This window comes from Giraffa tippelskirchi, chromosome 7 (genome assembly GCF_054371585.1).
Source record: "Giraffa tippelskirchi isolate mGirTip1 chromosome 7, T2T-mGirTip1v1.2.pri, whole genome shotgun sequence".
NCBI classification, from domain to species: domain Eukaryota; kingdom Metazoa; phylum Chordata; class Mammalia; order Artiodactyla; family Giraffidae; genus Giraffa; species Giraffa tippelskirchi.
This window is the reverse complement of record NC_137281.1, coordinates 1156097-1401931: the sequence shown is the minus strand read 5'-3', so window position 1 is coordinate 1401931 and position 245835 is coordinate 1156097. Positions and strand designations below refer to the sequence as shown.

The following is a 245835-nucleotide window of genomic DNA, read 5'->3' as shown; positions in this document are numbered from 1 at the left end:
ATCTGCAATCAGTTAGTCAACTGATTATCCAATCTTTTAAGCAAAGGATTTTATTTTGATTCTTTCTTATCCAATCAGTTGTAAGGCCTTGAGAGGAAAAGTAAGGTTTCCCTGAGGAAAAAATTCAGCTTCAAGCCTGCAGCATTAGTTCTGACTGCAGTTTCCCATCTGTTCTCTACCCAGTGGATTTTGGACTTGCCAGGCCCCACAACTGCATAACCCAATTCCTTGAAATAAATCTCTTATGTTGTTCAGTTGCTAAGTCGTGTCTGACTCTCTGCGATCCCATGGACTCCAGCATGCCACGCCTCCCTGTCCTTCACTATCTCCCAAAGTTTGTTCAAACTCATGTCTATTGAGTCAGTGATGTTATCTAACAATTTCATTCTCTGCCACCCACTTCTTCTCCTGCCCTCAATCTTTCCCAGCATCACAATCTTTTCCAATGAGTCAGCTCTTTGTATCAGGTGGCCAAAGTATTACAGCTGCAGCTTCAGCATCAGTCCTTCCAATGAATATTCAAGGTTGATTTCCTTTTGGATTGACTGGTTTGATCTCGTTGCTGTTCAAGGGACTCTCAAGAGTTTTCTCCAGCACCACGATTCAAGAGCATCAACTATTTCACGCTCAGCTCTCTTTGTGGTCCAACTCTCACATCCGTTCACGACTCCTGGGAAAACCATAGCTTTGACTATATGGACCTTTCTCAGCAAACTGCTGTCTCTCTTTTTTAATGCACCGTCTGGGTTTGTCATAGCGTTCCTCCCAAGGAGCAAGTGTGTTTGAATTCACGGCGGCAGTCACTGTCCACAGTGATTTTGGAGCCCAAGAAAATAAAACCTGTCATTGCTTCCACTTCTCTCTTCTTAAAAAAAAATTGAATCCCTTAGGGGCATTTTCTGCACTCTCTGATTCCATTTCTCAATCTGTATGCACCCTCAAATCATGAAAAATGCACTTTATTCTTTCAGCTCCACATTGATGGGGGGAAATCAGCAGTGGTGACTTCTCAGATTGCTTAGTCTAGCTCTTGGTGGACACTAGAAGCTCTAACACGAGCTTGTTAGTTTCCTGCCATCAACTGCTTGGGTCCAGTGTTCACGCTCTGATCCTTTTCTTCTTCTGTCTTCACTCATTCCCTTGACAGCCTCATCTAACCATGACTCGAAATGATAGTGTAAGGTAACAACTTTGAATTTATATCTGCAGGCGTGAACTCTCAATGTTCAATCATAGGTTGAAATGCCTAAGAGACACATACTTAGTGGTCTCATAAACGTTTCAAATTGATCATGTTAAAACCTGGAGTCTTCATCTCCCCTGGTGGCTCAGTGGTAAAGACTCCACCTGCCAATGCAGGAGACATGGGTTCAATCCCTGATCTGGGAAGAGCCCATATGCTGCGGAGCAACTAAGCTCATGAGCCACAACTATTGAGCCTGCGCTCTAGAGCCCAGGAGCTGCAACGACTGAAGCCCATGTGCCCTAGAGCCTGTGCTCCACAGTAAGAGACGCCACTGCAACAAGAAGCTCGCATCCTACATGTAGAGAGAGTAGCCCCCACTCGCCACAGCTAGAGAAAAACCCCGCACGGCAACAAAGACCCAGGGCAGCCAAAAAAAAAACCTGGAGTCTTCATTTTCCCTCCAGGTCTCTTCAACATGTGGCTTCCTCATTTCAAGGGATGGAAAATCCATTCTTCGGGCGATCTAGGTCAACTATACATGAAGGAGACTCAGGGGAGACTCAGGGCATGTGTGCAGTGCATTGAGATGGGACTTCTGGTTTCCTTGTCAAGGTAATTTTTAAGCTACTTTAAAAAAATCTGTTCCCCTAGAATGCTACCAAGCCAAACTCGGGTTCACTCACTCCATGCACAGCAAAGCCAACCTGACACAGGCTTGTGGTGAAAGTACAGCGTTTATCGCAGGGTGCCAACCAAGGAGAATGGGGAGCTCACACTCAAAAGACCTGAACACCTTGATGACTTCAGGTGAGGGTTTTTACTTTTAAAAAACACATTTATTTATAATTAATTAATTAGTATTTGGCTGCACTGGGTCTTTCTTATGGCATACAGGCTCTTCATTGCTATGCTCAGGCTTTCTCTAGCTGCAGAGACTGCGGGTGACTCTTGAGTTGTTGTGGCTTCTCTTGTTGCTGACCACAGGCTCTAGAGCATGAGGGCTTCAATAGTTGTGGTGCATGGGCTTGGTTGCCCTGCAGCATGTGGGATCTTAGTTCTCAGACCAGGGGATCAACCCCATGTCCACCGCACTGGCAGGCAGATTCCTAGCCCCTGGACCACCAGGGAAATCCCCAGGCAAGAGTTTTTAAGGACAGGGTTGGGAAGAGGGTCCCAGGATGCATGATCAGCTCATGAAGAATTTTCTGACTGTTTGGGGCTGAGGTAACAGGGTGGTGTTCCAGGAATCTCACCATCGATCTTCTGATTCCAAGCAGTCTGTGGTCTATGTGTTTGAGGTCAGCAGTTTCCACCTGATGGGAATTTGGTTTCTATTAAAAAAAAAAAACCTTAAAATGTGCTTCAGACATTGTTAACTGTCTTCCTCGAGGACAGCTAAGCGCTTATGACCCCATCCTACAGATTGACGTATTGCTTAAGTTATTTTCTCCTTCTCTGTTTGACTGCCTCTTCTTTGTTCGAATTGTTGCCTCTTAAAATGGTTAACTGTTGGAGCCCACCGTTTGGAAATCAGGGAGGCCAAGTCAACTAAAGCCGTTGCCACAAACAAGAAGCAGGCACACAGAGAGGTGCGGTGGTGGAGGAGGCTCCACGCGGTCCTGCTAGGTTTCGGGAAGAGGCTCTTGGGAATTCACTGGTGGTCCAGTGGTTATGATTTTGGACACACACAGTAGTAAGTGGCAGTGAATAGTAGCTGGAAGCAAGGTCTTAGTTTTTCAGACCAGGAGTCCTAACCACTGGACCACAGGGGCCAGCAGTTAGGGGTTGAGTCCCTAGTCTTTGCCTGCCTAGTCAAGAATGAATTCAGGCAAGGAGGCAGAAAGTAAAGTGTAAAGTAAAAAGTTTATTGAAAAATACATGCAGAAAGGTGCATGGGCAAACTTAGAGTCACGACTTTGGGAAGTTTAAATCCTTTACAAGGGGGCAGCTTTCTGGGTCTTTGTCTTCCCTCTGACCAATCATCTCTCTTTGCACCCCCCCTCCTGGCTAAATTGTCTCAGGACCCCTGGGTACGTACACACACACACACACCTCCGCCAAGATAGATCTTGAAGTGAAGGCTTCTGGAAGGAGACTTATTATGGCCTGGTGTTATACCCTGACTTTTGACCCCAAGGAGCCTTTCTGCTCATGTGCAGTGTCTCCTTTGTCCCAAAAAAGGAGGACACTTTACCCAAACAGGGTTTTGCCCCTTTGTGTTTGCCATGACTATTATCTTAAGGCATTTACAAGAGCTTCCCAGGTGGTAAAGAATCTGCCTGCAATGCTGGAGACACGAGAGACAAGGGTTCAGTCCTGCAACCGACTCCAGTATTCTTGTTTGGGAAAATCCCATGGACACACAAGCCTGCTGGGCTACAGTCCATGGGGTCGCAGAGTTGGACAGAACTGAACACAGTGTACAAGAAACAAAGACTGGCTATTTACCCTGTTTCTGTTACTTCCATTTTGAAGGGCAAACAGGGGGCTGATTTTTTCCCCAATGCCTTGACTGGAGTCCACCTACATTTTGTCTCTGGAAATGCAAACAGGAGGCTAGTTGTAAACGTCTCACCTGGAGCGCATCTAACTCCTACCTCAATTAGGACCCTGAGTTTCCACTGCAGGGATGCAGGTTCCATCCCTGGTCGGGAAACTAAGAGCCCACAAGCCTCGCTGGGTAACAACAACAACAAAAAAGAGCGAGGATCCAGGAAGGAGCAGCGGGTTAAGGAAAACCACTCGGCCAGCTGCAAGCCCAGATCACAGCCTCACACCCTTTGCACTTGGCCCCATCCGGGGCGAATGTCCCAGCACTCCTAGCCTCAGTTTCCCTGGGTCACTGCACGGACTCTCTCGCCCCCGGCCCCTCGTCCACCCGACTTGAATCCAGTATGAAGAAGCACGTCTAGGCCGGCCTCAGCTTCTTGTGTGGAGGAATACCCCACGGCTCCTCGCCTTCGCGGATCTAGCGGAGACTACCTTACCCAGAGGCTGTGCGCCTGAGGAGGGCGCTGGCCAATGACGTATGGCCGTTTCCTGCGGCGTGGGCGGGACTTCCGGTTTCTCTCTGCGGACGCCATTTGCCTACAGGGTTTGCCCCCGGCAGGATTCGACGGCCGGAGACCTGGGCCCGCGCGGCTTCCCAGGGCTTTCGTGGGGCCCGAGCAGAGGGATGCGGATCCCCTTCGTGCCTTTGAACGGGTCGTGAGTCCCTAGACGGTGGCGTGCCCCTGCGGGCCTCAGCAGCGCCCCTCAGCCGCGTTCACGAGGGCGGCTCCCTGCTCTGGGGCGGCTTGTTCGCGGAGGGCGGCGGTCAGCCGAGGTCGCCCAGCCCAGGCGGGCGGAGGCGAGGGGCAGCGGGCCGCCCCGGGCTCGCCTCTCCCAGGCGGCCTGGACCGCAGCTCCCATCATGGCGGCGCCGACCCACCGGACCCAGGTGAGTGGACGCCAGTGGCGGTACCGCTCCTCTTCGAAGGCAGAGGTGGTTCCGGCAGGCACCCCGGATGTGCCCCCGCGGCCGTCTGCTCTGGCATGTGGAGCCGCTTTGCCACTTAGGTATTCCCTGTCTTGAAAGCCGCTGGGCTCTGACTGGTGCCCAGAAGTTGTAGAGAAACGACTGCTGCTTCCTCCAGGTTGTTGTTACTCAGTCGCTCAGTCATGTCCGACTCTTGCGACCCCATGGACTGTAGCCCGCCAGGCTCCCCTATCCATGGGATTCTTTTTTTTTTTTTAACTGATGAGCCCCTATCATATTTGGTAACCCCCAACCCACCGTGTGCTGCGAGGATACCTCGTGCCCCCCTTGCTCTGGTGTTACCCCCCGGTGGCCTTCGGCGTTGGAGGGCGAGGTGAGTGCGCCGACAGAGTCGAGGTACAGAAGGCCCGCGAGGTGGTTCCTCCCGGATGCTGAGACGTGTCTTGAGTGGGCGAGATCCTGTGGGCCTTTGCCGAATGTTGCACCCACTTTCAGCCAGGTCAGCCATGGTGGCCAATCTCATGGCCAAAGCAAGCGTTAGCCTTGGCCACTTGTGCTCCCTGGTCTGAAGTAGTCCTGGCACGGGGGGAGTTTTGTCAGGGCCCAGGAAGAAAGAGGCTAAATGGTTCATTGTGGAACCTGGGGAGTCAGGAGGGTTTGGGGAGTTGGTCCAGATGCTGCCATTACCCAGGTAGATCCACCCCTTCAGGCGTTTCTTCCGGAAGGTCTGTGACGAAGGCTCTGCTCCTCTGTCCGTGTTCACAGAAGTATTTTCAGGCGTGATAAAATGGATTTAACAGCAAGCATTTGCTGTAAATGCCTCACAGCCTCATCACTAGGTGTTCACTTTGGTGAAAGAATGTCAGGTTACACTGGTAGACCCTGAATTACAGTAACCTGTGTTAAAATCTTGCCTCTGGTTTGTAGGACACACGATTGGGTGGATTGGGGGAGCTCCCTTAGCCTCAGATCTCAGGCCATTGACTGGCGTAGAGGTAAATAATGAGAGATTTGCTCAGCTTGTGAGAGAATCTAGGGAAATGCCAAAGCCCATGGAATGCTGAATAATTTCTGTCTAAAACTCACGACTGTTATTGGTGAAGTGGGAACTGTTATTGTATTGATCCAGAAACGGAGGCTCAGAGAGATGAAGTGATTGATGATGTCTCCAAGGTAACACAGCTGGCAAGTGTCGGGTTTCAAGAGTTTGGATGCAAACCACAGGAGACTGACAAAAGAACTGGGGACTTTTAGTCTGCTTTAACCAGGATGTGAAGCCTTCAGCATGGGTCAGGCAGTTAGCAGGACCAGGGAGGCGCAGGTACTGCTGTTGTTACCATTACTGATACTGTTATTACCATTATGTACTCATTCCTCTGATGTCCTAGAGCCCTGTCTACATTTCACAGCCCGCACATCACTTTCATTGTCTTGTGTGACTTTCCAGTGGCCCTGCATAGGGGACTTCTTGTACAGACTTCATAATGCACTACTGTGTTATGTCCCAAACATTGTTTGCCTCCTCTCGAGCCCAGCCTAGAGCTTGCCCTCGGGAGGCGCTCCGTGGTTGGGGTCTTGATCTTCGTGCGCCTCTGCCAGCCTTGTAGGAATGAGCTCTGCTACCTCTGCTCGACAGGTGTCTGTGACCTTCGATGACGTGGCCGTGACTTTCACCCAGGAGGAGTGGGCGCATCTGGACCTGGCTCAGAAGACCCTGTACCGGGAGGTGATGCTGGAGACGTGCAGGCTCCTGATCTCTCTGGGTAAGGCCCCTCACTCAGCCATGCAGGGCACCTGCCGCTTCCTTGCAGGCACACTCTAGCTCCATGCCGAGCTGATCCAGAAGCCTACCCTCCCCATAGCTTCACTCATGTTTGAGATTCACCTCTTCCTGCCTGCTATCTATGTCACTTTGGGCAAGAAAAGTTCCCCTTTGGCTCTTAGAAAGTAGTGGAAGGAAATGGGATGTTCTGCAGAACCCAGAGGCAGAATTTCCAGTCGGGCCACATGGGACTGAAACAGGAGAGCCAGAATTATACCCTGGTTTCTGGGTCTCCCATCCTGGCTCCTTTCTCTGGCTTTGCTCACGCCTCTGTCTTTTCAGAGTGGCTTTTGCCCACCCCAGTCCCTGCTGTTCGGTCTTCCCGGTGGGTGTTCTTGGTGGGCATTTCGGCTTTTCTTGTGGCCCTCTTCTCTGCACCTTCCTGGTAGAAAGCTGGAGTGGAAAGTAGGGAGGCACCTTTGGGAAGCGGGTGCCACTCTCTCCAGAGATTTAGAAGGTTGATTATAGGAAACAAGTACCTCATGAGGGAAGCCATAAGCTCCATTCATTTTTAAAATGTCACAGATAGTATCATCCTCTACCAGGTCTCCCCTTTGGCAGGTTGAGGAATATGCCAGGATCATGTATGACAGAATCCCTAATAGAAAGCCAAAAGCTCCCAGATCTGACTTCTGTCCTAGGAGAGGCAGGTCATAGGTGTCCACTAGAGTGAGAGTTTCAGTGTCCCTGGGTGACGTCATCTTCATTGATGGGGCATGGGACAAGGTAACCTTTGCGAGTGGGTATGCACGGGATCTGATGTAGACTTCAGTATTTGCTGGTTTGTTTGAAACAGTGGCTTACTAGCAGGGTTCGGCTCTCTGAGTTATAAACCGTTGAAAGCACCCAGACCGGTATCAGAACCGCAGTTCTCAGAGTGGCATAGGGCTCTTCTTAAAGGTTTGTTTTGTTTTGTTTTGGAATTCAGGCCAGATGGATCCCATATCAGATGAGCAGCGGCCTGGGCTCCAGGACAGTCCCTGCTTAGTGTGTCCCCGGAGCATGTGCTCCCTCTGTCTCGCCTCCAGCCTCGTGGGATGATGGCAAGCTCCGTGCATAACCACAGGGAGGACAGTGTGAATGGCCTCCTGTAGAACCAGTCTTTGTGTGCATAGAGGGGAGCCACGTTCCCCTTCAGTGTAGCAAAGGGCAGTGGGAGGTTTTTGAAGTTGGTGTGTGATGTAAGTAGGCCAAGGAGGCTTGAATTAAGGCCAAGGGGCAAGATAGAGGTTTATTTGGGGATTTATTTGTCAGACTAGACTTTGAAAAGGAGTTGTTGAAGGAAATTGTTATTCTCTAGTTAAACCAGCTGTTTGGGGCCTATTGGGGCCATGAAGCTCAATTGATGGCCTCTCACCGGAGCCCAGCGTTGTGTAATTTGTGAAGTGGAATGTGTATCTTGGCCACTGTCAGTAACGTCTGTCCTTCCAGAGGGACTGAGGAGCGTCCTGGCAAGGCTTGCGTGGTCACCTTTATAAATGTAGGGAGTGTGACTCTGACTTATTTTTGTGATACCTGTGAGACAGGAGGTTCTTTACCCTGAAGGAGGCAGTTTTGAAGCAATGGCCCAACAATTGATAATGAACATGAAACCGTTTGTTGGTCGATCAGGGCCTCTGGTACTAAGATGACCCCCTGAATAGGCCACATAGTGTTTCTTAGGTCCCATTGTTTACTTGGACATTCTGGCTACAGGGTAGAAAGCAGCAGCATGCTACTGAGCTGCATCACGTGTGATGGACCACAGAGTTGCGGGCTCCCACCGCGGTTCACTCACTGAATCCCAAGGAGCTCCCCGGGTGGCTGAGGACCATCGGGAGGGGTGACCCCTCCAGCACCACGGCCTCTGCCAAGGAGCTGAGGACAGGAGAAGCCACCTCCTCCTCCAGGTAGAATGTGTCGGAGGGCCTGGGGTCCGTGCCATCCGGCCCTGAGGCCTCGAGAGCTGTGCTGAGCTCGGGCTGTGCTGTTCTCATGACCCATGATGGGCAGCTGGGTGTGGAGGTCTGAGGCTGCAGGTCTGAGGGAGCCTTTGTTGTCAGGAGAGCCTCGTGTGTGGCTCGTGGTGGTCTGGACAGTGTGTCGCACCAGGCCGAGGGCACAGTCTGGGCATCTCATGGCCCTGGTCTGTGCTTCAGAAGCTCCGGGAGGTGTGCGAAGAGGTCGTCAAAGCTCTCTAGTGAAGGAGTCTCTGAGGGCACTAGTGGGACTGGCTTTCCAGCAGAATTGTGAGCGGATTTTAGAGCCTTTGTTGGAGGGAGCCCCATTTAAGGTGGGCTGATTTATAAGTATCAGCATCAGGGAGATGAAGTAAAATTTATAAATGAGGCCTACACGGCCACCAAAGTCACAGTAAATGGTAATGTTATCTGAAACTAGTCCCCAGAGGTTTGACAGATGTTGGGCTCACTGTCTGTCCTGTGTCAAATAGCCACCTTAGAAAAGCTGTGGTCGATGTAACATTGCCTGTGCTCCTGAGAAGGTACAACTGAGGTCTCAGCTGCCGAGGGTGTGGATGCTGGCAGCCTGGGACAGGAGTCCTGTTTCCCTTCAGAGTGAAGGCAGACCAAGGCTATGAGGCTGTCAAAACGGACACCAAACACAACACCTTAGCCAAGTCTGTCGGGCAAGTAATTACTGGCTTCTAATAATGTTGGGTTTTGGGTGTGTGGATCTTGTTAGTCAGCTCAGACTGCCTTTACTATGTGGTTAAGCAGCTTTATTTTCACAGTTTCTGGAGGCTGGACGTCCCAGTTCGGTTCCTGATAAGGATCTCTTGCTGACCGCCTGCTTGGGAGTCCTTACCTGACCTTTTGCTCCGGCTTGGAGGGACTTGCTCTTCCTCTTCAAAGGGTACCAGTGCTACCAGATCAGGGCCCTACCCCAGGACCTCGTTTCATCTTTGTTACCTCCTTAAAGGCCCTAAGTCCAAATCTGATCACATTGGGGATTAGGGGGTAACACATTCAGCTTAGGGGGAACACAGTTCAGTCCATGACAGGAACCCTAAAGCTGGGTGGGACCACAGAATGAAGGTTGCAGTAACTCGCAGTGAGGGGCCCTGGGTCTTTTCAGGTTTAAGAACAGGCACGGTTGGGCTGTCAAATGGAGCAGCAGTGTGGATCATCGCCCCTTGAGGAATTAGGTCTTACATATGGGGTTTGCTCCCTGAAATTTCCTTTTCAACTTACATTGGGCTGAATAATTATTTTCACTCGGATGTGTGGGGTCCCATTTTATCAAGTCAATTAATTTGTAAGTGCCAGAAATTCATTTTAATTCTGTATTGTGTCAGAGCATCAATGCCCAATGTGGGGAAGTTTTAGAACAGTGGATACTTGGCCTATGGGCAGTTCAGGCAAAGCTATAGAGTTAAAGTGAGACATGCCTGTTTTTCCTCTTTAGTATTTAGTTACTTTTTAAGATGGCAGAGTGCAGTGTTTCAGTTTAGGGGGATTCCCGGGTATAACTATGATTTGAGCCACAGTATTAAGTTCATGAAGTTTTGTCTGTTGATGCATTTTAGCAAATTCTGAAGATAATTCAAAAACTTGTGTTGTAGGGTCAGACAAACCAATCGGTGCCTTCTTATGTTTCAGTAATATAAACTTTCTAAATACATTTTGTTACGTTACTTATATATAATAATTTACTATGTAAATTTTAGTATAAAAATTTTGGATTTCCAGTTGGGTCCAACTATAGACTGTGTTCTGATTTGGTTCCGTATTGTGTATTATTTCGTTAAGTGTTTTACTCGCTCCTTGTTATCTAGGGCTTTCGGTTGGGTTTTTGCTGTTGCTTGTTTGAATCAGTACTGGTCTGGAACCGTGTTGTGTCTGCTAGACCTGGCATCTGCTTGGTATATAGGGTTAAAGTCTGTGCCGCCACTCCCTCTTCTGTTTTCCCTTTTGGGCTTTTATTCTTTTAAAGCCCTGTTTTTTAGTTTTAGTCTATCTCCTTTCGGGGAAGGGCCTGGGCCTCTAAGCTCAGCTTCTGCCTGGCATGGCCCTGGTGCATGGCATAATAATTAGTCTCTTCCTCTTCCTCCCCACTCCTTTTTTTACCCTCCAAACAAAAAAAAACCTTTTTTGGGTCACCTTTCTATCCCCTACCATTTTCCTTTGATTGGGGTGTTTTCCTGCTAGGCTCCTAGCAGTCCCAAGTGGTGAGTCTGTGAGTGGCGGTCTCCCTTTCTAGGGAGGGGCTGGGGCTTGTGCCTCCAGACAGCAGCGGTGTGACCTTTGGGCGTCTGTTCTGCAGGAGCGCCCAGACCCATGGCAGGGTTTGGACAGTCTGGAGTAAGCTGGGTTGAGTGTCTCTCCCACCTGCCCCCAGACTTCTATGATGTTGGCTCAGTTTATCACATCTGCATCTTTGAGGGGACCTTGGCCTTGTGCAGTACCAGTTACCTGGTTGCCCCTGGGTCACCAACCTAGAAACTTGGTCTGTTGACCACAGAGAGACCACTAACAAGATCAGTCTCTTCTCAGATCAGGTGGCAGCTAGGGACTCACAGCTCTTGCAGACTTGGCCTGTCACAGCTTCAGACTTCAGAAGAAATGCTCTTCAGAACTTTGCTTGGGATCTAAAAAAAGACTTACATCAATGAGGTCATCATACCTTATTTTGACTGAAAGAGTCGGTGTTTCAAATATGTGAGTTCTTTAAATTATCCCATCAATTTATTACCATTTTAAATAATGTAATGCGTTTAAATTGCGTGGCACAATCCCTGTGATATGGTTATACCCTGTACAAATTAATTTTCACTTATAGTTAAGATTAAAAGTTGATAGTGACGTGGTGGGTTGGTTAAGCACCTGCACTCAGCCAGGGTGCAGCAGAGTCTTCTCAGGAGCAATGTTTGAGGGGGGACCCGGGGAGGAGGGTCAGCACGTGCAAAGGCCCTGAGGTTGTCGGGAGGGTGACTCCTGGTGGCTGAGCCCTGTGCTGGGGTCGGAGCAGACGGGAGAGCACAGTTGCTTAGCGGTGAGTGATGAACCTTGGGTCTGCCCGAGGAAACCATCTGCGAGTCCTGGCGCCTCTGCCGTCTGCTTCCTGTGGCGCCACGTGTCTTTCCCCTGCATCCGCGTGTGGCTGCCTATGGCAGACCGGCTCGGTCTTCACTCGAGAAGAAGTTTTTATCGCCTCGCCGATGAGGAGCACGGGGCAAGGACTGGCTCCTGGGTTGGTGGCTTGCAACCCAGCTGTCTGCTTCTTTGCCTCGTCCTGGTCTAGGGTCTCGGGCTGCTGCAGGGCATGGCACTGGCTAGTCCCCTCACTCAGCCATCCTGGACCGGGACGCTCTCCTCCAGAGGGCCTGGTGTGGGTCACCTGCCAGTTGGTGGAGATCAGAGTATTTGGCCCTTCTTAATGCCAGAGTTTGGGGTGGTTTTAATGTATTGCTGCCCAGGCCCTGTCTGCAGAGACTAGCTTTCAGTTGGGTATGAACCAGACATCCCAGGAGGTTTTGATGCTCACACAATTGAGACCCACTTGGATTAATTAGGAAACAGCCTCTGGAAGGAGGGGGTCCTGTTCTCTGGGTCTCTTGGAGCTCTGTGTGATGGAGGTCAAAGGGAACAGGTGCTGTCAACACAACTCTTACTGTTGCCTGAAGTCTGGATCCCACCACTGGTGCTTCTGACCTGGGTTTCCGGGTCACGGGTCCGGATTTCTGTGGGTGGGAGCAGCTTCATTCTGAGGTCCGCATCCTGAAGTCCCACACTAGACTGGCAGGTCTTCCCAGTTTTCACAGAAACCCCCGTGTCTTCCTTGTTTCTCCATGCCCAGGATGTCCTGTCCCCAGACCTGAGCTGATATACCAGCTGGAGCACGGGCAGGAGCTGTGGACGGTGAAGAGAGACCTCTCCCGAAGCACCTGTCCAGGTAGGAGCCAAGCTGTGGGCAGAGACCCTGCCGGAGGCCGCTGGCCCTGGTTCCCTGGGAAGCGTCTTGTTCGGGCCTCTGGTGCTCTGGAAGCTGTGGAGCCCTTTGCCCCAGATCCCTCTGTCCTCCCCGAGGACAGTGGTGTACGAGCTCAGATGTGTCCTGGGCTTCAGGCCTGGGCACCGACCACCAGCTCTGTGACCCCAGTGAAGTTCGAGATCTCCTTGTGTCTGCACATAAGTTCGGCTGGGTTACAGCCTGGCTGCGGTGTCAGAGGGACTCCAGCATCTCGGTGCTCAAGCATGCAGAGGCGCTGCTGCTGACCCACACGCGGTCCCTGTGGGTCACGGGGAGCTCTGCAGCACACGGCTGTTCGGGGCCTCAGGTTTGTTCTGTCGTTAGTATGTGACTTCAGGTTGTCTGGACCCCCTGCAGCTGGCAGAGAAGCGGGGAGGGGGTAATGCCACTCTGACTCCCGTAAATAGCAGCCTTCTGATCTCTGCACTGAAAGGCCCTGGGCGCTTGGCCACACTGGGGCGATGGGCGGGCAGCTGTGACTGAGCCTTGTGTCCCAGGAGAGGAGCAGGAGGCTGGTGAGGGGGGTCTGCTCCTGAAGGTGCCAGTCACGATAGTCGCTCTGTCCTGGGGTTGCTGGGGGTGTGCAGTTTTAGAGCATAAAACTGCTCACACAGGGTCTGTGCCGTAGTCTGTGTCTTGTGGGAAGTCAGCTGCTGGTACCGCCATGTCCCGTTAGTCGTGAGGAACAGTGTGGCTCACGTCTTCCCCTCCCAGCTCCTCTCCAGCCCTCCTCTGCTTCCCGTTTCCTGCCCTGTTCTTGCAGACACTTAGGAGACCTCCCTCCCTTGTCCCCTGTCGCCCGTCCCCTCTTGTTGGGTAAAGCCTCCCAGTGACGTTTGTCCTGTGTGCCCATGTCTGGGCTGCTGAGGGCGCTGGAGCCGTCGTGCGTGGTGCTGGGGCTGCTGCAGAGGCGTGGGCTTCCCACTCCTAGTCACTCAGTGGCCCAGCCGGCCTGTGAGCGTCTGTGTGTGGCCATCGGCGGCCCCTCAGAGGGGCCTCCAGCCTCTTCCCGCTGCTCTGCACACACCTCCACCTGAGGGTCTCAGAGGCCAGTAAGCACCCATCCCGGTGCTCACTTGTCTCCCCCCACGCCTGAGCACATGGTCCTGCCGTCCGTGCAGGTTGGAGACTGGATGCCGCTCCAGACCCTCGCCCCCACCTCCAGCAGCCCTGCATCTGGCCATCCCGACAGTGACTGCCTCCCCAGCACAGCTGTCTCAGCATGTGACCCTGGGGTGTCAGCAAGTCCCTGCAGTAAACTCTTGCTGGGTCCTCAGCCCTTCCACACTCAGGTTCCCAGGCTGTAGTTTTCCTTTCACCTGGCGGAAGAGGCCTTGGCACACTTCATGGCCAGTTCTTGAACCAGAGTCTAGATTACACCTTTTAGGGAAAGTGTTTCTTATTTACTGCTCGTTGGGACACAGCTGAAAGTTGGACTTCCCTTGTGGCTCAGAAGGTAAAGCATCTGCCTGCAATGCGGGAGACCCAGGTTTGATCCCTGGGTTCCATCCCTGGGTCGGGAGGATCCCCTGGAGAAGGAAATGGCACCCCACTCCAGTACTCTTGCCTGGAAAATCTCATGGACGGAGGAGGCCTGGAGGGCTATCTATAATTCCCTAGGTTCCACTGACTATGTCCTGTTCTGTCCTTGATGCTCTAAGGCATGTTGATTTTTGCTTAACAAACTAACAAAATTGTGTCTTAGGTGAGCTTGCCTTGCATTTCCTTAATTGTTCACAAGCTTCAGTTTCTCATCATGTAATTATCAGCCCATTGGTACAGTTGTCCCCTACATCTGCAGGTTCTGACTCTGCAGATTCATCAAGCACGGATTCAAGGCACGGGGGGAAAAGAAAATCCCAGAAAGTTCAAAAAAGCTAAACTTGAGTTTGCCTCATGCTGGCAACTATTGACGTAGCATGTGCATTGTATTAGACATTACAGGCACTCTAGGGACGATGTAAAGTGCACAGGAATCCTCGTGTGTGCAGGTCACGTGCAAAAACGGCCAGTGTATGTAAAGGACTTGAACATCTTCGGATTTGGGTGTTGAGCAGGAAGTGTCTGATACCAGTTATTCCCCTGTGGATACTGAAGAACAGCTGTATTTTCTTCTTTGAAATGTCACTTCATTGAAAATGCCAGGTGTTCTGTTAACTTGTTTGCCTTTTGTTTTTAGGGATTTTTTGTACATTACTGATACTTTCATCAGTTATAGATCCTGTTCCATCCCCAGTATCAAAAAGATGTTCTCATTATAAGATGTTCTAAGCTTGGCACCTGACATTTAACTCTTTCTGGTGGGAGGTAGAAGTTGAGGATGGTGTGAGACAGGAATGGAGTGCTCTCATTCCCGGCGTGTCACCCATTTTTCGAGCTCCATTCACTTTATATTCCGTCCTTGCCCTGTGAGCTGCTCTCCCTTCTCTTCCTTCCCCCAGACCTCCGAGTGTGTGTGTTTCCTGGGCTCTCTCTTCTTCCATTGCCCGTTTGTCTTCTCTCTGTACCGGGACCACAGTGTCTAAAAGTCTAGAATCCTGCTACCTGCTAAGGTAGATATCTTTTTCTTAATTCTCATTATTCTTGCATCTTTGATTTTTCTTGCAAATCTCATGGTAAAACTACTGAGTTCCACAATAACCCAATTGGTATTTTATTGGAAATTGTATTGAATATGCAAAATCATTGGGATAGAATTGTCAGCTTCATATGATTCATTTTTTTCCCAGTTTTATTGAGAAACAATTCATATACATCACTGTATAAGTTTTAAGGCATAGAGCATGCTGGTTTGATTTATGTATATTATGAAGTGATTCAGTTGGTTAAGCTAACATCCATCTTCCTGTATCAGATCAGTTCAGTCGCTCAGTCAAGTCCAACTTTGCAACCCCATGGACTGCAGCACGCCAGGCCTCCCTGTCCATTACCAGCTCCCGGAGCTTGCTCAGACTTATGTCCATCAAGTCGATGATGCCATCCAACCATCTCATCCTCTGTTGTCCCCTTCTCCTCCTGCCTTCAATTTTTTCCAACATCAGGGTCTTTTCCAGTGAGTCAGTTGTTCACATCAGGTGGCCAAAGTATTGGAACTTCAGCTTCAGCATCAGTCCTTTCAGTATATATTCAGGACTGATTTCCTTTAGGACTGACTAGTTTGATCTCCTTGAAGTCCAAGGGACTCTCAAGAGTCTTCTCCAACACCACAGTTCAAAAGCATCCAATCTTCGGTGATCAGCTTTCTTTATGGTCCAATTCTAACATCCATACATGACTACGGGAAAAACCATAGCTTTGACTAGACAGGCCTTTCTCAGTAAAGTAATGTCTCTGCTTCTTAGTACGCTGTCTAGGTTGGTCATAGCTTTTCTTCCAAGGAGCAAGCATCTTTTAATTTCATAGCTGCACTCACCATCTGCAGTGATTTTGGAACTCAAGAAAATAAAGCCTGTCACTGTTTCCATTGTTTCCCCATCTATCTGCCGTGCAGTGATGGGACCTGATACCATGATCTTTGTTTTTTTAATGTTGAGTTTTATGTCAGCTTTTTCAGTCTCCTCTTTCTCTTTCATCAAGAGACTCTTCAGTTCCTCTTTGCTTTCTGCCATAAAGGTGGTGTCATCTGCGTATCTGAGGTTATTGATAATTTCTTTTGGCTATCTTGATTCCAGCTTGTGCTTCATCCAGCCCAGTGTTTCACATGATCTACTCTGCAAATAAGTTACATAAGCATGGTGACAATACATTAAAAAGTAAAGAAGAAAAGATAAAAGGGAAAAAATTTTTTCCTTGTGATGAGAACTCTTAGGAATATTCTCTTAATGATGCTTCTTTATATCATACAGCAGTGTCAGCTATAGTCATTGAGATGTACGTTACATCCTTAGGTTACTTAATATTAAAACTGGGAAGTTTGCACCTTTTGACCGTCTCGCTCCAATTTTACCATCCCCCACATTAAATTCTTCATTGCTTTCAGTCAGTTCAGTTCAGTCACTCAGTTGTGTCCGACTCTTTGCGACCCCATGAAATGCCGCACGCCAGGCCTCCCTGTCCATCACCAACTCCTGGAGTTTACCCAAACTCATGCCATCGAGTCGGTGATGCCATCCAGCCATCTCATCCTCTGTCGTCCCCTTCTCCTCCTGCCCTCAATCCTTCCCAGCATTAGGGTCTTTTCCAGTGAGTCAACTCTTCGCATGAGGTGGCCAAAGTATGGAGTTTCAGCTTCAACATCAGTCCTTCCAATGAATATTCAGGACTGATTTCCATTAGGATTGACTGGTTTGATCTCCTTGCAGTCCAAGGGACTCTCAAGAGTCTTCTCCAACACCACAGTTCAAAAGCATCAATTCTTTGGTGCTCAGCTTTCTTTATAGTCCAACTCGCACAGCCATACATGACCACTGGAAAAACCATAGCCTTGACTGGATGGACCTTTGTTGACAAAGTAATGTCTCTGCTTTTTAATATGCTGTCTAGGTTGGTCATAACTTTCCTTCCAAGGAGTAAGTGTCTTTTAATTTCATGGCTGCAATCACCATCTGCAGTGATTTTGGAGCCCCAAAAAATAAAGCCAGCCACTGTTTCCACTGTTTCCCCATCTATTTCCCATAAAGTGATGGGACCAGATGCCATGATCTTAGTTTTCTGATCGTTGAGTTTTAAGCCAACTTTTTCACTCTCCTCTTTCACTTTCATCAAGAGGCTCTTTAGTTCTTCCTCACTTTCTGCCACAAGGGTGGTGTCATCTGCATATCTGAGGTTATTGATATTTCTCCCAGCAATCTTGATTCCAGCTTGTGTTTCTTCCAGCCCAGCATTTCTCATGATGTACTCTGCATATAAGTTAAATAAGCAGGGTGACAATATAAAGCCTTGACGTACTCCTTTTCCTATTTGGAAGCAGTCTGTTGTTCCATGTCCAGTTCTAACTGTTGCTTCCTGACCTGCATACAGGTTTCTCAAGAGACAGGTTCATTGGTTTAGCTCCTCTTTAATGTCTTCAAGTAAAGTATTGACTTTTTCTTTATCTAGATCATGTGTACTTTGCTAGCCTTTTCACCAAACTGTTCAGACATAACAGACCCAGTGCGTCTGTTCCATCCTGCTTACCATCCTGCCTTATGAGCTATGTCCTGGGAGTTTTCACAGTAACCCAAGTCACCTCCCCTGGATTCTTATCAGCACCATCTTCGTGGCCTGTGGGGCTTTTGTACATTGTCTCCTTAGACTGTAGGGTCCTTCCCACTGTCTCTCTATGGCAATGCCTGTTGTGCCTGGAGTTGGTGTAGGACTCCTGAGTTGTACGACTCCCCTGGCCTCTTCCTTTACGCAGTTAGCCAAACCCCAGGTTAGGAACATAGAACTCCAGGGCTGTCGAGTCTGCCTTGGTCTTCTGAAGCAACTCAAAGTCGAGAGACTTCCCAGTCTGCCCTCAGGTTCATTGATTTGCTAGACTCAACAGAAACTCCCATCGAACCTGTTATGCTCACAGAGTTTGTTTGGTACAGGATACAGGTCAGAAGAAGGGCTGGAGGTATTCCAAACACAAAGCTTCCGTGTCGTCAGTGACTCTTTACCTCCAGGAATCGATGTTTGGCAGTATGTGCATGGAGTGTTGGCAACCCATGAACCTCACCAGAGCCCCGGTATGTAGATTTTTATTGACCTTCATTACAGAACCATGACTGACTGAGTTGTTAAACATGGGACTCAGTGTCAAGCTTTCTTTCCCTCTCCAGAGTGCCAGCTGATAACTTGTAGTTCAGAACTCCTACATTCTAATTATATGTGTGGTCTTTCTGCTGTGATCAGACGTGATGTTATCTCTTTAGCATAATCTATCTAGGTTCCCATAACGAGGTATCAGTTGCCATAGAATATGATATACATCCCTGACCAGGGATTTAACCGAGGCCTAGCCGTGGATGCACCAAGTCGTAAGCACTGGACCTCCAGGGAATCCCCCTTTGCCCAGTGTTCTTACAGCAATTGGGACGGCCTCGCCTCCAGAGACTGACAGCACACAGAGCTGTTGTTATTCTGTCCAGCCGCGTCTATAAAGTGGTGGTGTGTCCACCGCAGACCCTTTATCCCCTCAGCTAAACTCTCTGTGAGGGAGTCAGCAGTGTAATGACCAAGGAAGAAGGAAATAACAGTCCTGAGAGTCTGGTAGCCTAACAGACCGAGAGGCACTCCCTTCATCTTTATTATTTCTCACTGAAATACTGGTTTTGTTTCTTCTGTGTTGGAATTACTAACGGGCCCTGTTTATTGTATTTCTTTCAGTTGACAAAGGAAAACCCAAGACAACAGAACCTACTACTTGTGAACCAACCGTGTTTGAGGGAGTCTCTCTCCAGGAACTGACACAGGGAGGCCCAGGGGACTCCCAGCTGGGACAAACCAAGGATCGGGATGGGCCGCTAGAGGTGCAGGAAGACCACTTTGGACCAGGGATAGACCCCCAGAGGGAGAGGCTTCATGAAAAAATAAGTCCTGAAGATGGCAGCTTAGGGACAGCTGACGGTGTGTATTCAGGGGCCGGAGAGGAGCCAGTCCCTCCCGGGGGTGCTGTCCATGACCGCGACTCCTGTGGGTCAGGTAAAGATCCCACGATTCAGGAAGAGGAAAGTCTCTTCAAATGCAGCGAATGTGGGAAAGTTTTCAACAAGAAACACCTTCTTGCTGGACATGAAAAGATTCACTCTGGAGTGAAGCCCTATGAATGCACAGAGTGTGGGAAAACCTTCATTAAGAGCACACACCTCCTGCAGCATCACATGATCCACACCGGGGAGAGGCCCTACGAGTGCATGGAGTGCGGCAAGGCCTTCAACCGCAAGTCCTACCTGACGCAGCACCAGCGCATTCACAGTGGGGAGAAGCCCTACAAGTGCAGCGAGTGTGGAAAGGCCTTCACCCACCGCTCCAATTTTGTCTTACATAAGAGGAGACACACTGGGGAAAAGTCCTTCGTGTGCAAAGAGTGTGGGCAGGTCTTCCGACACAGGCCAGGATTCCTCCGACACCACATCGTCCACAGTGGCGAGAATCCCTATGAGTGCTTCGAGTGTGGCAAGGTCTTCAAACACAGGTCCTACCTCATGTGGCACCAGCAGACCCACACTGGGGAGAAGCCCTACGAGTGCAGCGAGTGTGGCAAAGCCTTCTGTGAGAGCGCAGCCCTCATTCACCACTACGTCATCCACACGGGGGAGAAACCCTTCGAGTGCCTCGAGTGTGGCAAGGCCTTCAACCACAGGTCATACCTCAAGAGGCACCAGCGGATCCACACCGGGGAGAAGCCTTTTGTGTGCGCCGAGTGTGGAAGGGCCTTCACCCACTGCTCCACTTTCATCTTGCATAAAAGGGCCCACACCGGCGAGAAACCTTTTGAGTGCAAAGAATGTGGGAAAGCCTTTAGCACTAGGAAAGACCTCATTCGGCACTTCAGCATCCACACGGGGGAGAAGCCGTATGAGTGCACGGAGTGTGGGAAGGCCTTCAACCGCAGGTCTGGCCTCACCAGACACCAGCGGATTCACAGCGGAGAGAAGCCCTATGAATGCATGGAGTGCGGGAAGTCCTTCTGCTGGAGCACAAACCTCATTCGACACGCCATCATCCACACTGGAGAGAAGCCCTATAAGTGCAGTGAGTGTGGAAAGGCCTTCAGTCGCAGCTCCTCCCTCACTCAGCATCAAAGGATCCATACTGGGAGAAACTCGGTCAGTGTGACAAATGTGGGAAGGCCCTTCACAAGTGGGCAAACCTCTGTCACCCTCCGAGAACTCCTATTGGGGAAAGACTTTTTGAATGTAAACACAGAGGAAAATCTTTTGCAAGAGAAAGTATCTGCTGTGACATCTGATCGTACATACCAAAGAGAAACCCCTCAAGTATCTTCACTTTGAGAAAACCTATCAGATCATCTGTAGTTGTGTAAAGACCTATTTTAGAAATTGACCCAGCGTGGAGCCTTACTCTGCATCTGAGAATTCATCCGTAAGGGAGAGGCCTAAGGAAAACTTTAGCTGTGTTTTTCTCCTTAGTTTACACTGTAGTGTTATCTCAGGAATTTTTATAAAAACAAGATGGAAACTTAGATAAGCAAATGAAATGCAAACAGTTCCTTTGAGACTTCTCTGTCAAGCTTATGGCACTTTGTCATAGGTTCCTTGGTTTACTTGGGGTGAGTGGAATGTTATTTCGCAGGCAAAGGGCCTTGACCCTTTGTGGGTCTTGTATATACACTCATTGTTATCCAGTGTCGGGAGAGTTAGACAGTTGAGGGCAGGTATTTACGTAGATAAAAATACACTCGTGATATACAGGCACATTTTATTGCACCAGTTAAGACTTTCAGGCTTTAGTTTTCTTTTAAAAAACAAACTTCTTTTGGTGGTTTTAAACAGCAAACATTCAAACTTTTTAGTTGATTCAATCTGTTGTTTACTTAATTTTAGCTATACGATAAATCTTAAAATTGGATAAATGAATCATCTCTATTATTATTTAAATTGACTTAGCTTTCCTAGTTCCTTGGACTTCCCATATAAATCTTAGCATGCAAAAAAATCTTGCTTTAGCATTTATAGAGATTGATTCAAACTTATAGAGCAGTTTGTTCAGAAGTGACACTATGAACACAGTACGTGATATGACACCTCATTAAGCATTCTTGGTATATCATTACCATTTTGTAATTTTCAGCAATACAGGCCCTGTAAACTCTTCTAAAAGTGATTTGTAAATGCATTTGATTTTTTTTCCCCCCTTGTGTTGCGTCTTGTAGGATATTAGTTCCCCAACCAGGGATCGAATCCAGGCCAGCTCAGAGTCCTAACCACTGGGGTGGTGGACTGCCAGGGAATTCTCTGTTGACACTGATTTTTAAACTTTCATTTCCTTTAGTAGTATATAGAAAGATAGTTGTTCTGGGGGTGGTATTTTGGTATCTCGTAGCCTTGGCTGAACTCAGTTATTATTTCTAGTCATTTCTTTAGATAGAATCCTTGGTATTTTGTGCATAGAAATGTCAACTGCAAATACTTTTCTTTCTTCCTGTCTGTATTCTTTTTATTTCCTTTTCTCAATGCACTTGCTAGGACTTCCAGTATGACATTGAGTGGGAGTAGTAAGAGAGAGGACATCCTTGACTGGTCTCTGATACTGGGGAAAACGTTCAGTTTTCTCATCAAGTACAGTGTTACAAGTTTTTTTGTTTTTTCCATAGACTTGTGCTGCCAAGTCTAGAAAGTCTCCCTCAGCTCTTGATCGGGTGAGGTCTTTGTTATGCTGAGTGTTGGGTTCTGTTGGACGCTTCTCCTCCCATCAGTTGATGTGATCATCTGACTTTTCTCTGATACCCAGTTGATATGATGTATTACATTGAGTTTTGCATATTGAACCAGCCTTGCATCCTTGGAATAAACCCCACTTGGTTATGGAGTATACATTTTAAAATATATATTGAAGCATTCAATTTGATTGTATTTTTTTGAGGAAGTCTCCCTCTAATCTCTTGATTGATGGTGTATAGTCGCCATTCTTTGTTTTTAGCTGTCATTGTCTGGTTTTGGTGTCAAGGTGATAGTGGCCTCGCAAGTTCTGTTTTTTAGGAAGACAGTGTGTAATTGTTAATTGTTGTTTTAATGTTTTATAATAGTCCAGTGAACCATTTGGGCCTGCAGATTTTCTGGATACTAGTTAAATATGGAACTATTCAGGGTATCTTTTCATAATTGGGTAAATTGGATAGCTGGTCCTCTTCAAAGAAATGTTTCATTTCATCTAAATTTTAGACTTGTTGGAAGTATTCCCTCATTATTTTTTTAACAGCAACACAGTGTGTACTTAAATCCCATTTTATTCCTGATTTTGGAAATAGTCAACTCGCGAATCGGAGAAGGCAATGGCACCCCACTCCAGTACTCTTGCCTGGAAAATCCCATGGACGGAGGAGCCTAGTAGGCTGCAGTCTATGGGGTCGCTAGGGGTCGGACACGACTGAGCGGCTTCACTTTCACTTTTCACTTTCATGCATTGGAGAAGGAAATGGCAGCCCACTCCAGTATTCTTGCCTGGAGAATCCCAGGGACCGGGGAGCCCGGTGGGCTGCCATCTATGGGGTCGCACGGAGTCGGACACGACTGAAGCGACTTAGCAGCAGCAGCAGCAGCAGCAGCAGCAGCAACTCTTGAATCATTGTCAGTCTTCTTAGACATTTACCAATCTTACTAAGGAGAAGGCAATGGCAACCCACTCCAGTACTCTTGCCTGGAAAATCCCATGGACAGAGGAGCCTGGTAGGCTGCAGTCCATGGGGTCGCGAAGAGTCGGACGCGACTGAGCGGCTTCACTTTTACTTTTCACTTTCATGCATTGGAGAAGGAAATGGCAACCCACTCCAGTGTTCTTGCCTGGAGAATCCCAGGGACTGCGGAGCCTGGTGGGCTGCCGTCTATGGGGTCGCACGGAGTCAGACACGACTGAAGCGACTTAGCAGCAGCAGCAGCAGCAATCTTACTAATCATTTTGAAGAACCAGCACTTTATTGATTTTTTTCTGTTCCTTTCTGTCTTTACTTTCACTGATTTCTGTTCCACTCTTTATGATAGCCTATCTTCTACTTTGCTCTGATTGTATTTTGCACTTTTTATTTTTTGAGGGATGCTGAGATTATTGATTCGACACTTTTTGTTTTCTTATGAAGCATTAAGTATTATAAAGTTCTACCACAGCACTGTTCAAGCTTTATCCCACAAGGTTTTATTACAGTTTATTCAGTTCTGAATATCCCTTGATTGCTTTAGGGACTTCCTCTGTCACCTGTGGATTATTTAGAAGTTTATTGTTTTATTTTCTACTGTTTGAACCATTTTCTGGTATTTTGTTGTTGATTTCTTGTTTGTTTCACGTTTGGTTTGTCTGTTTAAATTTGTTGAAGTTTGTTTATTGCCCTTGCGTGTGGTCTATCTTGTTGAATGTTGTGTAAGACTTCTTGAAAAGAATGTGTGTTCTGCTGTCATTGGGTGGAGTTTCTATAAATGTCTGCACAATTTTCTTTGTTGGGGATATTTTTCAGATTTTCTATATCCTTGCTGACTTTCTGTGTAGTATTTCTAGGCAGTTGCAGAGAGAGGAATGATGAAGTCTTGAAGTATAATTAAGAAATTGTAATGTTTGCAGTTTATATTTTTTAAGTTTTTTGTAACAGCAATAGTTGGGGTCATATTTTTTGTAATCCATTTTGCCACTCTCTTTTAACTCGTAAATTTAGATCATCTAAATTTAAAATAATTAATGATACATTAGAGCTTAAGTGTACCATTTTAGTTGTTTTTTTGTTGTATTCCCTTTATAGTGTTACTCTTGTTTTCTAGTTCTTGTTATTTAGCTTTCCCGTCCTTCCTGTGTGTTACATTAACATTTTTTAGAATTCCACTTGATGTATCTATAATGCTTTTGAGTATGTATCTCAATTTTTTTACTCTGTGTAGTGTATTACATATATATAACTTAATCCCAGACTGTTATCAGTATTTCAGCACTTTGATTTATAGAGACCTTGATTTCATTAGGGTTCTTTTACATTCCCTGTTTTTAATATAGTTGTTCTAAATAGTTTCTCATTGTATACTGAGCACCATATTGGATATTGTAATTTTTGCCTCAAGTGTCTTAAGATTTTTTTCTTTTAAACAAAGTTTGTGAGAAGTGAAGTCTGTGTATCTTTAGTTTTACCATTTCATTGTTTTTTCCATTCTTGAAGTCCCAGGTCTTCTGTTAACATTTCCTTCTGTTTGGCAAGTTTCCTATAGCCATTCCTTCTAAAGTATGTCTGCTGTTAACGAATGTTTTTTTCTTCTCCATCTAAAGATGTCTTTTCCCTTTCATTCTTGAAAGATATTTTCATGGGACATGAGTTGTGGGGTCCACAGTTCTTTTAGGACAAAAGAAAACATGTCTGTTTTTCTACTTTGCATCTCCTTCTGTGCACCGTGGTTTCATATGAGAAACCTGCCTATCACCCTGTTGCTCCCCTATCTGTAAGGCATCCTTTCTGTCACATGCTTTCAAAGTGTTTTTCATTGTGGTATTCATAAGTTTGATTATGATGTATCCTGGCATAGAACTTTTAGGGTCTGTCCTATTTGGTGTTTGCTCAGCTTTTTGAATCATGTTGTGTATGCTCTTTGCCAAATTTGGACATTTTAAATTATTCTTCAAATATTTTTTCAACCTTGCATTTTTTCCTCTTTTAAGGACTCCAGTAACGTGAGTGATAATTCTCCACGTTTTGTTCCATCGGACCCTCAGTTCCCATCTTTTTGTTTCCCCAGTTTGTATCTCTCTGTTGCTCATATTGATTAATTTCGATTGATTGCTCTTTGAGCTCACTGATGCCGTTTTCTCATATAATCTCCTTTTGAGCTCACCCAGTGAGTTTTCATTTTGTTTTTTAATTTTTCAGTTGTTTGATTTCCATTTGGTTCTTTGATACATCTTCTCTATTTTTGCCTAGTTTATAATGCCAAAGAAGGACTCTTGAGAAAACAAGACAAAACTGTGTCGTCCAGAGTCATGATTCTCTGGTGGTTTTCTTGGTATTGGGATAGAAATCCTAAATTAACTAGAGGAATGAAAGGCCTTATATCCACAAGTATCTCTGAGGACAGATGTTACAGCTAAGGGTGAACTGCGGGTTGTTGAGAGTTGTGTTCTCCAGGGAAGGCGTGTGTGTAGAATTTCCTGGTTCTCTAAGGCTTGTTACAGCCACTCCCCCTCCAGGACTACTCTTCCTCCCCGTGACTGAATGCATTCCCCTGGCCACTGGCTCGTTCAGGCCTCTGTCTGCTGTGCCTCCTTCTGTACTTCACGGTCTTAGCTGCTCCCCCTTGATGCCCTCTTGCCTCGTAACCTTACAGTGAGCGCCATGTTGGATGGTGATGTCATTACCGTGAGCGCCATGTTGGATGGTGATGTCATTACCGTGAGCACCATGTTGGATGATGATGTCATTACAGTGAGCGCCATGTTGGATGATGATGTCATTACAGTGAGCGCCGTGTTGGATGATGTCATTTCCGCCTCAGCTGTCACGTTTCGTCAGTCTCTAGTCTCACCCGGGGCACGTTCTGCCCCACGTGCCCATTGAACCCCGCCCTCCTCCTTTCTCTCAGACACACCCGGTGGGACTGTCCTGTCCGCTGTCTGTCCTCACCTCCTCATGGTATGCTCGGTGGCAGCTAAAGGGTGGCCTCCACCGAGGCCACCCTTTAGCTGCCACAGCCCTCACAGACTTCCGTTTGTACCCCTCTGTGCCCCCCCCTTTCTCTCAAAAGCCCTTGGCTGGCTTCTGAGCATTTCTGCTCTTCTCCTTCAGAGGGTCTGTGTTTTCCATCTAATAAATAGTTCCACTTCCCAGGATCCACCTGTGGCCTTTGTTTTCTCACTTGTGATGTGCCCAGCCATGAGTGAGTGAATTCCCTCTCAAGGCATGTCACCCACAGTGACCTACAGAGTTGCCCAGTCTGTGTCTCCAAGTTGAATGCTTCTCACTGGGCCTCCTTCCCCAGCCACTGTTTATACATGCTGTGTGCCTGTGTCCATGGCCTGGAGGTGAACCTGTCACTAGAACAGCAAGCAAACATTGTTTTATCTGCATCAACTCTTTTAACCTTTGCCATGACTATATGGTGGGTAGTGTTATCCCCATTTTACAGATGGGAAAGTAAAGGCATAGACAAATTGAGGAATTTGTCAAGGGTTTCATGATTAGAAAGTGTAGGAATTGGGATTGGAGTTAGCTGACTGCACAGTCCATGCCCTTGACACTTAAGCTGTGTAAGCTGTGTTGTCTTTCATAGGATGGGTGAATGCACCACTTCAGAGTAGACCAAACCTTGGTCATTGTCTGCAAATTACTCTTCTCATTTGACATTAATGTTGATCATCCCTTTAGGATGAGTGAGATACACCAAACTCCCTCCTTCATGGCTGCATAATCCGTTTTAACCGTAGAAGTTACAGTTGATTTGTTGTGGCAGGAGGGGAAAAGGGCTGAGGTTTTCAGTGCCTGGGTTCTCTGTGAATCCCACAGCCATCTGCCTTGTTGCCCAGGCCAGATGGATACCTTGCAGCCATTTTTTCATCATCCCCACATCCAACCACTGTCCCATTCTGTTCTGTTTTCTTTTTTTTTTTTTACCCTAGTAGACACCCAGTAGATGTGTGTTTCAGTGAATGGCTACACACAGCAGGGAATGTTTAGCATAATGCTTGGCTGCCTCACAGTGTTTGCACAAAGCTATATGTGTAGTTGCCACCATATAGAACATATGTTGACCTTGAAGAAAAGCTCCACAAGCATTTATGGCCAGATGGAAATCAGGATGAATGATTGTATCATGTGATCAAGACCACACTTAGTTTCAGCAGTTTGCTAGGAAGACTCCCAGAACTCAGCGTTTTGTTACACTCAACAGCTATGCTTATTCCACCAAAATGATCAAAGCAAACTCAGCCAAGAGAAAAAGCACAGGGACCAGGGGCAATCTGCGATTGTCCTGGCTCGGGGGAGTCACATGGGATGTGCTCGATTTAAGCTGTCAGGGAGGGACAGCTATCGAGTGAAATGTCTCCTGAGGAAGCCAGCCAGAGACTCAGGGTTTCTTGGGGACGCGAACTTATATCATTCTAGACCTCCAGAAGGACAGCACATCTTTGGCATAAACCACACCAGTACACAGAAAACCTGAGCACATTGTGGGAATAGTGGGAATTCCTCCAAATCTAAAGTCCCAAACCACAGCCCAGGGCAAACCTGCTAGCTCAAGAGAAGAGCGTTCTCGGGCCCACCTTGTTATGTCTTCATAGCCACTTAAATGGAACTAGGATGCTGATTAATAAATTCAGACTTCTGTAATGTTAAGCACAGTTTCCTAAAAGAGTCATAATTTTGAGGCGAAATCGTTACAACCAAAAAAAAAAAAATATCACTAAGCCAAAGTAGAACTTAACAAACTAGCCAGGATTTAATTTAGTGATGACAACATACAGAGGAAGTCTGGTAACAAGGACCTAGTCTCTTCCTGATACTGGTACACGTGTGTGTGCGCACACCACTTGAGGCCATATATATGTGCGTAAATGTGTGCATACCCAGTATATATGTAACCTGTCTTTATAGATGAATGGCTTCAAGTGTTCTGACTGGCAAATATACCAGCCGTTTACCTTTATAAAGATGTAAATGCCAGGTCAGTGCTGTGTTTCTGAGGCACATAAGTCAACAGTTTCTCATCTCTTTGTTCCTGCTGTTGATACTGTTTGCCTCTGTCTTCAACAAAGAGAAATAAGGAACGTTTGCATCATCCCGCGCGCCTCACTTGAAATTAAAGACGACCTTGTTTCGGGCTCGGTCACCTTCACCTGCGGGGGAGTTCCGCCTGCAGCAAGTGGGGGCAGGTGGCTCCTGCAGGGACGGCGCTCCGCACACGGCCCCGGAGGCCTGCAGGGACCTGGTCTCCGGGAGCACCTCCGCTCCCCGGGCACTCAGGCTCTGACCCACAGACACCCTTTCCCATCTCAGTCCTGGGTTGCCAGGCAGCCTCTGGGAGGCTCGGGGGTGTCATGCTTGAGGTGTGAGGGCTAAAGATTTGTCATCTCTGCTCACAGATGTGTTTCGCACCTCACTTTTTAAACGGTCTGAAGTATAAACGGGCAGCCTACTGGGCTTCCCTCAGAGCCGTGTCAGGGCCACGGGCCCTCCTTTCATACATACTTGTGACCTCTGTCTTAATGCTGGAAGACTTTAAAACCTTCCTGGCCACTCCGCCTCCCCCTTATTTTGGATACTTAGGTTGAAGCATGTGTTTTTATTCTGAAGTTCTAACATTTGGGACCCCACTGATCCTGTGGAGACTGCTCCTTCTAGAGCTAGCTAATCTCTCCAGATAATTTTCCCTGCAGGATGTGCCTTCCATACACAAACCAGCCGCTCCAGAGCCAGAACCCTCCACTACTGCCTTTATCAGGTTCCCATGCTTCAAGACCCTTCCCCAGATAACCAGGCAGCACCCTCGACTCTGCTGGCATGACCCAAACGAGCAAATCCTGAAGCTGGCTGGCCTGCCTGCTTCACCAGGCCCACGCCTCCCAGTGAAGACCGCTATCTGTACAGTTTCTCTACCCTTCCCCTCCGTCTCTGCCTCTGTCCTCGGGGTTGCCCTCTGTGGCCCCGTGGAGCACAGCGGGCCCTCGTCTTAACTGGAGCCATAAGTAACTCTTCAAAGCCCTCGTATCAGGATAGCAAATCCTACACTTTAAAACAATGCCTGAAAGTATTAATGAGATGATAAGTATTAAGAATTTAACAAGGCAGATCAGCCACTTAGAGAAGTGAGGTTGCCGGGGTACCCAGCCACATGCGATCATTGAGTTGGACGATGTGGAGAGCCACAGCCAAGAAGAGCACCAAGGCGGGGCTGTCCAGGAGAGCAAGCAGAAAGCAGGTGTCAAGGGGCCAAGATGCTCCCTAGTAAGATCACACTCAGTCTCCCCTGGTGCTTGTATTCTAGGATAGGGGTTTTGGATTCCCTCACAGCCCCACACATCAGACAGTGACGAAGTGTGACTAACGGGGGGCCACAAACTCATTAATGACAACTTAGTCTCCGTGTATCATTTCTCCAAATTCCTGGGATGTGAAGGAAGAAACGCCTCTCGTGTGCTGAGTGCCAAGTCCTGCTACGTCGTTTGCTCTCTTGGCCACCTTCCAGTTTACAGGCACCTTCATCACTCCCTTCCCTCCCTTATGGCCTCTGTAGTTCCATCATCTTTCAGCATCTCTCACTATTGGTCTTTCTAGTGTCATTTCACAAGCTTGCTGTCGGATAAATCTGTGTACGTTTGCAGTGCTTTCATTGCACTTAGGCAGTCATCACCGTTTTCCTCACCGCTGAGTGTGCCCGATGTTTGTCTTGCCTGTGACCTCACCTGCCTAAAGCCTGTTTTTCATCTGCTCTGTCCCTCACCCTTTCTGACTTGTCCTCATCCATTGCCCTGAGCGTCAGGCACCACCATCTTCGCCATGTCGCAGTTATTCACATCTTCATTCCTTTCTCTCACGTTAACTGCGGAGTGCCCTTGAGACTCTTCCTTTTCTTGTGACGATGGCACGTCACTGTTAACCTTGTCCGTCCTTTTTCCTCCATTTCCCAAACCTCCCTGCCTTGTGAACCTCCTTCCTAGAGTCCTGCTGTCTTCCTCACCCTGGCCAAGATCAGCAGTGACTCCCATGTTTATATAATGTAAGTCCTAGTCTTGAGACTGAAAATCATCTCAGTGACCACTTCATTCTTGAAATATACTCTATTTCCTTAGTTTCTGTACCGTCACTCTCCTGGTTTTCTCCTTCACTCATTTCTTTTTTTTTCTTTTTTCTTCCTTGCTGGCTCATGCACTTCTGGCCACCCATACAGTTGTGAAATTCCCAAACCCTTTTCACAGTCCCTTTTCTTCCTTCCTTTGTGGTCTCTCCCTGGGCTTCATCTGCATCCTTTGCTTCGCTTATCTTCGTTTTTGTTGTTCAGTCACAGTCATGTCCGACTCATTGCGACCCCATGGACTGCAGCACACCAGGCTTCCCTGTCCTTCACCATCCCCAGAGCCTGCTTAAACTCATGTCCATTGAGTCGGTGATGCCATCCAACCATCTCATCCTCTGTCATCCCCTTCTCCCACCTTCAGTCTTTCCCAGCATCAGGGTCTTTTCCAAGGAGTCAACTCTTCCCATGAGGTGGCCAAAGTATAGGAGCTTCAGCTTCAGCATCAGTCCTTCCAATGAACACCCGGGACTGATTTCCTTTAGGATGGACTGGTTGGATCTCCTTGCATTCCAAGGGACTCTCAAGAGTCTTCTCCAACAACACAGTTCGAAAGCATCAATTCTTTGGTGCTCAGCCTTCTTTATGGTCCAACTCTCATATCCATACATGACCACTGGAAAAACCATATCTCTGACTATACAGACCTTTGGTACTTTGAACAAATTGGAATTTATTTTCCCAGTCCTGACTTCTTGGGGCTCTAGGCCTGAATTCCTGATTGTCTTACTGTCCCCACTTGAATGTTTCGAAGATGTCAGTCTCCACTTGACTTTTTAGAGGTTCCTAAAATGGCTCCCACTTCTCCCTGATTCTGACCCGCTTTTAGTTTGACCTCTGCACTACATGGCCCTGTTCGGTGACCGAGGATAGAAACCCCTGACCCAACCTTGTCGCCTCTGTTTCCTTACTCTCCACGTGCAGGTTGCCAGTTTCACCTCTTAAATGCCTCTCAGGTTTGTCTTCTGTAATCCACCACTTCCTTCCTAGACCATAACACCATCATCTATCACTTCTGCTTCAGCTTAATAACTAGGTCTTTTTTCACCCATATTTCCTCTCCAGTCCATTCTCCACACTGAAACCAGAGGTGCAGCTCAGGTTAGACTGCCACCTGCCCAGCACACATGCCCTTAAGTCGTTTCATGACTTCCTTAACTCTGGGGATAAACACCAAAGCCTTCAGGTCGCCCGTCCGCGGGGCCTTCCCAGGGTGGGGCGTGCCTCAGTTGCTGCCTTTCCTCTCGCACGATCGATCGATCGATCGCACTGCTCTGCTCTGCACTTCTCTTGCCTTTTGTTTCCCCACCAGCTGCCAGGCTCTTCCCTACAGTTTGTCTGGAGAGGGAATGCTTCCCCGTCACATCTCACATCAAATAGCACTTCCGCAGGGAAGCCCTTACCAGGATTCCCGTCTAGGTCATTACTTTCCTTTTTCAAGGAAACTTGCATGTCTGCCCAAGACCACCTTCAGGCTTGGTGGCACCACAGAAAGACAGAGACCGCGATCCCCAAAGGGAAAAGGCACCTAGAATAAAGTGCAAGAGGAACCGAGCACCGCGCCCAGGTGACTCCCCCTGGGCAGTTCCGCAGAGCTGTGTGACAGCGTGTTCATCAGCACCAACAAGGGAAGGTCACCCCAGCTTCCTGGTCCACAGATTCCTTTATCGAGGCTGGCAGTGCCCACCGGACTGACCATGGAGACACAGGATCCACAGAAGGCAAGACGTAGTGTAGTCACAGGCAAACAAAACCCACCCCTCACCATGAGTCACACTGTTAGCATAAACTCGGTTCTTAATGATACAGTGGGACCCATAGACATAAGCAGAGAAGTCACTCTTAACAGGCAACCGTCTAAGGACACAGAGGTTCTTGCAGCTTGATCTTCTTGCAGCTGGTCAAGGGCAAGTCTTTTTTTTTTTTTTTCGCCATGCCACATGGCATATTGGTTCCCTGACCAGGGATGGAACCCAGGCCCCAACCGTGAAAGCACCAAGTCCTAACTACTGGACTATCAGGGGGTTCCCCCACAGGTACATTTTACAACATGTTCAGGGGCATAAGACAACCTCCTTACAATGGCTGACAAGGTTCTACAGAGTTTGCCTCCGTTTTCCCTCAAATTTTGTCTCGTACCACTCTAATCCCTGCAAATTAAGGCTAAGCCTCACTAGCTCAAACACTCAAACACCCCAATACCCTCCCAACCCAGGAATGTCTTTCTCAAAGACCTAGAGGTCCATTTCTATGAAATGAAGTCATCAAAGGAGATAGCATCTTTCCGTCCCAGTGGCTCAGATGGTAAAGAATCTGCCTGCAGTGCAGGAGACCTGGGTTCAATCCCTGGGTCTGGAAGATCCCCTGGAGAAGGGAATGGCAACTCACCCCAGTATTCTTGTTTACAGGGTTCCATGGACAGAGGAGCGTGGCGGGCTAAGAACCATGGGGGTCGCAAAGATTCGGACACGACAGCGAGTATCACTCACACATCCCACTTTCTGGCGGGGCTGGGGTGACGGCAGGAGCCCAATTTGCTCCAAGTAGTAAAACTACCTCTCGTCACAGGAAAAGTTAGTTTTCTCTTATAGAAAGCCAGTGTAACGGCAAGTAATCACCCCCAGTACTGGGTTAGTGTAGCATGACCTATGTGTAACAAATGGTGCTGTCCATACTTTAGGACTAATTATATATCTGAAAAGGTATAATGGGTTGTGTCTGGCTCTATGAAGGGGTGAGTTTTCTTCTTTGCAGTCTCTTAACAACCAACTGTCATGTGTATCACATGGTTTAATGCTTATACAACATTCAGTTCAGTCACTCAGTCATGTCCGGCTCTTTGCTACCCCACGAACCACAGCACACCAGGCCTCCCTGTCCATCACCAACTCCCAGAGTCCACCCAAACCCATGTCCATCGAGTCGATGATGCCATCCAACCATCTCATCCTCTGTTGTCTCCTTCTCCTCCTGCCCTCAATCTTTCCCAGCATCAGGGTCTTTTCAAATGAGTCAGCCCTTTGCATCAAGTGGCCAAAGTATTGGAATTTCAGCTTCAACATCAGCCCTTCCAATGAACACCCAGGACTGATTTCCTTTAGGATGGACTGGTTGGATCTCCTTGCAGTCCAAGGGACTCTCAAGAGTCTTCTCCAACACCACAGTTCAAAAGCATCAATTCTTTGGCACTCAGCTTTCTTAATAGTCCAACTCTCACATCCATACATGACCACTGGAAAAACCATAGCCTTGACTAGATGGACCTTGGATGGCAAAGTAATGTCTCTGCTTTTTAATATGCTGTCTAGGTTAGTCATAACTTTCCTTCCAAGGAGTAAGCGTCTTTTAATTTTATGGCTGCAGTCACCATCTGCAGTGATTTTGGAGCCCCCCAAAATAAAGTCTGACACTGTTTCCACTGTTTCCCTATCTATCTGCCATGAAGTGATGGGATCAGATGCCATGATCTTAGTTTTCTGAATGTTGAGCTTTAAGCCAACTTTTTCACTCTCCTCTTTCACTTTCATCAAGAGGCTCTTTAGTTCCTCTTCACTTTCTGCCATAAGGGTGGTGTCATCTGCATATCTGAGGTTATTGATATTTCTCCCAGCGATCTTGATTCCAGCTTGTGCTTCCTCCAGCCCAGCGTTTCTCATGATGTACTCTGCATATAAGTTAAATAAGCAGGGTGACAATATACAGCCTTGACGTACTCCTTTTCCTATTTGGAACCAGTCTGTTGTTCCATGTCCAGTTCGAACTGTTGCTTCCTGACCTGCATACAGGTTTCTCAAGAGGCAGGTCAGGTGGTCCGGTATGCCCATCTCTTTCAGAATTTTCCACAGTTTATTGTGATCCACACAGTCAAAGGCTTTGACATAGTCAATAAAGCAGAAATAGATGTTTTTCTGGAACTCTCTTGCTTTTTCGATGATCCAGCGGATGTGGGCAATTTGATCTCTGGTTCCTCTGCCTTTTCTAAAACCAGCTTGAACATCTGGAAGTTCACGGTTCACGTATTGCTGAAGCCTGGCTTGGAGAATTTTAAGCATTACTTTACTAGCGTGTGAGATGAGTGCAATTGTGCGGTAGTTTGAGCATTCTTTGGCATTGCCTTTCTTTGGGATTGGAATGAAAACTGACCTTTTCCGGTCCTGTGGCCACTGCTGAGTTTTCCAGATTTGCTGGCATATTGAGTGCAGCACTTTCACAGCATCATCTTTCAGGATTTGAAATAGCTCAACTGGAATTCCATCACCTCCACTAGCTTTGTTCATAGTGATGCTTCCTAAGGCCCATTTGACTTCACATTCCAGGATGTCTGGCTCTGAGTGAGTGATCACACCATTGTGATTATCTGGGTCGTGAAGATCTTTTTTGTACAGTTCTTCTGTGTATTCTTGCCACCTCTTCTTAATATCTTCTGCTTCTGTTAGGTCCATACCATTTCTGTCCTTTATTGATCCCATCTTTGCATGAAATGTTTCCTTGGTATCTCTAATTTTCTTGAAGAGATCTCTAGTCTTTCCCAATCTGTTGTTTTCCTCTATTTCTTTGCATTGATCGCTGAGGAAGGCTTTCTTCTCTCTCCTTGCTATTCTTTGGAACTCTGCATTCAAATGGGTATATCTTTCCTTTTCTCCTTTGCTTTTCACTTCCCGTCTTTTCACAGCTACTTGTAAGGCCTCCTCAGACAGCCAATTTGCTTTTTTGTATTTCTTTTTCTTAGGGATGGTCTTGATTCCTGTCTCCTGTACAATGTCATGAACCTCCATCCATAGTTCATCAGGCACTCTGTCTATCATATCTAGTCCCTTAAATCTATTTCTCATGTCCACTGTGTAGTCATAAGGGATTTGATTTAGGTCATAGCTGAATGGTCTAGTGGTTTTCTCCACTTTCTTCAATTTAAGTCTGAATTTGGCAATAAGGAGTTCATGATCTGAGCAGCAGTCAGCTCCCGGTCTTGTTTTTGCTGACTGCATTTCAGATTCTTTTGTTGACTATGATGGCTACTCCGTTTCTTCTAAGGGATTCTTGCCCACAGTAGTAGATATAATGGTCATCTGAGTTAAATTCACCCATTCCAGTCCATCTTAGTTCACTGATTTCTAGAATGTCAATGTTCACTCTTGTCATCTCCTGTTTGACCGCTTCCAATTTGCCTTGATTCATGGACCTAACATTCCAGGTTCCTATGCAATATTGCTCTTTACAGCAGCGAATCTTGCTTCTATCACCTGTCCCATTCACAACTGGGTGTTGTTTTTGCTTTGGCTCCATCCTTTCATTCTTTCTGGAGTTACTTCTCCAGTAGCATATTGGACACCTACCGACCTGGGCAGTTCATCTTTCAGTGTCCTATCTTGTTGCCTTTTCATACTGTTCATGGGGTTCTCAAGGCAAGAATGCTGAAGTGGTTTGCCATTCCCTTCTCCAGTGGACTACATTCTGTCACACATCTCCACCATGACCCGTCCGTCTTGGATGGCCCCACACGGCATGGGTTAGTTTCATTGAGTTAGACAAGGCTGTGGTCCATGTGATCAGATTGGCTCGTTGTCTGTGACTGTAATTTCAGTCTGTCTGCCCCCGATCCCCTCTCTCAGTGCCTACCGTCTTACCTGGGTTTCTCTTACCTTGGACGTGGGGTCTCTCTTCACGGCTGCTCCAGCAAAGCACAGCCACCGCTCCTTACCTCAGACATGGGATAGCTCCTCTCAGCCATGCTCGTTGTACAATATTAAACTATTTTATTTCTTTACTGTCTTTGCAGTGAGGCTTTTCTGAAGGGGGAGGAGACTTTTTTTTTTAAATTATATTTCCCCAACCATTTACCCTATTTCCTGTCTAAAAGAGTTCAGTTGCAGTTGTTTTGAAATTTCTGTATATGTCAAAAAAATATGTGGGCTGATTTTACTATTTGAGACCCAAAGTGAAAACCAATTACTGAGTCCAACAAATAGAGTTGACCCTTGAACAACAGGGGTTTGAACTGCATAGGTCCACTTATATGCAGATTTTTCTTCCAATATACTAGAGTATTACACCATCCTGGGTTGGTAGAGTCCCTCCCTAGATGCAGGAGCAAGGATACAAAAGAATGGTAAATGCTGATAAGACAGGCTGAGACCCTTGCTGCAAGACTTGCAGCTGGACAAACATCTCCTCCAGCAACAAAATACAAAGAAACTATAAGGGACTAAAAATAACTGCTTGCATGTGCAGATTATGAGCAACAAGATACAAAAAGACCAAAAACTCAACTGCCGTTTCTGAGGAGCTGGGAACAAAAGGAGGGTGATGGGAGTAAAAACAGTGTACTGGCATGTTCGCTGCACCCAGCACCATCCAGGGGGTGGCAGGCACCCTAAGCCACGCCTCCATCCCCACCCCTACCCCTACCCTCACCTGGTTTAAGAGACCAACTCGCCCCCCCCCCCCCGCCCTCCAGGAAGTGAGTCGGAGAACCTGTTACTTGTTTTCTTCCTCCTGCAGCAGGAGTTCCAGTGAAGTCTTGCCTGAATTTCTCCTCAGGCTTCTTTGTTATCGCCAAGGTCATGACTTTGTCTGCCCACCAATGCCAAATGAAAACACAGAGACATAGTTTAGAGGTAATTTTCTGCCCGGTGAGGGGAGAAGACAGCAGGCCAGCACCTCAAGAGCTCTTTCAGGACCGTCCAAGTTTCTTCTGTAGCCTCTTCACTGTTCCCTTTACTTTTCTGTTCTTTAGTTCAGTTCAGTTGCTCAGTCGTGTCCAACTCTTTGCGACCCCATGAATTGCAGCACGCCAATCCTCCCTGTCCATCACCAACTTCCGAAGTTTACCCAAACTCATGTCCATCGAGTCTGTGATGCCATCCAACCATCTCATCCTCTGCCATCCCCTTCTCCTCCCGCCTTCAATCTTTCCCAGCATCAGGGTCTTTTCAAATGAGTCACTTCTCATCAGGTGGCCAAAGTATTGGAGCTTCAGCTTCAGCATCAGTCCTTCCAATGAACACCCAGGACTGATCTCCTTTAGGATGGACTTAGAGGAGGAAAAACTTCATTTCTATTTTTTGTACAACACTCACCCATTTCTATTGATTAAAGAGTCCAAGAACCCTGGTGGTAAGACCAAGGGCTAACTGTAAGTTAAATGTGGATTTTTTTCCCTTTTTTCTTTTGTCGCACCACACCGCATGCCACATGAATCTTCCTCAACGAGGGATCAATCCTGTACCCCATGCAGTGGAATCACGAAGTCTTAACCACTGGACCACCAAGGAAGTCCTATGTGTGGATTTTTGACAGTGCTGAATGTCAACCCCACCCTAGCCCTCATTTGAGGGTCAGCTGTACCGTAGTAAGTACATGAGAGGGGAACGGTAAGTGCAGCTATGGGTCCTCGCCCCCGTGCGAAATGGCCTGGGCAGTCCTGGGCTGCGGGGGGCAGGTGTATGGAGCGAGGGCACACCAGCCATAGATATCTGGGGACTGAAGCAGGTGTCAGGGAGCTCCACCATGGTGACCCTCGTGCGTGCGTGTGAGTGGTTGAGGAGGACCCTGCGGAGTGGCCTGAATAGGACAGGACCCTCCCACTGGGGCAGCTTGAGTTGCACGTGGTCCTGGTGTGTGCCAACAGTGTAACATGACCCTGTCACTGAGTCTAAGCTCACTCTGCTCACCACACGACAGGCCGATAAAATCAGAGACAGGTATTGAGGCAAGGAATACGACTTTATTTGGAAAGCCAGCTGACAGAGAAGATGGCAGACTAATGTCTCAAAATAATCATCTTATCTTGGTCTGTATGCCAGGTTCTTCTCTAAAAAACAGAGAGGGAGAGGAGGTGAAGAAGTAAAGTAAAATGGCCCTTTATCTTGCAAAATAGTACCAGATGTGTTAATTTCTTCTTTAGTGCAACCATTCACAGGTGGGCTGGGTCAGATGGTCTCTCTGTGAGCTGAATAAAGGTACTTCAGTTTAACAGTCAGGCTGAGGGGAGGGTTTCCTGAGGCAGGCTATTATGTATGATTATAATAACAAAAGCAAACAGGCCAAAATAACTAAAAGCAAAGCTTAAAGTCAAAGAAACAGATCCAACATGGAGCCAGAACTGGCTCTTCTGTGCAACACCCTGGCAGCTTCCTGCAGTTGATTTATAGTCAGTCACACCAGCTATTTGGCTTCCCAGGTGGCACTAGTGGTAAAGAACCAGCCTGCCATTGCAGGAGACATAAGGGATGCAGCTTTGATCCCCGGGTTAGGGATGATCCTCTGGAGATGGGAATGGTTACACACTCCAGTATTCTTGCCTGGAGAATCCTATGGACAGAGGAGCCTGGCGGGCTAGAGTTCATGGGTTCGCAAAGAGTCGGACATGAAAGGACTTAGCACACACACCTGCCTTATGTCACTGACTTTCTTAACTCACTCAGAGATTTATAAACATGTTCATTCATTCAGATACTATACAGTCCATGGAATTCTCCAGGCCAGAATACTGGAGTGGGTAGTCTTTCCCTTCTCCAGGGGATCTTCCTAACCCAGGGGTTGAACCCAGGTCTCCCACATTGCAGGAAGATTCTTTACTAGCTGAGCCACAAGGGAAGCCAAAATCAGATACTATGCAGTCCATGGAATATTCTTAAATTCTTAAAGAGATGGGAATACCAGACCACCTGACCTAACGCCTGAGAAATCTGTATGCAGGTCAAGAAGTAACAGTTAGAACCGGACATGGAACAATGGACTGGTTCCAAATTGGGAAAGGAGTATGTCAAGGCTGTATATTGTCACCCTGCTTATTTAACTTATATGTAGAATACATCATGCAAAATGCCAGCCTGGATGAAGCACAAGCTGGAATCAAGATTGCCAGGAGAAATATCAATAACCTCAGATACGCAGATGACGCCACTCTTATGGCAGAAAGCAAAGAAGAACTAAAGAGCCTCTTGATGAAAGTGAAAGAGGAGAATGAAAAAGTTGGCTTGAAATGCCCATTCATAAAGCTAAGATCATGACATCTGGTCCCATAACTTCATGGCTAATAGTTGGGGAAATAAAGGAAATAGTGAGAGACTTTATTTTGGGGGGCTTCAAAATCACTGCAGATAGCGACTGCAGCCAAAAAAAAAAACCTACAAAGAAATATCTCTTAGGAATAGGATGAAAAAACCCTGCACAAAATAGCAAAACAAATTCAGTAGCATATCAAAAGGATCATATTACCATGACCAAATGCAGTTTACTCCTGTAATGGAAGGACAACAGAATGAAAGATATAAGCTCACATGATCATCTCAATTGATATCATAAAAGTCTTTGACAGAATTCATGATTTAAAAAAAATCCACAAACTGGGAATAGAAAGAAAGTACCTGAACATATGACAGACTTTATTTTCTTGAGCTCCAAAAATCACTGCAGATGGTGAGTGCAGCCATGAAATTAAAAGATGCTTGCTCCCTGGAAGAAAAGCAACTTAGACAGTATATTAAAATGCAGAGACATTACTTTGCCAACAAAGGTCCGTCTAGTCAAGGCTATGGTTTTTCCAGTGGTCATGTATGGATGTGACAGTTGGACTATAAAGAAAGCTGAGCGCCAAAGAATTGATGTTTTTGAACTGTGGTGTTGGAGAAGACTCTTGAGAGTCCCTTGGACTGCAAGGAGATCCAACCCGTCCATCCTAAAGGAAATCGGTCCTGAATATTCATTAGAAGGACTGATGCTGAATCTGAAGCTCCAATACTTAGGCCACCTGATGAGAAGTGACTCATTTGAAAAGACCCTGATGCTGGGAAAGATTGAGGGCAGTGGAAGAGGACGGCAGAGGATGAAATGGTTGGATGGCATCACCGACTCAACAGACAAGAGTTTGAGTATACTCCGGGGGTTGGTGATGGACAGGGAGGACTGGCGTGCTGCAGTCTACGGGGTGGCAAAGAGTCGGACACGACTGAGCGACTGAACTGAAGTGAACTGAACAGCACAGACTCTGCACACCACCCCCCACTTGCTCCCTTTCACTCCACTTGTGTCTGTCTGGGGCGCTTCCCCCCTTCCTGTCTCCATGACCGGCCCTCTCATTGGCCCAGTGCCCTTATCCCGCCCCCCAGTCACGGGACCCGGAAGCTCTCATTCTGGCCTCTTCCATTGAGCACGCTGCCTAAGCGTTAGAAATTTCCACCAATGGGAGCCAACAAGGAACTACGTGCTCAGCCAATGGGGCCAGAGCACTTCGTAAAAGTCCCTGAGCCTTGTCGCAAGAAAGCGGCCCTGCCTCAATCCGTGCGAGGTGATCCTCAGAGGAGGTTCCTGTAGCCGCTTCTGCGAGTCTGTGAGGGAGCAGGTGGCGACTACAGGAGCCTCAGCCTGAGTGTTACCTCCTGCGGGGACACACAGCTCCGCGGGCCGTCTTCCTCCGCACCATCTCTGGTCATGAGCCATGGAGAAACTGCGAGGAAGGCGGCCGGGACTCAGCCCGCAGGTGAAAGGGTTGCGTACCAGGAACAGAGAAAGAGGGTGTTTAGAAGACAGGCCTGGTGTCGGCTGTTGGGGGTGAGGGGGTGCAGAGAACGAAGGATGGACATCTCTTTTCTTTTTTCAGTAGCTGCGGCAGGTCAAACGGTGCCCAGAGCCCCAACCGCGTGAGCGCCTTCGTTTTTTATCTGGAAGAGGCAGGGAAGTGGGACCGAGGGTTGAAGAGCAAGCCGCACGTGTGAAGTATTGCCTTAGGGGACCGACAGTTATGGACCAACACCCTGGCTGAGCCCTTAAGAAGGAAAAGGGGCCCGGGGAGGGAAACAGTGAAAGCGGAGAGCGAGCACGAGGGACCCCTGACTCACCACCCACCTCTGAGACTGAGGCGCGCTGCTTTCTTTCCTGTCAGGCGGCGTTTCACAATTGATGATTTTGAAATCGGGCGTCCTCTCGGCAAGGGAAAATTTGGGAATGTGTACCTGGCTCGCCTGAAGAAAAACCATTTTATCGTCGCCCTGAAAGTCCTGTTCAAGTCCCAGATAGAGAAGGAAGGCCTGGAACACCAGCTGCGCAGGGAAGTTGAAATCCAGGCGCATCTCCAGTAAGGACAGTCTCTGTAGGAGTTTCCTGTGCTGGTTCTTTTTTCCTGTTCCATCTCTGACATCTGAACTCAGCGTTTCCCCCAATACTACCCCCAAATAGGCCCTTTGCTTTCATCTTAAAGATTCTTTTTCCCTCTGCAATTCATTCCAGTTATACCATGTAAAGCTCCCTCCATCAGACACTCGAATCCTGACACCTGCTTCGTTTTCCCCTCACAAATTTACAGATGGAGCGGTTCCTATACTGGTCCCAGCACATTTGGCCCTCTGTGTGACCAGTCACTTAAAATAGCATCATGAGTTGGGCCTCAGGGAGCTGTGTTTTTGTTTTTGTAGGGAGCAGTCTTGACACTTACTTCTTCTGTCCTCCAGACACCCCAATATCCTGCGCCTGTACAACTACTTCCATGATGCGCGCCGGGTGTACCTGATTCTAGAATATGCCCCAAAGGGCGAGCTCTACAAGGCACTGCAAAGGAGCCACACGTTTGATGAACAGCGTGCAGCCACGGTGAGGGGGGAGGGCTCAGGTTCACGAGTTTACTATGGGCTGGTGTGGGGGTCATTGCTTGAGGCTTTCATGAGTGGCTTCTTTCTTTATTTCATTCTATAAATTATATATAGTGACTTACATCCTACAACTCATATTTGGATACCCTAATGCTCAGTCGTGTCCAACTCTTTGCGACCCCATCGACTGTAGCCCCCACCAGACTCCTCTGTCCAGGGGATTTCCCCAGCAAGAATACTGGAGTGAGTTGCCGTTTCCTTCTCCAGGTGGATGCCCTAATAATTACCCCCAGAATATTAATAAGTACTGTGTATGAGATTCTTTGGTTGTAAGCAACAGAATCTAACTGCACTACCTTATGGAAAAAAACATGAAATTCTCTGAGGGAGTTCACTGAATAAATGAGTGGAACTGGCTTAGAAATAGGAAGCAAGAGATTTTGGGAGGGCTCCAGATGGGGAATCAAGTGGCAATCATCATCTTCTTGTGGCCGGCTTCATTGCTCACACAGATAATAGAGGAGTTGGCAGATGCTCTGATCTACTGCCATGAAAAGAAGGTGATTCACAGGGATATTAAGCCGGAGAACCTGCTGCTGGGGCTCATGGGTGAAGTGAAGATTGCAGACTTCGGCTGGTCTGTGCACACCCCCTCTCTGAGGTAGGTCCAGTGGGTGCCATTAAGAATGATCCAGTTTAATTCATCTCACATGTAAGACCCAGATACAAACTGGGTTTGTATTTAAATACTGCCTTTTGAAATGCATATTCTAATATATATTTGTTGGCTGAAAGAATGTGGTTCAACTATACCTTTTGTTTTAAATCCTCTTAACATATAAGTCTATCGATAAGTTTCCATGTAAGTACATCAAAAACTATTGTGCCATAATACCACAAATTTTACTCTTATCAACAAAACATAATTATACATGTATATATGGCTTCACAGGTGGCGCTAGCAGTAAAGAACCTGCCCACCAATGCAAGAGATTCGGGTTTCATCCCTGGGTCGTGAAGATCCTCTGGAGGAGGGCATGGCCACCCACTCCAGTATTCTTGCCTGGAGAATCCCATGGACAGAGGAGCCTGTCAGGCTACAGTCCATGGAGTTGCAAAGAGCTGGACATGACTGAAGTGACTTAACACACACACATGCACATACATACATGTATATATATGGTTGAGTCCCTTCGATATTCACCTGAAACTACCACAACATTGTTAATCAGCTATATGAGTGAAAGTCACTCAGCTGTGTCCGACTCTTTGCAACCCCATGGACAATAGCCTACCAGGCTGCTTTGTCCCTGGAATTCTCCAGGCAAGAATACTGAAGTGAAGGTTGGTATTTCCTTCTGCAGGGGATCTTCCCGACCCAGGAAGTGAACCCAGGTCTCCTGCATTGCAGGCAGATTCTTTAATCGGCTATATCCCAATACAAAATAAAAAGTTTAAAATTTGAAAAAAGAATAAAGCGTAACTAATTTACTTGGTCTGTCTTGTTGCACCGTCAGTTTGTTCCAAATCTTCCTTGTGAGAACTTCCTGGATCATGAGCTAAATATAAATAATTGTAGAAAGAATCTCCGAATATGGAATTGATGGGTCCCAGTACTTGTGTTCTCGGAACCTTGATGCATATTAAAACTTGGTGTTTCCCGATTCCTGTGCTTGGGAGGGGACTGCCTGCGCCTTGAAGCTGGGGACGGACAGCTTGTCTTGTACTGAGCCTCCGCTTAGTGCCCCTTCCTCTGCAACCCTCTAGGAGAAGGACCACATGTGGGACGCTGGACTACCTGCCCCCAGAAATGATCGAGGGGAGAACATACGATGAGAAGGTGGATCTGTGGTGCATTGGGGTGCTCTGCTACGAGATGCTGGTGGGAAATCCACCCTTTGAGAGCGCCTCCACTAGTGAGACCTACCGACGCATCCTCAAGGTGGGATGGCCACACTCTGAGCATTCATGCAGGAGCGGGTTGGCAGGGGGTGGGGGTACGGGGGGACCTGCGGAGCCTGGGGCACACACAGTGGTGGTTTACTAAGATCTAGGACAAGTGCCTTGAATGAACGGAGGAAGTTAACCATGCTTCTCCTTCTCTGGCCCCATCAGGTAGATTTAAGGTTTCCTCCATCAATGTCTTCGGGGGCTCGGGACCTGATCTCCAAGCTTCTCAGATTCCAACCCTTGGAGAGGCTGCCCTTGGTCCGGGTCTTGGAGCACCCGTGGATCCGGGCCCATTCTCAGAGGGTGCTGCCCCCATCTGGTCACATGGCTTTCTGAGCCCTGTCCACCCCCGTGCCTTCGTGATTGCTCATGGAGCACTGTCGGCTCTGGTATCTCACTTGTCTTTTGTTTCTTCTCTTTTAAGATGCATCATTTTATTATCATACTTAATAAAGGTTGAATCGTTTGTACCAGGTCTCTTTTTAAAACGTCTCTTTGGCTGCGTCGGGTCTTAGTTGCAGGATCTTTGTTGCATCTTTCATTGCAGCGTATAGACCCTAGTTGTGGGTGGCGGGCCCAGTTGCCCTGCTGCTTGTGGGATCTTAGTTCCCCGATCAGGGATGGAACCGGCGTCCCCTGCATTGCAAGGTGCATTCTTAACCACTGGGCCACCAGGGAAGTCCCACACAGGTCTTTGCATGTGGTGCTGTGTGGCTGGGTAGAATGTATTTCTTGTAGAAACTGTTTCCCACGAGAGCAGCCCTAACTGATGCTCTTCCTGGGTCACAGGTATTGTGACTTAACCACTCTTCCTGAAAACTAGTTATTACTTTATGCAGATAACCACCCTGATGGTGCATTACCTACCCCTATCTCAGGGGCCCTTAGACTCACTTTACTCTTCCCCAGGTTTTCAGGAGAATGTCCTTTGCAAAACAGGACTAATTAACCCAGTGATCACACACTCTACTCTCTTTATACTGACATCCAACATGCTGCCATCTTTAAGATAAAATGTGTTGCTGCACATCAATGCCACCCAATTCTCAAGTGAATTCACTAGCACTTACATGGTGTTGTCATATTCAGATTGCATCAGGAAAAACTAATCTTCAAACTCTTCTGAAATCTAACCTCTGCTTGCAGCAATTGCAGAAGTGCTCTTCCAGCCTCCCCGCCACATCCTTCTAGTGGCAGGTCCTCCCTTCATCTACCATCAACTGACTGTTGTTCAGTTGCTAAGTCATGTCTGACTCTTTGTGACCCCATGGACTGCAGCACACCAGGTCTCCCTGTCCTCCACCATCTCCCAGGGTTTGCTCAGATTCATGTCCATTGAGTCAGTGATGCCATCCAACCATCTCATCCTCTGTCACCCCCTTCTCCTCCTGCCCTCTCAATCTTTGCCAGCATTCAGGTCTTTTTCAGTGAGTTAGCTCTTCACATCAGATGGCTAAAATATTGGAGCTTCAGCATCAGTCCTTCTGATGAATATTTACAGTTGATTTTCTTTAAGATTGACTGGTTTGATCTTGCAGTCCAGGGGACTCTTAAGAGTCCTTCTCAGAACCACAATTCGAAAGCAAGAGTAAATATCCAGACTACCCAGTGGGGAGCTCAAACATGTTCTTTGCTCACTGCAGGCACTTTTTTTTTTCTTCTAAATAATTATTTATTTGGCTATGCCGGGTCTTATTTAGGGCACTTGGGATCTCTGATCTCCTCCTTGGGGCATGCAACCTTTTAGTTACAGCATGTGAGATCTAGTTCCCTGACCAGGGATGGAACTCCGGGTCCCCTGCATTGGGATCGCCAAGTCTAAGCTACTGGACCACCAGGGAAGTCCTCCACCATTGCAGGCATCTTTTTCACCTCTGTGTCTTCTGACTAAAAAACACTCCATGTAGAGTTTGCCCTGTTACTCCCACCACCATATTCAATATTCTTCTTAATGCGAAATGTCCAGCAGAAGCAGGACCACATCTCTATATGACTAGAACCACTGAGGAAATAGAAACAATTCAGCCACTCCTCTCTCGGATGAACAGTCCCATCATTGCAGATTTATCATTTAAATGCTCCAAGGGAATTCCTTGGCGGTCCAGTAGGCAATGGCACCCCACTCCAGTACTCGTGCCTGGGAAATCCCATGGACGGAGGAGCCTGGTGGGCTGCAGTCCATGGGGTCGCTAAGAGTCGGACACGACTGAGCAACTTCACTTTCACTTTTCCCTTTCATGCACTGGAGAAGGAAATGGCAACCCACTCCAGTAGTCTTGCCTGGAGAATCCCAGGGACGGCGGAGCCTAGTGGGCTGCCGTCTATGGGGTCGCACAGAGTCGGACACGACTCAAGCGACTTGGCAGCTTAGCCAGTAGTTAGGACTCTGAACACTGTGCCCAGCCAAAAAAAAAAGAAAAAGTGCTCCAATACGTTGATTCATGGTTTTTCACCTGCACCGTTAGCGCTCCCTCGCTCCCCCCGGGGCTGTGCCCGCTGTGAAGAGGGTTTGATTCGCGGCTTCGGGTCTCCTAAATACTTTACATCGAAGTAGAGCGGCTCTTTTTGCCTTTTCATACCGTACATGGGGTTCGCCGACTCGATGGACATAAGTTTGAGCAGGCTCTGGGAGTTGGTGATGGACAGGGAAGCCTGGCGTGCTGCAGTCCATGGGATCGCAAAGAGTGGGACACGACCGAGCGACTGAACTCAACTGGGAGCAGCTCTGGAGCGCGCCCTACTGCCGGGTGTCTGCACAGAAAAAACTACATTACCCAGAAAGCGGTACACCGCGCGACTGCAGCAGGCGCTGGGCCAATGACGGCCCAGGGAGGGGACATTTCCTGCGGACAGGTGGGGCTTCCGGCCCCACCGGTGGCAGACGTCATTTGCGTGCGACGGTTCGGTCCACGCCAGCTGTCGGGAGGGGTTAAGCTATTCTGTGGCCTCTTCCAGTGCCGTCTTCGCAAATGAGCAGAAAGGTGGCTTGGGTTCCCTTCCGTGCGTTCGAGCTGGCCGTGAGCCTCCCCGTGATCGGCCACCTCGCCCAGAGCAAGGAACGAGCGGCGGTCGGCTGAAGCCGCGGGACTCGCCTCTGTCGCCGCCTCTCCGGGTCCCGCTATCTCCTCAGGGGCCCGTGATGGCGGCGGCGTGGATGGACCCGGAGCGGGTGAGTGGACGGTGTTTCTGGCATTGCTGATTCGGAGAGAGCTCCTGAGCTGGGTGGAATTCAGGAGAGGCACTGAGTTTCTCTGCAGTTGTGTTTGTGTGAGACCAGTGGAGCTGGCTCGTTACTCACTTTATCTCTAGTCCTGGAACACGCAAGCCTGAATATACAAATGGAAAACAGATGGCGTATAAAATTGAAACTTTGGCAAATAACCTACGAACCCAGCCCGTCGTCTATAATCAATAACCCAGGAGTCCTGCCCGGTGTAAGTCAGACTTGCCTGAAGTCAAATTCCTATCTCTGGAGAGAGCGTCCAGGAAGAGAACCAGTGACTTCTGTATCATCGGCCGCAAATGGCCAGGACTTGATTAATAATTAACCCTTTCCCTAATTCTTTCCCCCACTTCCAACTTAGACCAACCAGAGAAAGCCCATCCATAGTTGCATTCTTAAACAGTCATGGAGGATGCTGTTGGATTATACGCCAGAGAGTTTTGAGTTATTTTTTTGTTTGGGTACACCAGCATGTGGGATCTAGTTCCCTAACCAAGGATGGAACTCTAATTGGGAGCACTGAGTCTTAGCCACTGGACCACCAGGGAAGTCCCTTGTACCCTTACTTAGAGAGTTTTAATTAATTAAACATATCATCTGGTAGTCATCGTTGAGGCCCTAGTTGATTTTTTTTCTCTTTACCTACCTGCCCCAAATGTCCCTAGGGATAAGAGTTTATCCAACACCAGAAATGAGTAATATTGTAGGATTCCTATGTATGAACCAGTCAATTTATTAAGAATTTCCACATCTTTAATTGAAGTACTAACTCAAGAAAACTAACGGAATTCCCTGGTGGTCCAATGGTTAGGACTCTGCACTCATTGCCAAGGGCCTGGGTTTGATTCCTGGTCGGGGAGCTAGGGTCCCACAAGCTGAGCAGCACTGCCAAAAAAAAAAACAAAAAAACCTTGATATACAAAGATGTGAACACTGAATGTGTAAGGTGAAAAACCCATGAGCCAATGTCTTGGAGCATTTAAATGATGGGTCTGCAGTAGTAGGGCTGTTCGTCTGAGAGTGGGGTGGCTGAATTGTTTATGTTTACTTAGTGGTTCTGATCATACAGGGATGTGGTCCTGCATCTGCTGGACATTTCAGGAGAATGTACAGAATATGTCCAGTATATGGTGGTGGGAGTAAGATTAACAAGGCAGACTCTGAAGTGTTTTTAGTCAGGAGTCACTGGTTAAAGTGATGACTTGAGTGAGAGCTAGGGACTTAGTTGCCTTTTTTTTAATATTTGTTTGTTTGGCTATGCAGGTTCTTAGCTGTGGCACGTGAACTCTTAGTTGTGGCATGTGGGATCTAGTTACTTGACCAGGGATTGATCCTGAGACCCCTGCTTTGGGAGTGTGGATTCTTAGCCACTGGACCACTAGGGAAGTCCTTTTAGTTGCTTTTAGACGTGACATAATGCTCTCAGCATGGGGCGGGCAACTAGCAGGACCAGTGAGGCTCTGGTGGTGGTTGTTCGGTTGCTCAGTCCTGTCTCACACTCCGTGACCCCATGGGACTGTAGCCTGCCAGGGATTTCTGTCCATGGGATTTCCCACCAGAGATACTGGAGTGGGTTGCCTTTTCCTTCTCCAGGGATCTTCCTGACCCAGGGATTAAACCCCAGTCTTCTGCATTGGCAGGTGGGTTCTTTAACACTGAGCCACCCAGGTAGCCCCTACTGCTGTTCTTAACATTATTTGTATTATTATTGTCATTATATACTCATTCCTCTGACACTGTAGCATCCTTTCTGTCTGCATCTCTCAGTTCTAGTGTTGTTTTCATTGACTTTTGTCATTTTCCAAGGGCTCCTCCATAGGAGGCTTCTCTTTTATGCTGTGATCATACTTTTCTTTATTGTGCTTTTTTTTTGTTTGTTTGTATTGCAGATTGAAGGTTTGTGGCAACCTTGCATCCAGCAAGTTTTTCATCATTTGCTTTTCTAGTGTCTTTGTGTCACATTTTGGTAGTTCTTACAGTAGTTGAGATGTTCCATCCGCAACAAGGTTATAGCTCAAGATGATGGTTAGCATTTTTTAGCAATAAAGTACTTTTTAATTAAGGTATCCAAATTATTGTCTTAGACATAGTGCTATTGCACCCTTAGTAGACCACAGTATGGTGTAAACATTGTAAAACTTTTATTTATTTTTGGTTGCGCTGGGTCTTTGTTGCTGTACAGGCTTTCTCTCATTGCAGCAAGCAGAGCGGCTACTTTTTGTCGTTGTGCATGGACTTACTGTGGTGGCTTCTCTTGTTGCAGAGCAGGGGCTCTAGGGCTCACGGGCTTCAGTAGTTGTGGCACACGGGTCTGCTTGCCCCGAAGCATGTGACATCTTCCTGGACCAGGGATTAAACCCATGTCCCCTGCATTGGTAGGTGGATTCTTAACCACTGGACATCAGGGAAGTCCTAAACGTAGCTTTTATTTGCAGTGGGAAGCTAAAAACATCATGTGATTTGCTTTTTTGGAGTGCTCGGGAACCGCACTCCCAGTATCTCTGAAGTAGGGCTGGATCATGTTATGTCCACAGCATTGTCCACCTCCCCTTCAGCCCGGTGCAGAGGACGTGCCCGGTGATGAGGGCCTCGATCTTGCTGCACCTTTGCCAGCGATGCAGAGACAGGCTCTGATCCCACCCACTCGTCCCAAAGCTGATGCTACTGTCTGTGTTTGACATTCCAGCTGTCTGTGACCTTCGATGACGTGGCTGTGACCTTTACCCAGGAGGAGTGGGGACATCTGGACCCGGCTCAGAGGACCCTGTACCAGGAGGTGATGCTGGAGAACTGCGGCCTCCTGGTGTCTCTGGGTGAGGCCTCCCACTCTGCTGCGCAGGGCGCCGGCCACCTCCTGCATCCCAGACTCTGGCTCTGTCTTGGCTTGTCAGGAAGGACTCAGGAATCCTCCCTCCCTCCTCTTTCCTCACAGCTTCTCTCATGTTTGAGATTCACCTCCTCTTGCGTGCTGTCTCTGTGTCTCTTTGTATAAAGTTCTCCTTTGGCTCTTAGAAAGTGGTAGAAGGAAATGGAATGTTCTGCAGAACCCAGAGGCAGAATTTCCAGTCAGGCCACATGGGACTGAAACAGGAGAGCCAGGACTGTGCCCTGGCTTCTGGGTCTCCCGTCCTGGCTCCTTTCTCTGGCTTTGCTCACGCCTCTGTCTTTTCAGAGTGGCTTTTGCAGCCCAGCAAGTGTGACAGGAGTGGGCACCGCAGTCCCTGCTCTGCAAGGCTCCCAGGTGCCTTGTTTCTACTCCTTCGTGTGCTTATCTCGTTTCTCTTTCTCGGCTGCAGGGCTCTGGGTGGGGGCGGGGGGTCCGTGAGGCGGACGTGACCACCTGAGCCCCTCAGCCCAGGGCCCAGTGCAGACCGGCCTCTGTCTGAGGCTCCTGTTGCACATCCCAGAGAGGGAGCCAGCTGAACGGGGCCGGTTCCCAAGTGTCCCCCACACCCACGTGCGCAGGATGTGGGTGACAGGCTGCTCTCCAGGAAGAGCGTGAGGCAGCCGGGGCCCCAGGAGCTCTCTGCCTTTGGTGCCAGCAGGTCTCGTCTGAACCGCGGGGTCTCAGTTAGGGGGCTTCTCTGTCCTCCCGCGCCTTCGCGGTGTCCCGTGTTTGCTCCGTCTCGGCCGGGATCGTCTGCTGGTCCTAGGAGGAGAAGCTGGGAGGGGAGCGCTTCTCAGCATGTGGCGGGCTTGTGCCCAGGAGACATCAGGCAGTGTCTGCAGCCGCATTTGCCCGTCACACGTGGGGGTGGGTGATCCCGGGGTCTGGGGATGAGCCCAGAGACGCCCCTCAGCACCAGAGGGTGGACACAACAGCCCCACTCAGCTGAGAATGACCCAGTCCGCACGGGCCGGAGAGCCACGGTGGAGAAACAGCAGCTCGGGGACGGTCCCCTCGGGCCTCTCAGCTCGAGGGGAGGGAGGGCTGTAAACCCAGGGCTTCGGTGAGACAGGTGTGTTCTTAGGGACCTGGGATTGTGTTCTGCGTCGGTGAGAGGAGGTTAAACAAAACCAGCAAAAGCTTGACATATTTGTGGATATTTTATAACAAAATGTAAAAAATTAAGATGCCCACCATCGAGCCCCGATCCCTGCACCCGCCTCCCCAGGCTTTCCCCGCTCTCCCCGCTCCAGTCATCCTGGTGTCTTGCTGTCTCCACGCACATACTTGACATACTTGCCTCAGGCCTCTGCAGGTGCTGTTCGGGCTTCCCGGTGGGTGTTCTTGGGCGTTTCGGCTTCTCACACGGCCACCTCTTCTCTACACGTGGCCGCCTCGCCTCCTCACCACCTGTTTCCTGACCACAGACTCTCTTAGCGCCCCTCCGCTGTCACACCGGCTCTCCCCCGTCCCCTGATTTATATCCTCTAAGCCAGCGGTTCTCATTCCCCAGGGGACACTTGGCCCAGTCTGGAGACATGGGTTGTCACCACTGGGGCGGAGATACTACGGGCTCCTACTGAGTGAAGACCCGCAGCGCCTCCACGCATCCTTACGCCGCACAGGAGAGACACACTCCCTCCCCTTCTCCCCAGCAGAGAGCTTGTTGGATCTGAATGTCGGTTGGCCAGAGGTTGAGCAGCCCTGTTTCTGAAGGCTCATGGGCACTTCATCGGGGCACTGGGAGCCTTTGTTCTTTTTCCCGCCTCCTGATTTTTCAGGGAAAATGGGGTTCGGTACGAAACCCTTCTTCCCCGCAACTGTTGCTAATTTCCCCTCTTCAATAAGGGGACCGTCCTGAGCAGTGGCGCAAGCTCACTGGACCTTAACCCTCACTGTTCGATCCCGTGGCTGCCTTTTCGGTTTGACTTGTCAGCCTCTGGGTTTGTTTCCCATTCACCAGAGCTGTACAGGAATCCCTTTTTGAAGGTATGTGAGAAACGGAAAAGTGCGTCACTTGTGGCACCAGTGTTAACGTGACTCCTAGTCGCAGCTCGCCCTGGTCGCTGACTGGCCGCACAGCAGGCCCGACCCCGGCCCCGTTCTGCTCCCCCCGTGACCCTGGTGCTTGCCTGGTCCTCGGCAGAGTCGGGAACTCGGCTTCTGCGGCGAGCCGCATGCAGTGGGACTTAACAGTAAGGAACGTAAACCTTCACTTCATGAAGCTGTCCTCTGTGGGGTTCCTTTGAAGTAAACATCCTTTTTTCAACGAAATATTGATGGCAGTAGATGTGACCATATCACTGCATAGGCGTCTCAGGTTTATTATTCTCTCACAGCTCGTGAAACGCTGGCGTCTACTGCGTCTGGCCCTGCTCCCAGCGGGTGCGTCCCAGCGTTCACACCCTCCCTCGCAGCTGCACTGCACCTGGTTTCAGGATGCTGGCCCCACTCAGGGCCGCCTGCTGTCTCCTCCTCAGCGTGGTGTTGGGGAAACCAGGGTCAGAGCCATGCTCTGGTGTTCAGTCCCCACTCGGCGCCTTAAAAACTGGGTGGTCCTGGGCGACTGCAGACCCCAAGGTGCCTCAGGGTGCTCCTTGGTAAACTGGAGTAAGGCGGAGTCTGCTTCCCAGGGCTGCAGCAGGGGTGAGTGGGTAGCTTTCTGGAAAGGGTCAGAACAGCGCCTCAGGTGACCCAGTTTCCTGCAGGTTAGCATCACGGATCAGGTGGCCTGGTTCCCGCAGGTCAGCATCACGGATCAGGTGGCCCGGTTCCCGCAGGTCAGCATCACGGATCAGGTGGCCCGGTTCCCGCAGGTCAGCATCACGGACCTCGTGCCACCACCCCTGTTGTTCCTCGTCAGGATTGTCACGATCACAGACCTGGACTCAGCACCTTCGGGAGCAGGACTGTGGGGCTTTGTGGTGGAGCAGCGCACGGAGCCGAGATGGTTAGACCTGGGCTCCCTGTCGGCACAGCCGTTCACCAGTTGTGGGCTCTTTGGCAGGTCACATGATCTGCCTGGTGGTTGATTTCTGTATGATTTTTATCTATAAAATGGTGCTACTCACAGACACAGAAAACAAACTTATGGTTACCAAAGAGGAAAGTGGGTGTGGTGAGGGATAAATTAGGAGTTTGGGGTAAACAGAAATACACTTCTGTATATAACAGATAAACAACAAGGTTCTAATATAGCACAGGGAACTATATTCAATACCTTGTAATAACCTATAATAGAAAATCTGAAAAGCACTGTGGGTGTTTGTGTATGTGAATCACTTCTGCTGTACGCCCGAAACGAACATGACATTGTAAATGAACTTTAATTTTTTAAAAACTGGTGGTCCAGTGATTAAGTCTCTGCCCTCCCAATTCAGAGGGTGATGGTTTGATCCCTGGTCAGTGAACTAGGATCCTGCATGGCTAAAAAAAAAAGTGCTGATCATAATATGTGCTTGCTGGGAATGCTATGAGGAAACCCTAGGATAGACTCATCTGTGGTCTGTAGGAAGAACAATACAAAACTTTGTGTTCTAAAAAGAGAACTAATCAGTGAAGACATATAACCTTCTTTTGAACAAAAAGAGTCAGTATTTTAAATATGTCAGTTGTTTAAGTGACGTCATAAATCTATTTCAATTTTGAAGTGACATAGCGCATTTAAGTTGCTTGAACACAGTCCTTTGACATGATTGTCAACTGTATGTTAGCTTCTGATTTAGTATTAGGAATAGAAACTCCATGGCAGTGTGGCATGTCTTTGGTTTCCGGGTCACGGGTCCGGATTTCTGTGGGTGGGAGCAGCTTCATTCTGAGGTCCGCATCCTGAAGTCCCACACTAGACTGGCAGGTCTTCCCAGTTTTCACAGAAACCCCCGTGTCTTCTTTGTTTCTCCATGCCCAGGATGTCCTGTCCCCAGACCTGAGCTGATATACCAGCTGGAGCACGGGCAGGAGCTGTGGACGGTGAAGAGAGACCTCTCCCGAAGCACCTGTCCAGGTAGGAGCCAAGCTGTGGGCAGAGACCCTGCCGGAGGCCGCTGGCCCTGGTTCCCTGGGAAGCGTCTTGTTCGGGCCTCTGGTGCTCTGGAAGCCGTGGAGCCCTTTGCCCCAGGTCCCTCTGTCCTCCCCGAGGACAGTGGTGTACGAGCTCAGATGTGTCCTGGGCTTCAGGCCTGGGCACCGACCACCAGCTCTGTGACCCCAGTGAAGTTCGAGATCTCCTTGTGTCTGCACATAAGTTCGGCTGGGTTACAGCCTGGCTGCGGTGTCAGAGGGACTCCAGCATCTCGGTGCTCAAGCACGCGGAGGCGCTGCTGCTGACCCACACGCGGTCCCTGTGGGTCACGGGGAGCTCTGCAGCACACGGCTGTTCGGGGCCTCAGGTTTGTTCTGTCGTCAGTATGTGACTTCAGGTTGTCTGGACCCCCTGCAGCTGGCAGAGAAGCGGGGAGGGGGTAATGCCACTCTGACTCCCGTAAATAGCAGCCTTCTGATCTCTGCACTGAAAGGCCCTGGGCGCTTGGCCACACTGGGGCGATGGGCGGGCAGCTGTGACTGAGCCTTGTGTCCCAGGAGAGGAGCAGGAGGCTGGTGAGGGGGGTCTGCTCCTGAAGGCGCCAGTCACGATAGTCGCTCTGTCCTGGGGTTGCTGGGGGTGTGATCACATGATGCTTAAAGTATGAAACTGCTCAGCGAGGGTGGCTCATGGGAAGTCAGCTGCTGGTACCACCATGTCTCGCGTTAGTCATGATGAACAGTGTGGTTTGTGTCTTCTCTCCCAGCTCTTTTCCAGCCCTCCTTGGCCTCCTCTTTCCCACCTCCCCTGGCCCCCATCCCTTCCTGTTGGGTAAAGCCTCTCAGTGATGTTTGTCCTGTGTGCCCATGTCTGTGCTGCTGAGGGCACCAGGGCTTCAGCTGTTAGTACTGTCCTTTCCGCCCGTGAATGGTTTTGCCACCCCTGTCAGAAATCATTTCATGATATATGTGAAGATTTATTTCTGAACTCTTGATTGTATTCCTTGGTCTATTTGTCAGATTTGATGCCAATACCACACTGTATTGGTCGTTTTAATTTTGTAGTAAGTTTTGAAATCAGGGATTTTGTGTTCTCCAACTTGGTTCTTCTTTTTCAAGACTGTTTTAGCTATTCAGAATCCCTTCAGATTCATTATGGATTTTAGGGTGAATTTTTTATTTCTGCAAAAAATATTGTTGGTGAAGTCACAGCACAGCCAAAAAAAAGAAAGTTGGGATTTTGATAGGAGTGGCATTGAGTGGGTAGGTACCTTAGGTAGTACTGATAACTTGACAATATTACATTTCCAGTTTTTTTGATAGGAGTGGCATTGAGTCGGCAGGTTCCTTAGGTAGTACTGATGTCTTGACAGTATTACATTTCCAGTTTTTTTGGTAGGTGTGGCATTGAGTCGGTAGGTCCCTCAGGCAGTGCTGATGTCTTGACAATGTCACATCTCCAGTTTGGAAGCAGGGTACGTGTTTCCGTTTATTCACATCGTCTTTAACTCTGTAAGCAGTGTATTAGTGTTTATAGTTTTCATTGTACAAGGATTTCACCTCGTTGTTTTATTCTTTTCCATGCTTTTGTAAATGGAACTGTTTTGTATATTCATTTTCAGATTGTTCATTATTCATGTATATAAATGTAACTGATTTCTCATGTATTGATTTTGTATCCTGCTACTTTGCTGAACTCATTTATTCTAAGTTATTTTGTGGCATCTTTGTGGTTTTTACAGGTAATAAACTATCTACAAGCAAAGATAATTTTACCTCTTCCTTTCCAATTTGTATCCTTTCAATTTATTTTTCTTGCCAATTCCTCTATCTAGAAATTCCAGTATTACGTTGAATAGAAGTGTTGAAAATGGAGGTCTTTACCTTGTTCCTGATCTTAGAAGAAAAACTTTCAGACTCTCATCATTGGGTATGATGTTTACTCTGGTTTATCCTGTGTGGCTTTTATTATGTTCAGGTTCAGTTCAGTTCAGTCTCTCAGTACTGTTCGACTCTTTGCAACCCCATGGACTGCAGCACGCCAGGCTTCCCTGTCCATCACCAACTCCCAGAGCTTGCTCAAACTCATATCCATGAAGCCATCCAACCATCTCATCCTCTGTCGTCCCCTTCTCCTCTTGCCTTCAATCTTTCCCAGCACCAGGGTCTTTTACAATGAGTCAGCTCTTCGCATAAGGTGGCCAAAATATTGGAGTTTCAGCTTCAGCATCAGTCCTTCCAATGAACACCCAGGACTGATCTCCTTTACGATGGACTGGTTGGATCTCCCTGCAGTCCAAGGGACTCTCAAGAGTCTTCTCCAACACCACAGTTCAAAAGCATCAATTCTTCGGCCCTCAGCTTTCTGTATAGTCCAACTCACATCCATACATGACCACTGGAAAAACCATAGCCTTGACTAGACGGACCTTTGTTGGCAAAGTAGTTTCTCTGCTGTTTAATACAATGTCTAGGTTGGTCATAGCTTTTCTTCCAAGGAGCACGCATCTTTGAATTTCATGGCTGCAGTCACCATCTGCAGTGATCTTGGAGCCCAAGAAAATAAAGTCTGTCATATGATTAGGTACTTCCTTTCTATTCCTAGTGTGTGGATTTTTTTTTTAATCATGAATTCTGTCAAAGGCTTTTATGGTAGCAGTTGAGATGATCATGAGGGCTTTTATCTTTCATTCTGTTTTCCTTCCATTATTGGAGTAAACTGCAGCTGGTCATGGTGTATGATCCTTTTGATATGCTGCTGAATTTGTTTTGCTGCTATTTTGTTGAGGAATTTTGCATCTGTTCCTAAGGGGTATTTCTTTCTTTCTTCTAATATTTAATTATTTGGTGTGTCAGGTCTTAGGTATGAGAGATCTTCTTGAGTCATGGGGGATCTTTGGTTGAGGCACACAGACCTGTGGCATGTGGGGTCTCAGTCCCTTGACCAGGGAGCCTGCACCCCTGCACTGCATGGCAGACTCTTAGCCGCCGGACCAGGGGGTCGCTGCTTTGTAGTTGTCTTTAGTGTGCTTGTCTTTGGTATTAAGGTAACACTAGTGTCAGAATGAGTTTAGAAGTGTTTCTTCCTCTTTAGTTTTTTGGAAGATTTTGAGGATTGGTCGTAATTCTTCTTAAAAAAAAAAAATGTTTGGTTAGATTGACCAGTGAAGCCATCAAGTCTCCAAGATTTTTCTTTGCTGGGAGATTTTGATTACTAATTCACTCTTTCTAGTTATAGGCCTATTCAGATTTTCTCTTTCTCCATGATTCAGTCTTTACAGGTTTCATGTTTCTAGAAATATGTTCATTTCATCTAGATTTTCCAATTTGTTGGTGTATAGTTCTTCATAGTATTCTCTTATACTCTTTATTATTTCTGTAGGATCAACAGTATATGTCCCCGTTTTGATTTCAGATTTTAGTATTTTGAAGTTTTTTTTTTTTCCTTTTTTCCTTAGTTCATCTAGCTAAAGGTTTGTCAATCTTGTTGATCTTTTCAAGAATAACTTTTTGTTTCATTGATATTTTCCTATTTTTTAATGCTCTGTACTATTTATCTTTACTCTGTCACACACCCTTCCTTTTGCTAGGTTTGGGTTTAGTCTGTCTTTCTTTTGCTGCTAAAGTTGTTAAGTTAGGCTGTTGACTTGAGATCCTTTTTGTTTTTCACTGAAAGTGTCTATAGCTGCAAATCTCCCTCTTAACAACCACATTCACTGCATCCTGTAACTTTTGGTATGGTTTTTTGTTTTCATTAGAAACAAATCATACTTTGATATCTTTTAAATCTATTGAGATTTAATTTGTGATTTAACCTATGGTCTGTTCTGGAAAATGTCCCATGTATACTTGAGAAGAATGTGTATGCTACTGTTGGGTAGAATGTTCTGTATGTATGTTAGATATAGTTGGTTTATTTTGTTAAGTCCTCTGTTTCTTTACTCATCCTCTGTCTGGTTGTTCTCTGCATTACTGAGGATGGGATGTTGAAGTCTCCGTCTTTTTTTGTAGTGTTGTCTCTTCCTCTCCTCCATTCTTTCATTCTTTGGTTCATGTATTTTGATCTTCTTTCATTATGTAGTTGTTTACGATTATAATATTTTCTTGCCGTATTATATCTTTTACTTATATCTTTTATTGTTGCTTGTAGTCTTTTTTGATTTAAAGTCTGTTTTGTCTGATTTTAGTGTAGACAGTTTTGTCTGCTCTCTTTTTGTTAGTATTTGCAAAGAATCTTTTTCTACCTTTTTTTTCTTTTTTACCTTTTGACTTTCAGTCTGTTTGTATCTGAAGTGAGTCTCTAGTGGAAAGCATATAGTTGGATCATGTGTTATCAATTTTGTTAATCTCTATCTTTTAATTGAAGAATTTAATATTTATATTTAAAGTGATTGCTGATATGGAGGACCTCATCATTTTGATATTTAATTTCTATATGTATATAGTTTTTTGATTCTCATTCTTGCTTTATAGTCTGGTGTTTAGTTGATATTTTGTAGTGAAACATTTAAATTCCTTTCTCATTTCCTTCTACATATGTTCTCTAGCTATTTGTGGTTATGGGATTATATTTGATGTATGTATTAAAGTTTTAACATTAATATGATTTTATACCAGCCTAACTTCAGTAACAACAAAGACCCTTTACAGCTCTGTCATTGCCCCTTCCAAGTGTTTGTTTCACAAAATCACATCTTTATATGTTGTACGCCTAGAAACTTAAACCACTAATTCTTTAAATGCATTAGTCTATTAAATTTCTAGGAAGCTACACATGGACTTAAAAACTAAAGTTATAATAACACTAGCCTTTAGATTAACAGTTTTAAAAAATACTCTTCTAAATCATGTAAATACACAATGTAGAGTTATAAAATAATACTATCTTTTATAACTGCCCGTGTATTTACTATTATAAAGCACTCTGTTTCCCTACATGGCTTTGAATTACTGTCTAGTGTTCTTACATTTTACCCTGAAAGTCTCCCTGAAGAATTTCTTACAGAGCAGATCCAGTGGTAACAAACTACTTCAACTTTTGTATATTGGGAAGTCTTAATTTCTTCCTCACTCTTTTGAAGGACAGTTTTGCTGGATACAGGATTCCTACTGGACACTTTTTGTTTGTTTGTTTTACACTTGAATATATTGAACCGTTGCTTTCTGGCCACCCAAGTTTCTGATGAGAAATCTGATAATCTTATTGAGAACCACTTGTATATAACACGTTCCTTCATACTTGCTACACTTTTTCTTTGGCTTACAAAAGTTTGATTACAGTTTCCTCAGTGTGTGTCTGAATTTATTTTTCTTGGAATTCTTTGAGCTTCTTGGATGTTTCATCCACTTGGGGAAGTTTTCAGCTCGTCAGATATTCTCTTTGGTCCTTTCTCCCGCGTCTTTCTGGGACTGTCCCAGTGAGTGTGTTGGTTCACTAAGTGTATCATAGGTCCCTTAGGCTCTACTCACTATTTTTCAATCTTTTCTTTTACAGTTTGTTAGACTCAATATTTAACATTATTCTATCTTCAACTTGGCAGACTATTTCTTCTTTCTATACAGATTTTCATTTGAATCATGCTAGTGAGTTTTTCACTTTAATTAATTAAGTTTTTGCCCCTGAAATTCTTTCTCATTTCTTTCGCTCTCTTTTTTGTTTTGACTGCACTGTGTGGCTTGCGAAATCTTAATTCCCTGACCAGGGGTTGAACCTGGTCCCTGGCAGTGAGAGCCTTCAGTCTTAACTACTGAACCTCCAGGGAATTCCCTCTTTTGCATTTTTTTTAGGTTGTCTTTCTTTGTATTGATAGTTCCATTTTGTTTTTACCTAGGTTTCTTGACTTTCTCTGTATCTTTCTTTAGCTCCTTGAGCTTTTATAAGATAGTTGCAAAGTCTTTGTCCAATAAGTTTGGGATAGTTTTTTTTTTTTTTTTACAGATTTTGGAGGGCTTCCAAACATTAGCTACCACGTCATCAGACTCATTAGCCTCTTGGCATTGATGTATGGCAATATATGCATGGAGTATTGCCAACATAAGAATTCCACTGACTCTCATTATATAAACACAACTGATTGAATCAGTGCCTTCGTGAGTCAGTGTCCTGCCCTCCCTCTGTCTGTTTTCCTAGTTGTTATCTTATGGTTCAAACCTCAGCCTTCTGATCACAAAGTTGGTCTTTCAGGCTTTGAACTGAGTCATCTCTTCAGCGTAAACTATCTGGACCCACATGAGTTATTTATTTGCATAACTATCCAGTCTGGAATTGACTGTGTCTTTTTCCAGTAGCCCATCCCCTCACACAGCCACTCCTCTGGGTCTCTCTTTCAAGGTTTTAACAGTCCAAGATCAGGAAAGAAATAAACTGTTCTCCTGGGATTCAGAGGCAGGGAGACATGGCAGACACAGAGGCACTATTTTCACTTTCATTTTTTATACTGAAGTGTTGATCTTCCATGCTGGCATTATTAACAGGTCTTTTTGTATATTGAATTCCTTTCAGGTGACAAAGGAAAACCCAAGACCAGAGAATCTACCACTTCTGAGCCATCCCTGTTTGAGGGCGCCTCACTCCAGGAACAGCTAACACAAAGAGTTTCAGAGGACTCCCAGTTGGGCCAAATCAACGATCAGGAAGAGCCATTGGAAAGGCATGAAGGACACTTGAGACCAGAGAGAGAACCCCAGAAGGGGACGCTCCCTGGGAAACCAAGCTGTGAACACGGCAGCTTAGGGACAGCTGGTGGTGTGTGTTCAGGGGTCGGAGAGGAGCCAATCCCTCCAGGGGGTGCTGTCCATGACCGCAACTCCTGTGGGTCAGGTAAAGATCCCCTGATTCAGGAAGAGGAAAGTCTCTTTAAATGCAATGAATGCGGGAAAGTTTTTAATAAGAAACGCCTCCTTGCCCGACATGAGAGGATTCACTCTGGAGTGAAGCCCTATGAATGCACAGAGTGTGGGAAAACCTTCAGTAAGAGCACTTATCTCCTGCAGCATCACATGGTCCACACTGGGGAGAAGCCCTATAAGTGCATGGAGTGCGGCAAGGCCTTCAACCGCAAGTCACACCTTACACAGCACCAGCGGATTCACAGTGGGGAGAAGCCTTATAAATGCAGTGAGTGTGGAAAGGCCTTCACCCACCGCTCCACTTTTGTTTTGCATAACAGGAGCCACACTGGAGAAAAACCCTTTGTGTGCAAAGAATGTGGGAAAGCCTTCCGAGATAGGCCAGGTTTCATTCGACACTACATCATCCACAGTGGCGAGAATCCCTATGAGTGCTTCGAGTGTGGCAAGGTCTTCAAACACAGGTCCTACCTCATGTGGCACCAGCAGACCCACACTGGGGAGAAGCCCTACGAGTGCAGCGAGTGTGGCAAAGCCTTCTGTGAGAGCGCAGCCCTCATTCACCACTACGTCATCCACACGGGGGAGAAACCCTTCGAGTGCCTCGAGTGTGGCAAGGCCTTCAACCACAGGTCATACCTCAAGAGGCACCAGCGGATCCACACCGGGGAGAAGCCCTACGTGTGTGCCGAGTGTGGAAAGGCCTTCACCCACTGCTCCACTTTCATCTTGCATAAAAGGGCCCACACCGGCGAGAAACCTTTTGAGTGCAAAGAATGTGGGAAAGCCTTTAGCAACCGGGCGGACCTCATTCGGCACTTCAGCATCCACACGGGGGAGAAGCCGTATGAGTGCACGGAGTGTGGGAAGGCCTTCAACCGCAGGTCTGGCCTCACCAGACACCAGCGGATTCACAGCGGAGAGAAGCCCTATGAATGCGTGGAGTGCGGGAAGTCCTTCTGCTGGAGCACAAACCTCATTCGACACGCCATCATCCACACTGGAGAGAAGCCCTATGAGTGCAGTGAGTGTGGAAAGGCCTTCAGTCGCAGCTCCTCCCTCACTCAGCACCAGAGGGTTCATACTGACAAAAATGCTGTCAGTGTGACAGAAGTGGGAAGACCCTTCACAAGTGGGCAAACCTCAGTCGACCTTCAAGAACTCCTACTGGGGAAAGACTTTTTGAATGTAACCACTGAGGAAAATCTTTTGCCAGAAGAAACATCTTACTCAGAATCTGATCATTCGTACCAAAGAGAAACCCCACAGTTTTCTTGCCTGTGAGAAAAACTATTGCAGGATATTAATTATCATCTAAAGAGTCGTATTGGAGATTGCCCCATCCTAGAGCCTTATTCTGCACCTGAGAATTCCGCAAGGAGAGACCCAGTGTTCCCGTGCACTTCGAGAACCCTCAGCTCCTGAGAGACCCAGTGTGACTTCGGGAACCTTCAGCTCCATCTCTCTTCTTAGTTTACATTGCACTGTTATCTCAGGAATTTTTTTTAAGAAAAAAGAAGGGAGAGACTTAGAAAATGAACTGCAAAAAAGTTTCTTTCAGACTTCCTTGCCCAGCTGTGGCTCTTTGTCATAGATCCCTTAGTGAACTGGTAGGAAGAGGGTTTTGTGTCCGTGATAAAGAACCTGTACTATGTGTCTTGTATACACATTCATTGCTATCAGTGTAAGCTGAGTTAGACAGGTCTGGAACCTTTCATCGAACATCTTTGTTCTAAAACATTGTCTCTATTCTTAAGGAGCTTAAATTTTGGTTTGAGCCACTAAGTACCTTTATATTTAAGGAGCTAAGAATTCACATATGAATGGGCATGTTCTTTTGCACCGTTTAAGACTATTTAGGCTTTGATTTTTTAAAGACTAACCTTTTTATATGGTTTTAAAGACCTAATACTCAGACTTTTTCTTGGTCCCATACTGATCCTCGTTTACCGATTGCTCTAGTTACATGGTAAGTCTCTTTAATTGGGTAAAGTTTTTCCTCTTCACCTAGTTCAGTCTTCTTATTTAAAACTGATTTAGCATCATTATTTTGAATTTCCATGTAAAGTTTTGTGTAAGTTTTTACTAGAAAAATTACTGAATTTTGAAAGAAATTGAGTTAAATTGGCAGATTAATATGTTTAGAGTCAGTATATTTGCTGTTTTCAGTCTTCCAGTTTATGAATGTATTATGTCTATTTATTTGCTATCTCTTGATTTATTTCATTATTATTTAATAAGTCTCAATAATAGGCCCTATACAATTTTTATAAGATTTGCTGTTTCTTTTGGTAGAATGCTTGGGATTTTCTACATAGAAATATCATCTGCAAATAGAGGAGTTTTACTTCTTCCTTCCCCTCTGTATACCTGTCATCTCCTTTTCTTGTCTTATTGTACAGCTAGGACTTCCAATAGGATTTTGAATACTAGTAGTGAGAAAACATGTCCTTGGCTGGTTCCTGATATTAGGGGGAAAACATTCAGATTTTCATCATAAACTGTGGTGTTAGTTGTAAGGTTTTTCTTCATAGAGCTTTCTTTATCAAGTTTAGAAAGTTTCCCATATTCCTAATTGGCTGAGAATTTTTTGTTGCTATGAGTGAGTGTTGAATTTGTCAAATGGTTTTTTTTTTAATCAACTGATAGAATCTTGTGTTTTTCTCTTCTTAGCCTGTTGTTATATATTACGTTTATTTGAGTTTTGAATGTTGAGCCAGGCTCGTATCCTTGGAATAAGCCCTACTTGGTCATGGAGTACAGTTATTTTTATATATATTACTGTATTTAATATGCTGGTATTTTGTCGAGGAAGTTTTCCTCTCATTTCATGAGTGACAGTGGTATGTATTAAATAGTTTTCTGGTTTTTTTTCTTTCTTTTTCCATTGTCATTGTCTGATTTTGGTGTCTAGGTGATTCTGGCCTCCTAACGTGTTAAGAGGTGTTCTATTATTCAGAAGACAGTGTATAGTATGGAATTGGTTTGGTGTGTTCTTTTAATGATTGGTAGCCTGCTGGGCTGCCATCTATGGGGTCGCACAGAGTCGGACACGACTGAGGTGACTTAGCAGCAGCAGCATTCTCCAGTGAACCATTTAGTCTTGAAGAGTTTTCTTTTGAATGCTTCTTAATTACTTATTTATTTTATCTAATATGTATGGAGCTTATTCAGTTTCTATTTCATATTGGATACGTTTTTATAGTTTATCTTTTCCTAGAAATTGTCCCATTTGATCTAAATATTCTTATTTGTTTGAAGTGTTCCTTTATTATCATTCTGATGGCAGCAGAATCTGTATTTATCACCCATATTTTATTCCTGACATTAGAAATGTGTTCATTCTCTTTTATGTTTGTCAGTCTTCTTAGACATTTACCAGTTTTTTAAATCATTTTAAAAAACCCAGCACTTTATATCATTTTTTCCTCTGTCTTTTCCTAATTTCACTAATTCCCCCCCCCCCGCCCCGATCCTTACTACATCATTTCTTCTATTTGCTTTGGTACTGTTTTCCTCTGCAGTTTCTTGAGGTGGGTGTTTAGGTTATTGATTTGAGGATTTTTTTTTCACTTTATTAATATAAGCATTAAATAAATTTCCCTCACGGTACTGTTGTAGTTTATTATGTTCTAATTACATTTCATTCATTCATCCTAAGTATTTCTTTATTCAAGACTGTCTGTGTAACCCATCGATTATTTAGAAGTACGTTGTTTAATTTTGCAGTGTTTGGAGTATTTTGTGCTTTCTTCTTGTTTTTGACTTCATTTGTTTTATGTTTGATTTTGCTGTTTAAATTTGTTGTTTGCTTTATGGTCTAAGATAGTCTATCTTGAATGTTCAGTAAGGCTGCTTGAAAAGATGTGTATCCTACTGTCATTGGGTGGAGTTCGTATATGTGTGCGCCAGATCCTGTTCATTGATGATGGTTTTCCGATTTTCTTTGTCTGCTGATTTCCTACCTCGAATTTCTATCAATAGCTGAAAAGGGGGGTGTGTCTTGCAGTTTAATTCTAGAATTATCTCTTCCTCCTTTAAGTTCCATCAGTTTTCGCTTCATGTATTTCAAAGCTCTGTTACTTGGTACAGACGCATTTAGGATCTCTGTGTTATCTTGGTGTATGGACCCTTCTATCATTATTCTTGGTTTTCTTTTTGCTCCTGTGAAATTTTTTTGCTCTGAAGTATACTTTATCTGATGTCAACTCGCTGTTGAGTTTTTTTGGTTAATGTTTGCATGGTTTATATTTTTCCATAATAATTATATTTTCAACCTTATCTATATTGTTACATTTCAAGTAATCTAATATGTGAATATTGTGAATAGCATATACTTGCCTCATTTTTTAATGTCCGTTTTACTGATTTCTCTTTTAAAATTGGTATGTTTAGGTCATTTAAGTTTAAAATAATTATTGATATTTTTAGGGCTTACAATTACCATTTTATGATGTCTTTGTTACCTGGTTTTTGTTGCCCTGTTGTTTGGTTTTGGGGGGTACTTTTTGTTTGTTTTGCCTTCTTTTGAGTTACTTTAATGTTAGGAATTCCACTTGATATATCTGTGATGTTTTTGAGTGTATGTCTTGTTTTTTAGTGGTTACTTTAGGTATTGTATTGTACATACATAACTTATCAGAGTGTACAGTATCAACATTTTAGCACTTTGACGTGTAGAAACTTACTTCCATTGGGTACGTTTACATTCCCCATTCTTTAATATAACTGTCTTAAGTATTTCCTTTTTGTATGCTGAGTACCATATTGGATGATTTTTTTTTTTTGCTTCAGCTGTCAATCCACTTTTGCAAAACTCATAAGAAGCACAGTCTGTTTACTTTTACTCATTACGTTGTTCTTTCTTCCTTCTTAAAATCCCAGGTTTCTTCCATTAACAGTTTCTTTTTAAATTTTTTACCCCAGAAACACCTGTAGCCTGTCTCTTGTGGTAGGTTTTCTGGTAACAAAAACCTTTTTTTTGTTTTTGTTTTCCTTCTTCTAAGAATGTCTTTATGTCTCCTTCATTCCCAAAGGATGTTTTTGTGGGGTATAGGATTCAGGGTCAACAGTTCTTTTCTTTTAGTACTTGAAAGGCAAGTCATTTCCTTGTCTTCTGTGGTTTCAAATGAGAAATATGCTGCCATGTGACTCATTATTTCTGTATCTGTACTGTATCCATTTTGTCAAGTGCTTTCAGTGTTTTTTCTTTGTATGTAGAGTTCAGAAGTTTGATATGATGCAACCTGCCATAAAATTTGGGGGGCTTATCCTGTCTGGTGTTTGCTCAACTTTTATAATTTTGTGGTATATGCCATTTGGAACATTTAGGAAATTTTTAGTTATGCTTCCAATAGTTTTCCAGCCCCTCTCTTCCAGGGGCTCCAGTAACACGAGTGGTGTTCTCTTGTTCTAGTTCCACAGGACCCTCAGGCTTGTACCTTCTTGTTTCCCCAGGGTGTTTTTCTCTGTTGCTCATATTGATTAATTCCCACTGAGCTGTCTTTGAGCTCACTGATTCCTTCCCTTTCACGTATAATGTACTACTGAGCTCACCCAGTGAATTTGCATTTTGGTTTTTGAATTTTTCAGTTGTTTGATTTTCTGTTTTGTTCTTTTATACATCTTCTATTTCTTTGCCTAGTTTATGATACCAAAGAAGGACTCAGAATACAGCAAAACTTGTAGTCCAAAGTCATTGGTCTCCGGTACTTTATCTTAATTATTGGAATAGAAATCCTAAATTACCTGGAGGAATGGAAGATCTGCAGTCTTCTTTGTTGTTATCCATAAATAGTTCTCAAGAAAATAAAACTGGGCGACCTTCAGCTTGTTCAGAGTTCTGTTCCCCAGAGAAGATTTGTGTGTAAGATTTCCTTGCTCAGTAAGACTTGTTACAACCTGAAGAGTCTGGGCTACTCCTCTTCACGGTCACTGTTCCTCTTTGTGGTTGCACACGTTCCTCCATACTTCCCCACGTGTGTGGGACCTCTGTCTTTCTTTTATGCCTGTTTTTGGTCTTTAACTTCTCTCTCTAATTCCCATCTCTGTTCATAATCTGTCCCTGTGTTCCTTCCCCCTGGGCACTTCATGCCTCACTTATCCATTGAGCTGTACCCTTCTCTTTTCTCTTACAGACACACCCTGTGTGGCTGTTCAGTCCACTGCCTGTCCTCACCCCCTCATGTCCCTTTCACTCCAGTGACAACTGAAGGATGATCTCTGTCATGGTTGCCTGGCTTCAGTAGGTCTTAGAGTTCCTGTTTGTCCTCTTCCCCTACCTCCCAGCCCCCTTTGGACTGCTGCCCACCTCTCTGACTTAAATGTCCTTCCCTGGTTTCTCAGTTCTTTCCCTTCTTCAGAGAATCTGTCTTCAGCCCATGTATTAGTATTAAACAGCGTGCTTCCCGGGGTCCATCCAAGGCCACTGTTTTCTCACTCGCAATGTGTTCCATGAGTGAGTTAATTCCCATTGAAGACATTTTACACTCGGTGAGCTACAGAGTTCCCCCAAATCTGTGTCCCCAGGGTGAATGTCTCTCGTGTCTGTTACCTGTTGTTCATAATTCCACGCCTTCTGTGTCTTCATACACACTGAGTTTATGCCTGTGTCACTTGGCCAGAATCATCACCATGAGGATGCACCCATAAAAAATGAGAGCAAGCAAAGACGTGGTGTTACTGTGCATCTGCCACTGCCCCGAATGTGTAAACATGTCAACTCTTAACCTTCCACCCTCATTTTACAAATCAGAAAACCAAGGAATAGAAAGGTTAAGGAATTTGCCCAAAGTCGTACAGTTGTTACAAAGTATGAGGTTAGGGCTTGGAGGCCATTTAGGCTGGCTGCAGAGTCCATGCCCGTATCACTTTCCCAGATTCCTTCATATAGTGTGAATCCTTGTTTTCTTTATCACTACTCATGTTTACTAAAACGGATCAAGTAATATGCATTGATCTCTGACCCCCGTTTCTCATTTTGCAGTACATCTTGGCCACCCTTTCAGTTTGAGTGTGAAACCAAATTCAGTCTTCAGTGCTGGCATCATCTCATAACTTTGTCAAAGATACAGATAATCTCTTGAGTTTGAAGTAGCAGGGAGATCGAAGAAGGCTAAGGTTGATTTGGTTTTGGACACTGTAAGAAGCCTGAAAAACATCTCAGTGAATCCCGCTGTCTTGTGTCTGCTTGACCAAGCCACCTTACAGCCATTTTTCTTTCATCATCCTCACCTCCAGCCACTGTCCAATTCTGTTCCTTTTACCTTTTTGTTTCCCTCAGTATATGTGTGTGTTAGTGAATGGCCACACACAGCAGTGTATTTTTATATTTATTGCCTCCCTCCCTCACAGAGCGTTTACACAAAGCTGTGTATATAATGGGCATCGTGTGTGACATATGTTGACCACAAAGAGAAACTGCATGCGCTTATATGAACAGACCGGTCAGACTTTAAATAAGAGTCATGATGAAGGACTATGTTGAAAGTCCTCAAGATTATCCAGGTTATGACTTACTAGGAAAACATCAAAGAACTCAGCATATTATCATGCTTAACATCTATGTTTTATGACGGCAAAGATTACAGAGCAATCTTAGACAAGGGGAAAGGTACAAGGATTGGAGTCCAGAGGAAGCCAGGGACAAGCTTTAGGAGTTCTAGTGAAGTTGCTCAGTCGTGTCCAACTCTGTGATCCCATGGACTGTAGCCCACCAGGCTCCTCTGTCCATGGAATTTTCCAGGCAACAGTACTGGAGTGGGTTGCCATTTCCTTCTCCAGGGGATCTTCCCAACCCAGGGATTGAACCCAAGTCTCCCGCATTGCGGGCAGATGCTTTACCGTGTGAGCCACCAGGGAAGCCTTAGGAGTTCTGAGCGCTTAGTTTAAGTTCGTCAGTGAATTTCAACAGCATGTGTGAAATGGCTCCTGGGGAGCTCATTGGAACCTCAGAGCCCAGCATTTTTATTGGGCACTCTGCTTGGAACATAACAAGATTTTTGACCTTCAGAAGCATAGCAGGTTACCAGCATAATACACAGACAGTACCTATACTGAGCCATTCATCCTTTCTGGGCATGATAGCAAGCATCCCAAAATCGAATCCCTAAACTTTGTCCAAGGGCAAACTGAAGTTCAAAGGGTAGAACGGCATGTTAACTCATTTTCACAGTGGCTTAAATGATGCCAAAATGGGGAAGAAGTTAAAATTTCTTTAACAAATACTAAGGAAATACAGTTTGATATGACAAAAATAAGTCATAGCTTTGAGGTGAAGGCTTAAATGCACATAGATCATTGTAACAATAAGTTACATCACAGCAGAAATTCCTACACATGTTCAGGATTTAATGATGACAAAATATAGAGAATATCTGGTGAGAAAGAATCATGCCTCTCAGTAAATCTTGCATCTATTTAGGTATATTGCCAAGTGATTTGACTTGCAAATATTCCCCGTATTTGCCTCTCTTTCTACAGAGGTGTTAACAACCAGGTTAATGCCGTGTATTTCCATTGCATATATGTCAACAGTTTCTCCTTTATTCTTTCTTCCCACTGTTGAAACTTGTAGCCTTTGACTTCAAGAAAGAGAAGATTAATGAATATGGGGTCATAATTCCTGCATTGTTAAATGTGCATAACTGGAGATTAAAGAGCGTGTTGTTGAAGGCTTAGTCAAGTTCATGGACGTGTCTGTGAGTTTTACTGAGATGGTAATGGGAGTGTTTGGTTTAGCTGGGAGGGCCCTCTACAGAGATGTGATACTGGAGACCTACACGAATCTGGTCTCTGGTTGTACATGCTGCTCCCCTTGGTACTCAGGGTCTGACCCATAGACCACCTTTCCTATCTCAGTCGTGGGATGCCCCACAGCCTCTGGAATGGTCAGTGACATCATCCTTGAGATTTGAGGGTTAAAGATTTGTAATCTGTTCACAGGTATGTTACATGCCTGACAGTTGAATGGTCTAAGCTAAATTATAAATGGGTAACTTACTTTGCCTTCCTTGAAGCAGTGTCAAGAACATAGACCTCTAGTCAGACCACCTCATTATATTTCTGTCCTTGTTCTAACCAGATGGATGGCTTGAAGGAAATTTCTGTCTACTGTGATTTTTTAACTTGGAGATCCATGTTTTAAGCATGTATTTGTTGTTTTTGTTTCCCCTCTGCCTATTTTTTGGTCTCTACCTCTCTATTATTTGATTGACCACTGGGCCCCAGCAGCTTGCTGGATGTTAGTTCCCTGATCAGAGATCAAACCTGGACCCTCTGCAGTGAGAGCACAGAGCCCTAACCATTAAACCACCAGAGGGTTCCAAGACTGCCCCTTTCAGGGCTAGCCAGTTCTTAGAGGTAACAGACTACTCTTAGGGGCTATTCCTTTCATCTGTAAATTAAACAACCCAAAGCCCCTAATTGAAACCCCTTCTCTTCTCTTTCTGACTCTTAAACTTCAATAGACTATACTTCTCATCCCCTAACGGCCTGTGCCAGGCAAATAAGGACAGCCTCCATGCTCCGGCGTGACAGTATTCAGAGTTGCCAATACCTAGCCGTTTATACTGCCTCGCCTCGCCTTTCCTGTCGAAAACAAAAGCTCTGGGCCGCGCTTTGTTTGCTTCTGTCCCCGACCCGTCCCGATCTTCCCCGCTGGGCCCTTTGCGATGTTCCCTGTCTCAAGTTTCTAGGGATCTGTGGAGCACAGATTTGCCTCTTCGGGTCAGTCATTACCATTTCTGTGTATCTTACTGTGGTAGATTAAACAGTTTTTGAGTATATTTATAGAACACGCACGAAACATATTACAACTTCCTCGTAAGGGCCTACAAGGCTCTACACGGGGAGGCTGAAAGTGATACTGGGGGTGAACAGAAAGCAGCAGATGACAGAGTTCCAGGGTCTGCACCCGTTTGTCACATTCCTTTCTGGTTTGTACGGAAGAAAACTACGTTGCCCAGAAGTCTCAGCGCCTCGTGTTTGCGCCGGTACTGGGCCAATGACAGCCGGGGGCGTGGGCGGGACTTCCGGGCCCTTTAACGCCTGTGCGTCATCAGTCGGTGTCCAGTGCGTGCCTGGGGCTGTGGAGACTGAGAAGCCGGCGCGGGTGGAAAGGCCGGTGAGGAAGCTGTGTCTCACCTCTGCGTCGGTCAGTGTGCGAGCCTGACATCCGCCGCGGGTCCTCCGTCACGAGGGTGTCTCCTGAATGCCCGCCAGGGTCCCGGCCCGTCCCCACAGCTCTGACGCGACAGCCTGGGCCTCTGCGCCTGGACTCCTGAGGCTCGGAGAGCGACTGTCCGCCGGGGTCTCCCCGCCCTAGGCAGGCGGCGGTGAGTCCTGGAGCCGCCTCTGCGGCCCCACGCTCTCCACAAGGCCTCGCGATGGCGGCGGCGCGGGTGGACCCGACGCGGGTGAGTGGACGGCATTTTTGGCATTGCTGTTTCAGAGAAGGCTCCTGGGCAAAGAGGAGGCTACGTAGCCGTCGGGTTTCTCATTGTCCTTGCTTATTTACAACAAGCGTCTTATCATTTATCCGCAATTTTAGCACCTTGCCGGGTCTCGGACAGGTGTGTCATCAGTGCGTGAAGGATCAATGAGGCTTTTGAGGTAGAAATTGCTAGGCAGTCAGTGTAGAACTCTGAGACCTGGATCTTGTTTTCAATAAACGTCTTGTTTTCAGTAAGCATAAAGCTAAACCCTTTGTCTGGAATTCCTGGAATAGGTCCTTAGCCTGATAAATTATCAGCACTCAGATCCAGGGAAGGGTAGTAATTAATTTATGTTCCATATGCCGGAGAGCAAAACAACTGGTGATCATTAATCTTAAACCCATACATCTGGTCCATTTTTAAATGGCCAGGGGGCATGAAAAAAGGTGGCGACTGAAACGGAGGAGCAAGAGAAGCCGTAAAGATGTTAAATTAAACATTTTGACCTTTAAACTGACTGGTCACAAATAACCTATTTTAAGGACAGGAGCCAACCAAAAATGTACAGATTAAGCCTTCATTTCAGTTCAGTCCAGTCGCTCAGTGGTGTCTGACTCTTTGCAACCCCGTGGACTGCAGTACGCCAGGCTTCCCTGCCCATCACCAACTCCTGGAGGTTGCTCAAACTCATGTCCATCGAGTCGGTGATGCCATCCAGCCATCTCATCCTCTGTCGTCCCATTCTCCCCCTGCCCTTCAGTCTTTCCTAGCATCAGGGTCTTTTCCAGTGAGTCAGTTCTTGGCATCACGTGGCCAAAATGATGGAGTTTCAGCTTCTGCATAGTCCTTCGAATGAATATTCAGGACTGATTTCCTTTAGGATTCATTGGTTTGATATCCTTGCAGTCCAAGGGACTGTCAAGAGTCTCCACCAGCACCACAGTTCAAAAGCATCAATTCTTCGGCGTTCAGCTTTCTTTATAGTCCAACTCACATCCATACATGACTACTGGAAAAACCATAGCTCTGACTAGACGGACCTTTGTCAGCAAAGTAACGTCTCTGCTTTTTAATATGCTGTCTAGGTTGGTCATAGCTTTTCTTCCAAGGAGCAAGCATCTTTTAATTTCATGGCTGCAGTCACCATCTGCAGTGATTTTGGAGCCCCCAAAAATAAAGTCGGTCACAGTTTCCATTGTTTCCCCATCTATTTGCCATAAAGTGATGGGACCAGATGCTGTCGTGATCTTAGTTTTTTGAATGTTGGGTTTTAAGCCAGCTTTTTCACTCTTCTCCTCACTTTTATCAAGAGGCTCTTTAGTCCCTCTTTGCTTTCTGCCGTAAGGGTGGTGTCATCTGTGTATCTGAGGTTATTGACGTCTCTCCCAGCAGCCTTGCTCCAGCTTGTGCTCCACCCAGCCCGGCGTCTCGCATGATGTACTCTGCATGTAAGTATTTAACTGTATATTTAAGTATTTTACAACACACAGCCTTGACGGACTCCTTTCCCAATTTGGAACTAGTCCGTTGTTCCATGTCCAGTTAGAACTGTTGCTTCCTGACCTGCATACAGATTTATCAGAAGGCAGTTAAGGTGGTCTGGTATTCCCGTCTCTTTAAGAATTTTCGACAGTCTGTTGTGATCCACACAGTCAAAGCCTTTGGCATAGTCAGTAAAGCAGAGTAGATGTTTTTCTGGAACTCTCTTGCTTTTCAGTGATCACCGGCTGTTGACAATTTGATTTCTGGTTCCTCTGCCTTTTCTAAAGCCAGTTTGAACATCTGGAATTTCTCGGTTCACGTACTGTTGAAGCCTGACTGGGAGAATTTTGAACATTACTTTGCTAGCGTGTGAGAAGAGCGTAATTGTGCGGTAGTTTGAACATTCTTTGTCATTGCCCTTCTTTGAGATTGAAATGAAAACTGACCTTTTCCAATCCTGTGGCCACTGCTGAGTGTTCCATATTTGCTGGCATGTTGAGCGCAGCACTTTCATAACATCATCATTCTATCACCTCCACTAACTTTGTTCATAGTGATGCTTCCTGAGGCCCACTTGACTTCGCACTCCAGGATGTCTGGCTCTAGGTGAGTGATCACACCATCGTGGTTATCTGGGTCATTAAGATCTTTTTTGTATAGTTCTGTGTATTCTTGCCACCTCTTCTTAATGTCTTCTGCTTCTGTCCTTTATTGTGCCCATCTTTGCATGAAATGTTCCTGTGGTATCTCTAATTTTCTTGAAGAGATCGCTAATCTTTCCCATTCTATTGGTTTCCTCTATTTCTTTGCATTGGTCACTGAGGAAGGCTTTCTTCTCTCTTCTTGCTATTCTTTGGAACTCTGCATTCAGATGGATATATCTTTTTCTTTTCTCTTTTTCCTTTAGCTTCTCTTTTCTCAGCTATTTGTAAGGCCTCCTCAAACAACCATTTTGACTTTTTGCGTTTGTTTTTCTTGAGGATGGTCTTGATGCCTGCCTCCTGTACAGTGTCACAAACCTCCATGCATAGTTCTTCAGGCACTCTGTTTATCAGACCTAATCCCTTGAATCTATTTGTCACTTCCACTGTATAATCGTAAAGGATTTTAATTAGGTCATACCTGAATGGTCTAGTGGTTTTCCCTACTTCCTTCAATTTAAGTCTGAATTTGGCAATAAGGAATTCATGATCTGAGCCACAGTCAGCTCCAGGTCTTGTTTTTCTCCATCTTTGGCTGCAAAGAATATAATCAATGTTATTTCTATATTGAGCTTCTGGTGATGTCCCTGTGTAGAGTTGTCTTTTGTGTAGTTGGAAAGGCATGTTTGCTATGACCAGTGCGTTCTCTTGGCAAAACTCTGTTAGCCTTTGGCCTGCTTCATTTTGTACTCCAAGGCCAAACTTGCCTGTTACTCCAGGTATCTCTTGACTTCCTACTTTTTTTTTTTTTTTTTTTTTATTTATAAATTTATTTATTTTAGTTGGGGGCCAATCACTTCACAACATTGCAATAGTTTTTGCCATACATTGACATGAATCAGCCATGGGTTTACATGTGTTCCCCTTCCTGGACCCCCCACCCACCTCCCTCCCCATCCCATCCCTCTGGGTCATCCCATTGCCCCGGCCCTGAGCCCTTGTCTCATGCATCGAACATGGAATGGTGTTCTGTTTCACATACGATAATATACATGTTTCAATGCTATTCTCCCAGAACGTCCCACCCTCACCTTCTCCCTCAGAGTCCATAAAATTGTTCCATGCATCTGTGTCTCTTATTCTGTCTCGCATATAGGGTTATCGTTACCATCTTTCAAATTCCATATATATGCATTAGTATACTGTATTGTTGTTTTTCTTTCTGGCTTACTTCACTCTGTATAATGGGCTCCAGTTTCATCCATCTCAGTAGAACCGATTCAAATGTATTTTTTTTAATGGCTGAGTAATATTCCATTGTGTATATGTACCACAGCTTCCTTATCCATTCGTCTGCTGATGGACATCTAGGTTGCTTCCATGTCCTGGCTATTGTAAACAGTGCTGCGATGAACATTGGGGTACACGCGTCTCTTTCAATTCTGGTTTCCTCGGTGTATATGCCCAGCAGTGGGATTGCTGGGTCATATGGCAGTTCTATTCCCAGTTTTTTAAGGAATCTCCACACTGTTCTCCATAGTGGCTGTACTAGCTAACAAACACATGAAAAGATGCTCAACATCACTCATTATTAGAGAAATGCAAATCAAAACCACAATGAGGTATCATTTCACACCAATCAGAATGGCTGCTATCCAAAAGTCTACAAGCAATAAATGCTGGAGAGGGTGTGGAGAAAAGGGAACCCTCTTGACTTCCTACTTTTGCATTCTAGTCCCTCATGATGAAAAGGACATCTTTTTTTGGTGTTAGTTCTAGAAGGTCTTGTAGGTCTTTATAGAACCGTTCAACTTCAGCTTCTGTGGCATTAGTGGTTGGGGCATAGACTTGCATTACTGTGATATTGAATGGTTTACCTTGGAAGCAAACAGAGATGATTCTGTCGTCTTTGAGATGCACAGTACTGAAATTTGGATTCTTGTTGACTATGAGGGCTACTCCATTTCTTCTAAAGGGAATCGTTTCCCAGAGTAGTAGATATAATAGTCATCTGAATTAAATTCACCCATTCCAGTCCATTTTAGTTCACTGATTCCTAGAATGTTGATGTTCACTGTTGCCATCTCCTGTTTGACCACTTCCAATTTACCTTGATTCATGTACCTAACATTCCATGTTCCTATGAAATGTTGTTCTTTACAGCATCAAACTTTACTTCCATCACCAGTCGCATCCACAGCTGGGCGTTTGTTTTCCATCCCTTCATTCTTTCTGGAGCTATTTCTCTGCTCTTCTCCAGTAGCATATTGGACACCTACAAACTTGGGGACTTCATCTTTCAGTGTCATATCTTTTTGCCTTTTCATACTGTTCATGGGGTTCTCAAGGCAAGAATACTGACGTTGTCTGCCATTCCCTTCTCCAGTGGACCACGTTTTGTCAGAACTCTCCACCATAACCCATCCATCTTGGGTGGCCCTACCCACCATGGCTCATACTTTCAATGAGTTAGACAAGGCTGTGATCCATGTGATCAGTTTGATTAGTTTTCTGTGATTCAGTGTGGTGGCTTTTCTTGTTTTGGAGCACAGGCTCAGTAGTTGTGGTGCATGGGCTTAGTGGCTCCAAGGCGAAGGGATCTTCTGAGGCCAGGGATCGAACCCATGTCCCTTGCATTGCAAGGTGGATTCTTAACCACTGGACCCTTAGGGAGGCCCTACTGCAGCTCTTAAGTAGCAGAAACTAACAAACAGAAGATCACACCATAGCCTGTACGTTCACTGCCTCCTCTGTAAACAGTGCATGGGGTGCCTGGAGATGATACCCATAAAGTAAACTTTGCAAGCCAGGCAGGCTTCCTTCTGGTAGACAGTTTTGGCATGAGCCAAGAACATAGCATTTCAGGAGGTAGAAGTGTGTGGACCAAAAGAAAAGCATATTGGTTGTTCTGGAAGCCCTCAGAGGGCCTATACAATTGCCAGAATCCTCCCTACTCCCCCATCTGCTGAGACATGAAAGAAAGATATCAAAGGAGAAATTATAAGAAATATAAAGCAGTTCATTCTTAGAATAGTTGAACAGAAAGGTATATAACCGGCTTATAAATAAGATTCCTAAAATGGCAGCTAGTTGCCAATCCTTTGTTCTTTTCACTTCCTGATTCTCCTTCCTCACAAGGACATTTTGGCGGGCTAATTTCATGGGCTTTATCCTGAACTTGAGAAAAGAACTGAAAGGGTGGGGAAAATAGTTACTATAAATCATCCAATCAAAAACTTAGGTGGCCTCCAGGAAGATTGTAACTGTGTGACTCTCAGCCTGTGAGCAGCTGGAGGAGGGAACCTGCATTTTAGGGATAAAAACGGTGGGTTTCCTGCTCCGTGTGGTTGCTCCCACGCACCCTTCTGCAGAAGTAAAGACCGCCTGACGGAGCCGTCTTCGATTGTCTGTCTTACTCCCTCGACACCGTTTGAGAGCATCTCCAGCAGGCGTGCCCTGGGAGGGCCAGACAGTGTGCTCATTTGCTGGAGGGTCCATCCTGCTCAGCCAGGGCAGACAGACAGCCCATCCGAGGCCACTGTCTTCCTGACTACAGCCTGCAGCATCCTCAGCAGTTCCTGGTCCCTGGTCCCTGGTCCCAAGGCATTTCCTCTGGGACACGTGCTGTCAGGTCTCAGGTAGAGATGAGCAGGGATGGCTCCTGTGGATTCTCCCTGGGAGTCGCCAGGATTCAGACAGCAACAGGAGCCTGTCCAGACCCGTCCACTTCCATGCAGGTATCACCGCCTTGGTGACGCTCCTGTGAGGTGGGCGATGATGAATCTGCTCTTCGGCCCACATCTGCAGAACTAACTTTCAGCAGTGGCTGAAGTGAATATAATTTCGAAGTTTACTTAAAACATCTTACGTCTTCATTAACTGGGATTTTACTCTGCCAATGGGTCAAGAGAACCTGGGTTGAAATCCCGCCTCTGATCACAGCTCATGTAAACTCTGGGTGAGCTGGTCGAGCTCCCTGGGCCCCAGGTCCCATTACTAACATGAATTTAATGACAGCACTGACCCTATGGGCTGTGGCCGGTCACCCAGTGTTTCTGCTACAAATATTTTTTCTTTCATTCTCATAACTATTACCGTTCAATGAGAATCTTTGTATTGACTCAGAAATTATTCAAGGTTCAGAGAAAGTAAGCGAGGCCCCCAAGTTTGTTCCACAGGCAAGTGTTGATTTAGAACTTTGAATTTAAACCTCAGGAAGGGGACTTCAGAGCTGGAGACTTTTAAGTTGCTTTAACAAACCGTGCAAAGTGCTCACCATGAGGCAGGCATGCAGTGGGGACCAGTGTGTCCGGGGTGCTGTCGCTGTGATTGTTATTGGTGTTGGGATTTCATTTACACTGTCGCCCTTTCTCTTTCCTGTTTTTCTGACATCGTTGCGCCCTTGCCCTTCTGTGCCCCACAGGCCTTGCAGACGGTGCTGACCGCGTGTCGTTCTTCTTTGGCTCTCACATGGGAGACTTCCGTCTCCTCCGTGGCCGCAGCCAGTCCCGGGTGGTGGCCGCCTCCTTGCGTCCTGCACCGAGCTCCGCCCTCAGGAGGTGTCTGGTCTCTGCGTCTTCACCCTGGAGAGGAATGGGCTCTGGTCCCACCAAGAGCCCCAAGACCAACCCCGCTGCCTCTGTTGACTTTCCAGGTGCCTGTTACTTATGAGGATGTGGCTGTGACTTTCACCCAGGAGGAGTGGGGGCACCTGGGCCCTGCCCAGAGGACGCTGTACTGGGAGGTGATGCTGGAGACCTGCAGGCTCCTGGTGTCTCTGGGTAAGGCCTCCCACTCCGCTTCTTTTCTCCCTCTGGCTCCAGGCCTGGCGGGTGAGCAGGCCTCTGTGGCCCAGCCAGCCTCCTCCCCCAGAGCTTCAGTTGTTTTCCGTTCTCACCTCTTCCTGCCTGGGCCCCGTAGGTCTCACTGAGGGAGGGTTGGACCAGAAGCCTCGTTTGCCTTTGGTCACAGCCAAAGGAGAAGGGTGTGTTGGGATGGAATGGGGGCGTCTCACAGAACCCGGAATGGGCTTCCTGAGGGACCAGTGCAGTGACTCAGAGAAGCGTGGGCTGCCCTGGCTTCTGGGGCTCCCGTTCTGACTCTCTGTGGGTCCGCTGTGTCACTTTCTTTTCACAGCGGTTTCTTTTTCTTTTGCTGCTGCGGCTACTTTGCAGAAGGAGGTAGTCTCCAAGTGCTTGCTCCCTGATGCCCGCACCCCCCTCACCTCTGTCTCCTTCTGGATGTCTGTCTTGTGTCTCTGGTCATGCTCTGCTCCTGTCATTCTCCCACACACTGTCCCCAGAAGGTAAGGAAAGTAGGGCTGTTGGCACGAGTCCCTCAGAAAGCTTGATCCACTCAACTTAATAGGCACATCTTGATCGTGAAAAGCCCTCCTTTGCATTCTTTGGTGGCACGAGTCCTTTCTTTTGTGAAATCTTGACAAGTGTCAGTGATATTTGATGTTTGTACAAATGTCTCTGTTTGATCCAATCACGGTGTGGGATTCTCACCCCAAGTCTTTGTTTTTACTGGTTCGTGAAATACTGAATTCTGGTGTCCCCAGGTCTGCCCCTCCCTCCGGGCCCGTTTCCTGAGCTCTGAGTCCCCTGCTCCTGTTGCCCTCTCCCCACCACAGCCCTCGTCTGAGCTGCCAGCCTCATGCTCTTTCTGTCTTCCTGGAGCCCTTGGGAGCCCAGGTCTGGTGCCAGGCCCCTGGCAGCTCCTCTCTGCTCTGCCGCCCTTTCTGTGGGCGGCGTGTCCCCGGGCCCCTGGCGGCTCCCCCCAGCTCTGCCGCCCTCTCCGTGGGCGGCGTGTTCCTGGGCAAGTGACTGAGCCCTGCTGTCAGTCATCGCACAGGCAGTATCTCCCGAAGTAACACAGCGTCGTCCGCACGTGGCCGGCAGTCGTGAGGGGTAGTGAGTGCAGGTTGAGCCGTGTGGACCCCCTGCTGCTGTCACTGCCGTTAATGACGTCATCCTCCTCCTTGTCGCGGTCATCGCCTGCACGTGGAACGTGGACTCAGCGTTGTCTGCAACAGTGTTGGGTGGCTTTGTACTTAAACAGGCCGGGGGCCAGAGGTGAGTAGACCTTGGGCTTCATCTCAGCTCAGCCATTCATCGTGTCGGGGCTGCGGCGGACCGTTTCATCTGCCTGAGCCCTCGTTTCTTTATCTGTAAAATGGTGCTTATTGAGGTATGTACTTCATGTGGGTGCTGTAAGGAAATCCTGCGGGAGAGTTTTTCATGCAAGGTCCACAAGGACGGTCAAAATAGTGCTTTGCTTAGGACCTAAAAAGACGCAGATCCATGGAGACATTTACCTTGTTCTTGAATGAACAGACTCAATATTTTAGATATGTATGTCATTTCTTTTCTAAATTAGTTCATAAACTTAATTCAGTTTTCTTTTTAATGAATTTAAATTAAATTGCTTGGCATAGTCCCCAGAATATGGTTATACTTATAAATAATGTTTTTTTAAGACTTTTTTTTTTTAATCCATTTTAAGTTCACAAAATTGGGAGGACGTACAGAGATTTCCCACAATCTGCTCCCTGCACAGGTGCATTGATTGTTGTTTAGTTGCTCAGTTGTGTCCGACTCTTTGTCACCCCATGGACTGTAGCCCGCCAGGCTCCTCTGTCCATGGGATTCTCCAGACAAGAATACTGCAGTGGGTTGCCATTTCCTCCTCCAAGGGATCATAGCCTCCTTCATTATCTGTGTTCTCCCTACATGGTCCATTCGTTACGGTTGATGTATCTACATTAACACATAATGACATAAAGTCCATAGTGTGCTTTAGGGTTTACTCTTAGTGTTGTACATTCCATGAGTTTGGACAGATGACATGTATGCATCATAGAATTGTACAAATTATTTTTGTGGCCCTGGAAGTCCTCTCTGTTCACCCCCAACCCTCACCAGCCACTGATCTTTTTTGACTGTCTTCATTTGTGTTTTCCAGAATGTCATATAGCTGTAATCTTATAGTACTTAGCCTTTTCAGATTGGCTTCTTTCACTCAGTAATGGGCATCTGTTTCTTCCATGTCCTTTCATGGCTTTTTGATGCTGAGTAATACTGTCTGGATGTGCCATAGTTCATCCACTTACCCACTGAAGAAATCTAAAGTGAAAGTGAAAATCGCTCAGTAGTGTCCAACCTGGAATTCTCCAGGTCAGAATACTGGAATGGGTACCCTTGCCCTTCTCCAGGGGATCTTCCCAACCCAGGGATCAAACCTGGGTCTCCCGCATTGCAGGCAGATTTTTTACCAGCTGAGCCACAAGGGAAGCACATCTAGGTTGCTTCCAAATTTTGGCAGTTATGAGAAAAGCTGTTGTAAATGTCCATGTGCAGGTTTTTACGCAGACATCAGTTTTCAGGACCTTTGGGTAAAGAGTGAGGACTGTGATTGTGGATCCTGTGGTGAAGGTATGTTTAGTTTTTTGAGAACACACCAGACTTCAGAATGGTAGCATCATTTTACATCCCCACCAATGTGGAATGAGGATTCCTGGAGCTCAGCCTCCTCCCCAGCATTTGGTGTTGTCAGTGTTCCTCTTTTACCCCTTCTCATAAGTGTGCACAGGTGTCTAGTTTTAATTTGCATTCCCCCAATGACATTCTAAAGAAAATCAGTCCTGAATATTCATTGGAAGGACTGAGCTGTAGCTGAAACTCCAATACTTTGGTCACCGGATGCGAAGAACTAGCTCATTGGGAAAGAACCTGATGCTGGGAAAGATTGAAGGCAGGAGGAGAAAGGGACCACAGAGGATGAGATGGTTGGATGGCATCACTGACTCGATGCACATGAATTTGAGCAAACTCTGGGAGATGGTGATGGACAGGGAGGCCTGGCGTTTTGCAGTCCATCGGGTCGCAAAGAGTCAGACACGACTGAGCCACTGAACTGAACTGATGACAGTCTGTAGAGCATCTTTTCATATGCTTATTTGCTATCTGTATATTGTCTTTGGTGAGATGTCTTTTAAGGTCTTTGCTCTTGCCTTTGGGGAGGTGTCTGTTAAGGTATTTGGCTCATTTTAAAATGGGATTGTTTTCTTACTGTCTAATTTTAAGAAGTATTTGTATTTTTAGACAACTGTCCTTTATCAGATATGTCTTCTGCAAATATTTTCTCCTATCTGTGTGTGGCTTGTCCTCTCATATCTTTTGGCAGAGAAGAAGTTTATAATTTTTATGAAGTCCAGCTTATCAGTCATTTCCTTCATGGGTTATGCCTTTAGTATTATATCTAGGAAGGTATCACATACCTGTAGTCACCTAGGTTTTCTCCTGTAATATCTTCTGGGAATTTTATGGGTTTGTATTACATTTAGGTCTGTGATCCATTTTGAGTTAATTTTTGTGATGGGTATAAGGTCTCTGTCTAAATAATATTCTTTTATATGTGGATGTCCTGTTATTCTACCGTTTGTGGAAGAGACTAGCTTTGCTCTTTTGTATTGCTTTTGCACCTTTGTCAACAATCAGTTGAGTGTATTATGTGAGTCTGTTTCTGTGCTTTCAATGCTATTCCATTTATCTTTCACCAATATCACACTGTCTTCATTCAGTTCAGTCACTCAGTCGTGTCCGACTCTTTGCGACCCCATGAATTGCAGCACGCCAGGCCTCTCTGTCCATCACCAACTCCCGGAGCCTACCCAAACCCTTGTCCATCGAGTCAGTGATGCCATCCAACCATCTCATCCTCTTTCGTCCCCTTCTCCTCCTGCCCCCAATCCTTCCCAGCATTAGGGTCTTTTCCAATGAGTCAACTCTTCGCATGAGGTGGCCAAAGTATTGGAGTTTCAGCTTCAACATCAGTCCTTCCAGTGAACACCCAAGATTGATCTCCTTTAGGATGGATTGATTGGATCTCCTTGCAGTCCAAGGGACTCTCAAGAGTCTTCTCCAACACCACAGTTCAAAAGCATCAATTCTGCAGCGCTCAGCTTTCTTCACCGTCCAACTCGCACATCCATACATGACCACTGGAACAACCATAGCCTTGACTAGATGGACTTTTGTTGGCAAAGTAATGTCTCTGCTTTTAAATATGCTGTCTAGGTTGGTCATAACTTTCCTTCCAAGGAAAGACGCTTACGCATCTTTTAATTTCATGGCTACAGTCACCATCAGCAGTGATTTTGGAGCCCCCCAAAAATAAAGTCTGACACTGTTTCCCCATTTCCCATGAAGTGATGGGACCAGATGCCGTGATCTTAGTTTTCTGAACTTTGAGCTTTAAGCCAACTTTTTCACTCTCTCTCTTTCACTTTCATCAAGAGGCTCTTTAGTTCTTCTTCACTTTCTGCCATAAGGGTGGTGTCATCTGCATGTCTGAGGTTATTGATATTTCTCCCAGCAATCTTGATTCCAGCTTGTGTTTCTTCCAGCCCAGCGTTTCTCATGATGTACTCTGCATATAAATTAAATAAGCAGGGTGACAGTATACTGTCTTCATTACTATAACTTTATTGTAAGTCTTGAGGTTGGGTAGCATCAGTTCTCACATCTAGTCTACTAATAAGTTCATCAAAAGCATTCATCAGTGGTGTTTGATCTGTAACATTTCTTTTTGCTTCTTAATTAGAATTTCCTTCTATCTGCTTACATTGCCCATCTGTTTTTCATTGTCATTTAAAATTCATGATCTGATAATTCCAGCATCCCTGGCATGTCAGGTTCTGATGCTTGCTCTACCTCTTCAAACTATGTTCTTTGACTTTTGGCATGACTCATAAGTTTTTCTTGATAGCTGCACAAGATATGAAGATAAATCTCATGATACTGTGATGGCCTGCCTATTACTGAGTCCCACTTGACTTGTTTTACTCTCAGAGTTGTCTGCTCTGAACCTGCAGCAGCTCTGTAATTATAGCTCAGGTTTCCTCACCTGGCGCTGGTTCCCGTGGCAGCTTCTGCTCACTGGTCTCTGCTCCCGTGACTCACTGTATTCCCTGTGTCTCCAGTCTTGGGGGCAGCAGTTTACCCTGTTCCCTCGCCTTTGTTATTGACCGAAGACAACTCGATTTTTCTGTCTGTTCAGCTTTCCACTTGTTGTTAAGATGGAGTGGGGACTGGGAAGCTCCTTATAGGCAGAACTGGTAGCAAGAAGTCCACTAAATGTGAGTTTTGACTTACCATTAGGATTAAAAAAATGCCATCGCAACATGGCAGACTGATGAAGCTCCTAGACTCAGAAGCCACAGTTTAGTGAAATCTTCAAGAAGTGACATTTGAGCTGAGACCCAAAGAATGAAGAGTAAGCTAGACGGAGCAGAGTGGGAAGAAACAGCCTTCCAGGTGGACAGGACAGCACATGCAAAGGCCCTGAGGTCACGGGGGCATGACTCCTGACAGCCAAAGGGCAGGCTCCTCAATTTGCATTGCCCTGTCTCTGAGCACGAAGCGGGGGGGGCGGGGGGGGGGAGCGTCCGCCTAGTGAGGACTGGTGAGTCCTGGGCTCTCCTTCAGGATCTGCAGGCGCACTTTCTGTGTGCGTCCCAGTACTGCCACCAGCACCTTACCTGCGGCCCTGACCCCCTCGTTTGTTGGTGTGTGTTTGGCTACACATGACAGACCAGCTTCAAGCAGTCTGCGCCCCAAAGGAAATGCATCATGTGGTCTAAGAAGCTCGGAGGTGATGCTGGCTCCCAGGTGGGGGTGCCAGCCCACATATCTGTTTCTTCGCATCCTTGGTCCCGGTGCTCAGGCCAGTCTCCTCACACATTGCAAGACACTTCCCAAGGGCAGGAGCAGCTGGCGTGGGTCACCTTTGGACCTTAGCTGCCATCTGTGCGATGATGGAGACCAGGCTCCATAGCTTGCCAGGTTGGCCGCCAGCACCCGGGGAGCATTTAAGTCCGCTGGTCCTTGGACCTCTCCCCACAGACTTTGTCTGGCCTGTTCTGTGCTGGTAACGGGACACCCTGGGCGTTGCTGGTGTTCAGGGAGACAGGCGGAGGCCCCTGACTTGGTTGAATTAGGTAAAGTCTTCAGGAAATAGTCTGAGCAGTATGGGGTTCTGGGGAACGGAGATCGGGGAGGGATCCTGTCTGTGCGGCCGGCAGTCATGTCTGCCATCTTTGGGGACCGAGGGCACTGTTCTCACATGTTTCCCAGGTGCAGTGTTCTGTCTGCCTGGAGGGGAGCAGCCACATGTTGGGGTCTCTTCCAAACCCTGCACTCCTGGTCTCAGTTGAGAGGCTTCTTTCTTCTCCCCACACATCCCCACATTCTCTTTTTTTCTCTGTGAACAGGATGTCCTTTGCCTGAGCCAGAGCTGATCTCCACAGCAGAGCCTGGCCCTGAGTCACAGATGCCGAGGAGAGGGCCTGCCCCCAGCTCCTGCCCGGGTGAGTACCCACTGCTGGTTAGGGGGTCAGGGCAACATGCAGACCTCATGGGGGCTGCGGCCTGTCCACTCTGTGAGAATGTTCTTGTCATGGGTGCGAGGGATCCCTGCAGCCTTCGAACCTGTGCTCACCCTGCCCTGTGACACTGGTGGGAGGTGTGGGGTGTGTCAGGTAAGTTCAGGCTCTCAGCTCCGTGTGCTTGGGCTAAAGACTAGGTGTGACACAGCACACGGCCTTGTGGCCCAAGGATGTTCTGTGGTCTTAGTATGTGAGTTTGGCCAAGGTAAATCTAGCTATTCGAACAGGCGTATTCCAGAATCTCCGTGACACAGTGTACGGAAAAGTGTTCTTGAGCCAGGACCACGTGGGTCCTTGGCGAGCTGTGAGCAGGCGGTTTTTCAGGGACCCGGGTGCCTCCTGTCCTTTGTGTGGGCCCTCCTGGGTTCCTGGCATCCTCCAGCTGGTGGAGGGGAGACAGAGAAGAAGGGAAGGTGTCACAGCCACTCCCGACACGGTGTTTTCCTTCACATCCCACTGACTTGAGACTTGACCTTGTCATCTGATTCCCTGGACTGGGAAGCGAGGCTGAGTGTGTCCACGGAGAGGAGCGAAACGGTTTGGTGAGCATGGTCTGTTAGACTCCATCTGGTCCTGAAAAACTGCAGTCGTCATGGTTTCTGCCTCGTTGGGTGGCTAGAGGATGTCACAGATTGTGTGTGAACTTGCCCCTCACTGGGCCTGACCGTAGAGAGTGGCTCAGCAGAAGGGAGCTGTTAGTGTCATGGGACTAGTGCTCGTGAGTCAGGGCAGCGTCTCGCGTTTCCTTCTGGACAGCAGGAGCCCATTCCTGCCTTCTCCACCACCGACACTCCCAGCCTCGAGCGGACAGATGCACCCCTTCCTCTCGTCTGCTGTCCTCTTTGCTTAAACCTCAAGGCACCTCACACTCAACACACCCGAGAGCGAGCTCTGACCCTGCCCACTCCTCCTGCCTCGTGGTCAGGTCAGACAGCTGCTCGGCACCCCCATCTCCACCAGCGCCTCCATCCAGGCGACACCAAACCTTGTCTGTTCTGCGTGCACATCTCGAGTCCATCACCTCCACCACCTGTACGAGACCCGTCCCCACGCTCAGTCCAGGTTTTCGGTTGCTGCCTGGGTGATGCCAACATGCTCCTGGCTGGTCTCCCTGCCGCTGCTCTGCCCCTTGGTCTGTCTACCCTGTCTCCCACACGGACCCCCGCAGCCACTGCCCAGCCCCCAAGGTCTCCGCACGTCTTCATGTCAAAAACAGAGCCTGTCCTTGTGCTGCTTCGTCCTTAAACCCTCACCTGTCACCCGAGTGTCCCGTGTGTAGCTGCCACCCTTGTCCCCACTGGCTGTTTTCCCACAGTAATGTGTATGTTTCAACACTGCTGTCACCCTCTCCTTCCCCACTGCGTTCTCAAGTCTGTTGTGTGCCTGAGTCTCCACTGCTGCCCTGCATATAGGCTCATCTTTTTAATCTTAACTGACTCTTTAAGGTTAGCCCACACATTCTTGGTCTCACACCTTCAATTTACATGCTCCCTAGTTGGGTCCCCGGTGTACATATTGGACTAATCCATAATAAAAAATTAAATCTGATCGATCGATGTGTTTTGCCCTGTGTCTGCACCTCTGCTGCACGTGGTATAGGCGGTGTGTCACTCCATCTTCACAGCAGCCCTGCAAAACAGGTTCTCATTTTAGCTTTAATTTTCAGAAGAGGAAAATGAAGGCCTATGACATCTGAGTGCCTTGTCAGATGCCATAAAGCTAACACTGAGCTCTTCTGGAATTCGGTCTACGTTTTTGTGGTCAGAGACCTTAATACTCATGTGACCTCTAACTTCTGTTCGGTAGAGCTCAGGTACAGGTTTCACTTCATGGTTCTGTGGGCTCATTGTCATCCCGATTCATGAATGACCTTGACTAATTCATGTAGGAATGAAACTGTTTCTCTGCTCATTCGTTTCTTTTTGACCATAATGCGCTTAACATCCCCAGACTCCAGCGTGAGAACCTTGCTCGTGCCCTGCTGTCTCAGTGTGGGCTGCTGTAACAGGAAAGCCCAGCCCAGGCAGCTCAAGCAGCAGACTTTTGTCTCTCTTCGTTCAGGAGTCTGGGAAGACCTGGATTAAGGTGCTGGCAGATTCAGGCTGAGGAGGGCCAGCTCCTCGGTGTGCAGATGGCAGCTTTCTCATTCTGTCCTCATGTGGCAGAGAAAAGGAGCAAACTGTCTCCTCTCTTTTCTCATAAGGACACTAATCCCATCTCAGGAGCCCTCCTCTCTGCAACCTTGTGCTCTCCTGCAGGGCAGCTGCCTGATTCTGGAAGAATCTGTGCCTTTGTTCGTTCTCTTTCCTAGGGCTGAAAGAACCTCCTCATTTTCTCTGTACTGCAGCTTCTGTCACATCCGTAGGTCTGCCCTTCCCAGGAAGCCTCCACAGCCCTTTCGTGTCTCCCATCTGGGCAGCTCTGGGTACCCCTTTGCTGGCTCCCCTGTGCATAGCACCCTGAGGTGTTGTGGTTTGGAGCAGACTCACCACACACAGTGTCATCATCCCTCTGTCTGCCCTCCTTGTCTCCAGACGTTCCGTCCCCTGTCCATACTCTCCCCCTGGGAGAGTAAAATTCAAAAATTTTCAAGAATTCAAACAGCAGAAAGAAAGTGCAAATCTGGGTTTCAGAGATCTGAAAAGACAGCCACTGTCTTCGTCTTATTCTCACTGACAAGGTGATTTAGTTTCTACATTGCCACCGCTTACAAGCCTTTTTGTGTATTGTCTTCCCTCCAGGTGATAACACAAAACCTGAGGCCCCACAGCCTGCCCCTTCCCACCCAGCCTCATCTGAGGAAGTCTTGCCCCAGAAACAACTGACTCAGCAGGCCTCAGAGGACTCCCAGCTGGGGCAAACCCAGGATGGGGATGGGCCATTGGAGATGCAGGAAGGTCCCCTGAGACCAGGGACAGGCGCCCAGGGGAAGGAACTCCTTGGGAAAGTGAACCCTGATCACCATGGTTTAGGGACAGATGGCCGTCTGCCCTCGAGGACTGCGCAGCAGCGAGTCCCTCCAGGAGACATTCTCCATGAACGGGAGTCACGTTGGCCGGTGAAAGGACCCCTCTCTCATGAAGGGACCTTTCCCTATAAGTGTGGGGAGTGTGGGAAAGCTTTCAACACACATGGCTTCCTTGTTGGACGTGAGCAGCTTCACTCCGGAGTGAAGCCCTGTGCATGCACAGAGTATGGGAGAGCCTTCGGCAAGAGCACACGTCTCCTCCAGCAGCACCTGATCCACACCAGGGAGAGGCCCTACGCGTGCAGCGAGTGTGGGAAGGCCTTCCGAGACAAGAAAGGCTTCCTGCGACACCACATCATCCACACGGGAGAGAAGCCCTTCGAGTGCGTGGAGTGTGGGAAGGCCTTCCACCGCAGGTCACAGCTCACGACACACCAGCGGATCCACACTGGGGAGAAGCCCTACGCGTGCAGTGAGTGTGGGAAGGCCTTCCGACACAAGACAGGTTTCCTGCGACACCACATCATCCACACGGGAGAGAAGCCCTTCGAGTGCGTGGAGTGTGGGAAGGCCTTCCACCGCAGGTCACAGCTCACGATGCACCAGCGGACCCACACCGGGGAGAAGCCCTACGCGTGCAGCGAGTGTGGGAAGGGCTTCTGTGACAGCACGAGACTCACCCAGCACTCCGTCATCCACACGGGGGAGAAGCCCTACAGGTGCCTGGAGTGCGGGAAGGCCTTCTGCCGCAAGCCATACCTCAAGGAGCACCAGCGGACCCACACCGGGGAGAAGCCCTACGTGTGCAGCGAGTGTGGGAAGGCCTTCATCTACTGCTCCACTTTTATCTTACACAAAAGGGCCCACACTGGCGAGAAACCCTACGAATGCACAGAATGTGGGAAGGCCTTTAGTAACCGCTCAGGCCTCAGCCGGCACTTCACCATCCACAGTGCAGAGAAGCCCTACAAGTGCCCCGAGTGTGGGAAGGCCTTCAACCGCAGGTCATACCTCAACAGCCACCAGCGTATTCACAGTGGAGAGAAGCCCTACAGATGCACGGAGTGTGGGAAGGCCTTCTGGTGGAGCACAAGCCTCGTTCGACACTCCATCATCCACACCAGAGAGAAGCCCTGTGAGTGAAGTGAGTGTGGAGAGGCCTTCAGTCGCAGCTCGTCCCTCACTCAGCATCAAAGGGCTCATACTGGCAGAAACTCTGTCAGTGTGACAGATGTGGGATGACTCTGCACACTTACGGAGTTCCACACTTAGAATCGAACCTCTAAGAACTCTTTCTGGGGAAAGACTTCTGCATGTAATCCCTGAGGAAAATCTTTTGCCAATGAAACATCTTACTCAGAATCTGATCATTCATACCAAAAAGAAATCCCCTCATTTTTCTTCCCTGTGAGAAAACCTATTTGCAGGATATCATTTGTCATCTAAAGAAACATTAGAAACAGAGTCAGCCTAGAAACTTATTCTGTATCTGAAAATTCACGCAGGAGAGTGAGCCAGTCTTGATCGTGCATTTAGCAAAGCCTTCAGGCACATCTTCCTCCTCAATTTACACTGCAAAATTGTCTCAGGGATATTTAAACAAAAGAGGAAGGACATGGAGGAGAAGAAGAAATGCAAACACAGCTTTCAGGTTTCCAGACGAGCCTGTGGCAGTCTGTCATCCCTTAGTTTATCTAAGGTAAGAGGAGTGTTGTCACAGAGATCAGAGGACCTTGTTCCTTTTATTTATCTTGTATACACGTGCACTGCTGTCCATTGTCAGGAGAGTTAAACAGTTGAGGGTGCATCTGAAAAGATTTACTGAAAGCCACCTTTGCTTCCCTAGTAGCTCAGACGGTAAAGCATCCGCCTGCCGTGCAGGAGACCTGGGTTCGATCCCTGGGCCGGGAAGATCCTCTGGAGCAGGAACTGGCAACCCACTCCAGTATTCTTGCCTGGAGAATTTCATGGACAGAGGAGCCTGGCGGGCTACAGTCCATGGGGTTACAAAGAGTCGGACACGACTGAGCAGCTAACACACACACCTTTCTTCTGCAGTCTCTACCCTTGAGTATCCTGTGTCTTTATGAGAAATATGAAGGCTTGACTTAACAATACACTTTCATATTTAAGGAGATAAAGATGTATGTATGAATGTACCAATTTTAATGAAATGATTGATATTTTTGAAACAACGTGTCATGTGTCTTTAACCAGCCAACACTCATACTTAATCTATTTATCTTTTTATTTGTCTGTAGGGTAAGGAGGAAAGTGTAACTGTGCAACCTTCCCAGATGAATCCCAGTTCTTCCTTCTGATTCCTTGTTAGAGAGCCTTCATGAACACTTGAGTGATTTTCTAGAGGTTGACTTGCAGCCACAACAAAACAAAACACACAAATTAAGCTAAATGATAGCAATACCTTCTGAGAAGGAATCTCACTTTTAATCTTATGTGGAGATTCACTGTCAAATAAAGTGACTAGAATTTTACCGATTGAAATGAGCTTGTGTCAGCACAGGTACAGATGAGTTCCACAAGTGTCGCCATTGGCTTAGTCCCAGTATAAGGACTAATGACTAATATCATTTGTCAGGGTATTTTGAGATTCCTTCCTTTTATTTTTTTAAGCAACATGTGATAGTATTACCTCACGTTAAGAAATATTCTGTACAGAAAGACATAAAAATAATCATGTATTCACTCTGAACCCTTCTCAGGGCTTTTTAATGACTGCATGTCTAGTTCTGTATGGCCATTATAGGCCATGTCATTTCTGTTGTGTTAATCTATGGCATTATTGTGAAGACCACTCTTGATGCTTTTCATGTCTTATCTAAGAAGTCTTCAGCAAGCTCTAGGTTCTTAAATCTCTGATACGTGTTGAGTTACTTTTTGTATTAACTGTGCAGTTTAGGTTGTGGTTTTTTTTTTTTGCCTGAGGATGTTCGGTGGTTCTGGCACCATTTGAATAGTTGAAAAGACTATCCTGCCTCTATTGAACTGAACTTAGTAAAAAAAAAATCTGTTGGGCAGATTAATTTTTGGACTGTTTCTGAGTTCTTTATGCTATCCTACTGATCTGTGTATTTAAACCTCTGCTAATACATTATCTTGAATACTGTAGCTATCATTAAATCTTAAAATTGGATAAAATACTTCCATCTTCTTTATGTTTTTTTTTTTTTTGTAGTTTTTAAAGTTGATTTAGCTTCCCATGTCAATTTTTCCTTTGGTTTTCTGTATAAGTTTTAACATGTGCTGGTCTATCTGTTAAAAACATCTTGTGGGATTTTTGTAGAAATTCCATTAATCTATGGATCATTTTGGTGAGATTTAGCATCTTTATTATGTTGAGTCTTCCATTCCATGAACATGGTATGTCTGTCCATTTATTTGGATCTCTGATTTATTTCATAAGTATTTTATAATTTTCAGCTTACAGATCCTGAACATGTTTTCTTAGGTTTTTATTGAGTTTTTAACTTCAGTTTTCTCATTGTCATTACTGCTATTGAGAAATATATTTAATTTTTATATGTTGACTTTGTATCCTATGCCCGTGCTGGACTCATTTATTAGTTTTAGCAAGTTTGTTTGTTGGCAGATTCCTCAGGATTTTCTTCATAAGCAATAATGTTATCTATCTGCAGCTCAGCTCAGATGGTAAATAGAGAATTTGCCTGCAAAGCAGGGGGCCCAGGTTCAATCACTAGGTTGGGAAGATCCCTGGAGCAGGAAATGGCACCCCACTCCAGTATTCTTGCCTGGAGAATCCTGTGGATGGAGGAGCCTGGTGGGCTGCTGTCCATGGGGTCGCACAGAGTTGGACACAACTGAAGTGATTTAGCATGCATGCATGCAATGGAAAAGGAAATGGCAACCCACTCCAGTGTTCTTGCCTGGAAAATCCCATGGAGGAAGGAGCCTGGTAGGCTGCAGTCCATGGGGTCGCTAGAAGTCGGACACGACTGAGCGACTTCACTTTCACTTTTCACTTTCATGCATTGGAGAAGGAAATGGCAACCCACTCCAGTGTTCTTGCCTGGAGAATCCCAGGGACAGAGGAGCCTGGTGGGCTGCAGTCCGTGGGGTCGCACAGAGTCAGACATGACTGAAGCGACTTGGCTGCTGCTGCTAGGTGTGCCCCTTTTACTTCCTTTTCCTTTCTTCATTCTGCTAGCTAGAATTTCCAGTACAATGTTGAATAGAAGTGATGAAAGAGGACACCCATGTCTTGTTCTTAATGTTAAGGGGAAAGCATTCAGTGTTGCTTGATCATTAAATAAGATGACAGTATGGGTTTTTATATAGATGTTTTAAAATCGAGTTTTGTAGGTTTCCCTCCTCATTTGCAAAGAGCTTTCATTATGAATTGGTGTTGAATTTTGTCAAATACCTTTTCTCTTTCACCTGATGTGATCATACAAGTTTTCTTCTGTAGCCTGTTTATATGATGGATTGTCTGACTGGATTTGAATGTTGACCCAGCCTTGCATTTCTGCAGTAAACCGTGTAGTTATAGAATATGGAACACACACACACACACACACACACACACACACACACACACACACACACACACACACACACACACACACACACTCCTTTTGCCAGTATTTTGTCGAGAAATTTTATGTGTAAAATCATGAGCATATTGGCCTATACATGGTTTGTTTATTTTTTTGGAACTGCTGTCTGAATAATACTGGCCTCCCAAAATGAACTTTGAATGTTTCTCCCTTTCTCCCTCTCAGCCTGGTTGAGATTTTGAGAATTGGTTTTATGTCTTCTCTAAATATTTGGTAGAATTCTCTGGTGAAACCATTTTGGCCTGGAGATTCCATTTAATGGAATTCATTAACTGTATTTCATGAGAATATGTAGGGATGTCATTAGCTTTGATACATTGTAAAGCAAAGTTTCAAGTTGAATATCTTATAATGATTCAAAAACAGCAAAATTATGCTTTGAATAATAGGACTTGAGCACTTTAAAGAACCATAGTGACCCTCTTCAATTTAATGATTAGAAAACTGAGGTGCAGAGAAGTCAGGTTACTAGTGCAAGCCCGTATTCTCAAGATAAGGCCAGATCGTGTCCGTTTCTCCTAGCCTGTTGGAATTCTGCCCTTTATACTGCTTATAAAAGCCCTATCCAGTTGGCATTGAGGATGTGATTATTTTCAAAAAGCACATTTTGATGATCTTTGCTTCCTGCAGGCATAGGTTATTTTTCTAACAATTTCAAGCACATCTTTAGATGTTTTCATTCACATCTTCTGTTACTAATCTGTGTCCTGTTTTATTTAATTCTCTGTTTTATCTCATCCTATGCAAATTAGAGATTTTTTTTTTATGGTCCTGTGTATTGTCAGTTTTATATATATTTATTTTGTGCTAAAAAGCAAACATCCTGCATTTAGTGTATGCAGTTCTATATGTATCTATCAGGCCAGATTTGTTCATCTTGGTGTATGAACCTGGTAGAACCTTACCAATGTTATTCCCGCCTTATAAAAATTACTGAGATAGCATTAAGATGTTCCAATTTATATATAGATGCAACTTTTTATTCTTAGAGTAAAATTGTTTTACATAAATTGATGTTTAAGATTGTATACAAAATTTAAAATATGTCTTCCTGCTATTTTCTTTCTTAAATCTGTTTTTCAGATGCAAATACACACTTTTGTGTTTTTATTTAATAACTCTAATATATATATTTTGCAAATTTTTATTTGCTTTATCTCTGTAACATATCTTCAAAACTGTGACTTATAAACTGAATATTGCTGGATAGTTTTCAGCCTACTAAAAACTACTGGTGACTAATTCAAACATTTATTACATATATATTTCATGTGATAGCTGGCATACTTGATTTAAAATGCATCTTCCTATTGTGCTTATCTTTGCTTCAGTTCTGTGTCTTATGCATTCTTTTAAAAATTTCTGTAGATTACATTCTAAACTTCACTTTTAGTTGGTAATGTATATTCTTCTGTTTTATTAGTGTTTAAGCTTAAAAATTATAATACATGTCTTTTACACAACAAAGTATAAGGTAATATCTTAACCTTTTGCACGATGTAATGGATATTATTGAGTATCACGTGGTAATTCCATTGTTCTCCTCAATGAGATATTGTTCATGTTTTACATAGATAATGAATTAACTGCATTTATTCACAGGTGCCCTTTTCTTGGATCTTCAGTCCTTCTGTCACTGCAGACCTTTCACCTGGGATCATTTTCCTCTGGCCTTAAATGTGGTTCTAGGGTCCATTTTGTGTGGGTTACTTTTTGTTTTTTTAAATTGGAGTATAGTTGCTTTACAGTGTTGTCTTATGTGTGGGTTAGTTATCTACTATTTCATTCTCTTTTTGAGAAACATTTTCAGTATATCCTTCCACTATGTCCTGGACCCACTATATGTTGTATGTGACTGGAGATGATTTATTTTGTGTTAATAGTTTCTGGTATTCAGTTCAATTCAGTCTCTCAGTCGTGTCTGACTCTTTGTGACCCCATGAATCGCAGCATGGCCTCCCTGTCCATCACCAACTCCCGGAGTCTACCCACCCCATGTCCATCGAGTCGGTGATGCCATCCAGCCATCTCATCCTCTGTCGTCCCCCTCTCCTCCTGCCCCCAATCCTTCCCAGCATTAGGGTCTTTTCCAGTGAGTCTGCTCTTGCCATGAGGTGGCCAAAGTATTGGAGTTTCAGCTTCAACATCAGTCCTTCCAGTGAACACCCAGGGCTGATCTCCTTTAGGATGGACTGGTTGGATCTCCTTGCAGTCCAAGGGACTCTCAAGAGTCTTCTCCAACACCACAGTTCAAAAGCATCAATTCTTCGGTGCTCAGCTTTCTTCATCATCCAACTCTCACATCCATACATGACCACTGGAAAAACCATAGCCTTGACTAGACGGACCTTTGTTGGCAAAGTAATGTCTCTGCTTTTAAATATGCTATCTAGGTTGGTCATAACTTCCCTTCCAAGGAGAAAGCATCTTTTAATTTCATTGCTGCAGTCACCATCTGCAGTGATTTTGGAGCCCCCAAAAAAGTCTGACACTGTTTCCACTGTTTCCCCATCTATTTGCCATGAAGTGATGGGACCAGATGCCATGATCTTCGTTTTCTGAATGTTGAGCTTTAAGCCAACTTTTTCACTCCTCTTTCACTTTCATCAAGAGGCTCTTTAGTTTTTCTTCACTTTCTTCCATAAGGGTGGTGCCATCTCCATATCTGAGGTTATTGATATTTCTCCCGGCAGTCTTGATTCCAGCTTGTGTTCTTCCAGCCCAGCGTTTCTCATGATGTACTCTGCATAGAAGTTAAATAAGCAGGGTGACAATATACAGCCTTGACGTACTCCTTTTCCTATTTGGAACCAGTCTGTTGTTCCATGTCCAGTTCTAACTGTTGCTTCCTGACCTGCATACAGGTTTCTCAAGAGGTAGGTCAGGTGGTCTGGTATGCCCATGTCTTTCAGAATTTTCCAGTTTATTGTGATCCACACAGTCAAAGGCTTTGACATAGTCAATAAAGCAGATGTTTTTCTGGAACTCTCTTGCTTTTTCGATGATCCACCAGATGTTGGCAATTTGATATCTGGTTCCTCTGCCTTTTCTAAAACCAGCTTGAACATCTGGAAGTTCACGGTTCACATATTGCTGAAGCCTGGCTTGGAAATTTTAAGTATTACTTTACTAGTGTGTGAGATGAGTGCAATTGTGCAGTAGTTTGAGCATTCTTTGGCATTGCCTTTCTTTGGGATTGGAATGAAAACTGACCTTTTCCGGTCCTGTGGCCACTGCTGAGTTTTCCAGATTTGCTGGCATATTGAGTGCAGCACTTTCACAGCATCATCTTTTAGGATTTGAAATAGCTCAACTGGAATTCCATCACCTCCACTAGCTGTGTTTGTAGTGATGCTTTCTAAGGCCCACTTGACTTCACATTCCAGGATGTCTGACTCTAGTTGAGTGATCACACCATCGTGATTATCTGGGTTGTAAAGATCTTTTTTGTACAGTTGTTCTCTGTATTCTTGCCACCTCTTCTTAATATCTTCTGCTTCTGTTAGGTCCATACCATTTCTGTCCTTTATCAAGCCTGGTATTAAGGAACAGCATTTGAACATGCTACAAGAACAACACATCCTAGAAATTCTAACAGGCTCAGTAATTAGATAGGGTTTTGAGTTGTTGAAATAATAAAAGGATGACTGTAGAATGCATAGGAGAAATAATATGTCTGATAACCAAACTGATGGATTGCAACATAAACCGACTAGATGACTAACAAACCCCATTGTCTCTTTCTGGATGCCTGGGAGGTCAGCATGTCCCAGCTTTCCTTAACAGTTAACTCTGGGACTATGTGAATGAGTTGTGGCCAGATGAATACAGGCAGAAGTGGTTGTGCATGCGTGTCTTAATTGTTCTTGCATTTGTGCACCGTTCTGGGAATCTCCTCAGTGGTTCTCAATCTCAAACCTCCCCAGGACTTAGTGCCCCCTCAGGTGCTGCAGGTTCAGGAGGTGAGTTGATGGTAATGATGTCTTGATGAGGACAGGTCCTAATGACCTGAAAAGCCTCTGAGCTTCCGGCTGGGCCATCTCATCATCACATATTTGTACCCAAGTCTTCCAGTCCTTAGGGTCAGAAGAGGACAGGAGGGCAAGAAGGAGGCCCCGGTTACGGGGAGCTCAGTGATGTGCCATCATGTCATAATCGTGAAACCATCAACTCCGCTCCACTCGGACCTGAGGGCACTTTGTCCTAATGTTCCCAAGAACATAATGCAACTCTGGGCATTGTGCCTACTGGTAGTTTAAGAAGGCTACCTGCTCTTTTAAGAGATAAGTAAATATGAATAGAAAAAAAGAACTATGCAAAGTAGTACATAGAAATGTATGCTTTTTATGTAAAGCATTTAATCAGTACCTGAGAGGCTACTTGCCAAGTCAAGGAATCGTGTTTTCATAAATAATGCCAACATTCTCGCAAAGAGGTATCCATGGCTTAGCCTTTCACAGCCCTGTACGTGAAAGCATTGTGTCTGCAATCCCATGCACTGCAGCCAGCCAGGTGCCTCTGTCCATGGAACTCTCCAGGCAAGTATACTGGAGTGGGTTGCCATTCCATTCTGCAGGGGATCTTTCTGACCCACAGATTGAACCTGTGTCTCAGACTCGCATTGCAGGCAGATTCATTACCATCTGAGCTACCAGAGAAGCCCCCTTCTCCAGGAGATCTTCCCAATTCAGGGATCGAACCTGGGTCTTCTGCCTTGCAAGTAGATTCTTTACCATCCTAGCCACCAGGGAAGCCCCATGTTAATACTAATGACAGTAGTAATGTTCAGTCGTGTCCAACTCTTTGCAACCCTGTGGACTGCAGCACCCCAGGCTTCCCTGTCATGCACCATCTTCCGGAGCTTACTCAAACTCATATCCATCAAGTCTGTGATGCCACCCAACCATTTCGTCCTCTGTCTTGCCCTTCTCCTCCTGCCTTCAATCTTTCACAGCATCAGGGTCTTTTCTAATGAGTCGGCTCTTCGCTTCAGATGGCCAGAGTATTGGAGCTTCAGCCTCAGCATCAGTCCCGCCAGTGAATATTCAGGATTGATTTCCTTTAGGATTTACTGGTTTGATCCCCTTGCAGTCCAAGGGACTCTCAAGAGTCCTCCAACACCACAGCTCAAAAGCGTCAATTCTTCAGCACTCAGCCTTCTTTATGGTCCAACTCTCACATCCATACGTGACTGCTGGAAAAACCATAGCCTTGACTATATGGACCTTTGTTGGAAAAGTAATATCTCTGCTTTTTAATACTTAATCCAAGTTAGTCATAGCTCCCCCCCCCCTTCCAAGGAGCAAGTGTCTTTTAATTTCATGGCTGCAATCACCATCTGCAGTGATTTTGGAGCCCAAGAAAATAAAGGCTGTCACTGTTTCCACCGTTTCCCCATCTGTTTGCCATGAAGTGATGGGAAGGGTGCCATGATCGTCGTTTTTTGAATGTTGAGTTTTAAGCCAGCTTTTTCACTCTCCTCTTTCACTTTCATCAAAATGCTCTTCAGTTCCTCTTGGCTTTCTGCCATAAGGATGGTGTTATCTGTGTGTCTGAGGTTACTGATAATTTCTCCTGGCAATCTTGATTCCAGGTTATTCTTCATCAACCCGTTATTTTGCATGACGTGCTCTGCATATAAGCTAAATAAGCAGGGTGACAATATATAGCCTTGACATACTCCTTTCCCAATTTGGAACCAGTCTGTCGGTCCGTGTCCATTCTCTGTTGCTTCTTGACCTGCATACAGGTTTTGCAGGAGGCAGGTAAGGTGGTCTGGCATTCGCACCTCTAAGAATTATCCATAGCTTGTGAGCTCAGCCCCAGCCCGGGTTCCTCATGCCCTGCGTCTGGATGGGGCCCTAAGTCCTGCAGTGATCAGAGAGGGCGGGGCATTGCCCTCAGGCCTATGGCAATTTGGGCACTTTCCTTTAAGAGGAAGCCCCGCCCTGTATTAGGAAGAGTGAAGCTAAGTTATCTCCCAGTCTCTTCGCTTGATGCCCAAGGGCCGTCGCCAAGGAGAACGGAAATGGCGCGCCCTCCTGGGCACAGGCTGGGCGTTAACTATGTTGCATAGAAGCGGATGCCACCGGCACTCCCCCCCCCCGGGCCAATCACAGCCCGGGAAGGGGCGTTTCCGGCGGCTTCGGGGCGGGACTTCCGGTCTCGTTGCTGTAGAGCCTCCTTCCGGGAGCGGTTGATGCCTGAAAGGCGGTCACGTGGACCGGAGCTCAGCTCCGGGACCGTGTCTCTAGGGCCGGGCGGAGAAGGCGAGCGAGGTAGCGGGGCCTGCCTCCGCACCTCATCGGAGCCGTGACGCTCCAGCCCCGGCTCCTTCGCCGTGACGCTGTGTCCCCGTCTAGGGGACAGGAGACTTCGCGCCTCGCGTTTGCCAGGCTCCGCCGAGCCTGCACGTTTCTGCAGACCTCCCCCCGCGCTCCGTCGCCAAGGGCCCCGAGGACGGCGGCCTGGGCCTTTCGGGCATTTGACGTCATTTTGTTGTTGTTTGACATCATTTTATAGCGAGATTCGGAGTTTGAGGCGCGGCCCGAGGTGACCCTGCCCTGGTCTCCATTCCGCCCACTGTGCCCCGTGGCAGTGGCAAGAGCGGCAGCCCTGATGAACCCGGCGCAGGTGAGTGGAGGGTCACCCAGGGCCACGCCCTCAGAGTCCGCGCCCCTGGCGATAGCTGCTGGCGTTTGTCCTGGGATTCTGCCTTCCCTTCTCCCGGTTCTTGGTCGGGGGTCTCTGGAGGGAGACACTTATGGTGTAGGGTACCGAAGTCAGGCATATGAATAGATTCCTAAACTGGCAACCACGGGAGTAAATTTCGGCGCCCTGTACGGACTCTCAGGGGTGAGCCTGAGTTGGGAGTGATCAGGGTCTACATTGTGCCTTAGAGGAACAGAGAGCACCCGGGCTGAGGTCAGGCCTGGAATGACAGCCAGAGGAGCTAGACCTCCGTTCTGAAAGTTTGGAGAGAAGGTGGAGGTGATTTAACACGTTTGGTTACATAGGTTTCCTCTGGCTGCACAGAAGAGGCTGTGTAAGTGAGGGAAGAGGCAGGGAGCCCGGGGGGGATTGTGAACTGATAGCGTTAAGACCCAGGTCCTTGAGACTGGTGGGAGAAGGTGAGCGCGAGTGTGATTGTGCCTGGGAGATCCAGTTTGGATGACAACAGGCTGGCAGGAGAGAGTTCGAGGCCCCTCATACTGTACTTGGAAGTGTTTTTTTTTCTGCCCACCTGCCTGGTTTTGCTCTGGGCTGCACACGGTAATCAGAGGGAAAAGAGGAGAGAGCAAGTACCAGTGTGGTGCAAAGTCGGGCATCTCCTCTGAGTTGGGGGCTGGGGAGGAGAGGGACCTGGGCGCTCTGGGGAAGAGATGCTGCCGGCTAGCTCATCTGTCCCCATCGTGGCAGGGCGGTGTGACCTTCGAGGATGTGTTCGTGTACTTCTCCCGGGAGGAGTGGGAGCTGCTGGAGGAAGCTCAGAGACTCCTGTACCGTGATGTGATGCTGGAGAACTTTGCGCTTGTGTCATCACTGGGTAAGTCCCTCTTTTAGTTATCTGTTGCTACCTGGCAAATTACCCCAAAGCTTAGTGCATTGAATAGACAAACATTTATCTCACAGTTGCTTTGGGTAAAGAATCAGGCATATTCTACTTGGGTACCCCTAGCTTAGGATCTTTCATGACCTTGCTGGCAAGCTGCCCAGGGTTTCCATCTGATCTGAAAGCTCAGCTGGTGGTGAATCTCCCTTCAAGGCCACGCACGGGATCAGGAGGCTGCTGGACGAAGCCTTCCCTGTTTCTCGCCGTGTCGTGTTCTCCTCAGGCAGGTCACAACAGGGCAGCCGGTTTCGGAGATGACGGGCAAGAGACAGCATCCAGGAGAGAAACTGGTATTTTTACAACCTGCCCTCGGAATTGCCATCCCACCATGTCTCATTATTTTCTAATGAACAAAATTATTTTCTGTTCATTATAAAATAGGGTTTAAACCCAGCCAGCACTCAGCTGGAAGGCGTTAAAAGGGACACGATTCCCAGTTTCCTGCGCCGGGTGGTGGTTTTCCCTCGGGCGGTTCCCAGTCTCTCCCAGCTCTCATGGCGCAGCTTCTTTCCTTATTCCCTGGAGTAAGAGTGTGAGTCCCAGGGCTGGGCGAGGGGAGCCTCCCTCCTCTCCCAGAGCCGCCCCAGCCTCTGCTGCCGGGACCTTTGAGATGAAGTATTTGGGTGTGAGAAGCCTTGCAGTCCGCCCCCGACACACCAGATCCCTGGCCTCTCTGTGCCCCAGGTTCTGCCCCCTTCCGCCATCTTCTCTGTGAAGGGGGTCTCCTGGGGTCACTACTGGCCCCTCATCAGCTGTTCTTTCCCATTAGGCCTTGCAGTTTCCAGGTCTCATGGGGCTACCCAGCTGGACCTGGAGGGGAGCCTGGGGTACCTGAGGAGGTAGACGCTGCTCCGGTCAGAGCAGAGAAGACCTGGAGGAGGCCCGGGCCTGGTGAGCGGAGGGCGCGGGCATCAGGGCTGGCTTCGCTTTGTACCAGCAGTTTGCGCCACGTCTATAGTGTCTCCTTCTCCAACTTTGATGCTTTGCTCATTCGTCACTTCTACTCTGCCCTTACGTACCTGTTCATCCCACCCCCCTTCCTAGTCGCACATCTTAATCTGATCTGTTGCTCCTCCATGCAGCGCTCCACGGCACTGGGTTTCTTTTAACGTGTCATAAGATGTGCACATATCCCTATATTTTCCTTGAACACTATCAGGCCAGATATTCTATTCTGGGCCAGGTTTGATATTCTGTCAGGCCAGGCTTTTCACAGCACTCACCCGGCACAAGGAACCAAGAGCCGTGCTTGGAGACCGTCTGCATGGTGTGGTTCAGAGTGCCCCTGGCCACGCTTTGCCCCATCCTGGTATCCCCTCCTCCAAGGTTCCCTTCCTCTGTAAGCGTCAGAGACCCCTCCTCCTCCTCCTGATTCTGGGCCCCATGTGAGGCCTGCAGTCCCGCAGACCCATTGCCAGTTGTATCAGACACACATTTGTTACCGGAGGCCACCAGCTGAACCTGCGCTTCAGCCGCATCTGTCTTCCTTCAGGTTGTTGGCCTGGAGTGGCGGGTGTGGCTGCACCTTCCGAACAGGGGGTTCCTGTGAGCTGGCTGCAGATGAGAACTGCGCAGGCTGAGCCCTCCACCCACACGGCTCCCCCCTGTGACATGCGTGGCCCAGTCTTTAAAGACAGTTTGGCCCCTGGCTGAGCCGCAGGGAACTCCCAGCAGGTGGATCTTGGGGAGAGATTTCGGGTGTAGTGTAAACCTTGACCGGATGCAGAAGTGGTGGAATGGCGTCTTCAGAAGAGAAAACCCAGGCTTCATTTGTAAAGCACTTCGGATCCTGTACATCAGAGACGCCTTCACTTGCAGGAGGGTGGAGAGAACTTCCCGGCCCGCACCCGGCCCATCGCCATGGGGAGAAGGCAGGCGGGCATGTCGGGAGCTTATTTTCTGCTGTCATCACCCCGAGGTCCTTTTGGGTATTGGATTCCCGTTGAGCTGGAAAGCACAACTGAGGCAATAAAGCCGCCTGCCTCTCAGCGGCCCTTGTCAGAGGGAGTGTTGCTCCAGGGTCAGTTGACTCTGGGACTCTGGGTTGGAGCAAACTAGAAATCAGAAATGCAAGAAGGGCCCTGGAGCCCAGGGACAGTTTCCCACCAGGAGAGTCTTCAGGAGGATGAGCTGTGAGCACAGTGGTGTGAGAACAGGTGACAGTCTGCACTCCAGGAGTTACTGGAGCAATCCTCTGGTAGATGCTTCTCATAAACAGAACTCACATGCACCAGGGAAAGCTTCCATGATCTACACAGGCAAGAATCACTGAAAGTGGAAGGAATGTGGGATGGCTTTAACAAATGTTGATGTGCCTTTCTCCTGAGGGTGGGCCTGAGTCAGCACGTGAGGATTTATGCTCAGCAGAACCACAGGAGTGGTCAGGCTCCTGCAGCAACAGCACATTCACACTGAGAAGCCTTATGAATGCAAAGAATGTGGGAAAGTATCTTGTGTTTGCTCTACTTTTGTTCCAAGTAACATTTCCCACTCCAAAGACAATCGTACTTTGAGTGCAAAGTATGTGGGTGCACCTTTTGTGACAACTGTTTTTTCATTCATTGTGTGAGGGTTCTCACGAGAGAGGGTCCCAGAGTACAGTGAATGTGGAAAGGCCTTCGTTCACCCTTATTTGTCTAGCCTAAGAGGATCCACACTGGAGAAAAACCCTTTGAGTATGAGAATATCAGAGAGCCTTTCGTTATAGCTCCTCCCTGATTCTACATGGGAAGGCTCACATGAGGGAGAAACACCGTGAATCCAGTGAATGTGGACGGTCCCTCTGCCTTCATTCATTCCTTACCAAGCCTCAGAGTGTTCATACTGAGGAGAAACCATGTGAGCGTAAGAAATGGGCCAAAGCCTTTTACATGTGAACTTGTCTCAGGCACTATCAGAGAACTCATACTGGGGAAAGACCTTTTGAATGTAACTCCTGGGTAAAATCTTCTGAACAGAGGAAGCGTCGTACTCTGAGGAATTATACCAAAGAGAAATAAGTGTTCGTATGCTGTAAGAAAATCTTCTGAGGTCAGTCATCACTTACTGTCATTGGAAGAGTCATATAGGAAATGGATCCATCCTAGGAAATGGATCCATCCTAGGACATTGCATCCGAGAATTTATAAAGGAGCGAGAACCAGTGGCTACTGTGCAGTTTCAAAAATCTTCAACCATAGTTCTACCCTTACTATGCACTGAAAAAGCAACCACAGGAATATTTAAAAAACAAAAACAGGAAAAAGAAAAATATAAGTAGATATTACAAGCAAAGAAATGTATTTATGACTTTTTTTCTGGTTTTCCTGAGAAACCAATGACAGTTTATTGGCTGTTTTTTTGTTGTTGTTGTTTTTGGGTGGCGGGGAAAGTGTTTGAGAGATTAAACACCTGAATTAATATGCACTGTGTCCCACACCACACCAGGAAAGCTGGAAGCTTGAGAACATCTCTGCAAATGTTACTTGTTACAAAACCTCATCTTAGGTGATGCCTTGATTTATGAAGCCTTTAAAACTTAAATTAGGATACAAAAATGTTGTCTAAAATTATAATCTATAGACATAAGGACACATTTATGAATGGGTACATTTTACTTTACTACTTAAAACTGTTTAAGGCTTCATTTTTATTTATTTATCTGTTAATTATTGAGATATAATTGACATATAACTGTGTACGTTTAAGATGTACAACACTGTAGTATGATTGCCATTGTAGCAACAGTTAGCCTCTGTTGTGCCACAGAATTATCATCTCTTCTAGTGGTGGGAACAAATAAGATATCATCTCTTGGCAAGTTTAATGTTTATAATATAGTTTTATTGTCTGTAATCCCTGTACTTTATGTTAGATCTCTCAGAATTATTTGTCTACCAGTTGTAAGTGTATACTCCTGAACATTATCTCTCCCATCCCCTGACCCCACCCCCGCCTTGTGGTAACCATCACTGTAATGTTTTCCAGCTCAGTTTTTGGTTTTGTTTTGCTTTTTCCACGTATAAGGATATTATACAATATTTGATGTATGTCACTTAGCATAACGTCCTCAAGGTCCGTCTGTATTGTTGAAAATGGCAGGATTTCCTTTTTTCTCAAGGCTGAGTAGTATTCCATTGTTGGTGTATATATGTCTTTATTCATTTATCCATTGATGGACATTTTGGTTGTTTCCACATCTTCGCTATTGTGAACTATAATAAACATGGAAGTGCTTCTATCTCTTCAATAACCTGTTTTTATTTCCTCTGGAGCTTGAGGTTGATTGATTGGAATTGCAACTTGTCTGCACTATGCCCATCCCCAACCACGTCACTTAGGCTTGGGGTTGAGTGTTTGTTGTGTAAAATAGAAACCTTGGTTAAATAGAGTCAGGAGACCAGCAGGAGGGAGCTCTCACACCCTGCCGCTGACCGACCGCAGAGCCCAACAGGAAGGAGAAAGTTTCCTCTTCTTCCAGGAAAAGACGCAGTCAAGGAAAAGCCCTGGACTCTTTCTCCTGATGCACTTTCCCCTCTGTAAAAGGGTTCTCCTCTTGCTGTGCAGGTCCTTGCTTGGTGGCGCGCCATTGTTGCAGGCTCCAAATCACAATTCTCAGTTGATCCTGTGTAAGCCCCTCTTTGCTGGAGAAATAGCTGGCAGTCTTCGTTTTAGGGGAACAGTGTTCAACAGGAAAAACCCAGAGTTCAGAGGTGAGTGTCAGACCGGCTGCCTGATCCCCAGGGCCCCCTGACCTCTACTGTCCCCCTTCCAATCACAGCCTTTCCGTGGCATGTAATTTGAACCTGAGATACAGATAGAAATCAGCCCACACGCTGAATTCTAGGCAGAGGGAACCTCCTGCGCAGCGATGGGGAGTGGGGCACACGGTGATCCTGAGGCACGTGAGAAATTGAAAGTTCAGTGTAGGGAGTTCTGAGGGTAGGGTCTGGGCATGGAGGTGGCCCACCTGAGGGGCTTGTCAGTGGGGTCTCCCAGAGAAGGTGAATTCTGAGTTGGGACAAGCCTAGGGCACATATACTCCTGCAGGGATCCTGTTCTAGGAGTGCCCAGCTGTTTGCGGAGCCCACGTGGCACTCACAGACTCCCTTAGGGTGACGAGGCTAGTGCAGAGCAGGAGACGTGGGTCCAGCATGGACGCCTTGTCATGGGCACCCAGAGGCAGGCACATGCAGGGCACACTCAGAGAGGTCATCGGACTTACAGAGACTAGCAGGAGACTACAACACCATCACACATAGGGCTCCACAAAAATGAATCTGCAGACGTGCAATTTGGACACATATGCGGGATACAAAATCCTATGCAGATCGCAGATGTACACACAGATACCCACCAGGACACAGAATAGAGAGGATATATTTACACTGACCAAAGACACACACACTCATGAAAACAGGCATAGGACACCCAGATACGTGTGTTCACAAGTCCCATACATACCATGAACGGTGCTCACAGGGACGTGCATGGAAAACACAGATGCATCCAGTGGCACAAAGATACGTACATGCAGACACGGGGCACTGGTGTTCGGAAGAAGTATGGAAACATCCAGAGAAAAACTCCTGGACACACAGAGGCTACACAGGAGAACACAAGGACAGCAGGAACAGGTACACTGAGGGCACATGGAGAGATGCAAAGGTAGACACCTTTGTACAGCCACGCTGGCAGATGCAGGTGTGCAAATGACTGTAATGAATAGGTGGAACCATTCAGAGACACACACAACAGCTCATTTGCTCACATACACACACGTTTACATGGGCATTCCCAAATGCAGATAATCAGATGCATACACGTGGAATGCGATGATAAACATTTAACTCTGCTCTTAAGAAAAAAGTGCATATAGATTATGTAAGTTGATTACAAATTTTATTGATACAAAGGGTGTGACATGCTTCCGAGGTGCCGCACTGGTAAAAATCCGTTTGCCAGGGCAGGAAATGCAAGAGACGTGGGTTCGATCCCTGGGTTGGGAAGATTCCCCAGAGCAGGAAATGGCACCCCACTCCAGTATTCTTGCCTAGAGAATTTCTTGGACAGAGGAGCCTGGAGGGCTATAGTCCGTGGGGTCACAAAGAGTCCCAGCACATCCCAGTCATGCTCAGACACGACTGAGCAGTTGCTCACAATGCAGTTTACAAATGGTAATGATACATCCAATGGTTTCTGTTGCAAATTCCACAAGCCAATTAATTCTTACACAGTGCTTTCATTAATTTCAATTTTAACTCTTATGTGTCAAGATTAAATTTCAACATATGTATAATTAGAAATAAGCAAATCCAATTCCAAGCATGTACCCATTTAAAATGAGGACATTTTTTTCTCCAAGATAAATATACGTGAAAGTTTACAACAAGTTTATTGATAACAGCCAAGAGTTGAAACAACCAACCCAACCATCAATGGGAACATGCTTAAATTATGATCTGGTCACATGAGTGAGGATGTAAGAGTGTAGAATGTAGATGAATAATAAAGATGGGCATCTGGTGATCTAATCAATATTTTGTGCTAGAAAACTGGCTACTTGTTCTCCAATGCTCTTTTCTCCTCTCGACACCCAGGAGGATAGGCATGTCCCACCACCTTCCCTAACTTAACTTGGAAGGATGCAAATAAATTTTGGCCAATGGAAATGGGCTGGAGTGATTGTGAAAAATGTTTCTTCAATTTATCTTCTCATTTATACTCCTTCCTGGGGTACCTCTGTGGACCTCAATAGTTCCAGTTGTCACACCGCCCCAGGAATTATTACTCCAGTGGGAGCTGTAGCTCCAGGTGATGGAAAGATGCTATCTTGAAGAGGACCATATTCCATGACCTTGAGCCACTAGACATCAGGCTGGGTCATCTCACGATCATACAGTAGTACCAGCTCTGCCTGTTGAGGGTTATTGTGGACGGCAGGAGGAGCCTGAGTTTGTTCTTCTGAATTAGGCATGAGTGATTCTTATGTCATCTTACACGGTGAACCATGATACGAAACTATGTTAACTCCACTGCCCATTTACATCTAATAGAAATTACTCTTGATGCTTCTACGTTTTGAATCATATGGTCTGTAGACATGCATGTTTGACAATAGATGTAGTAATTTATGACAACTGCCTGCATTTATTGTTTTAAAAAATAGAATGAGCCTACAGGTATACAGCTGTGATCTATGCAAAATGTTTGCCATTACCTATAATGCTACTTGGTGAGTCAAGACTGATTGTATTTATATTTTGAAAAATATGATCAGTGATTCTGCAAAGAGGAGCCTCCGACATCCTCGTCTAGCTGTATGTGTAAGAAAATGTGGTCATGATGAATAGTAACAGTAACAGCTTGTGTGTGTTCAGCACCAGGTCTTGTCTCACTTCCCATTTGGAAGGTATTTTCCCACTTTACTTGCTGTAGTTGGGGCAGGGAGGTGGTCATGACTTTCAATTCCCACGCCCAGGGTTTCTGTGTCAGAAAGTGTAGGTTGGATCCCAGAATGTGCTTTTTGAGCAAGTTCAGAAGGGATGCTGAGCCCGTTTTGGATATCAGCGAATAGCAGGAACATTTCATGTTTCTACATGAAGACTGCACAAGAGAGGGATATCGATCTTCAATTTATCTTTTTTTTTTTTTTGGCCGTGCGAATAACTTGGGGTTCGTAGTTCCGGACTAGGGATCAAACGTTGTGGAAGGGCAGAGTCCTAACCCACTGGGCCACCAGAGATTTCCCTTCCATCATTCAATTTAAATCTCAGTCCCCCAAACTCCCAAGAGGTGAGGCAGCTCTCCCAGGATGAAAGAATGCTCCACCTGCTGGAGACGTCGGAGGACGCCGCTTTCCTACACGTCATCACAGAAATCTGGGCGTGTCGCCTTTATGAGGAGGTCTGGCACTTCCTGGATGGCTCAGATGGCAACGCAGGAGACTCGGGTTCAATCCCTGGGTCAGGAAGATTCCCTAGAGGAGGGACTGTCAACCCACTCCAGTATCCTTGCCTGGAGAACTCCATGGACAGAGGAGCCTGGGGGGCTACAGGCCACGGGTCAGAAAGAGTCAGACACGACTGAGCAGCTAACACCTTCTGGTACTTCAGGACGTAATTTTTCTCGCACCTTTCTCTCTCCACCTGCCTCCGCGCAGCTGTCGGGGATAACCTGAAATCGGCCCTTTCCCTGGTTAGATGTGGGCTACAGACTCCTTCACCCAGATGTCTGTCCTGCGGCGCATCCGCTGCGCGCCGGGGGCAGCCCAGAAGATGCGCGTTTCCGCCTGCCTTTTCAGAGGCGGGACTTCCGGCGTCACGGTCGTGACGTATTTTGCGGGCGCCGGCACTGTCTACAGTGGCTGCGGAGCCTGCGAGTCGGCCTGGGGTTCGCTTTCCGTGCGACTCTTGGGAAGCGAATAGGAAAAGACGGTAGTAAGGTTGGGGCCTCCATCCGCGTCGTTACTACGATCCATGGTCGCCGCCGAGGGACTGGCCGCCTAGCGCGGAGCAGGGGGCGGGGGCTGCACTCCTCCCCAGGCCTTCGCGCTCGCTCTCCGTGTTCGTTAGCTTCCGGAGGCGGCACCCGGAGCCCGTGCGCCGTTTTGACCAGGAGGAAACCAAGGCTCGGAGCTCGAGCGTCGTCCAGAGCCCACCGCACCCAGGGGGTGTGCGGGTCCCGCTGCTCCGGCTCCAGTCGCTAGCTTCTCGACCTGGTTCTGCTCACAGGACCCCATGGCGGCTGCGGCGCTTATGAACTGGGCTCAGGTGAGTGGAGGGTCCCTCAAGCCCTCCCGACTCAGGTGTGGGGGATGGTGTATTCTCAGGCTTTCCGAACTTGGCCTTCGTCGCTCCCTTCTCTTGAGTAAGAAGGCGGTGAAGGGCGGTCATGGACGGTGAATACGTGGGGAGGACCCCGTTCCCAGTGTTGACGGGATGAGGTGCGAAATGGTTTCCAGGGCTTAGGAGCCCCAACACTTAGAAGTAAGGATGAATTAGCCATGTTCTGGAAACGGCAGGTCTCTGCGACTGTGTGTGCTGAAAACAGAGACCAGGCAGTCAGGAGTCGGACTGGAATGGCAGCCTGGGGAGCTGGAGCTCTGTTCTGACGGTGAGGGGAACGACGGAAGGATTATAACAGAGAATGGAGGTGATCTCACGTCGATGTTAACAGGCTCCCTCTGGTATCACAGTGGAAAGAGTGGGGAAGCCTGAGGGTGGGACTTGAGACCAGGAGGGAGTCGACTGCTATAGCCCAAGTGTGTTGATTGTGGGTGACTAGAGTGTGGCTGTGGACGTTAGAGAAGTGTGTGAATTTTGTATGTTTTTAAAGAAGGGCCGATGGAGGTTTTCTGATGAGATGTATTGATGTTCTGGGACTCTTCACCTGTCCCTCCCTCTGCGCTTGAGTCTAGGGGCCTGGGCCTTAAAGGAGGGGTCCTTTCTAGCCCAGCACCCTGAATCTAAGCCAAGAGTTATATGAAGAGGTTCCTGCTTTGGGCAGCCAGTAGGAGGAAGACTGGATGGGTGTATTAGACTCAGGAACATCTTATGCAAACGCTTAGAGGTAAGATTGAGTTGGGAGTCCTTCAGGAGACACGGTCTTAGTTCTGTCTGTTGGGAAAAGGGTCAGGAGTCGTGCAAGAATGGCAGGCTGAGGAGCCGGGCTTCTGCTTTGAAGGTGATGAAAGACACGGGCTTCCCAGATGCCTCAGTGGCAGAGCTGGGCTTCTGCTTTGAAGGTGATGGAAGACATGGGTTTCCCAGATGCCTCAGTGGTAAAGAGTCTGCCTGCAGTGTAGAAGACGCGAGACACGGGTTGAATCCCTGGGTCGGGAAGATCCCCTGGAGGAGGGAATGGCAACCCATTCCAGTAGTCCTGCCTGGGAAATCCCATAGACAGAGGAACCGGGCGGGCTGCAGTCTTTAGGGTCCCAAAGAGGCAGACTCGACTAAGTGACTGAACGTGTAGCATGCACAAAAGACATGGAAGATTTGGAGCAGAAGAGAGATGCGCTGAATCAGATCTTAACAGGCTCCCTCTGGCTACAGTCTGGTTGAGAATGGAGTGTGGGCATTAGGGAGGAGGCTACTGCAGTGGTCCACAGAAGTGTTGATGGTGGCAAAGAAAGTCACAACTGGGCACTGAGGACTGGGTGTCTTGTTGGCACTGGGGTGGCAGTGCTGCCTGTCAAACACAAAGGAGTTCTTCCTGGATGCTGTGTGCAGAGTGGCTTCAGGGGTGGGGCGTGCCTTGGAGGTGTGGACTGGAAAGTTTTCAGTCTTAATGGAGGGGGACCCCAGATATGAGGAAGGTGTGGTTCAGAGTGATGTACATGGTGGGAGGAGCATGCACTGATGCCCTTAAAGTTGTTTCTGGGAGGCATGGTCAGGAGGATGCCAATGGGAGAGGGTTTGGTGCCCTTCTTGCTGGACCCGTGGCTTCCATAGTCTTGTCTGCCCACCTGCCTAATTTTGCTCTGGGCTGCACACGGTGATAAGAGGGACAGGAGAGGGCAGGCGGGAGTGGTGTCACAGCCGAGTATCGCCTCCGACTGGGGAGGCTGGGGAGCAGGGGAGCCAGGGCGCGGGAGGTGAGTGGGGGGCCTGGGGAGTCCTGTTGTCTGAGGGCTCAGCTGTCCCCATCGTGGCAGGGCGGTGTGACCTTCGAGGATGTGTTCGTGTACTTCTCCCGGGAGGAGTGGGAGCTGCTGGAGGAAGCTCAGAGACTCCTGTACCGTGATGTGATGCTGGAGAACTTCGCACACGTGGCCACCTTGGGTAAGTCCCCGTTTCAGTTATCTAGTGGTACATGTCAAACTACTCCAAAAGTAAGTGACATAAAACAATAAAAAGGCCTTATGTAAGTTTCAGCGTGTCAGGAACTCGTCACAGCTTTACCTGGTGCCTTTGGCTCAGGGTCTCTCATGAAGCTTCAGTCAAGCTCCCAGCCAAACCGTTCTCATCTGAAGGCCATTCTCGGGAGGATCTTACTCACAAACTTACTCATGTTTTGTGTTTCCAAGAGGTCATTTCTTGTGGCTTGTTGGACTGTAAGCGTTAGTTCCTTGCTGGCTATCGGTAAGAGGCCCCCTGGCTTCCTTATCACCGTAGCCTTTCTGTAGCGCATCTCACCGCAGGGAAGGAGCCTTCTCTCTGAGCAGAGAGAATGTCCAGGACAGTAGCTGGTCTTTTTCTAACCTGACCTGGAAACAGTGATCCCATCATTTTTTCCTGTTCTGTTCTTAGAAATGGATCAGTCAGTGCAGCCTCCATCGAGGGAAGTGGCTCACGCGAGGGCAGGAACACCAGGTGACAGGTCTTCCCGGACCATCGAAGAGGCTGCCTGCACAGGCCCACACGCCTGCTGCAGTGTCCTTGGGTTTGGTTTTTCCCTGGTGCCTGGGGGCAGTTCTTCCTGTCCTGCCAAATTAGGGGCTGTTCTCTCTCCCGTCTTGGTTCCCAGGGTAGGGGCTGTGGATGGGCCCTGGTGGTGTCCCCTCCCTGAGCAGTCCCAACACCTGCTGCCCAAAGCCTTTCTGGATAAGGTTAGGAATTCAGGGCTCCTGCTGACGTTGTTGGGGACGGACTGTGCCAGGAGTTATAGGTGCTGACGTAGTCACTGCTTGTGGAGGGCACAGGGGTGTCCGGGCAAGTCGTCCTTTGGGTTTTTGTTTTTTAACATTTTCTCTTCTTTGTGGGATGAGTCTTTCTGGGCCTTTCATTTGCCCTGCTTTTTTTTTTTTTTAATTGGAGTAGGGCTGATCCAGAACGTTGTTATTTTCTCCCCCCCTTTTTTTCCCCACAACTTCCACCTTCCAGATCCCATGTAGTTGCCCAGTGGCAGAGAGGCAGAAAGCGCTGGGTGCCTGTGGGTGGACCTGACTCCAGCCACACTGAGAGGCCAGAGAGAGCCTAGCACTGCCACACAGGAACTGAGAGAACCATCTGGGGGCAGGGTTCACTTTGTACCGTCAGCCTGTTCACCAGTGTTTTCTTGCCAAGGCCCTTAGCAGTACCTCACTTCTCCCTTTCCTCACCATTCATTGCACTTGGCGTTTCTCCTCTGTCTTCCTTCCCTTGGCTGTTTTCCCACCTCTCTGGCCTCTGTCACTCATTCTCCTCAGCTTACTCCGAAGTGCTCTGTAACACTGGCTGCTTTAACATGTCACAAGTTGTGCACGTATCTGTACGTAGTCCAGAAGAGCCAGCTACTTACTTGCAATCAGATTTTCCTGAGCCTGGACACAGCCTTCTGCACTAGGCTCACCTGACCCCAAAAGCCAAGGCCCTGCTGAAACCCTTTGTAGAGGAGTGAGTTGGAGACCTCACCTCTGCTTCCAGTACTGGCCACCATCATTGTGTCTGTACCCATCACTGGACGTCCTCTATACCTTCCAAGGCCCAGGACTGACCATGAGTCCTTCCTTACCCTGATCCTGGCCCCTTCATCCTGCAAAAGCCCAAGGACTCTCATTGGTGTGTCACACACACACAGAGGTGATGGTCTTGCTGTTTCCCACCAAAGCCAGCAGGTCCTTCACTGGCATTTCTTTGCTTTCAGGTTGTTGGTGTGAAGCAGACAATGAGGAGGCCCCTTCTGAGCAGAGCGTTTGTGTAGAAGGAGCGTCAGAGGTCAGGACTCCTGGGTCCTCTCCACTTATCCAGAAAGTCTATCTGTGTGAGAGAGATGACCCGCTCTTGAAAGACATTTTCCACCTGGCTCAACGCCAGGGTTCATGCCCTGCACAGAGCCTGGACACACGTGACCCCTGTGGGCGAGGATTCCTGTTGAGTGAAAACTTTCATCAGCACCAGAAACCACATTGTGGGAACGATCCCGTCCAGGGGGTTGGTGATGAGGCCTCGCGCGTGAAGAGCTGTGCCGTCCACGAGTTAGGGAGACCCTTTACTTGCAGGGGGAAGGGAATGGATGTGCTGGAGAGCTCTAGCCTCTTCCAGAACCAGAGCACTCACAGTGGACTGAGTCCACGCAGAACAGCTGAGTTTGTGGAATCATTTGCACACAAGTCCAATCTCAGGCGACACCAGGGACATGGTGATAAACTGATGCTTTTCAGTTGCACTGATGATGAGATAGCCTTCATGAACGCCTTCACTCTCCTCAACAGCCAGGTGACTCCGGCGGTTGAAGCGCGATCCTTTAGGTGCCTACCTTGTGGAAATCTCTCCAAGGAGAAATCCACTCTTAGGCATCACAGAAAACTTCATGGTGGGGAAACATCACATGTGTGTAAGGAGTGTGGAGAGGCCTTCATTCACCTGTCTCACCTAAAAACTCACCAGAAATTTCACACTGGCAAAAGACAATACATGTGCAGTGAATGTGGAAAGGCCTTCAGCCGCAAAGACACACTTGTGCAGCATCAGAGAGTTCACACTGGAGAAAGGTCTTATGACTGCACCGAATGTGGAAAAGCCTACAGCAGAAGCTCTCACCTCGTTCAACACCAGAGAATTCACACTGGAGAAAGGCCTTATAAGTGCAGTGAATGTGGGAAGGCCTTCAGTCGTAAAGACACACTTGTGCAGCACCAGAGATTTCACACTGGGGAAAGGCCTTACGAGTGCAGTGAATGTGGAAAATTCTTTAGCCAAAGCTCTCACCTTATTGAGCACTGGAGAATTCACACTGGGGCGAGGCCTTATGAGTGCATTGAATGTGGAAAATTCTTTAGCCATAACTCCAGCCTCATTAAACATAGGAGAGTCCACACAGGAGCAAAGTCTTATGTGTGCGGCAAATGTGGGAAGGCTTTTGGCTGCAAAGACACACTTGTTCAGCACCAGATAATTCACACTGGCGCACGGCCTTTTGAGTGCAGTGAGTGTGGAAAGGCCTTTAGCCGTAAAGATACACTTGTGCAGCACCGGAAAATCCACACTGGAGAAAGGCCTTATGAGTGCAATGACTGTGGGAAATTCTTTAGCCATAGCTCCAACCTCATTGTGCACCAGAGAATTCACACTGGAGCGAAGCCTTATGAATGCAGTGAATGTGGGAAATGCTTTAGCCACAATTCCAGCCTCATTCTACACCAGAGAGTTCACAGTGGAGCAAGGCCTTATGTGTGTAGTGAATGCGGAAAAGCCTACATTAGTAGCTCCCACCTTGTTCAACACAAGAAAGTTCACACTGGAGCGAGACCTTATGAGTGCAGTGAATGCGGGAAATTCTTTAGCCGCAACTCTAGCCTCATTCTACACCAGAGAGTTCACACTGGAGAAAAGCCTTACGTGTGCAGTGAATGTGGGAAGGCCTATAGCAGAAGCTCCCATCTTGTTCGGCACCAGAAAGCTCACCCTGGAGAGGAACCTCATGAATGCAACAGTTTTGGTGACCCTTTAGCTGCGTCTGTTACACTTGTTTAACGCCCAGAAACTTCACACTGGAGAAGGCCTTATGAATGCAATCAGTGTGCTCTGTCCTTGTTCAAGATTATAGGACTCACACCAGCAAAGGTGGAAATCATCGTTGGTACAGAGACACTGAGATAATGGAGTGGGGATGACTGAGGCTTGTGAGAGGATGGGTGTCTGTTCTTAAGGTGGCGTCTCTCTATGTCCCTGCGATTTTGGCTCTATGGCTTGAAAGTATACAGAAATTCTCAGGGCCTTCACACCTCTGAGTCTCCTGTGGCCAACACACTGACTCAGTAAATAAAGGTTTGTGGATTCCTGTACCTCCCTGGGCTGTTGATGTTCTGGCCATCACTGCACAGGCAGGAACCCCAGCAGTGACAGAAGAGAGATCCAAGGCTCGGGCTCTCTGACCAGCCAGCATTCCTAGTGACTAAGGACGTGGACTTCATTGCTCTGCCGTTTTTGCTGATCCTGAGGCAGGGCTTATGCTCCTAAATTGTGTGGAGAGGGATATGGTAGAACCAGAACAGTTGGCAGATGGGACTTTCCAAGAGGAATGGTAAATGTGGATATTTATGGGGAATATTTAGTTCTTAACATCTTTGTTGAGGTATGGTGACGTGAAATAAATGGCATGTATGTAAAGTGTAAAACGTTTTATGTTTCAGCATGTGTATATACTGATGAGACCATATATCAAGATAATGGAGATATCCGACACAGCCAGGAGATTCCTTGGGTCCCCTTATAATCCTTTCCTCCTTGTCCTTTCTAACCCCCCTTTCCCACAATTCACAAGTAGTAGCAAGCATATTCTAGAATTTCATCTAAACAGAATTATATACTTTACGCAGAGTGGGGACTCCGGCACTTTTCACCAACCATAACTTTTTTGACGTTAAGCCATATTATTGCATGTATCAGTTATTCATTTGTTGAGTACTATTCCATTGTATGGATATACTACAATTGTTCTTTTATCCATTCACCTGTTACTGGATGTTTGGGTTATTTCTGGTTTGGCTGTTACCAATAAAGCAGCTGTGGAGATTTGTGTATTAGTTATCATTGAATTATATTCCATTGTATGGATGTACCACAGTCTGCTTATCCATTCACTGACTGAAGAACATCTTGATTGCTTCCAAGTTTTGGCATTTATGAATGAACCAGCACTATACATTGTGTGTAAATGGACGTAAGTATTCAGTTCATTTGGGTTCAAGCCAAGGAGTATGATTTGCTGGGTAATAGTAAGAATATGTTCTCTCTTTAACTTTTTCATTTGTTTGGCTGTGCTGTGTCTTCATTGTCATACACAGGCTTTCTCTACTTGTGGCAAGTAGAGGCTACTCTTTTTGTTGTGTGCGGTGTCCCACTTAGGTGGCTTCTCCTGTTGCAGAGCACAGGCTCTAGGCTTGTGGGCTTCAGTAGTTGCAGCACAGTCTCAGTAGTTGTGCACAGGCCTAGGTGTTCAGTGGGATTCTTCCCAGACCAAGTACTGAACCCGTGTCCCCCACATTGCCATGCAAATGCTTAACCACTAGACCACCAGGGAAGTCCAGTTAAGAGTATGTTTAGTTTTGTAAGACACTGTGTTCCAAAATGGCTGCAAAAAATCATTTTGCATTCCCGGTAGCAATAGATAAGAATTCTGTTACTCTGTGTCTTCGTCAGCATTTGGTGGTGTCAGTGTTTTGGATTTTTGCCAGATAGGTGTGTAGTAATAGCATGTTGTTGCTGCTCTAACTGCAATTCTGTAATGACTTATGACGAGTATCTTTTCATATTCTTTTAAAACAGTGTCTTTTGCTTTCAGAGCAGAAATTTTAAATTTTCGTCAAGTCCAAGATACTCAGTTTTTCTTTAATGGATTGTGCTTTTGGTATTGTAGCTAAAAACTCCTTGCCATACCTAAAGGTCTTCATTATCTCCTGTTTTATCTTCTAGATGTTCTGTAGTTTTGTATTTAGGTTTATTATCCATTTTCCGAAAATATTTGTGAAAAGTGGAAGATTCGTGTCTCGATCACTTTTTTAAACCCTATTTTTTGAAAAGACTATCCTTTCTCCATTCCTTAGCCTTTGCTCACTTTTTAAAGATCACTTGACTATATTAGTGTTAATGTATTTCTAGACCCACTGTTCCAGTTCTTTCCATTTATTGTGATAATCATCATATGGCTGTGGGGGCTTTTTTCTTGTGTCTTATTTATATGGTATATTTCATTAATTGATATTCAAATGTTAAACCAACCTTGTATTTCCTAGGACATATCCCACTGGATCATGTTGTATATCAGTAAAAACTACTTAGTATATTTCTATATAAATTCTTTGTGTCAGAATTGATAATTGGTATCTGTCTAGGAATTTGTCCATTTTAACTAAATTGTCTCATTTGAGAGGATTAGGATTGTTTATAATATTCCTTTATGATTTTAATTTCTGTAGGATCAATAGTGTCTTCACTCCTGATTTTGTTACCTTGTCATTTTTTTTTGTCAGCCAACCTAGAGTTTTGTCAATTTTGTTGATCTTTTGAAAGAAAGAGTTTTTTTTCCATTGATTTCTAAAAAAATTTTTTTTTCTGTGTTCTGTTTCAATGTTTTGTTCTAATCTTTTTTATTTCCTTTTCTAATGCTTGCCTTGTGACTAGTTTTGTCTTATTTTCCAAGTTTTTTAACATGGAAGGTAGGTTACTGATATCATTCTTCTTTTGTAATAAACTTTAAAGCTTTATGTTTCCTTCTAATCATTTAATTTGGTTATATCACATCAATTTTTATATGTAGCATTTTAATTTTTATCTAGTTCAAAATATTTTTGTTTTTAAAATTTCCCTTGTAATTAGGATATTGAGCAGTGTATAATTTAACAAGTCTCTTCCTATTAAATTTGTAGAGGTAGTCAGAGGAAGGCACATAATTTTTCAGTCAGTGACCCAGGTGTTACTCTTGAAATGGGGCAAGTCTGTGGGTTATTTGAAATATCTTCTACTCTTAGGACGACATTGGGCTAAGCTGTTGGTGTTTAATGTAGAAAAAGTAGTCCCATATCTACCAGGAACTGATGAGGATGACCATCTATAGTTAACTCATGTTTAGTGCTAAAGAATATGGCAAGTTATTGGGCGCTGTTCCTTCCTCAGAGCACCCTGACTGCCCTGATTTGAGGGATTTTCTTTATGTTAGTTTTTCATGAGATGGGACAACTTTTAAATTCTGTTTTTGTATTAGGTCTCCAAGGAAATGGCAACCCACTCCAGTACCCTTGCCTGGAAAATCCCATGGACGGGGAAGCCTGGTAGGCTATAGTCCATGGGGTCGCAAAGAGTCAGACACGACTGAGTGACTTCGCTTTCACTTTCTTCAAGCTGAAGCTTAACATCATTGTAAAATGACATGAAACAGATGCTCTTACATCAGCACCTCTGTGACTCCCAACTGTGGAAATTAGGAATTTTTTCTAGTCTGTTGTAACAATCTCCTATGGATTAAAAATATCTTTGTTTTAATGATTAAGTTATTATACAATCAACTTTTGCTGTGGCTTTTAAGAGACTTGGACCTACTCTCCTGACGTTTCTATGACCTCCAGGTTTATTGTGGAAACAGAACTCCTGTTGGTCCCTTCCTGATCAGTCCAGTCAGTTCTTGCCACCTTTGATTTACTATCTTAGCTTCTAACCAGGTTGTATAAGTTCGGTGACCTTGATTAGATGTACCATAAAGAATTATTAAAAAAATTTTTTTAAGGATTCTAAAGATTTTTAATAATTGCTGATCTTCCTTAGGTTGAAGAGAGTCTTTACTTATACCTCTTAATTCGGCTTACATCCAAGGTTTAAAATCTACAATTTCTTGCATTTCTGACTCGTGAATGGCATTGATCTTTAGAGGTAACTGGCATTTGGGGTTTTAAGAGAGCTGTTGAGAAAAGGTGGTGAAACTTGAGTCCCACTAAACCAAGTTCCCCTGCTGAGTTTATGATTAACCTCTCTATCCAAAACTGTTCCCTTTCTTTTCCGCTCTTACCAAAATCTTGTGCTAACTGAACACTTAACCAGCCAGTCAGATGACTAAAATTACTGTTGTTGATATCATTGTTAATGTACAGACCGGGGTGTTTCTCCAGGACAAGACGAGCTGACAGAACTTCTAGGTCATGGACCCCCAGACCAGAGAATCATAAACCATAGGCATCCTTATTCCTGAAACTGTGATTAAGAAATGTCACAAGATGGTGATCAACCCCAGCTTCTTTGTTCTTCCCCTCTAAAAACCCCGAACTCGAAGACCCAACTTGCAGTGGACCTAGTCTTGTCCCTCATTCCCTTGGTTAGTGCCCCACAACAAATCCTTAATTTGCGGCTGCAAACAGTGTCAATCTGACTTTTTCTTAACTGTAGGGAGTCAGCAAGGAAAAGAGCAAGGGGAGAGGGGCTAAGAAGAGAGATCAGAAGGATAAGGGGCAGGACAGAGAGCTGAATGTGCGACGGGAAAGGGCTGGATGTAGGGGTAGAGCCCGGGATGTGGGAGGAGAGCCGGATGTGGGAGGAGAGAGCGCCGGATGTGGGAGGAGAGAGAGCCAGATGTAGGAGGAGGGCCCCGGATGTGGGAGGAGAGCGAGCCGGATGTAGGGGGAGGGCCCCGGATGTGGGAAAGGAGCGCTCCGGATGTGGGAGGGGAGAGAGCCCAGTGTGGGAGGCAGCTGGAGGACATGGAGACGGCAGGTTTACAGGGCATTGAGTCTCCCTTGTTCCTGCTGAAGCTTGTCTGCTTGCTCAGTAGGTTTGGCCAAGGAATCTTTAGCGATGTAACTTTTATTTCAGAATTGAATTTGGGGGTCTCTGTGTACTAATAAAAAAGGCTATCCATTGGGCCTGAGAATTCTAGTTATTTAAAGAATTCCTTCATTTTCAAAGGTATCTCTCAAATGAACCTTTTTGTTCAAATCAGGTGTTCCCCTGAGTGGTCACTGAGAGCTTAAGTCATCCTTGGTACAGTTATCCTATTCAGCAAGACAGGCACAGAATTAGGATTGTAACAGGAATAGGAAATACAGGGATTTTTCAGAGGAGCGAAGATTCAGGCTCAGACAACCCCGAGGCCAGGCAGTGGTCACTAGGAGTGTAACTCTTGTGGACCTTAGTTTCCTAACCTGATGTTTGGCGTCCTTACCCCACAGACCCACAGTGATCCCCCTGACATGTGGGTACTGGAGAGAATGTTCTCTCTATAACACTGCCCAGCTCACACTACTATACAACAGCTTCCAGATGGAAGGAGACCTCATTTGGTTTGTTGGTGACCCACAGGACAATTTGTCATGTAGCCTCCAATACTATGAGAACTGCAAACCCATTGGTCTGTGAAGCTGGTCTGAACAGGCTTATAGGGCACTACTTCTGTTCCCGCCATGATGCAACTCACAACAAAACTACACTTTTCGACAGCACAGAAAACAATAACCAGTATCTCAAAGGACAACAAAAAAGGTTTGAAAAGGAATGGCCTGATCCTCCAAGTATCTCAAACAACTAGGAACTAACAACAAATTCCAGGTGTCAAACTGAGAACGAAAAGCCAAGAAACTCAACACAAAGCAGAGTTTAGACCCACTGCTGATTTACCACATCTTCAAGGACTCAAGTTGTCCTTGAGAAGCAAGGCACAGGGGACGTCTGTGGTACTGCACCCATGAAGGCTGGGGTCTGCGGTGACAGGCGTTGCAGACCAGACCTTGGTGGGACTTCCACAGTAAACATAATAGGCTGTTACACAGCTTTTACAGTGGATGCATCCAGTTTATTATGTTCCCTTCCCCATTGAATGTTGATTAATGAGATACAGGCTCAACAGTAGTATGAGCTGGAGGACTGATGATAATCAGTGTGGAAGGTCCTCACAACTTCTATTTCTTTTTTAACCTTGTTAATCTGAATTTTTCTTACCAATTACTTTTTCAGTTGCTTTTATACTGGTTGAAGAAATCATACAGCTCTCATGTTTCACTATAATGTTGTCCATCATTTTCAATATTGAATGAATAGTTGCATACCATTCAGAGACCTTGAAGAGGACTTTTACCACATTTAAGAAATATCCACTCTTCACAAAATCTATCACAAAAAAATGTATACTTGCATTTTTATATTCAGTTTATACAAAAAAATAGATAACAGCAAGGTGAGCAAGAATAGAAAACATTGCTTTTTCAGTCTCCCATGTGTGTCAGTTTGTCACAAGTCCAAACTCATAACTGAGAGTTAAAAGGCTGGGCCTTTGAAATGTTTGCAAAATTGTGAAACAACAGTGAATTGAACTTGGTATCTAATACAAAGAAAAAGGGGAGAACTACCTGTTTGCCTGCCTACAAGGAAGAGCTCTAGTTGTCAGGCAGTCACTTCAAAATGGGAAGTCTGGCATTCAGGAGTTGGCACTTTCAAAAATGGGCAGTTTAAGGACAGATGAACTTCCAGGAGTATTACTGGGCTCAGTACTGTTGACTTGGAAACTTTCGAAGTGGGGTTGCTATAGTGAGGCACTTGCTGATTGGTTGTTACCTAGGGGCCGGAACACTGTTGGCTGAATTCTAGAAGGTTGGCACTGTCAATTATTTGCTAATTTCTGGAAGCTTGAGTTTACTGGCGTGAGGCTGCTGTTGCTGACTGGTTTTCACAGATTATCTGAAGTTATCTCTAATTGTGTTTTCTTGTTCAAGATTTTGGAATTTGGCTAAAGCAACAGTCTTTGCCTTCCACTTATGAAAAATAAACACATTAATTCTCAGTCCCCTCTTTTGTTCTTTCTTAGCCAGACTCTCAGAAGAGACCATAAGGCATTGTCGAGAAGGTTGTTTATGGGGACATGTTTATAAGCTAATGTTTCCCCTAAATTATTTCATTGGCAATTACAGTGAGAGAAAAATACCTCTAACTGCTAACGTCTTGTAATGTTAAAAAAAAAAAAAAGCTGAAATCAGAATATTTAGGGTGTCTGACAGCATCAATACAGGACACAGAACATGTGCTCTCTACACAGAACAGCTGGCAGTCTTATTTCCAATGGATGTCATGCAGCTACTCTTGTACCCAAATCCTTTTTAGTGCTAACTGAACATTTATAGGTTAGTAAGTACACAACAGCACAATTTCTTTATTCATTTTTACCTAACTGGCAACTCTTTTTAAATATTGTCTTTACCTTTCCCTCCAAACTGTTAATGCATCATGTTTTCAAATATTAAAAAAGTCACATTTTTGAACCAAACTCTGAGTGTGGCTAAGGTCTCAGCAAGCCTTGAGGTCTCGGCTTCATTGTCTGACTTCTCAGACTCAGTGACTCTTACTCAAACTTCATTGATTTCTTTTCCCTCGCTGTCACAGATAAATTTCTCTAGAACCATTTCTGCCACTTCCCTTGAAAAACTATAAAATTATTATTAATAACATTTAATAATAACCATTTAACAAGTATTTTTCCAAAGACAAATCTCAATTCCCTGTGTATATACTGTTGCGATAATTTACAGGTGAAATGATAAACCATTTTCCAGCAAGAAGATGAGATCATGGAATCCCAAACCTTTATATCAGGGATAAGCTGGTCCCTCTGCACACATGTCAGATTCTGAGGGGCATACACTGTCCTGGCAGAAGATGGAACGTGGTAAGTTCTGCTTCTGTTAGAGAGGTTTCACAATCTTAATCACTGACTATTCATGCAGGAAAGACATTTTCTGTGGGAACCAGGAGCACCTCATAACCCTTTTAAGCTACTCTGGTGACTGCAAACATCCCTTTTCCACATTTCCCATCCTAAGCCCCATTTGGGGGCTTTTGACATTGTGTTTGAGCGAACCTACTGAAACTCATGGAAAGCAGAGTGTTCATGATTTTTGACAAGCAACAAGATAGCTGACAACTCTGAGACGACGCTGACTCACATTACAGTATGGTGGATCCCTTTCTATGTGCAGTCATTGGAAGTTTGCTACGATTCATGCAGTCTGAAATAATAGGTCTCTAAACATTTCTGTGACATGCCCTAGATTACATTCCAAGGAACTCTGGTTCCAAATAGGAAAAGGAGTACGTCAAGGCTGTATATTGTCACCCTGCTTATTTAACTTATATGCAGAGTACATCATGAGAAACCCTGGGCTGGAAGAAACACAAGCTGGAATCAAGATTGCCGGGAGAAATATCAATAACCTCAGATATGCGGATGACACCACCCTTATGGCAGAAAGTGAAGAAGAACTAAAGAGCCTCTTGATGAAGGTGAAGGAGGAGAGTGAAAAAGTTGGCTTAAAGCTCAACGTTCAGAAAACTAAGATCATGGCATCTGGTCCCATCACTCCATGGGAAATAGATGGGGAAACAGTGGAAACAGTGTCAGACTTTACTTTTTTGGGCTCCAGAATCACTGCTGATGGTGACTGCAGCCATGAAATTAAAAGACGCTTACTCCTTGGAAGGAAGGTTATGGCCAACCTAGATAGCATGTTTAAAAGCAGAGACATTACTTTGCCAACAAAAGTCCATCTAGTCAAGGCTATGGTTTTTCCAGTGGTCATGTATGGATGTGAGAGTTGGACGGTGAAGAAAGCTTAGCGCCGCAGAATTGATGCTTTTGAACTGTGGTGTTGGAGAAGACTCTTGAGAGTCCCTTGGACTGCAAGGAGATCCAATCAATCCATCCTAAAAGAGATCAATCCTGGGTGTTCATTGGAGGGTCTGATATTGAAGCTGAAACTCCAATACTTTGGCCACCTCATGCGAAGGGTTGACTCATTGGAAAAGACCCTGATGCTGGGTAGGATTGGGGGCAGGAGGAGAAGGGGACGACAGAGGATGAGATGGTTGGATGGCATCACCGACTCGATGAACATGGGCTTGGGTAGACTCCGGGAGTTGGTGATGGACAGAGAGGCCTGGCGTGCTGCAATTCATGGGGTCGCAGAGAGTCGGACATGACTGAGCAACTGAACTGAACTGAACTAAACATTTCTGTGACATGCCCTAGATTACATTCCAAGGAACTCTGGGTATAAGCCCTTTAAGAGGCAGCAAAACCCCGCTGGGTTTACAGCTTCAGAACCTCATTTCCCAGAGCCCTTCCCATCCTCCCTTAACCTTTAGCCACAATCTGGAACTACCAACTTTGAGAAAGCACAGGTAACTAAGGTAGTGGAAACTACTCTACCCACAAGGCTGTGCAGCTATGCACCAGAGAGACTTCTGGGTAATGTAGCTTCCTCTGACAACACTACCTACCAACTCTCCGAGAGTAAGTCACTTCCTACCGGACCTGTAAAAGCCAAGAGGCACCCTCAGGGACACCAGGAAAAGGAGTTCCCTGCTCCAGCCATGGGAGGGCCTTCGGTTACTCTTAAATGGGATGCACCTAAATTTGTAGAGGAGTCTTGGAAAAGCCCACAAAGCTTAGGGACCTGTAATTTGAGATAGTAATATATTTGTACTAGTGGTAAAGAACCCGCCAGTCAATGCAGGAGACATAAGAGAAGAAGGTTTGATCCTTGGGTCAGGAAGGTCCTCTAGAGGAGGGCACAGCAACCCACTCCAATATTCTTGCCTGGAGAATCCCATGGACAGAAGAGCCTGGCGGGCTACAATCCATAGGGTCGCCAGGAGTCGGACACGACTGAAGCGACTTGGCATGCACACACACACCACATCTAGTTCCCAAATCTACACACCGAAATGGACACACCATATGACACTCTATGTCCATTCATAGCTGTCACCTATCTTGTTGCCTGTAAAATACATGTAGACTGAAGTTTTAGAGACTGTTTCATGACCTTCAACATGCAAAAGACCCCAGACAGGGCATGAGGGAGAGTTGGAGAGGGGGTATTTCTCCTGCCTTGATAATGAGTGATTGTGGTCCAACCTAGCAAACAACACTTTCATTGAAATATTTATTAGTCTGAGTTTCTTTCAAAAGCTGAAGCCCAGCTCTAAAGGAGAGCAAATTATCATATGCCATTTCCTGCCAGGATACATCATTAAACACTCAAAGATGACAGATGACAAATTTTATGTATATTTTACCACACCAAAATGATTAATGATAAAAAAATGGATAAGAACTTTTATGACAGAAACACATAGCTGAAAGACACTACAAGAAAAAATAAGCCAAATAAGAAAAATATAGAAAGATAAGCCAGTGGAAGCTTGGTTCAAAAATTTTTTAGATATTAATTTCCTATGAAACAATTTAAATTTCCTTAAACTTCATGTACCCACTTTAAACAACTTTTTCTCAGAGTGATTGTCAGAAAATGCAGCTCTACTATATAACAGGGCCTTCCTTATTCCTATATAATGCCATGCTTTTGCACACATAAAATAATATTAAATACTAAAAATACATTTTAGATATATACAAAAAATAAATGCATTTACTGAAAGGCAGCCACCCGTGAATAACAATAAAGTTCTAGAAAATACAAACTGTATTGGGAATCCCCTGGCAGTCCAGTGGTTAGGACTCTGCAGTTTAACTCCTGAGGTCCTGGGTTCAGTCCCTGGTAGGGGAATTAAGATCCTGCAAGCTGCATGGTGTGGTTAAAAAAAAAAAAATTCACACTGTAATAGCTCCCTGGAGATGGCAGGTTGGCTAAGGCTGAGAGAGAGAATACAAAGGGGTCAGTAGAAATTCTATAAGTAATGGACATGTTCATTATTATGATGTTGGTGATGGTCCCCTTATGCATGTGTGTGAAAATACATTTTACACTTTCAATGAATGGTTTAATATGTGTCAGTACCTCAGCAAATATGTCAATAAAATTTGGATTTCTTCCTCTAAAATATCTGGCAAAGTATTAGTAGTACTGACTCCATCAGCACCCTTCCCTATGTCTTAGGTGGGTCAATTCTGATTCCTCCTCAAAACAGGAGGAAGTACTAACAAATGCTTCAACATGGGGACATTATGCTAAACTAAATAAATACATAGCCCAAGAATACTGGAGTGGGTAGCCTATCCCTTCTCCAGTGGATCTTCCTGACCCAGGAATCGAACCGGGGTCTCCTGCATTGCAGGCGGATTCTTTACCAACTGAGCTATCAGGGGAGGACAAACTAAATAAACCAGTTGCAAAGGGATGAAAAATGTATGATTATAATTGTATAAAGTATCCAGAGTGGAACCAGTGTCAGACTTTATTTTTCTGGGCTCCAAAATCACTGCAGATGGTGACTGCAGCCATGAAATTAAAAGACGCTTACTCCTTGGAAGGAAAGTTATGACCAACCTAGATAGCATATTAAAAGGCAGAGACATTACTTTGTCAACAAAGGTCTGTCTAGTCAAGGCTATGGTTTTTCCAGTAGTCACGTATGGATGTGAGAGTTGGACGGTGAAGAAAGCTGAGCGCCGAAGAATTGATGCTTTTGAACTGTGGTGTTGGCGAAGACTCTTGAGAGTCCCTTGGACTGCAAGGAGATCCAACCAGTCCATCCTAAAGGAGATCAGCCCTGGGTGTTCACTGGAAGGACTGATGCTGAAGCTGAAACTCCAGTAGTTTGGCCACCTCATGCGAAGAGTTGACTCACTGGAAAAGACCCTGATGCTGGGAAGGATTGGGGGCAGGGGACGACAGAGGATGAGATGGCTGGATGGCATCACTGACTCGATGGACATGGGTTTGGGTAGACTCCGGGAGTTGGTGATGGACAGGGAGGCCTGGCGTGCTGTGATTCATGGGGTCGCAAAGAGTCAGACACGACTGAGCGACTGAACTGAACTGAACCAGTTTTAGTCACCTCCTATGGATATGTCATTCTTTTAAAGGCTGTGCTCCGTTCCCTTACCTCCTGATTCACCCCTTCCTGCAACAAATGCATAGCCATGAAAAACATGGGTAAAGTCACACCATATTGTGCAAAAGAAAAAAGTCATAAAACATTCATTTTCATAAAGTTTTAAAACAAACGAGTGAAAGTAAACAAAAGTCGTCAGATGTTTTCCACATAGTTGGCAAAAAAAGCAAGAAAGGAAAGGACGGACTTCCCTGGTGGTCCAGTGGTTAAGAATCTGTCTGCCAGTGCAGGGGACATAGGTTCGATCCCTGATCCGAGAAGATTCCACATGCCGCAACTACTGAAGCCTGCTTGACCTACAGTCTGTGCTCTGCAACAACAGAAGCTTGCCTACCGCAACGAAGAGCAGCCCCTGCTCACTACAACTAGACAAAGCCCTTGGGCAGTAAAGAAGACCCAGTGCAGTAAAAATAAATCAATTAAAAAAAAATAAAGGAAATGTTTACTTAAAACATTAACCATTAACTTTCTGAGGACAGGCAGAACTGTTTTGAAAGAACCCCACAGGCAGCTTCTGAGGTCCGACGTATATACCATTTTTGACGTGAGCAGTGAATAGATATTAATTTTATAGCTTATTCAACTGCACGTTGAAGTTCTTGGCACTCCCCCCCACCGCACAGGTCATATTTCAAAATTAAGAGAGCCAAGATTTTGAGGGACAAAGAAAAATAACTATAGTTTCCCTGGTGGCTCAGTGGTAAAGAAGGGGCCTGCCAATGTGGGAGACATCAGTTTGATCCCTGGGTTGGGAAGATTTTCCCTGGAGAAGGCAATGGCAACTCACTCGGGTATTCTGGCCAGGAAAATCCCAAGGACGGAGGAGACTGTGGGCTACAGCACACAGGCCCCAGACTCTTAGAAACCACATAACTTGTGCATGTGCATGCTTAGCTTGTTCAGTCGTGTCCGACTCCTTGCCCTCCTCCAGGGGATCTTCCTGACCCAGGCATCAAGCCCACACCTCCTTCTCCATCTCCTGCATTGGCAGGCGAATTCTCTATCGCTGAGCCACCTGGGACGCCCCCATGTAATTTAACAAACTAATAAAAAATATTCCTCTCTGAGAATCCTGGGCCTTCTAAAGCATCCTAAAGTTAGCTGGAGGTTGAAAGAAATTTTAGAATCTGTCAAATACTTAACCAAAGTAAAAAGACTTCAACGGCAAACACAGATCACTTAAAGGCAAAGGAACGCATAATTTATTATCAAAAGCAGTATTCCAAGAAAACTTTGAAGGGAGAAACAGACTCCAGTCTTGCTCTAACCCCTTCCCAACAAAGTCCATTTACCCAACTAGATTTAATCCAATCTAAAAAAATCTGTACACAACTCTAAAAACATGTACTTTCTTATGGAAACTATCTCAGGGTTGCACCAAGCACCTTTAGTTTCCTAAATAAAATACCTTTTGTCTCTCTCTGTCAAGGGAAGACAATATTCACTAATTAATGTTTCAATATCTTATTTTCTCCGGGCTTCCCAGGTGACTCAGCGGTAAAGAATCCGCCTGTCCATGCAGGAGACGCCGGTTCGATCCCTGGGTGGGGAAGATCCCCTGGAGAAGGGAAAGGCAACCCACTCCAGTGTTCCTGCCCGGAGAATTCCGTGGACAGAGGAGACTGGTGGGCTACGGTCCACGCGGCCACGAAGAGCTGGACACGACTGAACGACTAAACAACAGCAACAGCAGGAGACCACAGGTAAAGAACAAAAGCGCTGCTGAACGAGAAGAGTTGGCGGAGGAAGACGCGGCACTTACCTGAATGGGATGCACCTACGCCGAGCCGGCGCCAGCGAAGTTTGTCGGCGAAGACGCGGCCGAGCACAAAGGCACCTCCCGGCCCGAGACAGAGTCAGGCCGAATGGCGCCCACGCCAATCCTCAAATCCAACGGAGCAGCGGGCACAGCGCTTCGCAACTCCCGACCTCGGCCGGCCAGCGCTCACAGGCGCCCCACCTGCGAGCAGGAGCGCGAGCACAACTCGCCGGTAGATACCGGAAGGCCCGCCCCCACACCGTCCGCTAGAACGGAAGTGCCTCTGTCCTGAGCCGTCATTGGCCCAGAGGCGCCGAGGAAAGAGTGCCTTATTTCCGCGGCCTGTGGCCTTGGTAAGGGCGAGGCTCCCCACCTGCGGGAAACGTCCGGCCTTCGCACCAGGCTGGCTGAGTAAGACAGTCCTGAGGTTCTGAGGACCGGGGTGCGGTCTCATGCTTCCTAAAGAGGATGAACCAAAATTTCCATGGTGATCACAGAGAGGTGGCCAGACATATTTCAGGTGCTTCCAAACCAACAAAACCAAGTAGGTACATGATGCCAGCTTGTCGCTCAGATATAAAGTGCATCCACTTATGTTGTTGTTCAGTCGCTAAGGCGCGTCCAACTTTTTGTGACTGCATGGATTGCAACACGCCAGACTCCTCTGTTCTCCACTGTCTCCCGGAGTTGCCCCAATTCATGTCCACTGAGCGGGTGATGCTATCTAGCTCATCCACGCATAGCTGGGATCTGATAGACATTGTCTTATTGCTCTTCCAATGGATGAGGCTAAAGGTTTAGACTCAGTTTATGAGTTGCATTCTGTTAGGTCAGAGTCAAGAGAAAAGACTCCAGACACAGTCATGGTGAACAAGACAGAGGAAGGATGTGAGGCGACAAGAAGCTGGTGGACCACGAATTGTTTCTCTGGTTCCCTCAGAAAACAGCAGAGCCAGTGATGGTGTCCCATTCAGGGAAACCGTTTTTGTATCTGTGAAGAAGCATGTAATGCACACACCAACTACCTCACCTTTTCGCTGACTGATCGCCTGTCCCCACGCCTAAGACCACGCTCTCTCTTTGTCCCCTAAATATCACAGGCACCTGGCCTCCAGGAAGGTACATATGAGACTGTCTCCTGGCTTGGCTGCATTGTGAATGAACTTCCTCCCCTGCAACCCTTGGCATGTCAGCATTTGGTTTCTTGCACCTCTGTTGCAGTAAAAACTTACTATTCGTAGCGTGGAATTGCCCGCAATTGGAGTACTCATATCAGAGAGATTGGCAAACACAACCATCAAAAGTGGGGTGGGTATATTTTTTTATACGTGTCTAGACATTAAGTAATGGAAACTGTGTTAATAATGAGGACTATACTTGGTGAATAATAGTGAGCACAAATACTTATCCCATCCAGCAAAGTCACTGAAGAGAAGTTGCAACAGATTTTTGCTTTCTCAGTAATAAAAGACTCACATTTTATCATAGACACACACCTAGCAAATGAATATAAGAATGAATCATTCGGGAACTGCAATCAGCATAGTGAGATACAGCTACATTTTATTTTTTGCTTCACCGGGTCTTCACTGCTGCACAGTCTCTCTAGTTTCAGAGAGGAGGGGGCACTCTTGATTGAGCTGCCAGGGCTTCTCATGTTGCAGAGGACAGGCTCTAGGTGCGTGGGCTTCAATAGTTGCAGCAAACATGCTCAGTAGTTGCATCATGTGGGCCCTAGAGCGTGTGAGCCTCAGTAGCAGTGGTGCGCCAGATTAGTTTCCCCACATGAATAACCTTCCCAGGCGAGGGATCAAACCCATGTTCCCTACACTGGTAGGCTGACTCAACTACTAGACCCGCCAGGGAAGTCTACCTCTACACTTTTCAATGAGGTAATATTCAAAATACTGGTCATATCAACCAACTACTAGTGAAAAATACAAAGAAAACTGGAATGCTCCAATATTGATGGGATGGCAATAGGGTATAATCATTGACTTTTGAATATGAAACCACATGGTCATATAATTTTATGTATGTCTTCATATTAAGTTTATCTGTAATAACCAAAATCCCACCTTTTTAAAGATTAATGGAGAGACTTCCCTGGTGTCCAGTAGCTAAGACTCCACACTCCCAGTGCAGGGAGCCCAAGATCAATCCCTGGTCAGGCAACTAGGCTCCACGTGATGCATCTAAGAGGTCCCATGGTGCAACTAAATATACTGTGTGCCTCATCTAACACGAAGCACAACAAAATACATTAAAAAAAAAAAAAAAGAAAAAGACAGGTAAACAGTCAATGGGTGGTATATCTAAATAGTGTATTTTTCAGAAAAAAAGAATTACTCATAACAGCAAATCATTCTCCAAGTAATTGTGCATCATGAAAAAAGATACAAAAGTAAACCTTAAGACCCCAACAATATTGTCTAGAAATTACATAGAAAAATTACATAGGAAAAAAGTAAATCAATACTAGTTGCCTGGGACTTCTAAAATGGATGTTAGAAGGTGCATATGGGAGTGACGGATGTTTGTAATGATGATGATGGTTCTGTGGATTTACACGTATTAAAACTTACCAAGGTGTTTATTGTAGGGGTTTTCATTTCAATGCATACCAACTAAACAGCACAATTAAATTTTAATAGAAATTGGCACCACATAAAAATCTGAACTTTTTTCCCCACAGATGGGTGGCTTGCAGATCTTAGTTCTCTGTCCAGGGATCAAACTCAGGCTTCTGGAGGTGAGAGAGCAGAGTCCTGATCACTAGGAAAATCCCCTGAAACTGATTCTGAATCTCCCATTTCAGTAGCACTCTGGCAACCATTAACACCATCACGTCTCCTTGTCTCATGTGAGGGATGTGGTTGCAGTAGCAGTGAAGATTAGTGAGCAATGAAAGGTGTTTCCACGTGCATTATCCAGGAACTCTGCCTGGGTCCTAAAAAATCACATGACTGGACTATGAGATTTTCACTCGCAGTCCCCAGTATCTTGAATGTGCAGAAATGGCTCTGGGTTAACAAGGCTTCCTTTGTGGCTCAGCTGGTGAAGAATCTGCCTGCAATGCAGGAGACCTGGGTTCGACCCCTGGGTTGGGAAGATCCTCTGGAGAAGGGAACGGCTACCCACTCCAGTATTCTAGCCTGGAGAATTCTATGGACTGTGTAGTCCCTAGTCCGTGGGGTTGCAAACAGTTGGACACAACTAAGCAACTTTCACCTTCACAATCTGCAGATACTATGGGATGCTAAAACCTTTAATCAGTTTGACACTGACTGGGGCCTCTGGAGGAAAGAAACAGCTCTGTAGCTCTGGGCAATTTCTGCAAAACCCTGATCATAAACAGCCAAACTCACATTCTTGGATGCAGCTTTAGAAAAGACCCTTTCATACCTGTTTGCTAGTCTTTTACTCCCTTTTAATGCCTTGATGGTTTCTGTATCAAGTATGATTCCCTGCTGATGTTTATAACCTATCACTCAGCAACACCAGCCTGCCACATTGTGGACATTATGGCACATGACTCTGCTCCACCTACAGAACTTCTTCCCTTGAACTATACTGGGGGCATGATGTGACATCCCATGTGAGAAAGAGAACAATCTATGCTGCTCCAAACATCACCGGTGGCTCTCACTTGTCCTCATCTCAGGATAGTTTCGGGACCCACCTAAAATTCTCACACCCAGGTCTCAACATCAGTCCCAAGGAAACCTGCAGTCCACCCCAGAAGGCCTTGGACAACAATACAAAGTAGACCCAAACTACAGTGAACACTATTCTCTGTCATGATACTATTCTCAATGAGGAATACAAAGATTGGAACACACACAGCAGTGGCTTAAAAAAGTTGCTAGAAACATCTGCCATAAGCATGACATGACTCAATGCCACCAAAGTAAACCTCTTGTCAGCAGCCATCAGAACCCAGAGTGCATGTGCAAGGTCAAAGCTGCTTAGTTCCTTTCCTAGGCAGCTGATAGGATCTAAGAGCATGATACCACCCAAGTGCTCAGGTTACACATGCTTTCCTTCAGGGGACAGGAGAGCACAAGGGTCTACCTACCCGGATGACACTGAGGGGACTGACGCCCATATGAGGATCTGCCACTTGGTAGAAGAAACTCACAATGACCAGAAGTCTTCCAAGGCCGCTGTACAGGTTAGGAAGTAGATCTTAGTTTCTTAGAAGCTTCCAATGAACCAGGTACCCACAGGCCATCTCCATATTAGGGCTGTGCAGATGGATGGCATTCAACTTCCAGGTGATGATTCCCTTGGAGAGCCGGTTCAGTAAGATGTATTCACTAAGGACACAGCTCATTTGCTGGTCTCTTCCTCTTGTGTGAAGGCCTTTCTCGAGTATGAACTTTGTGGTGATGGATGAGGTTAGACCTTCAGCAGAAACTTTCCTACATGCTCTGTACTCTGGGGTCTACCTGGGCCATGATGGTTCTGGTGCTTGGAGTAGACTTTTGACCAAAAAAAAAACAAAACCAAGTTTCCACAGTACTGCACCTGTGAGGCCTTTTTGTGGTGTGAAATTTTCTTTTTGGGTGCTTTGGCTAAAGACTTCTCCACATTCAGTGCATTTAGGTAGCTTTTCTCCAGTGTAAATTCAGGTGCTTAATGAGACTAGTTCTATCCTTAAAGCATTTCCCACATTCACTACACTTATAAGGTCTTTCTTCAGTGTGGACTCTCTGGTGTTTAGTAAGAACAGACTTTTGGCTAAAACATCTCCCACATTCACTGCACTCAAAAGTCTTTGCTCCACTGTGAATTCTCTGGTGCCCTTGAAGGTGGGCTTTTTGCCTAAAGGACTTCCCACATTCTCTACACTCATAAGGCCTTTCCCCATTGTGAATCCTTCTATGCATAAAAAGGCTGGAGAAGTACCTAAAAGCCTTCCCACACTCACTGCACTCATGAGGCCACTCTCCGGTGTGGACTAGCTGGTGCTGATCAAGCATGCGTTTACAGGTGTAGGTCCTCCCACATTCTCCACATTCATAAGGCCTCTCTCTGGTGTGGACTCTCCAGTGCTGATCAAGTTTGGTTTTAGTACTGAATGTTTTCCCACATTCACTGCACTCATATGGTTTGGCTCCAGTGTGAATTCTCTGGTGCACAACAAGCTGGGAGTGTTGCCTAAAAAATTTTCCACATTCTCTACACTCATAAGGCCTTTCCCCTGTGTGAATTCTTCTATGTATAGCAAGGCTGGAGCTGCATCTAAAGACTTTCCCACACTCACTGCACTCATAAGGCTTCTCTCCAGTGTGGACTCGATGGTGCTGAGCAAGCCTGGACTTCCGGTAGAAGAGTTTCCCACATTCATTGCACTTGAAACGCTTTTCTCCATTGTGAAACTCTGCTACAAACTCCGTCATTTGTGGTTTAGCCTGGTGCTGGACACGGCCAGAGCTACCAGGGAACTCCTTCCTCGCCTCTTGGCACACAGTAGCCTTCTCCGATGCATGGACTATGCAGTTCTTCATTAAGGCCTTACCCAAATCTCTTCTCATGAGTTTCTCTCCACTGTGCTGGTGGGATTTCACATCTGTCCCACAAAGTGTCTGGCCAGGGTTTGTTCGCAGGACCTCCGGTACACACAAACCACCTTCTAAGGCCAGGTTACCCATCTCCCAGGGACAGACCTTCTGGCTGGACAGGTCTGTCTTTTTGGTATTTCTCTGTGGCACTTCTACAGAAACATTCTCTGCTGTATGCCAACACCCTGAAATTAAAAAAAAACGAACTGTGGGCAGGACAGGAAAGCCCCGATCTGCTGTACTGGGCCTCTGCAGGTCACAGAACAGGGAAGATTCACCAGGCAAACATACAAAGATGGGGGGTAGTACACAGAAGAGCCACAGTCAGACAATACACTCCTACAGGAACAGTTTTCACCAGGGCACTGGCTGCTGGTGATACATGTGTGCTGTGTGGAAAGCTATGTCCAGGCCCAGGATATTCTGACTGTCACTGAATAGCTGGTGTTCAGGACTATTTCAATGCTAGATGCAGGCCTGATGACACATTAAGCGTAGGTGAAAAATGGAAAGCATGACAGTGAGGACGCTGAGGATAATGAGGACCGGAAGAGAGAGATGTGAGAGATAATCCTGGGTTGGAAGCTAGATTAGAAATCACAGAAGGAATCTGTCAGGAACTGAGGAGAAACAGAAATGAGATAATCAATCACTGGTCGTGGACCATAAACAGTGTTGGGACCAGGGGAGGCTTCAAATTTGATTTGAACCTAGCCATATCATTTCCTCCCCATGCTGCCAATCACCAGGGACAGACCCACTTTGAGCCTTTCTTCCTGTTGCTAGAATCACGTCCACTTTGGTCCTATATGCCAAAGATTCTCCACCCAATTCCAACTGGACAGTAACATGGGACCTAGAAGATGCAAATGCTAAGAGAAAGAAAGGACAGGTGAGCGGTCAGTACTGGCCCAGGAGTCCAAAATAATAGTACAAAGAATCTTCTATGATGGTTTCACAGAAACAGCCAAGAGTACCTCCTAAATAGGGACCACGTTGGATCCCAACAATTCCTGGAATAGTGAGCCCCAGGAAATGTCAGCTGGAAGGGAAAAGACTCTGGAGCACAGAGGTGCAGAGGTCTACAGAATCAACTTAGCAAGCAGTGGTTGAGAGGAATGGAACTCACTGAGCTGATTCAAATCATTTGACCTATAAAAGCTTCCCTGAGCAAATTTCAGAATAGCTGGCACTGGGGCTACTTGTAAGCATTAAGAGAGAGGTGCCCACTCTCCAGCTGTTAAGACAAAACAGACTTGCCTTTGGAGAAAGGAGAAAGGCAGAAATCTGGCCAGAATGCTAGGACAGGTGTGAGGGCCTTACCCAAGGATACAACCAGTGCGAAGTTCTCCAGCATAACATCGTGGTACAGGAGTCGCTGGGCCTCACCAAGGAGCCTCCATTCCTCTTGGGAAAAGGACACAGCCACGTCCTCAAAGGTCACAGGGCCCTGGGATGATGGGGACAGTGTGTGCATAAGCAGCCTCTCTCCCCAGGGCCCTGTAAGTACCCCAACCCCAGTCCATACTCTGGTGTCATCATCCTCCCCAGATCCCTGATTCAGAGAGCAGTGCTTCCTTGAACACCAACTTCAACCCCACAACAACACACAGGTCTACAGACAGATGACTTCTAGGCTGTGGGCCTGGCATGCAGGCCCCCTTCCCTCTCCAGCAAGACAACAGCCTGATAGTCCCCAGGGTGATCCACTCCAGACACCAGCAACTTGAACCTACCCTTCTCAAGGTCCTATTACAGGGCCTTGGGTCAACTAGTTCAGACACCTTCTCCACATGCATATCATTCAGTGGACCTTCTCAGACATCTGACCCCCATCATCACCACCTGGACCACAAAGTTGGCATATCTCTTGTTTCCTCATATATCCTTCTCCACATGGCAACAGAACATCCTTGTCAATGTAACAGGTTCCCACCACACCCCAACTCTTCACTGGTAGCTCCCCAGCCCTGTTCTGAAGGTTTCCCCACCAGCCCTTGGTCCTGACTTTATCCTCAGTCACAACACGCATATCTAGATACCCCTCGTCCAGTTACACTTCCATACTGCACATTATAACACCCATTTAAAATGGTGTTATATGGACATACCTGCTTGATACATCTTTGGTAAACTCATCTGACATCCTGTCACAAACTCCCCAAGTTCCACCACAAAAGCCTGGTGAGTCACAGGAAGGGAAATATGCACCAGCCTGACTTTGCTATCACTTCATCTCCATTTCTGCTTTCCTTCTGCATCAATTTCAAAGCCATTCCCCCAAAGAAACCTGACCTACTATCTGGACTTCCCCTTCCCTTCTCACTCCTCTTGTCTGTCTTGTGACAGTACCCCCTCTCCTCCTCTGTCTCCTAATGGCATCCCGAAGCCTCCCCAGCACTCTAGATCTATATGTTCAGTCATCCACTTGTCTCCTACACTTGGGAGTCACTGGAACATCTGAGACTCAACAGGGCTGAAACTCAAGTTCTAATATTCTCACTGAAAACCACCGACTTTCCCAAATCAGTTGATGACACTTCCACTCTTCCAGATGCAAATAAAAAGACTTTGGAGGCATGTGACCCCTCCATATTGGAAAATCTGGTCAGGCTCTACTTAAAAGCCAAATATTCCTTCTGCCTTCACATCCACCACTTTGATCCAGCCATAACCAATGCAAATCTGGAAAATTAAGACAGTCCTTGGATTATCTCCTTGTCTTCCTCTCCCCCAAGTGGCACTCTGCAGCCAGAGGCAGCCTCTTAAAACCTAAGTCACATCACTTTTCCTCTCTATTCCAAAAATTCCATTTCCACTATCATTCTCAGAACAGAAACCCATCTTCTCATACTACCAGTCTACCCTAACTCTGGTCCCCTTGCTCTCTGTTCTTACCAGACATTAACAGAGACATACAAATTCTAAAACACACCCATCTCAACTACATACTCAAGCATCTGTGTGGACTTTCCTATGAACTTAAGACAACTTTCACATCTCAGTCCAGTGGCTGCCCAAAATGGGAATCTCTTCAGGTTATCTCTGACCTGGACTTGTAAACCTGGGCTGAGGGTTTCTGAACGGTTTCCAGGCACCAAGTCCAGGAAGAATAGCAGCAAAACACTTCCAGGACCCCTGACACTCACCAGTGAACAGTCCATAAGTGGTTCTGCTGAACGTGGAGGAAAGGGCAGGGCAATGTAACTTCAATTTCCACCAGCTACACAGACAAAAAAGATGATTAACGAGTGAACCATTTAACATTTACGGCAAACACAAATACTCAAGGGAAAACGAAAGCATGTAAAAGATGAAAGAAAATGTTATGGAGTTATGCAATAAAGTCACGTGGATATCTTAAGAAAAGGTTTTCCGAGAGTGAGACAAACAAGTGCCAAGCCTATCAGTCACGTCTGATGTGCCTGAGTAGCACCCACGAGTCTAGTATGACTGGAGCTCAATGACCCAGAAGAATGAGGTATCCAGTTGCAGATGAAATGCTTGTGCCAAGTCATACAGAACTATTACAGCTGTGTACGTGCTCAGTCACTACAGTCGTGTCTGACTCTTTGTGATCCAATGGACTGTAGCCCTCCAGGCTCCTCTGTCCATGGCATTCTCCAGCCAAGAATACTGGAGTCAGTTGCCATGCCCTCCTTAGGGACCTTCCCTACTCAGAGATTGAGCCTGCGTCTCCTCGATTGCAGGTGGATTCTTTATTGCTGAGCCACCAGGGAAGCCCCTATTATAGCCATAAGCCAGGTATTAATATATCAAAATTAAGTACACCTGTTTCTGACACTTCCATTTCACTGCCTTCTTCTATTTTCTCCCTTGCCAATAAAACATTATTCTGTTCTCATAGATAACTGCAGTTTGACCTAACTTCTGAACAGTTTATGATTCCTTTTCCAATTTTACTTTGGTAATCTTAAAAGTTGTTTTTTAAAAAATTGCTATGCACTAAGTTCTGATCTAAAATTATTAGCACATTATATAATAGAATTCAAGACGTTCAGAAAGACTAAAACAGAGTTACAAGAAAAAAAGGGGACCAGAAATTTAACCTGTGATAATGGGGTTGTTGCTAGAATCTAAAACTGCTTGGCCTCCAACAGTTTGAGATAACTGGACATCACTGATGACTCTTCAAACCCCAAACAGAGAAAAAACCTATAGGACCTGACCTTTATTCCACCCTTATTATATAAACATGGAAATATCTTCTTGGGTTCTAAACATCTTGATAGGAATTTCAAACATTATAACATTCTATCATCACAGTGATTAATTTAGTCTCCCTGAAAACAAGTATTTTAACAGATATATTAATCATTTTCTCTTCCAATATCATCAGAGAACGGTGACTTAATAATAAAATAAGTATTATTAGCAGAGTACAATCATTGAAAAAGCAGAAAACCTCCAAGTGGCTGTATACTGTAAAACTGTTAACTTTACATAATGCATGAATGTGTATGAAAATACTACTACGGGATCCATCAGTAAGTACAATCATCTCATTCAAAGAATTACGCTAAAATTAACAACATGGAGCAAAAGATCAAAAACTGGAAACGTTCATTTAAATACACAGTATCATGTCCTTTATACACAACAGAACACATGGAAGGTATGGCTAGAATAGCAATGATTATAAATACAGAAAGCAGAGAGAGAGAGGGGAAAAAAGCCTTCAATAGCAGGGTTTATAGACATTTTACTCACTCATTATATAAAATTACAAAAAATGAAAAACTAGCTGATAGCCATGAAAAAAATGGGAAAAGTCACACCATGTTGTGCAAATGAAGAAAAACATAATACTTACATGATGTCAGTCACAAAAAAGTTTTAAAACTAAGCAAAAGGAAAGTACAGGCGTCGAATATTTTCCACACAGCGGGCAAAACTATCAAGAAAGTAAAGAAACGCTCACCTGAAACATCAGACAGCACCTTAACGTTTGGGAGACAGGATAATTGTTTTGGAAGGACCCCCACAGGCGGCTTTTCGGTCCTACTTTTATCTCGTTTCTCGACTTGACCAGTGAACGGCTATTAATAACAGCTGCTTTTTCAACGGCAGGCGGAAGGTCTCAGCAATTTTTTTTCCCATGCAGGTATCTCAAAATTAGAAAAACAGAGGTTTGGGGAAAGAAATACACACACAGAGGACACTAGTAAGAGAACACAGATAGGAACAAACACACCGCAGCAGGTTAAGAGCGGGCTGGGGGCCCGGAGAGGGCAGCGTTCACCCGGGGCGGGTCTGCCAGCCGGCCGTCCCGGCGGAGCCTGGGCGCCGGTCCCGGACCCAGGTCAGAGCCAGGCCGGGAGCGCCACGCCGAGCCTCGGCCCCTCCTCAGGACAGCGGGCACAGCGTCTTCACTGGGGACCTTTAAGACCCAAACTTCCCCAGCGGCTACCAGAGCAGTTTAAAAAACGTCGCCGCTCTGGACGCCGGAAGACCCGCCCGGACGCTGGCCTCCGCCACGGGAAGCGGCTCGGTTCTGAGCTTCCAGCTGGCGCAGTGACCCACGCGCACCGCGCCTCGCATTCCGGGTAACGTAGTTACCACGGCTGGAGGGCGCTGCAAGGGGCGGTGCTCCGAAGTCTGGGAAAATTCAGCCTCCCCCTCTGTGTAACCGGGAAGCAGTTCCCTAAGGCTCAGAACACTGGCGGGGCTCACCCTTCTTAAAGGGGACGCACCCAGATTTCCGTGGAATGTAGTCTGTGCTGATCAGAGGGAGGAACCCAGGTATTGGGACTTCCCTGGTGGCCCAGCGGTAAAGAATTTGCCTTGCAATGCAGGGGAAGCTGGGGTTGGATTCTTGGTCCCAGAAGATTCCACACGCGGAGGGGCAACTAAGTCCATGGTCAAGGAAGCCAACATACCACTACTAAGACCTGAGGCAGTCAAAAAAAAAAAGAGAGAGAAAGAGGATACAACATTTCAGATGTCTCCCAAACCTAAAAAGCAAATGGGCACACGATACCAGGTTGTCACTCAGACACAAAGTGCATCTAATAAACTGTATCTTATTGCTCTACCAATACCTGTATGCTGAAGCTTTAGATTCATGCTTTAGATTTATGAGCGTCACTGTGTTTGGTCATGGTCACGGAAGCAGACAGTAAAGACAGAGCCATAGCAAGCAGGACGGAGGAGAGGTGAGGGGTAACCAGAAGCAGGCGGGCCACATGCTGTGTCTCTGGCAGCCTCAGAAGAAATGTAAACCAAGTGACAATGTCCAATCCAGGACCCGACACATATTTCTTACTTCACATTTTGATGTGTATTCAGTACTTTTCTAGCAGCTAAGATCTACCTATTTGAAAAGTGACTTCCTGCATGCTATTTTCTCCCTGGACAGTGACTGTATAGTCTCAGTCCTAGTTTATTTCCAAAGGGGACAATTGAAGCCTGAGATAAAGGATTGGATTACAAGATCCTCTTTCCTGGCTGGGGACAATATAATTTCACCAGCAAGTGCAGTAAAAATGCAAAAAGAGTTGAAAATATCCGTGAAGTGTTGTAACTGCTGAAACCAATCATTATTTAATTATTCAGTTAGTAGTCAAAATCACTTTTCACCATGTGAACGTTTAGATCTCAGCGAGGTCCCTAGACACAGTGATTTCTGAGAAGTGAGGGAATGAAGCAGAGCTCAGTTACCCAGGAAACTTGGCTAACCTGTGATTATAGTTTTGTAACACGTGATCTATTATTAATTTATTTAAAAAAGTTTAAGTACACCTTAAAGGGCTATGAAAACAGAGTAGATAGCTTTGCCAGATACTTAAAAACAAAGTATTTATAGCATCATATTTACTCCCTCTTTAAAAAAAAACAGATATTAGCTATCTATCCCATTACAGGTACTATTTTGGCTGCACGGCACACACCAAGGGCCACAGAGTCAAAGACTAAAGGCTTCATGAGGCTATCGTTCAAGTTAAAGGCAATGGACAGTAAAAATTAGTGACAACATAGTCAATTACATAATACTTTTATGTACTGAGCATTAACCAAAATTTCAGAAATGAAGACCTAATTGAACTAAACAAGCATTTATTGAGGGTTTGTTAGGATGGCAGCCCGGGAGACAGAGATGCGAGAAGCACTTGAATTGTTTGACCTTGAACTGAAAAATGGAGAAAGCTTATAATGGCAAAAAATAAAGGCCAGAGTTGTTTCCATAAGTGGTTTGCCAAGAATTAAAATTGGAGCTGGCAACAGTCAACAGTGCTTCTATTTATTTATTGATGGCTTCACTGAGTCTTCATTGCTACGTGCGGGCTTTCTCCAGTTGTGGAAAATGGGAGTCAAAAGTGAAACACTGTAAATCTGCAGCGAGCAGATTTTTTTAAACAGTCTAGTGTGTTACTGAACTGAACCTGTTTGCACTCACCTACTTTCTTCTGATTGGTTGATAGTAAGTTAACAAGGCAATGCTTCAGGAATCTTCATCAGCAAACCTGCTGGTTCCAGGACGGCTCAGGCCAATGTGCTTGTGGTCAGCAGGTAGTCACCATCCTCAGCCTAGGCACAGGTTTCTTTCTGCAAACCACCACAAGGACATGCCTTAGGTTACTGTTTATACCCCTTTGGGGAGCAGTAGACTTCCTCTGATTGCTTTATCATTGACTTATTGTTCAAGGTGTCGTAACTTTTCTTACTTGACTGCTTTTTCTTTTTTCTGGACTCTTTAGAATCTCTGCTTAGGAACTGCTTAAGACTGCTCTTTGCAGCCAGGGAATGTCTAGGAAACTGGAGCCTTTCTCTACAAACAATAAATGAAGCTGGATGGGAGCAGGGTGTCCCTGCTGGTCCAGTGATTAGGTGATTAGGACTCCAAGCTTTCACTGTTGTGGGCACAGGTTCAATCTCTAGTCAGGGAACTAAGATCCTACAAGTCATGTGGTGTCCGGAAAAAAAAAACCAGACAAAAGAAATGAAGGACAAAGATGGACTTGGGCCGGCCACCAAGTCGGTTCTTGCCAAATGGTTTTCAACACGCACGTGGCTACTGGTGACTAGTGAGCACTGTGTTGAACACTGCTAACGGACATAGACATACCTGACTCTCAAAAGCAATGCCTCACTTCAAGGACTGTAAGAACATGTACAGACTTCATAACATCTAACATGTAGGTCAAAAGTGAAACACTGTAAAGGGAGCAATGAAACAGCACATGTGATCAGTGAAGGCTGCATAGGTGTCTCTGGAGTGTAGCAACAAAAAGAAAAATGCGGAAAAAATGATTTGTGTCCAGTGGTCATAGCATCAGTCAATGAACACAGGACAGGCACCCATCTCTGTCATCACAACTTTCCTAGCAACCTCGCAACAAGGTCATGTACTTTTAAGCATCTCCTGCCATCGATACAGTAATGTCCACACTATCACGCACCCAGGGTCCTTACTGCTCCACTGATGTGGCACCTGAAAGAGGTCAGTCCTGTGTGAAAGACAGAAAAAGGAGGGGCCAGCACACACAGCAAGAGATGAAACACAGGGCATCCAGCATTCTAAAATTCTGAGAACTTAAGAACATGAAATTGAGGATGTGGCAAATCCCAATTAGGTATAGGACTCAATAATATCAACATTTTGGAAAAATTTTTACAAGGTCACACTTAGAGATTAAAGACAATTAATCTACAAGTAATGTTTTGCATCATGACTGCAATGACTATACCTTAAAACAAACACATTTTTAAAAGACTCAGACTCAAAGTGGCAGGCCGATTAATATCCCCGGAGACAACTGGGTCTTCATCCGTGGACCTCGTAACTGTTACCTTACATGGTCAGAGACTTTGCCGATGTGATTAGGGATTTTGAGATGAGATTAGCCTAAAGTTCATGTTTGCTCGGGGGGTGTACTCACAAGTCTCCTCACAAAAGACAAGCAGAGGGAGATGTACTCTGCAGAGGAAGGTGATCTGATGACTGAAATGCTGCACTGCTGCTCTTTGAAGATGAAAGAAGTGGTCTTGAGTCAACAAACACAAGGAATGCAGCTCTGGAACTTGGAAAAGGCAAGGACAAGGATCCATCACTAGAGCCTCTAGACAGACCACGCCCCTACCAACACCTTGACTTCACCCCTGTGAAAGGGACTTAAGACTTCTGACCTCCAGAACAATGAAATAATTAAACAGATGCTGTCTGAAACCTTCACTTTGAGGTTATTCATTACAACAGCTGTAGGAAAGCAATATGATTTAGTAACATAAGTTACAGGTTGCTCCTGCTATCCTGAAGCACAGTTTTCCTAGAAAATGTTTCATAAACTGAGATGCCATAAAGCAGGAGTATACTCTTCTTTCTCAATGTTCTGATACACCACTTCAGTTTTATGGAAGAACCTCCATTCATACGGTATAATGGCTTTTTCATAAAAGGGACTAAAATCTTTGCCAGATTTCTTTCGATTTTGTGAAAATAAGTACTAACGTAAGTCTTTTGAGACAGGACAAGGCTAGGCAGTCTATGTGGAAATGACCTATAATGTGAGAATATTAATGAACAATATCCAAGAAATTATCAATAATGGTGGAAAATTGCAAATTGGTTCACTGGGCATCAAACAGGGCCCTTCCCATTTTTGTTATGCTTGAAAAATATCTATTCCAGAAAGGATTTTCAGGTCTGATTTTATAGTTAAAAGGGGTACGACTCTCAAATGGCATGAGAAAACTTTTGGCTTGAGAAGTATAAGCATGAGAAAAACTTTACCAAAGCCTGCACTTCTAAAATGTTTTACATCAATTTTCCTTAAGAAAGCCCTTTTAAAACATAATTATGTTCCAGAATGCCCAAGACCACCCTCAGATTCCACAGGACTCACGGAACTCATGGAAGCTGTTTAATTAAGCCTTAGGCAGGAGGAGAAGGGGATGACAGAGGATGAGATGGCTGGACGGCATCACCGACTCGATGGACATGGGTTTGGGTAAACTCCAGGAGTTGGTGATGGACAGGGAGGCCTAGCGTGCTGCGATTCATGGGGTCACAAAGAGGCGGACACGACTGAGCGACTGAACTGATGACTTATTACAGTGAAGGATACAGATAAAAATCAGCAAAGAAAGATGGCACAATAGGACAGAGTCCAAGAGAGACCACGCTGCCAGCTTCCAGTTGCCCCCTGCCACTCCACTTCAGTCTGACATCGACACATGACAATGCACATCTAGCATTGCTAACAGGGAACCCCATGCAAGCCTAGGTGTCGTCCAGGTTTTCTGAGTGCCTGTCACACAGACAAGGGGCACTCGTGTGACGGACCTGTTACTCTCTAGCTTCTCCAAATGTCAAACTGGTATTGAGAGCCCGAGCCTCCAAGTACCCCAGTACAGTGTTAACATAAACTGCCCAGCCCAGCACAAGGCCCGAGGTAAACAAAGACACTCTTATTGAGCCAAATGTGTCAAGTGCTTAGAGGTTATCTCCCAGGAGTTGGACAAGTCAGTGCCAGACATTTCTTTGGAATGAAGAGGTTGCATAACTCAGGCCTGTATGTCTTCCTTTACATGGGCCAAGTGAAAATACTCAAAACTCATACCATTCCTATTTTACTGCATTTTAATATTATCTAGGTTCTCAAGGTTAAAGTCATCTGATAATGGAAATAGAGTAGAAAGGTGTGCTACATCACCTGTCTTCCCATGTCCACATCAGGTGACCTTGAAACATGCCCCAAGGGTGAACAGAAGCTGACAAACAACAAATTTCTTGGGCTTGTATTACAGAACTATAGAAAACAGCATGTCAAAACCCTCCTGCTTGTAAACTGCCTTCATTGATTAAGCTCGCTCTGGAGATCCCCCCATCCCCTCCTTTAACTGTATACCCTACAAGTTTCCCATGGCCAAGGTGTTATCACAAGAGGTGACACCTTAACAAGCCCTAGAGGTGACACCTCTGACATATGGGTCACTATAGTAAAGGAGTCTCAAGTTCTTGGGAACCTGGAGTCAACTCTGCTGCTAAGTCACTTCAGTCGTGTGCGACCCCACAGACGGCAGACCACTAGGCTCCCCTCGTCCCTGGGATTCTCCAGGCAAGAACACTGGAGTGGGTTGCCATTCCAGCTTGAGCAGGCTACAAATGACTAAAACTACCAACCCCTAAAACTGGGCCTGCCCAGGCATCTGATGAATGACTTTTTGACATCAGATGGCTAAAACTCCACGCTCAGATCATGCGAAGTGCCTCCATTTATGAACATGCATCTGTGAAGAAGCATGTAATGCACATGTCAGTTAACTCACCTTTTCTCTGATCACTTGTCCCCACACCTAAGAGCAGGCTGCCTCTTTATCCCCTAAATATCACAAGCACCTCACCCCCAAGAAGGTGGTGGTTCTGAAACTTGTCCTTCTGTGTCCTCATGTGGCTGTCTTGTGAAAGAAAACTCCCTCCAGCAAACCTCGGCATCTCAGCGTTTATCTTGCTGCGCCTCTGGTTCAGTAGCAACCACACACACACAGCATGTAATTGCCCACAGTTGGAGGACTCATACTGGGAAATTGGCAAACACAACAAGGAAGGGTCAGTTGCCCTTTTTATTAACTGTCTAGGCCTAAAGTAATAGAAGTATGTTAATAATGAGGAGTATACATGGTGAATAATGTTGTCAGTACAAATATTTATGCCACTCAGCAAAGTCAGTCACTGAAAGAAAGTCAAGTTCCCACATATTTATCGTACTCTCAGTCACTAATAAGAAAACAGACATTATGTCAAAGAACACATACACCTGCCAATAAATACAAAAATGGTCAACAGCATGAATCAGTAGGGAAATGAAATCAGATCATAGGGAGATACATCTCCACACTTTTCAAACAGGTATTTTTAAAGTACTGACCATACCAACCAAGTACTGGTGAGGAATACAGGGCAACTGAATACTGCTGAAGGGAATGCAAATGGGTACAGTCACTCATTTTAGAATATGAAGCTGGATGTTCATATAAAGGATTTTATGTATGATTACAGTAAGCTGATCTGTGACAGGCACACTAGAAACAAACCACAAAAGCCCATTTTTTTAAGAGATGAATGGATAAAAAATAAAATGAAAATATATCAAATAGTATATTTATCAGGAAAAAATGAGTTATTCACATTGGCAACTTAGATGATTCTCAAAATAACTGCATGGAGAAAGAAAACAACTACGAAAGTAACCATTTAGACTTCAATGATATTGTTGTGCCTAGTCCTATCCAACTCTGTGCAACCCCATGGACTATAGCCCGTCAGGCTCCTCTCTCAATGGGAATTCTTCAGGCAAGAATACTGGAGTGGATTGCCCTGCCCTCCTCCAGGGGATCTTCCCAACACAGGGATCAAACCCAGGTCTCTCTAACTGCAGGTGGATTCTTTACCATCTGAGCCACGAGAGAAACCAATGTTATTAGAAGTCTGGAAAACACTAACTAATTAAATGAGACAAAAATCAGTCAATAGTAGTTGCCTGGGATCCTGGGAGACATATGGTAGTGATGGATGTTTGCTATGATAACAGTTCTGTGATTTTGCAAGTGTTAAAACTTACCAAGCTGGTAAGTTTGGTAATTCAGCTGCAGTTATGCTCAGGGAATGGCAACTGTACATCTCAACCAAATCGGGATAGAAATTGGCTTCACATAAAAATCTGAATCTCCATTGTGGAAAAAAACTCTGGCAACCACACCTCAAATCTATCACCTCTCCTGGTCTCATGGGAGGAATTCTGTCACAGTAGAAATGAAGACTGCCAAACAATAAAAAGGTGCTTGCACTTGGGTTATTTAGGAACTCTGCTTGGGTCCTAAAAATCACATGCCTGGACTACAGGACTCTCCCTCTCATTTCCCCACTGCTCTCACTGTGCAGCAATGGCCTTAAGATCTACACTTTGCAGACGCTATGTCATGCCAAAACCTTTACATTCTTCAGTCTCTGACTGCAGGCTCAAGAGGGGGAGAAACACGTCTGTAACTTCTGAAAATTTCTGCAAAAACCTTACCATCAACAGCCACAGTTATGGGAACATTTATGAATGCCCTTTTAGAAAAGGTGTATCCCTTCCTGTTGCTAGATTCTCAGTTCCTACTAATCCCCTGTTTCTGAACAAAGTATAGTTCCCCCCGATGTCTGTAGCCTAACACTCAGCAACACCAGCCCGCCACATTACGCACATTATGGCACATGGCTATGTTCCAGCTGGACCTAGAGAACTTCGTCTTGAACAGTACTGGGGGGATGATGTGATATCCCACGTGAAAAGAGAACAACTCACTCAGCTCCAAAAATCACTGGTGCTGCTCACGGTCCTCATCTCAAGGTGGCCTTGGGACCCATCAAAAATCCTAACATCCAGGTCACAGCATTAATTTCACAGAGCCCTGGAGTCCATACCAGGTGCCCTTAGACAATGCAAATTAGACCAAAACTAGACTGAACACTGTTAGACTCTGTCATATCATTCCAACTGAGGTATTATACCAAGTCTGAAACACCCATAAAACTTTTTTACTCTTCATCTTGACAGTCCAGTTTGGTTCTTAACTGCAGTCTGAAGGTGAACAAACCCCAAGATGCATGTTGTCTTAAACAACAGTCTTTATTTTTACACAAAGCAGTGCAAAATGAGGCAGTTCCCCAAAGAGCGACTTGGAGCTACAAAATCCATCTTGAACATGACACAACCCAATACCACCAAACAAAGTAAACCTCTGTGAGCTGCCAGTAGAACCCAGACTGGATGCCCAAGATCAAAGCTGCTCAAGGCCGTATCCTAGGCAGCTGACAGGATCTAAGAGCATGACATCACCCAAGTGCTCAGGCTGCACATGCTTCCCTCCAAGGGACGGGAGAGCACAAAGGTCTACCTACCCTGATCACACTGAGGGGACTGACGACCAGAACGGAAATCTGCCACTTGGTAGAGGGAAGAAACTCACAGTGACATGAAGTCTGGCAAGGCTGCTGCACAGGCTAGGAAGTAGATTTTGGCTCCTTAAAGCTTCCAGAGAATTGAGTATCCATAGGCCCTCTCCACAGCAGGGCTGTGCACATGGATGGCATTCAGCTCTCAGCTGATGATGCTCTCATAGAGCCTGTTCAGTAAGATGTATTCATTAAGGAGACAGCTCATTGGCTTCTCTCTTCATCTCGTTTGAAGGTCTTTCTCCAGTATGAACTTTCTGGTGACCAATGTGGTTATACCTTCAGCTGAAAGCTTTCCTACATTCTCTGCACTCTTGGGTTTATCTGGACTGTAAAGGTTCTGGTGCTCAATCAGAGCTGACCTGTGACAGAAAACATTTCCATATTTGTTGCACTTGTGAGGTCTTTCTGTGGTGTGAACTTTTCGGCTTTTATTTTTTCTCCTTCAGGCGCTATGGGTAAAGAAATTCTCCACATTCGGTGCACTCAGGTGACTTTTCTCCAGTGTAAATTCAGGTGCTTAATGAGAGTCGATTTCTGGCTAAAACATTTCCCACACTCACAGCACTTATAAGGCCTTTCTCCAGTGTGAACTCTCTGGTGTGTAGTAAGAATAGAATTTTGGCTAAAACATTTTCCACATTCACTGCACTCAAAAGTCTTTGCTCCAGTATGAATTCTATGGTGGACTTGAAGGTGCGCTCTTTGCCTAAAGGACTTCCCACATTCATTACACTCATAAGGCCTTTCCCCACTGTGAATTCTTCTATGCATAACAAGGCTGGCCATGTACCTAAAGGCCTTCCCACACTCATTGCACTCATGAGGCCACTCTCCAGTGTGGACTAGCTGGTGCTGAATAAGCATGCGTTTACAGGTGTAGGTTCTCCCACATTCTCCACATTCATAAGGCCTCTCTCCAGTGTGGACTCGCCGGTGCTGATCAAGTTTGGTTTTAGTACTGAATGTTTTCCCACATTCACTGCACTCATATGGTTTGGCTCCAGTGTGAATTCTCTGGTGCACAACAAGCTGGGAGTGTTGCCTAAAAAATTTTCCACATTCTCTACACTCATAAGGCCTTTCCCCTGTGTGAATTCTTCTATGTATAGCAAGGCTGGAGCTGCATCTAAAGACTTTCCCACACTCACTGCACTCATAAGGCTTCTCTCCAGTGTGGACTCGATGGTGCTGAGCAAGCCTGGACTTCCGGTAGAAGAGTTTCCCACATTCATTGCACTTGAAACACTTTTCTCCATTGTGAAACTCTGCTACAAACTCCGTCATTTGTGGTTTAGCCTGGTGCTGGACACGGCCAGAGCTACCAGGGAACTCCTTCCTCGCCTCTTGGCACACAGTAGTCTTCTCCGATGCATGGACTATGCAGTTCTTCATTAAGGCCTTACCCAAATCTCTTCTCCTGAGTTTCTCTCCACTGTGCTGGTGGGATTTCACATCTGTCCCACAAAGTGTCTGGCCAGGGTTTGTTCGCAGGACCTCCGGTACACACAAACCACCTTCCAAGGCCAGGTTACCCATCTCCCAGGGACAGACCTTCTGGCTGGACAGGTCTGTCTTTTTGGTATTTCTCTGTGGTACTTTTACAGAAACATTCTGCTCAGAAGGTGTCTGTTCATCCTCTACTGTATGACAACACCCTGAAATCAGAAAAATGCAGGTGAACTTAATGTAGGAAAAGGTTTTTAAAAAAGGCAGATGTGTTGCGCCATATGTGTCTGACATTAAAAGAATAAATCCATGGGACTAGTTCAGGACCTAGGAGCTGTGGGCAGGTAAGGAAAAGCCCCAATCTGTAGAACTGGGCCTCTACACATCACAGAACAAGGACTCACCAGGCAAAAGACACAAGAGGGTGGATATTAAATGGAGGAGACAGGGGTCCACAACGCACTCCTACAGGAATGGTTTTCACCAGGGCCTTGGTTGCTGGTGACACGTGTGCTGTGTGGAAAGCTATGTCGAGGCCCAGGATATTGTGTCACTGAGTAGCTGGTGTTCAGGACTATTTTAAGGAGAGGTGCAGGTTTTATGACACAGTAAGCATAGGCAAACAGTGGAAAGCATTAGAGTGAGGATGTTGAGGAACAATGAGGAGTGGAAGCCAGAGAAGTGAGGGATAATCCTGGGTTGGAAGCCAGAGTAGAAATCACAGGGTGAATGTGTCAAGAATGGAGGAGAAATAGAAATGAGATAACAAGTCACTGGTCTTAGACCACAGTGTTGGGGCCAGGACATATTCAAAATTTGGCTGAATCCAGCCACAACGTCACTTCTCCCTGTGATGCCAATCACCAGGATCAGACTCATTTTGAGCCCTGCTTCCTGTGCCTGGAATCATGTCCACTCTCTCCTATACCCAAGGTTGTCCTCCCAGCTTCAACTGGACAACAACATGGGACTTAGAAGATCCACATTCTAAAAGAAGAACAAGACAGGTTAGCGTTAAGTACTGCCCATGGGGAAACAATCAATCTCAAAAGAATTCAAGAAAAAAAATAGCGATAAAAATAATCTTTGAGTCTCATAGCTATAGCCAAGTGCACCCCATAAATGGTAACCATGCTGGGTCCCAACAATTCCTGAAACAGTGAGGCCCAAGGAAATGTCAGCAGGAAGGAGGCAGAAGCTGCAAAAGGGTACAGGGGTCTACAGAGTCAACTTGGCAGGGAGAGGCTGAAATGAATGGAAATCACTAAGCTAACTCCAAGGCTTATGATCCACAAAATTTTTACTGAGAAAACTTCAGCCACTGGCATTGGTGCCACCTGTGAAAGGAGGTGGAACACACACTCACTCAGTCTTGGCACCCACAGCACAGAGGACAGGGAAGCAGTAATAGAAAGGTGCCCACCGTTTAGCTGTGAACAGAACAGACTTGCTCTTAGAGAAAAGAGGAAAGGCAGAGATCTGTCCAGGATGCTGGGACAGGAGCGAGGGCCTTACCCAAGGACACAACCAGTGCAAAGGTCTCCAGCATGACATCACGGTACAGGAATTTCTGAGCCTCACCAAGGAGCCTCCATTCCTCTTGGGAAAAGGACACAGCCACATCCTCAAAGGTCACAGGGCTCTATGATGATGGGAACAGATGTGTGCATGAGCAGCCTCTTTCCCCAGGACCCATGAACATCCCCAACCCTAATCCACATTCACTCTGGTGTCATCATATTCCCTGCCTCTCTTATTTAGAGGGCAGTGGTACCCAAAACTCTTCATGCTTGAGCACTAGCTCCAAACCCCAGCAACAACATTCAGGTCTACAGACAGATGCTTTCTAGGCTGTGGGCCTGGCATGCAGGGCCCCTTTCCTCTCCTGCAAGACAACAGCCTGACAGTCCCCAGGGTGATCCACTCCAGATACCAACAACTTGAACCCACCCTTCTCAAAGCCCTACTACAGAGCCCTCGGTCAATTAGTTCACACACCTTCCCCACATGCATATCATATCACTCAGTGGACGTTCTCAGACATCTGACCCCCATCATTACCACCTGAACTACAAAGTAGGCTTTCCCACCAGGCCTTGATCCTGACTTTATCTCAGTCACAACACACATAATCTAAATACCCCTGGTCAGATTCCACTTCCATACTGCACATTATGCATCTTTATCACTTACAATCTTTGTTCATATAACACCCATTCAAAATCCACACCCACTTGACACAGCCTACAGAAACTGTGACATTCTGTCATAAGCTTCCCAAGTTCCACCACAAAAGCCTAGTGAGTCAGAGAAGAAATAAGCACCAGCATGACTTTGCTATCAATTTATCTCATCTCTGCTTTTCTTCTGCATCAATATCATAGCTTTTCCCCACAGAAACCTGACCTACCAACTGGCCTTCCCCTTCTCCCTACCTTCTTGCTGATGACCACTCCTCTTCCTTGTCTGTCTGTGACACACACCCCCTCCTGTCCCCTAATGGCATCAGAAAGCCTCCCATTACTCTAGATCTACATGTTCAGCCATCCACTTGTCTCCTACACTTGGGAGCCATTGCAACATCTGAGGCTTAACAGGGCTGAAACTCAAGTCTTAATATTCTTCCCCAAATCAGTTGATGGCACTTCCATCTTTACAGATGCAAATGGAAAAAACTTTGGAGGCATGTGACTCCTCCACATCGGAAAATCTGATCAGCCTTTACTCAAAAAAAAAAAAAAAAAAAAAATGCAGAGACCAAGTATTTCTTATATCTCCACATCCACCACTTTGGTGCAGCCAGAGTCATGCATATCTGGAAAATTAAGACAGCTTCTATGTTTTTTTATCTTCCTCTCCACCAGACTGTTGTGCACTCTCTACCCAGAGGTAGCCTCTTAAAACTTAAGTCACATCACTTTTCCTTTCTATTACAAAAACCCCATTTCTGCCATCATTCTCAGAACAGAAACCCATCTTATCAGGCTACCAGTCTAGCCCTGACTCTGGTTCCCTTGTTCTCTGTTCTTACTGCATGAACAGACCCAACAGTCCTAAAATACACTCATCTCAACTGCATCCTCAAGCATTTGGACATACTAACCCCTATAGCTACAACCTTTCACATTTTAGTCCCTGTTTGCCAAATCTGGAATCTTTCCATATACCCTCTGGCCTGGACTTGGAATTCTGCACTCAGGGTTTCTCTAGGGTGTCCAGACACCAAGTTCACGAAGAGCAGAAGCAAAATCTTTCAGAACACCAACACTCACCAGTGAAGAGTCCATAAGTGGTTCTGTTGAACATGGAACCTGTGGGAAGAGTAGGGCCATGTAACTTTAATTCCCATCAGCAACATAGACAAGAAAGATTAATGAGATAACTATTTAATATTTCAGGTGAAGACAAATTACTCAACAGAAAACTAAAGCATAAAGAGGGCAGAAAATGTTATGGAGTTGTGCCATAAGGTCATATGTCTGACTTCTGAAAAGGTTTTCTAGAAGTGGGGCTAATAGTGCAAAGCCTATCAGATTCACATCTGATGTGTCTGAGTAGCTCCATGAGGCTAGTATGACTGGAGCCCAATGATCCAAAGAATAAGGGATCTGGTTAGATAGGAGATGCTTATGGCAGGTCCTATAGGGCTATTATAGCCCCAAGCCATGCATATAAAAATTAAGCAGAGCTCTTTCTGACATTGTCATTTGATTCCATTCTTCCACTTCTCCCTTGCCAATAATAACTTTTTCCTCTCATAGCTTGTAGTTGGACCTAACATTGGGACAGGAGTTCCTATACTCCTTTTCCAATTTTACTTTGGTTATCTTAAAAATTGCTTTTTAAAAAACTTATACTTTAACCATATTCTTTAATATATCCAGTTTTTTTTCCCCATAAATGTTCAGATTATCTTTAACATCCTACAAGCTTTTTTGTCCTGTTGTAGAGAATGGAAACACCACTGACTAACTTCACTTTGAAAATGAATCTCAGAATTCTCTGGTTGTCCAGTGGTTAGAATGTGATACTTTCACTGCAGTGGACCTGGGTTCTACTCCTGGTTGGTGAACCTAGATTCCACAAGCCAAGCAGTGCAACTACAAAAAAAAAGAGAGAGAGAGAGGATTACAAGAAGAAAATGGCACCAGAAAATTAATCTGTGAGAAAGGGGTTATTGCTAGGATCAGAGTAAAAGTGCTTGGCTTCCAACAGTTTGAGATAACTGGACATCACTGATGACTCTTTAAACTTAAGACAAAGGAAAGAACCTATATGACCTGATTTCTGTTCAATCCTCTTTAAATAAACATGAAAATACCTTTTGGGTTCTAAATATCTTGGTAAGGATTCCCAGCATTATAACTTTTTATTGTTACAATGATTCATTTCATCTCCTTTTTAAAATAAGTGTTTTAACAAGATAACCAAATCATTTTCTTCCAATACTCCCAAAGGAGCATCACATAACGGTGAAATAAATATTAGCAGAGTTCAATCACTGAAACAGAAGAAAAACTCTTCAATGGCTGTATACTGTAGAACTGTTAAATAGGCATAATGCAAAAACAGAGTGTGAAAATACAACTATGGGATCCATTAAAAGTAAGTATATGGAAGCAGCCTAGATGCCCGTCAGCAGATGAATGAATAAGGAAGCTGTGGTACATATACACAATGGAATATTACTCAGCCATTAAAAAGAATATTCGAATCAGTTCTAATGAGGCGGATGAAACTGGAGCCTATTATACAGAGTGAAGTAAGCCAGAAAGAAAAACACCAGTACAGTATACTAACACATATATATGGTATTTAGTCAATCGGTAAAGATAACCCTATATGTGAGACATCAAAAGAGACACAGATAAATAGAATAGTATTATGGACTCTGTGGGAGAGGGCGAGGGCGGGATGATATGGGAGAATGGCATGGAAGCATGTAAATTATCATATGTGAAACGAATCGCCAATCCAGGTTCAACACATGATACAGGGTGCTCGGGGCTGGTGCACTGGAATGACCTGGAGGGATGGGATGGGGAGGGAGGTGGGAGGGGGGTTCTGGAAGGGGAAAACATGTACACCCATGGTGGAATCATGTCAATGTATGGCAAAACAAATACAATATTGTAAAGTTAAAAAATAGAAAATAAACTAATTTAAATAAAACAAATTAAGTATAATCATCTCATTAAAAGAACTAAGTTAAAATTAGTAACATGGAGCAAAATAAGATCAAAGGTGGAAATATTCATTTAAATACAATAATAATTTTAACATATATGCTAGACAGATATGTCCTTTACACACAACAGAAGGCAAAGAAGTTATGGCTAGAGTATCAATGGTTATAAATACAGAAAGCTGACAAAAAAAGCCTTCAACAACAGATTTTATAAAGACATCTTACTCATGTAATGTATGTGCTCAGTCACTCAGTCCTGTCTGATTCTTTGTGACACCATGGATTGTAACCCGCCAGGCTCCTCTGTCCATGGGATTCTCCAGGCAAGAATACTGGAATAGGGGGCCAGGGGACCTTCCACATCCAGGGATTGAACCTGCTTCTCTGGTGTCTTCTGAACTGGCAGGTGGATTCTTTACAACTAGCACCACCTCAGAAGCCCCACAGACTGTACACTCACTATATAACACTGCAAAAGAAAAGAAAAGAAAATTAGCGGATAGACATGAAAAAATGGGTGAAGTCACACCATCTTCTCCAAATGAAAACAAAAACAAGAACACATGACACTTATTTGATTTCAGTTGTAAAAGTTTTAAAACAACAAACTACGGTCGTCGAATATTTTCCACACAGTTGGCAAAATATGCGTGTGTGCTGCTGCTGCTGCTAAGTCGCTTCAGTCGTGTCCGACTCTTTGCGACCCTACGGACTGTAGCCCGCCAGGCTCCTCCGTCCATGGGATTCTCCAGGCAAGAATACCGGAATGGGTTGCCATTTCCTTCTCCAGGGGATCCTCCTGACCCAGAGATGGAACCACGTCACTTATGTCTGCTGCACTGGCAGGCAGGTTCTACCACTAGCGACATCTGAGAAACAAAGCAATCAAGAAAGCAAAAAAATGCGCACTTGAAACAAAAGACAACATCTTAACATTTGGGAGACGCGATAATAGTTTTGGAAGGACCTCCACAGGCGGCTTTTGGGTCCTGCTTGTACCTCATTTCTTGATTTGAGCAGTGAACGGCTATTAATAACAGCTGGTTTTTCAACTGCACGTAGAAGGTCAAAAGCATTTATTTTCCCCCAAGGAGGTCATATTTCAAAATTAGAAAAACCGAGGTTTTGGGAAAGAAATAAAAACATGCACAGGACACTTGAAAGAGAACACAGATAAGAACAAAAATACCGCAGAACGAGAAGAGTTGGCTGAGGGCTCGGAGGGCTCAGCGTTTACCTGAAGCGGATCTGTCAGCACGGCCGTCCCAGCGGAGTCTGAGGGCGAAGGTGGGGCCCCGGCACCGCGGCGCCTGTCTCGGCCCCAAGTCAGAGCCAGGCCGGATGGCCCGCGCAGAGCCTCAGACCCTCCTGAGAGCAGCGGGCACAGGCGCCTTCCTGCCTTCCTTCACCTCAGACCAGCCAAGTTCCCAAGTTCCACACGCGAAATCAGGTTGGAGTTTAAAAATGTCGCCCGCGGTACCGGCCGGAAGACCCACCCAGACGCCGTCTTATAGAACGGAAGTGGCTCAGTCCTGAGTTTTCATTGGCCCAGTGACCCATACGGGCTGTGCTTTGCATTCAGGGAAATGTAGTTAACACCGCGGAGAAGGCAATGGCAGCCCGCTCCAGTCCTCTTGCCTGGAAAAATCCCATGGACGGAGGAGCCTGGTGGGCTGCAGTCCATGGGGTCGCTAAGAGTCGGACACGACTGAGCGACTTCGCTTTCAGTTTTCCCTTTCATGCACTGGAGAAGGCAATGGCACCCCACTCCAGTGTTCTTGCCTGGAGAATCCCAGGGATGGCGGAGCCTGGTGGGCTGCCGTCTATGGGGTCGCACAGAGTCGGACACGACTGAAGCGACTTAGCAGCAGCAGCAGCAGTTAACACCGTTGTCTGCCATGGCTAGGGTCGGTGCTGCAGACTTCCAGGAAAATTCCGCCTGAGCCTGGTGGGTGGCTGGGGAGCAGTCTTCCAAGGCTCCGAGTACTGGCGGGGTTCACGCTTCTTAAAGGGGACGCACCCAGATATTCGTGGAACCACTCTTCTCAAAGACAGAAAAAGAAGGTGTCAGCACGCGTAGGGAGTCGTGCCACACAGGGCATCAAGCATTCTAAAATTTTAAGAACTTGTCAGCGTGAAATTGAGAATGTGGTAGAGGTAGAGGACTTAGTAACATCAATATTTTGGAAAAAATTTTATGAGGTCATACATAATTAGATGTCAAAGACATATATAATACACACCTACAAGTAATATTTTGCATTATGATTGCAATGAATATACCTTAAAACAAACACATTTTGAAGGACTTAGACTCAAAGTGGCAGGCTGATGAATATTCCACGAAGACAACTGGGTCCTCATCTTCGGAACTCATAAATGTTACCTTATATGGTCAAAGACTTTGCCAACTCGATAAGGGATTTGGAGATGAGATTACTCCAAGAGTATGTTTGTCCGGAGGTGTACTCCAAAGTCTCCTCATAAAAGACAGGTAGAGGAAGGCGATTTGATGACTGAAATGCTGCACTGCTGGTCTTTGAAGAAGGAAGTGGTCTTCAGCCTTCAAACGCAAGGAATGCAGCTCTAGGCTTTGCAAAAGGCAAGGACAACAATTCATTCCTAGAGCCTCCAGAGAGACCAAGCCCCTAGTCACACTTTGGCTTTATCCCTGTGAAAATGACTTAACGTCCAGAAGAGTAAAATAATTCATCATGTTTCGTCTGAAACCATCAACTTTGTGGTTAGTCATTATAGCAGCCATAGAAAATGAATATGGTTTAGTGACTTAGGCTTAATTACAGATTGCTCCTGCTATCCCGAAGAACAGCTTTCCTAGGAAATGTTTCATAAACTGAGATGTCATAAAGCAGAAGTATTCCCTTCTTTCTCAAAATTCTGATACACCACTTCGGTTTTCTTAATGAACAGCCATTAATATGGTGTTATGGCTTTTTTTTCATAAAAGTGATTAAAATACTTCGGAAGTTTCTTTGGATTTCATAAAAACACGTACTAACATGTCTTTTATAAAACCCAAGTGATGTAATCTGAACTTTTGGAAAGCAGATTCCTGTGTTTGATCAAATTATGGAAATTATGAAAAAGTGTCAATGTCTGGAAATACACTTTGAATTATTTAAAAGTTAAATGAGGCAGGGTGGGACTAAGTAAAAATGAGTAAATATTTTTATGTATGTCAAGTATGTTAATTATTAGGAGTATAAGTGGTGAATAATGTTATGAGAACCTAGCCAAGTCATTCATTGAAGAAAACTGAAGTTCCAACACACTTATTGTCTTCTCAGATACTAGTAAAACAGACACTATGTCAAAGAAGATATTCATCTGGCAAATGAAAACAAAAATGCCAACATCATGAATTAGTAGGGAAATGCAATCAGATCATAGTCTCCACACTTTTAAAACAGGTAATATTCAAAATACTAACCATACCAACTAACTACCGGTGAGGAATATAGGGGAACTGAATACTGTCAATGGGAATGCAAATGGGTAGTCATTCATTTTAGAATATGAAACCAAGTATTCATATAAAGGATTTTATTTACTTGTTTCCTTACCTGTGGCAGGCAAACTGGAAACAAACCACAAAACCCCATCCTTTAACAGATGAATGGATAAACAGTTAAATGATGGTCTATCCAAATAGTATATTTATCAGAAAAAAATTATTCACATTGGCAACTTAGATGATTCTTAAAGCAATTATGCAGGTAGAAAGAAAATTACAAACAAAAAAAGTAGACATTAACACTCCAATGATATTAAAGTTCTGGAAAACACTGAGTTACTGAATTGGAGATGTACCCACAGGCCATCTCCACACTAGGGGTGTGCACACAGATGGCATTCAACTTACAGTTGAGAAGTCCCTCACAGAGCCAGTTCAGTAAGATGTATTAACTAAGGAGACAGCTCATTTGCTTCTCTCCTCATCTCATTTGAAGGTCTTTCTCTAGTATGAGCTTATTGGTGACAAACAAGGTTAGACCTTTGGCTCAAACTTTTGTTACATTCACTACACACATAGGGTCTCTATGGGCTGTTAGGTTCTGGTGTTCAGTTAGAGCACATTTGACAGAAAATGTTCCCCCACTTGCTGCGCTGGTGTTGCACTTCTGTGGTGTGAACTTTTTGGTATTAAGTTGGGTGCTTTGGCTAAAGACTTCTCCATATTTAGTGAACTTGTGTGGTTTTTCTCTGGTGTGAAGTCAGATGCATAATGAGAGTAGAGCTTTGGCTAAAACATTTCCCACATTCACTGCACTCGTAATACATCTTTGCTCAAGTATGAATTTTGTAGTGGACTTTAAGGTGGGAGCTTTGCTTAAAGAACTTTCCACATTCACTACACTTGTAAGGCCTTTCTCCAGTGTGAACTCTTCTATGTTTACTGAGGCTAGATATGAACCTAAAGACTTTTCCACATTTACTGCATTCATAAGGCCTCTCTCCACTGTGGATTCTCTGGTGCTGAATAAGCATGCATTTATAGCTGAAAGTTCTTCCACATTCTCCACATTTTCTTCTACATTCTCCACATTCATAAAGCCTCTCTCCAGTGTGGACTCTCTGGTGCTGAACAAGTTTGCTTTTAGTGGTGAAGCTTTTCCCACATTCACTACACTCATATGGCTTGGCTCCAGTGTGAGTTCTCTGGTGTACAACAAGTTGGGAGCTTTGGTTAAATAGCTTTCCACACTCTCTACCTTCATAAGGCTTTTCTCCTGTATGAATTCTTCTATGTAAAACAAGGCTGGAATTGCATCTAAAGACTTTCCCACATTCACTGCATTTGTAAGGCCTTTCTCCAGTGTGGGTTCTCTGGTGCTTAAAAAGTATGGGTTTACAGGTAAAGGTTTTCCCACATTCGCAGCACTCGTAAGGCCTCTCGCCAGTATGGACTCTCTGATACTGGGTAAGTCTGTACTTGCGACAGAAGGATTTCCCACATTCACTGCACTTGTAAGGCCTTTCTCCAGTGTGAATTCGCTGGTGCCATACAAGTACATGTTTGTCACTAAAAGCTTTCCCACATTCACTGCACCATAAGGCCTCTCTCCAGTGTGGACTCTCTGGTGCTGAGCAAGCTTGGACTTCCAGGAGGTTTTCCCACATTCATGGCACTTACGCTGCCTTTGTCCATTGTGAGAAAGCTCCAAAAATTCAGGGTCCGTTTGCAGTTTAATCTAGTGCTGGAAATAGTGAGAGATATTAGGGAAATCCTTCCTAGCCTCACAACACATAAAAGCCTTCCCCAGCGCATGGACTGTGCATCTCTTCATAAAGGTCTTACCCACGTCTCTTCTAAAGAGTTTATCTCCACTGTTATGCTGAAATTTCACACCTGCCCCACACAGGGTCTGGCCAGGGTTTATTCCCAGGTCCTCAGCTACACACATACCACCTTCTACATTCAGGCTACACATCTCCCAGGGAGAGGCCTTCTGGGTGGAGAGGTCTATCTTTGAGGTATTTCTCTGTGGCACTTCTACAGAAATATTCTGCTCTGAAGTTCTCTGCTTGACCTTTATTCCATGCCAACAACCTGAAACCAGAGCTATGAGGAGGAATTTCACATAGATTTTGGTAGAAGGGGCAGTCCCATCACACATATGTGTCTGACAGAGAAGGAATAAAACCATGGGACTATTTTGAGGACAAGGGAGCTCAGACAGGTTAGAAAAGCACTGCTGTGCAATATTGGACCTCTCCACAGCACAGTCTGACAGCAACAGCCAAGTGGACCCCACAAATAGTGACCACACTGGTTCCCAATAATTGCTGGTAAGTCAGGCTCCAGGAAATGTCAGCTGGATCGAGGCAGAACCTGGAACACAGAGATGCAGGGGTCAACTGAGTCAAACTGGAAGTGAGTGGCTGAGAACCCAGTGAATTCATTCCAAGTCTTTTGACTTAGAAAATCTTCATTGAGAAAACTTCAGAGCCGCTGGTATTGGGGCTACCTGTGAAAGGAGGTGGTACACACATTCACTCAGCCTTAGCACCCACAATACAAAGGACAGGGAAGCAGTATCAGACATGTAACCACTGTCCAGCTGTGAATAGAACAGACTTGACCTTGGAAAAAAGGGAAAAGTCAGAGACCTGCCCAGGATGCTGGGACAGGGATGAGGGCCTTACCCAAGGATGCAACCAGTACAAAGGTCTCCAGCATGACATCATGGTACAGGAATCTCTGGGCCTCATCAAGGAGCCTCCATTTCTCTTGGGAAAAGTACACAGCCACATCCTCAAAGGTAACAGGGCTCTGTGATGATGGGAAGAGAAGTGTGCATAAGCAGCCTCTCTCCCCAGGACCCCGTAATCAACCAACTTAAGCCCACTCTAACTCTGGCATCATCATTCTCCCATTTCCTATCATAGAGGGCAGTGGTACCCAAAACACTTCATCCTTCCTTGCACACTAGGTACAATTCTCAGTGACAACAGGCAGGTGGATAGACAGAGGCTATCTGTGTGGTGGGTCTGGCATGCAGGGCCCCTTCCCTTTCTTGTAAAACAACAGCCACAGTTCCCGGGATCATGTCTCCCAAACATACAGAAACGTAGGCCCACCTTTCTCTCAGACTCCTAGTACCTCAGGAAGTTAGTTCACACACCTTCCCCACAAGTATATCGCTCAGTGGGCTTTACATCTGACCCTCATTACTGCCACCTGGTTCACAAAATTGGCATGTCTCCTGCTTCCTCTCGTCCTCTTCTGAACATTCAGAAAGTGCCTGACAAATACAACACAACCCCGCTGCACACCCACTTTCCACTGGCAGCTCCCTAGCCCTGTTCTGAAGGATTCCCCACTAAACCTTGTTCTTGACTTTATCCTCAGTCACAACACGCAGATCTAAATACCCCTGGTCAGGTTCCACTTCCATAGTGCACATTATGTCTCTTCAACCGTTACAATCTTTGTTCACATAACAATCATTCAAAATCCACACCCAGCTGACAGATCTTGGGTAAACTCATCTGACATTCATCACAAACTCCCCAAATTCCACCACAAAAACCTAGTTGAGTATACAGGAGGACCAATAAGCACCAGCCTGACTGGTATCACTTCATCTCCTTTTTTGCTTTTCGTCTGCATCAGTTTCATAACCACTATCCCATAAATACCTGGACCACATGCTGGACTTTCCCTCCCCCCTATCTTCCTGCTGATGACCTCTGTAACAGCCCCCACCTTCCCTTGTCCCCTAATGGCATCCTGAAGACTCCCCAGCACTCTAGATCTGAAAGTTCAGCCATCCACTGGTCTCCTATACTTGGGAGTCACTGGAACACTTGAGACTCAACACAAGACCCAATTCCTAACAGTCTCACAGAAAGGGACTCTGCTTGCTAACTTCCCCATCTCAGCTGATAGTATTGCCACCCTTCCAGATGTAAAGGGAAAAAATCTTTGGAGTCATCTGTGACTCACTCCACATTATAAAATCTAGTCCACTGTTAAAACTTTATTTTTTTTTAAATTAGTTTATTTTCTATTTTTTAACTTTACAATATTGTATTTGTTTTGCCATACATTGAAATGAATCCACCATGGGTGTACATGTTTTCCCCTTCCAGAACCCCCCTCCCACCTCCCTCCCCATCCCATCCCTCCGGGTCATCCCGGTGCACCAGCCCCAAGCACCCTGTATCATGCATTGAACCTGGACTGGCGATTCATTTCACATATGATAATTTACATGCTTCCATGCCATTCTCCCATATCATCCCGCCCTCGCCCTCTCCCATAGAGTCCATAATACTGTTCTATTTATCTGTGTCTCTTTTGATGTCTCGCATACAGGGTTATCTTTACCAATTGACTAAATACCATATATATGTGTTAGTATACTGTACTGGTGTTTTTCTTTCTGGCTTACTTCACTCTGTATAATAGGCTCCAGTTTCATCCACCTCATTAGAACTGATTCGAATGTATTCTTTTTAATGTCTGAGTATGTTAAAACTTTAAAAACAAATTCAGGAGCCAAATATTTCTCCTACCTCCATATCTATCACTCTGGTCTGGGCACAACTACTGCTCATCTGGATGATTACAATAGCCTCTTTGCTATCCTCCTGTCTTCCTCTTCCCTAGTCTATTGTGTTCTCTGCAGCCAGGGGCAGCCTCTTTAAACCTAAGGCACATCACTTTTCCCCTCTGTACCAAAAATTCCACATCTGCCATCATTCTCAGAACAGAAACCCAACTTCTCAGGCTACCAGTTTAGGTTTGACTCTGGCCCTCTTGCTCTCTGTTTTCACCAGACATTAACAAAGACCTACAAGTCCTAAAGCATTCCCACCTCTATCACAACCTCAAGCATTTGTACGGACTACCCCTGTACCTAAGACAATTTTTCACATCTCAGTCCACTGGCTGCCCAAAATGGGAATCCCTCCATATAACCTCTGGCCTGGACTTGGAAATCTGGACTTAGGGTTTCTCTAGGGTCTCCAGACACCAAGTCCAGGAAGAGTAGCAGCAAAACACTTCCAGAACACCTGACACTCATCAGTGAAGAGTCCATAAAAGGTTCTGCTGAATGTACAGCCTGTGAGAAGAGCAGGGCCATGTAACTTTAATTTCCATCCACAACATAGTCAAAAAAGAATATCAATGAGTGAAACATTTTATATTTAAGGCAAAGAGAAATATTTAAGGATAAAATAAAGCATGTAAAAGATGACAGAAAATATTATGGAGTTCTGCCATAAAGTAATATGGATGTCTTGAGAAAAGGCTTTCCAGAAGTGGAAAATACAAGTGAAAAGTCTATCAGAGTCATGTACAGTGTGTTTGAGTACCATGTATGAGGATAGTGAGACTGCAGTTCAATGAGACAAAACGAAAGCAATCATGTTGGTGAGGAAATGGTTGTGGCAGGTCATATAACATTATTATACCCTAGGCTACAAATATCAAAATTAAGTCTTACTTTATGTACTCTGACACTTCCATTTGATTTCCTTGTTTCTCCCTTGTCAATAATACATTTTTTCTCTTCTTCTCGCTTGTAGTTGGCCACAACAGGTGACCAGGAGTTCTTATACTTCCCTTTCAAAGTTTACTTTGGTTATGTTAGGTAGTTAGAATAGGAAAAAGGAGTCCAGAATGGTGGTGGCTAAAAGACAAAGACGGGAAAAGCCTGTGAAAATAGAACAAAGGAAGGTCTGAGGACAGGAGTGAGAACCTCAGGCAAAGCAAACAGCCCTCCTGGCTAGCCCAATTTACATAGGGCAGGCTCAGGGGAGGAGAAAAAATGTATAAAAAGAGAAGCCAAAATTGAATACCTGGCTTCTATTCTCTTCAGCTGGCTTCTATTCTCTTCGTGTCTTTTGGGTCAGCCTACTCTCACGCCTTGAGGATGTATTTTTCTTTGCTTGCCAAATAAAACTAAGCTGTAACACTGATCCATCCATCGCTTCAAATTTTTGCTGTGGCAAGACAGAACCAAGGAAATTACACATTCCCCCAACAGTTATGTTAAAAATTGTTTGATATAAAATTTCAGCTTACATAATTCATATATTAAACTCTGATTTGAAATTATTATTACATTATACAACAGAATTAAAGAACATGTACTTTTTATTTATATTCTTTGATAAATTCATATGGGTTTTTTTCCACCAATGATCAGAGAGATCATTTTGTAAATCTTCTTGGATTCTAAAACATCTTGATATGGATTCAAAGCCTTATAACTTATTACCCTTAAAATGGTTCACTTTGTCCCCCTTATAACAAATATTTTAACAAGATAGCTTCATCATTTTCTCTTCTGATACCACCAGAGTAAGGAGTTAACTTAAATAGTTTATAAATAACAAATATTAGAAGAGTACAATGACTGAAAAAGCAAAACCTCTCTAAGTGGGTGTGTGATGTAAAACTATAAATGTACCTAGTGCACAATAAGTGTGTAGCAAAATTAGCTACAGGTAAATTAAGTATAATCAAGCCATTCAAAGAACTAAGTTAAAATTAGTGACAAAGAATTAAAGAAAATTAGTAACAAAGAATAAAACAAGACTAAAAAGTGGAAACGTTCACTTAAATAGAATAATAATTTCAACATATACGCTACACAAATGTGTGCTTGGTATATCCCAGAAGACATGGCAGGTATATCTACAGTAGCAATGTTTATAAATACCAAAACAAAACAAAAACAAAAGAAGCTTCAACAGCTGAATTTATAAGGACATTGTCCTCATATGTTCATACTATAGAATACTGCACAAAAATGGAAAATAAACGAATAGCTATGAAAACATGGATAAAGTCTTGCCAAGTTGTGCAAATGAAGAAAACACATCATATTTACGTGATTCCATTCAGAAAAGAGTTTTAAAACAACGGAGTGACGGTAAGCCATAGTCCTTGAATAATTTCCACATAGCTGGCAAAATTATCAAAAGCAAGGAAATGGTTCCATGAAAGAAAAGAGATAATTCTTTAACTTTGGGGGGATGGGATAATTGTTTTAGAAGAACACCCACATTTATGCAGCTTCCGGGGTCCTATTTATACTGCATTTCTTTTTTGTTTTTTAAATTTGGCTGCATCAGGTCTTAACTGCCACACTAGGCATCTTCACTGCATCATGCAGGATCTTTTCCATATGGCTCAGGAACTCTTGAGTTACCTCATGTGGGCTCTGTAGCTGTGGCTAATGGGCTTAGCTGCTCTGAGGCATGTGGGATCTTAGTCCCTGTGTGTATGTCTGCTAAGTTGCTTCAGTCTTGTTGACTCTTTGTAACCCCATGGACAGTAGCCTGCCAGGCTCCTCTGTCCATGGGATTCTCAAGGTAAGAATACTGGAGTGGGTTGCCATGCCCTTCTCCAGGGGATCTTCCAGACTCAGGGATCAAACCTGGGCCTGCCTTCCACATTGCAGACAGATTCTTTACCATCTGAGCCACCAGCGAAGCCTCCTAATTCTCTGACCAGGGATCAAACCCTCCTCCCTTGCATTGCAAGGCAGACAATTTACCACTGGACCACCAGGGAAGTCCCTATATTGGATTTCTTGGCTTGAGAAGAGAATGAATATTAATTTGAGAGCTGCTTATTCAACTTTACTAGGAGGTTCTCTGCAATTTTTTCCTACACATCTCATATTTCTATATGTGGAAAACCAACCGTTTGGGGAAACAATAAATAGAAATATATGACACTTGTAAGAAAACACTGTTAAGGACGAAGGTACCACAGAATGGTAAGACTTGGCTGAGGAAATTCCCTGGTGGTCCTATAACTAGGACTCTGTGCTCCCGATGTAGGGGTCCCCGGTTGGATCCCAGGTCAGGATCCCACCCACATGCCTCAACCGCATGCCGCAAAGACCTGGCGCATCCAAATATATGAATAAAAAGAAAATATTTTTAAAAAGTGAAGAGTTGAAAGCGAAAGTGAAGTCACTCAGTCGTGTCCGACTCTTTGCCACCCCAATCACTGTAGACTCCCAGGCTCCTTCAATCATGGGATTTTCCAGGCAAATATATTGGAGTGGGTTGCCATTTCCTTCTCCAGGGGATCTTCCAGATCCAGCAATCCAACCTGGGTCTCTGGCACTGCAAGCCAACTCCACCATCTGAGGCACCAGGGGGCTTTCTCAATGGCTCAGTGATAGAGTCCGAGTCTACCTGCCAATGCAGAAGGCATGGGTTCCATCCCTGATCCGGGAAGATCCCACATGATGTGGAGCAACTAAGCCTCTGTGTCACAAATAATTAGGAGAAGGCAATGGCAACCCACTCCAGTACTCTTGCCTGGAAAATCCCATGGACAGAGGAGCCTGGTAGGCTGCAGTCCATGGGGTTGAAAAGAGTCCGACGCGACTTCACTTTCATGCATTGGAGAAGGAAATGGCAACCCACTCCAGTTTTCTTGCCCGGAGAATCCCAGGGACGGCAGAGCCTGGTGGGCTGTCGTCTATGTGATCGCACAGAGTCGGACACGACTGAAGCGACTTAGCAGCAGCAGCATAACGAAAGCTGAGCGAAGAATTGATGCTTTTGAACTGTGGTGCTGGAGAAGATTCTTGAGAGTCCCTTGGACTGCAAGGAGATTCAACCAGTCCATCCTAAAGGAAATCAGTCCTGGGTGTTCATTGAAAGGACTGATGTTGAAGCTGAAACTCCAATACTTTGGCCACCTGATGTGAAGAGCTGACTCATTGGAAAAGACCCTGATGCTGGGAAAGATTGAGAGCAGGAGAAGAAGGGGACGACAGAGGATGAGATGGTTGGATGGCATCACCGATTCAATGGATATGGGTTTGGATGGACTCCGGGAGTTGGTGATGGACAGGGAGGCCAGGCGTGCTGCGGTTCATGTGGTCGCAGAGTCGGACACGACTTAGCGACTGAACTGAACTGAACTAGAGCCAGGAAGCCTCAACTACTGATCCCAAGCCCTAGAGCTCTGGCTCCGTAATGAGAAGCCCAGGCATCACAGCAGAGAGTAGACCCCACTCTCTGCCCTTAGAGAAAGGCCAGCGCAGCAACAGCAAAATAAAAGTATTATAGAAAAAAAAAACAAAAAAAAACGCTGGCTCGCTGGCTAAGGGGCCCAGAGGTCAAAGCATTTACCTCAATCGTATTCATCAACGCAGCCGTCCCAGCCGAGTGGGTAGGCGAAGGAGGGGCCCGGGCACAGCGGCTCCTGTTCTAGCCCGGAGACAGATTCTGGCCAAATGGAGCCCAAGCCGAACCTCAGATCCTCCTCAGAATAGCTGTACCAGCGCCTACCCAGCTCGCTATACCTCAAGGCGGCCCAGGGTTCCCAAGATCCCCATCAGGGAACTGATTTCACCAAATGTGAACTGAGTTCACAGAAGGCCGCTTGCGGGGGACGCTGGAAGGCCGGCCCAGACGCGGTTCTCTAGAACTAAAGGGCCTCTCTTCCGAGTCTTCATTGCTTCAGGCTGCAGGAGGCAGTGCACTGCCTTCCGGGTAATGTAGTTTACGGAGTTCCAGGTCCTGGCAAGGGGCGCTGCTGTCCACCTCTGGGAAAGTTCAGCCTCAATCAGAGGGTTGCTGGAAGTGGTGTCCCTAGGCTCTGAGTACTGGGGCGGGGTTTCACGTGTCAGAAAGTAGATGCATCCAGATTTGCGTGTAATATACTCTGTGCTGATCAGGAGAGGTACAGGGGCAATATTTCAGATGGTCCCCAGACCTACAAAACCAAGTAGGCACAAGATACCAGGCTGTATCGTGGGGACGACAGAGGATGAGATAGTTGGATGGCATTACCGACTCAATGGACATGAGTTTGAGCAAGCTCTGGAAGATGTTGAAGGACAGAGAAGCCTGGCGTGCTGCAGTCCATGGGGTCACAAAGAGTTGGACACAACTGAGTGACTGAACACCAACCAGGCTGTCGCTCAGACACACAGTGCATCCATCCATAGTTCAGGTCTAATAAATGGTATCCTACTGCTCTGCAAATACATGTAGTCTAACCATTAGATTCAATTTATAACTTTCACTGTGGTAGGTTGGGTAAAGCAAGCAAAGATTAAAGACAGGGCCATGGTGGGCAAAAAATAGCAAGGAGAGGTAAGAAAGCCTTCCTCAGCGATCAATGCAAAGAAATAGAGGAAAACAACAGAATGGGAAAGACTAGAGATCTCTTCAAGAAAACTAGAGATACCAAGGGAATATTTCATGCAAAGATGTGCTCAATAAAGGACAGAAATGGTAGGGAACTAACAGAAGAAGAAGATATTAAGAAGAGGTGGCAAGAATACACAGAACTGTACAAAAAAGATCTTCACGACTCAGATAATCACGATGGTATGATCACTCACCTAGAGCCAGACATCTTGGAATGTGAAGTCAATGGGCCTTAGAAAGCATCACTACGAACAAAGCTAGTGGAGGTGATGGAATTCCAGTTGAGCTATTTCAAATCCTGAAAGAGGATGCTATGAAAGTGCTGCACTCAATATGCCAGCAAATATGGAAAACTCAGCAGTGGCCACAGGATTGGAAAAGGTCAGTTTTCATTCCAATCTCAAAGAATGGCAATGCCAAAGAATGCTCAAACTACCGCACAATTGCACTCATCTCACACGCTAGTAAAGCAATGCTTAAAATTCTCCAAGCCAGGCTTCAGCAATACGTGAACTGTGAACTTCCAGATGTTCAAGCTGGTTTTAGAAAAGGCAGAGGAACCAGAGATCAAACTGCCAACATCTGCTGGATCATTGAAAAAGCAAGAGAGTTCCAGAAAAACATCTATTTCTGCTTTATTGACTATGCCAAAGCCTTTGACTGTGTGGATCACAATAAACTGTGGAAAATTCTGAAAGAGATGGGAATACCAAACCATCTGACCTGCCTCTTGAGAAACCTGTATGTAGGTCAGGAAGCAACAGTTAGAACTGGACATGGAACAACAGACTGGCTCCAAATAGGAAAAGGAGTACATCAAGGCTGTATATTGTCACCCTGCTTATTTAACTTATATGCTGAGTACATCATCAGAAACACTGGGCTGCAAGAAACACAAGCTGGAATCAAGATTGCCGGGAGAAATATCAAAAACCTCAGATATGCAGATGACACCACACTTATGGCAGAAAGCAAAGAAAAACTAAAGAGCCTCTTGATGAAAGTGAAAGAGGAGAGTGAAAAAGTTGGCTTAAAGCTCAACATTCAGAAAACTAAGATCATGGCATCCGGTCCCATCACTTCATGGCAGCTAGATGGGCAAACAGTGGAAACAGTGGCTGACTTTATTTTTCTGGGCTCCAAAATCACTGCAGATGGTGACTGTAGCAATGAAATTAAAAGACGCTTACTCCTTGGAAGGAAAGTTATGACCAACCTAGCTGCTGCTGCTGCTAAATCACTTCAGTTGTGTCCAACTCTGTGCGACCCCACAGACAGCAGCCCACCAGGCTCCCCCATCCCTGGGATTCTCCCAGCAAGAACACTGGAGTGGGTTGCCATTTCCTTTTCCAATGCATGAAAGTGAAAAGTGAAAGTGAAGTCGCTCAGTTGTGTCCGACTCTTAGCGACCCCATGGACTGCAGCCTACCAGGCTCCTCTGTCCATGGGATTTTCCAGGCAAGAGTACTGGAGTGGGTTGCCATTGCCTTCTCCAGACCAACCTAGACAGCATATTAAAAAGCAGAGACATTAGTTTGCCAACAAAGGTCCGTCTAGTCAAGGCTATGGTTTTTCCAGTGGTCGTGTATGGATGTGAGAGTTGGACTATAAAGAAAGCTGAGCGCCGAAGAATTGATGCTTTTGAGCTGTGGTGTTGGAGAAGACTCTTGAGAGTCCCTTGGACTTCAAGGGAGATCCAACCAGTCCATTCTAAAGGAGATCAGTCCTGGGTGTTCATTGGAAGGGCTGATGTTGAAGCTGAAACATCAATACTTTGGCCACCTGATGCGAAGAGCTGACTCACTGGAAGAGACCCTGATGCTGGGAAAGATTGAGGGCGGGAGAAGGGGACAACAGGATGAGATGGCTGGATGGTATCATTGACTCGATGGACGTGGGTTTGTGTGGACTCAGCGAGTTGGTGAAAGACAGAGAGGCCTGGCATGCTGTGGTTCATGTGGTTGCAAAGAGTCGGACATGACTGAGTGACTGAACTGAACATGATGGGCAAGACAGGAAGGCAGACTTCCACGCTGGTCCACTGGTTAAGAATTCACCTGCCAATGCAGGGAATATGGGTTTGATCCCTGGTCTGGGTATAGTCCATACGTTACAGGGCAACTAAGCCCGTTCTCCACAACTACTGAGCCCGCTGGCCTAAAGCCCATGCTCCACAGCCAGAAGTCACTGCAATGAGAAGCCCGCGTACTGCAATGAGAGTAGCCCCCCCCCCGCATTAGAGAAAACTGGCACACACAGCAATGAAAACCCAACATAGCCAAATATAATAAAATTAATAAATTTAAATATATATATTTCTTTTTTCTGTCTCTACACAAATGCACGTGTGTGAGTATGCACACACACACACACACACACTGATGGGTTGTTTTGCTGGAGATCTCAATATATCATGGAACTGAACACTTAAAACGGTGAGATGATAGTTTATGTTGTGTATTTCACCGCAAAAATTCCCTACGAACTTTTATGACACAAAGATGTAGGATAAGGACACTAGAAAAGTCAATTAAGAAGAGGAAAATCTAGAAAAATGTGTCAGTGGAAGCTGTGTATTATGCAAAAGGTTCAAAATTCTTTATTCATAAAGAATTCATACAAAACTGAATTTCAGTTTAGTTTCAACTTCAGTTCCCACTTTAAATAACATTTTCTCAGTGATAGAACAACAACAACAAAAGCCACCCACATCTGCTTACAAACAATGCACCTCTAATACATAAGAAAGCCTTATTTTTATTTGATGTCATTCCTTTGCACACATATAATAAAAAATATATATTTATGAACTTAGTGAAAATTCATATAAGAATACCTGTAGGATTTCTTTTATATAAAATTCTAGAAAATGTAAACTACAATGTCTACCTGGAGATGGCAACTTGGGTAGGGTTGGTGCTAATGGAAACTCTGTAAGCAATGGACATGTTCATTATCACAACTTTGGTGATAGTCCCACTGTGTACACCTATGTGAAAATATAGTTTACAATTTTAATAAATGAAATTGAGTATGCCAATACCTCAGTAAAGCTATCAACATATGTTCCATATAAAATCAGGATCTCCTGTTTCTTTAAATGTCATCATATCGGACAAACTTGTATCGACAATCAGCACCCTTCCCCATGTTTTAGGCAGGTCAATTCTGATTCCTTCTCAAGACAGAAGAAAATGCTGACAAATGCTTCAACATGGGGACATTATTCTAAGCTAAATAAGCCAGCTGCAAAGAGATGAAAAAATGTATAATTACACTTATGAAAAGTATCCAGAGTAATCAAATTCATAGACAAAAGTGTAAAACAGAGGTAGACAGGTAGGGTAGGGAGGAAAAAGAGAGAGATATTGTTTAAGGGGTACAGAGTTTCATTTTTGCAAGATGAAAAAGAATTCTGGAGACTAGATATTAATTTTTAAACACACTACACCGAACATTAAAAGGTAGAGGGTAAATTTTGTTACATATGAAAGTGAAAGTTGCTCAGTTGTGTCTGACTCTTTGCAGCCTCATGGACTATACAGTCCATGGAATTCTCCAGGCCAGAATACTAGAGTGGGTAGCTTATCCCTTCTCCAGCAGATCTTTCTGACCCAGGAATCGAACCAGGGTCTCCTGCATTGCAGGTGGATTCTTTACCAACTGAGCTATCAGGGAAGCCCTAAAGTCGCTCAGTTGTGTCCAACTCTTTTGTGACCCCATGGCCTATACAGTCTATAGAATTCTCCAGGCCAGAATACTGGAGTGAGTAGCCTTTCTCTTCTCCAGCGCATCTTCTCAACCCAGGGATTGAACCCAGGTCTCCTGCATTGCAGGCAGATTCTTTACCAGCTGAACCAGGGAAGCCCAAGAATACTGGAGTGGGTAGCCTATCCCTTCCTTAGCAGATCTTCCTAACCCAGGAATCAAATCGGGGTCTCCTGCATTACAGGTGGATTCTTTACCAGCTGAGCTACCAGGGAAGCCCAGCATTGTTAGATATATTTTACTACCATCAAAAAAAAGACGTTCTCAGGGACAGATTAGAGCAACTTGTTAGTCTTTCCCCATTTGCAATACTCTCTCTGGTGTGAACTTTTTGGTGCTGAATGAGGTCAAAGTTTTGGCAGAACATATGTCCATAATTGCTGCACTAAGGCCTTTCGCCGTTGTGAAATCACTGACGGGTAATCGGGTTGGAGTTTAAGCTAAAAATTTACATTCACTGAAAAGGTATGCCTCTGGTATGAACTCTTGATGTCTTAAGTGGGGAGCTGTACCATAACAACTTTCGATGTTTGCTGTACTCAGAAGTGAACATAGCCCAACATAATTCATAGGGGCTTCTCCAGCACCAATGAGTTAGGAGTTTGGAGTAGTACCTCATTTACCATAGCTTCTGTATGTATATGGTCTTTTGTTTTTTAATTGAAGCATAGTTGATTTACAGTGTTTCAGGCATATATCAAAATGATTGTTTTGTATAAAATTCTTTTCCATTATAACTTATTACATGATATTGAATATAGTTTCCTGTGCTATACAGCAGGCCCCTTCATAAGGTCTCTCCCACTGGACTCTCTGCTTCATGAGGTTGGAGTTGTATCTAAAGAGTTCCCCACATTCACAGCACTCACAGTGTCTTCAGTGTGAATCTTCTGGTGATGAACAAGGTGGGACTTCCTAATGAAGGCTTTGTGACATCTGCTGCACTCGTAAGGCCTTTCTCCGGTATGGATTTTCTGATGCTCAACAAGTATATGCTTGTGGCTAAAGGCTTTCCCACACTCTCTGCATTCATAAGGCCTCTCTCCAGTGTGATTTCTCCAATGTTTAATCAGGTTGGAGTTGTACCGAAAGAATTTCCCACACTCACTGCACTCGTAAGGCCTCTCTCCACTGTGAACTCTCTTATGTCTGATGAGCCTGCAGTGGTACCTAAAGGCCTTCCCACACTCACTGCACTCATAAGGCCTTTCTCCGGTGTGATTTTGCCAATGTTTAATGAGTTTGGATTTGTACTTAAAGTATTCCCCACACAAGCTGCACTCATAAGGCCTTTCTACAGTATGAACTCTCTGATGTCTAATGAGGGTGGACGTGTACCTAAAAAATTTTCCACATTCACTGCACTTATAAGGCCTTTCTCCAGTATGAACTCTCTGGTGTTTAATGAGTGTGGAATTGTACCTAAAGAATTTCCCACATTCATTACACTTATAAGGCTTTTCTGCAGTATGAACTCTCTGATGTCTAATGAATGTGGAGCTGTACCTGAAAAACTTTCCACATTCAATGCACTTATAAGGAGTTTCTCCAGTGTGAACTCTCCCATGTCTTACCAGTCTATAGTTATACCTAAAGAATTTTCCACATTCTCTGCACTCAAAAGGCCTTTCTCCATTGTGCTTTCTCTGATGTTTCATGAAGTTGGCATTGTACTTGAAGAATTCCCCACATTTGCTGCACTCATAAGGCCTTAATCCAGTGTGAACTCGCTGATGACTAACGAGCGTGGAGTTGTACCTAAAACATTGCCCACATTCGCGGCACTGAAAAGGCCTTTCTCCAGTGTGGATTCTTTGGTGCTGAACAAGGTGAAATTTTCTAATGAAGGCCATCCCGCATATGCTGCACTCATGAGGCCTTACTCCAGTGTGGATTTTCTGGTGCTCAACAAGTATCTGTTTTCGGCTGAAGGCTTTCCCACACTGAGTGCACCTGTAATCACTCTGTTCATGACCAAAGGCCTCCTGGCCCTCAGTGTCCCCCTGTGGCTGCCCCACACCACGAGGGGCCAGCTGCTGCAGAAGGCCCATGCTGCCCGGGAAGGGCTTCCCATCTCCGCTGCAGGTCAAGGTCCTCTCTCCTGTGTGAACACTGCTGTTGGTCAGAAATGAAGGCTGCCCCTCAGCCCTTCTGCAAAGTTTGTCTCTAATCTCCTTCTGCTGCTGGAAAAGGTCTGCTCCACAAATGTACAGTCCTTCATCAGGGTACATTCCATCATGCTCAGGCAGGGGCAAAAGGTCTCTGGAGAGTGGGCCACACATGTCACTGGGCTGGGCCTTCCTGGAGGATGGATCTGGCTTTGCAGTCCTGACCTCTGACATCCCTACAGAAACACCTTGCTCAGAAGAGGCCTCCTCACCCTGGGCTCCATGCCAACAACCTGTAACCAGATAGATGCTGGTAAAGTGCATGTTGACTTTGATGGAAAGGACAGCCCCATCAGAAATATGTGTGTCACACACACCCAAGACCAGAGCCAGAGAGAGGAAGATCTGCTGTGCAGAGATGGACCTGGGGAGCTCCCATGATGAGACAGTCCTGTCAACAGGTAAAGACTGAAGGAAGAGTTACTCTTTCAGTCCATTCGGGATGCTATGATAAAATTATAAGCTGACTGGCTTATAATGAACAGAAGTTTATTTCTCACATTCCTAGAGGATGGAACCCAGAGACCAGTATGCATTTTTCTAGGTCACAGACTTCTCATTGTGTCCTCACACATGGTGGAAGGAGCCTGGAAGCTCTGTGGGGTCCCCTCCTTTTTTTTTTTTAATCTTTTGGGCTGAGCTGCGTATCATGTGGGAGCTTAGTCCTCCAACAGGAATCTAACTCAGGCACTCTGCAGTGGAAGTGCGAAGTCTTAAGCATTGGACCACCAGGGAAGTCTCAGTGGGGGCCCCTTTCAAAAGGGCACTAACTTCATTCTTAAAGGCTCTGCCCTCATGACTTAATCACCCCCAAAGACCCCATCTCCTAATACTGCCACCTTGGGCATGAAGTTTTCAACATATGGAATGTGTGGAGACACAAACATTCAGACCATAGCAGGCCTCCAAATCAGTCCTCTGCAAAAGGCTTCCACCACACCCACGGCTATGGGTGAGAGGTGAGCACTATGATGAAGATGGTGCCCAGACCTTGAACCATCTGATACAAAGGAGACGCTGAAGTTCTAGCACTATTTAAGGATACATACATGCAGACCTCAGGACATCTTACATATAGAGCAGTGATATGGAACGTGTGACAAGTGACGGTCACAAAAGTGTGGCTGGAGGGTGACAGAAGAAATAAAAATTGGGAAGAAAAGGAAGAAATGAGGTATGGCCAGCGGTCATAGCATCAATCAATGGTGAACACAGAACAAGTTCCCAGTTCTGACATGGCACCATTTCCCAGGAGCTCACACCGAGCTCGGGTAATTCTGAGTGTCTCCTGCCATAGATGCAGTAATGTCCACACTATCAAGCACCCAGGGTCCTCCCTCCTGCACCAGGTGAGCACTGGTGTGGCATCAAAAGACGCCAGTCCTACGTGAAAGACAGAAAAAGGAGGAGCCAGCATGTGTCCAGAAATTCAACACAGGGCATCTGACATGCTAAAATTCTAACAGCTTCACAGGCGAGACTGCAGAAGCAATCATGGTCCCAAAATTCATACCTTGGTTGGTGCCTGAAAGAAATGTCTGCAAGAGGAGGGAAAGGCCTGGGGCAACAAGAGTCCAAGCATCTAGTCTGATCACCTACCAGGGACAAGCCAGGTCAGAGGGGTCTCAGATAAAATTTAGAATTCTGACTCCTGAGCCCTGTCATGCAAGTTCTCAGAGTGGAAGAGATAAGGCTCTGTGGGGAGAACAGTGACACTGTACACATGGTCCAGCCCCAGCACCAACAGCACACGTACCAGGAAACCAGGAAAGGAAGGTCTCAGTGGGGGGAGCACAGAGCTGCCCCTGGGAAAAGGGGTAGAACAGAGTGCAGCCCAGGACACTGTGAGTGTGCAGAGCTTACCCAGGGAGGTCACGAGTGCCAAGTTCTCCGTCATCACAGCATGGTACAAGTGTCTCTGAGCTTCATCAAGGAGGCCCCACTCCTCCTGGGAGAAATATACAGCCACATCCTCGAAGACCACACAGTCCTGCCAAAATCAGAAGTGTTTGGTTCATGAACAGCTTCTTGTTTTAACTTAGTTTTGTGGATTCTGTATTTATCTATTTGCCATCCATTAATTATAGGACTAAATTTAAGGCCAAATTTGTTCACATCTGCCTTGCTTCCAGAGCACTTACTCTGAACCAACTCCTGAACTAACTCTCACTCACCAGGTCAGTATTTCCCCTGCCCTAAATCAGTCCAGAGCCAGGTACCAGACAGCTAGAGACAGCTCCCGTACTCAGGTACACAGAATTATTCAAACTAGTCATCCCTAAGCCTTCTGTCCAACCCTCCCCACATTTCCCCTGAAAATCCAAAACAGGCTCTGACCACCGGTTTCCCCAAACTGGTGCTCGCACCTGCTAACCAAGTCTGGTGCTTCTCCACATGACCCTGGGTTACACAGTGTGCGTCCTCTCAGGAAATGTAAGCAATGAAACTGTCTTGAAATGTCATTGGCTTCTCTGTGTCACCACTCATCACCACTCACTCACTTCCACAAGTTAATACCGTCTGGGTGTGACCACTGATGCACATCCCTCTCCAGGACCTCCACCCTCCCCCTACGCATCTGTCCCCACTCAGCCTCCTCCCAGATGTCCCACCCTCAAGATACATCCTAGGGGCATCAGTGCCTGCTCTCTCCTCATGACCATGGATCCCTGTGTCCAGTACACAGCAGAAAACAAACCACCATGTAGGCTGTGGACTGCCATGCATGGTCCTACCCCTCTCCTGCTGGACAATTTCCCTGGGGTCCCTCCCCCAGATGCTGACCCTCAGACAAACTCAGACATGTCCTTGTCTTTATAAGCCCAGTGCCAGGGCTCAGGGCCAACCGTTCACTCTCCTCCTCACTGCATCTCATTTGTGGGACTGCACCTTCCTGACAACTATGGGATACCTCCCCTTGGGAATCTCTGGAACATCTGTGACATGGACAAAAACGGACTCTTCTTATTCCATTTGGAAATTCTCCCTACAACTAGAGCTGCTTCCTCATTTTAGCTGATGAGGTATCCATCCTTCCTAACAAAGCCAGAAACCTGGGTCTTCCCTGATTCTTCCTGTCAGCCTACCTCCTTGAGTCCCTCATTCTCCATTACATAAAATATGGACAACACATCATTGTAAACCACCTATACTTCAATTTAAAATATATGATAAAAAAAAAAAAGGGCAGCTCTATCCCCACCTTCACAGCCACCACTCAGGTGTAGCCCCCACCAACATGCACATGGATGATTGCAGAAATTCCCCTCACATCTCCCAGCCTTCACGCACACCTAGTCTGTCTTCTACTATGCTGTCACAGGGAGCCTGTTAAAATCTGAGACATGGCACCTTCCTGCTCTGCTTCAAACCTTCCCTACTTGCCCTCAAACTGAGGGTTAGAGAACCAGGACCTCGGGCTATCAGTCAAGGCCTGATACCTGTGCACCCCTGTCCCAGCACCCCATTCCCACCAGATATGACAGAACCAACAGTTCCTTGCATATTCCACCTCAGTATCATGTGCAACTGTCTGACATTCTAAATCCTGTGGCCAAGACTCCCTGCCACACCTTCCCCCTATCAGCTGTCAGCAGTGAAATCGCTGACAAACCTATAACCCAGGACTAAATATAGGATCCTGGGCATGGTGAGAGCACATGGTCTACAGATGCAAGACAGAAAATAGGGATAGAAGTCTTGGGACACTGCCATTCCTCAAAGGCATATACATCAGGATGATGAAACTAAGTGTGAAGTTGCTTAGTCGCGGTGACTGTTTGTGACCTCATGGACTGTAGCCTACCAGGCTCCTCCATCCATGGAATTTTCCAGGCAAGAGTACTGGAGCGGGTTGCCATTTCCTTCTCCAGGGGATCTTCCTGACCCAGGGATTGAACCCAGGTCTCCTGCATTGCAGGCGGACGTTTTACTGTCTGAGCCAAACTATCAGGTTGATAATTATGACTCACCTGTATAGGACTCATGAGCATCTCTACCACTGCCATGGGGCCCTGGGGGAAGAAAGAAGTCATGAGACGTAGACAACAGTGCTAGAATCCTACAGCAGAGTTGGACCTCCACCCCTTCCTGGCCCTGGTGTAACAGGGCCTCTGCCTGTCAGTCTAAGCTCAGGCTTCCCTGTAACTCAGTTGGTAAAGAATCTGCCTATAACACAGAAGACCCTAGTTTGATTCCTGGGTTGGGAAGATCCCCTGGAGAAGGGAAGGGCTACCCACTCTAGTATTCTGGCCTGGAGAATTCCATGGACTGTACAGTCCATGGGGTTGCAAAGAGTCGGACATGACCGAGCATGTCAGAAAACAGTACTGCCTCTTACCAGATGACCCTGGAGAAGGACTGAGCCTCCCTGAACTTTAGACAAAAGAAAATTCCACTGAAGATAAGAATTATTGCAACCTCAGAAGACTCATATTGGCATCTAATGTAAGGAGGACATACCATGTATCAGCTATGACTCTCCATAGGAACAATAGTTTTATATGTATTTTCAGGCAATTGAAGTGGTATAGTTTTGAAATTTTGGGTCTTTACATTTTTTTTAGGATCTCAGAGGATGTCATACATAAAACTTTACCTTGTAAGCAAATATATAGAGGTAAAGCAATGACAAACCAATTATTAAGTGTTCACAAAGATTTAACTGAGTGAACAGGCTCATTTCTAATTGTCTGTGTATTTAGAGGAATATTGATTAATTCTTGCTTAATTTTCATACATTCTTAAGTTAATGAGTCATTGGGAGGGGCTGAGCAGGCAGGTCAGCTACTAGTCCATTCAGCAAGCAAGCCTACTCAGTAAATAACCCTCAAAAGGGAGCTTGCTGGGAGCCCTTGACTGAAGCAGAGTCACATTCCTCCTGCCCTGAGGGGTGCCCTCGTCTAGGACCCACTGGCCACACCAGCCTAGTTGATCCTTCCCTCCTTCCATCCAGGAGACAGTGAGGGTCGGCAGAGCCTGCCAGTGGAGAATCCATTCCAGCACCCACAGCAGGCTCCACAGAAGGGAAGCTCTTTACCTTGCAGGCATAGGCCAGAATCCCTCCTCAGACAGGTATGCTCTTGCCTGGAAAGAGCATCAGGGATGCCGGCACCCAGCCTTCACGTCCTGCCCTCCTACTCTCAGCCCTCCCCCTTTCCTCACCACAGGGTCCATCTCAGGCAACAAGCTTCCTCCTCCTCGATCTGATTCCCACGCCATGCTGGGTCAGTCCACATCCTCCTGGCCACACATGGCGCATCAGAAAGTCCTGTAGACTCTACTGACGAAACCTACCCAGAGTCTTATCCCATCTCCGATGTCCCGCTACCTCCCTGACCCAGCCTCTCCCAAAATTCTCCTGGGGTCTATAGCACCTCCCACTGCTGAGGTGGCCGCCTCAGCAGTCTCCCTGCCTCCATTCGCATCCTTTTCTTTCAACTTCTAACTCTAGACACGGTTCTCCCATTCCCACCTCCTTCACCACAACCTCCCATGGCTCGCACCTGCTCAGGTTGCCATTTCAGGTGAGGCACTTCGTTCTCTTCTGTACCAGAAAAACGTGACCGCGAGTTTCCCCAAGGCTGCCGACTAGGGGAGCACCTGCAAGCCGTGCACCGTCGCCCCCGAGGGAACTCGCTCCCTCATCCCAGCCCACCAGCTGAAGGGCGACCCCTCACAAGGGCGCCCTCAGTTCTGGACTCTGGGGCTGACCGGCAGGACCTGAACGGGCACCCTTCCGTCCGGATCTGGGACTCGGAGTCGGGCCAGGTAGGGGACCAGGAGACGGAGCACCCACCTGCGCCGACCTCGGTCACTGGCCGGTGGGAAGAGCTGGGCCGGGAGATGCGGCGAGTGGGGCGGGAAAGAGGACACTGCCGACGACTACGGGCTCAAAGGGCCTCAGAGACGATTCTGGATAGCGGGGACAACTTGTCTCCTCCCGCTTTTCCGCTACGTCACCTCACTGATCAGCCGGCGAAGGCAAGGCCCGTAGCTGTTGAACAGCCGAACAGCCTCCCAAAGACTACGAGAGAAAACGCCGGAAGTCCCGCCCCAATGCAATGCGCACGCACGTATGCGTGCCTCTCCTAAGCTTTCACTGGCTCAGTCACAGGGGCCTCGCACCGTACAGACTTTTGGGTGATGTAGTTTCTGCTGCCACCACACTTCCCTCTGGTCAGAGCAGAACTTCCTTCCCTTTTTTCCCGCGGGATGAGAGAAACCAAGTTCTCAGGCTCCAACGATGGGGCGGGGCTTCGCTTGCTTTTACAAGGGATGTACCCTGACTTCTGGAGAGCAGTCTAGGAAATTCACAGAAAGTTTGCTGCTGCTGCTAAGTCGCTTCAGTCGTGTCCGACTCTGTGCGACCCCATAGACGGCAGCCCACCAGAAAGTTGAGGGACCTCTTATTTCAGAATGTGAAACAGAAGGAGGTTCTCAAATCTACAAATCCAAAGAGACAACAGCATATTATAATGACACTGTGCGCACTCCTATAATCAGCTATGTTGTCGCTTTTCAGATACAGGTAGACTTCAAATGCAACTGGACCCTCTGGGGCTTTCCTGAAAAAGACTCCTCTGCCCAACTCCATGTCCTTTGCCTGCCGCTTGTTTGTAAAAAAAGAATTGTAGACCCCCTAGGCCTCCCTGAGTCAGGAAAGACAGCGACAGGCCCAAGGAGAGTCTCCTCATGAATAGGCAGAAGGCAAAGCCACCTACTTGATTTCCACCGCAGTGAGAAGCCATTCACCACAACTAAAGAGTAGTCCTGGCTCACTGCAGCTAGAGAAAAGGCTGTGCAGTAAGAAAGACCCAGCACAGCCATAAACAAATAAATAAAATTATATATATATAGCATAGCAGCAGAAATAATTCTAGGCGAGCATAGCTGTGACACCACTTTGAATAACTGATGATTGATTCCAACAACTTCAACATTTCACTGATATTTTCCTGAGGTAATCTCAACTCTATGCATTGTCTATATACTTGCAGGTGAAATTATATTGACTCCCCAGAAAGGAAAGAGGATCCTGAAATTTCAAGGCTTTATCTCAGGGTTCAACTGCCCCTGGCCCAAATAAGCTATAATTGTAACCATGGAGTCACTCTCCAGGCAGGAAGTGACATGTTGTAAGTTACTCTTCCTTTCAGATAGGTAGATTTTAGCTTCTAGACAAGAACTGGATATGTATTAAAATGTGGAGTCTGAAATACGTGTCAGTTCCTGAATAGGACACACCGTCATTAGCTCTACGTTTTTTCTGAGGGAACGAGAGACACAGTACATGGTCCACCTGCTTCTAGTTGCCCCACATCCCTCCTCTGTCTCGTTCACCATGGCCCTGTCTGGAGTCTTAGGTTTTTTGACTATGACCTAACACAGAGACACTCATAAATTGCAGCCAACAAGTTAGGCTAAATGATTATACAGCGGAAGTGACAAATAGATTTAAGGGACTAGATGTGATAGACAGAGTGCCTGATGAACTATGGAGAGAGGTTCGTGACATTGTACAGGAGACAGGGATCAAGACCATCCCCATGGAAAAGAAATGCAAAAAAGCAAAATGGCTGCCTGAGGAGGCCTTATAAATAGCTGTGAAAAGAAGAGAAGCAAAAAGCAAAGGAGAAAAGGAAAGATATTCCCATCTGAATGCAGAGTTCCAAAGAATAGCAAGGAGAGATAAGAAAGCCTTCCTCAGCGATCAATGCAAAGAAATAGAAGAAAACAACAGAATAAGAAAGGCTAGGGATCTCTTCAAGAAAACTAGAGATACCAAGAGAACATTTCATGCAAAGATAGGCTCGATAAAGGACAGAAATGGTATGGACCTAACAGAAGAAGAAGATATTAAGAAGAGGTGGCAAGAATACACAGAAGAACTGTACAAAAAAGATCTTCATGACCCAGATAATCACGATGGTGTGATCACTCTCCTAGAGCCAGACATCCTGGAATGTGAAATCAAGTGGGCCTTAGAAAGCATCACTACGAACAAAGCTAGTGGAGGTGATGGAATTCCAGTTGAGCTATTTCAAATCCTCAAAGATGATGCTGTGAACGTGCTGCACTCGATATGCCAGCAAATTTGGAAAACTCAGCAGTGGCCACAGGACTGGACAAGGTCAGTTTTCGTTCCAATCCCAAAGAAAGGCAATGCCAAAGAATGCTCAAACTACCGCACAATTGCACTCATCTCACATGCTAGTAAAGTAATGCTCAAAATTCTCCAAGCCAGGCTTCAGCAATACGTGAACTGTGAACTTCCAGATGTTCAAGCTGGTTTTAGAAAAGGCAGAGGAACCAGAGATCAAATTGCCAACATCTGGTGGATCATCGAAAAAGCAAGAGAGTTCCAGAAAAACATCTATTCCTGCTTTATTGACTATGTCAAAGCCTTTGACTGTGTGGATCACAATAAACTGTGGAAAATTCTGAAAGAGATGGGCATACCGGACCACCTGACCTGCCTCTTGAGAAACCTGTATGCAGATCAGGCAGCAACAGAACTGGACATGGAACAACAAGCTGGTTCCAAATAGGAAAAGGAGTACATCAAGGCTGTATATTGTCACCCTGCTTATTTAACTCTTATGCAGAGTACATCATGAGAAACGCTGGGCTGGAAGAAACAAGCTGGAATCAAGATTGCTGGGAGAAATATCAATAACCTCAGATATGCAGATGACACCACCCTTATGGCAGAAAGCGAAGAAGAACCAAAGAGCCTCTTGATGAAAGTGAAAGAGGAGAGTGAAAAAGTTGGATTAAAGCTCAACATTCAGAAAACTAAGATCATGGCATCTGGTCCCATCACTTCTTGGGAAATAGATGGGGAAACAGTGGAAACAGTGTCAGACTTTATTTTGGGGGGCTCCAAAATCACTGCAGATGGTGACTTCAGCCATGAAATTAAAAGACGCTTACTCCTTGGAAGGAAGGTTATGACCAACCTAGATAGCATATTTAAAAGCAGAGACATTATTTTGCCAACAAAGGTCCGTCTAGTCAAGGCTATGGTTTTCAGTAGTCATGTATGGATGTGAGAGTTGGACGGTGAAGAAAGCTGAGCGCCAAAGAATTGATGCTTTCGAACTATGGTGTTGGAGAAGACTCTTGAGAGTCCCTTGGACTGCAAGGAGATCCAAGCAGTCCATCCTAAAGGAGATCAGTCCTGGGTGTTCATTGTAAGGACTGATGTTGAAGCTGAAACTCCAATACTTTGGCCACCTCATACAAAGAGTTGACTCATTGGAAAAGACCCTAATGCTAGGAAGGATTGGGGTCAGAAGGAGAAGGGGACGACAGAGGACGAGATGGCTGGAAGGCATCACCGACTCGATGGACATGGGTTTGGGTAGACTCCGGCAGTTGGTGATGGACAGGGAGGCCTGGCGTGCTGCGATTCATGGGGTCGCAAAGAGTCGGACATGACTGAGCGACTGAACTGATATGAAAAACAATAAGACAATGTTTATTGGACTCCAGCTATGGATAGATGCCCTCTGAGTGACAACCTGGTATCACGTGACCACTTAGTTTTGCCGGGTTTTTTTGTTGTAGTTTAGTCGCTAAGATACCTCCGACTCTTTGCAACCCCATGACCTGTAGTCCGCCAGGATCCTCTGTCCATGGGATTCCTCCAGGCAAGAATACTGGAATCGGGTGCCATTTCCCTCCTGGTTGGGCTCAGGGATAGAACACACTGGGTTCTTACATTGGCAGGTGGATTTTTTTTTTTTTACCACTAGCGCCACCGGGGAAGCTTTAGGGACCGTCTCAAAATTTCTTTACTTTTCTCTTTTTTAAGTAAAAGAAGGCTAATTCAGAGGGAGACACATTCCATAGACAGAGTCGGACATCTCAGAAGGAAGAGAGGCCAAACATCTCAAATATTACTGTCACTATACTTCTATGTCGCAGAAGGCAATGGCACCCCACTCCAGTACTCTTGCCTGGAAAACCCCATGGATGGAGGAGCCTGGTGGGCTGCAGTCCATGGGGTCGCTAGGAGTCAGAGACGACTGAGCGACTTCACTTTCACTTTTCACTTTCATGCATTGGAGAAGGAAATGGCAACCCACTCCAGTGTTCTTGCCTGGAGAATCCCAGGGACGGGGGAGCCTGTTGGGCTGCCGTCTATGGGGTCACGCAGAGTCGGACACGACTGAAGCAACTTAGCAGCATACTTCTATGTGATCAGCACAGACTATGTTTCATGGAAATCTGGGCGCAGCCCTTTTAAATAGCGTGTTATTGGCCCAGTCTTCACAGCCTGGGGACTTCACAGCAACCCTACTGGTGAGGCGGGACATTTCTCCCGAATGGGGAACACGACCTCTTGCCAGAGACGGGAGCGCTGTGAACTACATTACCCTAAAAGCACCGCGCCAGGCGCCAGGGACAATGGACCAATGAAGACTCAGGGCAGAGACACTTCCGTTCTAGAGAACCGTCTCTGGGCAGATCTTCCTGTGTGGGTCCCCGGCGACATATTGTAAACTCGGATCAGTTCACGGTTGGGGTGCCTCGTAACGTTGGGCCGGCCTGAGACCTGGGAGCTGGAAGGCCGCTGTGCCTGCTACTCCGAGGCGAGTCTCAGGCTCGGCGTGGGCGCCATCCGACCTGACTCTGTCGCTGCAGAGCCCGACCCCGCCTTCGCCAGCGGACTTCTTTGGCGGCAGCCACATTGATGGTTCCGATTCAGGTGACTCCTGCGTCCTCCGGGCCTTCCCCCGGTTCTTTTCATCCTGCGTTATATTTGTTCTTATTAATGTTGTCTTACTAATGTCTTATATGTATATTTACTCGTGTCCCCCAAACCTTGACTTTCTAATTTTAAAATATTACCTGCGTGGGGGGGAAAAAAAATCACAAGAGAACTTACTCGTGCAGTTGAACAAGCAGATCTAAAATTAGTATCCGTTAACCGCCTGAGATAAAAAATACGCGTTATCAGCAGGACCCCCGGAAGCCGCCTGTGTGCTTAGTCGCTTCAGTCGTGCCCTTGCGACCCCGTGGACTGTAGCCCGCCAGGCTCCTCTGTCCATGGGGATGCTGCAGGCACGAAGACTGGAGTGGGTCGCCACGCCCTCCCGCAGGGGATCTTCTCAACCCAGGGATCAAACCCCGGTCGCCCACATTGCAGGCGGATTCTTTACCATTTGAGTCACCAGGGAAGCCCAAAACATACCCATCCCCCGAAGTTAAGGAATTGTCTGTTATTTAAAGTAAGGGTTTCTTTGCTTTTCTTGATAGTTTTGCCAACTTTGTGGGAAATATGCGACGGCTGTAGTTTAGTTTCGCTCCTTCGTTTTAAAACTTAGCGAATGGAATCATATATTAGGGAAGGGAAGGGAAGTCGCTCAGTCGTGTCCGACTCTTTGCGACCCTGTGGACTGTAGCCTACCAGGCTCCTCTGTCCATGGGATTCTCCAGGCAAGAATACTGGAGTGGTTTGCCATTTCCTTCTCCAGGGGATCTTCCCGACCCAGGGATCGAACCCAGGTCTCCCGCATTGGAGGCAGACGCTTTAACCTCTGAGCCACCAGGGAAGTCCCTCATATAAGTATTACGATGTCTTTTTCTTCATTTGCACAATATGATGTGACTTTACCCATGATTCTCATGCGAGGTTGTTGTTCAGTTGCTAAGTCGTTTCCGACTCTTTGTGACCCTGTGGACTGCAGCATGCCAGGCTTCCCTGTCCTTCATTATCTCCTGGAGTTTGCTCAAATTCATGTCCATTGAATTGGATACCCTCCCTCAGGCAGAGCAGTCAGTCATTTTCCTTTTTGTGTAGTTTTTTATAGATATGAATATATGAGTAAATGTCTTTATAAATTCTTCTGTTGAAGGCTTTTCCCTCTGTTTTTGTTGTTGATGGTGGTGGTGTTTGTTTTAGTCCGATATGTCTATAAACAGTGGTACTGTAGCCACACTTGCCATGCGTTCTGGGACGATACATTAAGCACACATCTGTTTAGTTTCTATGTTAACATTTTTATTGTATTTAAATTAACATTTCCACTTACTGAATTTGTTTTCCTCCATACTACTAATTTTAACTTAGTTCTTTGAATGAAATTATTAAACTGTTTCATAGTTATATTTTGATACACACTTATGCCTTATATAAACTTTTCTGTTTTACAGTCTACACACACACATAGACTGTTTTAGTATTTTAAGAGATTGTGCTTTTCCAGTAATACTTATTTCACTGTTAAATAATTTTCCTCTGGTGATCTTGTAAGGGAAAATTATTGAGATAGTTTATTAAATACCTGTTTTTAAGTGGGCCAAATATATCATTATAAGGATAAAAAGTTATAATGCTTCGAAACCGTAACAAGTTGTTAAGAACTCAAAAAGATATTTCCATGTTTCTATAATGAAGATGGACAAGAAGTCAGGTCCTGTCACTTATATCCTTTCTCTTCAGTTTGAAGAGTCCAAAATGAGGTCCAGTTATCCCCAGATGCTGGAGGCAACGCACTTTTACTCTGATTGAAGGAACAACCCCTTTATCAGAGATTCATTTTGCGTGCATAGTCAGTACATGGTGGTTCTGTTCTCTACTACAGGAGAGAAGAGCATGTAAGAAATTACAGATAATCTGTCTGAATATTTATGGAAAAGTTTTAACATCAAAGAATATGGATAAATAGAAAAAGTACATGTTCTTGAATTACACTATATAATGTTATAAATAACTTCAAACCAGAATTTAATCTGGATTATGTAAACTGGAATTTTATATACAACAATAACTTTTAATATAACCAGAAAAAAATTTGAAAAGTACATATAAGAACTCCTGGTCATCTGTTAGAGCCAGCCACAAGTGATAGGAAGAGAAAAATGTATTATTGGCAGGGGAAAAACAGAAAAAGGGAATCAAATGGGATATCAGAAACAGACCTAACATAAAATGGAGTAAATCTTGGTATTTGTGGTTCAGTGTTATAATAGTGCTGTGTGACCTGCCACAAGCATTTCCTCACCAATACAATCCCTTATTCTTCTGGCTCATTGGATTGCAATCACACTAGCCTCAAGGATGCTACTCAGACACACCAGACATGACTCTGATAGGGAGGCTTTGCACTTGTTTATACCACTGTTGAAAAACCTTTTCTCAAGTTATCCACATGACTTTATGGCACAACTACATAACATTTTCTGCCCTCTCTTACATGGCTTTAGTTTTCCCTTATGTGTCTGCCTGAAGTATTAAGTGGTTCACTCATTAATCTTTTGTCTATGTTGCTGATGGGTATTAAAGTTACATGGCCTTTCTTTTCCCACAGGTTCCACATTCAGAAGAACCACTTATGGACCCTTCACTGGTGAGTATCTGGTATCCTGGACGTCTTTTGCTGCTACTCTTCCTGGACTTGGTGTCTGGGAAACCCTCAGCCCAGGTTTCCAAGTCCAAGCCAGAGGTTCCATGGGGAGATTCACATTTTTGGCAGCCAGTGGCCTAAATGTGAAAGCTTGTCTTAGGTACTGGGGGAAATCCACACAAATGCTTGAGGATGCAACTGAGATGGGTGTGTTTTAGGACTTGTAAGTCTCTGTTAATGCCTGGTGAGGACAGAGAGCAAGAGGACCAGAGTCAGGCCTAGAATGATACTCTGCTGAGAAGCCGTGCTCTCAGAAGTCTGTTCAGAGTGACAGCAGCCATGGAGTATTTGCAATAGAGGAGAAGAGTGATCTAACTTAGGTTTTAAGAGGCTCCCTCTTAAGTGCAGAGTGCAGAACAGACTAGGGGAGGGAAAGACGAGGAGACAATCAACGAGGCTGTTGCAGTCATCCAGATGAGCATTGGTTGTGACTGGACAGAGAGGTGGATATGGAGGTAGGAGAAATACTTGGCTTTAGGATTTTTACAAGTAGGGCTGGCCAGATTTTCTAAAGTGGAGGGGTCATACATAACACCAGAGTTTATTCCCTTTGCATCTGGAAGGGTGGAAGTTGCATTAACTGATTCAGGGAAGTCAGTGGTAGCAGTCGTTTTCACTAAGAATATTAGGAATTGGGTTTTGGCCCTGTTGAATTTCTGGTGATGTTCCAATGACTCAAGTATAGGAGACAAGTGGGTGGCTGAATATGCAGCTCTAGAGGGCCAGGGAGGCTTCAGGATGCAATTATGGGACAAGGCAACAGAGGGGGCTGTTACAAAGGTCATCAGCAGGAAGGTGGTGGCGGGGGAGTCAGCAGGTGGCCCAGGTTTTCATGGGAGAGTGGCCATGAAATTGATGCAGAGGGAAAGCAGAAATGGAGATGAGGTGATAGCAAAGTCAGGCTGGTGCTTGCTTCTCTTCCTGTGCACTCACCAGGCTTTTGTGGTGGAACTTGGGGAGTTTGTGACAATGTCATGTCAATTTCTGTAAGGTGTGTCAGGTAGGTGTGGATTTTGAATGGCTGTTATATGGACAGAGATTGGAATTGGTAAGGAGACATAATGTGCAGTATAGAAGTGGGCCCTGACCAGGGGTTTTTAGGTCTGCATGTTGTGACTGAGGTTGGAACTAGGACCAAGGCCTGGTGGAGAAGCCTTCAGAACAGGGCTGGCGAGCTGCCAGTGGAGAGTTGGGGTTTGGTGGGATTCTGTTGCATTGAAAAGGATTTTCAGGTGTCATGTGCAGAAAGAAATATAAGGAGACAGGAGACGTGACAATTTTGTGGTCCAGGTGCTAGTGATGGGGGTCAGATGTATGAGGTGGTTCAGTGGGTGACACAGATGTGGGGAAGGTGTGTGAACAAATAGTCCCAGTGCCCTCATTCTAGGAGGTTAAGAGAGGAGGATGAGCCCAAGTTGCTGGCATCTGGGGTGCATCACCCTGGGAACTGTCAGGCTGTTGTCTTGCAGGAGAGGGAGTGGGCCCTACATGCCAGGCCCACAGTGTAGAAGGCATCTGTCTGCAGACGTGTGTGTTGTTACTGGGGTTGGAGCTAGTGCTCAAGAAAACATGAAGAGTTTTGGGTACCACTGCCCTCTTAAGTTGGGTCGCTGGGGAGGATGATGACCCCAGAGTGAATTTGGACTAGGTTGGGGGTACTTACGGAGTCCTGGGGAGACAGGCTGCTTATGCACACTCTGTTCCCATCATCACAGGGCCCTGTGACCTTTGAGGATGTGGCTGTGTACTTTTCCCAGGAGGAATGGAGGATCCTTGATGAGACGCAGAAACACCTATACTGCTATGTCATGCTGGAGACCTTTGCACTGGTTGCGTCCTTGGGTAAGGCCCTCACCCTGTCCCAGCGTCCTGGGCAGGTCTCTTGACTTTCCCCTTTTCTCCAAAGCAAGTTGATCTGTCTCACAGCTGGACAGTAGGCACCTCTCTATTACTGCTTCCCTGTCCTCTGTGCTGTGGGTGCCAAGGCTGAGTGAGTGTGTGGACCAACTCCTTTCACAGGTAGCCCCAGTGCCAGGGGCTCTGAAGTTTTCTTAGTGAAGGTTTTCTGAGCCAAAAGACTTGGAATGCGTTCTGTGGGTTCTCAGCCACTCCCTGCTGAGACGACTCTATAGACCCCTGCACATTTGTGCTCCAGGCTCTTCCCCCTTCCAGCTGACCTTTCCTTGGTCCTCACTGTACCAGCAATTGTTGGGACCCAGTATAGTCACTATTTCTGGGGTTCACCTGGCTGTTTCTATGATACCCCCCTCAAAGATTTTTTATGTGATAGTGTCTTTGTTTCCTGAGATTATTTTGGAATTGATTGCCCCCATGGGCCAGTACTGACCGCTCACCTGTCCTGTCTTTCCCTTAGGACTTGCATCTTCTAGGTCCCATGTTGTTGTCCCGCTGGAGCTGGGAGGAGAACCCTGGGTACAGGACAGAGTGGACATGACTCCAGGCACAGCAAGAGGGGCTCAGAGTGGGCCTGGCCTTGGTGATTGGCATCAGGGGGAGGAAGTGATGTCATGGCTGGATTCAGACCATATCAGGAACGTGTCCTGTGCCCAACACTATTTTGGTGCCAAGGCCAGTGACTGTGAACCTCATTATTCTCTTTCCTCCCCATTCCTGACACTTTGCTCTTTCCGTCATACCTACTCTGACTTTGCACCCAGGATTATCCCTCACCTCTCTGCCTTCCACTCCTCGGTGGTCCTCTCCATCCTCACTTCTCTGCTTTTCAATATTGGCCTACACCTAACGTGTCAAGAGGCCTGCACTTATCCTCAAAACAGTCCTTGAACACCAGCGACTCAGTGACTATTGGATTTTCCTGGGTCTGGATACAGCTTTCCACACAGCACACATGTGTCCCCAGCAGCCAAGGCCCTGGTGAAAACCGTTCCCGGAGGAGTGAGTTGTGGACCCCTGGTTCCCCGTGTTCTGCACCCCATCCTTGTGTCTTTTGCCTGGTGAGTCGTCCCTATTTTGTGATGTGTAGAGGCCCTGTCCACACAGCAGCCCTTTCCTAACCTGCTCCCACCTCCCTTGTCCTGAAAATAATCCCATGGATTTATTCTTTCTATGTCAAACATGTATTGTGATGGGGCTCCCCCCTTCTACCAAGATCTACATGAAATTCACCCATATTTCTTTGCTTTCAGGTTGTTGGCAGAGAGCAGAGGTGAAGGAGAAAAATTCTGAGCAGAATTCTCCTGTAGGAGTGCCACAAATAATTACTTCAAAGACAGACCTGTCCATCCAAAAGGCCTATCCCTGGGAGATGGGTAACCTGGATGTAGAAAGTGGTCTTCGTCTAGCTGAGGACCTGAGAGCAAACCCTGTCCAGACACTGTGTAGGGCAGGTGTGAAATTTCAGCAGCACAGTGGAGAGAAACGCTTTAGAAGAGACATGGGTAAGGCCTTTATGAAGAGTCATACCGTTCATACAGCCAAGAAGTCTTTCCCACGCCAGGAGCCTGGGAAGGATTTCCCTGGTAGCTCTGCCCTTCTCCAGCACCAGGTCACTCCACAAGAGGACACCGAGTATGTGGAGGCCTCTCACAGTGGACTGAGGCACTATAAGTGCAGTGAATGTGGGAAAACCTTCTGCCGCAAGTACAGGCTTGCTCAGCACCAGAGAGTCCACACTGGAGAGAGGCCTTATGAATGCAGTGAATGTGGGAAAACCTTCAGCTATAAACATATACTTGTTCAGCACCGCAGAGTCCACACTGGAGAAAGGCCTTATGAGTGCAGGCAATGTGGGAAAGCTTTTAGCAACAAACCCACACTTGTTCGGCACCAGCGAATTCACACTGGAGAAAAGCCTTATGAGTGTAGTGAATGTGGGAAATTCTTTAGCCAAAGCTCCAGCCTTAGTGAACATCAGAGAATTCACACGGGATCACGGCCTTATAAATGCAATGAATGTGGAAAATTCTTTACATCCAACTCCAATCTAATTAAACACAGGCGGGTTCACACGGGCACAAGGCCTTATGAGTGCAGTGAATGTGGGAAATTTTTTAACCAAAGCCCCAGCCTCATTAAACATCAGAGAATCCACACTGGCGAAAGGCCATATGAATGTAGTGAATGTGGAAAAGTTTTTAGCCAAAGCTCTACTCTCATCAAGCACCAGAGAGTTCACACTGGAGCAAGGCCTTATAAATGCGTTGAATGTGGAAAACTTTTTAGCCAAAGCTTTGGCCTCACTCAACACCAGAGAATTCACAGTGGAGAAAGACCATACGAGTGCACTGAATGTGGCGAATTCTTTAGCCAAAGCACCCAGCTTACTCAACACCGAAAAACTCACACCAGAGCAGGGCCTCTCGAGTGCAGCAAATGTGGAAAAGTCTTCAGTCAAAGGTCTGCTCTGGTTGAGCACCAGAAACATCACAGCCTACACAGACCCTATGAGTGCAGTGAGTGTAAGAAAGCTTTCAGCCGAAGATCTAACCTTCTTCGTCACCAGAAAGTTCATACTGGACAGAGACCTTCAAATGAGATGAGCAAAGAAGCAAACAATGAACTGTCTCCTTAGCTAATATATCTTACTGAACAGGCTCTGTGAGGGACTCATCAACTGGAAGTTGAATGCCACCCATCTGCAAAGCCCTACTGTGGAGATTACCTGTGGGTACCCAGTTCGTCGGAAGCTTTTAAGGAGCTACGCTGTACTTTCTAATCTGCCCACGGCCTTTCCCAGACTTCATGTCACTGTGAGTTTCTGTGGTAAAAAATCATCTTACTTCTACCAACTGGTGGTCACTTCAGTGTGATCAGCGTTGGTAGACTTTTGTGCTCTTGCATCCTATGGAGGAAAGCTTGAGTGCCTGAGCACCTGGATGTTGTTATTTTCTGTCTAAATGACTAGAACTTTGGCTTAACCAGCTTTGACCAAGGTGACCCAGTCTGCGTTCTGCTGGTGGCTTGTTTACCCTCTTCAGTGGCATTGTTTCATGTCATGCTCAGAAAGGGTTTTTCCAGCTGTGTGTCACCTGTTTGGGAACTTTGTATTCCTCAGTGAGGACAGTGTCGTGGCAGAGAGGAGTTTTCATTGCAGTTTTGGTCTTATTTGCATTGTTGTCCAAGGCCTCCTGGGGTAGACTGCACGGCTTTGTGGGAGTGATGTTGTGACCTGAATGTCAGAATTTTTGGTTTCAGAGGTCACCCCGAGATGAGGGCAGCCGTGAGAATCACCAGTGATTTTTGGAACAGCATGAATGTCACAACATCCCCCCAGTACTGTTCGAGGGAAGACGTTCTCCAGGTCCAGCTGGAACAGAGCCACGTACTGTAATGTCCACCACATGGCAGACTGGTGTTGCTGAGTGTTAGATTACAGACACTGAGTGGGAACCGTACTTGGTACAGAAGACACTCAGGGAATTAATAGGCCCTGAGAGACTAGCAAACAAGAAGGAATGGGCCTTTTCTCAAGTTTCATCCACAAATGTGACTGGCTGTTTAGGAGGTTTTTTTAAGAAATTCTCCGGATCGACAGAGCTACTTCCTCCTCAACCTCCAGTCAGTCAGACTGAATAATGTAAAGGTTTTAGGATCCTCATAGCATCTGCAAATTGTTTATCTCAAGGCCATTGCTGCACAGTTGTGGGGAAAAAAAGAGGGAGAGTGGAAATCCTGTAGTCCAGGCATGTGACTTTTTAGGACCCAGGCAAAGTTCTTGGAGAAATCAAGTGGAAACACCTTCCATTGCTCATCTGTCTTTATTGATACTGGGACCCAATCCCTTGCATGAGACATGGAGAGGTGATGTAGTTAATGTGTTGGTTTCCAGAGTTCTACTTTTCTAAAAAGGAGATTCAGATTTTTATGTGAAGCCAATTTTTATTTAAACTTAATTGAGCTGTATAGTTGGTATGCACTGGACTGAATATACTTAAAATGTATAGCTTGGTAACTTTTACTATGTGTAAAATCACAGAACCACCATAATAACAAACATCCATTACTCCCACATCTACCTTCTGAAATCTCCCTGGGTTCCCAGGCAACTGGGATTCGATTTACTTTATTTCACATTCTATTAATTAATGTTTTCTAGAATTTTAATGTCATTGGAATGTTAATGTGTTTACTTTTGTATTTGCCTTTTTCTTTCATGGTACATAATTATCTTGAGAATTATCCATATTGCAGATATGAATGGTTGTGTTTTTGTTTGTTTTGCCATGCCACAAGGTTTTGGGATCTTAGTTCCCCAAGCAGGGATTGAACCCAGCCCTCAGTGGTGAAAGCACAGAGACCATTGGGGAATTCCTGATAGTTAATGTTTCAATTCCTGAAAAATACACTGTTTGGATATACTACCTGTCGACTATTTATCCATTTATCTGTTAATGGATGAATGGGGTTTTGCGCTTTGTTTCCAGCTTGGCTATCAGAAAGTTTACTGTGAACATGTACATAAATTTTCTTAAATGAATATATGGTTTCATATTCTAAAGTGAATGACTATCCTTTTGCATCCCCATCAACAGTATTGGGAGCATTCCAACTCCCCTATATTCCTCACCTGTACTTGTTTGGTATGGTCAGCATATTAAATATTACCTATTTTCAAAGTGTGTAGTTACCTCACTATTGCCTGATGGTCTATCTGGTTGAACATTTTTAATGTGTTCACTTGCCAAGTGCATGTCTTTGATAAAATATTCATAATAGTTATTTACCATCTGGGAGTGAATTTTGCGGAGAAGGCAATGGCAGCCCACTCCAGTACTCTTGCCTGGAAAATTCCATGGACGGAGGAGCCCAGTAGGCTGCAGTCTATGGGGTCGCTAGGGGTCGGTCACGACTGAGCGGCTTCACTTTCACTTTTCACTTTCATGCATTGGAGAAGGAAATGGCAGCCCACTCCAGTATTCTTGCCTGGAGAATCCCAGGGACGGGGGAGCCCAGTGGGCTGCCGTCTATGGGGTCGCACAGAGTCGGACACGACTGAAGCGACTTAGTAGCAGCAGCAGCAGCAGTGAATTTTGGCTGATATTTACTTTTTTATGAATAACTAAGAAGACAATAAAAGAAATGTGTTAGAACTTGACTTTTCTTCAGTTCAACTTGGCTGGGTGGAATGTTTGTGGTATTCCCCGTATATAGTCCTCATTATTAACTCATTCTGCACTAAAATCTCAAAAACTTATAAAACAGCAAATCGATCCCTGGTTGTAGTGTTTGCAAGCCCGAGAACACACCATCCCCCATACCTGAGTCGGGAAGGCTTGAGGGACCCTCCACTTTCCTGGGCCCGGTCCATAAGCGCCGCAGCCGCCATGGGGTCCTGTGAGCAGAACCAGGTTGAAAAGCTGGCAATCGGAGCTGGCTTCGAGGGCGCAGCGGAACTCCCCTGGGTGTGGTCGAGCTCCGAGCCCCAGTCTCCTGGTCAAAAGGCGCAGAAGCTCAGGATGCTGCCTCCGGAAGCGGACGAGGACAGAGGGCAGCTGCGAAGGCCTCCGAAGGAGTGCAGCCCCAGGCGATAGCTTTCCGAGATAGGCGGCCCGTCCCACGACAGCGACCATTGTTCCTAATAACCAAGAGGACGGAAGTCGCCATTTTTTTTTCTGTCCTCTGTTCGCCTCTCCAGAGCCTCCCCAGAAGCGGACCGCAGTGAGGACTCCCAGCCTACACAGCCACTCCAGAATCCCAGGCACCAGCAAAAGACGTCACAATCGCGACGCCAGAAATCCCGCCTCTGCTTGCAAGGGCTTCCGGAAACGCCCATCTTCTGGGCGGCCACTGGCACAGCGCGGATCCGCTGGGCAGAGACCTCTAAGTAAAGGAGTTTGTGCACCCCATCCAGCCAGGGAAAGGGCACGTTTCTGGTTCTCCCTGATAGCAACAGAGGCGGATGGAGGCTGAAAGGTAGCGGAGAAACTGCGTCCTGAAGCGCCGGACCTGGTAAAGGCAATGCACCCCTATTTCCATGGTGACTTGTGACAACACCGTGACCCTCAGTTCTCAGTTGCAGGTTATTCAGCATGGGTGGATCCCCTTCTAAGCCGGAAGAAACGCCTTTAGAGTGTATCCTTAAGAACTGGAAATTCTTCCAAATCGAAGGGTTGAAAGAGACTTAAATTCTACTGTAGCAGTACCTGGCCTTTTGATCAGTTGGGGAATGGAGAAAAACGGCCTCCAACCCTCCAAACGAGTCTCTAAACTATATTAATAATACCATTCTGCAATTGAATCTTTATTGCTGCAGAATGGGCACGTGGAGTGAGATTGTCTTGTGCCCGCCTCAGAGAAGCAGAAGGGGCAGGCTTCCCACCTCCCAGATCTCGGGCTGGCCCAGCGTTTCCAAGCTCCCCACCAAGTAAACACATCGTATTTACAAAATGTCACCCGCGGTCCACACCGACAGACCCGCCCAGACATCGTCCTCCAGAACGGAAGTGCCTGAGTCTTCAGTGATCCTGTGACAGGTGCGGCGCAGTACCTTCTGGGTAAAGTAGTTCACTAGGTCCCAGGTCCGGTAAGGGGCAGTGCTCCCCAGATCTGGAAAAGGTTCCCCCACACCACGGAAGAGTTGCTGGAGAGGAGGATCCTTAGGCTCTGAGGCGCAGACAGGGTTTCAGGCTTCTGAAAGGGGATGCACCCAGATTTCCATGGACTGGACTGTGATGGTGGTGGTGGTTTAGTCTCTAAGTCGTGTCCGACTCTTGCGACCCCATGGACTGTAGCCCGCCAGGCTCCTCTGTCCATGGGATTCTCCAGGCAAGAATACTGGAGCAGGTTGCCATTTCCTTCTCTAGGGGATCTTCCCAACCCAGTAATCAAACCCAGGTGTCCTACATTGCAGGCAGATTCTTTACTGTCTGAGCTACACGGGAAACTTTGTGGCTTTCAGATTTCCTAAAGGGGATGCACCCAGATTTCCATTGGACTGGACTGTAGGTCCTTCATTCTGTACACTCTCTTCCCACTTAGCCAGTTACTGGAACACATGCCCGTTTGGAAGGGGCTTATCCATTCTAAAGGGCTTCCCTCGTGGCTCAGATGGTAAAGCATCTGCCTGCAATGCAGGAGACCCAGGTTCGATCCCTGAGTCAGAAAAATCCCCTGGAGAAGGAAATGGCAACCCACTCCAGTACTCTTGCCTGGAAAATTCCATGGACGGAGGAGCCTGGTAGGCTACAGTCCATGGGGTCACAAAGAGTCAGACACGACTGAGGAACTTCACTTTACCCACTCTACATTGCTGCAATCTCCCCCAGTCCCTATTAACCCAGTCACTGTTTCTGTACATGATATGTTTCCCACCTTAGGCCTTCTTAGATCTTAAGTCCATGGACATATACCTATGAGTTTTGTCTTCAGGACACACAGCTCCTATGGTGGATCTCAAAAGACAGCTCTCTCTCTCAATTTTGCCATGGTACATCCACTAAATTTAAGGGCCCCAACTCAGACTACTGCCAAATACTGCTGTTTGCAAACAATTTGCCCCAAGTGACTATGGATCCACAAATAATTTTCACATCTAGGGCATGAGATCTTGGTGCAGGGGCCCTTCAGATTTTCCTAGGAAATCTCAGGAAGCAATACAAGTAGGCCAGATGTACACTGAGAGCTGTTCGTTGTGCTCATGCTATTTCCTTTGGGGCACACAAAGTTAAAGAGTAAAGATAGCTTAAACATAAGACCGAGGGGAGGAATGGAATAGGGAGTTAGGATTAGCAGATGTAAACTTTTATACATAGAATGGATAAACAACAAGGTCCTACTGTAAAGTACAGGGAACTCTATTTAATACCCTATGATAAACCATACTGGAAAAGGATATTTTTAAAAAGAATGTATATGTATAATTGATCACTTTTCTGTACAGCAGTAATTAACCCAACATTGTAAATGAATTATACTTCAATTAAAAAAAAAACAAAAAAACACCTTTATTGCAAGAACCAGCAAGGTTAGCCTGGAATTTGAGGAGTGGGTAAAATGGAGGCTGTAAAAATCTGTCAAGACTATCAGGAGACAATCACTAATGACTCTGAACAAGGGAAACCTCTGAAAACTGCCAGCAAAGCCAGATCCAGTCCTCTGGCAAAGCTGGGTGAGGTCCACACTGTAACCAACCAAGGGGGTGGGGCATGAATTCTTACCAAAGTGCTCAAATGGCTGGCAATACTCCAGATAAAGCAAGTGAAAGTGAAGTGAAAGTGGAAGTCACTCAGTTGTGTCCAACTCTTTGCGACCCCATGGACTATACAGTCCATGGAATTCTCCAGGCCAGAATACTGGAGTGGGTACCCTTTCTCTTCTCCAGGGGATCTTCCTAACCCAGGGATCGAACCCTGGTCTCCCACATTGCAGGCAGATTCTTTACCAGCTGAGCCACAAGGGAAGCAGATAAAGCAAGAGAGCACAGAAATCTGTTTTCCTTGTTTTTTAACAAAACTGCTGTGGCCCAGGTTCAGTTCCTAGTTGGGAGCTGATATCCCGCAAACCGTGTGATGTGGCCAAAAAAAGAGAAAGGAAATGCAGAATGGATGAAAGACCTAAATATTAAGGTTTAAAAACACAGTACTCTGAGAAGAAAACATAAGAAAAAGGCTTCATGACACTGGATTTGTGATAATTTCTTGGACATGGTAACAAAGGCACAGGCAACATTAACAGAAATAAACTAGACTACACTCATATTTAAAATTTCTGTGCAAAAAAAAAATTACTAAGTAGACACAGTGAAAAGACAACCCTCAGAGCGGAAGAAAATATTTGCAAACTATTTAATAACAAGTTAACATACAGAATATATAAAGAACTCCAACATCTAAATAACAATAACAATGACCATAATAACCCCATTAAAAAATGGGTAATGGATCGGAAGAGACTTTTGCTCAAAGGACTAATACAAACAGCCAACAAACAAATGAAAAAATGTTCAACATCATTAAATACAAATCAAAATCACAAAGAAATATCACCTCATGTCCCTTAGGATACTGTTATAAAAAATAAAACAAGAAGAAAATAAAAATATTGCTGAGGGTGTAGAGAAATTGGAAATCTCAAGCTGCATCAGAGTAAAACAGTTCAGCTACCATGGAAAACAGCCCCTCAGTTCCTCAAAAAATGTAAATATTGAATTACTACATGATCCAAAAATTCTATGTCTGGGAATATACTTTGAAAGGACTGAGAGCAGGGCTTCAAAGAAATATTTATGCCATCATATTTGTAACAGCATTATGTACAACAGCCAAATAGGGAAAGCAACTCAAATGCCCAATGATGAAAGGAAACAGAAAAAGTAGGATGTACAGAAGATGGAGCATTACTCAAAAAAGGAATGAAATTCTGACACATACTAGAACATGGAGGAACCCTAAGAACATTATGCTCAGTGAAATAAGCCAGCCACAAAAGAAGAATAACTTGATGACTCTTATATAAGTTACCCAGTGAGACAAATTCATACACGGAAAGCAGAATAGCTGTCAGTCGATAAGAGGGGGGACGAAGAGTTGCTGTCTAATGGGTTTAGTTTTATAAGATGAAAAGACTTTTGAATGTTTGTGCACGATGTGAATGTATTATTACTACTGAACTTACACTTAAATATGGTTGACTGTAAATTCTATGTTACATGTGCTTTACAACAATTAAAGAAAATTTTAAACACCTAGACAGCAGTCCATCCCAGTGCTAAATCAGACCAGACTTTGCTTTGAAGTCTTCCCGTTTGCAATACTCTTTAGTGTGAACTTCTTGGTGTCGAAGGAGGTGGGAGTTTTGGCTAAAGCCTCTCCCACAGCTGACACATTCATAAGGCCTTTCCCCAGTGTGAACTCTCCGATGTTTAATGAGGCTGGAGTTGTACCTAAAGACTTTCCCACATTCTCTGCACTCATAAGGGTTTTCTCCAGTGTGGACTCTCTGATGAATAATGAGGGTGGAGCTGTCCATAAAGAATTTCCCACATTTGCTACATTCATAAGTTTTTTCTCTGGTGTGGACGTTTTGGTGCCGAATGAGGTGGGAGTTTTGACTGAAGAGTCTACCACATACACTGCACTCATAAGGTCTTTCTCCGGTGTGATTTCTCTGATGCCTAATGTGATTTGAGTCATGTCTAAAGAGTTTCCCACATATGCTGCACTCATAAGGCCTTTCTCCAATGTGCACTTTCTGATGCCTCTCAAGTGTGAAGCGGTACCTAAAGAATTTCCCACATTTGCTGCATTCAAAGCGCCTTCCCCGAGTGTGAACTCTCTGATGAATAATGAGCCTGGAGCTGTCTACAAAAAATTTCTTGCACACACTGCACTCATATGGTTTTTCTCCAATGTGAACTCCCTGATGTCTTTTGAGAGTGAAGCTGTACCTAAAGAATTTCCCACATTTGCAGCATTTATATGGCTTTTCTCCTGTGTGAACTCTCTGATGAACAGTGAGTGTGAAGCTGTCCTTAACGTATTTCCCACACTGGCTGCACTCATAAGGCACTGACCTAGTGGGAACTCTGTGATGTGCTGTGAAGCCAGGCTTTTGTGCAGAGAACCTTCCACATCCAAGCTGCTCAGAGAGTTTTGTCTCAGTGTCGGTTTTCTGCTGCTGAACCATGTGGAATCTTCTGATGAAGGTCTTCCCACTTTCACAGCAAAGGTTTTTCTGGTGCTCAACAAGTGTGTGTTCTTGGCTAAAGGTCTTCCCACATTCACTGCGTTTGTCATCATTCTGTCCATTTTCAGAGGCTGCCCTGCCGTCCATGTCACTGTGTGGTTTCCCTTCCGTGTGAGGGGCCTGGTGCTGGAAAAGGCTGGATCGGGCTGGGAACTCCTGCCCTTTCACCCGACATGGCCAGGTCTGATCTGTCACGTGAATACTGTCATTCTTCACACAGGAGGTCTTCCCCTCACCCCGTCCAGGGAGTCTCTTTTGATGTGGCTCCTCTGGATGCTGGGAAGGACTCTCCCCACGTGTGGACACCTCCTGCTCAGGCTGTGTCCCACCATGCCCAGCCAGGCACAAAGTGTCTTTCAAGAGTGGGCCACATGTCTTACAGGGGTGAGGCTTCTGGATGCATGGGCCTGGCTTTGGAGTCTTGACCTGTGACCTTGCACCCACATCATGCTGCTCTGAAAGGGCCGCCTCATCCTGGATGCCATGCCAACAACCTGGAAGGAGAGATGCTGATAAAGGTGGTCCCATCAGCATGTCTCAGACCAGCCCAGTGATAAATTTGTGGGATTGCAGAGGCCTGTGACTAGAGCCCATGTGAGGAAGGTCTAGGGTGCAGAGTGGAGCCTGGGAGGTTCATCTGAGGGCAGATCCCAGACAACTGATCGGTCAGGACAGGAGGAAGGGGTATGGTGCAGGGAGGGGAGGAAGATCTACAACTCACTTCAACAAGGCCTGGCTACTGGTAACTGGTGAGCAATGAGTAGAAGGCTCTGTCCAGACCCCAAATGTCTAAATGCAACACGGCAGCTGAACTACAAGGAGTATTTAAGGATGCATGCACATGTTCCACCACTTTAAATGGAGGCTATGTTGAGAACACTGCAAAAGGAGCAGTGGAGAGGAATGGGTGGGAGCCAGGGCCAGAAGTGAAGAGTCAAACAGTCAATGGGGAAGAAACGGAGGAAGTGAGGTGTGGACTCTGGCACCACACACGGCTGGATACAGGACACGCGCCTGGCCTGACAGGACCCCAGCTCTGACGACTCACCATTTCCTCACCCCCACGTACCAGGCCCACGTGCTCAAGCCTCTCCTGACCTTACGGAAATAACATTCACCCTGTCAGGCACCCAGGGCCCTCCTATGTCTCAGGGTGAGCAACCACCTGGGCCTGAAGAGACCACTCAAAGAGGAAAGACTGGGAGAGGGATGGGACCCACTGTATGAAATCCCACCCTCTAAAATGATCAATACAAGGACGTCAAAGGAGGGTCTAAACAATCCAGTGGTAGATCAATGAAGGTAGAACACTCCCTCTCACCAGACACGAAACTAACTCAAAATGGGTTAAAGACTTAAACATAAGTCATGACACCATTAAACTAGAAGAGAACATAGGCAAAACATTCTCTAATATACATCAGACCAATGTTTTCTTGGGTCAGTCTCCCAATGCAACAGAAATAAAAACAAAAATCAAGAAATGGGACCTAATCAAATTTACAAGCTTTTGCACAACAGAGGAAACCATAAAACGAAAAACAACCTACCGAATGAGAACCAATTGTGGGAAAGTCAGAGGCACCCCTAGGAAAGTGACCAAGAGCACAGCCCAGCCCAGGATGCTGTGGTGGGCAGGGGGGCCTTACCTACAGAGGACAGAAGTGCAATGTTCTGCAGCATCACTTGACAGTACAGGAGTCTCTGAGCCTCATCAAGAAGTCCCCACTCCTCCTGGGAGAAATATATGGCCACGTCCTCAAAGACCACAAGGCCCTGTAATAAAAATTAAGACAGTTCACCCCATAAGCAGCTGCATGTGCTGTATTTTCTTCCATTCTGTATTGGTCTACTCTTCATCCACCAACTCCAGGATCAAACTAACCACCAAATGTGTTTATATCTCCCTTACCATTTGGAGTCTGTGGTCTGACATGTACGAGTGCTCAGTCACTCAGCCGTGTCCGACTCTTTGTGACCCCATGGACTGCAGCCTGCCAGGCTCCTCTGTCCATGGAATTCTGCAGGCAAGAATACTGGAGTAGGTTGCCGTGCCCACCTCCAGGGGATTTTCCCACCCCAGGTATTGAACCCATGTCTCCTGCATCTCCTGCATTGGCAGGCGGATTCTTTTACACTGAGCCACCTGGGAACCCCTCCATGGTCTGAACCACCTCCTTATCGAACTCTCACACACCAAGTCAGTATTTTAGAAGGTACAAGGGCCTCAGTGCCTCCATCTGCAAAATGGGAATAAGGATGGTTTCAATTCAGAGGGCTGAGACTGATGTCAAACATAAGCAGTACACACTACGTGTCTGTGGTACCATCCACACAATCAAGGGTTTTGTGTGCACTTTCAGTGCAAATGAATTGATACAGTTTTGAAATTTGGGTGTGTGTTTTTCCTACTTTTTAAGGTTTTAAGAGGATGTGAGAAGTAAAATTTCACATTGTAAGCAAATAAGTAAATGTATATTATCATGCAAACCAACGATTAAGTGTCTGGATAAATTTAACTAATTCAATATGTTCATTTCTAATAGCCTACCTACATGTGTATATTTAGAGGGATATCGGTTCATTAGTGTTTAAATCAGTAACTGTGTCATGTACTCTTAAGTTATTGAGGTGCAGGAAGGCACTGAGCAAGTGGATCAGGTACTAGTCCTTTCGAGCCTGCCTGTATCACAGTAGCCTGGAGGGAGCTGCAGGGAGCCATGGGCTGGACAGCACACCACCCCTCTTGCTCTGAGGGCTGGAGGAGATGAGGCAGCGTCCTGGTCTGGGACCAGCTGCTCCAGTCGCCCAGGTAACCTCTGCCATGTTCTACAGGGAGTGGTTTTGAGGGCCTGAGAAGCCTGCAGTGGGGAGAATCTATACCAACTCACCACTCAACCTCCATGCCATGTCAGCTCCTAAGTCCACCTGGATGGACCCTTCTACAAACACAGGCCAGAATCCATCCTACAGCAGGGCTGCTCCCTCATACACCCATCTGTGCCCTCACCTCCAGTCTCAGGCCTTGCACACCTCACCATGGAGACCATGTGAAATAACAACCTAAGACTCTCTTCCTTCAGTCTGACCACCAGGCTACAACCTGGTCCAGTCCACACAGTACACCCCTCAGAAAGGACCAGACCAGCGACCTTCCCAGGCCTCCAGACCTTTATACTTCTCTACCCACAAGATGTCTCCATCTTCTAACATCTACATCTCAAAATGTCTCAGAATAACCATGTCCAAATACAACTCATGATCTCCTCCCTGAGTCCCCTTCACTGCACAGACTTCCTCATCACCATTCCTTAAATGTTCAGGGAAAAAAGATTGTGGGTGGTCTCTTATTCCCTACTCATAGCCATATGTGATGCAGCAAGAATTCTGCCAATTCTCTCCAAATTCCTGTCACAATTCTCCTGAATTCTTTGACCATGTCCTCCTCACCAGCCTCCCTGCCTCCACACCTCATCCATTTTTTAAAAAACAACTTTATATTTCAAATCTGGATATGCCGCCCCTAAATTAGGTTCCTGGATACAGTGCCAATGAGGGGTGGGGGAGAGGGCATCCCACACAAAACCAAACAATCCTCAGGCAGCAGCAGGGCACTCAAAAAATTAAACTTCATTCTGATACTATGTACCCGGAAATAGTTAATATTCCACAGGTTAAGGGTTCCGCCCCACAAAACTGCCCCTAGCACTTTAGATTTCAGTCCCAAGCCCAGGCCCTCACGTGAACTTTTGACCCGCAGGCTATAAATCACACATTCCCAAGACCCCTTCCTTGGGTTTGAATAAACTGCTAGTACAGGTCCCAGAAATGAAAAGAACACTTTACTTACTAGATTACTGGTTGATTATAAAAGGGCACAGCTCAAGAACAGCCAGGTGGAAGAGAGCTTCCACATTCTCTGAGAGCTTCACCTGAACAGTGCCTCAGTATCTTCTCAACCTGGGTGCTCTCTGAACCCTGGCCTTCTGGGGTTTTTTAGTGGCTTCATTATACAGGCATGACTGATTCAATTATTGTCTTTGGGGGTTTCCCTAGTGGCTCAATGGTAATGAATCTGCCTGCCAATGCGGGGAAACGCGGGTTCCATCCCTGATCCAGGAAGATCCCACAGGCCTCGGAGCAAATAAGGCCGTGTGGTACAAGTACTGAGCCTGCACTCTAGAGCCTGGGAACCACAACTACTGAGCCCACGTGTGGCAACTACTGCACAGCCCTAGAGCCCGTGCTCCCCAGTATGAGAAGCTACTGCAGTGAGAAGCCTGCGCACCGAACAGAAGAGTAGTCTCCCGCCCCCGCGCCCCACCTCAACTAGAGAAAGCCCCGTGGGCAGCAAGGAAGACCCAAAACTGCCAAAAATAAATAAAACTATTTTAAAAATAATAATAATTGGCTATGGGAGCCAGATTCAACGTCCAGACCCTCTCCGCTCCTTGAAGGGGCGTGAGGTGGGACTGAAACAGGCAACCCTCTAATCCTAAGATTGGTTCTCCTGGTGATCAGCTCCCATCCTGAGGTGCTTCCACAAGTCAGCTCACTCACATTACAAGACACAATCACTCTCAACACTAAGGAAATTCCAAGTGTCCTGGCAGTTGTGAGTCTACAACTGTAGATCAAGACCAAATACACAAGGGAAATACATTATGACCATCCGAATGAACGCATCTATATCGCTTCTAAATCACAATATCGCAGGTCCTGTCTTCCTCACTCCCTTTGCAACCTTCCACGATTCCCATCCGCTTAGGATGTCGTTTCAGGTGAGACAGCTCGTTCCCCTCTGTCCCCGAAAAAAGTGACCCCAAGTTTTCCCAATGCTCCGGGCTCGTGAGCATCTGCAAGCCGTGCACCGTCGCCCCCGAGGGAACTCTTCCCCCTCACCCCACCCCACTGGCTGAAGGACCCCTCACAAGGCCGCTCTCAGTTCTGGACTCTATGGCTGACCGGGAGAGACCTGAGCGGGTGCCACTCCGTCCGGATCTGGGACGCGGAGGCGTAAGTCAGGTCGGGAGACGGAGAACCCACCTGAGCCGGCGTCATCGCAGCGGCTTCGGCCGCCGGTCGTGGGAAGAGCGAGGACGGACCGAGGGCACTGCCGTCAGCCACGGGCTCAGGCGGCCTCACAGCCGCCACTGGGCAGCGGAGCCAACGCTTCTCCTCTCGCTTTCCGCTCCGTCTCCTCAGTGCCCACCAAGCAACTGATAAGCCCAAACAAGTGAGCAGCGGGACAGCAGCTCAAAGACTACAAGGCGTGCGCCGGAAGTCCCGCCCCACGTGATGCGTACGCACGTATGCGAGGCTCTGTTAAGCGTTTTCGAAGCTCAGCCTACGCCGCCTCGCACTGTAGAGACTTCTGGGTAATGTAGTTTCTGCTGCCGCAACGCCTATCAACTCTGAGAGTTGACTAGAGTCCCTCTGGCGCGCTGGGAAACGGAGTTCCCAGGCTCTTAAGAAAAGACGTTAAGAAGAGGTGGCAAGAATACAGAGAGAAACTATACAAAAGAGATCTTAATGGCCTAGATAACCATAATGATGTGATCTCTCACCTAGAGCCAGACATCGTGGAGAGTGAAGTCAAGTGGGCCTTAGGAAGCATCACTAGAACAAAGCTGGTGGAGGTGATGGAATTCCAGCTGAGCTGTTTCTAATCCTAAGAGGATACTGTTAAAGTGCTGTACTCAATATGCCAGCAAATATGGAAAACTCAACAGTGGCCACAGGACTGGAAAAGGTCAGTTTTCATTCCAGACACAAAGAAGGGCAGTACCAAAGACTGTTCAAACTACTACAACTGCACACATTTCGCATGCTAGCAAACTAACGCTCAAAATTCTCCAAGCTAAGCTTCAACAGTACATGAACCGTGAATTTCCAGATGTTCAAGCTGGATTTAGAAAAAACAGAGGAACCAGAGATCAAATTGCCAACATCAGTTAGATCATAGAAAAGCAAGAGAATTCCGGAAAAACATCTACTTCTGCTTCATTGACTATGCTAAAGCCTTTGTGTGGAAAATTCTTAAAAGAGATGGAAATACCAGACCACCTTACCTGCCTCCTGAGAAATCTGTATACAGGTCAAGAAGCAACAGTTAGAACCAGACACGGATCAACAAACTGGTTCAAAATTTGGAAAGGAGTATGTCAAGGCCGTATATTATCATCCTGTTTACTTAGCTTATATGCAGAGTACATTATGAGAAATGCCAGTCTCAATGAAGCACAAACTGGAATCAAGATTGACAGGAAAAATATCAATGACCTCAGATATGCAAATGATACCACCCTTATGGCAGAAAGTAAAGAGGAACTAAAGAGCCTCTATATGAAGGTGAAAGAGGAGAGTGAAAAAGCTGGCCTAAAACTCAACATTCAAAAAACAAATATCATGGCATCTGGTCCCATCACTTCATGGCAAAATAGATGGGGAAACAATGGAAACAGTGATGGACTTTATTTTCTTGGGCTCCAAAATCACTGCATATGGTGGCTGCAGCCATGAAATTAAAAGACGCTTGCTCCTTGGAAGAAAAGTTATGACCAATCCAGACAGCATATTAAAAAGCAGAGGCATTACTTTGCCAACAAAGGTCCATCTAGTCAAAGCTATGGTTTTTCCAGTAGTCATGTATGGATGTGAGAGCTGGCCCATATAGAAAGCTGAACACTGAAGAATTGATGCTTTTGAACTATGGTGTTGGAGAAGACTCTTGAGAGTCCCTTGGACAGCAAGGAGATCCAACCAGTCCATCCTAAAGGAAATCAGTCCTGAATATTCATTGAAAGGACTGATGCTGAAGCTGAAGCTACAATACTTAGGCCACCTGATGCAAAGAACCGACTCATTTGAAAAGACCCTGATGCTGGGAAAGATTGAAGGCAGGAGGAGAAAGGGATGACAGAGAATGAGATGGTTTGATGGCATCACTGATTTGATGGACATGAGCTTGAACAAGCTCCGGGAGTTGGTGATGGACAGGGAGGCCTGGCATGCTGCAGTCCATGGGGTTGCAAAGAGTTGGACACAACTGAATGACTGAACTGAACTCCCAGGTGGCGCAAGTGGTAAAAATACACCTGTCTGCCAATGCAGGAGAGACATAAGAGATCTGGGTTTGATCCCTGGGTTGGGAAAATTATTCTTGCTTTGAGAATCTCATGGACAGAGGAACCTGGTGGGCGAGGGGAGCCTGGTGGCCTCCAGTCCATATTGCAAAGAGTTGGACATGACTGAAGCAGCTTAGCAAATATGCACACAGTTGGAAAAGCTGAGAAATGTTGCATGCTAAGTTGCCTCAGTCGTGTCCAACTCTGTGTGACCGTATGAACTGTAGCCCACCAGACTCCTCCGTCCATGGGATTCTCCAGGCAAGAATACTGGAGTGGGTTTCCATGCTCTTCTCCAGGGGATCCTGCTGATCCAGGGATTGGACCCATGTCTTTTATGTCTCCTGCACTGACAGGCAGGTTCTTCACTACTAGTGTGTCCTGGTTAGGGCCCTGTTATTTCAGTCACTCCCAGGTGGCACAGTGGTAAAGAATCCACCTGCCAATGCAGGAAACAGAGGAGGCACAAGTTTGATCGCTGGGTTGGGAAGATCCCTTGGAGGAGAAAATGGCAACCCACTTCAGTATTCTTGCCTGGAGAATCCTTTTGACAGAAGAGCATTGTGGGCTATAATCCATGGGGTAGCACAGATTTGGACACATAACTGCACAGGAGAGATGCACACAGAGCTTCGAAGTCTCCAGCTTTTGCTTGTGGGCTCCTGGGGGTCTATGAGATTCTTTTAGGGAGCATGTGAGGCCAAAACTACTTTCATAAAGCTAAAACGTTATTTGCCTTTTTGCTAGAGACATTTGCATTAATGGAGCAAAAGTGATACCATTAGAGCTTTGATCTGAATCAAGAGAGTGGCACTTATCTAGTAAACTGTCTAGTAGTTACTGTTTTCTTTCACTGTTTCTCTTAGTAATGTTTTTGATAAAACAGTAAAAATTAATTTTACTAAATCTCGATCCTTAAGTATATACCTTTTTACTGTTCTTTGTGATGAAATAGGAAGTACTCATTGAGGTATGGTGATTGTCCCAAGGAAGGGTTGTGTGCTGAAGTGAACCAGCCTTTTACTCCAAAGAATGACTGATATACAAACTATGGTTATTAAGACTTGAATAATTGGCATACTTTTTTTGAAAGTGAGTGAAATAACCTTTCACTACAAGAGAAACAACTGACAGAATTTGATATCAATGGTAAAATCCAAGCTTTCAGTAGTAACTAGAACTTTGCAAAAATATTATGCTGGATAGCTCCCCTATTTTAAGACCTTATTCTAATGAGATCAGTAGTGATTTTCAGTGAATGATTTTTTTAACAATTATAAAATGTGTCAACACTTGGAAGATTTGAATAACCCAGTGAATCAACCTTTTCTAAATGACCTGTGCATGATGATACAAAATATTCATTCACAATAATAAGGAGACTGATAGATTTTAATATAACAGGCTATGAAAAGTTCACTGATCTAGTTTTAGATTCTACATTGCAAATTACTTTTAAAGTTAGTAGCAGTTGTCTAATTTTGGTGTAGTAGCTAAGAATAACGGAGAAGGCAATGGCACCCCACTCCAGTACTCTTGCCTGGAAAATCCCATGGATGGAGGAGCCTGGTAGGCTGTAGTCCATGGGGTCGCTAAGAGTCAGACATGACTGAGCGACTTCACTTTCACTTTTCCCGTTCATGCACTGGAGAAGGAAATGGCAACCCACTCCAGTATTCTTGCCTGGAGAATCCCAGGGATGGCGGAGCCTGGTGGGCTGCCGTCTATGGGGTCGCACAGAGTCGGACACGACTGAAGCAACTTAGCAGCAGCAGTAGCAGCAGCAGAGCACACACACATTCCATTCCTGTTATTTAAGACTATGGAACACTAGGAAGGTCCCAGTCCTACACACCCTAATGGTTACAACATAGCATGACAGTCTACCTCCACTTGTAGCTATCAGCTACCTTGTTACTTTTCAAATACAAGTACACTGACATTTTAGAGGCTGTTTAGTGCGTATAGAGTTCCATTTCTGCAAGCTGAAACTAATTCTGAAGGTTAGTTGCACAAATATGTGAACTTTTAAACACACTAATCCGTTAAGAATCCTAACATTCATTGAACTCAGAAGGCCATCCTCGGATGTGAATTCGACGTCTAATGAGTGGGAAAGTGAAAAGTGAAAGCTGCTCAATCATGCCCAACTCTTTGAGACCCCATAGACTATACAGTCCGTGGAATTCTCCAGGCCGGAATACTGGAGTGGGTAGCCTACCCCTTCTCCAGCGGATCTCCACCCAGGTATCGAACCGGGGTCTCCTGCATTGCAGGCAGATTCTTTACCAGCTGAGCCACAAGAGAAGCCCTTGTGGATAGCTCTACCAAAACAACACCCCACGGTCACTGTACTCAGAAGGCACATTCCAACATAATAGGAGTTTTCCAGTGTTAAGAATTGGTTGTGGTTTTTGTTCAGTTGCTAAGTCGTGTTGGACTCTTTGCAACCCCATAGACTGAAGCACATCAGGCTCTATCCTCCACTATCACCCGGAGTTTGCTCAAATTTATGTCCATTGATTTGATGATGCTATCTAACCATCTCATCTTGTCACCTCCTTCTCCTTTTGCCTTCAATCTTTTCCAATATGAGTCTTTCCCGATGAGTTTAGCTCTTCCCATCGTTGGCCAAAGTATTGTAGCTTCAGCTTCAGCATCAGTCCATCCAATGAATATTCAAGATTGATTTCCTTTAGGATTGACAGGTTTGATCTCCTTGCTGTCCAAGGGATTCTCAAGAGTTTTCTCCAGCGCCACAGTTCGGAAGCATGAATTCTTCAGTGCTCACCCTTTTTATGGTCCAACTCTCACCCCATATATGACTACTTGAAAAACCATAGCTCTGACAATACACACCTTTGTTGGCAAACTGATGTATCTGCTTTTTAGTATGATGTCTAGGTTTGTCATAGTTTTTCTTCCGAGGAGAAAGCGTTTTTTAATTTCACGGCTGCAGTCACCATCCTCAGTGACTTTGGAGTCCAAGAAAACAAAACTTGCCACTGCTTCCACTTTTCTCCCTTCTATTTGCCATCAAGTGATGGGACCAGATGCTGTGATCATAGTTTTTTGAATGTTGAGTTTTAAGCCAGCTTTTTCACTCCCCTCTTTCACCCTCATCTAGAAGTTTCTTAGTTCCTCTTCACTTTCTGCCATTAAACTGGTATCATCTGCACATCTGAGATTGTTGATATTTCTCCCAGCAATCTAGGAGTTTGTCATTGTACCTAATTTACCATAACCTCTGAACTCATAATGTCTTCTTTTTCTTAAAAAATTATAGTTGATTTACAATGTTTCAGGTGTACAGCAAAGCGATTCCATATATATATATATATATATATATATATATATATCTCATTTTATGTCATTACAAGACATTTATTATAGTTCCCTGTGCCACAGCACAGACCCTTTCATATGGTCTTTACCACTGTGGATTCTGTTTAATGTGGTTATATCTAAAGAGTTCCCCACAGCACTCATTCTGTCTGCAATGTGGATTCTCTGGTGATAAACAAGATGGGACTGTCTAATGGAGGTTTCCTGATACTTGTTGCACTCAACAGCCCTTTCTCTAGTAAGATTTTTCTTCTATGTTGCCATCACATAGAAGCCTTTTTGTATATTGTATTCCTTTCAGGGGACAACACAAAACCTGAGACCACCTTGCCTTCTCACCTGGCCTCATTTGAAGATGTCTCATCCCAGATTCAGTGAGCCTCAGGGGACTCCCAGCTGGGACAAACCAAAGATCAAGATGGACCACTGGAGGGCTTCCCTCATGGTTCAGTGGTGAAGGACCTGCCTGCCAATGCAGTAGACCCAGGTTTGATCTCTGGGCCAGGAAGATCCCACAGGCTGAGCACCACAACTATTGAGCTTGTGTCTAAAGCCCGGGAACTGCAATTAGTGAGCCCATGTGCTGTAACTACTGAAACCCACATGCACAGGAGCCCATGCTCTGCAATACTAGAAGCCACAGCAGTGAGAAGCCCACACACCACAACTAGAGTGTAGCCCCTGTTTGCCACAACCAGAGAAAAGCCCAAGCAGCAACAAAGTCCTAGCACAGCCAAAAAAATAAATAAAAAGTAGTGTCATCCCTTCCATTAAAAAAAAAAAAAAGATGGACCACTGAAAATGAAGATACGACACTTGAGACCATAGATAAACTCCCCAGAGGGAGAAACTTCCTGGGAAAATGAGCCCTGAACACGATATGGTGGTTCAGGAGAGATGGTGGTCTGCACGCGAGGACTGTGCAACAGAGAAGGGTCCTGTGGTCCTTCCTCCACTGGCCCCATGTCCTCTACCTGCATTTCATCTGTGCAAAAACCGAAGCCAAAGAATAAGATTAATCAGAGAAATGAACATGCAGAAATAAAGGAAAACAGTCAAAGGAGTCTCTGCCTGCCCCGCCAGCCTCCTGCACTGCAGCTGAGCCCATCCCCTGCAGAGGTCTCCGGAGGAAGGATGCAAGACAGCAGCCATCTGCAAACCAAGGAGGCTGCATGGGCACCTGACAGCATCTTGATCTCGCTCGGACTTCTGGCTTCCAGAACTATGAGAGGATATGTATCTATTGTTTAGGCCATCCAGTTTGTGGTATTTTATGACAGGCCTAGCAAACTAGTACTATTACCAAGTCATTTATGCATGTGCATTTGCAGAATCTTTTTTTCCTAGCTATTGGCTCTAATCAAAAAAGCTGCTGTTGCTGTGAACAGTAAAGTACAAGCATTTCTGTGGACACAGATTTTTTAATTCCTCTTGGCAATATACCTACAGATTACATGGCTGTATCAAATGTAAGTGTATCCATCATTTTATAGAAATTACGAGTTTTCTAAAGTGGGTTTTAACATTTTGCATTCCACCAGTAATGTAAGGGAGTTCTATTGCACTGAAGTATGTTTTGGTGTCTTGTGTATAATTTGCACTTTTCTTAGTGATTAAGTCAGCAGTGGCCACAGGACTGGAAAAGGTCAGTTTTCATTCCAATCCCAAAGAAAGGAAATGCCAAAGAATGCTCAAACTACTGCACAACTGCACTCATCTCACACGCTGGTAAAGTAATGCTCAAAATTCTCCAAGCCAGGCTTCAGCAATACGTGAACCGTAAACTTCCAAATGTTCAAACTGGTTTTAGAAAAGGCAGAGGAACCAGAGATCAAATTGCCAACATCTGCTGGATCATCAAAAAAGCAAGAGAGTTCCAGAAAAACATCTATTTCTGCTTTACTGACTATGCCAAAACCTTTGACTGTGTGGATCACAATAAACTGTGGAAAATTCTGAAAGAGATGAAGATACCAGACCACCTGACCTGCCTCTTGAGAAATCTGTATGCAGGTCAGGAAGCAACAGTTAGAACTGGACATGGAACAATAGATTGGTTCCAAATCGGGAAAGGCTGTATATGGGCACCCTGCTTATTTAACTTATATGCAGTGTACATCGGAGCCTGGTGGGCTGCCGTCTATGAGGTCGCACAGAGTCGGACACGACTGAAGTGACTTAGCAGCAGCAGCAGCAGAGTACATCATGAGAAATGCTGGGCTGGATGAAGCACAAGCTGGAATCAAGACTGCTGGGAGAAATATCAATAACCTCAGATATGCAGATGACACCACACTTATGGCAGAAAGTGAAAAAGAACTAAGGAGCCTCTTGCTGCGAGTGAAAGAGGAGAGTGAAAAAGTTGGCTTAAAGCTCAACATTCAGAAAACTAAGATCATGGCATCTGGTCCCATCACTTCATGGCAAATAGATGGGGAAACAGTGGAAACAGTGGCTGACTTTATTTTTCTGGGCTCCAAAATCACTGCTGATGGTGATTGCAGCCATGAAATTAAAAGACGCTTACTCCTTGGAAGGAAAGTTATGACCAATCTAGATAGCATATTGAAAAACAGAGACATTACTTTGCAAACAAAGGTCCGTCTAGTCAAGGCTATGGTTTTTCCAGTAGTCGCGTATGGATGTGAGAGTTGGACTATAAAGAAAGCTGAGCGCCGAAGAATTGATGCTTTTGAGCTGTGGTGTTGGAGAAGACTCTTGAGAGTCCCTTGGACTGCAAGGAGATCCAACCAGTCCATCCTAAAGGAGATCAGTCCTGGGTGTTCATTGGAAGGTCTGATGTTGAAGCTGAAACTCCAATACTTTGGCCACCTGATGCGAAGAGCTGACTCATTGGAAAAGACCCTGATGCTGGGAAAGATTGAGGGCAGGAGGAGAAGGGGATGACAGAGGATGAGATGGTTGGATGGCATCACCGACTCAATGGACATGAGTTTGGGTAGGCTCCGGGAGTTGGTGTTGGACAGGGAGGCCTGGCGTGCTGCAGTCCACGGGGTCACAAAGAGTTGGACACAACTGAGTGACTGAACTGAACTGAATGATATTGATCATGTTTTCACATGCTTATTCCTTTTTGTTGTTGCACTGTGCAGCATGTGGATCTTAGTTCCCCAACCAGAGGTCGAACCTTCACCCCCTACATTGGAATTGGGGAATCTAAAACACTGGACTGCCAGGGAAGCCTGATATTCACGTATCTTCTTTGGTGAAACATGTATTCAAAAAATTTTATTTTTAAAAAATTGTTTTCCTTATTGTTGTAAAGGTTATTTTAAAACTCTGGACACCAGTTTTAAATCAGATGAAGTTTGGTTTATACTTAAAACTTTCTTCTTTTTTTGGTCCCACTTTATGGCTTGTAAGATCTTAGTTCCCCCATCAAGGATTGAACCCAGACCACCCAAATGAAAATGCAGTCTTACCCACTGGACCACCAGGACATTCCCTAAACTTTCATAAATGAGTCTTTTTAGTAGCAGAGTTTTAATTTTGAGTAAGTCTCAATTTATTATTTATTTGGGTTTTGGTTTTTATGTCTGGTAAAAAAAGTCTTTGCCTAACCTGTGTTCAACAAGTGCTCCTCATCCATATCTATGAGATGTATAATTTGTGTTTCAAACATTCAAGGTTATGAATTTCAGATTAATTACTAAAAGACAAGATGTTGAGGGTTTCTGTTACTTTATTTTTCATATGGATGTTATAATCTTAGAGCATTTTGTTGAAAACATTATTGTTTCAGTCTTAAAATACATTGGAAATTTTATTGAAAATAGACAGTACTGGTGTGGGTCTGTTTCTGTAATCTATATTTTTGTTGTCTATCCTTTCAAGAATGTTATACTTTTGTTAGTAAAGCTCAATAATAATTCTATAATTGATTCTTAAAATCAGACTAAAACCTTTAAAATTTGTGTTCTTTCCAAAATTTGAGTATTTTAGGTCTTTTGAATTTTCATATGAATTTTAGAATCATTTTGTCAATTTCTACCAAAATCACTGGGAATTGATAGCTGTGTGAACTTACAGCACAATTACAGGATAATAAATTAAAATATTAAGTCCTTAGGTTCAGAAACATGGTATGTCTCAGTAAAGTTTTGTGAATTTGTTTTGTAGTTTTTGAATGTATTTTGTTTCATATACTCCTACATATTTCATATATTGATGCTACAGTAAGCAGTATAGTCTTTTGACTTCCATTTGTTGTATATTGACTTTTTATCCTATAAACTTGACTAGTCAATTAGATCTTATTTTTTTTAAATATATACTAAAGGGTTTTCTAAATAGATAAGCATGTCATCTGTGAATAATGGCCACTTTGGTTATTCCTTTACAATTTGCACATCACTTATTCTCTTTAATTTTCTTATGTCACCAGAAAAGATGCTCAGTGCAACATTACATAGAAGCTGTGAGAGTGGACATTCCTGCTCATTCCTGGTTTCAGGGGGAAAGCATCCAAGCTTTCCCACAGTAATGTCAGCTTTTGGTGTAATGTCAGCTTCTAATGTAATGTCGGTTTCTAATGCTACCATATATTAGGTTAAGGAAATTGGCTCTGACATCAACTTTCTGACACCAAGTACCCAGAATGTGTGTCAGTCTCCACATCTTTAAGGGTTCAGTCCTTCTCAAGAAAGTCCTCCTCACTTCAGAAAAGTTTCAAGTCACAGGGCCCAACTGCACTTCTGGCCAGCTGGCTATAATTTCAGGAGTTTTCATGATCCCCCCCAGGTTCAAGAATTGGCTAGAATGGCTTAGAGGACTCATTAAGAGTGCTATACCTATGATTCCAGTTTTGTTATAAAGAATCGAGCTCAGGAACAGCCTATGAAACGAATGCAAGGGCAAGGTATGGGCAGGCGCCAGATGTGAAGTTTCCATGACCCGTCTCTGGGGAGTCCAGACATACCACTTTCCTGCATATCAATGTGTTCACCAAGCAGAAGCCCCATCCAGTACGCAAGGGCAAGGTATAGGCAGGTGCCAGACGTGAAGGTTCCATGACCCGTCTCTGGGAGTCCAGACATGCCACTCTCCTGCATATCAATGTGTTCACCAAGCAGAAGCCCCATCCAGTCTTGTCGTCCATCAGTGTTTGGATCGGAATTTGATTACACAGACACAACTGATTAGATCACGGTCACAGGCCAGAACAAAACTTCTAGACCCTCTTCTCTCCCCACAGGTCTGTCTGGCTCAGTTTCCAAGTTTTAATCATACGATTGGTCCTTCTGGTGATCAGTCCTCATCCTGAAACTTTCTAGGGGCTTACCAAGAGTCACTCCATTAGCACCAGAAAGACTCCTATCACACCAGGAATTTCATGATTTCTTAAGCTCTGTGACAGGAATCTGGGACAAAGACCAGATATATTCATTATACCATACCTTCTAGTTAGGAAGGATTAAATTAATATATGTTCAATTGTTAACCAACCTTGTGTGCGTGCGTGCTAAGTCGCTTCAGTCATGTCAGACTCTTTGCAACCCTATGGACTGTAGCCCGCCAGGCTCCTCGGTCCATGGGATTCTCCAGCCAAGAATACTGGAGGGGGTTGCCATGCCCTCCTCGAGGGGATCTTCACGACCCAGGGATTGAACCCGAATTTCCTACATTGCAGGCAGATTCTTTACAGCTGAGCCACTGGGGAAGCCCCTAAACCAACCTTATATTCATGATCAATCTCACTAGGTTATAATCATTATCAGGAGTGTAAAGCTGGCCTAACAATTCAAAATATACCATATACAAATACACACACATTTAATTCTCTAAAATTTTGTTAAGGGTTTTTTTTTTTTTTGCATCTACGCTCACACACTGGTCTATTTCATTACCTGGTTTTGCTCTTAAGGAACCAAGATCCCACATGCCACATGGCACAGTCAAAAAATAAAATAATCACACATTATCCATTATGTCTCAAAGATATCTAGTGCTATACCTTCTTTCCTTGCTTATATTTATAAAGATGTGATTTCTTTTTTTTCTGATGTAATTGGAGGTGTTATCAATTCTACTAATTTATCCAAAGTATCTGCTTTAGGAGGATTCATACATTTTCTTGAAAAAAAAAAATAAAGTACATGAAACTGATTCTTAATATACTGGAAAAAATACCAGTGACCTATAAGAGAGAGCAAATAAATGATACGAGCCCCATGGCCAACTCAGGTTTCCATGAAAGCAAATTCCCAGGCCCTAATACAAAAATGCTGAGCCCAGGCAGACCCCTAAAATCATCCTCATATGAGAAAGAACTTAGAATTTGGGCCTGCTAAGGTGTCTGGAGTCCAATAGAGCACAGGACAAGAGAGAGACATACAGAGGGTCATCTTCAAGTATTCAGCTCAGTACAAATCTGTATATATAGGTAGGGAAGGACCAGAGGTTGGGTGAAGAAACACCCAAAAGGATTCAATGAAACAATTTCCAAGGCTAACGTAGAGAACAGAATAGCACCTGTTCCAACCAGTTTAACAGAGAAGGCAATGGCAACCCACTCCAGTATTCTTGCCTGGAAAATCCCATGGACGGAGGAGCCTGGCAGGCTGCAGTCCATGGGGTCGTGAAGAGTCAGACACGACCGAGCAGCTTCACTTCCACTTTTCACTTTCATGCACTGGAGAAGGAAATGGCAACCCACTCCAGTGTTCTTGCCTGGGGAATCCCAGGGACGGGGGAGCCTGGTGGGCTGCCGTCTGTGGGGTCGCACAGAGTCGGACACGACTGAATCGACTTAGCAGCAGCAGCAGAAGCAGCAGCAACCAGTTTAAATCAGAAACTTCAGGAAGCATAAGGTAGAAAATACAGAATGACTGTGTCTCAGCAGAGGGTGAGAAAATAGCCTTAACATGAATGTTGCAATAATTCCACCTAAAAATGTTTGGAATCAAGATCCCAAAAGATCATACTCTTTCTAAGGAACTTAAACATGTAAAATGTCGAGAATATCTTTGGGACTTCCCTGGCAGTCCAGTGGTTAAGACTTCGCCTTCCAATGAAGGGGGTGCAGGTTTGATCTCTGGTCAGGGAGCTAAGATCCCACGTGCCTCATGGTCAAAAAAACCAAAACATACAACAGAAACAATATTGTAACAAATTAATAAAGGCTTTAAAAAAACGGTCCACATTAAAAAACCTTAAAAATATATAAAGAATATCTACTGAAAAGCGGAATTTTCAGTACCCAAAAAGGCAGAGAGGGCTTCCCCTGTGGCTCAGCTGGTAAAGAATCTGCCTGCAATGCGGAAGACCTGGGTTCAATCCCTGGGTTTGGAAGATCCCCTGGAGAAGGGAATGGCTACCCACGCCAGTATTCTGGCCTGGAGAATTCCATGGACTGTATAGTCCATGGGGTCGCAAAGAGTCGGACACGACTGAGCGACTTTCACTCACTCACTCAAAAAAGCAAAATGAGTATTGCATCAAAACTACACAATGTTAACAGTGTGTGACAAGGTGGATTTTAGGGCAAAGAATATCACTATAGATAAAGAGGACCCCAGGCCTTAGTTGTGGCGTGGGGGATCTAGTTCCCTGATCAGGGACTGAACCCAGGCTCCATGCATTGGAAGTGCAGAGTCTTAACCACTGGACCACCAGGGAAGTCTCAAGAGGGCCTTTTCTTAATGCTAAAGAGGTCTACTCATTAAGTGGATATAACAATAGGAAATGTTTATTCACCTAATAAAAAGACACAAAGCAAATTAAAAAAAACAAAAATAGAAAAACAAATAAACAGCACAAAGAAAAACATGATAGAACTAAACAGAAAAATAGGAAAATCCACTTTTAGAGTCAGAGATGTCAACAACCCCATTCAAATAATTGACAGAGCAGTGCCCATCCCATCAGTAAGGATATAGAAAACTAGACATTATTAATTACATTAACTTGAGATGACATTTGTAGAAACTCTCCACCAAAAAAGAAAACAATATACATTCATTTCAAGTTAACATGAAACACAGGATAACCCATATTCTGGGCCATAAAGCAAATACCTATAAATGTAAATAATTCAAGTCATAATGTGTATACCTGGACTATAATGAATTAAATTAGAAGTCAATTACCAAAAAGGAAAGCCCAAATAACATACTTCTAAAAGAACCATGTGTCAGAAGAAATTTAAAACAAAACTGGAAAAGGCTTAAAATAATTTAAATGAAAATACAACATATTAAGTTCTGTGGGAGGTAATTAAAGCAGTTGTTACAGGGTGAGTCTTAGTATTCAGCACCTATATTAGCAAAAAACCCAAAGGTTTCAAATGAAGGAACTCAGCTTCTATGCTAAAAAGTATCAGAAGAGAAATGAAAGATAATAAAAGCAAAAGGTAACAGTAAAGTCAAAATGAGGGAAAACAAAACAGAAAAATCAGTGAAGTCAAGTGCTCTAAGAAGATCAATAAAGGTGATAAGTCACTGATAAAGAAAAAAACATAGACATTATCGGTATAAAAATAAGAGAGGAGGCACCACTACAGATTCTACATGTACTAAAATAAGAGAATAGCTTGAAAATCTTGACTACTTAAACAAAAAACTCCATGAGAAAGATACAAACTACCAAAGCTCACTGTGTGTATAGGTGTGTATAGGGGGAAAGGGGTAAATTCTATAGACCTAGGTCCACTATGGCTTCCCAGGTGGCGCTAGTGGTAAGCAATCTGCCTGCCAATTCAGGAGACGCAAGAGAGGCAAGATCCCTTGGAGAAGGAAATGGCAACCCACTCCAGTACTCTTGCCTGGAAAATCCCATGGACGGAGGAGCCTGGCAGGCTACAGTCCATGGGGTTGCACAGTCGGACATGAGTGACTGAGCGACTTCACTACAGTACTAGGAGAGGCAAGTTCAATCCCTGCGTTGGGAAGATCCTCTGGAGCAGGAAATGGCAACCCACTCCAGTACTCTTGCCTGGAAAATCCCATGGACAGAGGAACCTGGTGGGCTACAGGGGGAGAGTCAGACATGACTGAGCGACTAAGCATAGCACAGGGTCACTGTGGAATTTTCCAGTTAAAAACTTTTCCACAAAATAGACTCCAGGCCTACATACTTCACTGGTGAATTCTATCAAACAAGAAAGAAATACTGTCAATTCTTCACAAACTTGTCCAGAAAATTAAAGAGCAGGGGATACTTAACCAACTTATTCTGTAAACCCAACATTACACTGATAGCAACCAAACCCAAGCATTAAAAATATCAGAGACAAAAGAAAAAAGAGAGAGAGAGAGAGACTAACAGCTCTCATGAGCATAGATACAAAAATCTTCAACAACAACAAAAGAAAACCAGCATATAAAATTGAACCATGCATAAAAAGTAGTGCATCATGATTAAATGGGGTTTACCTCAGAAATGCAAGGCTGGTTTAACTTTTGAAATCAGTCAGTATAATTCCTTATTAAAAGGCTATACACAAAGGTAAAAAAAGAAAAACAACTGTGATTGTGGTCACCAGTATCCAAGAAATGCTCCTACAAATACCTACCACGTTGCATTCTCACTGTTGTAAAGTGAGTCTCCTTGCACTGTGTACCAGGACTAGTCTGTGTTATCCATAGAATAAGCCAGAAACGTTGGCACTTCACTTCCAGGTTCAGGTCATAACAGAAACTGTAGCTTTGTTCTTGTGAGTTCTCTCCTGGGTCACTTGCTTTGGAACTATTTCTCTAAAGTGGAATACTTTAAGCAAAAGTATGGATGAAAAAGAGTGAACTGATACACAGAACATTGATAAATCACAAAATAATTATGTAGAGTTTAAAAAGCTGGATACATAAAAATACATTTTAAGTTATTCTATACACACACACATTTAAAATTCTAAGAAATGCAAACAAATCTATAGTGACAGAAAGCAAGATGAGTGGTTGCCTACCAAGGGTGAGGGGAAGAGAAACTACAAAAGGAATCAGGAAACTTGGTTTCAAAGGTGCAAACCTGTATCAAAACTCAGTGGTAAAGAATCCAACAGGGGTTCAGGGGTTCGATCCCTAGGTCATGAAGATCCCCTGAAGAAGGAAATGGCAACCCACTCCAGTATTCTGGCCTGGAAAATCCCATGGATAGGAGGACAGAAGCCTGGAAGACTATAATCCATGGGGTTACAAAAAAAAAAATCAAATTATACACTGTAAATACGTGCAATTGCAGAAATTTTTCATTGTATTTTAGACAGTAACCATTGCTGTAAGATCATGAGACACAAATATGAGGGTCCTGAGAATTTCCATAAACCCTCATACCAAAGTCACAGTGATGGACAAGTTTGTGGATACACCTTTAAAAGAGTTACATTCCCTGCAGTTGGCTATGGTCTCCCAACTTCCTATTTATCAGTGTCTCTGCATCAATTATGATTCCTAACTGGTCCTTGTAGGTGACAGTGATATCTGCCTACCAAATAATAGCCTACCAAATAATAGATGTCAGGGATGCCGGCAGGTCCCAGAGAATCAAATTCGGAAACATTCCCTGGGAACAAGGGACCAATTCATGCTGCTCCCACATACATCAGAGGTTGTCAACACCTTGACAACCTGCTCAAGAAGACCTTGGTCACACAAATCATCTTAGCACACAGGACACATGATTAGGCCTGCAAAGCCTGCTATTCTTTCCCAGGAGGCCTTGAGCAGCTATGTAAATTAGGCTGAAACTAGAATAAGAGCTGTTCTTTCTTCACCATTCTGCAAATACCACTGAGACTCAACAGTTGGCGGTCTCACACAAGCTCTTCATTCTTTCAGGCTGGCAAGCCTAATTCTGTTCTCAACTCAACCCACAGAGTGAACAAAATTCCCAGGAGTAAAGATAGCTCAGAAACTAAGGCATGTGTTGCAAAACCAGAACAATATGAGGCAGACAATTCCCAGGTCAGTTAACTCAGGGGCTTGTCAAATCCATCATGAGGGTCACAAGAGATCAATACAGTCTGAAAAATGGACATCTCTGCAGGCAACCAGCAAAACTGAGCTTGCATTCTTCTGACCCAAACTGGGTCACACCCATGGTTCCACCAGTAGGGAGCAGGAAGGAGTGAGGATCATCAGTGGGGTCAGGCTACCGATGGTGCCCTCTAGGGAAGACAGGAAGAGCAGAGATCTTGCCCCTCAAAGCATCTGGGGTGACCTACGCACAGTGTGGGGCCCTGGTCTTGCACAGCTGAATGGCTTCTTTCAGACGCTGGCAGTGATATGCTTTTGGCAAGCGTGCAGAGGCCTTTCACAGTGGCCAAGGCATGTTACAAAGTGCAATATTGCTCCAGAAAGCGTCCCACAGAGCTGGCACACAGAAGAATCTCCTCAGGGTGGGAGTTCAAACACGAGGCTCATCTTCCAGCTTATGGCTACTCACAAAGGCTCCTCTCGGAGCCTCTCTCTGGTATCACCCACTAAGGTGAACAAGACGGAGTATTCCCTGCTCTCCTAAGGCCTTTCTCCAGCATGAACCTTCCAATGTCTGATGAGGGAAGCCCTTTGCCTGAAGGCCTTCCCACACTCACTGCATTTATACGGCCTTTCTCCAGTGTGGATTCTAAGATGCTGAATAAGCACATGTTTGTGGCTAAAGGCTTTTCCACACTCACTGCACACATACGGCTTCTCACCATTGTGAACTCTCTGGTGGGCAATAAGATCAGAGCTTTGGCTGAAGAACTTCCCACATGCAATGCACTCGTAAGGCCGTGCCCCAGTATGAACACTCCAGTGCTTAATGAGTCTGTATTTGTGACCGAAGTATTTCCCACATTCACTGCACTCATAAGGCCTTTCTCCGGTGTGGATACTCTCGTGCTGAACAAGCGTGGATTTGTGACTGTAGGCTTTCCCACATTCGCTGCACTTGTAAGGCCGTGCTCCAGTGTGGACTCTCTGGTGTACAATGAGATTAGAGCTATGATTAAAAACTTTCCCACATACGCCACACTCGTAAGGCATCTCTCCAGTGTGGATCCTCTGGTGCTGCGCAAGTATGGGTTTGCGGCTAAAGGTTTTCCCACATTCGCTGCACCTGTAAGGCCTCTCTCCAGTGTGAACTCTCTGGTGCTGAACAAGTGAGTCTTTGCGGCTGAAGGCCTTCCCACATTCGCTGCACTCATAATGCCTTTGTCCACTGTGAAAGACCTCTGCACAGTGGGTGTCACTTTGTGGCTTCCATTTTCTAAGAGGATAATGGTGCTGAAACGTGCTTGAGCCAGTTGGGAAGTCCTCACAACCCTCCCCTGTGGTAAAGGGTGTCTCCGACGACTGGACAGGGCAGCTGCTCACAAGAAGGGCCCTGTGCATGTCCCTTCTGTGGGGTTTCTCTCCACTGTGCTGATTGTGGAGGGGGAAGTTTGCACTGAACCACAGCTGTTTCCCACATGCCACACACAGATATGGTTTCTGCCCAGGACGTATTTCCTGGTGCTCAGCCATGTGCAGAACATCTCTCAAGATCGGGCCACATGTCTCACAGGGGTGGGCCTTCTGGGAAGATAGAATCGTCTTAGGAATCATGCCCTGAGACACTCTTTTTATAGAAATGCTCTGCTCAAAACGGATCTCATCTTCCTCCATTCCATGCCAACAACCTGAAAGCAGACAAATGCTGGTAAAGTACACGGTGACATGGGTGGGAAGGGGCAGTTATTACAAATGTGTGTTTATCAAAAATAAGACTGAGGTCTGCCATCAGGACAAAAGGCCAGGATGCAAGTTGAGTAAAGGGCTGCTCCACAGTCTTGGCATCTAAAGGTCACAGGCTGGAAGCAGCCTTGATGGGAAGAGGACACAGATCTGAGGAACAGCCCAGAAAGAGCCAGGGTCCCCAGTGAAATTATCCACAAATGCATTGTAGGAAGGCCTTGGCGGCTGCGGAGACGTGCAGAAGAAGCGTGTGTTTGCTAAACAGCTACAAATGAATAGAATAGCTGGTATTTAAGAATTATTTGAAGTGTGTGCACCTCTCATGACACACAAAGCATACAAGCCAGTGTTGGAGAGCAGTACAGAGGAAGCAGAGGAGAGGAACAACTGAGATGTGGGCAGAGGTGAGGAACTGCCAAAGGCCAAAGGTCACAGCATAAAAGGTAAGTGTGTAAACAGGTCAGTAGAGACAGGAATGAAGTGTGGGCAGTGGCCTTGGCACTTAAACCACTGTGGGCACCAAGAGGCTGGAGAGTGACCAGAACCCAGCCCAACATCACACTTTCCCCAGCTCCCACTCACCAGGGCCACCCATACTCTGAGCCTCTCTGGTCAGGGCTGGAGTCGTGTTGGCCCAGTCAGAGACCCAGGGGTCCCTGCCCAGCTTCTGTGGGGAAACCCCATGGGACATGGAAGACGTGTATCCTAAGGAAAAGACAGGACATGTAAATGGGCAGCACAGGTGTGGGTGACCCATCCCTCAGAGAAGAAACCTAAATATCATGAAAATAACTCTGAAGTATTGTCTTGCAGGAATAGCCTCATGGTCCCAACAAGTAGTGATTGTACTGGGTCCTTGGGATTCCTGATACAGGTAGGTTACAAGAAATGTCAGCTAGAGGAAGGGGGCACAACCTGGGGCACAAGAGTGCCATGGATCTGGGCACAGGCACCCAGTCAGGGAGAGGACAAGCCGGACGTGATCCACCGGGTAAAAACTGGACACTTCATGCCTGCATTCCTCCATGCAAGCCTTCAAGGCAGCAGGTAGTGGGACTGCTCAGACACCAGAGGTGCTAGAGCCCACAGTTCACACCTGGCACCCACAGTGCCTACTCCAGAGAACCAGGGCAGGTGGTGGTAATGCCTATTGTTCTGATCCAAGAAACAGGGAAGAGGAAGAGCCCAGTCCAGGTACTGCAGGGGACAAGAGGGCCTTACCCAGTGAGGCCATCAGTGCAAAGTTCTCCAGCATCACTTCGCGGTACAGCAGCCTCTGAGCCTCATCAAGCAGCTCCCACTCCTCCTGGGAGAAGTACACGAACACATCTTCAAAGGCCACATTCACCTGCCACAATGGGAAGAGCAGTCTGTGATCAGTCTCCTTCCCAAGGATCCCATCTGTCCCCTCAGAACTCCCCTGACCATTCCTTCCCACCCAGCTCCTTAACTTAGAGGAAACACCAGCAGCAGGTGCCATGTATGTCTGATCTCTCCGGGTCCCGCGGATCGCTGTGTCTACCCACAGCAACAATAGGCGGGTGGGGCAGAAAGGCCTGTCTAAACTTGGGGCTGGCATGGGGCACAGCAGCCCCACCCACCTCCCTCCAGCCAGTTCTTTGAAAGTTACTAAAATCATGATTACCAGACAACCAAAGTTAGGCTCATCTTTCTCCCGTAAGTCCCCAGAACCAGGGCCCAAGGGCCATCAATTCACACTTCCTTTTCCACGTGCACGTTGCTCTCCTGGATCACTCTCTCACAACTCTGGCCCCTTACCCAGCTGTTGGCCTCCACCATCACCTTCCTAGCTCATTAACTGCCCCACAGAGAGCAGAGCCTGCTGGGTAATGTAGTTCACATGCCGTCAAACCTTGAGGAAATCGGCAGGTAACAGGTGCGGAGCTGGCGTGCAGCCATTTGCAGGCACCCGTTACCGAATAACCATTACCAGGCAACCATTCCTGGGAGACTGCTGGAGGGTGTGGCAGCCTGGCGCAGAGACCAGCACCTGCCCCATGACTCCAGGGTGCAGCAAACTGCACCCTCATGACTGTCCTAGTAGTATGCCAAACGGACATTCTTGGGGTGGGACATGCTCTCTGCTCCACTTCACTGCCTGCTCCGGCGTCCGTCCGCATGCAAACAAAACAAGATGGTCCTAATCAACAGCAGAGCCTTAACTTTACTCCCTCTTTACGGTGTGCTGATCAAACTCCCCTAATGACCTCATGTGACTTCTGCCAATAAAAGTGCGGACTGAAAGCAGTCATTTTGTCTTCCTGTCATGGAGGGCAGGAAGGTCCTGACTCCCTGCTTGCCAAATTATATGTGTCTGTTTTTTCCTTACATACTCACCATTTCAGGTCTTTCTCACCTGCTGTGCTGGACGCGGCAGGAGGGTACTTTGTGTTGCTGTAGTTTCTCCCTTGTAAACCTATGTACATGACATCTTCTACTTTTTGGATGTCTCTCTCCTGAACCCCTCCATGTAACTTCAGCCCCGTGTCCAGCAGCTCACTGGACACCTCAAGGGTTCTCTGGCACATCTCAGACTCTCCACGTGGCCACAAATAAACTACTGATACCCATATGCAGAGTTACTTCTACCACTAACTTGCCCACCTCAGCTGATGGAGCTTCTACCCTTCTGACTGATATGGCCTAACACCTTGGGGCTGTCTCTTTCCTACACAGAAAATCTGACCCGATCGCTTCTCCCAGCTACACAGCGACCCCTCTGGCCCAACATTATCACAACTCGCCTGGAATACAGAAGCGGCCTTGTCCCCAGTCTCCTCGCCTCCATCCTAATTCCCTCAACCCTCACCACACAGCCTGTTCTCCACTTGGAATTCAGAGTTGTCCTTGTTGCTGTATAATCACTAAGACGTGCCCAACTCTCTGTGACTGCGTGGATTGTAGCCCTCCAGGCTCCTCTGTCCATGAGATTTCCCAGGCAAGAACACTGGAGTGGATTGCCATTTCCTTCTCCAGGGGATCCTCCCAACCCAGGGATCAAACCTGCCATCTACAGGGAAGCTGTGAAAACCCAGATCAGATCACCTCCCTCCTCTGCTCCACATCTGCCCTGGCTAAACCACCCTCAGAACTGAGGCCTAGCTTCTCAGTTGGCCATTTCAGGCCTGACTCCCGCTACCAGACTTGGTGAAGATCTGTAGCTTAAAAAAAAAAAAAAATTCCCCAATTCAATCTCACCATCAGGTATGCGGATTCCTGTGCCTGGAACAAACTGCCACACCTTATTCCAATGGTCACCAGGAGTCGGAGCCCTGCCATATAACCCCTGGACTGGACTGTGAATTCTGAGCTTGGTGTTTCTCAGGGGTCCCCAGACTCAAGAGCTGGGACAGTACAAGGTAAAGTGTTCTATGACACCACATTCCTGGAGCCCTGATGGGTGAGGGTGAAGGTGGAATCGATGAGAGACTGCACATCCTCGTCTCTCCTGTATAAATCCCATAATTACTTCTGAGATCGGGGAACACGTAGGTACAGGGAGACTGTGAGAGAGAAACAACCACGAAAGAGCCCCAGAGAGCCTCAGGCCTCTCTCCTGCTGCTGCTCTGCCACAAGGACCTGGGGCTGACAGTCCACCCTGTGTGCAGTGGTCGTCAGGGCCGTCTAACAACTGCGTGGCCTTAGACTATCTCAACATTTCTGGGCTCCACTGTCCTCACTCTCACGTCAAGTCTGTTCACACCTGGACAGTCTACATTTTAAACAATCGGATGCGGTCTCTTTGTTTAGAACCTTCCGTGCTCCCATCACCTTCAGAATGAAGGCACAGCTGCTCAGACCCTCTGATCTTTTCAGACACCAAAGACTCAGACCCCAGGTTTCCCAAATGCTCTGCACATTCCGGCCCCACCTTCAGTAACGTCCTATTATCCCATCACGCGGGCTGTCAGAAATGTTCGCCCAAGAGCGCCCCCACAGTCGGGACACAGGGCGCACAGCTGCGGGGTTCTGAGGTTTCCCTCATTCGAGGCCTCAGGATTCAGAGACGGAGGTCGAGGGAGGACCCGGGGGCGCAGCACCCACCTGCGCCGGGTCCGTCGGCGCGGCGGCCGCCATCGGCACCTGCGGACTGGGGAAGGCGTGTAGCTGCAGAGCGACAGGTGCTAGGTCCTGGGCTCCTGCGGGTCACCCGAGCAGCGCCACTACCAATCCTCAGGCCCGCCTGTGTTTAGGGCAACAACGCCTCTCACGTTTTCCCCATCGCGTCACCTCGTGTGTGACGTAGCCTTCTGGGGACGGACCTGGTGGGCCACTACGAAAGCAAACAATATGTCCGCCCAAGACGGGAACAGGAAGTCCCGTCCAGGCAACGCCCCAATGAACGGAAACGCCCCTTTCTTGGGGCTTCATTGGCCCAGAGCTGCCGAGGCTCTTGGGTAAAGTAGTTCCCACAGCAACAACGATGAAGTGGGGCATTGGCGCCACCTCCAGGTCACAAGTGGAGCTACCTAGCTGACGCCTCCTAGAAAAGGTTTCTTTCAGTTTGAGGATTAGGAAGAGCGTTGCTTCTCTCAAAGGAGCCACACCTATATTTCCAGTGAGTGTAGTCTATAACGCAACACAGAAATGTTCAGTAGTCATGTATGGATGTGAGAATTGAACTATAAAGAAAGCTGAGCGCCGAAGAATTGATGCTTTTGAAAGGTGGTGTTGGAGAAGCCTGTTGAGAGTTCCTTTGACAGCAAGGAGATCCAACCAGTCCACCCCAAAGGAAATCAGTCCTGAATATTCATTGGAAGGACTGATGGCTAAAACTGAAACTCCAATACTTTGGCCATCTGATGGGAAGAACTGACTCATTTGAAAAGATCCTGATGCTGGGAAAGATTGAAGGCCGGAGGAGAAGGGGATGACAGAGGATGAGATGATTGGATGGCATCACTGACTCAATGGACATGGGATTGAGCAAGCTCTGGAAGTTGATGGTGGACAGGGAGCCTGGCGTGCTGCAGTCCATGGGGTCACAAAGAGTCCCACACGACTGAGGGACTGAACTGAACTTACATAGAGAATGTTCACCAGAAAAATTGAATGAACACACCAGATGCTAACACCAATCAGACCTCTATAGCGGGAAGCTAATATAGAGTATGTTGTTATAAAATGTACACACGGATTGTGTACATTGTGCTTCTGTGGGCCTCAGAATTTAGTCAGAAACAGGAGCAACAGAGACCCCAGACATGGCCACCATGGCATGAAATTGCAGTAGGGATTTGGGGTGCTACTGAACAGGTGGACCCCGTCTCTGGTTACTTTAGAAAATATTTGTCCTGCCATTACAATTAGTGTTTGTGTCTAACCCAGTGAGTAACACTTCTTACGAGATATGTTATGGGGCCCAAGCCTGCTCTGCTCACTGTATGACAGGCCAATAAATTGGAAGACGAGTTGTTGGAACAAGGAATGACGACTTTATTCAGAAAGCTGGCAGACCTAGAAGATGGCAGGCTGGCATCTCAAAAACACCGTCTTCCCTCAGTCTGGACTCAGGCTACTTTTATACAGAAGAGGTGGAGGGGTTCACTGCACTCTTCAGACCAATGGCTTAGTGGGACTGCTTTAGCTAGGGCCTGCCCTGCCCCTATTACAGAAATATTTCTCACTCTGTATACACAGATGTATTCAATTCATTTTAGGTATCATAAAAATACCTGAAGAGAAAAGTGACCAGAGAAATTCTCATTTACTAAGATATGGGATGGACAGGGAAGCCTGGAGTGCTGAAGTCCAAGGGGTCGCAAAGAGACACAACTGAGCAACTGAACTGAACTGACTGAAGTTATGCGAAAGTCATCCTGGCTTATACAATAATTTAACTTGAACTTTAGGCTAACCAAGACAGCCTGTTTGTGGTTTATCAAATATGCACTGCATAACCGCATTGGTTATTAAAGAAAAGAACACACTGACCAGAAGTAAAGACTGTCTGTTTTTGAGATAAAGATAAAAACATCTCCCCTTCCTGGGATGCCAAAGCTAGTACTCCTTTGATGATAAAACTCCTTTGCCAGGTGCCAAGGCCATATTGAGTTGTATATGTGCTGATGTGTTTTTTGGTTTGCTTTGTTTTTTGGGATCCTTGACTATGTCATCGCCTACATTCAGAACTCAGTCTTTGCTTCATCACCGGGTTTTTGATATTGGGTATCGCACTGGCAAAGGAAACTTGGTAACATATATTTGGTTCACTCTAAGGAAACCACTTTCCTGTGCTCTAAATCCTCTAAGTCCTTCAAGAGAATGAAAGACTGGAGCACCAGCTGTGCAGGGACATTGAAATACAAGCCCATCTACAATAAGGGTGGTCTCTACATGAGAGTCTGGCAGAGTTCCTCACTATGATTCCTCCTCCACCGCTGTCTCTGCAGATCTGTTATTCAATGCAAGTCCATGTGGCCCACAAACAGTGAGGCCAAATTATACCAAAACGTAGGAGTTTGGAGCAGTGAAAGGTTCACTGCAGAGACAGGTAAGGAGATGGATGTCTCATGCCCAAAACCCTGAACTCCCTAAAAGTTTTAAGAAAAACTGAAAATTGAGGGAGGGGTGTGATTAGTTGTATTGGGTAGAAAGACATGAGCATCGAGGGGAGGCCTGGCTGAAAGGGATGCAAGCTTATCTCTAAACTCCATCCCAAACATACCCAGGAGAGCTCACATATATGCTACAAAACAACTGTAGAGACTTTTCAATTGCTACACATGTGCCCTAGGCACACAGTGGATACAAAATGACCACAGGAGCTTCTCCAAGTAACCTTGGACAGGTAGGCAGTTAGGAGCTGATAAAGGGTTTATGAATATTCTACATCTAATTATCATAGGTGGAATTATGGGGAGATATAAACAACATAGCCTGCTGTTATGTAAATTATAATTGTTAATCAGCCTTGAGCATATGCCCATTTGTATTCCCTTTCATTGATTTGTGGTGGGTACAAGCCCTACTTGGCACAGGACATAACCAAAAGGAGTTGTTGTTGCTCAGCCTTTGTTCCAAGGAGCAAGTGTCATTTAATTCCATGGCTGGGTCACCAACTGCAGTGATTTTTGGAGCCCCCATCCAAAGTAACGTCTGTCACTGTTTCCATTGTTCAGTTCAGTTCAGTCGTTCAGTCGTGTCTGACTCTGCAACCCCATGGACTGCAGCACGCCAGGTCTCCCTGTCCATCACCAACTCCTGGAGTTTACCCAAACTCATGTTCATTCAGTCGGTGATGCCATCCAACCATCTCATCCTCTGTCGTCCCCTTCTTCTTCTGCCTTCAATCTTTCCCAGCATCAGGGTCTTTTCAGATGAGTCAGCTCTTCGCATCAGGTGGCCAAAGTATTGGAGTTTCAGCTTCAACATCAGTCCTTCCATTGTTACCTCACCTATTTGCCATGAAGTGATGGGACCAGATGCCATGATCTTAGTTTTTTAAATGTTGAGTTTCAAGCCAGCTTCTTCACTCTCTTCTTTCACTTTCATCAAGAGGCTTTTTAGTTCCTTTTTGCTTTCTGCCATAGAGTGGTGTCATTTACATATCTGAGGTTATTGATATTTCTCCTGTCAATCTTGATTCCAGCTTGTGCTTCATCCAGCCTGGCATTTCACATCATGTACTCTGTATATAAATTACATAAACGGTGGGGGACGGGGGAGAGACAATATACAGCCTTGATGTACTCCTTTCCCAATTTGGAACCAGTCCAATGTTTCATGTCCAGTTCTAAGTGTTGCTTCTTCACCTTTATACAGGTTTCTCAGGAGGCAGGTAAAATGGCCTGGTATTCCCATCTTTTAAGAATTTTCCACAATATGTTGTGATCCACATGGTCAAAGCCTTTAGCATAGTCCGTGAAACAGAAGTACATGTTTTTCTGGAATTCTCTTGCTTTTTCTATGATCCAATGGATGTTGGCAATTTGATCTCTTGTTCCTCTGCCTTTACTAAATCCAGCTTGAACATCTGGGATTTCTCACTTCACATACTGTTGAAGTCTAGCTTGGAGGATTTTGAGCATTACTTTGCTACCTTGTGAAATAAGTGCAATTGTGTGGTAGTTTGAACATTCTTTGGCATTGCCCTTCTTTGGGATTGGATTGAAAACTGACCTCTTCCAGTCCTGTGGCCACTGCTGAGTTTTCCAAATTTGCTGGCATATTGAGTGCAGCACTTTCACAGCATCATCTTTTAGGATTTGAAATACCTCAACTTTGAAAAGACCCTGATGCTGGGAAAGATTGAGGGTGGGAGAAGGGGACGGCAGAGGATGAGATGGTTTGATGGCATCACCGACTCAAAGGACATGAGTTTGAGTAAACTCCGGGAGTTCGTGATGGACAGGGAGGCCTGGCGTGCTGCAGTCCATGGGGTTGCAAAGAGTTGGATGTGACTGAGCAACCGAACTGAACTGAACTGAACTGGAATTCCTTCACCTCCACTAGCTTTGTTCATAGTGATGCTTCCTAAGGCCCACTTGACTTCACACTCCAGGATGTCTGGCTCTAGGTGAGTGATCACACTATCCTGGTTATCTGGGTCATTAAGACCTTTTTTTTTTTTTTTTGTACAGTTCTTCTGTGTATTCTTGCCACCTCTCCTTAATATCTTCTGCTTCTGTTAGGTCCTTACTGTTTATGTCCTTCGATGTGCCCTTCTTTGCATGAAATGTTGCCTTGGTATCTCTAATTTTCTTGAAGAGATCTCTAGTCTTCCCATTCTATTGTTTTCCTCTATTTCTTTGCATTATTCACTTATGAAGTCTTTCTTATCTCTCCTTGCTATTCTTTGGAACTCTGCATTCAAATGGGTATATCTTTCCTTTTCTCCTTTGCCTTTGGCTTATCTTCTTTTCTCAGCTATTTGTAAGTCCTCCTCAGGCAATCATTTTGCCTTTTTGCATTTCTTTTTCTTGGGGATGGTTTTCATCACTGTCTCCTGTACAGTGTTACAAACCTCTGTCCATAGTTCTTCAGGCACTCTATCAGATCTACTTCCTTGAATCTATTTGTCACTTCCACTGTATAATGGTAAGGGATTTGACTTAGGTCATACCTGAATGGCCTAGTGGTTTTCCCTACTTTCTTCAATTTAAGTCTGAATTTGTCAATAAGGAGTTCTTGATCTGTGCCACAGTCAGCTTCCAGTCTTGTTTTTGCTGACTGTATAGAGTTTCTCCATCTATGGCTGCAAAGAATATAATCAATCTGACTTCAATATTGACCATCTGGTGAAGTCCATGTGTAGAGTCATCTCTTACGTTGTTGGAGGGTGTTTGCTATGACCAATGCGTTCTCTTGGGAAAGCTGTTAGCCTTTGCCCTGTTTCATTTTGTACTCCAAGACTAAACTTGCCTGTTACTCCAGGTATCTCCTGACTTCCTACTTTTGCATTCCAGTCCCCTATGATGAAAAGGACATATTTTTTTGGTGTTAGTTCTAGGTGTTGCAGGCCTTCATAGAACTGTTCAACTTCAGCTTCTTCGGCATTAGTGGTTGGGTCATAGACTTGGATTCTGTGATATTGAATGGTTTGCCTTGAAAACAAACCAAGATCATTCTTTCATTTTTGAGATTGCACCAAAGTACTGCATTTCAGACTCTTTTGTTGATTATAAGGGCGACTCCATTTCTTCTAAGGGCTTCTTGCCCACAGTAGTAGATATAATGGTCATCTGAATTAAATTTGTCCATTCCGGTCCATTTTAGTTCACTGATGCATAAAAAGGAGAAGACTGGAAGTATAAAAGGGGAAAGCCAAGAGGGCTTGACTGGAGGGATGAGAGGACTCCTTTGGGAGTGTGAAACTAGTAAAAAAAATCTCTCTGAGCTGAACCAGGCTGTAGCTTTTCTGTTCTACACCTTTTGGTCCATTGCTCCAAATTTTTGTTGAGACATGACAAGAATTGAGGAAGAGAAATAAACCAACCTGACAGTTGTTGCAAAATTTTGGTTCCAGATCACTTGTTCTTGAGATCAAGTCATGGTCAAATGATGTTTCTATAAACCTAGATCAAATGAATGTTATTCTCTGTTATGACGAGAAAGGGCAAGAGCCCAGGGCACAACTTTCACCCTCCAAGGTCTAGGAACTGGCTGATGAGAGGAGAGTTCCTGCTTGGGCCCATAACCCTGTCAGAGAACATTCATCCAGCACCCAATCTGGGTCCTCCTGCCAGTGCCCAGGCTTGGCAGAAGAGGCAGGTTTTAGCTGGCAGTGCCATCAAGCTCAGGTCCCCAGACCCTGCACAGCTGTCATCATTGAGGGAGCCAGGTGCCCAGGACCCAACTAGCCCTCAGGCTCCTCAGATACCCCAACGGGAGTGGAGTGCATGTGGGCACCAGCTCCTGCAGACTGAAACCCATGCACACTGCTGCTGCCACCAGGTCACGGAGGCAGGGATGGCAGAGAGGTTCCCCGTTGCCTCAAGACCCAGGTCCCACCAGTGGGCCATGGTGGCAAGGGCTCTGGGGCTCAGCAGGGCACGGCCCCAGCCTCCCCCTAGTAATGTCCCCCAGCTCACCTGCAGCCACAAGGCTGTGAGGCCTGGAGGGTCCCCAGGAGAAAGCCACCATCTGCCACACTCTCCACCAGAGGACCAGCACCTGGACCAGCAGGACCTCTGACCGCCCTACCTAGGTCTGGAGCTAACAGTCCCCACAGCTGTCTCGCGGTAACGGTCACCAGGTAAGGGCTATGCGGTGACTGGCGCTAGCAAACAACTGCGCCCAGCCCCGCCCTATTGCCTGTCCACTTCCTGCAGATTTGGCGGCGAGTGAACTACATTAGGCCGAGAGGGGCTAGGCCGGGCCGGGGGCCGGGTACGGCGGCTGACAGGGCCTAGGCCGGGCGGGGGGCTGGGGCCGGCGTCGGTGGCAGCGGCGAGAGGAATTACCCAAAGCCCAAGGTAAGAGAAACCCAAGTAAGACGGTAAGTGTTGCGAGAGGGCATCAGAGGGCAGACACACTAAAACTAAAACTACAGAAAACTAGCTAATCTGATCACACGGACCACACCCTTGTCTATCTCAATGAAACTAAGCCATGCCATGTGGGGCCACCCAAGACAGATGGGTCATGGTGGAGAGGTCTGACAGGAAGTGGTCCACTGGAGAAGGGCATGGCAAACCACTTCAGTATTCTTGCCTTGAGAACCCCATGAACAGTATGAAAAGGCAAAAGGATAGGACACTGAAAGATGAACTCCCCAGGTCAGTAGGTGCCCAATATGCTAATGGAGATCAGTGGAGAAATAACTCCAGAAAGAACGATGGGATGGAGCCAAAGCAAAAACGATACCCAACTGTGGATGTGACTGGTGATAGACGCAGAGTCCGATACTGTAAAGAGCAATATTGCATAGGAACCTGGAATGTTAGGTCCATGAATCAAGGCAAACTGGAAGTGGTCAAACGGGAGATGGCAAGAGTGAACGTCGACATTCTAGGAATCAGCGAACTAAGATGGACTGGAATGGGTGAATTTAACTCAGATGACCATTATATCTACTACTGTGGGCAAGAATCCCTTAGAAGAAATGGAGTAGCCATCATGGTCAACAAAAGAGTCCAAAATGCAGTACTTGGATGCAATCTCAAAAACGACAGAATGATCTCTGTTCATTTCCAAGGCAAACCATTCAATATCACAGTAATCCAAGTCTATGCCCCGACCAGTAATACTGAAGAAGCTGAAGTTGAACGGTTCTATGAAGACCTACAAGACCTCCTAGAACTAACACCCAAAAAAGATGTCCTTTTTATTATAGGGGACTGGAATGCAAAAGTAGGAAGTCAAGAAACACCTGGCGTAACAGGCAAGTTTGGCCTTGGAGTACAGAATGAAGCAGGGCAAAGGCTAATGGAGTTTTGCCACGAGAACGCACTGGTAATAGCAAACACCCTATTCCAACAACACAAGAGAAGACTCTACACGTGGACATCACCAGATGGTCAACACCGAAATCAGATTGATTATATTCTTTGCAGCTAAAGATGGAGAAGCTCTATACAGTCAGCAAAAACAAGACCAGGAGCAGACTGTGGCTCAGATCATGAACTGCTTATTGCCAAATTCAGACTTAAATTGAAGAACGTAGGGAAAACCACTAGACCATTCAGGTATGACCTAGATCAAATCCCTTATGAGTATACAGTGGAAGTGACAAATAGATTTAAGGGACTAGACCTGATAGACAGAGTGCCTGACGAACTATGGACAGAGGTTCATGACATTGTACAGCAGACAGGGATCAAGAAAATCCCCATGGAAAAGAAATGCAAGAAAGCAAAATGGCTGTCTGAGGAGGCCTTACAGATAGCTGGGAAGAGAGGAGAAGCAAAAAGCAAAGGAGAAAAGGAAAGATATTCCCATCTGAATGCAGAGTTCCAAAGAATAGCAAGGAGAGATAAGAAAGCCTTCCTCAGCGATCAGTGCAAAGAAATAGAGGAAAACAACAGATTGGGAAAGACTAGAGATCTCTTCAAGAAAATTAGAGATACCAAAGGAACATTTCATGCAAAGATAGGCTCGATAAAGGACAGAAATGGTATGGACCTAACAGAAGCAGAAGATATTAAGAAGAGGTGGCAAGAATACACAGAAGAACTGTACAAAAAAGATCTTCACGACCCAGATAATCACGATGGTGTGATCACTCACCTAGAGCCAGACATCCTGGAATGTGAAGTCAAGTGGGCCTTGAAAAGCATCACTACGAACAAAGCTAGTGGAGGTGCTGGAATTCCAGTTGAGCTATTTCAAATCCTCAAAGGTGATGCTGTGAAAGTGCTGCACTCGATATGCCAGCAAATTTGGAAAACTCAGCAGTGGCCACAGGACTGGAAAAGGTCAGTTTTCGTTCCAATCCCAAAGAAAGGCAATGCCAAAGAATGCTCAAACTACCGCGCAATTGCACTCATCTCACATGCTAGTAAAGTAATGCTCAAAATTCTCCAAGCCAGGCTTCAGCAATACATGAACCGTGAACGTCCAGATGTTCAAGCTGGTTTTAGAAAAGGCAGAGGAACCAGAAATCAAATTGCCAATATCCGCTGGATCATCGAAAAAGCAAGAGAGTTCCAGAAAAACATCTATTTCTGCTTTATTGACTATGCCAAAGCCTTTGACTGTGTGGATCACAATAAACTGTGGAAAATTCTGAAAGAGATGGGAATACCAGACCATCTGACCTATCTCTTGAGAAACCTGTATGCAGGTCAGGAAGCAACAGTTAGAACTGGACATGGAACAACAGACTGGTTCCAAATAGGAAAAGGAGCACGTCAAGGCTGTATATTGTCACCCTGCTTATTTAACTTATATGCAGAGTACATCATGAGAAACGCTGGGCTGGAAGAAACACAAGCTGGAATCAAGATTGCCGGGAGAAATATCAATAACCTCAGATATGCGGATGACACCACCCTTATGGCAGAAAGTGAAGAAGAACTAAAGAGCCTCTTGATGAAGGTGAAGGAGAAGAGTGAAAAAGTTGGCTTAAAGCTCAACATTCAGAAAACTAAGATCATGGCATCTGGTCCCATCACTCCATGGGAAATAGATGGGGAAACAGTGGAAACAGTGTCAGACTTTATTTTTGGGGGCTCCAGAATCACTGCTGATGGTGACTGCAGCCATGAAATTAAGAGACGCTTACTCCTTGGAAGGAAGGTTATGGCTAACCTAGATGGCATATTTAAAAGCAGAGAGATTACTTTGCTAACAAAAGTCCGTTTAGTCAAGGCTATGGTTTTTCCAGTGGTCATGTATGGATGTGAGAGTTGGACGGTGAAGAAAGCTGAGCGCCAAAGAATTGATGCTTTTGAGCTGTGGTGTTGGAGAAGACTCTTGAGAGTCCCTTGGACTGCAAAGAGATCCAATCAATCCATCCTAAAAGAGATCAATCCTGGGTGTTCATTGGAAGGTCTGATGTTGAAGCTGAAACTCCAATACTTTGGCCACCTCATGCGAAGGGTTGACTCATTGGAAAAGACCCTAATGCTGGGTACGATTGGGGGCGGGAGGAGAAGGGGACGACAGAGGATGAGATGGTTGGATGGCATCACCGACTCGATGAACATGGGTTTGGGTAGACTCCGGGAGTTGGTGATGGACAGGGAGGCCTGGCGTGCTGCAATTCATGGGGTCGCAAATAGTCGGACACGACTGAGCGACTGAACTGAACTGAACTACATTACCCAGCAGGCGCTGCTTTCTGCGAAGGCGGTGCTCAGCTGACCACGCAGATTCCCCATTGGAACCAGCGGGGCGGGACTTCCGCCTTCGGGGGGCGGTCGTTTTAGGGGATCTCTTGGGTCGGTGTGCTTGAGGAGAGCCTCCGGGAAGCTGGTGTGAGCTGGGGTGACGGGAGCGGGAAGGCGCGAGAGGAGGCTGGCGTTCTCTTCTCGACACTAATGCGGGTCTGACGTTCAGCAGCGGCGCCCGGGAGTCACCTGATACCGACTCCGGGACAGGGATGCCTGGGGCCCGACCTGGTCCACAGCTGCTGGCTCTGCTCCGCCCACAGAGTCCGATGGCAGCGGCCGCTCTGAAAGCCCCGCCTGAGGTAAATGCTCGTCCTCCGGTCTCTCACCGCCGTCGCCCCACTGGACGCTAAAGGCCCCCCTTGATCGTCCCCTGCTCAAGCCCCTGGGTCCAAATCTGTAAGGAGATCGTGGGTGAGAGGGCGTATTTCTGTCAGCCAGTATGATGGGGCGTGGGAGAGGGTTACAGGCCGCGGGACCGGCACTATCAAAGCCTTGAAACAGTAACTGAACTGAGAGTCTTAAACTTGAGATGTGTCTGGAGTCTGCACGCAACCGCATGAGAGGATGTCACACGGGACAAGGCAGCCGCAGCAGCTGGGCCTTCATTGTGCGGTCGCCAGTGGCCAGGGAGGGTTGTGAAGAGGAGAGGCTCAATTTGTGTGTCAAAATTGTCCAAATTCTTCGCAGGGAAAAAGAGACAGGGGTAGTGGTGATGAGAGTGTAAGTGGAGACTGGAAGACCTGTGAGGAAGTAAATACCATGGAGTGCTGGTGGGCTCTGGACTGTCGTCGCTGGGGGCCGGAGAGGGGAGAAATGATCAGGTTGCTCACAGGCTTTAAACGCGGGACAGACAGGATTTCCTGCTGCACCGGCTGTGGCTGTGAAAATGTAGGGAAGGAAGGACGAACCTGTTTTTTGGTTTGCAGGGAGCAGGTTTCAGGGAAAAGATTGGGAGTTGGATTTTGGACGTGGTAACCCCGAGGTTTCCCAGAGTGGAAGTGTCGCATGGGCAACTTGCTCGCTCACCTGAGCGGTTCCTGGGTTCCAGGGAGGGATCTGGGCTGGAGATATCCAAGGGATGGTGGTGGGTGGCCTGGTCCGCAGCACGGACTGGGGCTTATATTTAGAAGGAAGAATGTTTATTTCAGATGAACCTGGAGGGTGGGCCACCTCCATAGGGGTGGATTCTTGTACTCCAAAGTGTTTCTGGCTGGTGTGGAGGAATGGTTAGCGGACCCAGGTCTGGACTGGAGACTGAGATGGTCAGCGGTGTAGATTTGCCACTCCAGGCTCAGCAGGCCCTCTTTTCCCCTCGTGGAGAAAAAGAACACTCAGGTCGGCTAGTAGGGGATCTCCTTTGATGCCTAAGGTCCCCCAGCTTTTAGGACAGGAGGGAAGAGTAGCCGCTCCAGTGGAAAGGCCTCTAGCAGGCTTCCCTCCAGGAGGGTGTATACCAGGCAGCCAGTTGCCAATTGGACTGGTAGCTACTCAGTTTTCTTAGGCCCAATCCCCCAGTTTCTTATCTTGTGAGTTTATGAAATAAACACTCATTTAACACTAACTGGTGAAAATACATATATACATATGTACATAAATAAGTATGTATATACATACACACATAGGCAGTTAAGACAACAAGCTAACATATAATAATTAGTTGAAATATCAATATCTTGCTAAGCATTTGACTAAATCAAACATCTTCAATATTGTATTTTCTTAGTTAAAAGGCATGTTGAAAAAGTACATGTTTAATACCAACCAGGAAATGCTGACAGAAGCATCACTTATGAGGACAGTGAGAGTCGATAGAACTTGATGCATAGAAATGAGCAAACAATAGCCCTTTGGAATGGACACCATTATTGTCCACATTTGACAGGTCACAACACTGCACAGGGGGGCCAAGTATTTGTCCGAGATTACACAGCTGTTAAGAGGCACGCATCACTGAGGACTGTGGTACCTTGGTTGAGCCATTGGGGTCCAATATTATTATTGCCTGCTTCTCATGGCCTGGCTTTTCCATAGCCATGTTGTGGCTGCGAAGTGGCTTCCAGACCATGAAGAGGTAAGTGATAGGTGTCCTAGATCCTTACGCTTTTCAGCTCCCACTTGACTGGGCTCCAGGATTGTAGCATCCTGGGACTTGTTCTACCTGCTATGCTCCTCACCCTGCCATCTAAGATCCTTGGAAGGTGGTCATCCAAGATCAGGTCCCTGAGTCCAGACCAGGAATCATATGGTTTGGTTCCCATTTCTGGTAACCAGTGGCATGAGGCCTAGAAGAGAATTCATTCACAGTGATCATTAGAAAATACTAGAGGTGAGGTTGAGCTGGGAATGCCCAGCAAACTTAGGTCCCCCTCATGTGTGGTGGAAACAGCAAGAAGCAGAAGCTAGACCTGGACTGGTGGTCTGCAGAGATGTGCCTCAATTCAGAGGGTGGTGGGAGCCACAGGGGGTTCAGAGCAGAAGAAGGAACTGATCTGAGCCAGGCTTAATAAGCAGACTGTTGGGTGGTAGGGAGACCAGGGAGGAGGCTACTACAACAGCCCAGGTGAGCATGGTGGTAGATGGGCCAGAGTAGTGGCAGTGGAAGTGGGCAACGTGTTGGGAGTGTATGTTGGTTCTTTCAAGTAGGTCTGAGCAGACTCTCTGATATGGAAGGTTGGGAGAGAAAAGAGGAAGAGTCAGGTGATTCTGAGATGTTTGGCCTCGGTAGCTAGAAGGAGGGAAGTGCCACCGCTTCCAAGTCGGTGGCAAGAGGAATTCTCACTGGAAATAAGGAGTTAGGTTCTGGCTGTTGAACCCAGAAACCCTAGAGCAGACTCCTCCCCTGGGCACCTGGACACACAGGCTGGAGTTCAGGTGAAGGGTTCAGATTGGATTCACCCAGAGTGTGGAGGGTGCGTGGGCCAGGACGGAGCTGAGATCAGATTGGATTCACCCACAGTGTGGAGGGTGCACGGGCCAGGACGGAGCTGAGATCAGATTGGATTCACCTACAGCGTGGAGGGTATGTGGGCCAGGATGGAGCTGAGATCAGATTGGATTCACCCACAGCGTGGAGGGTGCATGGGCCAGGACGGAGCTGAGATCAGATTGGATTTACCCACAGTGTGGAGGGTGCGTGAGCCAGGACGGAGCTGAGATCAGATTTGGCGGGGGGCACCTTCAGCTCCCGTGGCAGTGCATTAGGTAACAAGGGAGGGGAGTGTGGGGCTGAGGACTGGGTCTCTCGCTGGATGGGGTGCTGGGTTTCATAGAAACACATGAGGGGAGTGTAGTGGTCATGGTGGTGAGGCGATGTAGGGGTGAGGAGGATCTAGCTGGAGGCCGTATTTCCGTGGGGAATGGACATGAGATGTAGGTGGAGACCAGGCAGGGAGATGAGAGCAAAGCTGCTGCTACTGCTGATTCATCCAGCTGTGGGTTCCCCAGGCTCTTGTTCTTATCGCTGCGGGGACCTGGAGGTCAGCACAAAGTCCACGGGGTCCCCTGGGACTGTTGGTGGGCATGATGTGAGACAAGTGGACCTAGGCTTTGAACAAGTGTCAGAGGATGCCGAGACTGGCCAGGGGACTGCTTTGTAACACAGAATGGAAGAGAGCTGATTGTACCTGAGATCTACTCCAGGTATCAAGATGCCAAGGATGAAGCCAGGGTAAGGGCCAAGTAGGGTCAGTGCCATGAGGGAGGTGTGGTATGAAGAACAATATGCATGTTGGGAGAGAGTGCCAGCCGATGGCCCCAGGCCCTTGTACTGGGGTGAAAGGAGAAGGGGACTCAATTTTTGTTGTTCTTGGGGACCACAGTCTGAAGGATCCTGGGTAAACTGTCCAGCAGAAGGGTGAGGCTCTGTAGGTCAGCACCAGAGCTCAGATGACACCTGTCCCCCTACCTGTTGTTGCTGAGGGCAGAACATGGTGATCGCTGGGGTGGCCAGGAGAGCAGGCGTCAGCAGCACCAGGGCCTGGAATCTCCACTGAGGTGGGGAGCTCGGGAGGAGGGTTAGAGTCCCAGGAAAGAAGGCCGCATGTAAACTGAACCATCCCCATTGTGGCAGGGCCGAGTGACCTTTGAGGACGTGGCTGTCTACTTCTCCTGGGAGGAGTGGGGGCTCCTTGATGAGGCCCAGAGGCTCCTGTACCGTGGGGTAATGCTGGAGACCTTCTCACTGATGGCCTCTCTCGGTAAGCTCCTTGCACCTTACAGCTCCTTCCCTCTCCCCTCCCAAACCTGGTCTGTGGGTACTGCATACTTTCTTGTGTCCTAGAGTAGGTGTAACAGCCAAGCCCAGGTGCACCACCCACTTCTGTCCCCAAGCTGCTCCATGGTTGTGCAGGAATGGGTTTGGGGATCCCAAGTGTTGCAGTCAGATGGATCCTGTGCTACTGGCCTCTCCCTGGCCTGGTGACGCCAAAGAGATCCACAGCAATCCAACACCCCACTTTGGCCCTCCACTTTTGGCTGATGTGGGATCTGCCTGTGTCAGGAACTGAGATGCTGACCTGGCCACTGCTTGACCGGGATGTTCCTGCAGCATCTTTTCCCCACCTTCTTGTTGGTTACACTCAGCCTTGGTTCCTGTGGGCTGCTGAGGAGTGGGTCACTTTGACCCTCCTGCCTTGTTCCTTCCGTAGGACTCACATCGTCCAGGACCCATGACATGACTCAACTGGAGCAGCAGGGGGAGCCCTGTGTGCCTGCCGGGGGAGTCTCAACCACAGCCACACCAGCAGGTACTTGGAGGGAGGCAGCGGAGGGTGGGGGTGAACCCAGGGATGAGTTCGCACCAGGAGTCTCCCCAGGGGGCCCTGATGTTTTGGTGTCAGACAAGGGGTCAAGGCTGATTTCCACCTTTTTTCCCTCAGCTGCCAGGGCTGTCCCCTACCCTCTCTTCCACTCTGCAGCACTCACCAACAGTGGCCTCATTTTCTACTGTTTTATGACATGGCCAGTCAACTGTGGCCATGAGGGGAAACACAGGAGAGCCTAAGGAAGAAAAACAAAGTTTATTGTGCTCACAGGTCCAAAGAGGTAGTCCCTACCCGCCGAGGGGGGTAGCGGGGGTCACACTGGAGGGAATGGGCTCCAACAAGCAGGGGAAGCAGAGGGTGAGGACCTGTCAGCAGGTGCCTTTGTTGGTGGGAGGAGTACAAGAAAAGGCACGGTGGGATTTTATGGGTGCATTTGAACATAACTAGGTCACACTCAGGGGAGGACAAGAAGGGCTGCTTGTGTGGGGGACCAGCCTCCTCACACCAGTGCGCCTGGGCAGGGTACTCCAGCCTGTGTGTTGGGATGCTGACGCAGCTGGAAATAGGGAGCTTCACAGGTTATGATACAATTGATGCTGTGGTATCTCAACATCCTTAGCAATGCTCACTGTGATGGGTGACACTTGCCACCTAAGTTGTGGCAATGCTAAAAGTCACTGGAAGATTTGGGTTTTACCACTGAAGGCAAGTTGCGACAAAAGTGACAACTAAGAAGGGTCCCAGGAACCCCTTACTGCCTGTATCAGACACGTGTGAGGGTGCTGCCCCATCCCGCCAAAGTCTACGTACTCCACAGACACTTCATCGGCATTTCTGCGCTTACAGGTTGTTGGTGCGGAGCAGAGGCTGATGAGGCACCTTCTGAGCAGAGTGGTTGTGTAGAAGTGGACAGAGCAAACCTTCACCAACACCAGAACATGAACTCTGGAGAGAAAACCTCAACAAGAGAAGAGCATGAGGGGAGTGGGAAGGTCTCCCCAGGAAGCTCTGCTCTTCCCAAGCCTCAGGCGGCTCTTAGTGGAGGGGAGCCATGCAGGAGTACCAAAAGTGGGGAGGGCGTTCCTTCTGCAAAAAGGCATTACAGGTGTAGTGAGTGTGGGAAAGACTTTGGTCAGAAATACTTACTTGTTCAGCACCAGAGACTACACACGGGAGAAAAGCCTTATGAATGCAGTGAATGTGGGAAATTATTCAGCCATAAATCCAACCTTTTTATACACCAAATAGTTCACACTGGTGAAAGGCCTTACGGGTGTAGTGAATGTGGAAAATCCTTTAGCCGCAATGCTGACCTCATTCAACACCGGAGAGTCCACACTGGAGAAAAGCCTTTTAAATGCAGTGAATGTGGAAAAGCCTTCAGGCACAATTCTACACTTGTTCAGCATCACAGAATCCACACTGGAGTAAGGCCTTACGAGTGCAGTGAATGTGGGAAGTTCTTTAGCTTTAACTCAAGCCTCATGAAGCATCAGAGAGTTCACACTGGAGAAAGACCTTATAAGTGCAGCGAATGTGGGAAATTCTATAGCCACAAGTCAAGCCTTATTAATCACTGGCGAGTTCACACTGGAGAAAGGCCTTATGAATGCAGCGAATGTGGGAAATTTTTTAGCCAAAGCTCTAGCCTTGTGCAACACCGAAAAGTTCACACTGGAGAAAAGCCTTTTAAGTGCAATGAATGTGGAAGGTTCTTTAGTGAGAATTCTAGCCTTGTTAAACACCAGAGAGTTCACACTGGAGCAAGACCTTATGGGTGCAGGGAATGTGGGAAATTTTTCCGCCACAGCTCCAGCCTTGTTAAGCATCGGAGGATTCACACTGGAGAAATGCCTTATGAGTGCAGCAGTTGTGGGAAATCATTTAGCCAGCGTTTCAACCTTATACAACACCAGAAAGTTCACAGTGGAGAAAAGTCTTGCAAGGTTCAAATGTGACTGACCCTTGCTTTTCTACCTGAGTATTAGATTTTCTTAAATAAATGTTTCTTCATTTGCTATATATCCTTCAGATCACTTCCAGAGGCTTTAAATGATGTTTTTATAATTTTCACCCATTTCCCTGGGAAGCAGGCCTGCAAAGCTCCTCACACTGTCATGCTGGAAGCTAATGCAAATATTTAACTTTTTAAGAATTTGCCATCTTGTATTCTAAATGGTTATGCCATGTCACATTTCCTGGAGTGTGTTTGTTTTCTAGTTTCTTCATATCTTTGCTGAGTTTTGTATGTAAAATATTGGCCATATATTTTTAGCAATTCTAGTAGATGTCTAGTAGTATTTCATTGTGGTTTAAATTTGCATTTCCCTAATGACTTGGTGTTCAGTATTTCTCCCTGTGTATTTGGCATCATATATTTTCTTTAGTGAATTATCTGATCAAAGTTTTTTGCCTACTATTAAAAGAAGTGTCTTGCAATTTCTTAATATAGTCTGGATGCAAATGACTCATTTGATATATACTTTACCAATATTTCCTCTAAGTCTGTGGCTTTGATTTCCATTTCTTAACAGTATCTTCTCTAGAGTAGAATTTCTTAATTTTCATGAAATACAACTTATCCATTTGTTCTTTTATTGATTGTACTTTTGGTACTGTGCTATTTTTCTCTTATGTTACTTTATCATTGCCTGTAAAAAAAAAAACCTTACCTGGGTATGCTATTGGAGCCCTAAGAGCCCTTTTAAATATCCAATCTTGTGAAATCTTTGTTAGTTTAAATACAGACAAAGAAGTTCAATGTATGTAGAAATGTTTATGTATGAACATATCCCCTATCTATTCAGTAACAGCCTAGAATGCAGAGGTATTTCAGCAGCTGTGAGCATATTTAATGCCCAATTATTGGCTTATGAATACAGTATTTCAGTAAAAAGAATCAGAACTCCTTAGATAAGAGGCCACTTAAGGTTAGAGCTGGAAAAGTTTAACATAAGCCGAGGAAATATCCTTGCCTTAGAAAGTAGAGAACTACTTGGGACTTCCCTTGTGGTCCAGTGGTTAAGACTCTGCACTCCCAGTGGATGGGACAGGGTTTGATCCTTGCTTGGGGAACTAGGAATCCTGCATGCTGTGCAGCACAGCCAAAAAAAAAAGTAAAGAAATAGTCAAAGAATAATGATGCAGTAGCTTTCTATTGCTGCACAAATAACCACAAATCAATGGCTTAAACACCACCAATTTATTATATTACGGTTCTGTAGATCGTATGGCCAGTAAGACAGGGATAGGTCCGACTGGGCTAAACTCAAGTTGTTACCAAGATTATGTTTTGGGGTTTGTTTGTTTGTTTGTTTTTTCCTGGAGGGTTTAAAGAAAATTCTGTTTCCTGCTCATTTGAGTTTCTGGACAATTTCAGTTATTTGTGGCTCAGTTCAGTTCAGTTCAGTCACTCAGTCGTGTTCGACTCTTTGTGACCCCATTGACTGCAGCATGCCAGGCCTCCCTGTCCATCACCAACTCCCGGAGTTTACTCAAACTCATGTCCTTTGAGTCAGTGATGCCTCCAACCATCTCATCCTCTGTCATCCCCTTCTCCTCCCGCCTTCAATCCATCCCAGCATCAGGGTCTTTTCAAATGAGTCAATGCTTCACATCAGGTGGCCAAAGTATTGGAGTTTCAGCTTCAGCATCAGTGCTTCCAGTGAATATTCAGGACTGATTTCCTTTAGGATGGACTGGTTGGATCTCCTTACAGTCCAAGGGACTCTCAAGAGTCTTCTCCAACACCACAGTTCAAAAGCATCAATTCTTTGGCACTCAGCTTTCTTTATAGTCCAACTCTCACATCCATATATGACTACTGGAAAAACCATAGCCTTGACTAGACGGACCTTTGTTGGCAAAGTAATGTCTCTGTTTTTTAATATGCTGTCTAGGTTGGTCATAACTTTCCTTCCAAAGAGCAAGCATCTTTTAATTTCATGGCTGCAGTCACCATTTGCAGTGATTTTGGAGCGCCCCAAAATAAATACTGTTTCCACTATTTCCCCATCTATTTGCCATGAAGAAATGGGACAAGATGCCATGATCTTAGTTTTCTGAATGTTGAGTTTTAAGCCAACTTTTTCACTCTCCTCTTTCATCAAGAGGCTCTTTAGTTCTTCTTCACTTTCTGCCATAAGGGTGGTGTCATCTGCATATCTGAGGTTATTGATATTTCTCCCGGCAATCTTGATTCCAGCTTGTGCTTCATCCAGTCCAGCATTTCTGATGATGTACTCTCCATATAAGT

The 245835-nt window shown here is 46.0% G+C and overlaps 10 protein-coding genes and 2 long non-coding RNA genes across 31 annotated transcripts; 8 read left to right on the top strand and 4 right to left on the bottom strand.

Annotated features, from left to right (window-relative positions):
- The first annotated feature begins 4258 nt into the window (after positions 1-4258).
- On the top strand, positions 4259-27397 carry LOC145514431 (uncharacterized). 4 transcript variants are annotated; one of them, XM_081512204.1, is made up of 6 exons: positions 4259-4625; positions 5794-5985; positions 6301-6427; positions 12283-12378; positions 17970-18107; positions 18748-27397. In XM_081512204.1, the coding sequence occupies exons 2-6, from the start codon at positions 5950-5952 to the stop codon at positions 20373-20375; spliced, it is 2025 nt and encodes a 674-aa protein (XP_081368330.1). In that variant the 5' UTR covers positions 4259-4625; positions 5794-5949; the 3' UTR covers positions 20376-27397. The 4 variants fall into 4 exon arrangements, with proteins under 4 accessions (XP_081368330.1, XP_081368332.1, XP_081368331.1 ...); XM_081512205.1 differs by lacking the exon at positions 4259-4625 and adding an exon at positions 5631-5659; XM_081512206.1 differs by lacking the exon at positions 5794-5985.
- A 12731-nt stretch (positions 27398-40128) lies between these two features.
- Positions 40129-43862, top strand: AURKC (aurora kinase C). 3 transcript variants are annotated; one of them, XM_081512302.1, is made up of 7 exons: positions 40129-40332; positions 40456-40492; positions 40735-40926; positions 41300-41438; positions 41950-42098; positions 43205-43379; positions 43553-43862. In XM_081512302.1, exons 1-7 carry the CDS (start codon positions 40284-40286, stop codon positions 43721-43723), a joined length of 912 nt encoding a protein of 303 aa, XP_081368428.1. In that variant the 5' UTR covers positions 40129-40283; the 3' UTR covers positions 43724-43862. The 3 variants fall into 3 exon arrangements, with proteins under 3 accessions (XP_081368428.1, XP_081368426.1, XP_081368427.1); XM_081512300.1 differs by having other exon boundaries at positions 40456-40568; XM_081512301.1 differs by having other exon boundaries at positions 40453-40492.
- A 2429-nt stretch (positions 43863-46291) lies between these two features.
- On the top strand, positions 46292-69054 carry ZNF805 (zinc finger protein 805). Of its 4 annotated transcripts, XM_081512213.1 has the most exons (5): positions 46292-46556; positions 49297-49423; positions 53405-53500; positions 60020-61448; positions 61532-61654. In XM_081512213.1, exons 1-5 carry the CDS (start codon positions 46527-46529, stop codon positions 61563-61565), a joined length of 1716 nt encoding a protein of 571 aa, XP_081368339.1. In that variant the 5' UTR covers positions 46292-46526; the 3' UTR covers positions 61566-61654. The 4 variants fall into 4 exon arrangements, with proteins under 4 accessions (XP_081368339.1, XP_081368340.1, XP_081368337.1 ...); XM_081512214.1 differs by lacking the exon at positions 53405-53500 and having other exon boundaries at positions 60020-60732; positions 60817-69054; XM_081512211.1 differs by having other exon boundaries at positions 60020-69054.
- LOC145514479 (uncharacterized) lies at positions 52233-56662 on the bottom strand. Its single transcript, XR_014060175.1, has 2 exons — positions 56485-56662; positions 52233-55548 (listed from the first exon to the last, which is right to left on the bottom strand). It is a non-coding gene; the product is annotated as an uncharacterized LOC145514479 (long non-coding RNA).
- A 1382-nt stretch (positions 69055-70436) lies between the features above and the next one.
- On the top strand, positions 70437-103774 carry LOC145514443 (uncharacterized). The gene is made up of 7 exons (XM_081512245.1): positions 70437-70781; positions 77577-77703; positions 84198-84293; positions 87113-98567; positions 99354-99480; positions 100316-100437; positions 101039-103774. Exons 1-4 carry the CDS (start codon positions 70752-70754, stop codon positions 88480-88482), a joined length of 1623 nt encoding a protein of 540 aa, XP_081368371.1. The 5' UTR covers positions 70437-70751; the 3' UTR covers positions 88483-98567; positions 99354-99480; positions 100316-100437; positions 101039-103774.
- On the top strand, positions 98118-193306 carry ZNF304 (zinc finger protein 304). Of its 2 annotated transcripts, XM_081512172.1 has the most exons (9): positions 98118-98567; positions 99354-99480; positions 100316-100437; positions 104092-104237; positions 108099-108296; positions 110183-110309; positions 110778-110840; positions 112093-113902; positions 190305-193306. In XM_081512172.1, the coding sequence occupies exons 5-9, from the start codon at positions 108264-108266 to the stop codon at positions 191260-191262; spliced, it is 2991 nt and encodes a 996-aa protein (XP_081368298.1). In that variant the 5' UTR covers positions 98118-98567; positions 99354-99480; positions 100316-100437; positions 104092-104237; positions 108099-108263; the 3' UTR covers positions 191263-193306. The 2 variants fall into 2 exon arrangements, with proteins under 2 accessions (XP_081368298.1, XP_081368299.1); XM_081512173.1 differs by lacking the exons at positions 110778-110840; positions 190305-193306 and having other exon boundaries at positions 112093-114962.
- Positions 171768-201394, bottom strand: LOC145514420 (uncharacterized). Of its 3 annotated transcripts, XM_081512168.1 has the most exons (7): positions 201286-201394; positions 201023-201149; positions 193949-194265; positions 177267-177308; positions 175159-175285; positions 173006-173528; positions 171768-172837 (listed from the first exon to the last, which is right to left on the bottom strand). In XM_081512168.1, exons 1-7 carry the CDS (start codon positions 201307-201309, stop codon positions 171946-171948), a joined length of 2052 nt encoding a protein of 683 aa, XP_081368294.1. In that variant the 5' UTR covers positions 201310-201394; the 3' UTR covers positions 171768-171945. The 3 variants fall into 3 exon arrangements, with proteins under 3 accessions (XP_081368294.1, XP_081368296.1, XP_081368295.1); XM_081512170.1 differs by lacking the exons at positions 193949-194265; positions 201023-201149; positions 201286-201394 and adding an exon at positions 178800-179324 and having other exon boundaries at positions 171768-173528; XM_081512169.1 differs by lacking the exons at positions 193949-194265; positions 201023-201149; positions 201286-201394 and adding an exon at positions 179093-179324 and having other exon boundaries at positions 171768-173528.
- Positions 183786-189882, top strand: LOC145514471 (zinc finger protein 772-like). The gene is made up of 4 exons (XM_081512324.1): positions 183786-184009; positions 186615-186653; positions 188426-188552; positions 189592-189882. Exons 1-4 carry the CDS (start codon positions 183995-183997, stop codon positions 189687-189689), a joined length of 279 nt encoding a protein of 92 aa, XP_081368450.1. The 5' UTR covers positions 183786-183994; the 3' UTR covers positions 189690-189882.
- On the bottom strand, positions 197462-199907 carry LOC145512354 (uncharacterized). Its single transcript, XM_081506098.1, has 2 exons — positions 199355-199907; positions 197462-199291 (listed from the first exon to the last, which is right to left on the bottom strand). Exons 1-2 carry the CDS (start codon positions 199905-199907, stop codon positions 198396-198398), a joined length of 1449 nt encoding a protein of 482 aa, XP_081362224.1. The 3' UTR covers positions 197462-198395.
- A 14270-nt stretch (positions 201395-215664) lies between the features above and the next one.
- Positions 215665-221297, top strand: LOC145514476 (uncharacterized). Its single transcript, XR_014060172.1, has 2 exons — positions 215665-216853; positions 217481-221297. It is a non-coding gene; the product is annotated as an uncharacterized LOC145514476 (long non-coding RNA).
- LOC145514450 (zinc finger protein 772-like) lies at positions 217532-226780 on the bottom strand. 3 transcript variants are annotated; one of them, XM_081512271.1, is made up of 4 exons: positions 226413-226780; positions 223741-223867; positions 223102-223224; positions 217532-222464 (listed from the first exon to the last, which is right to left on the bottom strand). In XM_081512271.1, the coding sequence occupies exons 2-4, from the start codon at positions 223772-223774 to the stop codon at positions 221317-221319; spliced, it is 1305 nt and encodes a 434-aa protein (XP_081368397.1). In that variant the 5' UTR covers positions 223775-223867; positions 226413-226780; the 3' UTR covers positions 217532-221316. The 3 variants fall into 3 exon arrangements, with proteins under 3 accessions (XP_081368397.1, XP_081368395.1, XP_081368396.1); XM_081512269.1 differs by having other exon boundaries at positions 226586-226780; XM_081512270.1 differs by lacking the exon at positions 223102-223224 and having other exon boundaries at positions 226586-226780.
- A 441-nt stretch (positions 226781-227221) lies between these two features.
- LOC145514448 (uncharacterized) lies at positions 227222-244027 on the top strand. Of its 7 annotated transcripts, XM_081512263.1 has the most exons (7): positions 228686-229034; positions 233145-233237; positions 236984-237134; positions 238868-238888; positions 240887-241013; positions 241464-241562; positions 242427-244027. In XM_081512263.1, the coding sequence occupies exons 3-7, from the start codon at positions 237027-237029 to the stop codon at positions 243536-243538; spliced, it is 1467 nt and encodes a 488-aa protein (XP_081368389.1). In that variant the 5' UTR covers positions 228686-229034; positions 233145-233237; positions 236984-237026; the 3' UTR covers positions 243539-244027. The 7 variants fall into 7 exon arrangements, with proteins under 7 accessions (XP_081368391.1, XP_081368389.1, XP_081368392.1 ...); XM_081512265.1 differs by lacking the exon at positions 238868-238888 and having other exon boundaries at positions 227222-229034; positions 236984-237116; XM_081512266.1 differs by lacking the exons at positions 228686-229034; positions 233145-233237; positions 238868-238888 and adding an exon at positions 237748-237750 and having other exon boundaries at positions 236836-237116.
- The last annotated feature ends 1808 nt before the right edge of the window (positions 244028-245835 follow it).

What these genes read in the sequence shown, in the direction of transcription:
- LOC145514448 (XM_081512263.1), top strand. Translation starts at nt 237,027, where the DNA reads ATGCCTGGGGCCCGACCTGGTCCACAGCTGCTGGCTCTGCTCCGCCCA. An exon ending in AGGTAAATGCTCGTCCTCCG is followed by an intron (nt 237,135 to 238,867) that starts GTCTCTCACCGC and finishes GTGGCTGCGAAG; the next exon opens with TGGCTTCCAGACCATGAAGA. An exon ending in AACCACAGCCACACCAGCAG is followed by an intron (nt 241,563 to 242,426) that starts GTACTTGGAGGG and finishes CTGCGCTTACAG; the next exon opens with GTTGTTGGTGCGGAGCAGAG.
- ZNF304 (XM_081512172.1), top strand. Translation starts at nt 108,264, where the DNA reads ATGGCGGCTGCGGCGCTTATGAACTGGGCTCAG. An exon ending in CGCTTATGAACTGGGCTCAG is followed by an intron (nt 108,297 to 110,182) that starts GTGAGTGGAGGG and finishes CCATCGTGGCAG; the next exon opens with GGCGGTGTGACCTTCGAGGA. An exon ending in CGCGAGGGCAGGAACACCAG is followed by an intron (nt 110,841 to 112,092) that starts GTGACAGGTCTT and finishes CTTTGCTTTCAG; the next exon opens with GTTGTTGGTGTGAAGCAGAC.
- LOC145514443 (XM_081512245.1), top strand. Translation starts at nt 70,752, where the DNA reads ATGGCGGCGGCGCGGGTGGACCCGACGCGG. An exon ending in CGCGGGTGGACCCGACGCGG is followed by an intron (nt 70,782 to 77,576) that starts GTGAGTGGACGG and finishes TTGACTTTCCAG; the next exon opens with GTGCCTGTTACTTATGAGGA. An exon ending in TGCCCCCAGCTCCTGCCCGG is followed by an intron (nt 84,294 to 87,112) that starts GTGAGTACCCAC and finishes TCTTCCCTCCAG; the next exon opens with GTGATAACACAAAACCTGAG.
- AURKC (XM_081512300.1), top strand. Translation starts at nt 40,291, where the DNA reads ATGGAGAAACTGCGAGGAAGGCGGCCGGGACTCAGCCCGCAG. An exon ending in GAGCAAGCCGCACGTGTGAA is followed by an intron (nt 40,569 to 40,734) that starts GTATTGCCTTAG and finishes CTTTCCTGTCAG; the next exon opens with GCGGCGTTTCACAATTGATG. An exon ending in ATGAACAGCGTGCAGCCACG is followed by an intron (nt 41,439 to 41,949) that starts GTGAGGGGGGAG and finishes TTGCTCACACAG; the next exon opens with ATAATAGAGGAGTTGGCAGA.
- LOC145512354 (XM_081506098.1), bottom strand. Translation starts at nt 199,907, where the DNA reads ATGCTGATGGGACCACCTTTATCAGCATCTCTCCTTCCAGGTTGTTGG. An exon ending in TGTTGAGCACCAGAAAAACC is followed by an intron (nt 199,292 to 199,354) that starts TTTGCTGTGAAA and finishes AGCAGAAAACCG; the next exon opens with ACACTGAGACAAAACTCTCT.
- LOC145514431 (XM_081512204.1), top strand. Translation starts at nt 5,950, where the DNA reads ATGGGTCAGGCAGTTAGCAGGACCAGGGAGGCGCAG. An exon ending in CAGGCTCCTGATCTCTCTGG is followed by an intron (nt 6,428 to 12,282) that starts GTAAGGCCCCTC and finishes CTCCATGCCCAG; the next exon opens with GATGTCCTGTCCCCAGACCT. An exon ending in CTCCCGAAGCACCTGTCCAG is followed by an intron (nt 12,379 to 17,969) that starts GTAGGAGCCAAG and finishes TGTTTGGTACAG; the next exon opens with GATACAGGTCAGAAGAAGGG.
- LOC145514450 (XM_081512269.1), bottom strand. Translation starts at nt 226,618, where the DNA reads ATGGCGGCCGCCGCGCCGACGGACCCGGCGCAG. An exon ending in CGCCGACGGACCCGGCGCAG is followed by an intron (nt 223,868 to 226,585) that starts GTGGGTGCTGCG and finishes CCATTGTGGCAG; the next exon opens with GTGAATGTGGCCTTTGAAGA. An exon ending in TCAGAGTATGGGTGGCCCTG is followed by an intron (nt 222,465 to 223,101) that starts GTGAGTGGGAGC and finishes GTCTGCTTTCAG; the next exon opens with GTTGTTGGCATGGAATGGAG.
- LOC145514420 (XM_081512168.1), bottom strand. Translation starts at nt 201,309, where the DNA reads ATGTCAGACCACAGACTCCAAATG. An exon ending in CAGACCACAGACTCCAAATG is followed by an intron (nt 201,150 to 201,285) that starts GTAAGGGAGATA and finishes TTTTTATTACAG; the next exon opens with GGCCTTGTGGTCTTTGAGGA. An exon ending in CTCAAGCCTTCCCGACTCAG is followed by an intron (nt 177,309 to 193,948) that starts GTATGGGGGATG and finishes TTCTTCCCCCAG; the next exon opens with GGCCCCATGGCAGTGGTAGA.
- LOC145514471 (XM_081512324.1), top strand. An exon ending in CACTTATGGACCCTTCACTG is followed by an intron (nt 186,654 to 188,425) that starts GTGAGTATCTGG and finishes CCATCATCACAG; the next exon opens with GGCCCTGTGACCTTTGAGGA. An exon ending in TGCACTGGTTGCGTCCTTGG is followed by an intron (nt 188,553 to 189,591) that starts GTAAGGCCCTCA and finishes ATGTGTCCCCAG; the next exon opens with CAGCCAAGGCCCTGGTGAAA.
- ZNF805 (XM_081512211.1), top strand. Translation starts at nt 46,527, where the DNA reads ATGGCGGCGGCGTGGATGGACCCGGAGCGG. An exon ending in CGGCCTCCTGGTGTCTCTGG is followed by an intron (nt 49,424 to 53,404) that starts GTGAGGCCTCCC and finishes CTCCATGCCCAG; the next exon opens with GATGTCCTGTCCCCAGACCT. An exon ending in CTCCCGAAGCACCTGTCCAG is followed by an intron (nt 53,501 to 60,019) that starts GTAGGAGCCAAG and finishes AATTCCTTTCAG; the next exon opens with GTGACAAAGGAAAACCCAAG.